Below are 288,358 nucleotides of genomic sequence, written 5' to 3' on the forward strand. Positions count from 1 at the left end.
CTAGCTAAGCACCACCCTCTCCATTCAGGCTGCATGTTAGCTTCACTAGCTTCACGGTTGATGTTGCTTTTCTTTCATGGTGGCCATTTTCATGTGTTTTCTTTTTTTAAAAAAAATTAATTTATTTATTTAATTTATTTATTTTAATTTGGGCTGCGTTGGGTCTTTGCTGCTACGCACGGGCCCTCTCCAGCTGTGGTGAGCGGGGACCACTCCTGGCTGGGGTGCCCGGGCCTCTCACTGTGGTGACCTCTCCCCTGAGGAGCACCGGCTCCAGGCACGCGGACTTCAGTAGCCGTGGTGCGTGGGCTCAGCAGTTGCGGCTCACGGGCCCAGTTGCTCTGTGGCATGTGGGATCTTCCTGAACCAGGGCTCGAACCCACGTCCCCTGCATTGGCAGGCAGACTCCCAACCACTGCGCCACCAGAGAAGCCCCTTCATGTGTTTTTATGAGTATGTGAAGGTCACAGGAGTTAAAGAGCGTTGCAATTGTCGGCGGGTTGGGTTAACTGCTCCAGCAACCACCCCAAACCTCAATGGCTTTACACAGTACGAGTTGATTTCTTGCTCATGTCACAGTGCATTGATGGTGAGCAGGACACTCTGCTCTGGCTCCTTCTATACAAAGCCTTGGAGATCCCAAACACCGTTCCTGCAGGCAGCAGGTAGAGTGGGAAGCAGGAGAGATTTTTGCCAGGCCTGGAGATATGCATGTCACTTCTGCCGGCATGGCATTAGCCAAATTCAACACCAGCGCCACTCCTAACCCCAAGAGAGGCTGGGGCATGTGGACTAGCTGTGTGTCCAGAAGGAAAAGGCGGAGTTGGTGATTACCACGGTAGATGCTGCTATAAGCAGAAACAGGGAATGGTTCTTCTTTACCCCACAAAACGATTTGCAAGAACTTTTGAATAGATACTCTTCACCTTTTAAAAAGGACGCAGGAAAGGCAGCTATTTCTTTAAGAAGAACACGCAGAGAATACTGAGCCTGTAAGAATGTGGCACAGAATAAGCACACAGGCCATGCTTGCAGAGCCCAGTGGAGAAGGAATCACACTGTCTGCATTTAGTCATTTGCATTCTAATGTTATCAGGTGATTTTGTGAGCATAAAAATAAAGAAAGCTGTGCTTTTTGTAAGTGGAAAGTCTAGTTCTATTTGAGGTGAGTCAGGGAAAGAAGTGAAGGGAAAAGCATCTATTTTGGGGTTCTAAGCACAGCTGAGGAGCCCTAGAACCCTGCCAGGGAGACGCAGCTGCAGGAGCACACAGGCTGTCCACCCACCTGCAAGCCCAGCCGTGTGTGGCCCAGCTTTCCGCCGTGTTTGGCCCAGCTTTTCACTGTGTTTCTGGTCCTCTTAGCTGAAAGTTAAAAGAAGCAGAACCAAATATGACAGCATTTCCTAAAGTGTTAAATAGCCCTTCTATGATTCTGACAAATAAAATATTTCAGGAAAGAAAAGCACTCATTTATAAAAAAGAAACTTTACTCAGTTTGTCAAATTTAACTCTCATATACTTAAATGCATGTGATGAGTAGCAAAATATCTCAGTCTTGCCTCTAATCCTATTTACCGAGCAGTGGTAGTCCCTTGATCATTAGAAACTACATCCTATCTGAATACTTTTGAAGTATACCACGAGAACAGTTGCCAGGTACAGTAAACACTGGATTAAAGTGATATTACCAAGCAGTATTTTATGAGCACATTTAAAATGGTAACCTGGCAACCAGCTTGCTTTTGTCCATATGGATTACATAGCCATAATTTGCACTCAGAATTTCCAAATAAGTGTCTTGAAAACAAAAGAAACTTCCAAGTAAATATTTAAATGGGCACACACTTGGAAAATGTTCAGAGAGAACTTGTCATCCTACAAAAACTATGTTGGTCTAGAAAAAAGCCAGAATTTTTTCAATTAATCAATTCAAAATGAAACAAAGAATATGATTAATCTAATTTTTATATACTGGGAAGTTTCAAAACTTTCAAAAAATGAAATTAAAGTAAGTAAACTGGAGTATATGGATAATTTAGGGAACAAAAAAACAAACAGGAACCTGATATTTGGGCCAGTCGGGGGAGGTGAAGTTTCATACCCCCTCCCAAAGATCCCCTACAGGAGGATTGCATTCATTTACTACAAGGTGATGAGCACCTCATCTGTGTCTGGCACTGGGGTGAGCACTGATGATATTAAGGGTGGACAAAACAGACATAGTCCTTGACTCCTCAAGCTTAGAATCCAGGCATTGACAATGGGTGACATATTACCACTCAAGAAGTATGGCATGTTCTGGGAGTTTATGTCTCCTTATGCTGCAGCACCAGGAAGGCATTCCAGAAAAAATGACATTAAAACTGAATCCTGAAAGATCAGTCAGAGCTAGAGAAGAGAAAGGAGACGGGGAGGGCTGGAGTTAGGAGATAATTTTTATATATTCTATAGCTTATGTAAAAAGATGTAAAAATCAGAGATGGCATGGCAAGTTATAAGAATTTAAAGAAGTCAGAATGACTGGAAAATAGTGGGCAAGGGCCGAAGTGGTGGGGGAAGGGGCTGCAGAGATAGGCAGTGGGTAGATCAGAGAAGGAATATTAAACAACGGGACAGAAACACAAAACGTACAACAGCAACAACTATAAAAACAACAATGGCGGAATATACAGCCTCTCCCCTGTTTAGTGGTCAAAAAAAAAGTCTCTTCTATTTTAATAAGAAATAGATGGTAAAATTTTTGTACAGATATATAAAGCAAGTGCAACCTAAAGTTAGAATCACTTTCCTAGTAAAATCCAAGAGAAGGCTTTTGCTAGAGATTAGACCTATGTTGAACATTGTAGCTGGTCTGAACAAATAACCAGTCCTTACTGAGTGTCTACTATATTTCTATCATGTACAGGTTAGGCAACTGGGGATAGAAAACAAAAGAATATGTTTGCTGAATCGATCAATGAAAGAAATTTCAGACAGGAACCTTTCTCCTTAAGGCACTTAGTTGTAGAGATAAAGCCAGAAACCATGGAGCAACTGGGGATAATTGAATGTTATGCTGGGCCGCAGAGTCAGAATCCAGGAAAAGGAATGATTCAGAGGACAGAAACCTCAGGCCACAGGTGACAAAGGAGTTGATGTTAGAATTGGGCCTTCAGGTATTGTTGGACAGTAGAAATGGATGAGAAAGAGGAGTCAAAGTTATGGAGAAAGTGAGAGCAGAAGCCACAAACAGGACAGAGAAAGCCAGGAGAATGACCAGATAGATGGGGAAGGTGTGTGCCAAAGAGGACGGGAGCCAGTCAGGATTCAGAGCGCTGAACGACGCCCTGTGCACCTTTCCCAGGACAAGCAATTAGGAGGAATCACATCATGGACCACCAGGCTCCTGCCTTCAAGGAGAAGGCAATCTACTGAGGTGCATAAGTAGATAAAAATAAACAGGGATCCTTATAAATCAGACATATACAAGAAGACTCTGGGAATTGCAGGTGCTTGGCAGAAGGGACTTACCACTGAAAGTAAAATTTTATCACTATACAGTTTGAGCTTGAAAAGATTCTTTACTGTTGCTTTGCCCACAGGGGGAGAAAAGATACTTTTACAATAATATGCTCTTTTGAGCCTGGGATACCTATGTATGTACGTATGATCAAACACATCTATTACACTTATGAATGTACCATGGTTATGATTTTTTTAATTGATAGTTTTTACTTGTTTAAAATTTTTGTAATAACACAATGAATAATTTTGGCTTGAACCATCTTCTATTTATTTAAGTCAGGAACATTTTGTTCCAGAAGGATAGTATCTTTTCCCTGCTGCACTTGGACTAAACCTTTAATTTCAAGAAGTCAGATATAGGTACACTCATGCAAGTTTTTCTCTATGGTAATAAGATACCGATTGAAGAAATCTTTTCTGATGTCTCAGGCAATAAGGATAATCAAGTCAATTACAGGAGATGTGTATAGTTCTTAAAAGCATGTTGCTTTAGGCAAGTCTGTCTCACAGGGCACAGGGTTAATTAGTGTTTATTAAGTAGTTCAAAGATTGACAAAGAGGACCAAGTAGCAGCAGGGCAGGGAGGTGGTAGTTTTTCTTTTTCTGGTTCCCACTTTCCTTCTGGCAGCTAGGCTCTCAGACAAACTTCAGCCACCCTGTGGCTTTGACTACATCTGGAATCCCTTAACTGCTTTGACCCCTTTTTGTCTGTTTCTAGATTTGAGTTCAACAAAAGAGACACAGTGGTTAGACTCTTCCTTAACCTCCTTTAAATAATAATAATTACCATTTAGAGAGTGCCTTCACACTGCCAGGCACTGTCCTACATGCATTCACAGATGTTATCTCATCAGATGAGCATACCGATCCTGTGAGCCAAAGGCCAGAATGGTTAAGTAATTTGTCTAAGGTCACACAGCAAGTAAGTCATAGTCCAGACTTAATTCTGTTGGCGTCCATTCTATACTCTTTTCCTCTTTCTATGTCACTCCCTCTAGAGACTGGACTAATAGTAAGGAGCTCAGCAGTTATAAACTCTTTCATACATGCCCATATCAGTATCAATAATCTTCTATATCTTCTTTGGAAATCACTGTTGGTCAAGACTGGCAGCACGATATTTAATTAAATACTCACTGAATATATCTTTATTTACGGACAACTTTGAGGGATTGTGAACTCATATTCATTCTACCTCCTCCTCTGTGTGGGTCATATCAAGGTCTTGCAAGATCTACATGTTGATGGCTCAGAAGTCTCCTAATGGTTCAGTAGGCCGGCAGACAGAAGGACACCATGCTCCCAATGCCTTCATTTAGGTCTAGACTCTTCTTTGGGGCTGGTGAAGTTTTACACAGTGGAGACAATACTGAAGTCCTCTGAGCTTCAGCTTATTCACTTTCTAATGTCTACTTTGCTTCCATCCCAGAATTGTTGTAGAAATCAAGAAAATAATGAATATGAAAGTAATCCAAATAATGTTGAATTGTAATTTAAAGTCACTGAAACAGAAAAATAAATGTCAATACTATTTAAGGCACTGATGTCTTGAATTTTTCTTTTACTAAAACTAATTTTTATCGATTTACTGTACATGCAAAAAGAAAAAGAAAACGAGCTTGAACTGAAACATCTTTCACAAAAGGTTGAGATTTGGGCAGTTAATTCTTTGATTTGGTGTGATATATCAATATGCATAGAATTCTTGGACAGAGAGTAAAGATTAATCTATAAATGTCTGCTACCTGCTAGCATCAAATTTTTATCTGTGGTTATATAAAAAGATCTGATAGAATTTTCCTCTACAAAATATGTACTGATGCATTGATGTGTAAATATACTTTTACATGTATTAATAATGAGGGAAAAATAAGATTGTTCAGTCAGTGACCAATATATTGCTCAAGATAAAATTAACTACTAGCGAGACTATCTCTGTAGAGCTGGAGATCAATTTTAGCCACTATAGTAAGAAGTCTGATAAATTTTCTCTTTCCTGATTTTCTACTCATTCTCATTTAATGAACTTTATAAAATCTAATATCCCAATTTAGCAGTATTCCCCTGTGTGTTTCACTACGAAAACATATTGTGCAATAAAATAAACATGCATAAGGACTCAGGACAAAGGTATATTCTGTATATGATTTTAACAAAAACATGTTTTACTTTGTAAAGGAAAGAAACACCTAGTGATGATAGCCTAAGAGTGTAACACAGAAAAATGTGAAGAAAGATCATCTGACTGAAATATCAGAATTATGATGCTATCTCAAATTGTCATCATTTTCTTCCATGAGTTAAAATCAAGAAAAGGTTTATGTCTAAGGCTAAGACAGAGCACATATCACAGAACGATGCACTCGTGGAGCATTAAGGGAGAAATTGTTTAGAAACAGAACAGTATGATAAAATTCTTGAAAATGAATTTCTGTTGCTTTCTAGTCCATGGTAGTCATTGCATCAACTGAGTGGGAAGGAGTTGGGGAGATACCAGTCTATTCCAGCACAGTTTAGAGTTCTCCTTCAGTAGAAGCTACCAAGAAGTAAGAATGAAACCCAGGAAGAATTCTGGGGATGGTGCACAGCTTCCAGTCTCCTCCCCACTCAAATATTCTGATCTTCTTGAGAATGGTTTTGAGGAATCCCAACAAAATGGACATTTGATCAGCCATTACCTTCATCCTTTCACCAGGAGAATGCAGATCAGAATGTGGTGAAACCTCTGAATCCAGAGAAAACTTATGAAGATGAGTTTCTCATTCCTGTCAAAACAGAGCCACCCTCCTAGTTGAGTAGGGCTTTGAAGAGTAACAGTTGTGTACCTGTATGTGTGTGTGTGTGTGTGTGTGTGTGTGTATGTGCCAAAGTAACTGATACATAACAAATACTACACAAGTAAAATCTATATGCTAGTAAAATGCTATTGATGAAAAGCAAATCAGGTAACACTATCTTACTGATAACTCTGTTTTAATGGAAATATTTATGTGATTGCTCTTATTAGAAACACTGTAGCATAATTGATTACTTTTTTTGTATTAATATCACTGTGTTCATTTTAATTCAATACAGCCTCTACACATGCTCTTTCTTCTCTCTGTCTCTCCCCGACCACAATCACTGTTGCCACACCTGCCCTCCTCTACGTTCTCCTTGCACTCAGTAACTTTATGGCACTAAAGTCCATTGGAATTCTAAAAATATTTATATAGGTAATTAATCTTTGCTTACTCCACAGAACTGAAAGCGCACATGGCAGGAATGACATTCCTCTTACTTGTTGCTGTGACTATAATGTGACTATCATAATTCTGGTACATAGTAGGTGCTCAGTAAATACTTATTGAATAAATAAATGATTATTGAAATATAAATCAAGTTTTTTGCTAACCACGGTGAGGGATTCACAGATGGAATTTAGAAGAAGAGATAAGATGTACAAAAATAAATGTATTGTAAAGCAGAATGTCATCGATATCACAGTGGATATACAAGTAACTAAGGAAGTATTATTTGTGGAGTGGGTGATTAATTCTAGTCACTAATGAAGACAGAATGATTCTATTTATAAACACTCATTAGCCTGAGTAGAGGTCCATAGACAGTGTGTAATCCACTAACTTACTGATGACTGATGCAGAATACCTAGGTTTTACATTTGGTATATACATCAGAGAATGGAACACCAACCTGAACTTCTATTTTATATTCCAGAAGAAGAAGGCATCATATAAAAAACCATATATAATGAAATAGAAGTAATAATTAGGAAAGCACAATTTCTGCATCATTGTAATTTTGTTCTCTAGATCCCATTCAAATATAATTAATTAGTGAATAATATTAAGCTCCTTTAAAGTTATTTTCTGAATATTCTTATTCACATGTGAACATTTTAAATAAACAGAATGTTTCTTATTTAAAATGTACCTGAAAAATTTAACAGAGAAATAATACTTAATGAAGATAAAGTTGTAGTAAACACACACTCAAATAACACTGGTAGAAAAGAAAATTGATATTTCATTTCTAAGGAAATTAATCTTAATATGTTCATACTCTTTAACCAAGAAATTTCATTTAAATGTAGTATTTATATTCCTAAATATTTGTAGATCAAATGTTTATCAAAGTTTTTATCTATAACCATAAAAAATTGGGGACAACCACAATTTGAAAAATAGAAAATTGATTAAATTACGGAAATTATGAAGTCATGAAAACCACGATCAAGGAAGACATTTTCTCATGTTTTAAACCAAATGAAATTGTATGTGAAATCCTAATATTGAAAGAATATGGAAGTTAAACTGATTACAATGGCCCAGGGAACTCAATGCCACCGACTTCCACTGCCTAAACACAGCTCACAGTTCAAAAACTACTGCTTAGGAAGAATAATTGATGTGAAATTAAAAAAAAACAAAAACAAATAGTCTGTTATAAAATCCTACAGGAAATATGGGAAGACAATCTCATCTTAAAATATATAACAAAATATTATCAGTGTTTATTTCTGAACAATGGGATTTTAGTTCATTTACTTTTTCTGCTCTTTTATAGTTTGCAATTTTTTTTTTTTTTTTTTTTTTTGCGGTACGCAGGCCTCTCAGTGTTGTGGCCTCCCCCGTTGCGGAGCACAGGCTCCGGACGCGCAGGCTTAGTGGCCATGGCTCACGGGCCCAGCTGCTCCGCGGCATGCAGGATCTTCCCGGACCGGGGCAAGAACCCGTGTCCCCTGCATCGGCAGGCAGACTCTCAACCACTGCACCACGAGGGAAGCCCAAGTTTGCAAATTTTTGAAAACAAAAATATATTAACTTTGTAATCATGGAAAAAATTATTTTAAATAATAAGTGTAATAATTCTTTTATTTTCAAAGTCTAGCACTACTTCAAATATGATATTGCCACTCTTTTCCTGACGGTCATTCCTGCCAAGTGCTCTTAGGAACAAAAAGGAAAATATTTGCAATGTTTCTGTGGCCCTAATCCTAGGACTCTCCTTTTCAGATGAATTAATGTAGTCCAGGGAAAGGCATGCCAATACCATGTTAAGAGTCACGATAATGATTATACAGAATTTTATTTTTGAAATTTTGAAAGAGTACATTATAAAGAAAAATAATCCTCCAAGTGAAACTCTTACAACAAAATTAGCTCCCACAAATGTTTGGTTAAGCAGGTGCTATCTGAGTTTGCAAGTGTCAAATAGGTGGTGTCCTTTTCCAATATCAATTGTGGTGCTTTGATGTGTTTTCTCCCAGAACAAATAAATTTTTTTTAATAGGGTCTTACCAATAAGCAATCAGTTATGCCTTTTTGGCATGTGTGAGAAGGATTGCCTTAAAGGGAGTCTGCCAGGCTATCCATTGCTTCATCTTACACTCTTAATCCACACTGAGGCAAAGGCAGAGGAGTGCCTCTTATGCTCACTCTAAAGCTCTCTTTTTGGTAGAACCTGCCAGTATCAGCCAGCTTTTTGGGCTGGATTTGCAACTATTGTTATAATTCTGCCTAAAAATATCCCCTTTCTGGACTGCCTCTGTGATTCACTCTTGTTTACATAACAATTTTTGTTAAACATATATGTGTTTTGCTGAAATGTTTTTAAAGATATTTTAATATCATGTCATGTATGGAAAACATATCAATTGCCGGGTGTAGGTAAAATTAGAATAAAGGCACCTCACCAAAGTTTCGTTAGGTGATGTCATCCACTACACCACTGCCCAGAAAGGCTCGGGTCATTAGTCCTTGTCACTTTGTAAAAAAGGGAGATTGGATAGTGTTACAGGAACGTTAGTGGTAGAATAGCTCTAAGACTTTTTCCTAAACTTACCCTGAAATATTGAAAGAGAATTAAAGGGGAATAATCTTTTGATGTTATGATTCAATGCTATTCAATACCAGGCCTGTGGACCACCCAACAACAACCTTTGTGCTTTCAATGGTATTTGTCTCCTACTTTAGGAATTACTATTCTAGAAGGATGCTGCTGTGACCATATGTAGTCACTAACTACCATCTTACCTAACATCTCTCAGGGTCTTTGCTTTAGCTCACTCACTCTTATCTCAGTTGTGTTCTCATGCTCAAGGGAAGGAATGGGATTCAGTATCTTTATGGCTTTCTCATACATTTTCTTGTGTGTCTCTGTAAGCCCTTTAAATTTTAGATTTTCTTGAGACAAACTCTATTTTCAAATTCTTCCAAGTGTTTTACTTGCCACTAAGCATGGTATATTTTTGAGGCACTAAATAACTAATAAATAATGCCAACTCTTACTTTACTACACTTATGTGCTGACAGTTTAGTATCTGCATGAGTGCCAGATGATGTCATTGCTGTGAGCTTTAAGAGTTTCTTTATTACAGCCATGCTAGCATTATTTTTAGCACAGCAGGTGTCAAAAAGGTTTATTTTGAAAGAAAGAAAACATAAAAATGAATTATTTATGTGAGTTAAATCAAAATGTACTTGATATAAATGTTTAATCAGTTTTTCACCAACTTCTTTCCATATGCTCTGCCCTGCTCGCTGGTGCAGTTCTAATGGAATTACTAAATATATCTTAATAGCTCAGCATACAGCATTATGCAATGGTACTTACACAAGGGGAATTTTTCAACTTATATTAAACAGGTCAAATGATAAAAATTCCACAGAATGCTCACTGTTTTTACAGGAGATTATTATTCAATTGGCATAGAAAAATTCAGTAAGTTTGTGCTTAAAATGTGCTACGTTGACCATATTTAAAGTTTCTCATTCCTTAAAAAGGATGAGAAGATTAGAAAATAACTTTAATTTTGACTGTAATTGCAAATGTTTTTTTTTCCCTTTGCTTTCATAAGTAATCAGCAGATTTGCTGTTGCTCCTGGAATATAAATGTTACAGAATTAAAATAAGGATTCCAAGAAAGACTACACCGTGACTAAGGACAACTTTTATATTATGAAAGAAACTGAAAACCTGAAGGCAAGACCCATGTTTTGTAGTCTGTGCCAACTTTTCAACTGACCTTGAACTAGTTGCTTCCATATTTATTTTCTTTGAATTACTTACTCCTTTGAGATCAGTAAAATTCAACTCTTTACTCTTATTATGTGCCACTTTTTTAGCCAAATTAACGTCTGCGAAAAACTCCTTATTACTTTTATATACAGATGCTTCACACATCAAAATCCTCCATTTTTTAAGGTTATAATCTAAGAGACAATCACTCAAGTAAAGGGCCAGTGTCCAAGTCAGACAATGATTTCATTAGAGGGTTCTCAAACTTCAACTGAGCTATTATGATAGTAATAGTCAAAATTATAACATTAGTGAATATTTACTGAGAATTTTCTAGGTGCCAAGAAACCATTCAACATTCTCTACATGCTATGCAAGAATTTCTCCACATGACCCTGTACGGTAGGTGCCAACCATAACCCTATTTTCCGAAGAAATACTGGGAACACTGAGAACAAAAAGTGAAAGCAAGAATATATATTAGAAATAGCAGTTGAGCTTAGGGTATTGAAGACAATTTTGGTTTGGGAGTGAGCAGGTAAACCTACAGCATGACTGTGGGTGAATAATTCCAGTGATAAAAGCAATACAAGTACATGCATGTAGTCTGCTCACCACACTTAATAAAAATGGACCAGCAGCAGAGAAGTCAGGGAAAGGCAGCTAAAATGATTAAAGGACTAGAAGCTTTCTCAGGAAATAGACTAAAGAGATCATAGACTTTCAGTGTGAAGAGCTAAAGGCAAAGCAGGGATTTTTAAAAAAACGATAAAATGGAGAATGTGGATTCGGTGGGTAAAGAATTTACCAAATTCTGTAGTATTGGCTGTAGAAGGACCTCCTTGAAATTTGAAAAAAAAAGTACGTTTAGAAAAAAGGTGGAAGCACTTATGGTGCTAATATAGCCAATAAATAAGCATAAAGTGCTTATTATTAGAGAGCATCAAAGAAAAAACAAATGAGTCCAAAAGGGTTTGGCAGAATGATCTAGCTTCCAGCTGAGCACATTTTAGAGAAGTTATAAGAATATTTCCCTAATTTTCTGCAGTTAACCTCACGAAGTATCAAAATTTCCTGCCACATAGCTGTGACAGCATCTCCAAACCCAAGAAATATGGAACTTGATTCCACAAAGGGGATTTATGACAGAAACAAACTACAGAGACAAAGACTTTGCTCTATGGCTGTGTACTGATAATACTGACAGTGTTCACCAAGCTGAGGATGATTTCTCCCTGACTCCCTGGCACCATGGACGTGATAGGGACTTGTGTTGATGGGAGAGGTCTTGAGTAATCACGGTGGATGATATTAGCATGGAGAATCTGGTTTCCTGAGACTCTGAATATGGTTTTGATCAGGAACACTTGTCCTAGACTTCTCTATTTCGTACTTTAATCCTTCTCTTCTTCTCTCTACAGTAACAGCGGTAAGTAATGGCTAATGGAGGAAATGACTGACTGTCTATTATGTGCTGAACACTGGGCTAAGGCTTTTCATACATTGCTTCTTTTCGTCCACTGTCCACATGTAAAGAGGCTTTCTAGCTTTTGAATGTTCAGCATCCAGCTGCCTCTTCTTCTGGTGACAGCACCCATATCAGACCCAAGGTTTTCCACTCTATTTATAGGACCCCAAGTCCCCCTGGCTTCCCAGGTGAGAATGAGTCCCAGACACAGCTAGGTAGAATCCCATTCTTCTGAGCCTGGTGACAGGCTCAGAGACAGGCAAATGTTCCAGCTCAATCTCATGATAATTTGTCAGGGGAGGTTTGGTAAAATAATTGGGAAAGAAAGGCTCTCATTCTATTGAGGTCAGTATGTTAGGGGTGATATGAGCCTAGAAAAACAGAGCTGGAGGCTGGAAGAGGAAGAATGACAGTGAGGAGAGCAAAATTGAGAGCTTCATGCGTGTGTGTGTGTGTGTGTGTGTGTGTGTGTATGTGTGTGTATGTGTGAAAAAGAGAGACAGTGAGATAGACAAAGAAAAGGCTGAGCCCTGATTTCAGCCCTGCATCTAGATAAGCTTGAAGTTTACTAGAATGTCAGCCTCTGAATTTTTGTTTCAGCTTTCTTAAGCACTTTTGAGTTGAATGTCTGTTACTTGCATAGTCCTGACTATTAAAAAAAACTTTATAAAGAATGTAGTATTACCATTTTACAGATGAAAAAACTGCCTTAAAAAGGTTCATTCAAGGACTCACTATTCTACCCGGTACTGTCTGATCTCTAGAAGTTTTATTCCAACTTCTCAGATCTTGATTTTCAATTTTTATAATTGAATCTGTTCATTCATTCTTAGCTGCATCTATAACTTTTTCTAATTATTCTTAACGAAGAATTTTTAGATTACACAAGCAATAGACTAAAATCATGGTCATGAAATGATCTCTTGAAGGTTTTCGTTGTGCATTGTCCTGACTTACCTAGGCAGAAATCCACCTGAAAAATGGTTTGCATTCACAATTTCTTCATCTCATGGTTTGTAGAACACTTGTAAATGAGATGTGAATATTTATAGACGTTTGTGACATTACTACTGCATTTAGAAGCTTTTATACCAAATTATAGATTCATGTAAAGGTTATAAATTAGAAGCTTTACAGAAAATGTCTAAATATTTATGAATTTAACTACATTTAGGAATAAATTTGCAAATTTTACATTTGCTACTTTTTTCACATTTATGAGCAAATATGAGTTTTCTAATAATCTGTCAAAATGAGTCGGCACTCAGAAAAGCACAAACCCCAGATGGAAATGTTGTCTTCATTTTCTCTGAGCGTCTCCCTCCCCCTCTGTCTCTGTCTCTGTCTCTCTCCTCACCTTCTCTGCCCCACTCCTTTCTCCACTAGAAATAAAATATGCAGAATCCACCAAGGAAATTTCAGTGCTTCCAACAATCCCTGGTATTTATGAGTTGTTAATCAAATTAGCTCTTTAATTTTCATTCTCTAATCAGTCATGCACCAGCCTTCAGCGTCCAGGAAAAAAAAATGCACTCTGGAACTTTTGAAACATCATGACCTAACTATTTAAGTTATGCCATGTTCTGATTGAGCACACTTGGCTCTAACTCGGGAAAAGCCACCAGTTTTTGTTGGTCACATCCCTGGGGAAGTGGACATAAATAGACAATTTCAAGGTTTTCTGCTCCTGCATACCTCACGGCTGGGAAAGAAGGGAGAGAGGAGACCATCTCAACTTCTTGTGCTTCAGGTGGGACTGCCCCTCCCCCTCACCACGCTGCAGTCCTGAGAGCCACATGGAGCTGAGCAGTGGAATCCAGGCCACCCACCACGTGACCCGCTTGCATCCAGGGATTTTTCCTGCACCTCATCATGGCCACTGGACCTGGTCATCATGAACAGCCACACCAAAACTGAAATCTCAACTGCATGCATCCTAGTCTTTGAGATATCATTTCTTTGGCTTCTCTGAGACTTTCAATTCATAAAAATGACTGTCTCATCACCATCCTCAGTCTATCATATTATCACTTTCCTCCTTACTCAGCTAAGAGTCCATGGTCTGTCTTTATACTCATCTCCTTGCAAACACTGCTAACTCCTTTTATTCTCTCTCCCTTTTCCATCAGGCCAAGTTCCAACCTTGGATAAACCCAAGTACCTAACAGGGTTTCTGAACATTACTGGAGACTAACATACCACTAGACTGACTTTAACTTCAGGAAAAAAAATCAAACTAGTATTCAACAGTGCCAACTCACACTAGCTGCAGAGGTTCCATCCTTCTCTTACCATGGTGGACCAGTTTAGGTAACTCAGGCCAAAGTCAAACAGTATGAACATAGCCTAATGGGGCTGGTTCAGGGATGGGCCTGAAATCCAATGAAAGTGGATTAGATATAAGGAGAGATTTCATGTGGTTTCTCACTCATTTCACAGAGCAACTAGGACCTCACTCTCACCTTCTCCTTCTCCATCTTGATATGAATTACAGGTATAAAGTCTAGATTGCTTTAGCCACTTTCCTGCCATGCCATACTACATCTGCATGAGGATAGCACCATGGAAGATTGAATAGATAGAGAATGAATGAACTCAGATCCCTTATATTTTCGAGCTGCTGAATCATTCAGTGCTGAGGTTCACCTTACTTACCTCCATATCTTCAGGTTACATTAGGCAATAAATACCCTTTATTGTTTAGCCTGATAAAGATTTAAGTTTTCTCTTACATACTATAAATCCCAAACTGATAGACATCCTTACTGTGATTATTTTTTTGCTCTCCCAAAACTCATGATTTTACAGCCTTCTCTTTCATCAAACAGGCACAGAAAAGGTTGTTGAATTAATACTTGCTGTATGTTGTTAAATGGTTCCTTGATAGTGTGAAAGTAGCACATGGGAAGTAGCCATCGATAGTGATTTCATAGTATTGGGGATGCACATTTTGAAGTAGCTCTCAGACTCAAAATTGTTCTTTTCCTTTCTGGAGCCAAAGTGGTCTATAAAACTCTGCCCCCTTCATCTGGGAAGGGATGATACCCTCCTTAGCTGAATTTGCCAACAGTGTAGAGCACACATCAGAAAAGACCCACATTTAGTTATTTCATTAATATAAGTATGATCTGTGTAGTAGACACTAAAAGAAAAAAGAACAAAAATTCTGCATAATAATAATAGCAGCTACCATTCATTTAGGATCTATTACATGGTAGGCATTGTGCATTTTACCTAAGGTATTCTAATCCTCGTAACAGTTCAACAATAGGCACTTTAATCTCCTTTCTACAGATGGTGAAAACAAACTGAGGTTGATCAGTGTTATGTGACTACTCAAGCCCACATGGGTAGTAGTGGGTTGAATGGTGTCCCCACAAAGATATGTCCATGTCCTAACCCCCAAAACCTGTGAGCAAGACCTTATTTGGAAAAAGGTTTTTTGCAGATGTAATTAGGTTAAACATTTGAAGATGAGATCATCCTGGATTTAGGATTTCTAAATCCAATGGCAGGTATCTTTATAACAGAAAGGCAGAGGACGATTTGAGTTACAGACACAGAGGAGAAGGTGATGGGAAGATGGAGGCAGAAATTGGAGCAATACAGCTAGTACAAGCCAAGGAGCGCCAAGGTTTGCTGGCAGCCGCCAGAAGCTAGGAGAAAGGCGTGGAATGAACTTTTCCTCAGAGTTTCCAGAAGGAACCAACCCTGCTGACACTCTGGCCTAAGAACTGTGAGAGAACAAGTTTCTGTTGTTTTAAGCCGCCTGGTTTGTGGCAATTTGTTATGGCAGCTCTGGGAAACTAATAAAAGCGGAAACTCAAACCTGGCTCTTAGGAGTGCAAACTTTGGCCGAAATACTACATTGAATAAAAACTACTTAAAACCTGGACTTTAGATGAATACAGATAAGAGAATTGAGTATTAAGTGAAATTATCACAGAAACTCTACAAAAGAAATGTTCGTTCTGATGCATGCCGGTCCCAGCGAGACTTATAGAGGAGCCTTTAGTGCAGAACAAGAACAATGCAAAACGTAACGACCATGGGGTTTTCACAAGTTTGTTAGTCAAGAGAAATGGCAATTTAGCACCAGAAAGCACTTCAGCTACATTATTATGCATGATGTGTGTGTGTTGTTCCTGAGTAAATAAGTATAAACAGACACATGTATGCTTAACTAGTTGATTCATATTAGAACATAGTATGACGTTAAGTATCAGCTTTTCAAAGTTCTGAGTGTAAACATTTATTTTTAGGAAGGGGATTAAACGTGTATCGAGCAACTCCTATACCAGGTACTTCATGGGTTATCTCAGTCTTCGTGGCCAGCAAGCATTGTTCCCGTTTTCAAAAATGAGAAAGCCGGGCAGGGCATCAGTAGCCTATGTAGCACCTTTGTGCAAATTACGTGAGTTTGCCAGATGGCTTTGCAAGAGCAGCCCCACTTTGTCCCTTGGCTGCATCTACATTTGGACCTGTGCAGAGCAGGAGCTGCACAGCTGCCCACAAATGTCCCCAAAGCTGAAGCCCAAAGAAGTGAGGTAACCATGCTCAGGTCCAAACCTTAGTAAATGTGGATGCTATGGTTTGAACACACTTTTCTCTGAATCCAAATTCTGCATTTTCACTACTACATGATGACATCAAGTAGCTTCAGATTTTACTACAAAAAGTATCTGAATGATCAATGGAAGTGATAATTGTAGTTAATACACTGGGGCAGGCCAAGCGAGTAGTCCTTCTGAAGAATGGGACCAAAAGACAGACTCATCTTCCCCAGGTGGGCAGGATCAGCTATTTAATTTGCAAAATTAATGTAGGACCCTTTTTAAAAAGTATTAAGAATTTCAGTAGGGTAACAGCAGAACGTTAAAACAAAGCACAGGGATTTTCTAAGTGTAGGGCCCTTAGGGCCCCGTCAGGTGGCACATCCATGAAGATGGCGCCACAACTGGGCCACGTGAAGTGGAACACCTGGGTTGTAGAGTAGCAATCAAAAGGACCTTGGTAGAGAACATCTCCTGCCCAGGTCAGCACCTTTCTGAGAAGTTGGATCCAGTAATACTTTCTCAAGCAGAAAGAATCTTTAATGTCTTACTCTCAGTTCTTACACAAGTAGGCTATAGTAGTTTACTGGATAGATCCCTGCCTTCCCTTAATGTTAGGGAAGTAGAAATTCAAGTGCTTCAACAAAGGTATTTTTATTGCAGTGATCTCAGTGAAATGGGTAAAAACCTCAATTGATTTATGTACATATAGGATCCAAGCTAATATCAACAAAAGCGATGCCTCAGATTTGAAGGATGGTGGAATGGGAAGGAGGAATATCAAATTTCACTGCCTCCCGGGAGGCCAGAACCTCTGTTTAAGTATACTTTTGGAAGTCTCAGAAATGCCACCTTTGGTTCCTGACAGATACCAACCATATTTGAATGGTCTTTTAGATCAGTGTTTTGCAAAGTGTGTACAACTGAAAACTATTTCGAAAGATGATAATTGGTAACTGCATAAAAATAGCATTACGGTCAAATAAGTGAGAGCTTTGTGCTAAACGGAGTGTTTTACTACAGGATGTTTCCAAGCCTTTCGCAGGCTCACTTGCTGGTGTGGGATAAGGGATGCAACTTCTGCATCGAGCATCTTGCAGGACTGTGTTCCATGAAACACACTTTATGAAGCGCTTCTTTATGTGAAGCTGCGTCGTAGGCGGCGTGCCAGAGAGGGCATTTTCAAGCTCCATAAGTTCAGGCGCACTCGTTTAAGAGCTCGCTTACCTAGGAACTTCTGATTCGGCCATTCTTAGCTCATTGCTTCCCTTCCCCAAGTCCCAGGTGGAGGTTGGTACACCTGTTCTCACAGTGCCCTGGCACTCGGTGCTCAGCTTTCACCTGAGGAGCAGATTATGACTGTGGAGATCGAAAAACAGTCTGAGCTAATCTTAGCCGTAGGTTTTACACTGTTGTAGGGATCTTTCTGAAGTTTCTGCAGACGTGCGCTGCTCAGAGATCCATCTAACACTCAGAATGAGGCTCCCGGAGTCTGCGCCCCGGAGCCGCCGTCGCCAGAGCTGGCAGCGCGCCCGGCTGCTCCGTGTAGCCCGAGGAGAGCGGCTGCGTTCACCGAGACACCGGCTGCTCTGCTCTTCCTAATTTTAAATCCGCCCACAGAGCGGAAAGGGACTCACAGTTTGATAGATAACTATTTAGTGTGTTTCAAGAGTAACTGAGCTTTCCATCCCGCTACACGTGAAAAACCCACCAGGCTGTTAGAGCAGCATTCGTGAGCGAGCGCCAACCCCTCGGCATCGCCGAGCTGCGGGGACGTCTGTGTGCCCAGCGCGGGCATCTCAGCCCAGGGAGCCCAGGAATAAAGGGCGGAAATACCAAATACCAGTGTGGTCTCTGATGGGATCAATCACTTTTGGCATTGTGTGTGTGTATGTTTGTTCATAGAAAGGGAAATTACAATTACAAGTGTGTTAACTAGGGGTTGTCTGTGGGGGCGGGGCAATATACCGATGGGGGAGTGAGAGATACAAACTACTGGGTGTAAGATCGGATCAAGGGTGTATTGTACACCACCGGGAACATAGCCAGTATTTTGTAATAACTGTAAATAGAAATGAACCTTTAAAATTGTATTAAAAATTAAAAAGAAATTGCAAGTGTGTTTTTACTAATATCTGGGCTGTGATAAAGGAGTAATCAAGAAATTCAACATGTGAGGTTCAAACTAACTTTTCTTTCTTAGCCTCAGACTTCATTTTATAAATCATTTGAATGATTATTTACAACTCCTTAATCCTCTCAAATGAAAGCAGCAAAAAAAGCAACCAGATTTTACTCAGGAAACGTTTTCTTACTGAAGGACCCATGATGTTTACTAGCATTGGTTTCTTGAATACTAAGAGCCACACTTCCGATGATTCCTGAGCAGCAGATATTGACGCTGTAAACTTTAATCAGCTTGCAACTATGGTCACTGTTGAAAACACTATAGGACTTAAATGTTTGGAGTTGAACGTTCTGCATTTCTTGCTGCATTATATTATTCATTTATTAATTTAACATCTATATTGAGCCTCCATTTTGTGCTGAGAACTCTGATGGTCCTATGGGAATAAGTAGGGAGCACAATAGACAAGGATCCCAAACTCAGGCTTCCAATTAACATCTTGAAGTTGTTTGCTCCAGGGTATGACTATGGAGGGACTGTGACCACTGCTGCTACTGGCCTCAGCTTTCCCTGGCTTCCTGCTCCCCAAGTCCTCAGAACATGATAGCTCACATCCCGCTTCACTGACTCACACCTTCCCCAATTCCTCAGCCGTTATGATTATGTCAGGAGTATATGATTATGACTGAGGCAGGAGTACATCATTTTTCTCAGTATTCTTCTTGCCATGGGTGGAATTATTTTAGGAGCTTGTGGTACTTCTTTTATTTTCATAGGTTTTGACCCTGGTCCTTTCTGGCTTATTGTTGTCAGTGAGACCCAGAGTATAGACATTTTTACAAATAACTCCTAGGTTCCTGGATTACCCCCTTCAAGTCACTCTTCCTCTTGTCATGTCAACCCAAACTGTTGTATCATTTGACATTCCTCTAGTTCAGATCTGCTAGGTTGCTCAGGTTAGTAACTCCACCCCTTTTGAGGCATAGGTCCTTACCAGCTGACCACCAACTGGACTATCTGCTGATTAGGAGCCTCCTGATTTCAAACCTTGGTATGAACTATAAAGGGAATTATGACTTCAATTGTTCTAGACTTTTGAACTTGACCACTAAAAGTCAGACTCAAAAGCTGGAACAGAGGGCTTCCCTGGTGGCGCAGTGGTTGAGAGTCCGCCTGCCAATGCAGTGGACACGGGTTCGTACCTCGGTCCGGGAGGGTCGCACGTGCCGCGGAGTGGCTGGGCCCGTGAGCCATGGCCGCTGAGCCTGCACGTCCAGAGCCTGTGCTCCACAACGGGAGAGGCCACAACAGTGAGAGGCCTGCGTACCGCAAAAAAAAAAAAGCTGGAACAGACTCCCCAGCCCAGAGTTTTGTCCTAAGCTTTGGTCTCATTGTTAGCTTTCAACTCCCTTCTCTTCCTTCTTGACTGGTGCTGGTCTATGCTGACCATAATAATCTATACCTGCCATCCAGACCTGGTGGGAGATGGGGTGGGAGAAAGCTTTTCTGGAGCTGGGAAGGTTCACGGCAGAAAGTTAATTCTAAGTACAGGGAACCCATCTCCTTTATATTCTTCAAGCAGGCTTTAAGTTGTCACAGTGTTTCATTCCTCCTAAGGAAAAGGATGATCACATAGGCAGAAAAAATTTACTAACACTGAAAAAATTTTCTTTGCTGAAAAGTATAAGAAAAAGAGTGTGTATAGAGGAAGAAGGCAATTCTGTCTGGCTAGTTTTTGAAGACCAAGAAAAAGAAACAACCAGAAGCTATCCAATAAATGATACCTTGGCTGAAGGGGGAATAAGAGAAACAAGGAATGAAAGCAGATGAAAGTCGTGGTGGCTGTATTAGTTTTTGCTCAGGCTGCTATGACAAAATATCAGACTGGGTGAGTTAAATGACAGAAATGTATTTTCTCACAGTTCTGGAGGCCAGAAGTCCAAGATCAAAATTCTGTCAGCATTGGTTTCTAGTGAGGGCTCTCTTCCTGGCTTGCAGATGGCTACCTTCTCCTTACATGGCCTTTCCTCTAAGTAAGTACAAAGAGAGAGCTCTGGTGTGTTTTCCTCTTTTTATAAGGACAACAGCGCTATTGGATTAGGACCCGAACCGTATGACCTCATTTAATCTTAGTTACTTCTTTTAAGACCCTATCTCCAAATACAGTCAAATTGTGGGATAGCACTGCAGCATCTGAATTTTGGGGAGATACAATTCAGTCTATAACAGTACCTAACAAGTAAGCAGAATATAGACAGGCTGAGCGATATGGGGTCATGTGCACAGTGGTTAAAAAGACAGACTCTGGATGCAGACAGGAATAAGTTTGAATTCCACTTCTCCAACTTCATTCATTTATTCTTTTATTCAATGGTTGAACAAATATTTATTAAACATATGTGTATGAAGACCCTGTTAAATAGTTTAAGCACTCTGGGGTGGACAGAGACATCAACAGATACAATTCTGTCCTTATACAAGTTACAGTCCAAAGGGATGATTGTCCAATAACCACACCATACAAATATATAATTACCAGCTGTGAGATCTTGTACCAATTACTCAAGCATACTAAGGTTCAATTTCCTCATCTGTAAAATGTGTCAATAATAGTGTCAACATTATAGTGTTTTGTAGGGAAATGAAAGGATAAAATGCATATAAGACACAACACAGTGCCTGACATATAGGTAGTGAAAACTACCTGTAAGTTTTCAACGAACAGTCACTATAGCATTCTGCATGTGAACACTAATTGAGAATAAAGATACGGGACAAATTTTTCTTTTCTGGTTCTTGTAAGGCCATGTATCACACGTCCAGAGGAGCGCTGGGGACCCTCGTGGAGCCTTGTGTGAAAGACGGTGTTCTTCAGTTCATCTGCTCCTCCCTACTTTTAAATCAAGCAATCTGCCCTTTGCGTGTTTCATCACATGATGAAGGGTGGAAACCAGGATGATTAAATGTGTCCCTACTGTGTTTTCTCCTTACTCAGCAGGCACAAGTTTGCACGGACAGCTGAAGCTGGAGGTGGCAGCCAGCCTGTTACAACCACTTCCCCAAATCCTTTAGAGAGATGAGCATGAAATGTATGGAAACGAGACAATCCAGTGTGGAAAAATGGTTTTGAATCAAGGGTAGGAAGTCAAGAAATTGGAGTCCCAGTCCCTGTTTTGTAGTAAAGAATCACATGACCCAGGAGATAGCTCGGTGAGTAATTTTCCTCTTCTGTTAAAAAAAAAAAAAAAAAAAAAAGGTGAGGTGAGAGAATTCTAACAAAACCCTAGGCTTTAAATAAGGTTAATAATGAGGATTAGTAAAACAGCATGGGGACATGGCTTTCTTTTATTTGAAGTAAGGACCTTGATAATCAGACCAAAACCAAAACAAAATAAAACAAAAACTAATCCTTTCAAGATGGATTTAACATGTGAAGTGGTGACTTGTATTTACCCCAAGTATGTTTTTTCCTTCCTACCCACCTTCAAGTAGATAGAGCTCTAAAGCCAGTTGATCCTTGACTGCCCCACACAGCTGTTAAATGCAGGGGCTTGGGGTCAGGCCAGCTTGATTTGGAGAGCTGCTCATAGGCCTATGCCTGGCACTCAGTAAACTCAATAAATATGTGTTTAAATAATGTTGACTCCATCAGCCCTGACTCTGCTCTTCTCCAATTGTAAATCACTTAGCCTCTCTGTGCCTTGGTTTCTCCACTGTAAAATGGGAATCAAAACAGTGCCCACCTTGCAGAGTTGTTATAAGGGTGCGATGAAATAATGCAGTCAGAACACTGCGCACAGAGAGTGCACGAAAGGTTAGTTGATGCTGTCGCAAAGAGAATTAATTGTCTCAGTGATTCTCTGGGTTGTTTCCATTCAACAGTTATTGTCCTCCAACAGCATTTTCCCAGAGTGGCAATAAACACAGGCCAATGTCCTTGCTACAAGTGAGATCTCTGGCCCTGATGAGAGAAGCTGTCAAATCCTGAAAAGAGGATTTTGTTAGCAAAACTGCTTGTCACTTCTTCACTTCACCTCAGGGTCCACACCCTTTGTTTCTCTTTTCACTGCATACCATTCAGATCAAAGCATTCTTGCCCCGCTTATCCTCTAAAGCACATCATATCAGTAGGTTAATAGCTGAAGGTCACGGGCCTCCATCTCTCTGCACCTTGTCTGGCCCAGGCTTGGTAGCAGCCAAGGCCCCAGCTGGCTTGGGGGCGTTGCAGTGAGCACACTGTTTGTGTACCTGGCAGATGTAAAAAGCTTGGTGCAGTGCTCTGGGTGCACCTGTTGGTTTGTCACCATCTGTTAGCCAAAATGTTAAAGAGCCACACCCTCGGACGGCCATCGGAGGAGAACTTAATCTCTTCCCCCACAGGCCTCCCAAGACAGGCTGCTGATCACGTCTTACAAAAGAAGAGAGGCAAACACAAAGAAGAAACTGTCTGAACTCCGCCTGGGGGAAACCTAATCTTCTGTCATTGCTGGGTTTTATTTCTTTGCTAACAAGAAAGGCCTTTTCAAATAAACCTAGATAGTTATTACCTGATAAGAAATCCTGTTATAAACTGCCAATTTTTTTGAAAAAGGAAGATATTGGTTTAACATGGATACTAACATTAAGCCAATTAAGTGGTAATAGTATTTGGATGACTACTTAGTGAGGTGGAGATATTGCAAGGGGGCTAAGGGTCTGCCTCCTCTGAGGGAGATAGAACTGGATGTCAGGAGTAAAATGCTTGGGAAACAAGCCCAGGATCAACAATTGTGTAGGAGTTTAGGTCTTGGAGTCTTGAAGATTAGAGAAACAATTCTCTAAGTAAAACCAGGAATTTGTATGACCTTTATCCAATCATGGTGTGGGCTTCACCCACACATGCTTCTGTCCCCCTGTCCAGATCTTCAATACACAGAACATGGCCTCACATTCCAAAAGGGTCAAGGACCAAGGCAATTGAATAGCCTTCAACAAGTGGATGTCATTTCAGAGTTAGGTGCCTTCTTGATCGGATAAGTATTCCTAAAAGCATTCTGAGATGGCCAGGATCTTTTATGGCCAACCCAAATCTCATCAAAAGTTAAATACTCAGCTGGAATATGCATCCAGCCACTTTCTTGAATATATACCCCGGATAACTCAGAGTAAATGTTAGCATGTATACTTGTCTTTGCTGAAAATCAATAGGGAACAAGAATCGTGTTTCCATCCAAAGTTGTAAAATAAGGAAGGTTTATTTTGTAATTTATGATTTTAAAAAGAATTTTAAGTTAGAAATGACTTCATTTAGCTATCAAGACTGGCTTTTATTTATTTATTTTTTGTGTGGGAAGGAGACCACTTGAAAATATATTGATCACATATTTTGTATGGCCTCAAACTTTTCATGTTGATTCTCTACCCCTTTCTCTCTTACCAAACTATCATTCAACCTAATCCTTAAGGAATATTGCACAGAATTAACACCTTTATACCAATCCCATTTAGTGTACTGTTAAATTAATGGGTTCATTTCTGCCCTCAAGCAAGATGCGGATTATAATCCTGAGACAAACTACCTTTAGGCAGTAGGCATCACTTTAAAAACCTGACAGCAGGCAACATATGGCACACTACACAATTTAAAAGTGTTTAAGAGGTACATGTTTCCACCCTCCATGTACAGGCCTAGTTTTAAATAAAACATAGCGTCATCTGGTTCACGCTCAAACACTGAAATTGAAATTATTGGCCATACTGTCATTTTCAAAACAATAGCTAACGGTTTGCACATGTGCTGTTTACAGATCCACAGCCTGTAAACAGTCACCCACCACAACTTTGCAAAGGTAAATGACTGCTTGAAGAATTCCAAGGCTCCAGAAACTCCTGGGATTTCCTCATTTTCACCCTTTTCATTCATCCTTTCTTCCCACCCCACCCCCAATTCTAATCACAGACACAACAGCACTTCCTCTGCCTGCGCATGCGTAGCTTCCTAACCATGTCACCGCCACCCCACCCCGCCCCCCACGACACATTTTCCTGCTGTTGAGACCAGCTGGGCTGTATTAGTCATGCTGAAGCACGTCATGTAACAGCAAAATATCAGGCAGCCTAGTGTCATGGGAAAAGGGACTCTACTTCGTTATCTACCCAAGGAAAGGAAACAGAACTATCACTTAAGTGGGTCTGTCTTCCCTTCCGTGTAAATATATATTCTATTATTATCATTGAGGATAGTCCAAGGTCTTGGTATGGATGAACACGGTAGGTTAGGAAAGCATAGACGGTAACACTGTAGCACATACCTACGGTTTGGAGTCTTTTTCCACGCTTTTTGCTCACACACAAATTCTGTAAACGTTACAAGATTTTGATTTACATAAATAAAGGGGAAGAATACTGTTATCAAACTAGGAAGAGGTTGTGTAAGATACCACTTTGGAGATTTACAGGGAAAACAATAACGTGTTGTGTAGCACTACTTCTCAAACTTTAAGGTACGTTGGAATCACATGGAGAACCTATTAGAAATGCTGTTGCTGATTCTGGGGCCTGAGGGTCTGGCATGTTAGTCATTATTAACAAGCTTCCATGTGATGCTACTGCTGCCGGTCCTAGGACCACACTTTGATTAGTAAGGTTGTAGAGAAAGAGCAACATTTAGAAAATGTTGACGAATACAGGTCATCCACTGGCTGAGCTCCTAAGGACTGATATCAATTAGGAGTTTGGGATTCATGGATATACACTACTGTATATAAAATAGATAAACAACAAGGACCTACTATATAGCACAGTGAACTATATTCAATATCTTGTAATAACCTATGTTAAAAAAGAATCTGAAAAAAGAATATATATATGATACATATATAACTGAATCACTTTGTCGTACACCTGAAACTCACACAACACTGTAAATTAACTATACTTCAATTTAAAAAAAAAATGGTTTTAAAAAAACTGATCTGATTGAGTTGGAAAACATCTAGACCTAGATGATGGTAAAGGGAAGGGGCTATCACAGGATCTCTGGGGACTCTTTGATGGGCATTAAGAGAAAGATCTGGGGAACAGGCATAACAAGAGGCAAGGAGGATGCTTAGGTTAACTTTTCATTTTTTTTATTCTTACAGATCTGGGCAGGTCTGGAAACCCTCAAAATTCTTTTGAGGAGGTATATATTGGCATCTCATTTTTTTAAAGTAGAGAAGCAGAGGTGCAAAGTGGTTTTTCATAATGGATATCAAAAGATATGTAAAAAAACAGAATTGGAATTAGATTCTGGCTTGGTAGCAGCATTCCTAGTAAAATACCTGGGGGAAAAAATGAGAAAATAATTTATCCAACAGAAGATGATTTAAGAAGTTATGGTAATGCAAAAAATTAGTTTTGCATTGCTCCTTGAAATAATTTACATCTCATGCCACTAACTATGGGAGCTTGAAAATACTTGACAGTTATGCAATTATGTTATTCTTATAACAATAATAGTTTTAAGAGAGAAAAAATTTTGAAAAACTTAAATATCTGTAGGTGCTCTCCTTCACAATGCTGAGAAACATGAAAACTTTGACTCCCTATGTTAAAATTAAACATGAATTCTGGAAGTTAAAAATAAGAAACTGGTCATTCTTGTTTTTATTGTTTAAATTGCATTATGATGTTGCATTAGTTTTCTGGGACTGCGGTAACAAATTACCATAAACTTAGTGGCTTACAACAACAGAAACGAACTCTCTCACAGTTTTGTGAGCTAGAAGTCTGCAAGCGTCTAGAGAAGAATCCTTCTCCTCTTCCTAGCTTCCGGTGGCTGATGGCAATCCTGGGTATTCCTTGGCTTTAGATGCACCTTCCAGTCTCTGACTCCACTGTCACACAGTGTTTTCTCCATGTGTCTCTTCTCTTCTTATAAAGACACCAGTTACACTGGATTAGGGCCCACCCTAATTCAGTATGACCTCACTTTAACTTGATTACATCTGCAAAGACCCTATTTCCAAATAAGACCACATTCACAGGTATGGAGATTAGGACTTCAACATATCTTTTTGGGGGATAAAATTCCCATAACAAGTATTATAGCATAGACTCTTTGCACTTTACAATGTAAATTCCTAGTTTTTTTTTTTGTTTTCTTTTTGTTTTTTTGTGGTACGCAGGCCTCTCACTGTTGTGACTTCTCCCGTTGCGGAGCACAGGCTCTGGACGCGCAGGCTCAGCGGCCATGGCTCACAGGCCCAGCCACTCCGCGGCATGTGGGATCCTCCCTGACCGGGGCACGAATCCGCATCCCCTGCATTGGCAGGCGGACTCTCAACCACTGCGCCACCAGGGAAGCCCTTTGTTTTGTTTTTAATAAAGCAAGGGTGACAGTCCTTTTTGATACTGAAGTGCTATGAAGAGGAAAACAGTTGAAGAAGTTTCATTTTTAATGTAAAAAATATTAACTAATTAGACATGTAATAGATATTAGAAGCCTTTGTTTTAGAGCCAATGCAATTTAAAATATTTATTCTTAAGATTTGTTTGTGTTTTTATTTGGCAGTTGTTTCTTTACTGCTAGCTATGTCTAGAAATGTAATAGAGTGCATTATACACTGTATAGTTAATAGATTGTAGGTTTCTTGAGGACAGATATTGTCCCATTGGTTTGATTTCCTCTCTGTTCCTAACAATGCACCCTTGGTACATGTTTATTGAATATGGATTGAATGTTTCTTATATCAAGTTATACTGAATTATTTTGAAGGCAAAATAGCACTTGCTTAATCATCATTAACATCTGACTGCTGCTATTATCTATTGGACTTTGGGAAAAATGCTTATCAGGAGAGTTGAATGAGATTTTCATAAACATTTATTATGTATAACCTGTTATTAGCACTAAAATATACAATAAATAATCACAAACAATAAGTAATTGGTATTTCAAGTTTGTCTTTAAGTCTCCAAGTCTGGAAGCTTAATATCTTACCCCCAGGGTGTCCAAGTTACTTGAAAGTCATGGTGTTAGCTCATGTCCCGCCCAGCTTGCTCAGTTATGAGACATTAACTCAAACAAGTCACTTGCATACTGACTCTAGTCTATGATTTATAAGACAGAAGTGAAGAAATTTGAAATGAAAACTTTTCTAATTTAATAGTATTCTCCTAGAATCCTTCTCGTAACCTCTCTCCCTGGCCCAGCTGCACACAAGCAAAAATATTCAAAGAAGAATCTTTGTGGTTACGATTCAAAAGCTCATCTTGAACTTAAAGCTAGCAAATGTCAGCAGTTTCTTGCTAGTTTGTCCCAATGTTCTCAGAAATCGAAACTATGGTATCTTGCCGCATTTAAAATTCTTCCCTGCGAGCTGCCGTCCCTAATAATATCCTGGCCATGTACCTTCATCTATATTCATGAGGGTGCAGATGCAGCCAAATTAGTGGCAGCAAAGCACATTTTACAGTGGAGAAAATACAATCTGGCTTCCTTTAAACATTTTTTGACAAAAAAGTTTTATTAAAAAAAAAAAAAGAAAACCAGACAGATTTAAATTCACCACCACCCATCGGAGGAGTCTGTTACAAATGCACAGCTGGCTTGATGATGAGTGACAAATCAAAAGTCAGAGAGAAACTTCCCGATCATCTGAGCCCTTGCCACCCGATTAGCAGAAGAAAAACAGGGCAGATGGAGGGAGATGCAGCAGTTCGGAGGGAACAGATGGCCACTACGAACTTGATATATGAAATTAATAACACTTTCTCAAATACAATTAGTAACAGGAATACATTACCTGAATTTTCATAACTGTGAGCAAGCTGACATTAAATGAGGTTTTTCAGATTAACAGTTGATGTGGCATTGATATTTGGAGGAAAATAAAAATATATAGCAATAAGAGAAACCTCTTGCTTTTTGGTGCCATTGATCAGAATGTTCTAACATATGAAAGGAGAAATGCAATTCAAAGAAATTCCATATTTAAATTTCACTAATTGGGATTTTTTTTCTAAGGTAGCCATTTGGGCCACATAATGCATGAGATACTTAAAATCTTCACAGATGTATGCAGCATCTACTGTCCTAAAGGAATTATTCTTTAGGAAGAAATTAACCATTATACATCTCCCTACAGATAAACTTGGGCAAAAAGCAAACAGAAAGGGACATGGGAGTAAAAAAAGTCAAGGTAAAATGAAATAAAGAGGTTAGCTTTTATATTTTTCAAATTTACTCATGGCAAAATAATTAATTCTAGGAAAGTCATTAAGCTTTCTCTGTTTTGATGCCCAGACTCTAGAATGAGCAAAATGTTGGTGCTAGATCCCTCATTCAGAGGACTGCCAACAAAAAACCTCTTTTTATTCAAAACTCATAGGAGTGGTACTTTGGATTGTGTTAACCAGCCCTCTGGGAAGCCAGAAACCCTGTGAGCTCAGGAGGTCAGACTGTTGTGCGGAAATTTCTGAGTCTCCCATTGGGGCAGACGTGATGGTGGTCGGGTCTTGCTGGATGAAGCCCAGCCCTGGCCCCTGCAGGAGGCTGAGGCAGCCTGGGGTGTTACAAGATGAGGCCACAGCAGATGCACAGGCTTTCTGGTGCCAGCAAAGGGCACACCCACACCCACACTTATGGTGAGAGCTGCCACAGGACAGGTGGGCTTGATTTTCTCTGGAGAGGTGTAAAAACTGGGTCTGATACAGGGATAGAGCAAAACTACACAAGTACACCAGCCATATGCACTCATATAGGGTGGCAAGAGGGGTGTCTCAAGAGTCCCAGGAGGCCGATTATTAGCTCTGCTACAACATGAGGGTGGCCGTTTCCATAGCTGGTGGCTGCAGAAATTGGCAGGGAGAGAAAGTAAGAACATCTCCTCTTCCCTGAAAGGAATAACCCTGGGTATTCAGGTAAACATAGAAATTACAAAAAGAAGCCTGTTCCATGGTAAGGGGCTAGTACCCTCCTGCTTGTAAGGAGGAGAACGGAGACCACAGAAATCAAGACAGACTTCCCTCTCCCAAACCATGCAGAGATACACACTTTACAAGACAGTCAAAACAGGTGCAACTGGGAAAGCCTAGAAGAAAGGAGGAACACAGGGCACTTGCCTAGGCATTAAGTAATTAATTTTAAAGTAATATCTGAATTTAACCTGTGGTTTCAGCTGTAAAGCCAAATAGCAGTGAAACCTTGGATACGTCACTTCCCAAACTTTATACCATCTAAGGTGTTTCCATGTATGAAATAAAGGGCTTGGGTTTTATGAAAGGAGTATCAGATCTCAAAATATTTTATTATATAAAAATCTAAATGTTAACGTACCTATGAATATTTTGTTAGTTCTTTCAGGTTGCAATAACACGTCCACTTGTACCCAAGAATAAGAAAGTTACTAAAAGGTTAATACTAAATTTTCCCAAAGGTTTATCTACTAAAGAAGAGGATGTGGTTTTTCAAGGTGAACATGTTCCCCCAATATCTGAAACAAAAGATCATCACACACATTTAAGTTAGGCTAGGGATTCAAAGGTAAGTATGAATTGGGTAGGCATGTTTCTGAATTTGGATTTCCCCAGAAGCAGACCTTGACACAAAACTTGAGAGCAAGTAGTTTATCTGGGAGGTGAATGGGTAGGTGCAGAGGAAGTAAGACAGGGAAGTGAAGACAGCCAATAAATGTCACCAACGTGGGTGACTGTTTCTTGATCTCACTGGGAAAACTCTGGAGGTCCTTGTCAAACACACAGCCCAGTGTTAACCCACTGAGGTGGGGTGGGGGCGGTGAGGGAGCTGGGATATTTATGCACCAGCTCCCGTCAGCCATTGGTTAAGGGTTGCTCCTGGGGATTGTTAATTCCCATGTACCTCTGGTCTGTGCCAGTGGCCGAGCAGACTCCTGCAGCTAGAGAAACCCCTCAGGCAAAGAAGAACAGGTGCTGGCAGTTGGCAGTTGGGTTGTTGCACCTCCAAGCATTAAGGGCAAGTGGATGTGGCAGGGCATGGGAAGCATCTGCTATAGCAGCAATGATAAAAATGCTGTCAATAATTTCCCCACCTAATGGCTATTTATTCCACTAGACTGTGTGACCCAAGACTTTGTATATCCTCCTCCTCTTCTCACCTTTGGGAAATGGGCAGAATCCATTGGGCATCCAGACGCCAAGCAGCTACTCCTGGAAATTGCCCCCCTGCAGCCTCTGCAAATGAATGACAACCCTCCTTTCATTCCAACTCATCTGCGCATATATGGGTATTACCTGAACTGCTTCCAGCCTCCTGAAGGTAATAATCTTCATTTTCTGAACGGTCCTCACTCCACAGCTGGCTTTCCTCACACTGAGAATGAGGAATGAGACCACAGAGGATGCAGAAAAGTTACTCTCATAATTATCTACATTCTAGCAAGGGCAGAGGAGTGTTCTGACCTCCCCCATTTTTTCTTATTATTCCCCTGGAGACATAAATCTTGGGTGAAATTCAATTAGAATTTTCCTTTACCTTGGAGTACAAAAGGAAGTCTTCTTCTTTATTGAAATATGCCAATTGAGGAGAGCTAGTAAGAAGGATATCTGAGTAGAAGGGCTTTAAACGGGGTATTTGCTTGTTTTCCATTCTCCTTTGTTGCTGATGGGCAGCATGCCTTTCCAAAAAGGTCCTAACAACTTAGACATGCCAGGTCCACATGCTGTTAGGCTCATCTGTTCTACGACAAAGAAGCTTTATTACACGGGAATGCTGGAGGACTTACTTGAGTTTCAAGGATTCCCCCCTAAACTCTGAATAAAATTACCTGATATCATTTATTTTATTCTCTAAAATTAAAAAAGTTTAACTTGATTCCTAATAAGTTATCTTCATTTGCTCAGTTATTCAACAGATATTTGTTGAGCAGTTCTTGTATGCCTGGCACTGAACCAAGGAAATATTTCAGATACAGCTTTCTTCCCCTAAAATGTTTACATTTTCCTGAGGGGAAACAATAACAATAAAGTTATTAAGAAAGATAGGCAATATATAGGAAGGCAATAAGTTCCATGAAATAAAGACAATATATAGGGCAGGGGAAGAGGGTCTAGTAGTGACATGTTGTCAGGAGAGACCTCGTTGGGAAGTGAATTCACACAAAGACTTAAAGGAGATGAGAATACGAGTCTTGAGTACCTGGTACACTTCTAGAATTAGAGATACAGCAGTAAATACGAAAAATTTCTTCCCTAGAGAAGCTTATAGGCTAGCGAAGGAGCTCAATCATAAACAGGTAAATAAATATAAATTAATGTCATGTGATAATCATCAAGAAGAAAAATAAAGCAAGCTAATGGGATGGAGCAGGGATTTGGCAAACTTTTTCTGGAAAGAGCCAGATAGTAAGTATTTTAAGCTTTCTGGCATAGTTCCTGACACAACTAACTACTCACCTCTGTCATTATGATGTGTAAGCAGTCATTGATAATACGTCAATGAATGGCATGGCTGTGTTTCAATAAAACTTAATTATAAAAATAGACAGTGGGCAAGAATTGGCCTGTGGGTCATAGTTTGCTGACCCTTAGTCATGGGAAACTGAGAATATGATATTTTAGCAGAGACCTGAATTAAATGAACAAAAGTCATATGATAATCTAGAGACAGAGTATACCAAGCAGAAGAAAGCACAAGTTCAGAGGCCTTGAGACAGTAGCATGATTGGCAATTGCAAGCCTTGACGTCAAGTGAGCAAAAGAAAAAATCCAGGAAATTTGAATCAGAGTGTGTGGTAGATGGCATTTTTGGTCACGATACTCTACTCCTCCCTGTATTCATGTCCTGTGCTGTGTGGTATTGTAATTTCTTCCTCTAAAGGGGAGTACCTTTGACTATGCATTTAGCCATATCAATAGAACAAAGTAGAAGTGACAATATGCTAGTTCTGAATTCAAGCCTTCCGAGTCTTTGCCTGTTTTTTCCTCTTGCACATCTGCTAGTGCTATGAGAAGAGCAGCTTTGGGATGGCCTTCCAGTCCCTAGAAGGGAAGAGCCACCCAGTCAAGCAATTCCAGTTGAGTCCAGCCTGGACGGGTCAACTCTTGGCCAAGCCACAGACACATAAGTAATAATAAGTGTTGTTTTAAGTCCCTGAGTTTTCAGGTTGTTTGTTATATAAAAATAGTTACGTGATATAGAGAAATAGCCAAGGGGCAGATTATGGCAGCCTCGTGTCTATGATAGGAACTTTGGATTTTATTCTGTGAGAAGGAAAATCCATTTAAATGTTGAGAGCAGAAGTAAGGCAAGACTTGGTTCATATTTTAGGTGATATGCTTGGGCTCCTATAGGAGAACAGACTGCAAAGGTGCTTAAGTGGAATATGGGAGACTAGTTAAAAGGATTTCACAGCTGACAGATAATAGGAGCTAAAACTAAAGAAATGGAAGTGGTGGAGAAAAGAAGTGGTTAGATTTTGAAGGTAGAGCCAGTGTGATTTTTTTAAATGGATTTGAAGTGGTTTATAAGAGAAAAAGAGTAACCAAGGATGGCTCTGAAAATGTTGACCTGAATAAATGGCTAAATATTGGTACATTTGCAGAAATAGAGGGTATCTAGAGGATGAGTTGGTTGAAACTGATCAACAGAAATATGAAAAATATTTTAGCAATATTAAACCATTAAAAATAATTTTGAACGAGGCTTTGTAAGTATACTGTGTGAGCTAATATATTAGTCAGTTTGGGCTACAGACTGGGTGACATAAAAAACATTTATTTTCTTACAGTTCTGGAAGCTAGAAGTCCAAGACCAAGGTGCCATCATTGTTGAGTTCTGGTGAGCCCTCTCTTCCTGGCTTGCAGAATTCTCACCTTCTTACTGTGTCCTCATGGCCTATCCTTCATGTGTGCACAGAGGGAGAGAAAACTCTCGAATCTCTTCTTCCTTTTATGAAGACGAGGACACCATTCCTATAGGATAAGAGCCTCACTCTTGCGACCTCATTTAACCTTAATTACTCCTTAAAAGACCCCATTTCCAAATACACTCATATTGGAGTTTAGGACTTCAACATATGAATTTGGGGAACACAGCTCAGTCCATAAAATCTACCTTTATTTGTAGTATGTATAATGAGATAAAGCAATTTGAATTCAATGTCAGTTAACATTAACTTTCTTGTCCCCTTAACAGAAAAACTTTTTTAAAGAGTTCTGTATATTTTCTTCCCAACCTTTCCAGTCAAGGTCCTTTTCCACCATTCCACTATTTCTTTCACTAGGGTCAGCACTGACAGCCATACAGTTCATCCCATGGTCCCTTGTCTTCCCTCTGCTTTCTTGGCTCCTATTCAGATTTGACACAATTGAGCATATCCTCTTTAGAATACCCTCTTCTGTTGGTTTGGGCCACCTGACAGTCTCCTTGTTGTTAGGATACCTCAGAGCACAGGTTCAGACCCACTGTTCTCTTCTAGAGCAATCTGGCCCCAGGTGATCTCATCAGCTCTCAGGACTTTACATAAAACCTATACGCTATTAGCTAAAATAGCATAGAAGCTATATGCTATTAGCTACAGATTTATGTATTCAAGTGTGATTTCCATTTTGATTCAGACTTTTGCATCCTAATTGCGTCCTTGACTTCTCCACTTAGTATTAACAGACATCTCAAGCTCATCAAGTCTAAAGCAGAGCCCTACACCAAACCAGCTCCTACCAGTTTTCTCCACCTGAGTGAATGGCACAGTCATCAGCTCAGCTGCTCAGGCTGAACACTTATGAGTCTTCCTCATGTCCATGTGTTTCTCTTATCCCTCATGTCTAATCTACCAGCAAATCCTGTCAGCTTGATTTCCTTCTTCTATTCCAGCAGCTTGCTAACATTTCCATTGCAACCACTGATTGGTTATTGAAAATAAAATTTGCAGTTTAATAATAAAGTTTGCCAGCAAGTTTAGTTCAAGTGTATGACTTCTTTGCAACCCCGTCATTAAAGCCTATGGCTAATATGGTGAAGAAATGAAGAAGAAAAAGGAATACATGTGATTTAATAAGCAAACCTTGCTAAGATCTTTTAAGAACCTAAAATACAAGTGGAAGGATGGTATTTAATAACCCATGATATTTATTGATTTGTGGAAATCCAAGCAGAGCAAAAAATAATACATCTGGGAGAAAATTCCTTTTAGGGGAATTTCACTATTACTCAGCTGGGTCATAGGTTTTGAGGTGAAAATCCTGTAGAAAGTCAACTCATGTGACACTCTATCATTTGAAGTCTAAAGGAGGAGACCATTCATGATAACCAGGGACCGACCACTCTGTAATCAAAGATCCAGGCCCTTAATGGAGGAATAGTAGAATATTTGGGGGGAGATGCTGGATTACTTTGTGGAATTCTTCAAATTTAACTCCTTCTCCTACATATGAGATGGACTATATCATTATCACTGCTGCAATAAGATAAACACAAGCTACTAAAAAGGAAAAAAATTAAGAGAAACAGTCAAAAGTAAGCAGCACTCTTAAAAATCCATAAAATCATAATACAGTTATAACCAATTACAGGTTTGCTTTCAGTTAAAAAAGTGCCAAGAGCCAACCACAGAAATGAATCAGAATGGAAATTTAATTGAAGACTGTTGGCCAGCGGCCATTGAAAGGACTCTTGAGAAAGCTGGTAGAGATCAGTATTGAAGCCATATTTGATTTAACTCAGGAATTATTACCATTCATCCCAGTGAAACCTCCTCCTCTAAGGTAGGGAGAACAAGTTCCCTGTGCTGTGTTATTCGCTTCCACCACTGCTCAGAAAATTCTATCATCTATGGGAAGTAGGGCTGGCTAAATAGTTTGCAGGGCCCAGTGCAAAACAGAAGTTTGGGGTTTCTTGTTCAAAAGTCACTGCTGCTAAAAGTACTAAATTTTTTCTTTTCCACCAAGGTTTCTCTCTCAACCTCTTATGGTGTTTTCATTAACTTTTTAATGTTAAGTTAAACTCCCTCAGGCAGGTGAATGCAAAACAGGGTCAGTGCAGACCTTCACAGGCAGCTGAGGCCTCAGCTTGAGTCACCAGACCAACTTGTCAATCTCCCTTTTCCATGCCAGCGCCCCAGCCACGAGGGACAGGTGACCCTAAGAGACTCCAACCTTCATGGCAGGACATGCTGGGTACATTGACCAGGAGTGGATGAGACCCCCTCATCTGCAACAAGTCACTTGTCAAATGCCCCGTGGTGCTGATAAGCCTGGACGAGGACAGCCACTTCCATACTCTACCCTGAGGCTCTGTGAGGTGCAGGCACACTTAATCCCAAACCTCCCCATGTTCATGCCCAGGCCCCTGCCAGGGGTGAAGGGCGCAGGTGGAATGTGGGCCTTCCCTCACTTACCGACACTGCCGCTGGTTGAGGGTGGCAATGGTAGCAGGACAGGAGGGTGAAGTATGGTAGACTCAAGGCCCAGAGGGTGGGGAGTGGGCTTCCAAGAACACCTGCCAGGGAGGTGGGGAGGCAACAGTAGGCTGCACCACGTGTTAGCTGAGGCTCTAAGCCCCCCACCGCCCACCCCATGCTCCATTGTCCCATCAGACTCCACTTACAAAACACAAAGATAAAAATTTTAATAATGCCAAGACAGTGACTGTTGAACATGGATCCTGAAGCCCAGGTCCTTCTGAGCCCAGGACCATGGTCACATGCCCATGAAGCTGACCTGACGGGAAGTGGATTTGCTGGTGACATCACAGTGCCCTGACCCTGGAGAGTCTTAAAGCAGCTGTGTACCTCCAACCACTCTGGCTCTCATCCAACATATACAATCTTGTTTTTGAAAAAGAACTTTCTACCTCAGTTAGAAAAGAAAGACAAGGCATTTTAGAAATTTTAAAGACAGTGTATCATTTATTTTATGTGCTTATATACATCATATACAGCAGTATTAAAAGGCCTTGATGAAGAACAAAAATGATTTAATTTAGAGTCTGCTTCTAGGTAGTGTCATTCTAATCAGGATGTAGTTAAGGCATTGTTCCAAGCAGTCTTGGCTGGGTTCAGTGAGCTTAGACAAACATGGTTCTCTGAGTCCTTTACAGGCTGGACTGGATTAATAATCATCAAATCCTCAGTGTGACCATTTTTCTTCTTTTCTTTGTGGTTCCATTATCAGTATTGCTACTCAGACCACATCCAGCAGCCCCGTGTCCCTTCTGAGGAATCAGTGCACAAGTTTATACTGCTATGTTCACAATACTATTGTAGTTGATACTTTCCATTGTGGTACATATTAGGAAAACCTAATTAAAAACTTAAATTTAACTAATAATTTTGAAATTCTCCATTGCTCTACACATACAGTCTATTTGTTTTAATTCTTTTTTTTTTGGTAGTGTGATATTGCTTTCTCGGGAGAGTGATTAGTTATAATCCATCATATTTAATTATTATAATTATTTATACAGTTATATATATAATTCTAAGTATAACTGTATATAATTATGAAGATATATATGTAGTAGCTCTTTAATGCTTACTATCTCTTAACCATAATAAAGCTTATTTAATCTTCAAAACAGTCCTGAGAAGTACTCTCATCACTACTTCACATATCAAAAAACTGAGTTTCTAAGTGATTGAGTAACTTGCCTAAATTCATACAACTGGTTGGCAGTAACATTTTTTGAGATCTTACTATGAGCCAGGCATCGTGCTAAGTATTCTACATAGTTTATCTATCATAGGTTGTTTAATCCCCAAAACTATCCTCTGGGATTATACAATTGTTACCCTCATTTTACAGATGAAAAAACTTGACATTGGTAAAGCTGCTTTTCTCAAGGACACACTGCTATTCCTACTGAGTAGAAGAGCCAGGATTTTACCACAGGCATTTGGACATCAGAGTTGGTGTTTTCATCCATGACACTGTTTGTGGAAGGTTGTATTTTACAAAAATGTTCAGAGCAATATTTCTGTTCCCAAATCCGATTCCAGAATCTTGCACTCCCTCATCAAGATATGGAGTCTATTTTCCCTCGTCTTGAAGCTATGTGGGCATTTTGATTGCCGTGATAAGTAGCAGTGTGGGGGAAGTGATGCTGTATGTGTTTTGAGGCTACATTTTAAGAGGCACTACAGCATCTACCTGGCTCTCTCACGGGGCTCATCCTCGGAACCCAGTCACTGTGGTAGACAGAGTAATGTTCTCTACTGATCACAGGACTGTTGCAAATACCACAGTCTTTGGAAAATTTTCCATTTGTATGATTCCTGAGCTTCATATGAATAATTGAGGACATTGATTCCACATTATATAGCATACAGAACACACACAAAATCATAGAGGATCATCTAACAAATATAAGTACTGCCTTGATTCCAATATTTTTCTTGAAGAAAGAAAACATCACAGATATACCATGATCATTAATTTGACATTTATTTATTATTTTCAGCCATGCATGCTTTTTACACTTTTGTTCCATAAAGAAAAAATATTATGTTGCATCTTTCTACACTTCATATATGTCATCATCAACCTGAAACTTAATTTTTGGTCACTAGCATGTTTTTAAGATTTATTCATGATAATCATAGGTCTGGCTTATTAATTATTAATGGCATACACTTTCCATTGTCAATGGACACTTACGTTTTATGTTTTGCTTGTTTGTCTTAGCTTTTCATTTTAACCAGAAATGCTTCAGTCGGCATTCTTTACACATCTTCTTGGGTGTAGCCACCAGAGCTTGCTGTATTACATGTTGAGGGGTGTAGTCAATGAGATAAAGAAGATATATATCTTCAGTTTTTCTAGATATTGCCAGGTTGCTCCCCAAATGATTTTTATTTTCATCACAATGTATGAGAGTTCCACTGTTCTGTATTCTTTCTCACATCTGCTATCAAACGTTTTATGTTTTGCCAAACTGTGTCTGAAATTATATCTAATTGTGGTTTTCCCAGATTATGAGGGAGGCTAGGCAAACTTTCATATGTTTCTAGGACAATTTTTTCCCTTTTCTGTGAATTACCTATTTATACCCTCTACTTAGTTTTCTGTTGAGGAGTGTGTGTGTGTGTGTGTGTGTGTGTGTGTGTGTGTGTGTGTGTGTGTGCATGTGTGGTTTTCTCTTTTGTAAGCATCTTTAACATTTTTGGATAGTAACTTGTTTTGTTATATACTTTGCCAAAGCTTTCTCACACTGTAGAGTATCTGTGGAGACACAGTGTTTATGGTGTCTTTTGTGTAACACTGGTTTAAATCTGAATATAGTCAGTGTTATATGTTCTTCAATAGTGTGTGCATTAGTATTTTACTCTATCTCAAGTTATAAATATATTTTTAAATACTTTCTTCTAAACTTTTCATGTTTTTTTATCCATCAGAAATTTACTTTTTTGTGTATAGTGTGTGTAGGGGTTAAATTTTATTTTTTTCCACAGGGATATTTCATTTCTTAGCAGCATTTATTGAATAGTCACATTATCCCCATCAATTTTTAGTGGAATCTCTGTCATCTTAAGTTTTCATGTATATGTAAGTTGGAAATATGCTATTATACCTTTATGAGTTTGTAGGAGCTATTACCTGTTTGGAATGTCCTTCCTCTCTTGACTTGCAAATATTCTGCTCTCTAAGTCCCACTTTAAATGTTACCTGCTTATGGGATGGCTCTCACCTTACTTCCTCTTCTCTGTGTTGATTACAATCTCATTGCAGCATGTATTGCACCATAGATATTTATGTGAAAAGAGTTTTTGCTGCCAGATTTTTAGCATTCTTGAGGCCAAACACATTGTCCTGTCAAACACCTTGCAGATATTTAATAAGATTAACTAAATGAATAAATTAATGAGTGAATCTTCAAAACAGAACAGCTTGAGTGACACTTGGTAAATCTGAATAATTCATCTTCATATCTCTAGCCTATCTTTTCCCTTGTTTGGTAGAGATTTTAACATATCATTATGGATGAAATTCTTCTTTCTAAAAATTGCTTCTTATGGCTATAATTTGTGATGATATGATCTTACCTATTAGATTCTTTAGTTCTGTTTTTTCTTTGTTTTGTTTTGATTTTTAGAAATGATATCTGAGGACTAAATTAGCAACCTCACCTACATGGTGATCCTGCTTTATCTGAAAATCCCCAGGGTTGCCATGTTGAGGTAGAAGGCAGCTCTGCTCTCTAAGCTGCTATTTGGTACATATAGCTAAAATCTATAATGCAGCAGTAAACTCATCCAAGTTTACTTAATTATATTTAGATACTCTGTGGTCCCCTATAAAATGTAGAGACTCCAGAAATAGTTATTGGACGTTTGCATGATAATAAAGATAGGTTTCTTCACACACCTACTCTTGAGAAGGTTTTATAAGATCTAAGAACCCCACAGTCAATAAGAAGCATAGCTGATTTCTGTACATTCTTTCCCCAAAGCATACATATCCTATGAAGCAGGCTAGGCAACAGCATTGTCAACATGACCTTGAAGTTGCCATAGTTCTTTGTTTCTGACATTATTTAAAAGCCGATTGAGACCACCAGTTGTTGAGGTTGTTTTCACTTACAGGAAACACTTGAATGATTCTTTATTGTCGCCAAATTTGCTATTGACTATAAACTCCAACAACTCAATAGAGTGAAAAACACAGTCTACACAAAAGAGTGTGGTCATCAAAATCTGACACTCAGCAGTCATTTAGGCTGTAAGATTTACCTTAATCTGTGAGTGTGGAAGTTTGGATTCCACATTGTCACAGGTCAGCAAATCATGCATAGTTATCTCTGCCTTGTTTAAAGAAGTCTGATTACAGCTTATTCCCACACTATTTCTTTAGGAAGTTAAGCTGTGTCTCTGATACCTCTAATTCCCTTAAGGAAAGAGCAGCCATTTCCAAGATTTCACCCAAATTATTCTTTTAAGCCATCCTTAACACCCTGAGCTTTTCTCTAGATCTTTCTTTTCCTTATCCCTAGAAATATCCTTTTCATCATTGGCTTTTCAAGGTGTTCAGCCAACACAATTTCTAAAAGTTTTCCTTTCAGTTCCTGCCCTGGTTAATCTATGAAACCCTTTAGCTTTCATTCTTACCTTCTTAACTGTTTTCTGATGAACTTCCTTTCTGAGCATTCCTTGCTTCTACCCTCCTATGCTTCCCTCCCACCACACACACAAAGATTTTCCACTTCCTCCTCAGCCATATGGGTTCCAAATTTTTTTATTCCCCTCTGTTCATTTCCCTGTAAAAAAAAAATCTGTTTTATCTCAAATTAGTGGTTTAAGTACCAAATTTACTTCTAAAGAGCATAAATAACTCTTATCTACAACCTCTGCCAGACTCTTCCTCTCTTTAGAGTTCAGTTTCCTTGTCTGTAAAATGAGATGGTTGGAAGAGATCTGTAAGATCTGTTTCAGCATAAACATTATGTGACTCTATGCATCTAAGAAAATCTGTCTTCTTTGGTACCCCTCAATTGACTATGGATTATTTACCATAGAATAGGCTACCTTTTTGTCCAGAGCACTTTGGCTATCAGCACGTTAATTGTAAAAGTGGATCATGAAAAAGAAGAGCAGGCCAGTTCTAGCGTCACAGCTGTATTTGTCTCAGTGAAGCAGGCCTGGCTGGGAGACTAAGAAGCAGCAAAAGTACTCAAAGCTGCTAAAAGCTGAACTGAAATAGATAGTCACAGGCAAAGATGCAAGTTGAAATATCTTTATGACATCCCAGAAGACAATAGCAAAAGGAGCCAGGGCCAGCATCAGGGCTTCAGGGAGAGAGTTGACAGAAAAGAGCAAAAAGAAATTTACAGCTTGGTCATCAGAAAGATGCTTTCTTTCTTTAATAAGACATACCCTCAGATTGTGAGTATAGGGTCAGTGAGACAAAAACACAGGTAACTGCGAAGTCTGCTAATGGATGCAGAGTCAGATTTAAAGGTGTGGGGCATGGAAGGGAGCACAAGCCCAGAGTCTTCAGTCTTTTTGTCACCTCCTCCCCAAAAGGGCACAATTCTGAATGTAATGAGCAGAAATAGATGGACTTTATTTTAGGATAAGATACCTGTTAGACTCCCTCTCACTTATTATATTCTTAATCACATGATGAGACTATTATGCTATTTAGGTAATAGAAGAAATACCAGTATATTTCCTCCATTCTGTTTGGTTGACAACACATCAAGAGATTGAAAATGATTGGCTTTAGAAGAGCAACTCTTTCTAAACAAATTTTTGAAAAGAATTTTCTATTTCCTGAAATGAAAATTGGTAAGGATTATACCTTCCAGAAGTTTGATTTATTGAACAGCCTTTTGCATTTTTCAAATAAATTAATAAACTTTTTTTGAATCAAGAATATGCACGCTAAAGTCCTGGAAAATGAGTGATTGGATTGAACAGCTTTAAAGTTAAAAAAAATTATATAGCCCCTCTATACAAAGTAAAGTAGCCATTATTCCTAGTTACATTTTGCAGATGAGGATATGAAGGTTCAGAATGATTAAGTGAATTGAAGCTGGTCACAGAGCAAGAAATTGAGCTGGGACTTAAACCTAGCTCTTTTGACTTTAAGCCCTATGCCCTAATACTACACTCCTAGCAGCTTTCACCTAGACTGCAATGTATTTAGAAGGGCATATTCTTGCACATCCTTAACTTGCATGTGCTTAGTAAAGTAGTCATGAGAATGTAACAGACATAATGGACATCTCGGCAGAATCACCAGATGACCACCCATCCCTGTCCTCCAGTGCTTGCATCTCCCCTCTCCAATCCCTGTTTCGCATTCAGCATAAACATTATGTGACTCTTTTTCCTTCCTTTCTCCCTCCTTCTCTCTCTCTCTCTTTTCTTCTTTTGTAGTTTGCTTTTCAGGATTTGTGTTGACAATGGTGCGTTTATACCAGAGCTCCCCGAAGAAGGAGGATCCATTCATTGATTCCTTGATTCAGTTTCTCCCTGTGTATTAAATGAGCAATCACCCCTTGCAGGCCCTTGTGAGAGGTTCATAACCGGGCATCACAGAATGTTTATGTTAATGGATATAACAGTTTAATCGCCTTTGCTTTTTGTAATTGGAAAAGGTTTCAGATGGTTGAGGTTTGGAGGAAATTAAGAACATGGATCTCAGTTTAAATAATGAAAAAGTCCTGTATGAAGAAGCAGCTCTGATTCTCATTTGGCTCTAAAATATAGCCAAGCTCCCTAAACACATGCTTTCAAAGATCCATGTGGAATGAATGCTGCAAAAGCCAAAGTCAATGTTAGCTGGTGCGGCATCTCCCCATCAGAGTAAACTCACCCAAGACTGATTCTTTCAGCCTCACCTCTTCTTCTTGTCCCTCCCTCTGCTTGCAGGAAAATGACTGCTGATGGCACTTCCTGGCACGACGGCCATTCTGATATTTTCAGTGCACTTTGCCTTTTGGTGCTCCCTTAACTTGGTGACCCGCCGTGCTGGCCAGAGCTGCATTAGCCAGATCCCGCCCGCGCAGGAGAAATTCCTTTCATTCATCAGCAGATAAGGAGTTCTGACAAGCCTCTCTGAGGAGCGAAAGGGGGAAACATGCACACAAAAGATTGCCCTGTAATACTGAGAAGCGCAAACTGAAGGAACCAAAGAGAGACCAAAGGCAGCTTGGAGGCAGCCAGGGCAGACAGGGAGTCTGCTATCAGAATTAAATGCGATGCAGTCCAGAGCTCCCTCTCTGTCTCTACCTGTTTCTTCTCAATGTCACTATCGGCCAACAGTTTGATACAAAACAGATCCCCAGAAGGATTCCAGTAACTCCTCAGGACCACCAGGGCAAAAACAAAAACATTCAGGGCTTGACACTTACCAGGGCAAATTGCCAAGCTTATCACACGTGAAAAGAGCTGCTGGGAGAGAATAATCTTGCTCATGTTCACAAGGCTGGGTGTTAAGTCTCTGAGAACCCAGTGTATTTTCCATCCAGGGCAGCACAGAAGGGTTGGGAAAAGCACTTTTCTAGGAACTGCCAGAAAGGGCAATTATATGTTTTATGGAAGTAAAGGCTGAAGGAGAACTTGAAAGGTCATTTGGGGGGAAATGGGGAGAATTAGTCTACCTTCTTGCCTTCAAGTCTAACTACACTGGAACAACCCCACCTTACAAGGATATTTCACACATTCTTTATGTAAATCTTTACATAAATTTTTTCTGCAAACCTGGCCTTGAGGGATTCTGACACCTGACCTAACACTTTCATGATGCGTTTATTTCTCTCCCTGCCAGCTTCATCGGAGACACTGCCTGCGCACACTGTTAACCTCCCTGAGTGTTGCTTACTGCGTGCAATGTGGTCCTAGACCTCTAACATGATCCTCATAAATGCCCTGTGCGGTGGAGGCCATTATTGTCCTCATTTCCGGATGAGAAAACTGAGGTCCAAAGAATAAATCTGAGGTCATATGGTTAATGAATGATAGAGCAGGGATTTATAGCATCTTCTCATTGGATATTCATACTTTTAAACATTTTTTTCATAGGGGCACTTTCTCCCTTTCTCTTCTCAGTCTTCTCTGTTGGCTAAACAATCTTTTTGTCTCTAAGCCTTTCACCTCCTATGACTTCATTCTGATATCTCTTCTCTGGGTTTCCCTCTCACTAATAAGATTACCCACCCCCCCGGAAATTGTGCAAAACATCTAATGTGTGTTGTTTTAGGTTTAAATATAGGTCAGCTTGTATATCTTATATAGTGTATACGCTATATCACATTGGTATGTATATTTTTTAGGAGAATCATCTATCTAACCTGCATTCTTTATAATTCTTTATAACTATTATTAAGTTTGAAGTTCTGGTCTATTAAGATAAACCCCTACATCTCAAATTGGAACCTCACCCCTCAGATATGGTTTTATACATTAGCAGCTACACCCATGCATTCCATCCCTTATGCGAATTTATTAAGAAGCTTTGCAAGGCTTTGGGTTTTATGCTGTTGCTTCTTTCCTTGGGCCGCAAGCAGCCATCACTCTTTGTTAGGATCATGGCAGAGCAGGAAAGTCTCTGTAACCTACCTGTATGGCAACCAGGTCCATTGAGAGGCACCTGGTACATGATCTGACGAATCACACTCTAATCAAGAAGATGATAAGCTGGGCTTTCCACTAGACAAAACCTCTATTCATTGGTCCAACTTATATGTACAGAGTGCCTACTACTGTCCAGGAGTGTTCTAAGTGCCAGCACTTCATCAGTGAACAGAACAGAAAATACAATCTCTGCCTCTGGAATTTTAAACTCTAGTAGGGATTTATAGATATATTAATATCTATATTAATTATGCTAAAGAATTTGGTAAAGGAGAAATAGGAAGTTCACTCAGGTAAAACTGATTTCAAAAGTCCTTGTTAAATACTTGATATATGTTGTACAGTGTTGTCAGATGGTGGGCTGGGGATGAAGCAGGAACCAGACAGACCTACTTCCAGCACTCATGTTACTTATTTTCTGGTGGACTGTGGCTATCATTTAATTCTTTGCTGTCACATTCATTCCTTACCCTTTCTTTGCTCCTCTGGAGGTGGGAGGGCAAAGGGGGGTAGTCCCTTCAGCTTGTACCTCCTAGGTAAACTTGTCAGAAGACCTCTGTCTGGTTCTTCGAAGAGCAGGCACTAGCTAAATTTTGAAGGAGGCTGCCGGCAGCTCTGCTTCTTTCTCTTTCTCTTGGTCTCAGGCGATAGCTGCCTTTCCTATGGACTCCAACTTCTGCTACTCATGATCCTAAGCCCTGACACACACACTCCTTGTTTCTGGGCTCTGGTAAAACCACCTCCTCCTGTGTCTCTCCATCTCTTGAGTGGGAGTGGCCTCTTATTCTGGGTTGCTTCACCACCTCCTATTTAACTTCGCTTTTTCATAATCTGTGTGACCAAATCTTTGTATAAAATTCCCTCTCTTTTTTTTTTTTTTTTTGCGGTACACGGGCCTCTCACTGTTGTGGCCTCTCCCGTCGTGGAGCACAGGCTCCAGACGCGCAGGCTCAGAGGCCATGGCTCACAGGCCCAGCCGCTCCACGGCATGTGGGATCTTCCCGGACCAGGGCACGAACCCGTGTCCCCTGCATCGGCAGGTGGACTCGCAACCACTGCGCCACCAGGGAAGCCCGAGAAGAGAGTTTTGATCAAGATATTATAAATGTGATTAGCAGAACAAAAGGGGAAGTGTGGGCTACTATGGACCAGACAGGAGGATATGCTGGTTGCTTATGAGTTCGCAGGGTTGCCACAGCAAAATAACACAGACTGGGTGGCCTAAATGACAGAAATTTATTTTATCCCAATTCTGGAGGCTAGAACTTCAAGATCAAGGTGTTGGTTCTGAGGCCTCTCTCTGGCTTGCAGATGGTTGCTTTCTTTCTATATCTTCACGTGGCTGTGTCTCAGTACATGTGTACCCTGGTATCTCTCATAAGGATTTCAGACAGATAGGATTAGTACCCACCCTAATGGCCTCATTGTAACTTAGTCACTTCTTTAAAGACCCTGACTTCAAATACAGTCACATTCTGAGGTACTGGGGGGGTTGAGGCTTCAATCTATGAATTTTGGTGGGGGGGAATACTTCAGTCCATAGCACTGACCTAGTTGAAAGACATCAATAAATAGAGTAGCAGGGAAGACACTGGCAGCCATAAATACATTTATTTGATTCTCACATATTTGACATCCTTTATGAATACAATGTGCTAGCCACTTGATATGCAGGCTTGATTAAGAGGAAGGCTCTCTCCTGCCCTTAACATCAGGTAGGAGAGATGAACAAGGGATAGAACAATTAAAATATAATGTAATTCATCTCAGGATGCGTTAAATATGGGCAGTAGCTGGGGAATAAAGAGCAGGATCATCTCACTCTGTTAAGAAGGTCAAGAACAACTTCCTCTGAGTAGATGCCTTCTAAGATGGGTCTTAAAAAACTAAAGTGTTGGGCTTCCCTGGTGGCGCAGTGGTTGAGAGTCCGCCTGCCGATGCAGGGGACGCGGGTTCGTGCCCCAGTCCGGGAAGATCCCACATGCCGCGGAGTGGCTGGCCCGTGACCCATGGCTGCTGAGCCTGCGCGTCCGGAGCCTGTGCTCCGCAACGGGAGAGGCCACAGCAGTGAGAGGCCCGTATAGCGCAAAAAAAAAAAAAAAAAAAAAAAAAACAAAAAAAAAAAAAAACAAAAAAAAAACTAAAGTGTTAAGCAAGGGAAGAGAAAACTGAGAATGGGAAGAAAATTCCAGGCAGATGCAACAGCATGTTTTCTAGAGATTAGACCTGTGCATGAAGACTAGCATAGCATAGCTGTGCATCCTTCATGAAAGTGAGAGGACAGATTTTTCTTTGTAGCTTTGTGAGAACTGAGAATACTTCTCAATATTCGTTGAAGTAGTGCTCTTCATGGCTCTTTTAAAAAAAATATTGGGAGTTGATCTCCAAATACATTTGAGCTAATGTTTTGCTTCCTTGTATTTATTCTCTTTGATTGGTTTCCATCTATGAGAGAAGGTCTTGGCACTATTCCTTGACCATGTGTCTCTGACTTTGATGTGGCCATCTCCCCTTTGGCCCCTGTGATCCTGGGGGCCCAGCATAGCGCAACTCCCAGGAAATCACTGGGGGCGTTTATTGGAGCAATGGAAAGAACTGGGAAGGCTTTAAAAACTTTGCTTTGTAACTTTATTGCAACTACATCCTTAATGAGGATGTTTGTTCCTTTCTTAGCCATATCTCTGCGGTTAATGTAGTATTACATAGTATTGAACACACATGGTTGGCCCTAAACCAATGTCAGAAATAAAATTTAAAAAATAAAGTTTCTTCTTGCTGCTCTTTTTTAGCTTTTTCATTAGAGCTCGTTCCTCACTGCCTGAGGGTATTATTCTAGAAAGTTCAAATTCACTCTTATGTAGGTTTCTGGCTTGAAGAATAAGCAACTTGTCCAATGACATTATGTAGGAAGGAGAATAATTGAAAATAATGTTCATAATGTTATAACAAAAACCTATGGGCATTTGAAGATTTTGTACTTTATCACACATACCATAGATAAAAGCCTTACAGAGGTTCCCCTAAAAGACTCACTAAAATTCTCAGATGGAGACTTTTTCTTAGGAAACGCTTTGGTTCAGTAACTCCAAAGAGGTTTTCTCCACATATTATTTATATTCAGAGCAAAAGGACATTTAAATATTTATTTAATCATTGTCTACTAGTAGTAAATTTAAAAGTAGATGCCTTCGTTTTTCATTGGGACTAAACTACATGCTATTGACAGATACAAATTATCACATGCATCTTACTAGCCATTAAGATTTAGAACATTTGACTTGTGGATTTTCTGGGTTATTAGATTCTTTTACAATTCCACCTCTGAGGAGGAAATAGATTCTACATTATAGCAAGAAAGCATTGAGTTAGATGTAAAGAAGAACTTTGTGTGCTAGGCTGATTAAACACTGGAGCAAATTAGCAGGAAAGCTTATGGAATTGCCATCTGTGGAGATATTTTAAAAATAGAATTGAGAATTTTCTTCTTTGGATGATTTAGGAAATGTCCCTACTGGCAAGGAGATGGACCAAATGTGCTCTTGAAATCCATTTTGGTTTTTCATTCCTAACAGTCTTTCTATACAGCTCTTGGAAGTATTTATTTCCTAAATAGAATGAAGAACAGAATGCTTTTAGCAAAGGTGGTGTGTGTGTGTGTGTGTGTGTGTGTGTGTGTGTGTGTGTGTGTGTGTTTGTATCCATGTCTTTAGGTAGAAGAATGGAAGGGAAGTGAACACAGTTTTATTTAAAAAACAAAGTGATCATTTCTTAACCCGTCATTTTTACTTCTGTCAAATAAAAGGGGCTTTCTTGGACTTTCTAGAAACTTGCCACTTTCCTGACCATTCCCTCTCTTTACTATTCCCACACTTCAAATGTAGGCTTAATCCAATGTCCTACTCTCAGCTCTCTTTCTCTCTCACTCTCCTTCTCTTCTGAGGCAACTCTATGTATGTTCTCCTGAGTCTTTTGCTCTTGTATGACTTGAAAAATCTGCTTCCACAGCTATGACTATTTCTCTGGATTTGAGACCTGCATTCCAATGTATATATACATATACACACACATACATAAGAAGACCTCTCAGCAAATTCAACTTGACATGATCCAGACTGAAGTGCTGTTAGAAGAAGAAAGGGTGCTTTTAGAGCCTTAAAGTCCACCCTACCCTCTACTGTTCCTCCTGTGACCTCTTCAACCCCACCCACCCCCCGCCCCAACCATCCCAGTAGTTCTTCCTCCCATGTTCACCATCTGGATCCTCTTATTTCTTCAGCTCATCTTGAGCAGTGATGCTCCCACAACTCATGATCAAATAGTCACAGAAAGTCATCCCGGATCCTTTCCTCTAACACCACGCTGTCCTCACAGCTTACAGCTCTGTGAGCCCATTTGTCTTTCTCAAGCAGGCTTATTCCTTTTTACCTAAAGTATTTCTTCTTCTCTACTTCCTACCCTGTCTGTGGAATTCTACCTCTACAGTGTGGCTCATATTTCCAGTCTTAGGTCATCTTCTTAGGAAGTCTTACCCAATCCTTCTTGATGCGCATTTTTGTCCCCCTGTCCAAGAACTCTGAGCACATTCGTTATATGACTATGGAAAAGGCGTATAGCACAAGGGGTGAACTGCTTAGTATCTGGAGCTAGATTGTCTATATCACATCCCAGCTATGAGACCCCGAAGAGTGACTTAACCTCTTAGTGCCTCAATTTCCCCAGCTCTAAAAATAAAGATAAAAATAATACTGCCCCATAAGAGTGAGGATGAAAACATTCAGCTGGCTACTGGGGAGAATAAAGAGCTGAACGATCCCTCAATCAGGAGCTTATAGTTAATTGCATATATTGAATATGCAATAATATTCAAATAACTGTAATAAGTTGTGAAAGTGATGATGATCATCATCACCATCATCCTCCAAGTACTTACTATCCTGCCCAGCACCATTCTAATCTGAATGAATTATTCAGTTCATATACATTAGCAGATACGTAGTAAAAACTCTTATAATAATTAGACAAAACAAGGTCATTTAGATTGGCTGACCTTTCATCTTGCTAGGGCAGGGTAATTCTCTATAGCATAGTTTTAAGTGTTTAATTAGTTTATTTTTAAATGACTGAACTTCTTCGGCTCTTATCACATCCCATGAAGGACTGTTCTACAATGTACGGGATGTACAAGAAGTTCCAGGAAATTTCTTTTTCTAAGATTTACTCTTTCTGCAATCATTTCAACAAACCCTTATATCCCATAATTTCATTATAAAGACGTATTCTCATTGTGCAGTAATTGTGCCTAGTACTTATAGTTAGTCATCTCATTGCTTCTAAGTTGTTTTTTCCTTTAAGATGTTAAACCACGTGCATTTACTCCTTCATTGTTCTAAGACATTAGTCCTAAGTAGTCAAATCATAGTTATCTTAGAATCTTTTTTTGTCTTCAAATTGCCTCCCATTTATTTAAAGTTCTGTGGCAAACTCTCAAAACTTAAATATCACTTTATTTGGTGATAATAAAAACATAAAAATAATAGGAAGTAAAAGAAGAGGAATATAAAAATAGTGATGCCTTATATCAGTTTACTACCTTATCATGTGCAAAACACTTTTTACATCAATTACAGTGGAATTTCATCTTACATGGAGATTGGGCTTTCAAACCAATATGTAAGATGAAGATTGTCTACTGTGCAATTACCTTTAAAAATCTCTTAGGAAGTGCCACATTCTATATCAACATACCATTTCCCAATAAGTCCAAAGATTTCTTTTTCTTCTGCCATTGGAACAGATCGCTGTTTCTTTGGTTGAGCTCCAGATGAAGCAGTTGGCTTGCATTTAGGGACCATGTTGCATAAAAAATAAGTATCTTTAAACACTAGAATCACACTCTTGCACCATCAGGTGCTCACATTATAAGGAGCAGCCTCAGGGAGACAGAGGACCGAGCAGAAACAGCCTCCCATGTCACTCTCACCCCTGGCATGTGCTCAGGCACTGGAGGGCTGGGTGGATGGTCCATGCTATTTCACATCTCCCTCTCCATGTTGCAGTCTCTGTTTATCTCTCTCTTTCTCTGACTTTGATTCCCTCTCTCCTTCTTTTTTGGAGATATCAGGGGATAGGCATAGAGCTGAATATGTTTTAAGTCAAAAAAGGTTCATGATATGCTTTCACTGTACCGCATTTAATTATCTTGATTATCTTAACAGCCAGATGAGATATCTACGTATTATTATCTTATTTTACCAGTGAAAATACACTAAAGCTCAGAGTACGGTTGCCAGGTTTAGCAAATAAAAATACGGGATGCCTGGTTAAATGTGAATACCAGATAAACAATGAATAATTTTGTAGGATAAGTATGTCCTGTGCAATATTTGGGTCATACTTGCTCTAAAAATATTTTCTGTTTACCAGATAAATTACAGAATCCTGTATTTTACCTGAAAACCCTAGTTCAAAGGCATTACTTGGCCTCAAGTCTTCTAAATTCTATACCCCCCGCTAAGCTAATGCATATTTTGTACGCATTCATTCTCTTTGTTTACACATGAACAACTTATTTGTCTACATTGCGTTTATGTTTGAAATGACTTTCAATTTGTTCTATAAAATTACTTAATAGAAAAAGCAACACACAAATATATGTTCTTTTAAGAGAGTCCATAAATCGACTCAGATTTGAGCTGTATTAGTCCATTCTTGACAAGAAATCAAGTATCTCTTCGGTTTATACTTTTAAAGATGAAACACCCAGTGAATTCGATTTTAGGGAATGATGTGAAACCCAGGGAGGGAAAAGCTATAAATATAATTAAGACCTTTGCTGCTCAAATGGAATGGAAAATGTTTAAGCCAAAAAAAAAGAAAAAAAGAAAAAAGAACACATTCACGTGTCTAATATATTGCGCTGGCACTCATTATCACATCATTAATAGCCAGTTAGAAAGTCCTCTTGGTGTTCAGCCTTCTGAGTCCATTTCACAATAATTGGTATTGATAGCATTTTATTGCTGCTATATACTTTACCAGCAACAAGACCAGTGGATTCGGATCGAGTCTACAAGGGATGCTTTAACAAGGCAAGCACACTGTTATGTTATTTTTACTATGCCACGTTACCTGGAAGGCAATTACAGTTCTGGATTTTAACATGGTTTTCCAAGAATAACAGTCATCTAATGTTTTGTTTGTCTAAAGCAGGATTTGTGATCAGCCACCTGTTAGAAGAAAACTAAGGCGTTTCTGTGGATGCAAGGTCTTAGGTGAATCATACAAGCTTTTAAGAAGGGAGAGCATGTTCTGTTGGTTACACTAGAAATGGTAAAAGGTGAGGAAATTAGATAACAGACAAAGTTTTGAGTAGTACAGATCTTTTGATTATCTTTAAAACACCTCCAAAATGCTGTCACCTGTGGGCAAGTGTGGAAGGCTCTGACATTTGTGACATTTAAATTGGAACCCCTCTGGCATTGTATCTTAAACTGGTGGTCAGATTCCCTGCAGAGGATTAGGGAAGCATCCCAAGGGGGTCGTGTGGCCAGAATAGCTGACTTGAAAGCAGCTATTTAATCAAGAAGCAAATGCAGAGTAGTGTAGTGTTTATGAGCTTGTGCCCTGAAGCAAGCACAGCTGAAATAATTATTAGTTCTGCTTCTTACTAACTCTGTGTCCTGGAAAAGCTTGCCTCTCTTACCCTCAGTTTTCCCATCTGTAAAATGGGAAACAAATGCTATCAGGTTGTTTTGAAGGAATTAATGTAACAAAAAGAATAAAGTACATACCATATAACAACTACCTATAAATGAAGTTTTATTATTAATGATCAACTATACAGGTAAGGAGAATAAGACTTTTCTGTTTGCTTGTTTGTCAACTGTTTTATTCACCAAATTTTTTTTTTTTTTTTTTTTTTTTTTTGCGGTACTCGGGCCTCTCACTGCTGTGGCCTCTCCCGCTGCGGAGCACAGGCTCCGGACGCGCAGGCTCAGCGGCCATGGCTCACAGGCCCAGCCGCTCCGCGGCATGTGGGATCCTCCCGGACCGGGGCACGAACCTGCGTCCCCTGCATCGACATGGGGACTCTCAACCGCTGCGCCACCAGGGAAGCCCTATTCACCAAATTTTAGTGAGTGCTGTGTGACACTGCTCTAGATGTTCCAGGCTGATGTTCTGTCCCTGGCACTTTTCCACATCTTTTCAACCTGATAAGCTACTCCCTCACCAAGAGGTAGAAGGATATATAAGATTGCAAAGTAAGCGATAGTAGGAAATAATATTCCTTCTGTCCCTAACTGTATACCTCATTTTATATTGTTTAATCCGTACAACATCTGTGTGGGATAGCATCTTATTTCTTTGTTATAGATGAGGTAACTGAGGCACATAGAGTTCTAACAGCATATCTAAGTTAGTGGATGGCAGAGCTGGGGTTTGTGCCGAAGTCTGCATGACTGAAATGCATTCCTTTAAACATATACAGTCAGAAGAAAATGCCTAAGGGCCTCACCATCCTGACTTGTGAAAACAAAATGGCCAAACCTTTTGTCATTTCTTTAGTCCCTAAAAATGGTCTTATTTTGCATCAATCTGATAACTGAAAGCTAATTCTTATATCTAAGTGCCATTATCAATTCCTTAGTTCTCTGCCATGAATATGCATTCATTAACATTTATGTAACTAGTCCCTCTTATTGCTGATGTGATCAGAATCAAAGGGTTAATGAACTAAATCACCCTTGCTAAAATAATCTCTGCAAAGACCACATGTGGTTAATTCTAATGAGCTATGTTCTTTCAGAAGAGTGTGAAGGAAACAAAGAAACAGAGTTCTCGAAGTCAAATTAAAAATCAGTATTAAGAAAGCCAATCCAGGGCCATCACACTACATTTTAATCCTACATTATTTTTTCACCAAAGATAGCAATTTATCAATGGATAGTCATTCTTAAACATCTGCAGAGCAATTAGATTTAAACTTTCCTAAAGGGAAACTGTGTTACCAAAGGACTAGCAATTTCTGTAATCTTCAAAATGTAACTTTAAATCAATTATAAAAGTCAAAAATTTTGTCTGCCCACCTGTTTCTGAAGATTTCAAATATAAGGTATTCATTTCCCCACTTGTTAACATGGGAATTTCTCAATATCTTTTGTTTTGAAATACTAAAATATTTTATGAACTACTTTTCATAATTATAATCATATACTTTGTAGCCTAATGGGGAAATACAACATGCAGTGCTCAACCGTGAAGAGAAACACATGAGATTCCAAGTGAAAAAAAAAGATCTTTCAGCTCAGGAGTGTTCATGTCAATCACAGCCTGAATCTTCTGATCAGTCCTTCTGTGTTGGGGGCGGCATTTGTAAAAACATTGGACATACTTAGAGGAATGCCTCATTAATATACTTCTTTAAATGTTATTTAGAGAAATAAAAAGTAAAGAAGAAATGGGAGATCTGCATGTTCACATTATACCTACTGACGCTTATTATTAATAGAGTAGCTAACGAATGCTTTTCCCTATGCCCCTGTACCTGAAACAAAATATCATTTACACAGTCAACAAAATATAAGCAAGAAAGGAAAGCCATTCAATTGCCACAGTAGGGATGAGGTCATCACCAAGAGGACATTTGTGTCAATCAAGAAATTCTCACCTTATAACAGGATCCCAGGTGGTCAGAATTCAACCCTCACCTCTTTCTCCTGCACCCTGTTCCCTTCAAGGAGCAGCCTTATCCATTCTCCGTCCTGTCAACTATTCTTCCAAGGGCTTCTCTTTCCATCCTCTTGGATATCCATTTACCACCCTAATCAACATTTTATGCCCTCATACTGTTTTTTTCCTTTTAAAATCCTTCAGCTTCCTCTGTTTTCACTGCATCTAGTCCACACCCCCTAATCTGCTCAAAATGCTCTAGAATCTTCAGCAAGCATATACATTTTTTTTTTCTCACTCTCTGGTATGTGCTGGAGAGGCCACAGAACATTCGAACAGCCTTTTAAAAGCAGTTGGTAGCCCAGAGGAAGGGGGATACTGGCATGAGATTCAGCACATAAAGACATTTGAACATGACATGTCCTTTGTACAAGAGAGAGGGGTCCTTATTGTGTAGCACCAGATGCGTTTCAAGTCAGAATATTGTATATGACAGCCACGTATAGGTGTGGTACATTAAGCGAGTCCATTCTCTTTTCTTGTGCCTCAGTGTTTTTGGCAATGGAATAAGAATGAAGGTCTAGGCTTTCTGAAGCAGGAAAAGGACAAGCAGTAAAAAGGTGAAGAAACAGAGAGGGTACAGTTAATTCTTTCTGCTAAAAGCAGGACATGCCATATTACCAGAGTCAAATGTATGAAGAGGCTCAGTAACTATTTTAAACTTTGGTTTGGGCCAACAGTTTGAGTCATGTTTCCTTTTCTAGGTTAACTTTGGATTTTTTACTCAATTTCTCTTTTCTAGTGGGCACTGATATGCTGTTATCAACACCAGGGACTTAAATCTTACCTAGTTTCAAATTGAGAGGATGATGATTGAACCACTCTCTGGTAGCAAAGGAAATGTTTTGAGAGCCAGCTAACATTCTGAAGTTGACTTAACAGGCAAACCAACCCAAATGGAATGCACAGAGGCTGACCATGATGACTGACAGCTAGAGGGAGGAGAGGAGAGAGGGGTGAAGGAAAGAACAAAGCAGCAGATTGAAGAAAGAAAATGAAATAAAATATGTTACCATAAAAATGTTAAAATATTTTAAAAATCCACTTAGGAGTAAAAACATGAAACAGCTCTCATCCATCAGAAACACAGCTGGTAGCAACTCTCACTTAAGGGCTTAGCCAGTGGGCATCACTATGTTGAATTAGTTTAGAATTCTGTTGATTGTTTAACATTGACCAATAGCTTCTGGGAAGGCTTAGAATATTTCAGGAATCTTCCAAGGAGGCAGCATTTAGTAATATTTTAATCTACCTGAACGTAAAGAAAACCGACAGAGACTGAGCTGAATTGTGGAGATTAGTAAATTATACATTAAAATTAATATCGAGTGATAGCAGCATAGCTTCAAAGAATACACCATTTTGAATTGAGGAAAAAGTTAACTTGATCAGTGTCTGGAAGGGCATATTATCTAACAGCATGTTATCATTTGGTTCAGTTTCACTTGCAAACAGAGAAATATCTCCCTTCCTCCCTGTGAAGAGCTACTGCAGAAAGAAGAATTTTCAAGTTGGTCTTAATAAGGATCACCAGCATACAATTTGCTATTCCTAACCAGTAGTTTCCAACACTGTTATAACATGGTATGTATTATTGTACCCCAGGAAGAGGAATGTTTTCCTGGGGTACAATACAAAGTATTTCTAACTGAAGGATGATCACACAGAGAAACTTTGTTCTTTTCTGTATTGGAGCGCAGTACACCAGTACTTGAATTTTCAGAGTGATCTGGAGAAGATAAGAGCTTTCCAAATAAAAGTAAATTTATGGGATTTAAAAAAAAATTTTTTTCTTCCTTATAAAAAAGACAAATGGGTGATATGAGCTCATATTGAGGCAGAATTTCATAGCTACAAATTAATGTCTTGGGTTTTCACTGACTTTTGTTTGACCAAGTGGCCCTCAGACTACCCTGGATTGTGGGCATCTTCCACGAAGTCAAAAGATTTGTAGGTCACATTTATCACTTTCTCTCAAAAAAATTTCAGTAAATACGAGAATATACAAATATTTGTATACTTAAAAATATACAAATATATACACTTAAATAGTGAAGTAATTTTGAAGAATAGTGTGCCTCAATGTATCATCAATGGACTTATAAATAAAATGTCAGAAATAGAAATGTAGACAATTACACCCTAAGTTGTCAATATAGACAACGGCTTTAAATTATAACAATGCCATTCTGAATGGACCTGCAGAAATCCTTGGTTTTGTGGCTGAGTTGTGCATTGGCTGTGCTTTGATAGTAACTGATATCAGGGTTTGAAGTATGAATTATGTTGAATGATTTTATAATCCAGTGAAAAAAGCCCAGAGTCTGAAGTTAGAAGCTCCATGTCCAAGACCTGGAAACACCAATAATAGGATGTACGGTTCTGAGCAAGCCTCTTAACAGTACTGAGTCTCAGTTTTCTTATCAATAACTGGGAATATTTAATAGGTTAATGCAAAGATCAAAAAAAAAACCATATATTAAAAGTATGTATAAAACACACTAAAAAAATAACTATTTTAATTGCTAACAATAAGTAATAACTTATTTTATTTAAGGAAAGTGGTAAAAAGAATATCTCCACCTCCTACTTCATTGCAAAAATGCTTAGTATTAATGTCAACATCTTTGCAAAGAGAAGAAAGAATCTAAGGAAAATTTTGAGAATTTTTTGCTGACTATAAACATTATTTTCTTTATGGAGATATTAAATTAAGATAGTAAAATATGTAAAATTTATTTTCTTTTTCCCCAACAAAGAGAAAAGAAAATATTGTAGTAAAGCATGTAAACATCTTTCCCTCAAAAGCATCCTAAGGTGTGAATGAAGTAGCATAGTCAAATACATTAACAATTGTTCCAAAAATAACAATGCAACTTAAGCATAGAGATTCTCAGAGTTTGAGAGCAGCTTGGGTCACTCTGATGATTTGAGGCTTCCAGATACATTAAGAGAATATGGGTGTCATAACAGGGTTACAGAAATTGTAATATATTTTAGCTCTTTATGTAATAGCCAAGTAATACTTTTAAGAACCACAAAAAATACAATGACTATGTGTTTACATCTCTTCAGCACCCTCGATGACCAAGAGGTACAGCATAAATGATTTTTCTGCCCTCTTTCCAACTGTCTCCCCATCCTGTAGTAACCCGGAATTAAGCACATTATTTTCATGAGGTAGCAGCTGTTTTTGAGTATGGAATATGTACTGGGCAGCTGCAAATCTGCTCCTTAGAATGGATAACAGTGTTGCTGCAGACAGTCTTATCCAGCAAGAACGATCTGGGTTCAGTAGAAAAATTCAGTATATGTGAGTAGCATCCTAGACGTGCCTCTATTTTTATCAGCCTCTGCAAGGATGAATACATTTCTTTTATTTCAAAGAGTGTGCATTGAGTCACTTCCCTCATACATGTTTTAAAGCAAAGAATAAACAAAGGCAGCCTGTACATTTGCCTTCCATATATATACAGATGAAACAACTTCCACATGGGCTTTTAGTTATGTTACCCCAAACTAATATTCTTTGAAAAAGCAATTTTCTCTCCATGGAGTTACCCCTGTAAATTGGCACATGACGGGAACAAGGACTCTTTAAACACTAATATTCACATCCATTCTAACCAACCACAATGCCAGGAAACGCTCTGAATCTTTCAACGGACCTCCCACATTCTCAATAGGATGTTTTCTGTGCATGGTGATCCACAAATATTATCATTCCATGACAATGCAGTTTCATCAAGGTACGTCTCAATCCATGGGATACGAGTCCCACACAACAGACGGAGAATTTGGCGCTCCCGGCGCACGCTGCGTGTGTTACTTACTGGTTATATTGCAGTGGTCACACTGAGTCCCGTATGGCGCCGTATTAACGAATGGCATGCAAGCACCTTCTGTTGAAACATCTGCGACAGGGAAATTTCAGGCATTTTTCCAAATAATTTTTGTGCTCTGGACAAAATTTCCATTAGGACTATAAAACCTGGCAAGCAGTCCTGTTGTGTATGATTTTTTAATAAACTGGGACATGCCTTTGTTAAAGGAGTGAGGCTCTTCGGAGACTCCTTTCTATTATAAAAAGTTCAGAAAAACATATGACAGATCACAAAACAACATCTCTTAACTTTTTTTTTTTTTTTAAGTGCAAGGTTCCGGGCTTTCATCGACATATAAATAAATTCACAGCTTTGGATGCAAAAGCAAAAATGCTGATTTTCACATCTTGGAGTAGATGATTCCAGTGGTGGTTTTCCTTAAACACATGTTTGTTAAGAATGCATACGATCAACAGAGTTTTTTTATGTATTTAATTTTTGATGCTTGCTGCCAAAAAAATATCCATGCTAGAGTTTTTACTTGTTTTAGAAGACCCCATGTTTCACAATTGGGAAAAAAGTGAAGAGTTTGGGCACATGCTAACTTGTACTCATAAACAATGTGAACTTAACAACTAGCATTGTTCATTTTTTTTCACTACTTCAAATATGAGTGTTTCCATTTCTTTGCTCACTGCCAGTAACCAACCTACTAGGGTAATGGAGACTAGAAAACCTCCCTTTCATAATTCTTTAATTCCCAATGCCTTGCCACAAACACTAATGCAAAACAAATATGCTTGGCAGTAAATATGTGCATTATCATTATGTAAATAGGCATGTTATCATTATACTTCGGTGAGGCTGTTCTTTGTAAAGGCTTTTTTTCTTTCTAAATAAATCATCCAGTTTAAGTTATAATGCATATTATACCACTGGGGCTATCAAGGAGAATTTGTAGAGTGTATATAATATAACAAAATGTTTACCACCTATGTATATTGTGTGTGATACAAAGACTACTAAACAAACAGACTAATGCAGCTGCACCTCGTGCAATTCCACCCAGCAGTGCACAGAACCTTTGAGATTAATATCCATCTTGCTGTTCAAATTGAGTACCACATTATGACATTTTATACTGACAACATTATAAGCTGAGATGATATATTTTAAACTCAATGAGATGAATGATCTAGTACTAGCAGAAAATAGTCTGCATATCTGAACCTTATATGAACTAGGAACGACTCATGTCACAGTCTGTTTGAAAATGTTACAATGTTTGCATAAATCCATTGTTTATGCATAAGCACCAGGGAACTGGAATCCTGAGGCAGGCAGTAATCTGTAAAGTTCTTCTGGCGCTCGATAAGCATGCAACATGCATCTCACATTCTCCTTGGTGAATTGCAAATGTTTATGTAAGAAAGTGCATATAGCTGCATATTATATGAAAAGATCAAGGCAGATTTCTTCATTGGTGTTTGGAAAGGAGCATAGAGAGAATGGGCATAAGAAAAGGAAGGGCCTAGTACATATCTAATTTACTTAAGCCCCTAAGGACAAGCAAAACTCAGCTGAAGAAGTAGATTTTTAGTCCCATTATTTGTCTTCACATTCCATAGCTGTCAACATTATTGGACCTATCAACCATTTATTTTATTTTACCTATGAAGATACAGCAGTGCAAATAATTAAAACAAGGAAGATGGTCTTCCTTTGCTTCCGTTATTTTCTCTTTTCTGGAGCAAGTAAGCTGTTAACTCTGAAACAGGAAGACAATTATAATAGTTATTCTTTGTTTAATATAATGTTGTTAAAGCTTTTTTTTTTTAAAGTCTCCTAAAGGAATATGCCATTTGACACAGAGTTAAAATGATAAGAGCTCAAACAGCTTGAAGATTTGATTTCTGTAAATTTAAAACTCATTAGCATTAGAATCTGATTTACAGGGCTTCAGAATAAATAAATTAGGTGATGTTTTTCATTTGCTCACCTCGCCCTGTACTAAACACTTGTTCTGTGTAAAACCTTTTTCCTTTTTAAATGCGTCACCCAATCTTATTTATCATGCACAGTATACCATTAGGGCTGGAGACAACACTAGGATGGATTTGAAGAGTTTCAAATATTCACCACATGCATCAGACTTTCTGCTTTGATCCAAGAAAAGACCCTTTCTATTCTATCATAAGGTTAAAAGGTGGGTAGGATTTGAGAAGTGGAGCCCAGGAGCAGATATGGCATAGGCACTAACATGATGTGCCAGACAGTGTTTGCAGTCTTCATTGGGAGAGGACAAGTCTCCTTCCTCACTCCAGGCCTTTGTGCTTGTTCTCTCCCCTTCCTTCCTCCCTCCACCCTAAATCTTCCCTCTCCCACTTTATCTGGCTCACTTCAAGTTGTGTTAGTCCTCCAGGGCTGCCATACGAAAATACCACACACTGGGGAGTTTAAACAACAGAAATTTATTTTCTCACAGTTCTGGAGGCTGGAAGTCTAAGATCAAGGTGCCATCAGAGCTAGTTTCTGTAGAGGCCTCTCTCCCTGGATTATAGACGACAACCTCCTTGCTGGCTTTCCTCTGTGCACATGTGGAGAAAGAGATCTCTCTAGTGTTGCTTCCCCTTCTTACTAGAACACCAGTCCTATCATATCAGGGCTTTACCTTAGGACCATTTTAACCCCAGACCTCCCTGAAGACCCTATGTACAAATACAGTCGCATTGAGGGTTAGGGCTTCAACACACAAATTTGGAAGGGACACAATTCAGTCCATAGCACTAGTCATCATTCAGGTCACAGCTAAGATCAGCTTTCCTCCCAGAGATCTCCCCAGCTTTAAACTCAGGGTCAAGTGGCAGTTTCAAATTAAGCCAGAGGTCCAGTACTATTTTGCGTGTCACAGTAGCAAGCCTGATGTTCCTTCTACCCTATGACAATTGGACAATTAAGGAGCTATGATATGTGTCTTTGAGAGTGTCACGGAAAAGATGCTCCATGAGTCAGAATCGTGTGGATCAAGGTCCCTGACCAGGGTGTGAGGAACAGATGAGAGAACCCCTCTTTGAAAGTAGACTCACTTTTTGCATTTGTGAAAGTAAAAACTGAGAATTGGAAGACTTAAAATTAGGGAATGATAATCCACAACAATGGGGTTTCAAATGTTGACAAAAATGTTAGCTTGGCGTCTGATGCTTATAGCCTGATTGGGTTGATGGAGGAAGACTTAGCATTCTTAAGGGTTAATGTGCCTCTGACTGGGAGCAGATTGAGGACAGTGTCTTATCCACAGTTTATTCAAGATTCAAAAAGTCAGTCATATGTTGTTTTACCTCTTCCTTGGGTTCATAAACTTGAATGTGTAATTATGTAGCCATCACCATTAGTTTCATTTTCAGGAATCCTTTCAGGCTTTTGCAAGCTTCCTGGGGAGGGTGGTAATCATTCATGTTTATGGGCTTCTCCACAGGGCCTCTCTGAGGAGCCATTGCTGTCTCTTCCCCAGATCATGATTGAGATTGTATCAGTGTCCAACAAACCTTGGTGACCTAATAAAGCTTTGTCTCAATCAATTAAATTACATAGATAACTGAGAAGATCTCTGTCAGTGAAAACAGGCAGAGCAGTGGTTTTCTCCTCTAGGGGGCATTCAGCAATGTCTGGAGAATTCTTTAGTTGATACTCATTTTGGGAAGGGGACAGGGAGAGTGACACTGATATCTAGTAGGTAGAGGTCAGGGATACTGCTAAACATTCTACAGTGCACAAGACAGGTGCCCACAATAAAGGATTATCTGGCCCCAGATGTCAGTAGTTCCAAGTTTAGAAACCCTGATGTAGAGGTTAATAAAAGGGGGCTCTGTATTAAAATAGTTACATGAATAGTTTTCCTAACCAAAGTTAAGTTCACTCACCTGTAAAATAAAGATAAAAATATGCATTTCTTAGTTCTAAGGATTAACTGAGGTTAACTTATTAACTGAGGTTAACTTATTATATTAACTGAGATAATATATTCAAATATTTATTTTTAGTTTAGCATAAACCAGGTGGTGGACAAACTCTAAAGTGCTTGGTGCAGTGACATACACTCAGAAAGCAACAAAGAAATGTCAGAACTATTGTGATACGTTTCTAAATAAGTAAACAAGCAGTTGGAAATAGAAAGCATTGACTAGATTATGGGGGGTGTGTGTTGGGGTCGGTGGGTGGGTAGGTGTGTTAGAATGGGAAATTATCTGTGATTGCCCCATTGTTCTGAAAATGAAACTGTTGGATGATAAGTGAAAAAAGGGAACTCGATTCACCAGCCAAATCTCAGTCACATCTCTTGAGAGATCAGTGAGCCCTGGGGACAAGGAAGCAGCACTGTGAGAGCACTAGAAGGCTCAGGGGACACAAAAAGAAAGGGACAGAAAAAACAAATAAATAAATAAAAAATAAAACAAAGGGACAGGGCTTGAGGAATCAGAGTGAAAGTGAGAGTCCCAGAAAGTACTGGGAAAAATTATACATGTGGGAGTATGGGAGAAGGCTGGGTTGGAATTCTCAAACCAATTTTATCTATGGCTACAACCTTGATGTCAGAAGGATCTAATCTTTCCCATTGAAAAAGAACTCATTTTCCTTCTGTGAAAACACTTGGGACACAGTAGGTCTTCAATCAAGGCTCTACTATAGTTACACTAATCTCTCCAGGAGTTTTTCTTCACATCAGGAAACTGTCCTGCACCCCTTCCACCTTTTGGATTACCTCTGTGAGGTAGCATCCCACCTCCTGGGGTTGTGTGAAAGAGAAAATCATGGTTGCCACAAGGGATATTAGCTTGGTGCGGGACATTGGTCTATTGGTGTCTGGAGTTATATCCAACATGAATTGAAAGTTAGAGGGAATTTTAATTGTTTTTAAAATAGCAAATATAAAAACATCTGAAATTCCTAAAAAACCACTGGCTAATTGAGCATAGTAATGAGATTACTGAAAAGCTGGAAATTCTTGCTGTTAATTTCCTAATCAGTACAATCATAAAATGACTAGCTTTTTAGGAGACATATCCATTTACAAAAATTCTACGTTAAGAAAGAAATTATCTTCTCAGAGGGTTGTTTTCTTTTTTTGTGAACTGAAATGTATTTCTGACCCCCTTTCACTGACGAGCTCTCCCAAAAGTGGGGGCCTTGAAGGGAAGCAGAGCTCAATTCCAAATCCACAATGGTCACCTGGCGCCTGCATTTCCCCTAACTCTTTTCAAGTTGAACACACTTTTCAAGAAAGGGGAAAAAAATACAAATGCTGGAGAAGCCTTTTATAAACAAGCCATTTAAACTTCAGAGACAATTAGCCCCCTGCCCATTTTTAACCTCTGGGTTTCATAGCCTCGGCTCTCCTGATAATTTACTTTTGAAATTCTCAGGCCTGTTCTGCTGGCCCGGCCAAGCCCTGCCTTCACATGTGTCGGCTGCATGGAGATGTCGAGCTGCCATGGTCAGTCTGACGAAGTATACATAAGCTTTTGGCACCATGTCTCTGCAATATCGCGGACGGTCAAGGAGGCGCCTGTTATAAAAATACACAGTGAAACACAAGTGAAGGACTGCTCTTTCTCAAAGACAAGCGTAATGCATTCCTTCTGTTTAGGCTCATTTTCCAGCCTTTCACATTCTTTGTGAACAAGAGTTATAAAACAACCCTGATGCAGGCCAATTATTTTTACTTTGAAGACCATTAATCAAGATTGACTAAGAAAATGAAGACAGCTAAGCAAAATTTCATATGTGACTAGAGTGAGATTAAAATAAAACCAGATGGGATGGACAGAGACACTAAGCATGTTTTTTTCTAATTTTTGGACTCATGTAATAAATGTCTTTTACAAATTACAGCACTCATTTTCTTACAGTAAATCAAATCAGGCCATAATGTACAAGTGGTCTCATTGCTGAAATGTCAAAAATAGAACCTGCCTTGTTCTTGCAGAATAATTCCTCAAATGTAAACCAGCAGTGAGGGCTAACAGTCTATCAGCCATCTACCTGGGTGCAATCAGATGGTACCTGATGGATGTTATCCTCATGGCCTCAGAGCAAACCACACAGTGAATTCACAGGAACCTCACCGTGAAATGATGAGAGTTTTAAATCAGAGTCATCAAGGAGTCCAGGGCCGTATTTGTTAAGAAAAGGCAGGTTCAAGATCTCTTAAATATCCAGACTCTCTGTCATGAAAATGACTAGGAAAGCCACAAACTACCTATTCAGAGACTTTAAAGTGATTTTCTCTCGATCTTCAGGATCTGCCACTACTAGTAGATTGATTATTTTAGTCACATGAACACACGTTTTGAAATACACATTTTGTGAACAGAATAGTAAAATGTGTGTATTTAAAAAATAAAATGGAATCCTTCTCCTGAAATTTTCGGTGCCTTTTTCCCCCTAATTTTGCATGGATCACTAGGTTCTATTTCCCTTACTTCACACGGCAGCAGTATCTTCCCCCAGTGAGGAAATGACTGAAAATAACCAGCTGTTTCAGGATCTTTATCAAAACACACATAATCCTAAAGAATTCTTCCCATTTAGCATTGTCAGGTTAAAAAGTCTGCCTAGAAAATGAGACTAAACTTTCTTTTCTCAGCACTCAATGAACCATTTCCACAATATATTTAGAGAGGACACATGCATTTCTTAAAGCAGATTCAAAATAATCTGTTAAAAAAATGAAGTAAATTTCAACTATGGTAAGTTTTCTCAACTCCTTGATGCTTCCTTTCCGAGATGAAGAAAGTGATTTTGAATTTTAAAAACGACATTTAAAAAAAAATATTTTCCTGACAAAAACAAAATAGAAAATACACAAAATACATACAAGAACCAAGATACAAAAAATATCTACCCATGAGAATGCAGAGGGTGACCTACCATTCCCCCTTTACAAATTTCTAAACAAATCTGGAAACATTCGTCCAAAATTCCTCAGAAAACAATACAACTCCCTAGATATTTATGATGATGGGATCCTCAAAAGTCACATTAACACTGTGTTTTTCTAAGTGGGCTCACCATTTAATTGCTTCCTATTTAAAGCCTGCTGGTGAATACTTTTGTAAACAAAGTTTCTTATTGATAAATGGAGCTAACATCGAGGAATTAAATTGGCACAAATAAACTTCTAAAAGTTATTTATTTTTAAAGTTCAAATTCTTGTGTGGATTTCTTTATCAGTGACTCTAGCAGCCAGACTAACTCTCCATAATATGCTTATTTGTAAATCTAGGAATAAAGGACTCCACACATTGATATGTCCCTAACTCATGCAGAGTATTATCAGGAAAATGTGCTGCCTTGATCTTTTTCTTTTTTTGTCAAAAAGAGCTACTTTTCTCAATGTCTAAATGTCTGTCAATTACAACTTCATTCTCCAAACCTAAACCTTAGAATACCCCAATTTTAACATCTTGGAGTTCTTGTTAATATCACTAACCCCCATGCTGCCTTGCCTCACCAGTCCCCTCCAGTCACCAAGCGCTATCTCCAAAGTCAGCCCACACAGACAAGGCTTCCCAAAGTCTAATAAAGAGCAGCTGGCCATCTGGGGGAAATATGTCAAAGGGGTGGCGGTGTTATTAAGTCGTCAGCTTTCTATGCAAAGAGGAGCAAGTGTGCCTAAAACCTAAGAAATGGAGCAGAATAGATGAACTTACCACACCAAGAGGATCCTTTCATTCTTCCCCACTTTAGTCTAAATAGTTTAGCTATCCCTAGTTCCATCATTCATCTTAAAGTCAAAAATCTAGAGATTATTCTAGATTCTGCTCTTTCCTTATCCACATCCAATCCATCAGTAAATGCTACCAACTTTGCCCTCAAAACACATCCCAATTCTCAACATTTCTTACTACTCACTGTTGAACTCCTAGCCAAGTCCCCCCATCATAATCTCTTACCTGGACTATAGCAATAAACTCCTCTTATGATTAAGAGAAAGGGATTGCCCTTATAATTAATTGTCAAGAGAGTAGACAGAGTGATCTTTTCAAAATGGAAATTAGGTCTCATCTCACATTCAACTTAAAAACTTTCCAATTGTTTCCTTTCCCAAATATGCACCCTAATTCATAGCAGTGGCGACACCCTAGCTTATTACTGTGACCTAAATAACCTTATCTCATCGGTCTCTACCTACCTTTCTCCCACTTCCACTGTGACTTACCACATTCAAGCCTAACTGGCTCTTTCTGGTTCCTGGAACAAGCCAAGTTCATTTCTATCCTGGGGCCATTGCACTAGTTATGTTCTATATGCAGAACACTAAAAAAAATATATTTTGCCAATATTTTGTATGGCTGTCTGCTTCCTGTCATTTAAATCTCTGTTTAAATGTCATTTCCTCAGAAGGGCCACTTTAACACTCTGCCTAAATTTCCCCCAGTCATTATCTGTCACATCACCTTATTGTGATTATCTGCTCTTTTTCTTGTGGATGTGTTCATTTATTTGGTCACTGTCTATCAACACAAGGATATGAGCCCCATTATGGCTGAGGCCTTGACTCTCTCATTTACTGCTGTATTTCAAACAGCATTAGATCTGTGACTGGTCTTTAACAGGAATAAGTTTGTTGAATAAATGAAGGAATGAAAAATGGAAAGAAAAAAGAGATATTAAGTCAGAGCACACACACAAAAACTAGAAGTGAACAGGTTGAAAATGAGGTATACACAGCTAAAGTTTCCTTCAGAGATGAAACCCAGAAATGTAGGGCCTCCTCAGCACCCTCTCCTTTACATGAAGAGTTTGTTTTTAAAGAGGCAAAGTTACACTAAACATAGTAACTCCATGGGAATGACTTTTTAAATCCTTCCCTTCTTGACTGAAAGTTTCTAGCTCTATCCACATCACCTTTTCCCTCAGTTCTCTATGCTTCCCTGGCTAGACCGCCTTGTTCTGATCTTCCCTATTCCCAGTCCATTCAGTGCACTGGTGCCAAATCAATCTAACTAAAAACAGTTCACATGATGTCACCTCTCAGTTTAAAACACTCTTCAAGTGGTTCCCATTATCTAAGGGTAAAGGTCAAACATTTTAGTTTAGCACATAAGACCATCGAACTCTACCCAGACATCCTTCTCAATCGAATATATCCTCTAGTCCAGCCATAGTCCTTAGCCCCTTGAACTCGCCTTGATCCTGACATTGCTCATATAACTCCTGCTGATTAAAACTTTTTCTTTCTCTTCGACTCAGCTTTTAACAAGTGATCATGATCCAAACAGAATCCCAAAGGATCTTTTTTACATCTTAATATGCTTATTATTATTTACTATATATTTACTATATCTTTGGCCATTATCACACATTACTTTCAAATGATCATTATTTTTCTCATTTACACAGTCTTGGTTTTCTTGAAGGTTGAAAACATGTCTTTCTTTTCTTTCTCCCTGAGCCTGAATTCAGGTTTGACAGTGAATATGTTATTGGAAATCTTAGAGACAAAGTTTTCTCATCTGGAAAAGGGCAATAATAATAATAGCCTTGTAGATTTCCTAGAAAAATTAAATGAGATAGTGCATTTAACAAGCTTAGCACAGTGTCTGGCATATATATAGTGTTACTCTTTTAGCCCATCACAAAGAGGCAGGTTAACAAACATTAATTAGCCAAATGATTTTTAGAAACCACATAAAACACAGCTGATCATGACATAGATTTATTTATACTGCAAGTGTACCTCTCCAAAACTTACATCTAGTAAACACCTATAAGTTAATCTTTTTTAAGAGGATATGACATCTGATTTCTAATACCACCACTGTATTTAGTAACCTAACCCAATGCTTCTTAACCTACTTTAGAACTGAAACCCGACTGAAAATCTGATTAAAGCTCTTGACTCCCTCTCTAGAAAAATACATGTACATACAAAATTTGGTATAAAATTTCAGAGAAATTCATGGCCCCTTACAGACCATGAATGAACTTCTGGGAATCTATTGGACCCTAAGCAAGTTGTGAAATCCAATGTCAAGACTGATCACTCTTCCCATTCCTTGTTGTTGAAAATGCTGTGTTGAAAACCAAACACCAACCTATAACAGAATCATAAACTCAATTTTTTTAAAAAAATAAAGACAAAATTAAATGAGCTAAAAGAAAACCAAAATAGGGACTTCCCTGGTGGCACAGTGGTTAAGAATCCACCTGCTAATGCAGGGGACACGGTTTCAAGTCCTGTTCTGGGAAGATCTTACATGCCGCAGAGCAACTAAGCCTGTGCACCACAACTACTGAGCCAGCGCTCTAGAGCCTGTGAGCCACAACTACTGAAGCCCGAGTGCCTAGAGCGCCCAGACCACAATGAAAAGCAGCCCCAGCTCACCGCAACTAGAGAAAGCCTGCGTGCAGCAACAAAGACCCAACATAGCCAAAAATAAATAAATAAATTTATATATATAAAAAAGAAAACCAAAATAGAAGAAATAATAAATATGTTTTTAATAGGCGTTGGGACTAGGCGAAATGGGTGAAGAGAATCAAGAGGTATGACTTTCTAGGGGCTTCCCTGGTGGCGCAGTGGTTGAGAGTCTGCTTGCCAATGCAGGGGACACGGGTTCGTACCCCGGTCCGGGAATATCCCACATGTCGTGGAGCGGCTGGGCCCGTGAGCCATGGCCGCTGGGCCTGTGCATCCGGAGCCTGTGCTCCGCAACAGGAGAGGTCACAACAGTGAGAGGCCCGCATACCGCAAAAAAAAAAAAAAAAAAAAAGTATGAATTTCCAGATATATAATAAATAAGTCACGAGGATGTAATTAACGTACAGGATGGTGGCTATAGTCAATAATATTGTACTGCATATTTTAAAACTGCTAAGAGGGTAAATCTTAAAAGTTCTCGTCACATACACAAAAAAATTATAACTGTGTGGTGACAGATGGTAACTAGACTTATTGCGCTGATTATTTTGGCAGTGTATACGAATGTCAAACCATTATGTTTTACACCTGAAACTAATATAATTGTGTATGTCAATTATACTGCAATACAAAAATCAGGTTGAACTTTAAAAATAAATAAATAAATATGTTTCTCTTAAGACTTTTTGCAACAAGTGCAGTATGATGCTTTTATATTAGGTTTCAAAAAACATGGACCACTCACTTTAAGCTGCTTCTTTTTTACATATGAAATAGAAAGCTATATAATCAAAGGAGAGTCCAAGTTTAACTTCAAATTTGAGATTCAGTTCTCATCAGCTTCCTTCCTTCCTTCCTTCTTTGAAGTAACTTAATGCTTTCTACTCTAACAGATCTTATAGTCTTGTGAAAAAGTAACATTATTAAATGCTCATATGAATATATATATGCAGTCACAATCTAATATGTGCCAAGAAAGACAATCACTGGAAGCTATAACAGTATATAACTGGAGGAGATGACCTAATTTAGGGATCAGAGAAACTATCTTGGAGAAAGACACATTTTAATTGAGATTTGAAGGCTGAGTAGGATTTAATTAGGTGAACTGTGCAGGGTGGGCAATCGCATTATGTAATAGGAAAATCACCAAGTCAGGGAGGAACATTTTAGGAACTCAGAGAATACCAGTGTCTCTGGAAGATGGGAGGATTATGGAAAACATTGTAAGCCATGTATTTCTATTAGGGATACTCAATTTCAAGTAATAGAAGATCCTACTAACAGGGGTTTAAAAAATGTGGGTTCAATAACAAAAATTTTAAAGGTAAGCAATTACCAGCATTGGTTTACCCTTCCACTGATGTCACTGAAGACCCAGAGTTATTGTTTTTCTTCCATCCACAATTAGTGTGTTGTCCTTCATCCTCATACTTGCCATCTCATGGTCATAAGACAGCTGCTGAGGCCCCAGGTATCACAACCATATTCAAAGCAGGAGGAAGTGAAGAAAAGGTGGCAGCACCAGCTACATCTTTCTGAAAAAGCAAAAGCAAGTCTTCTCAGTCCCCAGCAGATTTCCAGTTATACCTCACTGGTTAGAAATCTGTCACATGCCTGCCTCTAACTGTAAGTGCAAGGAAGTCTGGAGAAGTGAGTATTTAGCTTTTCCAGCTTTCTGGAGGGGATGGGTCAGGGAGAACTGAGATGGGGACTGATGTAGGGGTGCAAACAATTATGCCTGCCACTCATGTAAAGGGTTTTATTCTTTATCTTAAAAAACAAAATGAGGGAAGCCAGTAAATGTTCTAATTTAAAAATGCATCATCATTTTAAAACATGTCTCTCAGCTGTCAGGGGGAAAATTGATTGGAGGGGACAAGAGATGATCTGAAGTGATGTTAGAAAGATATTGATCAAGGCGAGAGAGGGCTGAGCTCTGAACTGAGGTGGGGGGGGCAGGGAGAAGATGGACTCAGGACGTAGTCAGGAGGTTTAGGATGGCCTGGATTATTCATAGGAGTTTTGTGTTGCTAATGCAATCATATGTGTGAATTCACTGTGAAACTATAAAGTTTTATACCAAATTGACTTATTTTAAAGTCAGAATTTTACTAACTTATTAAGATACATGTTGTCCTTGAACTTAAAACTCCTCTCCATTAGTGAAACTCTTGGGAGATATAAAAGCTGGTTGATTCATTTGGCATGTTAAACTTACATTCTGATCCTCTTTCCTTACAGAAGTCAAAACTGCACTTCTACTTAGTGATGTAGAAAAGACAGAAAACATCCCTAGGCCACTGTATTTGCTCCCTCCAGCTTAATAAATTAATTGTGCTTTTGTATTCATACCAGGGAAAATCTAGATGCAGTAGATAAAGGATATCCTTAAAGGAATGAGGAAAAACTTCAGTCTCCCTTAAGTAAGGCAAATCATTCAAGAGAAAAAAAAAATGTTGGGGGCAGAGAGGCAGGGAATTAAACCCACATACTAATATAAATCTCATAGAAAAATATTAGAATTTCTCAGCTTTTCTATAACTGCTATTAGAATTCATTCCTGGGCTGCAATTTTTTATTTCAACTTTCACATTAACAGTCCAAATAAACCCCTGATTAAAGAAAAAGGATTACAGTGAAAGGGTTGAAATAAGCTTAATTGTAGAGGTGTGATTAGTGCCAAATTGATAGACTCCCAGGTAATGATTTTTTAAATTTTATAGGAAATCTTTATCAAGATGATTGCCTGACTATAAAATGTCTCTGTATAAGAAAATAGTCTTTGAAAGCAGCATTGGGCCCTGTTGCACTAATATATCCATGAATGGCAACATTTCTTTTATAGTTTTGATGAACGCTAAAGTAGAAACTTTATTATAATGATTTTGGACCCAGAACTGTGAAAATAGTGGGCAGAATATGAACATTTTACCAGATCAATCAATTTTCATTTAGAATTCTACTTATTGTGTATGGTATCAAACTACGAAAATGTAACATTTCATACCAGTGATTTCTGTTTTACCAAAATTGCAGTACTTATTTGGGTTTTGAAGTAGCTAGAATCAGTGTTAGAGAAGGCATGGTATAACCAAAAAAAAAAAAAGAAGGAAAAGGTTTAAATACCTGTGTTCCAGTATCTTCTATCTATTCATTCAAACTGCAAACATTTACACATGGACTAAAGAATGCAAAGACACTGAAATTGAAAGACCCCAGATATTTCCAGGTATTCTCCTTAAGAAATGCTTAGGCTCAACGTGACCCTGTGCCCATTTGTAATGAAAGGCATATAAGTTTGTGGGAACAGAGAATTCATCTTATGTGGATGTGGATACAGGAAGGGGCTTCAGGAAAGCTTCCGGGAAAATGTGACATATTAACTAGGTCTTAGAATCTTCTTACAGTGGGATTGAGGCCGTTCAAGGGAAAAAAGAACATTAGGAAACAGGGCTCTTTTAAGGGCTCAAGCCATGCGATGTTGCCAGAGTACAAAATGTGACAAGTGATGAGACAAAACAACACTGATCAACTTCGACTCTGGCTAACTTGAGTAGGGAAACAAAATGCTGGAAAGGTAAAGGATGACTCATAGAGAGTCTATATCACTCATTAAGGAACTGAACTTAATTCTGGAGACAATGGAGAACTTTGTGGAAGGTGCTATGGTCATATTTAGGTTTGAAATAATTCACTTGAATGACTCTGTGAAGGGTAGATTTAAAGGAGACCTTTAGAAGTCTCTTGCTGGTGAGCTCGGAGAAAGGTTTGAGAACAGCCAAGAAATACTTGGGAAGTAAAATCTGCAAAAATAGAGATGAGTCAAGGATACAAGGTTGAGGACTCACTAAATCTGACCCAAGAATGGTGAAAGCAAAGTTGGTGTTATGGGAAAGGTGACAAGTGTTCAGGTGTGTTGAGTTTTAGGCTCCTATGGGATATCCAGGTAGAGATGCCAGCAGAAAACCAGATGCTTCAGTCAGAAACTCAGGGGAGGTTTCTGGGCTGAAAAGAGTGATTAAGAAATCATCAGCAAGCAGCATATAAGAGAAGGGCATTAGGCTGTTGGAATTTTGATTGTTAATAATAGCACTTGGGGAGAGCTTGTGGCATGAAAGGAGCAGCAGGTCCTGCCTATATTGTGGGCTTCCTGATTCCTTGAAGATCAAATGAAAGAATATATAGAAAAAGAGTATAGAAGAGAAGTACGATATGATTATTCTTGAATTTGGACTCAAATCCTTAAATTATATACATTAAAAAAACTACAGGGCCTCCCTGGTGGCGCAGTGGTTGAGAGTCCGCCTGCCAATGCAGCGGACACGGGTTCGTGCCCCGGTCTGGGAAGATCCCACATGCCGCGGAGCGGCTGGACCCGTGAGCCATGGCCGCTGAGCCTGCGCGTCCGGAGCCTGTGCTCCACAACGGGAGAGGCCACAACAGTGAGAAGCCCGCGTACCGCAAAACAAACAAACAAAAAACTAAAAAGTTGTAACCATATTAACATAAACACTCACCAAAATACTTTTGTGCTTGTGAGATAGATAGATATTAGGAAGAACAAAACAATATTGCTAAGAAAATTATATAATTCCATTGAAAATCTATCCTGATGAAATTATTGGGAAAAAAGTTGATGATAAAAATAATACCTTATATTTGAATAATGATTTCAATTTTTCAAAGGTGTCAGGTTTCACTTCTTCCTTGTGTTTTTGTATATGTGCCCTCAAGAACAAATCAAAATAATTAGAAAAACACTCTTTAAGGTTAAAATTTCCAGGGCATTCCTCAGGTGGAACTGGTCCTAAATAATTTTAGAACACTATTGGATTTAAAGAACTGGAGAGGGCAAAAAAGCTCACAATATTTTGGAAACTAAGCCCAGTGATTTTTGAAACTAATTACTGGCCTTTATGTTATATCAAAGGAGAAGGTAGTGGTTTAAGATCATTTTCTTTGCTTATGCACCTCAGTATTCAGTTTTAACTCCATCTTCTCTTTTCTACAGTAAGTGACCCAAATGTCATCTTTTCCACTTTCCCCAGAAATCATTTTAAAGTTGGTGTAGGATTTCAGTAGGATTGTGCATCAGGGAAAGGGGAAAAATGAACCAGTTGAACTGCACTCATTTAGCGTGTAAAGACTTCTTGTCCATTTTTATAACAGAACAGAGGAAGGTGCAACACTCCCTTGGGCTTTGTTGAAGCCCATCGAAGGGATTTTATTAGTTTAATATTTTTGAAAAGAGATGTCTTGTTGGTTTTAACGTAGTTAGAGTTAGAGACTAGCAGAAGGGCATGTTGTTTGGAATCAACTGTAAGAGCCTATGGCAGGCTAGTTACCCATTTCTTTGAACCTCAACTGTGAAGTTCACATAATGACACCTATATCCTTGTATTTTTAAGAGATAAATTAAACGATGTATATAATGGGCTTAAAAAAGCAGCCGGTCATTTTTTTCTCAGTAAATTAATAGACATTCCTATAGCTAATAATAATAAACAACTTTCACTATAAGACCTCCTTCATAATTCAGTGACATTTATTTTGACTTCCCAGCATGTAAATACTTTTATAACTTGCAAAGAGTCGTAAAATAGGTGAGAGACTGGGCCATACTTCCCACTATGGAAACTTATATTAATACATTGTCTCCCTCTGACAGCTAGATGTTCCCACTCAGGACTTAGAGAAAATTGGAAATCACAATGTATAGCCATGTATGGCCAAACAGGATTTTATAAAATCTCTGGGTAGCTAGATACTGATTCAGATTGGCTTTCTCTTTTAGTACTTTTAAAGTATTGTTTTACTGAGAATCTGAACATTGAGGTAAATATTTACTCAAAGCTATTTTTAATATTTTCTTACAAATTTGTTCATTTACTGATTAATTCCTTTTAATTTATTTTCGTATATTATATGTAGTATGTTAATATTCATAAGTTATAAATACATTTAATTTTTATTTATTATTTATTCTTCCTGTAAAGAAAGAATGAGTGACCTATGAGCTGGTGCTCATTTTGCTAAGCATTTCATAATATAGAGAAACAATACAGAAGGTGAGATGACAGAAAGAAAATTAGATGATATTAATACATATGAGAAAGTCAAATGTACATTTGATGTGGTTAATGTCTGAAAATGAATTGAAAATTGTATCATTCCAGTTGTACTGAATATAGTGAGAAAATTCTGCCATATTTCATTTTTTAGTACTATTTGTGCCTCTAAAAACTCATTAAATATTTTGTTTTCCTTCCTAACTTTATATTTCTGAATTCAGGAGATTAGGATTTACTACAATGCTTAGTTTTTATAACATTCACATGAAGGTCAATACTTTTCCCATTCTTATTTAAAAGTTTATTTTCTACTGTATTTCTTATTCTCATTGCCAAAATGTTTTAAACTTATGTTAAGGAAACACTGTGAACCACTAGGAGATAATGTCTCCAACTCAATTATAATGTAGATCCACTTTTGTCTGTTTTAGGGTCTTGGTTTCCAAATCTCCCAAACACTGTACAAATGTTAGTCAGGAGTCCACTTCTAAGCACACATTAGTCACTCAGTAATTTAAGATTTATTGGCTCTTTTAGTTCATGTATTGGCCTGACCATAGTAAATCAATGTTTGGACTCTAAGCAGGAGATAAGACACATTTCTATTTTGGAAATCACTGGGCAAAATTACTAAAGGTGGCAGATTATTATTATATCATTTCACTCCCACAGAAACATGGAGAAAAAGTGTTTGCCATAAAGGCAGTAGTCCAATCCCTCTCTCCCATAGAACTTCCATCTAGAAATGAGATTGTAATGTGTAGTAGGCAAAATAATGCCCATGCTCCATCCCCCAAGATGTCTATGCCCTAATCCCTGGAAGCTGTGAATATGTCATGTTACATGGCAAAGGGAGATTAAGATTACAGATGGAATTCAAGTTGCTAATAAGATAACCTTATAATAGAGAGATTATCTTGGATTATCTGGGTGGGCCCAATTAATCACAAGAATCCTTATAAACAAAAGAGAGAGGGAGAAGAAAAAAAGAGATATAAGGTCAAAGAGATGTAGCATTGCTGGCTTTGAAGATGGAGGAATAAGGCCATAAACCCAAGAATGTGAGCAGCCTTTAGAAACTAGAAAAAACATGGAAATGGCGTGTTCCCTGGAGCCTCCAAAGGGAATGGAGACATGCTGACACCTTGATTTTAGCACATCGAGACCCATGCTTAACTTCTTACCTGCCTAACTGTAAAATAATAAATATGTATTGCTTTAAGCCACTAGGTTTGTGGTAATTTGGTATGGCAGTAATAGAAAATTAATAAACTGCACTTATTATCATAAAATTTTCTAAACTAAAGCTACTGAGTGAAATACCTGCAAGTTGAAAAATGAGGAATCTGCTCTAGCCTAGAAATTCAAGTTTCTTCCCATTAAAATGTATGCTGTTACAACTAAACTGGCCCCAAATCATAAGGTGTTTGATTTGACAGAGGGTGGTCAAGGATCCCCTTTCTTTTATTTCCCTCTCCAACAATTTCTCTTTTTCATTCTCCTTATCCATTTGACTTTATCAGACTTCTATACCTAGAAACGGTATTTATTTGGGGAAAAGTATATCATTTATGTCCATTCTTTATTATCAACTTTAAATTTTTAGTAAACATACTTATTTATTGGTTACCTAGTCTTGGGCCTATCTGTTAGGATAGGATGAATCTCTCATCAAAATTGAGGAGACCGGGCTTCCCTGGTGGCGCAGTAGTTGAGAGTCCGCCTGCCGATTCAGGGGACACGGGTTCGTGCCCCAGTGCGGGAAGATCCCACATGCCGCAGAGTGGCTGGGCCGGTGGGTCATGGCTGCTGAGCCTGCGCGTCCAGAGCCTGTGCTCCACATCGGAACAGGCCACAACAGTGAGAGGCCCGCGTATCGAAAAATAAAATAAAATAAAATAAAAATTGAGGAGACCAATACTTACAAGGCCAGGTGATGAAGTAACTAAATAGAAATCCTTATTATCACTAAAGGCCAGTAACACGTTCTTGACACAGCTATTCCCTATTCCCATCATCCCACAATATTTGTTGGCCATATTACCAAAGAAAATACCTAAACTGAAATCATCAGAAGATACAGGAGATAGATAGTAGGCTTTATGAATAGCCTATCAAAATATAGTTTGGGGTGTGACTTAGGTGGCTTGGAAAGGCTGTAATGGAGTCGTCGCATCTTCCTAGAAAGTCTTTAGCAAAAGTAATTTGTTTTCCGTTTGAATGATTATATACTAAAAATTATAGGTCTTAAATGGTCTCACCAAACAAAAGAAATGGCAATTTTGTGACAGGATACAGTGTCAGCTAATGCTATGGTGATAATCAGTTTGTAATACATAAGTGTATGAAATCAACATTTACACCTTAAATTTACACAATATTATAGGTCAATTATACCTCAATAAAGCTGGACAAATTTTAAATTAAAAAATTTATAATAGAAGCTTCTTCTATATTGTTTTGTTTTGTTTTTTTCTTACCAAGTCTACTAAGTAGAGCATTCAGCTGGTAAGAATTAATTTTGCCTGAATTAAATATGGAGGGGTAACTAGAGCCCATTTCAGGTTCAACGAACATCTTGAACTATTTTTCAAACATTTGGGATTTGGCAAAAAAATATTTCACTCAGTAATTTTCTGCTTAATTTTTAAACCCTTGTGTTTTTAAGGGGAATTTAATCCGCATGTTTCTGATTCATTTACCATTAACTGATCAGGCTGTTTTTTTGTTGTCATTTTTTGGTGGGGGGAGGTGTTTAGGGACACTTTCAGAGACTGACAAATTTCTTGAAAAAAGTAGGAAAGCTCTATTCTGCCAGAGAGGCAAGCAAGGGTCAAATCAAGAGAATTGAAAGAGGTTCTGGATTCATGTAAGCAATGCAGACTGACTCAAAAAGAGAGAAACTATTTTCCCCCAGTTTTACTGCTAAGGATGAAAGACGTTATGAATTCAGAATCACAGACATGAGTAGGTGCTTGCAGAACTTGGATTTACTCACCAGTCTGTGCCCTGGTCTCTGGTTCTGAGAAAAAAAGGCAGCTCCTCATATCAGGGGCAGAAAGAAGAGCTAAAAAGAGATGTTTCTAGCAGCCAAGAAAAGGATTATTTATGATTAGATACACAGTGAAGAGAGAAAAAAAAACGAGTGGGTAAAAGAGAAAAACAAGGAGAAGAAAAATGGATATTCCTGAAAATGTTAAATTGTATATGATTTCCTTTTTGCTCCTAGAGCAGGGGTCCTCAACCCCTGGACTGCGGACTGGTACTGGTCCATGGCCTGTTAGGAACCGAGACGCACAGCAGAAGGTGAGTGGCGGGCGAGCAAGGGGTGCTTCATGTACCATTCCCCATGGCTCTCCATGGATCCCCATCACTGGCATTATCGCCTGAACAATTCCCCCCTACCACTTGCATGGAAAAATTGTCTTCCATGAAACTTGTCCCTGGTGCCAGTTAATTTGACTTTGATTCTCTCTAAAGTTTTTGCATTACTTAGCCTATTTTGGAAGCAAGAACTGCTAATTTAAAAGAAACGGTATTGCATTATTTAATATTTTATATAGGTTTTGTTTTATATACAAAGCTTTATACAGGTGTGGTATGTGTGTGTGTGTGTGCATATGGGCACACACACATCAGATTTTTAGCATCAAAATCATTTACCTATTTTCAGAACTTTTTTCTATCATTCATTAGTATTGCAGCTGTACTGAGTTGAGTAGAAAAATACCATGCCTGAGTCATAACAAGTTTTATAGAATTGTATAACTAAATTCTCTTATCCGTTCAACAAATATTTATTGAACACTTTCTATGTACACAATATTGTGATAAAGAATTAACATACTAGAGCACAAAGTAGGTTCCTGAACTGAGGTGTTTAACAGTTAGAATATAATTTTAGAAAATGAGGACTAAGATGATAGTAAGCTTCCAGTTCACAATATTTAGCTACAAAAAAATACATGTTTTGTGTGTGTGTGTGTGTGTGTGTGTGTGTGCGTGTGTGTGTGTAAGGAAACTGCCTTGGAAGCAGTACTGAATTGTATATATAGAAATTAAGATTTTTTAAAATTCTCAACCTCTACAGTTCTAGATTCCAGTATCTTAGTAAACATCTCTTAGTTTATATGAAACTCTTTTAAATCATACCTTCCAATGATGCTAACCATGGCAGTCAATCTATGAGCAGTCCTGCCATTTCATGAGAATGACAAGTCAACCGTGAAAATGACAGAGGAGAAAATCATGAAGAACTGTTTTACTGCCTAAAAGCGGTCTATCATTTTCAATGTTTTTAGGTTTTTGTCCCAATTAAAAATTTTGAAATGAAATACTTGATACACAGAAAAGATTCAGATTTCACAAATTATTAATGCATAGAAGAATGGCCTTATTTTTCTGCATGTCAGGGTAGCATGCTTGAATTTAACACATGTCCAGTGGCCAGCAGACAAGACCATTCCTATAAAGGATCTGTGTTCATTCCCCTTAAAAATGGGAATGCAGTTCCTTCTAGAAAAAAAAAACATTTGATTTAAAAGCTAACAAGCGGCTTCCCCGGTGGCGCAGTGGTTGAGAGTCCGCCTGCCGATGCAGGGGACACGGGTTCGTGCCCCGGTCCGGGAAGATCCCACATGCCGCGGAGCGGCTGGGCCCGTGAGCCATGGCCGCTGAGCCTGCGCGTCCAGAGCCTGTGCTCCGCAACGGGAGAGGCCACAACAGTGAGAGGCCCACATATCGCAAAAAAAAAAAAAAAAAAAATGTTAAGAAGGGACAGTGATCAGGAGGGAAGTAAGTAGGCATGCTACTTCTTTATTTAAAATTTGTGTGGATCTTCAAAATGGATCAACACTGCTAAGGTCTCCTAATGTGGTAAGAGAGATAGAGTAGTAGAACAAATACCTTTGTAAATGGAACAAAATTACATGTCCTATTTCCAAGAATTTGAAGAGGTTAAATGAGTTTACAACTATTTCCTGCCACAAAAATCATATATTTTATTTATTCTTAAGCCTTCTCATACAATCCATTGGGATGTCAAAATTCTGGATGAGCTGAGGTATTCTGAAATTTTTAGGTGTTTTAATTTTAAAATTACAAATGTAATGCAAGTTTAAAAACATCAACAATACAGATGTGTTAACCTCCTAATCTCTTACATGACATAACCAATGTGAACAATTTGGTATCTGTTCTTCTATACTTTATCCAATGCATAAAAAATCATAGACACACTGATAGAAATACAGACAAAGGTCACACTTTTTAAAGGAGAAATAGGATTAAATTATAGCTGGTACTATTCAACTCCTTTTTAAAAAAATTAACATCATATCTTAAATAGCTTTCTAGACCTTGCAAATATCTATGTAATATTCCATGGTGTGAATATGTATTTTATTCAACCATTTTCCACTGGTGGGTACAAAGGTCATTTCCAGTGGTTTGCTGTGACAAATTCTGCTTTGATAAATATTCTTATATTATTATGTTTTTATTCCAGTAGACAATTTCTAGAAGTGGAAATTTCTAAAATTGTATTTTCTTTTGAATTTTTCTGATGAAGACCACTGTGATGCAGTGCTTCACCATCTTATATTTTTTCCCTTGACCACTTTCTTCACACATTAATTAAACTAATTCTGTTATATACGCAAAGGGAGAACTGTTCTTTTGTAAACAGAATTTCTGTTACTTTTCTACCTTCAGAAAATTTCTTAAAAATTTAGCAGGTGCTAAATAATTGTTAGTTAAATAAATTTGCAAACATTCTTTCTTCCTCAGATGAAGGTGTCTTAAGTGGATATGTCTTCAACATTCCAGTCCTTTCCCCTAAAACAGTGTTTGAAAAAGTACTGGCAGGGGTGGAACTGTGGAGAGGAGGGGTTGGGAAGGACCAAGGAAGCTGATAGTAAATCAGTAATCAGAACACAAAGAACAGCCCAGAGGAGAAATGGAGAGCGAATCAGACATCTGGACAAAAGCCATGCCTGTGGATTTGGAAACTACAGAAAAGGACTTAACCAGGAAAACCACCATAGTTTGATGGACTGAGAGGTGTCTGAAACTCTTAGAACTGACTTCATGTAACTGCACTGCTAGCAAATCTTTTTTTTGTGCTTGTTTGTTTATTTTATTGAGATATAATTGACATGTAACATTATGTAAGTTTAAGGTATACAATGTGTTGATTTGATACATTTTGAAATGCAATGTGATCACCATCATAGTGTCAGCTAACATCTCTATCATGTCACATAATTATTTCTTTTTCTGTGGTAAGAACATTTAAGATCTAGTCTTTTAGCAACTTTGAAGTATATGATACAGAATTGTACCTCACTGCAGCTTTAGTGAGCAGGACTGAATCAGGAACAAGATCTTTGCCTGAGCTTGTAAGTTAATATTTGTCAGTCCCTTATACAGGATGGGGAAGGAAAGGGAGGAGAAAGCAAAGACTGCTCTGGCCAAATTGCACATTCTCAGCCAGGCTCCAGGCAGATCCCTGAAGGGGAGGAATGGAGCTTTTAGGGGAAATTTTTGTTTTGTTGCAAGGGGATCACTATATTTGCTCCCATCATTGGGGTGAAACCAGGACAAATGGCAATCCTGTTTTCCTGTTTACAAAATATCTCGCTTCCTTAGATTGTCTTTGAGTTTTATGGCTATCTATAGAAGTGGAAATTGAGCCAAAGCCAAACAGGGCTGGCTGTATTTCCCATGGGCCCCTGCACCATTGAGCAGGCTCTGAGAGCAGGCAGAGGCCCATCATCCACAGCAAAGCACTTGGTGACACAATTATAAAGCCTGTCAAAACACCTAGAGGCCTTGGGGCAGGAAGGAGCTATCATGTGACCTTTCACATGGGTTCACAATGTCTCTAGAGTGCTGCTCCAGTTCTTATTTTAATTAATTCTCAGGGGTTCTTCACTATTAGCAGTGGTGCTATTGTGAAGGAGTTACATATTTTTCTGTGTATCACGTATATGACTCCTTTATCAACCCATTGATATATATTTACTGATGCCTGTCATATACCAAGCACCATGTTGGGTGTCATGGAGGATTCAAAAGGTAGCAAAATAATATTTATTTTTCAACATTTGTATCTTTCTTTTCTCTCTTCTCTCTCTTCTTCTCTTCCTTTTACTTTTTAGTTAATACAGGAAAATCTCAAAGAGCTAAAAGCCTATCCAATTGCTCATGTCTTTTCCTGATGAGCTGAAAACAGTCAATGATTCTTCATTTCTTTCTATTATTTATTCTTTTAATTTAACTTTTCTTGTAATTTTCTAATCATGTATATTGCTATGTGATATTCTAGAGTGCTTGAATTTACTACTGAATCTATATTTATTCTTCAGCCATAGAGTGAGCCCACTTTATGTATATGTGCTGGACAATGTGTACTCAAGTTAAATTTTCAAGGAAGTAAATAGTTTGATTAAAAATTATGTGTGTGTTTTGTGTAGAAATAAAAGGCAATCTAGAGCATTTTTAAGAAATCATTGAAAAATAGTTCCATAGGAGTACAAATGGAGATAAAGAGAGCTCTTGGGACTATTTTTAGAGAAAGTTTCCTACTTTGAAGAGAGAGATGAGCTCATATGTATGCTCTCTCTCAACCTTGTCCTCTTTATCTACCAACTTATTTACATGTACAGAATTAATCTCTCCTCTTCTTGTTAGTCTTACAGAGTAAATTGGTCCTGTCCCTTCCAATTGCTGCATTGAATCAATTCCCTTCTACCTGTTTTTATGATTTCCTCCATCAATTATCTTCTCTGTCCTGGGCCTTCAACCTCATTTTTCTATTAGAGTAACATAATAGCTTAGAAACATAAATAAATAAATATCCTGCATCTTAAATAAAATTCCTACCTTGACCACACCCCATTCTTTTTTTTTTTTTTTTTTTTGCGGTACGCGGGCCATTCACTGTTCTGGCCTCTCGTGTTGCGGAGCACGGGCTCCGGACACACAGGCCCAGCGGCCATGGCTCACGGACCCAGCCGCTCCGTGGCATGCGGGATCTTCCCGGACCGGGGCACGAACCCATGTCCCCCGCATCGGCAGGCAGACTCCCAACCACTGTGCCACCAGGGAAGCCCCACACCCCGTTCTTATATCAGCTCTTCTCTCCTCTTCCTTGTAATTCTTATTTCTTGGGATTGAGTTATTGCTACTTAGCCTTACGCATTTCTTCATGGACTCAAGTCTGGCTTTTACTGTTAACACCCCACTGAAACACTGTTGAAGAACAATCCTAATTGTAATGTTCAGTGGACATAATTGGACAGATGTCTCTGTTTTGTCTGACATGGTCCATTACTCCCTTTGTCTTGAAATTTTCGACTATAGGTTTCCATTACACCATTCTGCCCCTCTGTCTTTAATCAGTTTATGCATCTCTGGGCACTCTTTCTTAGCCATTTCTATGCATTTTGCTGTCATTCTTTACTTCTTAAACGTTGATATTCCTCAAAGTTCTGCCATCAGATCACATTTCTTCCACTTCCTGCAATTTCTTGAGCAAATCCACTTTCAGACAATCAACAAATGCTGTAGAGGGTATGGAGAAAAGGGAACCCTCTTGCACTGTTGGTGGGAATGTAAAGTGATACAGCCACTATGGCGGACAGTTTGGAGGTTCCTTATAAAACTAGAAATAGAATTACCATATGACTCAGCAATCCTACTACTGGGCATATACCCATAATTCAAAAAGACAGATGCATGCCAATGTTCATTGCAGCGCTACTTACAATAGTCAGGTCATGGAAGCAACCTAAATATCCATCGACAGACGAATGGATAAAGAAGATGTGGTATATATATACAATGGAATATTACTCAGCCACAAAAAGGAATGAACTTGGGTCATTTGTAGAGACGTGGATGGATCTAGAGACTGTCATACAGAGTGAAGTAAGTCAGAAAGAGAAAAACAAATATCATATACAAGCACATATATGTGAAACCTAGAAAAATGGTACAGGTGAACTGGTTGGAAGGGCAGAAATAGAGACACACATGTAGAGAACAAACATGTGGACACCAATGGGGGAAATTGGCATGGTGGGTAGTGGTGTGATGAATTGGGAGACTGGGATTGACATATATACACTAATATGTATAAAATGGATAACTGAGAAGAAACTGCTGTATGAAAAGTAAAGAAAATAAAATTCAAAAAAAAGAAATAATAATTTGGGGCTAGAATAATGGTAGTGGAAATAGTGGGAAGGAATATATGCCAAATCATTCCAAAAAAATTACTATGATGGCTAAATGGCGAGTTCAAGAAGAGCACTGTGAGTTCAGGGATAATGTTGATTTTGTTCAACACTGTGTGCTCACTGCTTAGCACTGAGCTTGGCATACAGTGGGTGGTGAATAAGTGTTTTTTAAGTAGAAGAATTAATGGATAAATGATGTTTAACCCTTTCACATGCATATGACAGCATAGAATTTTTTGTTGTTTTGTTTTTGTTTTTTTGGACTCCCACCAACACAAATACAATGGTCTGAAGTAGTGGATTTAGAGCAATGATGGAGTTATGTGACTTTGTTGTAATTTAGATATCTTTCATTCTCTCCCAATTGCTTCAGGAGTCCCAGGCCTTAGCATGATTAATGCTACTGTTTTGAAATCAGCTTTAGAACTTTGATCTCAGGCTCTAAATATGCCCTTGTTGTAAATAAGCAACATGTCTAATAATAACCATATCACCTGTTCATCTAAAGGGTTTCATGTGTGTTTAATTAATAATTTAGAACAAGTGTCACCATCGTTGCCTCAGTCTAGACAGGGGACAATTATATCATCTACTTATATCTTCTGCTTGAGAGATATATAAAGCTTTCAGAAAAGGTTATTAAGGGTTCAGATAATTAAAGTTGTATTTTTTTACACATTAATGACAATTTATATTTGAAAACAATTAGCATGAGTTACTTGTATATTCAAAAAATCAATTTCACAGAAAAACCTTTATAATGGTGTGAAGATATGTATTCAGGCATATTAACTGCAATGCTGTTAACAATAGTGAAAGTCTGAAAATTACTTAAATATCCATCATAAATTATGAAACACATTCTAGGTAGAATCCTAAACGATTTTTTTTGATGGAGTATATTTATATGTATTGATGTAGAAAAATGTCCCAGATACATTGTTATGTGGAAAAATTGCAGAATTATGGAGCAGAATATTTAGTGGGAAAGCAATTCATGTGAACAATAAATACAGATCATGTAACTATATGTGTATACACACACATACACTCACACATTATACCACTAGTGATATTAAAATTACCTGGAAGGATTCCTAAGAAAATGTTAACAGTGGCTAATTCAGGGATAATTTTAAGTATTTTATAGCATTTTTACAATGATCACATATTTATTGACTGAAAACAATAAAGTCACTCCTGTGTTTTCCAAGTTATGCTGTGGCTTCTCCTTGCATTTGAACTTCTAGAAATTAATATTAAAAGCAAAATAAAAGAATCACCTTTTTGTCTAGGTTAAAAAGTAGTTGAAGAAGACATACAGATGACCAATAGGTATATGAAAATATGCTCAGCTTCGCTAATTATTAGAGAAATGCAAACAGAAACTACAACGAGGTAACACCTCACACTGGTCAGAAAGGCCATCATTAAAAAGCCTACAAACAATAAATGCTGGAGAGGGTGTGGAGAAAAGGGAACCCTACTACATTGTTGGTGGGAATGTAAATTGGTACGGCAACTATAGAGAACAGTACAGAAGTTCCTTAAAAACCTAAAAGTAGAGTTGCTGTATGATCCTGCAATTCCACTCCTGGGCATATATTTGGAGAAAACTTTAATTTGAAAAGATACATGCACCTCAATGTTCACAGCAGCACTACTTACAACAGCCAAGACATAGAAGCAAACTAAATGTCCATCAACAGTTGAACAGATAAAGAAAATGTGGTAAATATATACAATGGAATATTACTCAGCCATAAAAAGAAACTAAATTGAGTTATTTGTAGTGAGGTGGATGGACCTAGGGTCTGTCATACAGAGTGGAGTAAGTCAGAAAGAGAAAAACAAATAGCGTATGCTAACACATATATATGGAATCTAAGAAAAAAAAAAAAGGTCATGAAGAACCTAGGGGTAAGACAGAATAAAGACACAGACCTACTAGAGAATGGACTTGAGGATCTGGATAGGGGGAAGGGTAAGCTTTGACAAAGTGAGAGTGGCATGGACATATATACACTACCAAACGTAAAATAGATAGCTAGTGGGAAGCAGCTGCATAGCACAGGGAGATCAGCTCGGTGGTTTGTGACCACCTAGAGCCGTGGGATAGGGAGAGTGGGAGGGAGGGAGGGAGATGCAAGAGGGAAGAGATATGGGAACATATTTATATGTATAACTGATTCACTTTGTTATAAAGCAGAAACTAACACACCATTGTGTGTAATTGTAAAGCAATTAAACTCAAATAAAGATGTTAAAAAAAAAAAGAAAATGTGGTACATATATACAATGGAATATTACTCAGCCATAAAAAGAATGAAATAATGCCATTTGCAGCAACATGGATGGACCTAGATATTATCATACTAAGTGAAGTGAAACTCAGAAAGAGAAAGACAAATATTGTATGATGTCATTTATATGAAATCTAAACTGTGATACAAATAAATTTATTTACAAAACAGAAGCAGACTCACAGACGCAGAAATCAAACTTAAGGTTACCATAAGGGAAGGGATAAATTAGGAGTTTGGGATTAACAGATATAAATTACTATATATAAAAGAGATAAACAACAACATTCTACTGCATAGCACAGAGAACCATATTCAATATCCTGTAATAAACCATAATGGAAAAGAATATGAAAAATAATATATCTATGCATATACATATATAACTTAATCACTTTGCTGTACACCAGAAACTAACACAACATTGTAAATCAACTATATTTCAATTGAAAAAAAGTAGTCATTCAAATGAAGGGTTGCTGTAAGTCTCCTACATATGAATGAGTTCCATTCCAAGAGCAAGCTCGTAAGTCTAATTTGTTCATAAGTTAGCCTAGACACCCAACTAACACAATCGGCTATATAGTACTGTATTGTAATAGGTTTATAATACTTTTCACACAAATAATGCATAAAAAACAAACACAAAAACTGAAGAAAACATTTTTAATCTTATAGTGCAGCACCTTGAAAAGTACAGTAGTCCAGTACAACAGCTGGCGTACAGGGGCTGACATCGAGTGAACAGGCAAGAAGAGTTACTGACTGGAGGAGGGAGAGGAGGTGGGAGATGGTAGAGCTGAAGATCGTTGGCAATAGGAGATGGAGGGCAAGCTGCAATTTCACTCATGCCTGATGTTGATGGCAGAGGTTCTGGTTCCCTGCTGGATTCAATTCTATCTACCCTCTTGAAAATATGATCCAGTGATGTCTGGGTAGTAGCCCTTCTTTTCTCATCACAGATGACATGGTAGCACTGGATTGCATTCTGAATGGCTGCTGCAACCTTCGTGTATCGTTCTACATTTGGGTCCTCTGCCTCAAAAACGAAAAGTGCCTTCTCAAATAAAGAAAATCCCCTGTCATTTCCTGTGTTGTGAATGTCTTCAGTTCTTCAGTTACTTATTCTTCCTCTTGTCCCCCTTGTCTTTTCTCTGGGCCTCCTATTCCGTTAGATCTTCATTAGTAAGCTCCTTGTGTTGCACAGCAAGGAGTTCAGTGAAGTCGTCCTCTTGCAGATTTAGCTCCAGCTTCTCACTGAGGGTCATTAAATTGCTGAAAACCTGTTTGGACTCCTCATCCACCTTCTCAAATCCATGAGAATTGTGAACAAACTGTGGGCAAAGGTTCTTCCAAACACGATTCATGGTGACAGCTGTAACCTCATACCAAGCAAAGTCAATGTTTTTTATGGCCTTGTAGATGTTATAGTCTTCCTAAAATTGTCGCAAGGTTGTTCCTGATTCATCACTCGCCTTTACTGCCTGGTGAAAGTGTGACATAAATAATATTTCTTGAAAGTCGCTATAACTCTCTGGTCCATAGGTTGAATAAGTGACATAGTATTTGGTGGCAGATGTACCACTTTGACATTGGGATGAAAGTTGTCCGTGAATGGGGTGTGACCTGGAGCATTGTCAAGCAGCAAAAGAATATTGAATGGGACATCCTTCTCCAAGCTATATTTCTCTACCTTTGTGATAAAGTGGGAAAAACCAGTCCTGGAAAATGGCCAGTGTAACCCAGGCTTTGGGGTTACTCTTCCACACAACAGGAAGAGAGTCCTTGACTATGTTTTTAGGGATCTTTGGTTCTCTGAATAATAAACCAAGAAAGGCTTCAGCTTCATATTGTCAGAAGCATTGCCACCAAACAACACAGTTAGCCTATCTTTGCTGCTTTATAGCCTGGCATCAACATTTCCTCTTTAATGGTGTAACTTCAGTCTGGAATCCTCTTCCAGTACAGCCCTGTCTCATCCACATTAAAAAGCTCCTTGGGTAAATACATGCCTTCATCAAGAATTTCTCAAAGTGTTTCAGGAAATTTCCGGGCAGCTACCGTATCTGCACTTGCTGCCTCACCACTTACTTTTACGTTGTGAATGTTGGTTCTAGCTTTGAACTGATGAAACCAGCCATGGCTGACATTAAAAGATGCTCCCTCTGATTTTTCACCATGTTTCTTCTTCAAGTCTTCATAAAGGCTTTTAGTTTTCTCTTGAATCAGCATCAAGCTGAGCAGGACTCAGCACTGATGTTGATCCTGCATCTGCACACTGAGAAGTTTCTCCATCTCCTCCATCACTTTTCCACGCTTCTTCCATATTATTGTTGACATCATCGGCACAGCAGACTTCACATGTTCCATGATCTTGTCCTTGTTCTTTAGAATCATGCTGATGGTTGAACTATTCATGTTATAAGAATGAGCCGCATCTACCATCTTTTCACCTCGCTCCACTCTCTCAGTTATTTTCACTTTTGTTTCCACTGTTATTGCTTGGTGCTTCTTAGCAGTACCAGCTACATCACTGCTGCTTTTACTCTTGCTTCCAGACATCCTGCTCTTGAAATAAAGATACTGTACTATTGTACTCTATACAGTACTGTACAGTAAAGTACACAAAAGCACAACCATTTGTAAAGGATGCATGTATGTGACAATGTACGCCAGACATGTGAACTTACTTAAATGATTGGACATGCGAATGCACGTTCGCATCTTTGAAAGTTCACAACTTGAAGGTTTGTACGTAGGGGACTTTTACTGTATAGGGATAAACCCAGGTTTACATCTGATGTCAATTTACATGTCAAATATTAGAAGTCAGAAAGTAAAATAGCACATTCCAACAACCTATACTCAAGGATGATATTCAACTATTCAATAGTCCATAGGATAATACTGACCAATCAGAAGAGGCACAGGTGTTAGTCATGAAGACCCAACACTTTAGTTGCTGGATCGTGAGAAAATCTGGGGTGTTTGGAAGGTCCTAGGGTGGGCCAGGCTGAAAATCTTAGGTAGCATCTTGGAAGCTTGGGAGGCAAATTCATTCTCCACTTTCAAGTCTATGCCTAGATTCTCTTCTTGAAGGTCTATCCTTCAAATACTAGCTCAAAGGTCACCCTCTCTGTGAAGTCTTCATTGGTCCCTCTTCTTCTCTCCCAGGGAGAAGGGAAGTAAACTGCCCCCTCTGGCTGTGAGTTGCTAAAGAGTGCTGTTTATTCCAATGTTGCACCTCTTCTTCCCCACTGCGTACAGCTACAATTTGGCTCCGTGAGAACATGGATGTGTCTTATTAATGTTGCATTCTTGGTAACTAACCTAGTGCCAAGGACATGATGAATACATTTATTACACGAATACATTAATAGTAGTAGAGAGAGGAGACACAGTATTAATCACTACCTTCTTTATGCTAGATTCTAGCACATTACACGCATCAACTTGTTAATCTTCACAACACACAAATGTGCCACTATTTCACCATTTATCAATGAAAAAACTGAGGTACCAAGAGGGCCAGAGACTTGTCCAAGGTCCGCAGTCATAATGGCAGAGGCAAGATTGGATCCAGGTAATGCCGCAGACATTATGAATGATGGCACCTGTACTAAACACAAACCTATCCAATTACTCAGATAGCTTCATGGGATTTTGACAAGCAAGCCACTCTCAGGTCCTAGAAATCTTGTCACATGACAGAAATCTGTGGTCACAAAATGATGTGTCTGTCCATGACAAGCAGTTCAATGCTAGATATTAAATGTGCCCAATCCTGGACACGGGCTAGAATACTATTCAATATAACCAGGGGAGCTGCAGAGTGGAAGGCAAGAACATTAGCCTTAGGAATAAATTAACTCAGAAAGGATATAATGAGTATGCTGGTAGAGGACACAGACCAGGGTGAAGTGAACTTCTAGCTCCCTGTTAAGTTGTTAATAACAGAATCTCAGAAAATATATGTGTATGTGTGTGTATACATGAATATGTATGGACACATGTGTGTGTGTTAAAATAATAATAAATGAAAGTAACCCTATATAGCCTCACTGTATAGCTTTACATATACTAGTGCATTTAGTCAAAGAACAATATTAAGGAAGCCATTACTATCTCCCTATTATATATGAAGAACCCAGAGAGGTAAGTAATTTGCCCCAGTTCACAGAGTTAGGGAGAGACAGAGCCAAGGTCTCAACCTAGCAACCTAATTGTCATAGGCTTTCCACTTAACTGCCATACTATTCTCTATTTTAAAACTCATAGTCAACCATCACAGAGCAGTTTTTATGTACCAGGCACAGTTCTAATCTGTATTAATAATAAAAATGTATTATGCAGCTCAATAACAAAAAAACAAACAACCCAATCCAAAAATGGGCAGAAGACCTAAATAGACATTTCTCCAAAGAAGATATACAGACTGCCAACAAACACATGAAAGAATGCTCAACATCATTAATCATTAGAGAAATGTAAATCAAAACTACAATGAGATATCATCTCACACCAGTCAGAATGGCCATCATCAAAAAGTCTAGAAACAATAAATGCTGGAGAGGGTGTGGAGAAAAGGGAACCCTCTTGCACTGTTGGTGGGAATGTAAATTGATACAGCCACTGTGGAGAACAGTATGGAGGTTCCTTAAAAAACTACAAATAGAACTACCATATGACCCAGCAATCCCACTACTGGGCATATACCCTGAGAAAACCATAATTCAAAAAGAGTCATGTACCAAAATGTTCATTGCAGCTCTATTTACAATAGCCCGGAGATGGAAACAACCTAAGTGCCCGTCATCTGATGAATGGATAAAGAAGATGTGGCACATATATACAATGGAATATTACTCAGCCATAAAAAGAAATGAAATTGAGCTATTTGTAATGAGGTGGATAGACCTAGAGTCTGTCATACAGAGTGAAGTAAGTCAGAAAGAGAAAGACAAATACCATATACTAGCACATATATATGGAATTTAAGAAAAAAAAATGTCATGAAGAACCTAGGGGTAAGACAGGAATAAAGACACAGATCTACTAGAGAATGGACTTGAAGATATGGGGAGGGGGAAGGGTAAGATGTGACAAAGCGAGAGAGAGGCATGGACATATATACACTATCAAACGTAAGGTAGATAGTTAATGGGAAGCAGCCGCATAGCACAGTGAGATCAGCTCGGTGCTTTGTGACCGTCTGGAGGGGTGGGATATGGAGGGTGGGAGGGAGAGAGACGCAAGAGGGAAGAGATATGGGAACATATGTATATGTATAACTGATACACTGTTATAAAGCAGAAACTAACACACCATTGTAAAGCTATTATACTCCAATAATAAAAAAAAAAGAAAACAAAATGTATGATGTAGTAACAAGCATAAAGAAAGCACTCAATAGGGCTTCCCTAGTGGCGCAGTTGTTGAGAGTCTGCCTGCTGATTCAGGGGACACGGGTTCTTGCCCGGGTCCGGGAAGATCCCACATGCTGCAGAGCAGCTAGGCCCGTGAGCCATGGCTGCTGAGCCTGCACGTCTGGAGCCTGTGCTCCACAATGGGAGAGGCCACAGCAGTGAGAGGCCCGCATACCACCAAAAAAAAAAAAAAAAAAAAGAAAAGAAAAGAAAAAGAAAGCACTCAATCAATGTAAAAACGCTGTGGCACAGGTATTACTTTTAACCACATTTTCAGAGAAAAGAGCTGAAGCCCAGAGAGTTAATTAATTTAATGAAGTTTCAAATAAATTACGTTACTAGGAAGTGACGGAGTTACTATTTAAATACACTCCAATGATTCAGTAGTAGAGGAAAATTTCAGGGTTCATTACGGAAGCCCCATACCTTAAGTCTCAAAAACAGTTCAAGAACAAGGCAGGAGGCAGCTGATATCTGGCTGTTTGGCTGGGTGGTGATAGGTGTCCTAGGGTAGCATTACCATCCTGAACATCCTGAGATGCACAATCATGCCATCAGTCTTTGATTTTTTTTCTATACATTTATAATGATATATTTTAACTTTCATAAACTTTAAAAAAATAAAAATATTGATAATCAATGTACTTGCCCTCAGCCATGTTAAATCTTAACAGTTTTACATATGTATATTTATGATTTAGATCATATAGATGTAGATATTTGTATATGCTTCATCTCAGTGAAGTATCCACCCACATTCCCACTCACCTCAGGATAGTAACCTCCACCTCATTTGTTTGGTGTTTGTAATTCTCAGGAATTTCTATACGTTTACTATTCATGGGGTGTATTCATAAGCAAAATGTAGTATTGCTTTTCAAATTTTCAAATATCATTCTGCATTGACCTTTTCTCAGCACCTAAATCATGCAATAGAATATGTAAACTTTTTTGATCAAATAATGAATGGATTTTTAAAATTAATCTATGTTGAATACAAAGAATGCTGATATCTCCCTTTTAACTGTAGTATATTGTTCCATTTTTAATACATCAACATTTATTTATGTAATAAGTATTCATATTAAATGTAAATACTAATAGTTCTGAATTTATTTCTGTTTCTTATAACATGCGTTTCTTTTCCTTGAAAATGTATTTATTCACTGTTCAGTAGGAAAAGACAATAGGAATCTTTATCTTGTTTCTTACTTTAGAGGAAACGGTTTCTAATATTTTACACAAAAATTTGTCATTTTCTGTACAATTTTGATCCATATCCTTTATCAGGTTAAAAACTTTCTCATTTATTCCAGTTTGATTATAGTTTTCTTAACAAAGTGATGCTGAATATTATCAAATGCAAATATTTCTATATCCATTGAGATGATTTTGCACATTTTTCCTTTAATCTACGTGAACTGCTTTAATAAATTTTCTACTATTGAATTATCCCTGTGTTCTTGAAGCAGACCTCACATAGTTGTTATTAATGAATGGATCAATATTTTTAAAAATATTGCTGGGCTCAGATAGTGTACATTTTATCTCAGACTTCTGAGTCTATAGTAAGTCAGAAAAGTCTAGAATCTTTCTTTCTTTTACTCTTCTAATCTGATTTTAGAATCAAGGTTATTCTAGCTTCATAAAATAAGTTACTAAGTATACTAATGAACATGCAGAACAAGATGTTCTAAAAATAAAGTAAAAATCAGAGTGGCACAAACAAAAGAGCGGCAGTAAGCAGGCTTCTCAGCTTCACAAGATTACCCAAGGACCAAGGTTCTTTCTTCTATTTTGTGGCTCTCCCATCTCCTAAGCTTTTGCCACCATCTGAAAGATGAAAGCTGATTTATCCACACCAGGCCTGGACATTTCAGCTCATGGGGATGGGGTAAAAGAGTAAATTGATGGCAGGTTATATCATCCTGAAAGGATGTGACCTGGAAATCTCAAACATCACTTCCATTCAGATCTCATTAGCCATAATTTGGTCATAGAGCCACACAAACTGCAAAGGTCACTGGAAAATGTGATCTATAGTTGGGTGTCCATAGTCAGCTAAAATTTGAGGGGGATGATAGATATTGGGGATAATTAGGCTTTTCCACAAGGAACAGTCAGCATAAGATTGGAATGATCTGTCCTTCAAATATGTGTGAGAATGCATTTCTAAAGCTTGTGCAAATTTCTTTTTGCAGAAATATTTATCTATCTAATTATTTTAAAGAAAAGATGGGTTTACTCAGATAATCATTTCTTTCTGTATTAATTTAGGGTTTATTCTTCAAGAAAATTGTCCCTCATTGAAATGTTCAAATTTATTGACATAAAATTGTATATGGAATTAATTTAAGATTTTTAAAAATATTGCCATATTTGTAGTTTTCTTATACTTTTTTTCTAATACTGTTAATTAATGTTATCTCTGTTTTTACTTGATTAGCCTTGGCAGAGGTTTGTGAATTTTATTAATCAATAAAAAATAAACACAGATTTTCATTTTGTCTGTCCTATCACCTATTTTTTCCTATTTCATTATCTTTATTTTGTTCCTTTACTTTCTATATATTAATCTTTATGCTTTATTATATCTCTGCTTCTATTTTCTTTTGGCCTACTTTATTTTTATAATTTCTTGAACTGTTTAATTTGTTAGGTGTTTTTCAAATTTGTCTTAAGTAATTGCAAAAATATGCTTACAATTTCCTTCTAAGAACAAGTTTGATTTCGTCTTGCAAAGTTTGCTATGCAATATTTTCTTTACCATTAGTTCTACATATTTTCTAAGTTCCGTCATAATTTCTTTTTGACCTATGAGTTATTTAGAAGTTTTAGACTCCCCAAATGTGTGAGTCTTTTAAAATTATCTCTTCATTATTTAAAATTTAATTGTATTGTAAACAGAGAATATGGTATCATCCAAATTTGTTTCCTTCTTTTTGTTGTCTGTTTTAATAATATAGAAGTGCTTAAAATGTTTTTTTCAATTATGAGAGTCTCAGTTTCTAAGAGATCTTTTTATTGTTTTCCTTTATAGCATATACATTAACTCTGATAAAGCTATAAACGTTTTACTACTAATATATTAACAAAACGCTTTCCAAACAGTCATTCTCAGTGGTCTATTCTTTGGCAGAAACAATGCCTTTCTCTTGCATGGTCAAACGTGGGTGCTGTGACAGGTAAAACTCTTAATTTCAAAAATAAGGCTGAAATCTTAAGACATCTTCTTGTAATTTAAAAAGGATAGGTTTTATTTATTTATGTGATTTTCTGGTTTTATGGTTTCCATTTCAATTAATGGAAGAACTACAAGCAGGTTATTTTCTGAGAATTCCTTTGTGGCTAAGGGAAAGGAGAAGAAACATTGATGATAATGGTAACCATAGAAGGATTTGAAGAGAAATAATGTATCAGGTCTGTGTTTACAAGAGATTATTCTAGCAACACTGAAAGTTGGATTGGAAGTGATAAAGATACAAAAACCAGTTAGGGGGCTAATGCAGCTGTCAAGGATATGAACTGGGGGAGTAAGAGGGATGCTGGGTCCAGCAATGCTGATTGCTCAGTATATAGTGAGACTGCAAAGTAGGGGCACCAAAAATATTTTTGGAATAGTTTGACATCATAGAGTTCAAAAAAGACATGAAGCTTTTCTTTATGGGAAAAATCCAAATTTTGTTGGACTTTCATTTAATCTGATCTGATAAGGTAGAAAAAAAGTTCTACCTTATGGCAAATAAAGCATGAAATTGTGTACTGCATTTTCATGAATTAAAAGCATGGGATTGGGAATCCCATTGGCTGGTTCAAATATCAGCTTCTCCTATGACCTGCTGTATGACATTGGGCATGCTATTTAACTTCTCTGTGCCTTAGTTTTACATATTAAATCTAATAAAAATACCCACTTCAGGAACACAGCCTGAAGAGGGTTAGTGCACCACGTCTAGCCGAGAGGCAGTCCGGGGAAAAGTCTGGACCTGCCGAAGAGGCAAGAGACTTTTTCTTCCCTCTTTGCTTCCTGGTGCGCGAGGAGAGGGGATTAAGAGCGCTGCTTAAAGGAGCTCCAGAGACGGGCGCGAGCCGCGGCTAACAGCACGGACCTCAGAGACGGGCATGAGACTCTAAGGCTGCTGCTGCCGCCACCAAGAAGCCTGTGTGCGAGCACAGGTCACTATCCACACTTCCCTTCCGGGGAGCCTGTGCAGCCCGCCACTGCCAGGGTCCCGGAATCCAGGGACAATTTCCCCGGTAAAAAGCATGGCACGCCTCAGGCTGGTGCAATGTCCCACAGGCCTCTGCTGCAGCAGGCTAGCCCCGCATCCGCACCCCTCCCTCCCTCCGGCCTGAGTGAGCCAGAGACCCTGAAGCAGCTGCTCCTTTAACCCCGTCCTGTCTGAGCGAAGAACAGACGCCATCCTGCGATCTACATGCAGAGGTAGGGCCAAATCCAAAGCTGAGCCCCGAGAGCTGTGTGAACAAAGAAGAGAAAGGGAAATCTCTCCCAGCAGCCTCAGAAGCCGTGGATTAAAGCTCCACAATCAACTTGATGTACCCTGCATCTGCGGAATACCTGAATAGACAAGGAATCATCCCAAATTAAGGAGGCGGACTTTGAGAGCAAGATTTATTATTTTTCCCCTTTTCCTCTTTTTGTGAGTGTGTATGTGTATGCTTCTGTGTGAGATTTTCTCTGTATAGCTTTGCTTTCACCATTTGTCCTAGGGTTCTATCCGTCTGTTTATTTTATTTTTTCTTTAAAAAAATTTATTTCTTAATAATTATTTTTTATTTTAATAATTTTATTTTATTTTATCTTCCTTCTTTCTTTCTATCTTTCTTCTTTTTCTCCCTTTTATTCTGAGCCGTGTGGATGAAAGGCTCTTGGTGCTCCAGCCAGGAGTCAGTGCTGTGCCTCTGAGGTGAGAGACCCAACTTCAGGACACTGGTCCACAAGAGACCTCCCAGCTCCACATAATATCAAATGGCAAAAATCTCCCAGAGATCTCCATCTCAACACCAGCACCCAGCTTCACTCAACGACCAGCAAGTTACAGTGCTGGACACTCTATGCCAAACAACTAGCAAGGCAGGAACACAAACCCAACCATTAGCAGAGAGGCTGCCTAAAATCATAATAAGTCCACAGACACCCCAAAACACACCATCAGACGGGGACCTGCCCACCAGAAGGACAAGATACAGGTTCATCCACCAGAACATAGGCACTAGTCCCCTCCACCAGGAAGCCTACACAACCCACTGAAACAACCTTAGCCACTGGGGACAGACACCAAAAACAACGGGAACTACGAACCTGCAGCCTACAAAAAGGAGACCCCCAAAACAGTAAGATAAGCAAAATGAGAAGACAGAAAAACACACAGCAGATGAAGGAGCAAGATAAAAACCCACCAGACTTAGCTAATGAAGAGGAAATAGGCAGTCTACCTGAAAAAGAATTCAGAATAATGAGAGTAAAGATGATGCAAAATCTTGGAAATAGAATAGAGAAAATGCAAGAAACATTTAACAAAGACCTAGAAGAACTAAAGATGAAACAAGCAATGATGAACAGCACAATAAATGAAATGAAAAATACTCTAGATGGGTTCAATAGCAGAAAAACTGAGGCAGAAGAACGGATAAGTGACCTGGAAGATAAAGTAGTGGAAATAACTACTACAGAGAAGAATAAAGAAAAAAGAATGAAAAGAACTGAGGACAGTCTCAGAGACGTCTGGGACAACATTAAACACACCAACATTCGAATTATAGGGATTCCAGAAGAAGAAGAGAAAAAGAAAGGGACTGAGAAAATATTTGAAGAGATTATAGTTGAAAACTTCCCTAATATGGGAAAGAAAATAGTTAATCAAGTCCAGGAAGAACAGAGAGTCCCATACAGGATGAAACCAAGGAAAAACACGCCAAGACACATATTAATGAAACTGTCAAAAATTAAATACAAAGAAAACATATTAAAAGCAGCAACGGAAAAGCAACAAATAATTCACAAGAGAATCCCCATAAGGTTAATAGCTGATCTTTCAGCAGAAACTCTGCAAGGCAGAAGGGACTGGCAGGATATATTTAAAGTGATGAAGGAGAAAAATCTACAACCAAGATTACTCTACCCAGCAAGGATCTCATTCAGATTTGATGGAGAAATTAAAACCTTTAAGGACAAGCAAAAGCTGAGAGAGTTCAGCACCACCAAACCAGCTTTAAAACAAATGCTAAAGGAACTTCTCTAGGCAAGAAATACAAGAGAAGGAAAAGACCCACAATAACAAACACAAAAAAAATTAAGAAAATGGGAAAAGGAACATACATATCGATAATTTCCTTAAATGTAAATTGATTAAATGCTCCCACCAAATGACACAGACTGGATGAATGGATATAACAGCAAGACCTCTACATATGCTATCTACAAGAGACCCACTTCAGACCTAGAGACACATACAGACTGAAACTAAGGGGAAGGAAAAAGATATTCCATGCAAATGGAAGCCAAAAGAAAGCTGGAGGAGCAATTCTCATATCAAACAAAATAGACTTTAAAATAAAGACTATTACAAGAGACAAAGATGGACACCACATAATGATCAAGGGATTGATCCAAGAAGAAGATATAAAAATTGTAAATATTTATGCACCCAACATAGGAGCACCTCAATACATAAGGCAAATGCTAACAGCTATAAAAGGGGAAATCGACAGTAACACAGTCATAGTAGGGGACTTTAACACCCCACTTTCACCAATGGACAGACCGTCCAAAATGAAAATAAATAAGGAAAGACAAGCTTTAAATGATACATTAGACAAGATGGACTTAATTGATAGTTATAGGACATTCCATCCAAAAACAACAGAATACACATTTTTCTCAAGTGCTCATGGAACATTCTCCAGGATAGATCATATCTTGGGTCACAAATCAAGCCTTGGTAAATTTAAGAAAATTGAAATTATGTCAAGTATCTTTTCCAACCACAACGCTATGAGACTAGATATCAACTACAGGAATACATCTGTAAAAAATATAAACACATGGAGGCTAAACAATACACTATTTAATGATGAAGTGATCACTGAAGAAATCAAAGAGGAAATCAAAAAATACCTAGAAACAAATGACAATGGACACACGATGACCCAAAACCTATGGTATGCAGCAAAAGCAGCTCTAAGAGGGAAGTTTATATCTATACAATCCTACCTTAAGAAACAGGAAACCTCTCGAATAAACAACTTAACTTTGCACCTAAAGCAATTAGAGAAAGAAGAACAAGAAAACCCCCAAAGTTAGCAGAAGGAAATAAATCATAAAGATCAGATCAGGAATAAAAGAAAAAGAAATGAAGGAAATGATAGCAAATATCAATAAAACTAAAAGCTGGTTCTTTGATAAGATAAACAAAATGGATAAACCATTAGCCAGACTCATCAAGAAAAAAAGGGAGAAGACTCAAATCAATAGAATTAGAAATGAAAAAGGGGAAGTAACAACTGACACTGCAGAAATACAAAAGATCATGAGAGATTACTACAAGCAACCCTATGCCAATAAAATGGACAACCTGGAAGAAATGGACAAATTCTTAGAAATGCACAACTGCTAGAACTGAATCAGGAAGAAATAGAAAATATGAATAGACCAATAACAAGCACTGAAATTGAAACTGTGATTAAAAATCTTCCAACCAAAAAAGGCCAGGACCAGATGGCTTCACAGGCGAATTCTATCAAACGTTTAGAGAAGAGCTAACACCTATCCTTCTCAAACCCTTCCAAAATATAGCAGAGGGAGGAACACTCCCAAACTCATTCTTCGAGGCCACCATCACCCTGATACCAAAACTAGACAAGGATGTCACAAAGAAAGAAAACTACAGGCCAATATCACTGATGAACATAGATGCAAAAAATACTAGCAAACAGAATGAAATAGCACATTAAAAGGATCATACACCATGATCAAGTGGGGTTTATTCCAGGAATGCAAGGATTCTTCAATATATGCAAATCAATCAACGTGATACACCATATTAACAAATTGAAGGAGAAAAACCATATGATCATCTCAATAGATGCAGAGAAAGTTTTTGACAAAATTCAACACCCATTTATGATAAAAACCCTGCAGAAAGTAAGCATAGAGGGAACTTTCCTCAACATAATAAAGGCCATATATGACAAACCCACACCCAACATCATCCTCAATGGTGAAAAACTGAAAGCATTTCCACTAAGATTAGGAACACGACAAGGTTAACCACTCTCACCACTCTTATTCAACACAGTTTTGGAGGTTTTAGCCACAGCAATCAGAGAAGAAAAGGAGATAAAAGGAATCCAAATCAGGAAAGAAGAAGTAAAGCTGTCAATTTTTGCAGATGACATGATACTATACACAGAGAATCCTAAAGATGCTACCAGAAAACTACTAAAGAATAATCAATGAAGTTGGTAAAATAGCAGGATACAAAATTAATGCACAGAAATCTCTTGCATTCCTATACATTAATGATGAAAAATTTGAAAGTGAAATCAAGAAAACACTCCCATTTACCACTGCAAAAAAAAGAATAAAATACCTAGGAATAAACCTACCTAAGGAGACATAAGACCTGTTTGCAGAAAACTATAAGACACTGATGAAAGAAATTAAAGATGATACAAATAGATGGAGAGATATACCATGTTCTTTGATTGGAAGAATCAACATTGTGAAAATGACTCTACTACCCAAAGCAATCTACAGATTCAATGCAATCCCTACCAAATTACCACTGGCATTTTTCACAGAACTAGAATAAAAAATTTCACAATTTGTATGGAAACACAAAAGACCCCGAATAGCCAAAGCAATCTTGAGAATGAAAAATGGAGCTGGAGGAATCAGGCTCCCTGACTTCAGACTACACTACAGAGCTTCAGTAATCTAGACAGTATGGTACTGGCACAAAAACAGACATATAGATCAATGGAACAGAATAGAAAACCCAGAGATAAACGCATGCACATATGGTCACCTTATCTTTGATAAAGGAGGTAGGAATGTACAGTGGAGAAAAGACAGCCTCTTCAATAAGTGGTGCTGGGAAAACTGGACAGGTACATGTAAAAGTATGGGGTTAGATCACTCCCTAACACCATACACAAAAAGAAGCTCAAAATGGATAAAAGACCTAAATGTAAGGCCAGACACTATCAAACTCTTAGAGGAAAACATAGGCAGAACACTCTATCACATAAATTACAGCAAGATCCTTTTTGACCCACCTCCTAGAGAAATGGAAATAAAAACAAAAATAAACAAATGGGACCTAATGAAACTTCAAAGCTTTTGCACAGCAAAGGAAACCATAAACAAGACCAAAAGACAACCCTCAGAATGGGAGAAAATATTTGCAAATGAAGCAACTGACAAAGGATTAATCTCCAAAATTTACAAGCAGCTCATGCAGCTCAATAACAACAACAAAAAAAAAACCATCCAAAAATGGGCAGAAGACCTAAATAGACATTTCTCCAAAGAAGATATACAGATTGCCAAAAAACACATGAAAGTATGCTCAACATCATTAATCATTAGGGAAATGCAAATCAGAACTATAATGAGGGCTCCCCTGGTGGTGCAGTGGTTGAGAGTCTGCCTGCCAATGCAGAGCACACGGGTTTGTGCCCCGGTCCGAGAAGATCCCACATGCCGCGGAGCGGCTAGGCCTGTGAGCCATGGCCGCTGAGCCTGCGTGTCCAGACCCTGTGCTCTGCAATGGGAGAGGCCACAATAGTTAGAGGCCCGCGTACGGAAAAAAAAAAAAAAAAAAAAAAACTAAAATAAGCTATCATCTCACATCAGTCAGAATGGCCATCATCAAAAAATCTAGAAACAATAAATGCTGCAGAGGGTGTGGAGAAAAGGGAGCACTCTTGCACTGCTGGTGGGAATGTGAAATGGTACAGCCATTATGGAGAATAGTATGGAGGTTCCTTAGAAAACTACAAATAGGACCACCATATGACCCAGCAATTCCACTACTGGGCATATACCCTGAGAAAACCATAATTCAAATAGAGCCATGTACCAAAATGTTCATTGCAGCTCTATTTACAATAGCCCAGAGATGGAAACAACCTAAGTGTCCATCATCAGATGAATGGATAAAGAAGATGTGGCACATATATACAATGGAATATTACTCAGCCATAAAAAGAAATGAAATTGAGCTATCTGTAATGAGGTGGATGGACCTAGAGTCTGTCATACAGAGTGAAGTAGGTCAGAAAGAGAAAGACACATACCGTATGCTAACACATATATATGGAATTTAAGAAAAAAATGTCATGAAGAACCTAGGGGTAAGACAGAAGTAAAGACACAGACCTACTAGAGAATGGACTTGAGGATATGGGGAGGGGGAAGGGTAAGTTGTGACAAAGTGAGAGAGTGGCATGGACATATATACACTACCAGATGTAAAATAGATAGCTAGTGGGAAGCAGCCACATAGAACAGGAAGATCAGCTCGGTGCTTTGTGACCACCTAGAGGGGTGGGATAGGGAGGGTGGGAGGGAGGGAGACGCAAGAGGGAAGAGATATGGGAACATATGTATATGTATAACTGATTCACTTTGTTATAAAGCAGAGACTAACACACCATTGTAAAGCAATTATACTCCAATAAAGATGTTTAAAAAAAATACCCACTGCACAGTAAAACTGAGAGAGTATATATAAAGTGCTTATCATAGAAGTTGTCAAAACACGTTACCTTATGTATCATTACCATTATTTGTATAACTCATTAATGTTTCTTATTTTTTTCTTTTTTTTTATCAGTTATACATATACATATGTTCCCATATCTCTTCCCACTTGCATCTCCCTCCCTCCTACCCTCCCTATCCCACCCCTCTAGGTGGTCACAAAGCACCGAACTGATGTCCCTGTGTTATGCGGCTGCTTCCCACTGGCTATCTATTTTATGTTTGGTAGTGTATATATGTCCATGCCACTCTCTCACTTTGTCACAGCTTACCCTTCCCCCTCCCCAAATCCTCAGGTCCATTCTCTAGTAGGTCTGTGTCTTTATTCCCGTCTTACCCTTAGGTTCTTCATGACCTTTTTTTTTTTTTTCTTAGATTCCATACATATATGTTAGCATATGGTATTTGTTTTTCTCTTTCTGACTTACTTCACTGGAGAACAGTATGGAGGTTCCTTAAAAAACTACAAATTTACCATACGACACCGCAATCCCACTACTGGGCATATACCCTGAGAAAACCATAATTCAAAAAAAAGTCATGTGCCAAAATGTTCATTGCAGCTCTATTTACAATAGCCAGGAAATGTTTCCTATTTTTAAATGCATACATAGAATTTCATTTGGATCAATGGAATTGAACAAATTCAATGATGTTTGCATACATTCTAAAAATAAAATCAAATCAACTGGAGGTGTGTTTGACCATTCTGCTAATGAAGCTCCATATTCTACAAGGAAACTAAAAAATCATAACATGCATGTTGCAATACTTGTTGTGGTGATAAAGAATACACTTGTTTCCCCACTAATTTTCATAACATCCCAGTGGGAATCTCATTAGAATGGAGAACTGAAGTTCAGAAGAGAGAAAAACCATGGTTACTTCACAGCTTAAACTCAATTGAAGACAGTGGTGTGTGAGACAGGCATCATCATCATCTCACAAATTTTGGTTCAACAAATATTTGTTGAATAACCACTACTTGCCTAGTACTGTGTGATTTGAGTCCTTTTTGGGTTAATTGGTCAAGCTTTTTTCTATGGGCTCAAACTGTACAATGAACCATAACCAGAAAATTTACAAACACATGCTTCTCATGACAAAAATGACTAAGAAACTGAGTGGCACCTTCCTGATTCACAACAGCCTGTAAAATCTCAAATCTTCTCAACCTAAATTATTCCAAAAATATTTTTCTTGCTCTTATTTTGCAATCTCATTATCTATTGAGTAATCAGCATTATTACACCCAATATCCCTTCCATTTTCCCAGTTTACATCCTCAACAGCTGCATTAGTCTCTTAACTAGTTTTTCTACCTTTATTTTCATAACTTCCATTCATTCTTCACAGTGTTGCCAGAATAATCTCTGGTAAACACAGACCTAATCATATGTCATTTCTTTTCCAAAAAGATAAAACTCTTAATTTCTTAGCAGGACACTCAAGGTCCTTCCTAAATTTGGAAACAAAACATTTTCTTGAATCATTTCCAGATATTTCACTCCTGTCCCTCCTAGCCTCCAGATCTCTAGCCAGAGGACTCATCACACGTGCCATGTAGTTTTATATCTCCTTACCTTAACTCTTGCTGCATTCGCTGACTTTTCCCCATTCTCTTTCACTGACATTATATTTTGTCATTTCACTAATTTGCTACAGTTGCTTCTGTCCTTCAATATCTTACTCAAATGTCTCTAATTTAGCTATTTCCAATACCCTCACACTCATAGCAGAAACAATGACTCCCTCTTTGGATTTCCTATGTAAGTTGGTTTAAAAACACATAAATCACTTTCTACACAGTATTATGATTAGAGCTTATTTTCTTGCTAGACCTGAGTCCTTTTGCAAACAAGAACCGTGTCTTCTACCCTTCCCGCTTTCCATTTCTATGGAGTTGAATTAAGCATGTTTTCTATGTGGTGCTGCCAGTCTCTGGACAGGAGAGGAGCTCTAAGCACCACTTCATCTCCATTGGAGCCTCTTTTCTTTCACTCCCTTTCTTGTCTTCCCCAACTCCCAAACTCTGTTCAGAGAGAAGGTGGAGCTAATTTGGTTGGTCAGAGAGAAACACTGATGGAGTCAAATGTACCACTTCCTTGTTGATAAAGACACTACAAGCAATGCCCTCCAATCCCTCCTTCACTGTAAGTACCAGGTCTGGTCCTGGTGGGCAGCTGTAGCTAAGATGGAGACAAATGCGTCCAGAGACTCCTCTTGATCCTTGAGACTGAGCCAAGTCCTCAGCCCAGCTGTTCAGAGAGCTTTGTGACAGGACACGGGGGGCCAGCCGACAGGAATTGAGGCATGTTTAAATTTAGCACTTGTCATCACCTCTGGGTACATGGTTTCTTGGGAGTCTCATGTGGAAAAAGAGGTGGGGGACAGAAATAGAAGTTGGAAATTCTAGGTCATATGATTCTAGTATCTTGTAATGCCATCAAAACTAACCCTGATCCCTAACAGCAGAATAGGGCTACCATATTTTGCATACTGAGATTATCACACTAAAAAATTCCTCCGTTCTCTGACTTACCTTGCGAGGTTCAATTGGTTTAATCCATAAGCCTCCTTACCGCAGAACTTTTCAATGTGTAGTGATTAGGTGGGATACTGATTGGCATGAGGTTGATAATAATGAAATCATGTTATTTAATAACTTTTTCTGAATCTTCCTGGAATTTTTGGGGTAATTTTAAAGAAACTGCATGCTCATTATTTTTTTCCTGCTCGTGCCTATAGAGGTTGTTTCTTAGCAATATTTCAAACCTATCATCTGTTGACCCTTTCTCTACAAGCTCATGAGGGTAGAGCCGGTTCTTACTAAGTCAAGTCTACCATAAGGTGATCATTCTTTCCTAATCTGCATGTTCAAAGGGTGACGTTATAGTCTCTGTTCAACCTTATATATAATGCTTGACCTGATCTCAAATTTATCACATTTCAAGCAAGGTGCCACCTAATTTTAGTGGGTACTCGAAGGGAAAGTGGGTCATTCACTTCAAAGCTGAAACTATACGTTATTCATGTACTGCATCAAATCACAATCTCTTTTCATGTTCCATGTTAAAATTTTAAGCAGCCACATGTACGTCATCGTAATTGATACTACAGTGCTGTTCTCCTTGGCTCTTTCATCTTCAAATGTATATAAACATTCCCCTGGCCTCACAAGTTTCTATTTCTTTCATTGATAACCAGTGTTTACGAGCTGGGCGTGCTGTCCCTAGTAATGAAACACTACAGGCTGCAATGAAAAGTACCTGGGCTTCTTTTTTACAATACAGAACAAAAGCATTTGTTGTTGTTGTATTATTGTATTTCTGAATAAAGTCTCTATTCACACTGTAAACAAATCAAATGAGCTTGTGTTGGATTTTGTTCATCTGAATTGTGGTTAACGTAGTCCTCAGCTATGACATTACTTATGGCCTGCCCAGGACTGCTCAAGAGCTGGCTTTGTGATTTACCTGACTCAGTATGTGATCAAGCATCTCCATTATTGTAATAAAATGAGAACTTTCAAGATCATGATCATGAAATAGAGAAAACAATTTTACCTCAGCACTCAAGCTCAAATGCTACACTAATCTACAGTAATTCTTTTACTGCATTTGGAAGCAATTCCTTCTATTCACTCAGAGATAACGGTTGACAATGCAATAGGCTTCCTCCTGCCTTTTCCCTCAGTGAGCAAAATATGCTGTTCATTGCAAAGAAACCTAGCAGTAGTAGGCTGTAGCGTTTGCTTCTATGTGAATTAGCGTGTGCTTGAAGACCATCAGGAGGCTTGGTCTGTATTCCGAGGTTACTGTGGAACATGTACTTGGGGTATAGGACACGCAAGCAAAATGTGCACGGGGAGGAGATTATTACCTTCCTCAGATTTTAGAGAGGAATCTAAAAAAGGCTTCTTTGTCTCCAGTAGTCCCACCAGTGCAACTCTGGTTCGAGAACTGCGCTGCCTGGGCTTCCCTGGTGGCGCAGTGGTTGAGAGTCCGCCTGCTGATGCAGGGGACACGGGTTCTTGCCCGGGTCCGGGAAGATCCCACATGCCGCGGAGCGGCTGCACCTGTGAGCCATGGCCGCTGAGCCTACACGTCCGGAGCCTGTGCTCCGCAACGGGAGAGGCCACAACAGTGAGAGGCCCGTGTACTAAAAAAAAAAAAAAAAAAAAAAAAAAGAACTGCGCTGCCTGGATAGTTTTGGGATCATTATGCAAAGGAAATTATTTGATAAACATTACACATTTGCTCTCTTTGTTCCAGTATGGATTGGACTCATTGATTATTCGTTTTGTGTTTTATGTTTACACCTTGCTTGCAGATTTAACTAAATCACCTTAGGTAGAAAAGCATTAATTTCACTTAAGAAAATACAATTCTTAACTTTCTAAACTCACATTTTTGGTATTAACAGTTTTGCATCAGAAATGTTCCCTTCCAAGTCTGTCTATAAACTGTCATGTAATGATTTCACATCCTTCCCATCCACCTAGAGTGAAAGAATTGCAACTTAATAAATGACAACAAATATGAGCTATATAGTAATTTAACAAAATACTTCTCTTTTTCTACTAAAATCAAATTGTAAAAAATTTTCTGTTTTATCAATCTTCTTTGACAACTACATTATGGGAAAACATCTTTTAAAAAACATAATTTTGGACTTATTGACCTTTAATAAAACAAAGCAGATCATCTAGAAATGACAGGTTATTTTACAGTTGGCATCATTGGGTCTCTTAGTTAAAATCTCTGTTAAATGGTAAGCATTTAGACTGGGAATGTGATTCTCATCACCGTATGGTGTCAACTTTCACACAAACAGGCTAAAATAAATATGAACAATGTAAGGCTTATAACTGGAGAAATCAACAATAACTGGGGAATGTAAAAGAGGAGGAGTTGGGTATCCATAGCCAAAAGAATTCAAGGAATGAAAATCCCAGGCTAATCACCCTAGACATCTTTGCTTGATTTGATGAAAACATGTTTTAAATGATGGGATGTGTAGATTAAAAATAGGAGCAAGTCAAAGTACAGCTCAATCTTTTCTAAATTGGGGAAATGAGGTCACAGTGATTATTCAAAAGAGAGAGCTAACAAAGGGTATTACAGAACCTACTTTTTCCAACTCTACCTCTGTCTTTCCTAAGAGTCTCATGGCATATGATAGCCATTTTTTTTCAATGTTACTGATATGATTGACATATAACACTGTATATGTTTAAGGTGTACTGCTTAATATTTGTCTTACACATATTGTGAAATGATTACCACAATGTTTAGTTAGCATCCATCATCTCATATAGATACACAAAAATGTTTTTTCTTGCAATGAGAACTCTTACAAATTACTCTTTTAACAGCTTTCAAATATACCATATGGTGGTGTTAACTACAGTCATCATATTGTACGTTACATTCCTAGTACTTATTTATCTCATAACTGAAAGTTTATACATTTTGACCACCTTTGCAATAGCTGTTTCTGAAGTGAAATGACATCATTGTATTTAATGTAACAAAAAGGGAGGGGACTTTGCATATTTTACAACAGGAAGAGCAGTTTATTTTTCATACAACGTGAAAACAAGAACATTACTGACTTTTAAAGGCTTAGTTTCACAGGATAAAGCCATCAGATTTCTTTCCTGTCTAAGAATAGCTCAAATCCTTAGATTTTGCTGCAAATCTTTAGTTTAAGAAGTACTGAGTGACATCCATTTGCCAAAAGATGTGCTTGTTTTTAATATTCAAAGAAAGTACAAAGGAGTAAGACTTGAAGTATTGAAAGTATTCTCTCCATGTGTCCTCTTGTTAACTGACACACACATATGCAGATATGTTTCCCCATCCTCTAGGAGTAATAGCTGTTCCCTTGCCTATACCTTTATATGTAATTTCCCCCTTTTCTGTTCAATTACAGTTCTGAATATGACACCTAGTAGAGACAGAAGAGGTTCACATTCTAAGTCACAAGCATGGAAGTAGATACTGGAGGTTTAATGCTGTGCCATAAGCCAGCAAATAGTGTAACATGTCACTCAGACATCTATACTTCTAAATTCCTGACATTCTTCCTTTTGAACTTCTCTTGTACAAATGCAAACAAGCAGGAGAGACAGAATTGTCTCTTTAGGAATATCATTACAGCATTTACCTCCATTCCCTGCCTTCTCTACTCCACCCCACCCTAACTTTTTAGTTAGGAAAGCTGAAGCTTTTATGTAAAGCTTGAATACTCAGGGAAACAAGTTCAGAGGATTCTTTCTTGACTTTGCATTTCTCAGCTTGAGCTGATATTAGGTATCCTTGACTACTGTCGGCCTTAGAAGATCTGTCATCCAGTCCTTACTTCCTGGATGAAACACCACCAGCTGTACCTTTGAAAGCCTCAATGTTTTATATTCTCAACATTTGGACTTGCTTCTCACAGACTGTTATCTGCCTTGAGTTCATGCTCTGAGAAGCATATATTCTAAAGGATTTCTCACTAACATGAAGATCCAAAGCACTGAACAATATAAAAATGCCTCTTTTCCTACCTTTACAAATATCATTTAAATAGTTCTCTCATATGTAAATATAACTTCCCTAGCCAAACTCTTTTTGGGGAACCATCTGTAATAATATGGAAATGTTCATGTGGGATCATATGTTGATCCCCCTTCCCTTTCCTCTGACAGTTTTGGCATCTATATCCAAGGTAACCTGGGGGTGCTTCCCTCCTACATTCATCTGTACTTTCTTAATTCAGGTTATTAACTACGTGACAACCACAGAAATTTTAACAATATAATAAAGACACTGATGTATTGAAAAGGTTATTTTGAATAGTGCTGAAAATATTTATGATGACAAGATTATTTTATACACCAAATGTATACTTTAGGAGAGAGGTTCTAAATTCAAAATTCTTGATGAAATGTTCAGGATATATGCAAAGTAAGAATAAGAATAACCCAAGCAGTTGTCTTCCCTCCAGTTTTGGGTGAAGGTGACACAGGAATCTTGTCTTCAACTCTCAGAAAAAAAGGGGATATTCTAGTTTGCTGATTTTTTGGTATTCTTTTCTTAATTAAGTCAGGTTTTGAGAGGTAAACATGCTGCATGTGTATGTTATCAGTCATTCAGCCCCCATGACCTGACTCATCCCATGTGTGCACAGCCTGTGATATTCATCGTCCTGACAGACACTTTTCTCACAGGAAGGGGCAGGGAGAGGAAAAGCTGAAACATCCTTGGTAGTTTCCAGAAGGAGCATGTTTTTCTCTTCTTCTAGTAAAATCCTTAATATTTGCCAAGAGCCAGTAGCAGGAGATGCAGGTTTTGTAGGGTCTAAAGCTATGATATTGGGGGATTATTTCCTTAAAAAGATTACAAAATTAATAAGTAATGTTAATTTTTATTTTCCATGAGGAAAATAAATCACAACAAATTATAAATTTTAAAGTTCTCCTTCATAGGACAATGTGCAATCATTTTCTGTAGAGAGAGTAGGAAGATAATTCTGTTTTTCTTCCAGCAATGTTGATTGAAATTTCTTTTTATTGTCTTTATATAGCTAATAATTTAAAATATTTTCTTTTAGGGTCAAAATCATTATAATAACATGATGTAAATCCTATGGGAAACCTCTATCAATTTTTTTTTTTACATGTGAGCTATAAGATTTGTAAGGATTTTCCACAGATGAGCTTTCTGCTCAGTTGTCTTGTTCCTTCTCCATTACCCTCTCTTTCTCAGTGCCTGCTACATAGGACTCGTCCATTTTGCAATCAGTCTCTGGCTCTGTGCTCTGGGTCATGACACAGAGTAAATTAGGCAATTCACAACAGGAGTATTCCTGGAAGCCATTCATACACCAGGAAAGCAACAAGTACCTTACTTAGAACTTATGTGACATTAAGATTCTTCTCTGAAATCTCAGGCCAGTTGTAGCCTGCACATAAAGCAGTAATATTTATAAATTAAACTCTTTTAACCTCAGCTCCCAAACCTTACATCTATGCCAATGCCACTCAACACAAGGAGAAGGAGCTGAAGAGGGAACTGTAGTAGAAAGGGACTGGTCTTAACCAATTGCAGCTAAATATCTTACTTTTGTAAACTTTACAAAAACTCATGACTCCTTGAATGACATCCCTTTATAAGGCCTGAGATGGGCCCATGCAAGTGAGGTGTCCTGAAGCCTAATTACTTTGATGCAAAATCCAGAACTGGAGGCAAATAGTATTTTAATGTTGTTTTTTTAATTGAAGTATAATTGGCTTAAAATATTACTTTAGTTTCAGGTGTACAATGTATTGATTCAATACCTATGTATTAATTCAATACCTATTTCACTCAGCCTTCTAGACTTTTCCCCTCTAGCAACCACCAGTTCATTCACTGTATCTATAAGTCTGTTTCTGTTTTGTTTGTTTTGCTTTTCAGATTCATTTCAGAAATCAGACTGTATTTGTCTTTCTCTGTCTGATGTATTTCACTTAGCATAATACCTTTTAGGTCCATCTATTTTCTTGCAAATGGAAAGATTTCATTCTTAATATGGTTGGGTAATGTTCCATTGTATATATGGAACACAGATTCTTTATCCACTCATGTAGGTTGTTTCCATATCTTGGCTATCATGAATAATGCTGCAATAAACATTGGGGTGCATATATCTTTTCAAATTAGTGTTTTTATTTTCTTAAAATACTCAGAAGTGGAATTACTGGATCATATGTTAGTACTATTTTTAATTTTCTAAGGAACTTCCATACCGTTTTCCATAGTGGCCATACCAATTTACATTCCCACCAACAGTGTATGAGCATTCCCTGTTCTCCGTATCCTCACCAACACTTATTTGTTGCCTTTTTGATAATAACCATTCTGAGAGGTGTGAGGTAATATCTCATGGTGATCTTGATTTGCATTTCCCTGATTGTTAGTGATATTGAGCATCTTTCCTTTTTTTTTTTTTTAAACATCTTTATTGGGGTATAATTGCTTTACAATGGTGTGTTAGTTTCTGCTTTATAACAAAGTGAATCAGCTATACATATACATATGTTCCCATATGTCTTCCTTCTTGCGTCTCCCTCCCTCCCACTCTCCCCATCCCACCCCTCCAGGCTGTCACAAAGCACCGAGCTAATATCCCTGTGCCTTGCGGCTGCTTCCCCCCAGCTATCTACCTTACTACGTTTGTTAGTGTGTATATGTCCATGACTCTCTCTCGCCCTGTCAAAACTCACCCTTCCCCCTCCCCATATCCTCAAGTCCGTTCTCCAGTAGGTCTGCGTCTTTATTCCTGTCTTACCCTTAGGTTCTTCATGACATTTTTTCCCCTTAAATTCCATATATATGTGTTAGCATACGGTATTTGTCTTTTTCTTTCTGACTTACTTCACTCTGTATGACAGACTCTAGGTCTATCCATCTCATTACAAATAACTCAATTTCATTTCTTTTTAAGGCTGAGTAATATTCCACTGTGTATATGTGCCACATCTTCTTTATCCATTCATCCGATGATGGGCGCTTAGGTTGTTTCCATCTCCGGGCTATTGTAAATAGAGCTGCAATGAACATTTTGGTACATGACTGTTTTTGAATTTTGGTTTTCTCAGGGTATATGCCCAGTAGTGGGATTGCTGGGTCATATGGTAATTCTATTTGTAGTTTTTTAAGGAACCTCCATACTGTTCTCCATAGTGGCTGAACCAATTCACATTCCCACCAGCAGTGCAAGAGTGTCCCCTTTTCTCCACACCCTCTCCAGCATTTATTGTTTATAGATTTTTTGATGATGGCCATTCTGACTGGTGTGAGATGATATCTCATTGTAGTTTTGATTTGCATTTCTCTAATGATTAATGATGTTGAGCATTCTTTCATGTGTTTGTTGGCATTTTGTATATCTTCTTTGGAGAAATGTCTATTTAGGTCTTCTGCCCATTTTTGGATGGGGTTGTTTGTTTTTTTGTTATTGAGCTGCATGAGCTGCTTGTAAATTTTGGAGATTAATCCTTTGTCAGTTGCTTCATTTGCAAATGTTTTCTCCCATTCTGAGGGTTGTCTTTTGGTCTTGGTTATGGTTTCCTTTGCTGTGCAAAAGCTTTGAAGTTTCATTAGGTCCCATTTGTTTATTTTTGTTTTTATTTCCATTACTCTAGGAGGTGGGTCAGAAAGGATCTTGCTGTGATTTATGTCATGGAGTGTTCTTCCTATGTTTTCTTCTAAGAGTTTGATAGTTTCTGGCCTTACATTTAGGTCTTTAATCCATTTTGAGCTTATTTTTGTGTATGGTGTTAGGGAGTGATCTAATCTCATACTTTTACATGTACCTGTCCAGTTTTCCCAGCACCATTTATTGAAGAGGCTGTCCTTTCTCCACTGTACATTCCTGCCTCCTTTATCAAAGATAAGGTGTCCATATGTGCGTGGGTTTATCTCTGGGCTTTCTATCCTGTTCCACTGATCTATCTTTCTGTTTTTGTGCCAGTACCATACTGTCTTGATTACTGTTGCTTTGTAATATAGTCTGAAGTCAGGGAGCCTGATTCCTCCAGCTCGTTTTTTCGTTCTCAAGATTGCTTTGGCTATTCGGGGTCTTTTGTGTTTCCATACAAATTGTGAAATTTTTTGTTCTAGTTCTGTGAAAAATGCCAGTGGTAGTTTGATAGGGATTGCATTGAATCTGTAGATTGCTTTGGGTAGTAGAGTCATTTTCACAATGTTGATTCTTCCAATCCAAGAACATGGTATATCTCTCCATCTATTTGTATCATCTTTAATTTCTTTCATCAGTGTCTTATAATTTTCTGCATACAGGTCTTTCGTCTCCTTAGGTAGGTTTATTCCTAGATAGTTTATTCTTTTTGTTGCAATGGTAAATGGGAGTGTTTTCTTGATTTCACTTTCAGATTTTTCATCCTTAGTATATAGGAATGCAAGAGATTTCTGTGCATTAATTTTGTATCCTGCTACTTTACCAAATTCATTGATTAGCTCTAGTAGTTTTCTGGTAGCATCTTTAGGATTCTCTATGTATAGTATCATGTCATCTGCAAACAGTGACGGCTTTACTTCTTCTTTTCCGATTTGGATTCCTTTTATTTCCTTTTCTTCTCTGATTGCTGTGGCTAAAACTTCCAAAACTATGTTGAATAAGAGTGGTGAGAGTGGGCAACCTTGTCTTGTTCCTGATCTTAGTGGAAATGCTTTCAGTTTTTCACCATTGAGGATGATGTTTGCTGTGGGCTTGTCATATATGGCCTTTATTATGTTGAGGAAAGTTCCCTCTATGCCTACTTTCTGGAGAGTTTTTATCATAAATGGGTGTTGAATTTTGTCGAAAGCTTTCTCTGCATCTATTGAGATGATCATATGGTTTTTCTCCTTCAATTTGTTAATATGGTTTATCACATTGATAGATTTGCGTATATTGAAGAATCCTTGCATTCCTGGAATAAACCCCACTTGATCATGGTGTATGATCCTTTTAATATGCTGTTGGATTCTGTTTGCTAGTATTTTGTTGAGGATTTTTGCATCTATGTTCATCAGTGATATTGGCCTGTAGTTTTCTTTCTTTGTGACATCCTTGTCTGGTTTTGGTATCAAGGTGATGGTGGCCTCGTAGAAGGAATTTGGGAGTGTTCCTCCCTCTGCTATATTTTGGAAGAGTTCGAGAAGGATACGTGTTAGCTCTTCTCTAAACGTTTGATAGAATTCACCTGTGAAGCCATCTGGTCCTGGGCTTTTGTTTGTTGGAAGGTTTTTAATCACAGTTTCAATTTCAGTGCTTGTGATTGGTCTGTTCATATTTTCTATTTCTTCCTGATTCAGTCTTGGCAGGTTGTGCATTTCTAAGAATTTGTCCATTTCTTCCAGATTGTCCATTTTATTGGCATAGAGTTGCTTGTAGTAATCTCTCATGATTTTTTTTATTTCTGCCGTGTCAGTTGTTACTTCTCCTTTTTCATTTCTAATTCTATTGATTTGAGTCTTCTCCCTTTTTTTTGTGATGAGTCTGGCTAGCGGTTTATCTATTTTGTTTATCTTCTCAAAGAACCAGCTTTTAGTTTTATTGATCTTTGCTATCGTCTCCTTCATTTCTTTTTCATTTATTTCTGATCTGATTTTTATGATTTCTTTCCTTCTGCTAGCTTTGGGGTTTTTTTGTTCTTCTTTCTCTAATTGCTTGAGGTGCAAAGTTAGGTTGTTTATTCGAGATGTTTCCTGCTTCTTAAGGTGGGCTTGTATTGCTATAAACTTCCCCCTTAGAACTGCTTTTGCTGCATCCCATAGGTTTTGGGTCGTTGTGTCTCCATTGTCATTTGTTTCTAGGTATTTTTTTATTTCCTCTTTGATTTCTTCAGTGATCACTTCATTATTAAGTAGTGTATTGTTTAGCCTCCATGTGTTTGTATTTTTTAAAGATCTTTTCCTGTAATTGATATCTAGTCTCATGGCGTTGTGGTCGGAAAAGATACTTGATACAATTTCAGTTTTCTTAAATTTACCAAGGCTTGATTTGTGACCCAAGATATGATCTATCCTGGAGAATGTTCCATGAGCACTTGAGAAAAATGTGTATTCTGTTGTTTTTGGATGGAGTGTCCTATAAATATCAATTAAGTCCATCTTGTTTAATGTATCATTTAAAGCTTGTGTTTCCTTATTTATTTTCATTTTGGATGATCTGTCCATGGGTGAAAGTGGGGTGTTAAAGTCCCCTACTATGAATGTGTTACTGTTGATCTCCCCTTTTATGGTTGTTAGTATTTGCCTTATGTATTGAGGTGCTCCTATGTTGGGTGCATAAATATTTACAATTGTTATATCTTCTTCTTGGATCGATCCATTGATCATTATGTAGTGTCCTTCTTTGTCCCTTTTAATAGTCCTTATTTTAAAGTCTATTTTGTCTGATATGAGAATTGCTACTCCAGCTTTCTTTTGGTTTCCATTTGCATGGAATATCTTTTTCCATCCCCTTACTTTCAGTCTGTATGTGTCTCTAGGTCTGAAGTGGGTCTCTTGTAGACAGCATATATAAGGGTCTTGTTTTTGTATCCATTCAGCCAATCTGTGTCTTTTGGTGGGAGCATTTAGTCCATTTACATTTAAGGTAATTATCGATATGTATGTTCCTATTCCCATTTTCTATATTGTTTAGGGTTCGCTACTATAGGTCGTTTCCTTCTCTTGTGTTTCGTGTCTAGAGAAGTTCCTTTAGCATTTGTTGTAAAGCTGGTTTGGTGGTGCTGAACTCTCTCAGCTTTTGCTTGTCTGTAAAGGTTTTAATTTCTCCATCAAATGTGAATGAGATCCTTGCTGGGTAGAGTAGTCTTGGTTGCAGGCTTTTCTCCTTCATCACTTTCAGTATGTCCTGCCACTCCCTTCTGGCTTGTAGGGTTTCTGCTGAGAGATCAGCTGTTAACCTTATGGGGATTCCCTTGTGTGTTATTTGTTGTTTTTCCCTTGCTGCTTTTAATATGCTTTCTTTGTATTTAATTTTTGACAGTTTGATTAATATGTGTCTTGGCGTGTTTCTCCTTGTATTTATCCTGTATGGGACTCTCTGTGCTTCCTGGACTTGATTAACTATTTCCTTTCCCATATTAGGGAAGTTTTCAACTATAATCTCTTCAAATATTTTCTCAGTCCCTTTCTTTCTTTCTTCTTCTCCTGGAACCCCTATAATTCGAATGTTGGTGCGTTTCATGTTGTCCCAGAGGTCTCTGAGACTGTCCTCAGTTCTTTTCATTCTTTTTTCTTTATTCTGCTCTGCAGTAGTTATTTCCACTACTTTATCTTCCAGGTCACTTATCCGTTCTTCTGCCTCAATTATTCTGCTATTGATACTATCTAGAGTGGTTTTAATTTCATTTATTGCATTGTTCATCGTTGCTTGTTTCATCTTTAGTTCTTGTAGGTCCTTGTTAACTGTTTCTTGCATTTTGTCCATTCTACTTCCAAGATTTCGGATCATCCTTACTATCATTATTCTGAATTCTTTTTCAGGTAGATTGCCTATTTCCTCTTCATTTGTTAGGTCTGGTGGGTTTTTATCTTGCTCCTTCATCTGCTGTGTGTTTTTCTGTCTTCTCATTTTCCTTATCTTACTGTGTTTGGGGTCTCCTTTTTGCAGGCTGCACGTTCGTAGTTCACGTTGTTTTTGATGCCTGTCTCCAGTGGCTAAGGTTGTTTCAGTGGGTTGTGTAGGCTTCCTGGTGGAGGGGACTAGTGCCTGTGTTGTGCTGGATGAGGCTGGATCTTGTCTCTCTAGTGGGCAGGTTCACGTCTGGTGGTGTGTTTTGGGGTGTCTGTGGCCTTATTATGATTTTAGGCAGCCTCTCTGCTAATGGGTGGGGTTGTGTTCCTGTTTTGCTAGTTGTTTGGCATAGGTTGTCCAGCACTGTGGCTTGCTGGTCGTTGAGTGAAGCTGGGTGCTGGTGTTAAGATGGAGGTCTCTGGGAGATTTCCACCGTTTAATATTATGTGGAGCTGGGAGGTCTCTTGTTGACCAGTGTCCTGAAGTTGGCTCTCCTACCTCAGAGGCAGAGCCCTGACTCCTGGCTGGAGCACCAAGAGCCTTTCATCCACACAGCTCAGAATAAAAGGGAGAAAAAGTAGAGCGAATTAGTAGAAGTATGAGTAAAGAAAGAAGGAAAGGAGGAAAGGAAGGAAGGAAGAAAGAAGCAAAGAAGGAAAGAAAGGAGGGAGGTAGGGAGGGAGGAAGGAAGGAGGGAAAGAAGGAAAAAAGACAGAAAGAAAGATGATACAGTAAAAATAAAATAAAGTATAATATAGTTATTGAATTAAAAAATATTTAGAAAAAAAAAAAAAAGGGACGGATAGAACCTTAGGACAAATGTTGGAAGCAAAGCTATACAGAGAAAATCTTACACAGAAGCATACACATACACCTTCACAAAAAGAGGTAAAGGGGGAAAAATCATAAATCCTGCTCCCAGAGACCACCTCCTCAACTTGGGGTGATTCGTTGTCTAAAGGAGGGAAGGAAGGAAGGAAAGAAAGAACGAAGGTAAAGTATAATAAAGTTATTACAATTAAACTTAATTATTAAGAAAAAGAATTTTTAAAAAAAAATCATGGACGGATAGAGCCCTAGGACAAATGGTGGAAGCAAGAGTATACAGACAAGATCTCACACAGAAGCATACACGTACACATTCACAAAAAGAGGAAAAGGGAAAAAAAAATCATAGATCTCGCTCCTAAATTCCACCTCTTCAATTTGGGATCATTCCTTGTCTATTCAGGTATTCCACAGATGCAGGGTATATCAAGTTGATTGTGGAGCTTTAATCCGCTACTTCTGTGGCTGCTGGGAGAGATTTCCCTTTCTCTTCTTTGTTCTCACAGCTCACAGGAGCTCAGCTTTGGATTTGGCCCTGCCTCTGCGTGTAGGTCGCTGGAGGGCGTCTGTTTTTTCGCTCAGACAGGACGGGGTTAAAGGAGCCGCTGATTCGGGGCCTCCGGCTCACTCAGGCCAGGGGTTGGGGGATGGGGGAAGGAGGGGCACTGCGTGCGGGGCGGGCCTGCGGCGGCAGAGGCCGGCGTGACGTTGCACCAGCCTGAGGCCCGCCGTGCGTTGTCCCGGGGAAGTTGTCCCTGGATCCCGGGAACCTGGCAGTGGCGGGCTGACAGGCTTCGCGGAAGAGGGGTGTGGAGAGTGACCTGTGCTCGCACACAGGCCCCTTGGTGGCGGCAGCAGCAGCCTTAGCGTCTCCCGCCTGTCTCTGGGGTCCGCGGTTTTAGCCGCGGCTTGCACCCGTCTCTGGGGTTTGCGCTTTCAGCCGCGGCTCGCGCCCGTCTCTGGGGTTCGCGCTTTTAGCCGCGGCTCGCGCCCGTGTCTGGGGTTCGCGCTTTTAGCCGCGGCTCGCGCCCGTCTCTGGAGATCCTTTAAGCAGCGCTCTTAAACCTCTCTCCTCGCGCATCAGGAAACAAAGAGGCAAGAAAAAGTCTCTTGCCTCTTCGGCAGGTGCAGGCTTTTCCCCGAACTCCTTCCCGGCTAGTCGTGGTGCACTAACCCCTTCAGGCTATGTTCAAGCCGCCAACCCCAGTCCTCTCCCTGAGCTCCGTCCAAAACCAAAACCCGAGCCTCAGCTCGCAGCCCCGCCCGCCCGGCGGGTGAACAGACAAGCCTCTCGGGTTGGTGAGTGCTGGTCGGCACCGATCGTCTGTGCAGGAATCTCCCCGCTTTGCCCTCCGCACCCGTCGCTGTGCACTACTCCGCGGTCCCGAAACTCCCCCCGCCGCCTCCCGCAGTCTCCGCCCGCGGAGGGGCTTCCTAGTGTGTGGAAACTTTTCCTCCTTCACAGCTCCCTCCCACTGGTGCAGGTGCCGTCCTTATTCTTTTGTCTCTGTTTTTTCTTTTTTTCTTTTGCCCTACCCAGGTACGTGGGGAGTTTCTTGCCTTTTGGGAGGTCTGAGGTCTTCTGCCAGCCTTCAGTAGGAGTTCTGTAGGAGCTGTTCCATGTGTGGATGTATTTCTGGTGTATCCGTGGGGAGGAAGGCGATCTCCGCGTCTTACTCTTCCGCCATCTTCAAGGTACCCCCCGAGCATCTTTCAATGTGTTTTTTGGCCATCTGTATGTCTCCTTTGGAAAACATGTCCATTCGGGTCCCTGCCCACTTTTCAGTCAGGTTGCTTGTTTATTGATGTTGAGTTTTATGAGTTCTTTGTATATTTTGGATATTAACCCCTTGTTGCATAGATTATTTGCAAATATTTTCTCCCTTTCAATAGGTTGCCTTTTTGTCTTATTGATAGTTTCCTTCAATGTGCAAAAGCTTTTTCGTTTGGTGTAGTCCCATTTGTTTATTTTTGCTTTTGTTTCCCTTGCCTGAAAAGACAATATCCAAAAAACATTGCTAAGACCCATGTCAAAGGGCATATTGCCTGCTGTCTTCTAGGAGATTTATGGTTTCAGGTCTTTTTTTTTTTTTTTTTTTTTTGAGGTACGTGGGCCTCTCACTGTTGTGGCCTCTCCCGCTGCGGAGCACAGGCTCCGGACGCGCAGGCTCAGCGGCCCAGCCGCTCCGCGGCATGTGGGATCTTCCCGGACCGGGGCACGAACCCCTGTCCACTGCATTGGCAGGCGGACTCCCAACCACCGCGCCACCAGGGAAGCCCCTCAGGTCTTATATTTAAGTTTTTTCTCCATTTTGAGTTTATTTTTGTATATGGTGTGAGGAAGTAGTCCAGTGTGATTCCTTTGCCTGTAACTGTCTAGTTTTCCCAATACCATTTATTGAAAAGACTGTCTTTCTCCCATTTTATATTCTTGCCTCCTTTGTTGAAGATTTATTGTTCATATGTGTGTGGTTTGTTTCTGGGCTCTTTATTGTGTTCCATTGATTTATGTGTCTGTTTTTGTGCCAGTACTATACTGCTTTCATTACTTTAGCTTCAGAGTATAGTTTGAAATCAGGGAGCATAATACTTCAAGCTTTGTCCTTCTTACTCTAGATTGCTTTGGCTATTGAAGGCCCATACAAATTGTAGGATTATTTGTTCTAGTTCTGTGAAAAGTGCCATTGGTATTTTGATAGGGATTGCATTGAACCTGTAGATTGTCTTGGGGTGTATGGTCATTTTAACAATATTAATTCTTCTAATCTATGAGCACAGTATATTTTTCCACTAGTGTGTGTCATCTTCAGTTTCTGTCATCAGTGTCTTACAGTTTTCTGAGAACAGTTCTTTTACCTCCTTGGTTAGATTTATTCCTAGGCATGTTATTCTTTTTGATGTGATTGTAAATGAGATTGTTTTCTTAGTTTCTCTGATAGTTTGTTGTTAGTGTATAGAATTACGGATATTAATTTGTATCCTGCAACCTTTACTTGATGAGTTCTAAGAGGTTCTTGATGGCATCTTTAGGATTTTCTTTAAATAGTATCAAGTCATCTGCAGTGACAGTTTTACTTCTTTCTTTCCAGTTGGTTTCCTTTTATTTCTCTTTCTTGTCTGATTGCTATGGCTAAGACTTCAAATACTATGTTTAATAAATATAGTGAGAGTGGGCATCCTTATCTTGTTCCTGATCTTAGAGAAAATGTTTTCAGCTTTTAATAGTTGAGTATGATGATGGCTGTAGGTTTGCCATATATGTCTTTTATTATGTTTTGGTATGTTCCCTCTATACCCACTTTGTTGAGAGTTTTTAATCATAAATGGATATTGATTTTATCGAAAGCTTCTTCTGCATCTATTGATATCATCATGTTATTTTTATTCTTCAATTTGTTAATATGGTGTTTCACATGGATTGATCTGCAAAAATTAAACCATCCTTGCATCCCTGGGATAAATCCTACTTGATCATGGCCTATCATCCTTTCAATGTATTGTTTAACTTGATTTGCTAATATTCTGTTAAAAATTTTTGCACTTATGTTGACCAGTGAGATTGGCCTGTAATTTTCATTTTCTGTGGTTTCTTTGTCTGGTTTTGGTATCAGGGTGATACAGGCCTCATAGAATGAGTTTGGAAGAGTTCTCTTATCTTCAATTTTTTTTGAAATAGTTTGAGAAGTATAGGTATGAACTTTTCTTTAAATGTTTAGTAGAATTCACTTCTGAAGCCTTTTGGTCCTGGACCTTTTTAGGGGAAGGATTTTTTTTTTTATTACTGATCTAATTTTATTACTGGTAATTTGTCTGTTTATAGTTTCTCCTTCCTGCTGATTAAATCCTGGGAGACAGTACATTTTTAGAAATTTATCCATTTCTTTTACTTTATTCATTTTATTGTTCATAGTAATATCTTATGATTCTTTGTATTTTTGTGGTGTTACCTGTAACTTCTCTTTCATTTCTGATTTTATTTATTTAGCCCTCTCTCTTTTTTTCTTGATGAGTCTGACTAAAGGTTTATCATCTTTTTAACTTTTCAAAAAACCAACTTTTATTTTCATTGATTTTTTTTTCCATTTTCTTTTAGTTGCTATTTCATTTATTTTGCTCTGATCTTATAATTTCTTTTCTTCTACTAAATTTGGGTTTGTTTGTTCTTCTTTTTCTACTTCCTTTAGGTATAAGTTAGGTTGTTCATTTGAGATTTTTCTTCTTTCCTGAGGTAGGTTTTTATTACTATTATCTTCCCTATTAAAACTGCTTTTTCTTCATCCCATAGATTTTGTATCATTGTGTTACCATTTTCATTTGTCTGCAAGTATTTTTCTTTTTAATTTTCTCTTTGATTTCTTTAGTGAGACCCATTAGTTGTTTAGCCTCCACATGTTTGTCTGTTTTGCAGTTTTTATTGTAGGTGATTTACAGTCTCATAGTGTTGTGGTAAGAAAAGATGCTTTGTACAATTTCAATCTTCTTAAACTTACTGAGACTTGTTTTGTGGCCGAGAATGTGATCTATCCTGAAGAATGTTTCATGTGCATTTGAAAAGCATGTGTATTCTGCTGGTTTTGGATGGACTGTTCTATTGAATTTATATGTTCTAATGTGTCCTTCAAGGTCAGTGTTTCCTTACTGACTTTCTGTCTGAATATTCTGTCCACTGATATAAGCAGGGTGTAAAGGTCTGCTACTGTGACTGTTATTTTCAGTTTTTCCCTACACATTTGTTAAATTTACTTTATATATTTAGGTGTTCCTATCTTGGATGAATACATATGTAAAACTGTTATATCTTCTTGCTGGAGCCATCTCCTATCATTATGTAATATCCTTATTTATGTCTTGTTACAGTCTTTGTTGTAAAGTCTATTTTGTCTTATGTAAGTATTGCTACTCCAGGTTTTTTTGTTTGTTTCCTTTTGCATGGAATACCTTTTCCATCCCCTCACTTTCAGTGTGTGTGTCTCTTGTAGGCAGCATATATATGTCTTATTTTTGTATCCATTTAGCTAATCTGTCTTTTGGTTAGAACATTTAGTCCTTTTACATTTAAAGTAATTATTGATAAGTATGCACTTATTGCCATTTTGTTAATTGTTTTCGGGTTGTTTTTACACTTCTTTTTTGTTCCTTCTTCATTTGCTCTCTTTCCTTGTGATTTGATGACTATATTTGGAGCTGTGTTTGAATTCCTTTCTCTTTTTTGTGTATGTGTATCTATCATAGGTTTTTGGTTTGTGATTACAATGTGGCTCATATAAATGTATATAAATATATTAAGTATGTGATTATTTTAATTGATGACCTCTTAAGTTTGAATGCATTCTAAAGACCCTGCACTTTTACTCCAATGTAACATTTAATGTTTTTGACTTCACATTAACATCTTTTTGTTTTGTGTATCCCTTAGCTACTTACTGTGGATATAAATGATTTTACTACTTTTGTCTTTTAACCTTTCTACTGTCATTAAAAGTGGTTGAACTATTACCTTTACTGTACGTATGCCTAAACCAATGAGATTTTTTTCCTTTTATAATTTCTGTATTTGATTGTGGTCTTTAATTTTTCACTTAGAGAAATCCCTTTAACATTGATGGTAAAGCCCATAGTGATACTGAACTCTTCTAGCTTCTTCTTGTCTCTAAAACTCTTGATATTACCTTCAAATCTGAATGATAGCATTGCTTAGTAGGGCATTTTTTGTTGTTGGTTGGAAATAAATGTATTTATTATATGAAAATGTTCTTACTGTTTTTAAACTCTAAACTGTTTTGAACATTTTTTTTTAATTTTTATTTTTATTGGACTATAGTTGATTTACAATATTGTATTAGTTTCAGGTGTACAGCAAAGTGATTGAGTTATACATATACATATATCTATTCTTTTTCAAATTTCTTTTCTCATTTATGTTATTACAGCATATTGAGCAGAGTTCCCTGTGCTATAGAGTAGGTCCTTGCTGGTTATCTATTTTAAATATAGTAGTGTGTATATGTCAATCCCAAACTCTCAATTTATCCCTCCCTCCTTACCTTTCTCCTTTGGTAACCATAAGTTTGTTTTCTAAGTCTGTGAGTCTGTTTCTGTTTTGTAAATAAGATCATTTGTGTCCTTTTTCTTTTTAGATTCCTCATATAAGCAGTGTCATATGATATTTATCTTTCTCTGACTTACTTCATTTAGTATGATAATCTCCAGTTCCATCTGTGTTGCTACAAATGGCATTATTTCTTTCTTTTTCATGGCTAAGTAATATTCCATTGTATATGCAACACCTATCTTTCTGAAACTCTTCCAAAAAATTTCAGAGGAAGGAACACTCCCAAACTCATTCTATGAGGCCACCATCACCCTGATACCAAAAGCAGAAAAAGATACAACAAAAAAGAAAATTAAAGGCCAATATCACTGATAAGCATAGACGCAAAAATCCTTGACAAAATACTAGCAAACCAAATCCAACTGTACATTCAAAGGATCATACACCATGATCTAGTGGGATTTATCCTAGGGATGCAAGGATTTTTCAATATCTGTAAATCACTCAGTGTGATACACCATATTAACAAATTGAAGAATAAAAACCATATGATCATCTCAACAGATGCAGAAAAATATTTTGACAAAATTCAACACCAATTTATGAAGAAAACTCGCCAGAAAGTGGGCATAGAGGGAACATACCTCAACATAATAAAGACCTTGTATGACCAACCTATAGCCAACATCATACTCAACCATAAAAGCTGAAAGCAATTAAGAACAAGACAAGGATGTCCACTCTCTCCACTTTTATTGAACTTAGTTTTGGAAGTCCTGGCCACAGCAATCAGAGAAGAAACAGAAATAAAGGTCTATAAATTAGGGGGAAAAAAAGAAGTAAAACTGTCACTGTTTGCAGATGACATGATACTATACATAGAAAATCCTAAAGATGCTACTAGAAAACTACTAGAGCTCATCAATGAATTTGGTAAATTTGCAGGATACAAAATTAATACACAGAAATCTGTTGCATTTCTATACACTAACAGTAAAAGATCAAAAAGAGAAATTAAAGAAACAATCCCATTTACCATCACATCAAAAACAATAAAATACCTAGGAATAAACCTACTTAAGGAGGCAAAAACTTGTACTCTGAAAACTATAAGACCCTGATGAAAGAAATCAAAGATGACACAACAGATGGAAAGATATACCATGTTCTTGGACTGGAAGAATCAATATTGTCAAAGTGACTATACTACCCAAGGCAATCTACAGATTCAATGCAATCCCTAACAAATTACCAATAGCATTTTTCACAGAACTAGAACAAAATTATTTAAATTTGCATGGAGACACAAAAGAACCCAAATAACCAAAGCAATCTTGAGAAAGAAAATCGGAACTGGAGGAATCAGGCTCCCTGATGCCAGACTATATTACAAAGGTACTGTCTTCAAAACAGTATTATATTGGCACAAAAACAGAAATATACATCAATGGAACAGGATAGAAAGCCCAGAAATAAACCCACATACCTACAGTCAATTAGTCTATGACAAAGGAGGCAAGACTATACAATGGAGAAAAGACAGTGTCTTCAATAAATTGTGCCAGGAAAACTGGACAGCTACATGTAAAAGAATGAAATTAGAACTTTCTCTAACACCATCCACAAAAATAACCTCAAAATGGATTAAAGACCTAAATGTAAGACCAATACTGAGTAGAGTATTTGTGGTTGCAGTTATTTTTTTTTCCTTTCATCACTTGGAATATATTGTGTCACTCCCTTCTGGCTTGCAATGTTTCTAATGAAAAGTCAGTTAACGGTCTTACTGGGGTTCCCTTATACATAACTACTTGCTTTTCTTTTGTTTCTTTTAAGATTATCTCTTTAATTTTTGTCATTTTAATTTTAATGTGTCTTCTCTTTGGGTTCATCTTGTTTGGGACTCTTTGTACTTCTTGGACCTAGGTTTTCACAGGTTAGGGAAGTTTTCAGGTATTATTTCTTTGAATAAGTTTTCTGCCCCTTTCTCTCTCTCTTCTTCTGGGACCCCTTTAATGTGAATATTACATCACTTGATGTTGTCCCAGAGGTCTCCTAAACTATCCTCATTTTTAAAAATTGTTTTTGTTTTTGTTTTTGTTTTTCTGTTAAGCTTAGGTGATTATCACTACTCTGTCTTCCAGATCACTGATCCCTTCCTCTGTATCATCTAATCTACTCTTGATTCCTTATAGTGTATTTATTTCAGTTATTGTATTCTTCAGCTGTGTTTAGTTCTTTATTTTTTTGAACTCTTTGTTAAACTTCTCACTGTGTTCATCCATTCTTCTCCCCAGTTTGTTGAGCATCTTCATGTTCATTACCTTAAGTTCTTCACCAGGTAGATTGGTTATTTCCACTTCTCTTAGTTCTTTTTCTGGGGTTTTGTCTTGTTCTTTTGTTTGGAATATGTTCCTCTGTCTTCTCATTTTGCCTAATTATCTGTGTTTATATCTATGCATTAGGTAGGTAGGTTATGTTTCCCAGTCTTGGAGAAATGGCCTCATGTAGGAGACATCTTATGAGTCCCAGAAGCACACTTCCCTCTGGTCATCAGAGACGTATGCTCAAGGGTGCCCCTTGTGTGTGCTGAGTGGGTCCTTCTGTTGTGGTTGGGCTGACTACTCTAGGAGTGCTCGTATGCAAAACTGGCCCCTGGACATGTTGGCTGCCAGATCCTGCTTCCTGTGGTTGCTGTTGGTCTGTTGGTGCTTTGGATCAGGCCCTGGCATGGCTTGCTGCAGAGCCTTGGATGTCCTGGGGCTGGTGCTATCCTACTGGTGGGTGGGGCCTGGTTCTAGTGCAGCTGGCTGATCAGCTTTGGTGTCCCAGGACTAGTGCTCACTTGCTGGTGGGTGGGAGGACTAGAAGGAAGACTCCAAAATAGTGCTTGCTAACACGATTGTCCTTATGGTAGAAAGAGCTCTCCCAAAGTGTTGTCACTAGCATCTATGTCCCCAGGCAGAGTTCCAGTTGCCTTCTACCTCTCTGGAAGACTCTTCAAGATCAGTGAGTGTGTCTGATGCAGACTTTTTTCAAATTATTGCCTCTGTGCTGGGTCTCAGAGCTTGTGAGATTTTGCATGTACCATTTAAGAGTGGAGTGTCTGTTTCCTATGGTCTTGTGGCTCTCCTGTATGCAAGCTCTGCTGGCCTTCAAGACCAGATGTTTTGGGGGCTTGTCTCCTTGGTGCAGGACTCCTGGGTTGGAAAGACTGATGTGAGGCTTGGCTCCATCACTCCTTGGGAAGAACTTCTGCAATTATGATTATCCTCCTGTTTGTGGATCACCTACATGGGGATGCAAGTCCTGACTATACCACATCTCTGTCCTCCTACCCATCACATTGTGGTTCTTTCTTTATATCTTTAATTGTGGAAAATCTTTTCTGTTAGTCTTCAGGTCATTCTCATAAATAGTTGCTCTGTAAATGGTCGTAATTTTGGCATGCCCATGGAAGGAAGTGAGCCCAGGGTCCTTCTACTCCACCATCTTGGCCACACCTCCTACTTTAAGATCTTTACTTAATATATATTTTTCAAAAATTTATTGAGATAAACTCATATACCATAAAATTCTGCATTTTAAGTACACAATTCAGTGGATTTTACAAGGTTTTTCATCCCCACTATCTAATTCCAGAACATTTTCATTACCCCAAATATAAAGCTTGTACCTGTTAACACTCACTTATTTCACCCTCCCACCAATTCCTGTGAACCACAGCATTAGTCATGTGCTCCAGATGAACAGAACCAATAGGATATAGATAGATAGATAGATAGATATAGATGCTATAGATATAGTTATAGATATATAGAAAGAGATTTATTATGAGAAATTGGCTTAAGTGATAATGGAAACCAAGGAGTCCCACAATCTGCCATCTGCAAGGTGGAGGTCTACGAAAGCCAGTGGTGTTATTCCAGTTCAAATCTGATGGCTGAGGATTGGAGGGCTGATGGTATAAGTCCTACTCTGAATATGAAGACCCAAGAACCAGGAGTGCTGATGTCTGAGGGTAGAAGAATATGGATGTCTCAACTCAAGCAGAGAGAAAATTTACCCTTCCTCCAGCTTTTTGTTCTATTCAGGCCCTCAGCAGATTGGATGATGCCCACTTGCACTAATGATTCAAATGCTAATCTCTTCCAGAAACATGCTCACACACACACTCAGAAATAGTGATTACCATCTATCTGGGCAACCCTTAGCCCAGTCAATTTGACACATAACAATTAACCATTACAACTAATAATCTACTTTCTACCTCTATGTATTTGTTGATTCTACACATTTCATATGGATGAAAGCATATAATAAGTGTCCTTCTGTATCTAGTTTCTTTCACTTTGCACATTGTTTTCCAAGTTCATCCATGTTGCTGCATTATCAGTATTTCATTCCTTTATATGGCTGAATAATATTTCACTGTATGAATATACTACATTTTGTTTATTTGTTTCTCAGTTCACGGACATTTCTGTTTTCTACTCTTTGGTTATGATGTATTATGCTGCTATGAGCATTCATATACGTTTTCATGGACATATATTTTCAATTTACTTGAGTGTATTCCTAGGAGTAGAATTTCTGGACCATACAATAACTCTATGTTTAACTTATTAATTAATTGCCAACCTATTTTCTTAACCAGCTGCATCATTTTACCTTCCCCTGAACAGTGCATGAGGATTCCCATTTCTCTACATCCTCACTAACACTTCCTGTCTTTTGTTATTTTGATTACAACCATTCTATTAACTGTGGAGTGGCAATTCATTTTGGTCTTGAGATGCATTTCCCTAATGACTAATGATATTGAGCATCTTTTAATGTGTTTGTTGGCCATTTGTGTATCTTCTATGGAAAAACCTCTATTCACGCTTTTCCCTATTTTTCTTTTTCTCTTTTTAAAAATTATTTATTTTTGCTATTTTAACTGTTGCAGGAAAGAAATATTTCCCCAGTGTTGTATGAATTGATTTTTTTAAATTATTGCTACCTTTGTATTGTTTTGTCTTTCACTTTTAAATTAATTTTTAACATCTTTATTAGAGTATAATTGCTTTACAATGGTGTGTCAGTTTCTGCTTTATAACAAAGTGAATCAGTTATACATATACATATGTCTCCATATCTCTTCCTCCTTCCATCTCCCTCCCTCCCACCCTCCCTATCCCACTTCTCTAGGTGGTCACAAAGCACCCAGCTGATCTTCCTGTGCTATGTGGCTGCTTCCCACTAGCTATCTATTTTACGTCTGGTAGTGTATCTATGTCCATGCCACTCTCTCACTTTGTCCCAGCTTACCCTTCCCCCTCCCCATATCCTCAAGTCCATTATCTACTAGGTCTACATCTTTATTCCTGTCTTGCCCATAGGGTCTCCTGACCATTTTCTTTCATTTTTTTTTTTTTTACACTCCATATATATGTTACCATATGGTATTTGCTTTTCCTCTTTCTGACTTACTTCACTCTGTATGACAGACTCTATGTCTATCCACCTCATTACAAATAACTAAGTTTCATTACTTTTTTAAGGCTGAGTAATATTCCATTGTATATATGTGCCACATCTTCTTTATCTGTCCATCTGTCGATGGACATTTAAGATAGCTTCTATGTCCCGGCTCTTGTAAATAGAGCTGCAATTAATATTTGGTACATGACTCTATTTGAATTATTGTTTTCTCTGTCTATATGCCCACTAGTGGGATTGCTGGGTCATATGGTATTTTTAGTTTTTTAAGGAACCTCCATACTGTTCTCTACAGTGGCAGTATCAATTTACATTCGCACCAACAGTGCAAGAGGGTTCCCTTTTCTCCACAGCCTCTCCAGCATTTATTTTTTGTAGATTTTTAATGATAGCCATTCTGACTGGTGTGAGATGATATCTCATTGTAGGTTTGATTTGCATTTCTCTAATGATTAATGATGTTGAGCATTCTTTCATGTGTTTGTTGGCAATCTGTATATCTTCTTTGGAAAAATGTCTATTTAGGTCTTCTGCCCATTTTTGGATTGGGTTGTTTGTTTTTTTGATATTGAGCTGCATGAGTTGCTTGTATGTTTTGGAGATTAATCATTTGTCAGTTGCTTCATTTGCAAATATTTTCTCCAATTCTGAGGGTTATCTTTTTGCCTCATTTATGGTTTCCTTTGCTGTGAAAAAACTTTTAAGTTCCAATAGGTCCCATTTATTTTTGTTTTCATTTCCATTTCTCTAGGAGGTGGGTCAAAAAGGATCTTGCTGTGATTTATGTCATAGAGTGTTCTTCCTATGTTTTCCTTTAAGAGTTTGATAGTGTCTGGCCTTACATTTAGGTCTTTAATCCATTTTGAGTTTATTTTTGTGTATGGTGTTAGGGAGTGTTCTAATTTCATTCTTTTACATGTAGCTGTCCAGTTTTCCAGCTTATTCTTCAATAAGCATCACTTACTGAAGAGGCTGCCTTCTCTCCATTGTATATTCGTGCCTCCTTTATCAAAGATAAGGTGACCAGATGTGTGTGGGTTTATCTCTGGGCTTTCTATCCTGTTTCATTGATCTATATTTCTGTTTTTGTGCCAGTACCATACTGTCTAATTACTGTAGCTTTGTAGTATAGTCTGAAGTCAGGGATCTGATTTCTCCAGCTCCATTTTTCTTTCTCAAGATTGCTTTGGCTATTAGGAGTCTTTTGTGTTTCCATACAAATTGTGAAATTTTTTGTTCTAGTTCTGTGAAAAATGCCAGTGGTAGCTTGATAGGGATTGCATTGAATCTGTAGATTGCTTTGGGTAGTAGAGTCATTTTCACAATGTTGATTCTTCCAATCCAGGAACACAGTATATCTTCCATCTATTTGTATCATCTTTAATTTCTTTTATCAGTTTCTTATAGTTTTCTGTATACAGGTCTTTTGTCTCCTTAGGTAGGTTTATTCCTAGATATTTTATTCTTTTTGTTGCAGTGGTAAATGGGAGTCTTCCTTAATTTCACTTACAGATTTTTCATCATTAGTGTATAAGAATGCAAGACATTTCTGTGCATTAATTTTCTATCCTGCTACTTTACCAAATTCATTAATTAGCTCTAGTAGTTTTCTGGTAGCATCTTTAGGATTCTTTATGCATAGTATCATGTCATCTGCAAACAGTGACAGCTTTACCTCTTCTTTTCCAATTTGGATTCCTTTTATTTCTTTTTCTTCTCTGACTGCTGTGGCTAAAACTTCCACAAATATGTTGAATAATAGTGGTGAGAGTGGGCAACCTTGTCTTGTTCCTGGTCTTAGTGGAAATGGTTTCATTTTTTTACGATTGAGGACGATATTGGCTGTGGGTTTGTCATATATGGACTATTTTATGTTGAGGAAAGTTCCCTCTATGTCCACTGCTTGGAGAATTTTTATCATAAATGGGTGTTTAATTTGGTTGAAAGTTATCTCTGCATCTATTGAGATGACCATATGGTTTTTCTCCTTCAATTTGTTAATATGGTGTATCCCCATGATTGATTTGCGTATATTGAAGAATCCTTGCATTCCTGGAATAAACCCCACTTGATCATGGTGTATGATTCTTTTAATGTGCTGTTGAATTCTGTTTGCTAGTGTTTTGTTGAGGATTTCTACATCTACGTTCATCAGTGATATTGGACTGTAGTTTTCTTTCTTTGTGAAATCTTTCTCTGGTTTTTGTATCAGAGTGATGGTAGCCTCAAAGAATGAGTTTGGGAGTGTGTGTGTGTGTCCCCAGCTCTGAAGTGGGTTGCTTGTAGACAGCATATATACGGATCTTGTTTTTGTATCCATTCAGCCAGCCTATGTCTTTTGGTTGGAGCATTTAATCCACTTACATTTAAGGTAATTATCAATATGCATGTTCCTATTACCATAATCTTAATTGTTTTGGGTTTATTATTGTAGGTCTTTTCCTTCTCTTGTGTTTCCTGCATAGAGAAGATCCTTTAGCATTTGTTGTAAATCTGGTTTGGTGGTGTTGAATTCTGTTAGCTTTTGCTTGTCTGTAAAGCTTTTAATTTTTCGTCAATTCTGAATGAGATCCTTGCTGGGTAGAGTAATCTTGGTTGTAGGTTTTTCTCCTTCATCACTTTAAATATGTCCTGCTAGTTCCTTCTGGCCTACAGAGTTTCTGCTGAAAGATCAGCTGTTATCCTTGTGGGGATTCCCTTATGTGTTACTTGTTTTTTCCTTGCTGCTTTTAATATCTATTCTTTGTATTTAATTTTTGATAGTTTGATTAATATGTGTCTTGGCATGTTTCTCCTTGGATTTATCCTGTATGGGACTCTCTGTGCTTTCTGGACTTGATTAACTATTTCCTTTCCCATATTAGGGAAGTCTTCAACTATAAACTCTTCAAATATTTTCTCTGTCCTTTTCTTTTTCTCTTCTTCTTCTGGGACCCCTATAAATCGAATGTTGGTGTGCTTAATGTTGTCCCAGAGGTCTCTGAGAGTGTCCTCAGTTCTTTTCATTCTTTTTTCTTTATTCTGCTCTGCAGTAGTTATTTCCACTATTTTATCTTCCAGGTCACTTATCCGTTCTTCTGCCTCAGTTATTCTGCTATTGATCCCTTCTAGAGAATTTTCAATTTCATTTACTGTGTTTTTCATCTCTGTTTATTTGCTCTTTAGTTTTTCTAGGTCCTTGTTAAATATTTCTTGTATTTTCTCCATTCTATTTCCAAGATTTTGCATCATCTTTACTATCATTATTCTGAATTCTTTTTCAGGTAGACTGCCTATTTCCTCTTCATTTGTTAGGTGTGGTGGGTTTTTGCCATGCTCCTTCATCTGGTGTGTGTTTCTCTGTCTTCTCATTTTGCTTAACTTACTATGTTTGGGGTCTCCTTTTCGCAGGCTGCAGGTTCGTACTTCCCATTGTCTTTGTTGTCTGTCCCCAGTGGCTAAGGTTGCTTCAGTGGGTTGTGTAGGCTTCCTGGTGGAGGGGACTAGTGCATATGTTGTGGTCGATGAGGCTGGATCTTGTCTTTCTGGTGGGCAGGTCCCCGTCTGGTGGTGTCTGTGGCCTTATTATGATTTAGACAGCCTCTCTGTTAATGGGTGGGGTTGTGCTCCTGTCTTGCTAGTTTTTTGGCATAGGGTGTCCTGCACTGTAGCTTTCTGGTCATTGAGTGGAGCTGGGTCTTGGCATTGAGATGGAGATCTCTGGGAGATTTTCACCGTTTGATATTACGTGGCGCTGGGAGGTCTCTTGTGGACCAATGTCTTGAACTTGGCACTCACATCTCAGTGGCATAGCCCTGATGCCTGGCTGGAGCACCAAGAGCCTGTTCTCCACATGGCTCAGAATAAAAGGGAGAATATAAAAGAAAGAATCAAAGAAGAAGATAAAATAAAATAATATAAAATAAAGTAAAATAAAATAAATTTATTGAAATAAAAAATAATTATTAAGAAAAAAAATTTTAAGTAATTAAAAAAAAACAAAAAATGAGACAAAACCCTAGGACAAATTGTAAAACAAACCTATAGAGACAAAATCACACACAGAAGCATACACATACACACTCACAAAAAGAGAAATGGGAAAAAGTATATGTATCTTTGCTCCCAAAGTCCACATCCTCAATTTAGGATGATTCGTTGTCTATTCAGGTATTCCACAGAGGCAGGGTACATGAAATTGATTTTGGAGATTTAATCCGCTGCTCCTGAGGCTACTGGAAGAAATTTCCCTTTCTCTTCTTTGTTCACACAGCTCCCTGGGTTCAGCTTTGGATTTGGACCTGCCTCTGCCTTTATGTCACCTGAGGGCTTCTGTTCTTCGCTCAGAGAGGACGGGGTTAAAGGAACAGCTGATTCGGGGGCTCTGGCTCACTCAGGCCAGGGAGAAGGAGGGTTATGGATCTGGGGTGAGCCTGTGGCAGCAGAAGGCAGTGTGACGTTGCACCAGCCTGAGGTGTGCCGTGTGTTGTCCCGAGGAATTTGTCCCTGGATCACAGGAACCTGGAAGTGGTGGGTTGCACAGGTTCCTGGGAGGGGCAGTGTGGATAGTGACCTGTGCTTGCACACAGGCTCCTTGGTGGCTGCAGCGGCAGCCTTATCATCTCATGCCCGTCTCTGGGGTCCAAGCTGATAGCCGCAGCTCACACCTGTCTCTGGAGCTCCTTTAATTGGCGCTCTTAATCCCCTTTCCTCGCACACCAGGAAACAAAGAGGCAAGAGAAAGTCTCCTGTCTCTTCGGCACCTCCAGACTTTTTCCTGGACTCCGCTAGCCGTGGCGTACTAGTCCCCTTCAGGCTGTGTTCACGCAGCCAGCCCCAGTCCTCTCCCTGGGATCTGACCTCCGAAGCCCGAGCCTCAGCTCTCAGCCCCCACCCATTCTGGTGGGTGAGCAAACAAGCCACTCGGGCTGGTGAATGCTGCTTGGCACCGATCCTCTATGTGGGAATCTCTCTGCTTTGCCCTCCACACCCCTGCTGCTGTGCTCCCCTCTGCAGCTCCGAATCTCCCCGCCTCTGCCACCAGCAGTCTCTGCCTGCAAAAGGGCGCCCAAGTGTGTGAAAACTCCCACTCCCTCACAGCTCCCTCCCACTGGCACAGGTCCCATCCCTATTCTTTGTCTCTGTTTTTTCTTTTTTCTTTTGCCCTACCCAGGTACGTGGGGAGTTTCTTGCCTTTTGGGAGGTCTGAGGTCTTCTGCCAGTGTTCAGTAGGTGTTCTGTAAGAGTTGTTCCACATGTAGATGTATTTCTGTTGTATTTGTGGGGAGGAAGGTGATCTCAGCATCTTATTCTTCCGCCATCTTGAAGCTCCTCTTGCCTATTTTTAATTGGGTTATTTGTCTTTTTATTATTGGATCGCAAGAGTTCTTTACACAGTTTGGATACTTGTGTCAGATACATGACTTGCAAATATTATCTCCCACATATGGGTGGTCTTTTTACTGTATTGAGATTGTACAAGTTTTGTACTTGTTTGTTAAATATATTCTTTTTCATGCAATCATAAATTAATTATTTTTAAAATTTTATTTTGAGATTGTCCAGTGCCAGTATATAGAAATTGAATTAATTTTTATATATTGGTTATGTACCTTTAACCTTGCTGAACTATTTTATTAGCTTTAATAGTTTTGGGCCGTTCGCATGCATGTGCGCAGGCATGTGTGTGTGAATTCCTCAGGATTTTCTCTCTATAAAATCATGTCTATTCTGCAAATAGAAGTAATTTCCTCCTTCTTTTCCAATCTTGGGGTCTTTCATTTCTTTTTCTATGTTAAATAGAAGTGGTAAAAGTGGATGATCTTATTCCTTATCTTTGAGAGACAACATTCAGTCTTTCATGATTAAACAGAAACTAGCTATGGGTTTTGAGTAGATGTCCTTTACTGGATTGAGGAAGCTCATTTTATTCTTCATTTACTGAAAGTTTTTATTATGAACATTTGTTAGATTTTGTTGAAAATCTGGAGAATTAATATTTTTATTTTACTTTTTTTTAATAACAACTAATTTTTTTAAAAAAATTTTTATTTTTGGCTGCATTGGGTCTTCATTGCTGCCCACAGGCTTCCTCTAGTTGAAGCAAGCAGGGGCTACTCTTGTTTGCAGTGAGCAGGCTTCCCATTGCAGTGGCTTTTCTTGTTGCAGAGCACGGGCTCTAGGCATGCAGGTTTCAGTAGTTGTTGCACACAGGTTCAGTAGTTGTGGCTCAAGGGCTCTAGAGTGCAGGCTCAGCAGTTGTGGCACACGGGCTTAGTTGCTCTGTGGCATGTGGGATATTCCCGGACCAGGGCTCGAACGTATGTTCCCTGCATTGGCAGGCAGATTCTTAACCACTGCACCACCAGGAAAGCCCTTTACTTGTATTTTTAAAATTTGTATGATTTATTGAAATACTTCTTTCATTTATTTTTAACTCATATTTTAAATTTTATTTTCTTAGTCTATTAGCTTTAGCATCACAATTTTTCTTAAGCTTACTTATCTTTATTTTCTTATACTTGTCTTCTTTTCTTCTTGAATTTTGTGATGTTTTATTAATGTGAAAACACAATGTTGTGTACTTTTGTATTATTTAAGAATTTACTCATATTTTAGCCATAATTTTTACCTTTTCTTAGAATAGTTACTATGTGCTCAGATAATACACAAACAAAAAGAATAAGTCACAGTTCCTGACTTCAAGATGTTTACTCTCCATTGGCAACCATATTTCAATTGTTCTTTGCATGTTTCCATTTTAACCTTTACTCTTACAGTATTTTTTATTATTTTTACTCTATTAATGAAGTTGTATATTAATGATAGATAACATTTTTGATGCCTAATAATATGTGAGATATTGTGCTTAGCCTGTTTCATAATTCATCTCTTATACACCATCGTGAGTTAGATACTATTACCACCTTAATTTTTCACATAATGAGATTACGGTCCAGAAGTTCCAGTAAATTTACAAAAGTTATATGGCAGCTAAGAATGAGATCTGGGATACAAAGATCTCGCCCTTAATCATCATAGTTTCCTGATTAACATTTCATTTTAAAGCCAAGTATGGTTAACTTCTTAAAGCCTAATTCCAGAGAAGTTTTGTAACAGACTGTACCAAGCATAACAATTCTAGAATTCTTGGAATAAATGTGTCTTGGCTTGCGGTAATGTTATGTCAAGTAAGATAAGACATAAATATTTTTTGGTTCAAACAACCACATTAGAAGTAATTTCCCTTTAACCTATGTGTTTCTAAATCTTTCACATACTTAAAGTCACAACGATCAAGAAAAATAACTAATCCAAATAGAGTCTTCCATGATTTGTCTTCCCATGAACATTCTCTCATAAATATTAAGCTATTTGGCCAGGGATCCAAATATGGCATAATTAATAACATTGCAGCTTAATTAGAATATTTCTATGCAAAACACAAGAAGACAGGAAAAACAATTTTATATTTTCAATTCCAACTTACAACCTGAAATCTAGACCAATATTTATAAACCCATGTATCTCTAAAACTCAACATGTCCTGACCAATCTCATCCCCTTCATCCAAATGTTTTCCTTTCTCTGTAATCATTGTTTTAGTAACTGGTATTGCCACCCAACCAATTCCCAAGTTAGAACCTGGAAACCATGTACATTTCTTTTTATATTTTATCCCCTATCTCTTCTGCTAAGCACATTCAACCAATCCATGTCCTTTTATTTCATACTCCTAAACAGTTCTTATTTTATTCTTTCTTTTTATTTCCACAGCTACTGCCCTATTTTGAGGTTTGTCATCTCTCCCACATGCTATTTCTTCTAGTCTTCTGTCTCTTCAGAATTTAACCCTCAAATTTGACGTCTCTTCTCTTCTCCATTCATTCTCTACACTGCTGTCATGATTATCTTTTAAAAATTTAAATTTGTTCAGGCAAAATTACTCAAAATCATAGACAAAATTAAGAATTTTCAGTATGGCACATACAGTCAACTATAATTTTGTCTCTAATTAACTGTCAACCCCCACTACCTCTTGTTCTCACTTTGTGTGTAATCTTTAAATTATGTCTTCCTTCAGGCCATAACGGCTTATTAGTATGAATGAACTCACATTTTCAGTAATCAATGGTTTTAACAATCTTGCTAATTTCTATTCCCTCTAAAACCTCACTATTTTTCATGTATCCTTGGAGCTGTTTCATATGAGTTCATGGACATTCTTCTTAGCTGAGACTACCCTATGGAAAAGTTCTGCTGTTTTTATCCTTCACAATGGGAAAATTCTCTTGTCCATAACAGGAATTCCATTTCCCAATAATTCCCAATCTTCCACAGAGAGCCACTGTGAAATTTGTTTTCTTAGTGGTCCTCCGTAGACTGGTAGTTTGTTATTTAGTCCTGGGGACCTGTTGTAGTCTCGTTCTGTTATTCTGGCTTGTAATTTTATCAGATAATTTATCCATGTTCTTTCTTCTTCTTCTTTTTGTAATTTTTTAAATTATTTATTTATTTTGCTTCTATATTTTTCTTTTTTTTTGAATTTTATTTATTTATTTACTTTTTATGCAGCAGGTTCTTATTAGCTATCTATTTTATGCATATTAGTATATATATGTCAATCCCAATCTTCCAGTGCATCCCACCACCATCACCACCATTCCCCCCACCCCCGCTTTCCCCATCTGGTGTCCATACGTTTGTTCTCTACATCTATGTCTCTATTTCTGCCTTGCAAACTGGTTCATCTGTACCATTTTTTTAGATCCCGCAGTCCCACAGTATGCATTAATATATGATATTTGTTTTTCTCTTTCTGACTTAATTCAGAAATTTTATCAGATAATTTATCCAGTGTTCTTTCTCCATTTTTAAAAAGTCTTCTCTAGGAAGCCACCTCTCATGCCTCACCCTTTGTGCACTCTATGAAAACCTGTTCCTTAGTATGCTTCTTACTTCATAGTCTTCATTATTTCACTCATTTTATTTGATTTCACCACAAAGTGTACAGATTGTGTTCTCTACTTGTACTCCCAGCATCTATCATAATGCCTGGAACATAGGTTGAACTCAATGTTAGTTCAATGTACAGAGAATATCCTTTCCAGTATACACATAGAAAAGCATGATTTTGGAAACAATTTACTAACTTAAAAAAATACTGCTTATTTTCCTACCTTTGTTTCTATCAAGAAAATTTTTTATGAATTTTATCAATTCATTATAAAAATTATATGCATTCAAATATCATTTTTAATTTTTAATAATTTAAATTTTCACATATCATTACTGTGTGTCCAATTACAAAATGCAGAAAAGTTAATTTAGGTGATTATGGTTATGAAGAAAGAGACTCTTCAGACTCAGTGATGTGAGTCATTAATTAGACATCTCATTTATCACAAGACTTAACTAGAAAAAACAAAGAACAAGAACTAACACAGGATTCTGGTTTTGTTAGAAAAAAGTTCAAGGAATCTGTATTTAATCAAAACATACAAAACAATCTCCAGATACCGTCTGGCAACAAATTTAGAACTTGCAGAGCTGAAATGTTGATTTGCTTAGCTATAAATATTACCTTGATGAAAGACAGTCCTAACTCTGTCTTCTATCACTTTACCTATGATAAGAAAGTTACCATTGCATGTGTTTTCTTAGGAACCCATTAGATCTAAGCTTTCTGGAAACATCCAGAGAGACATAATTATTCACCATGAAAAGAGATACCAGATTTTACAAAAAAATGCCTACAAAACAAAGGTGCAAAAAGAAAATGAGAAATAGAAGGAACAAGAGTGAAATTTTTATTCAAATCTAAGGACTAATCCAGCAGCTTTATGAAAAAAAAGAAAACTCCTTTTGATGTAATGAAAATTCTGAATTCTCAAGTTTGGGCACAGGGCCTATTCTGTGATATGTTAACTAAAAGAAAAATTTTCTTTTCCAAGCATCTGCCTTCCTTTTTTCCATTTCCATGGCAAGCTGTTTCAAGGTGCTTCATGAAAAGCTTCTCAAAACCAATGTGTTCTAAAAGCCACAAGTTTGATGACTGATAAAAGAGTCATGAGAAAGTTTTTGCATCTCTTCTTTAATAGAGATCTTGAAAAGCCAAATGACTGAGAAAGAGCATGATTCATCCTCTGCAAATGCTGAAGCGTATGTTTAACTGTCACCTACTGCATTTTGCAGCAGTACCTATTCAAAAGCTCCCCAAAATATGCAAGTGCCGTTCTGAGAAGGGAGAAAAAAAAACTGAGTCATGATAAATGTCATACTGAACGTTCTTTCATTTATGGAGATTGTGAGTGTTTAAATGTTACAGATAGTCACAATTCTATTCACATTATGTTAAAACTCATACAGTAAGTCCTTGGCTATACAGAACTCCCTGGAAATGAGTTATTCTGAACACTGAATATTCCAGATGGCTTGGGGTTAACTCACTAAGTTCCAGCCAGAATGTAACACTTATCTCCAAAACAGACCAGGTTTTATCCATCTAAAATTTTTCAGAACATAGACCATGCTTAGAGATGAGTTAAAATTTACAAAGTTTATTCTGTAAGTGTACACAGGTGCAAAGTATTTGGTAAAGTTCTCTGCACAGAGTAAATAATTCAAGAAGTAATAGTAACTGTTGCTATTGCTTCTTTGACTACAACTACTATTCCAAGATTCTTAATCTTTTTGGCAAACATTGTGGTAGAGATAGACAATTCTTTGATCATTTGGCTGAAGACTACTTATAACAGAAAAGAATTAGATGGTCTAATTTGGATGGATGGATTATGCCATAGACTTTTATGTTCCCTCAAAATTCATGTGTTGAAACCTAATCCTCAGTGGGATGGTATTTGGAGGGCAGGTTTCTGGGAAATGATTAGGTCATGAGGACAGAGCCCTTATGAATGGATTTAGTTCCCTTATGAAAAGAGACCCCAGAGAGATTCCTCACCCCTTCTGCCATGTGAGGACACAGTGAAAAATGAACCAGGAAGCAGGCTTTTACCAGACTGAATCTGTGACACCTTGAGCTTGGATTTCACTGCCTCCTCAACTGTAAGAAATGTTTTTTTTAAGCTACCCAGAATAGGGTATTTTGTTATAGCAGCTCAAACAGACTAAAACAGACTATATGGTGTTACACCATAGCTTTGTATAACTTGACATCTACCAAAGAATTAGACAACAATACTCAGTGACTCTGGTATTATACAGAGCAAATTAGCCATTGTTCCATTGATCCATCAACGTATTACAGAAGTCTTCCTGTATGTGAATGCCTGTTTCTTCTTTTAAGGTTATCACAATTTTCAAGGTTCCTTTCCTTTATTATTTGAGAGAATTATGTTTACAGCTTAGTAGAGTGATTGACATATAGTAGGCACAAAATTATTTGTTTAATAATGAAGTCTGGAATGTCCTCTGACGTGCTGTGTTTGTATTTGACATTGCATAGGTTTCCATACTTTCCTTTCTTCTGTCTTATTTTCTAACTTCACTAGATTGGTAATTTGAATCATCTCTCAAGTTGTTAGACCATAGTGATTTGTATATCTTCAAAACCTCATAGTTTGTATAAATTCATTGTGATGTGGGACCATGTTATAGACAACTTTATACAGCAGAGTCATTGTTGATTTTAATCTAGCCATCCAATGTTCATGGACAAAATAAGCATAATACTGGTGGTATTTTCTAATCATATTCTCCTGCTTCACTCCCCATTATAATGATTTCATTTTTCTATTCTAAGAGACTACAACTGTGTGGTTCAGGCAGATTGCTATTAGCCTATCCAAGTACTTTCTCTTCTATGATATAGGTAATAAGCAATTATCATTCCCTCAATAAATCATTACAACCTAGTGGTTGAGTGCAAGATCTTTGGAGTGATAGAAACATGGTTTTGAAGCCCAGCTCCACCATTAACTACTTTTGTGATCTTGGAAAATTGACATAACTTTCCTTATTCCCTGTAAACAAAGTTCATAAAAATCTATAGCTGTCAAATGGATCAAGTGAGTTAACTTCCAGACAACTTTAGGACAATGCTTGACACTTAGGTGCTAAGTACCTCAATGGGCCTTTAGATATCTTATCTATTATTCCCTATGTGAGCCATGTGAAAAAAATTGAGGCATTGCTTTAGTCGTTGCTAGACATTGCAGCACTTTCTTTTTACACCACTATTTGAACTGATAAAAGAAGGGTTTGGCCCTTTTTGGCTCTTTGTTCATGGATCCTAGTTATTTTTTTATCAGCAAAGAGTTTTTTTATTTTGTTTTGTTGTGTTTTATTTTGTTACTTTAGAAGGGGACTTGTTCCTGGAGGCTGAGAATTCTGGAAAGCTAATCTCTGGATAGTAGTAGCTTTAATTCACTAATATTGTACAAATTTAATGACCTATAGTTTTGAGTAGTGTGATTTTTATGTATTATTTTATCAATCAATGCTTCTGATTTGTTTTTCTTTTCTTTTTTTTTTTACAAGTAAGTACAAAAGAAGTTTATTTCATTTTAAAATTTCTTCAAAAGTTAACATATAGTTTCTTTTTTTTGCAATTTTATTTTATTTTTTATACAGCAGGTTCTTATTAGTTACCCATTTTATACATATTAGTGTATATATGTCAATCCCAATCTCCCAATTCATCACACCACCTCCACCACCCTGCTGCTTTCCCCCCTTGGTGTCCATACGTTTGTTCTCTACATCTGTGTCTCAATGTCTGCCCTGCAAACTGGTTCATCTGTACTATTTTTCTAGGTTCCACATATATATGTTAATATACGATATTTGTTTTTCTCTTTCTGACTTACTTCACCCTGTATGACAGTCTTTAGATTCAGCCACATCTGTACAAATGACCCACTTTCATTCCTTTTTATGGCTGAATAATATTCCATTGTATATATGTACCACATCTTCTTTAACCATTTGTCTGTCGATGGACATTTATGTTGTTTCCATGACCTAGCTATTGTAAATAGTGCTGCAATGAACATTGGGGTGCATGTGTCCTTTTGAATTATGGTTTTCCCTGGGTATATGACCAGTAGTGGGATTGCTAGGTCATATGGTAGTTCTAATTTTAGTTTTTTAAGGAACCTCCATACTGTTCTCCGTAGTGGCTGTATCAATTTACACTCCCACCAACAGTACAAGAGGGTTCCCTTTTCTCCACACCCTCTTCAGCATTTGTTGTTTGTAGATTTTCTGATGATGTCCATTCTAACCATTGTGAGGTGATACCTCATTGTAGTTTTGATTTGTATTTCTCTAATAATTTCTCTAATAATTAGTGATGTTAACAATCAATGCTTCTGATTTCTTAATATTATCAACTTGGGTGAAGGGGAGAAAAAAGGAAACATTCTTTTCTTTATAGTTAAAAATTTTATGTTTGGTTAAACATTTTCCTGGGGTTACACTTGTAGAAATGCATTTATCTTGCTTTCCATATTTAATAATGGGCTAATATATCTGAGGAGAAGTACAGTTTATTAGGAATGAGGCAAGGCATAACAAGCTAATCATAGAAAGCCATAAATATTCTACTGTGCATAAATGATCACAGAAAAATATTGCAAGCATCTGAGGTCACTTTAATTAAGGTCACAGGATTTATGTAAAACAGTAAAAAAAAATACCATAAAAAAACTTCACAGACTTTTCTGATTAGGAAAACATCTTAAATTTCTAAATGAACACATAGATTCACATTTTAGTCTTACGCTGGTGCAAGGCTCCATCCTGGGACCTCTTCTTTGTTCTCATTTAATCCATAGATGATTTCATAAAATCTTATGGGTTTTAAAGACCTGAAAAAATACTTCACAAAGCCAGTAAGCAGAGGAAAAGCTGTTTAATAACATTAGGAAATGAAAATCAAAAACCACAATAAGATACTGCTCCACACTCAATTAGAATGGCTAAAATCAAAACGACTGGCAACACAAAAAGTGTTGGTAAAAATATGGGCTAACTGTAACTCTCCTACATCCCTGGAAAACAGTTTGGCAGTATCTTACAAAGTTAAATATACAGATAATATATCAACGATTCTACTACCAGGGATCTTTCCAAGAGAGATGAAGGTGTATGTGCACAGAAATATTGGTATGTTCATATCAGTTTTATTCACAATAGCACAAACTGAAAACAACCCAAACATCCATCAGCTGATGAACACATAAACAAATTGTCATGTATTTATACAGTGTTATACTACCTAGAAATAAAATGCATCAAACTATTGATATTTAAAAACCTGAATCTTACAGATATAATATTAAGTAGAAAATGTCTGAGACAAAAGATTTATGATTTCATTTGCATGAGTTTCTAAACAGGCAAAATTGAGTGAGAGCAAAGCACTTCAGATCACTGGTTGCAGGGTGAGGAGTATTGATTGGAGAGGAGCATGAAAGAACTTACTAGGGTAAAGGAAATATTTTCACCTTGAGGGGGATGATGAGTACATGGGTGTTTATACATTTGTCTAAACTCTAACTAGACTGTAATTTTGGGATATATTGCATATACATTATTTGCATTAGAATTTGCCCTAAAAAATAAATTAAATTCATTTTAGTTCAGTCGTTCATTCAAAATCTGTTTCACACTAGGGATAACAATAACCGAAAGAGAGGTAATATCTTTTTTTGACTTCAGAAGCTTACAAATTTGTAGGAAAAGCAGATGTTAAAATATTAAAAAATAAGTATATAATTACAAACTGTGATGTATATACTGTGAAAAAGGCATACTGAGTTATATGGTAGCCTATAACAGGGATTCTTAGTCTAGTGCAAGGGCAGGGGTTGGAAGGGTGGGGAAGATGAAGATGTCAGGGGGGAATTTTCCCTAAAGGAGGTATTTGTACTATCTAGTTAAGAATGCAGAACTTGGAGTCAGAGTACCTGGGTTGGAGCTCTGGATCTATCATTCACTATGTGTGCAACCTTGGGCAAACTCTCTAAGCCTGTTTCTTTATCTGCAGAACACATATCAACAGTAGCTATGTTAGAATTTATTTCAAGTATCTAGCATGACCAAACTGAGTGGAGGTTGTGGTGGACAAAAACTGGTGCTTTTTTCAGTGGAAGGAAGGGAATAGAAGATAACTTTGAGTCAGCTGAAGGGAAGATGGAGCTGAGAAAATAGAGACACAGCATAAAAACTCTTTCAAGGAGTTTTGATGTGAAGGTGAGCAGAGAGAAGGGACAGTGGTTGGAAGAGCTCAAGAGACCAAGGGAGAATTTCACTTATCTCTTTTTAGAATGAGAGATATTCTGTTATGCTTCTAGGAATGACCAATTTCTGAGGGGAAAACTGATGATGCAGAAGCAGGAAGGCATAACTGTGAGAATGAAGTCCTTATGTAGGTGAGCAATGCTACAAAACAGTAACTAACAAATAAATTGGTGGGTATAAGATGAGCTCCTCACCAGCATTGCCAAATTATGCTGAATAGGTGGAAGACAACATAAACCATGTTATCACATGGTATTAATTTTCGCTCAGAAATATTGGGAGGGGAAGATGAATTGTGGCCTAAAAAGATTTATAAAGATTATGTATGAATATAGTTTATACATACTGACCTTGTTTTGAGTCAGGAGATATTTATCTAAACAATAAATAGCAAGTCTAGAATTTAAAATCATTTCTCATGAACATTCTAAAAAACAAACTTGCCATTTAAACTACTGCCATACATTATCTTAGATTTGTCAGACTGGGCTTCCCTAGTGGCACAGTGGTTGAGAGTCCACCTGCAGAGGCAGGGGACACGGGTTCATGCCCCGGTCTGGGAGGATCCCACATGCCATGCAGCAGCTGGGTCCATGAGCCATGGCCGCTGAGCCTGCGCGTCCGGAGCCTGTGCTGTGCAACGGGAGAGGCCACAGCAATGAGAGGTCCGTGTACCGCAAAAAAAAAAAAAAAAAAATGTCAGACATTTTCAGAAATATAAAAAGTAACTTGAAAGATTCTGGTCAGAGCCAACAAAAAATAAACTAATTCAGAATATTCCCAAGTTCTACTATCAGAAACTCAAGATTTGAAAATCAAATCAAAAGTACTTTAACAATGAGAAAAAATAAAGAGGAAAAGTTAACTTTAAAATAATCTGGTTGGAGAAATGTTTTTCTCATCTTCTTATCAAACACAGACACACATTCTACATTTTGTTCAAAGCTCCTCTTGTATCATATTTCCAGTGATGTACATGGAATCAAAGAACTATAGCAACACAATACTTACAGTTTTATGCCAATCTATATATTTTAAAGCTTGAATATATATCTCTACTTTTACTGGTATTAAAGAATCTACCATTTAGTCATTCAATTCTTTATTAACAATGCTTTCTGTGGGTTTAGTGTAGTGCAATTTACCAAGTTTTTTCACTGAGACTGTTATTGTTGATTGGAAGGATTTGGTCCTGAGTTTAAACCACAGCTCTGTTATATAAAAACTGTGTGGTGTTGAGCAGTTGATTCAGCATCTCCAATTCCTCCTGTAAATTGTGGATAGTATTTGAACCTACCTGATAAGATTATTGTGAGTACTAAATGAAGTAAAATATTTAAAGCATGATTCCTGCCACACAGAATAAATAAATAATAGCTGACATATTATTGTATTATTCTGTATAATACACACAAAGAGAGCCCTATTCAGTGATGTTATTATTGACATATTATATATGAGAGGAAAGTGAAGATGAGTTAAGAAGAAATATGCAAGATAACCAGGGGCGGAGTCAAGATGGTGTACTAAGAGGATGTGTAATTCGCGTCTCCTCACAACTAGGGCACCTACCAAGTACCGGTGGGGGACCACGGCCACCTAAGAAGATGGGAGGAACCCCCAGCAACCCGGTAGGACGTGGGGCATGGGGGGAGTGAAGGGGCAGGAGAAGTGGAGGCGGGATGGGACTGGTGCCCCTGAGGGGTGGCTGGGGGAGGGGAAGGGATCCCACGCCAGTAGGGGGAAATTGGGGAACTGTTGGGAGGGCAGAGGATCAAAAGGGAGCATAGCCAGGTTTCCCCCACCCACTTGGACCACCAGGAACTTGCTGAGATCCCAGGCCTGATCCTCTGCCCACCTAGGCCGCCTCCAGCCCTGCAGGTCCTGAGGGAGTGTGAGGGGGAGAAGGGGGAGCAAAAATAAAAGTCAGACCTCTGGAACCAGCACCCCTGAGGGGTGGCTGGGGGAGGGAAGGAGTTCCTACACCCAGTGGGACACACCCGTGGTTAGGGATTCAGCAGCGATTGGGGAGACCCTGGGGGAGAGAGTGGAGGAGGGGCAGGAAGGAATAAAAGGGAACAGGGCAGGGCTTCCCTGGTGGCGCATTGGTTGAGAGTCCGCCTGCCGATGCAGGGGACACTGGTTCGTGCCCCGGTCCGGGAAGATCCCACATGCCGCGCAGCGGCTAAGCCCGTGAGCCATGGCCTCTGAGCCTGCGCGTCGGAGCCTGTGCTCCGCAACGGGAGAGGCCACAACAGTGAGAGGCCCGCGTACCGCAAAAAAAAAAAAAAAAAAAAAAAAAAAAAAAAAAAAAAGGGAACAGGGCAACTGCTTTTCCTGTCCACTTAAGCACCGGGAAGCCTGTTGGGATCCCAGAGCTAATCCTCTGTCCTCAGAGCCTCCCTCCTGCCATGCAGAGCCCAAGCCCCTCCCCTACACCCCACCAGGGCCACACCTCTACACTCGGAGACCCTCTCCAATGAGCTGGGCCTAAACCCCACCTACACACCCTCACTTAGGGCCCTACCTCCTAACTCTGGAACCCGACACTCCACAGCCCTCCTTCCCACGTGCTGCCTTTCCCCTTCTGCGCAGACCCCAAGCCATGCTTGAACATTGCCCTGCTGAGGCCCTGCCCCATGCTCAAATGTCATACCCCCACCCGCCTAGGTCCTGTCCCCCAAACCCCGCCCCTGCCTAAGTTCCATCTCCCACCACCCCCACCACTGCCTAAACTCTGCCCCAATAGAGAAGGCTTTATTCTTTTCTTTTCTTTATTCCTCTTTTAGATTGGGGTTCTGTTTTACCTTGTTGATTCATTGCTGTTGATTCTTTTAAATTTTTATTTGTCCTAATCTTTTATTTTTCCAATTTTATTTTATTCTTTATACTTTGTTAGTGATAGCTCCTTTGGCTTGTTTCCCACCCCTTCCCCTTTTTTTTCCTTTTTTGTTTTTTTTGTGTTGTGGTTTTATTTTACCTTGTTGCAGTTGTTTTAATTATAGCTTTATTTTTCCTAATATATTTTTTACCTTTCTAATTTTATTTTATTTTTTATTCTTTGGTATTGTACTGTTCCTTTTTTTCTTTCAGTCTTTATTATTTTTTTTTTTTCCCCACAACATGAAGCTTGTGGAATCTTTGTTCCCAGGCTGGAGTTTGGGCCCAAGCTCCTGCGGTGGGAGCTCTGAGTCCAAACTGCTGGACTAACAGAGAACCTAAGACCCCAGGGAATATCAATCAGAGTGAGGTCTCCTGGAGGTCCTCACTCAGCACCAAGACCCAGCTCTATCCAACTGCTTACAGACTCCAGGCTGGATGCCTCAAGCCAAACAAGAAGTAAGAAAGGAATACAGCACGACCCATAAAAAATAAAAAATTAAAAAATAATAAAGAAATGACAAAATTATGTTACAGACGAAGGAGCAAGGTAAAAACCTACAAGTCCAAATAAATGAAGATGAAATAAGCAACCTATCTGAAAAAGAATTCAGAGTAATGACAGTAAAGATGATCCAAAATTTCAGAACCAGAATGGAGAAAATAAAAGAAACATTTAAAAAGGATCTAGAAGAACTAAAGAGCAAACAAACAGTGATGAACAACACAATTACTGAAATTAAAAAATACTCTAGAAGGAATCAATAACAGAATAACTGAGGCAGAAGAACAGATAAGTGAGCAGGAAGATAAAATGGTGGAAATACTGCCAGGGAGCAGAATAAAGAAAAAAGAATGAAAAGAATTGAGGACAATCTCAGAGACCTCTGGGACAACATTAAATACACGAACTTTTGACTTATAGGGGTCCCAGAAGAAGAACAGAAAAAGAAAAGTTCTGAGAAAATATTTAAAGAGATTGTAGTCGAAAACTTCCCTAACATAGGAAAGGAAATAGTCAGTCAAGCCCAGGAAGCACAGACAGTCCCATACAGGATAAACCCAAAGAGAAACACACCGAGACACATATGAACCAAACTATCAAAAATTAAATACAAAGAAAAAATATTAAAAGCAGCAAGGGAAGAGCAACAAATAACATACAAGGGAATCCCCATGAAGTTAATGACTGATCTTTCTGCAGAAACTCTGCAAACCAGAAGGGAGTGGCAGGACATATTGAAAGTGATGAAAGGGAAAAACCTACAACCAAGATTACTCTACCCAGCAAGGATCTCATTCAGATTCGATAGAGAAAATAAAACCTTTACAGATAAGCAAAAGTTAAGAGAATTCAGCACCACAAAGCCAGCTTTACAATAAATGCCAAAGGAACTTCTCTAGGACCTACAATAACAAAACCAAAACAATTAAGAAAATGGTAATTGGAACATACATATTAATAACTACCTTTAATGTAAATGTATTAAAAGCTCCAACCAAAACACATAGACTGGCTGAATGGATAAAAAACAAAACCCATATATATGCTGTCTACAAGAGACCCACTTCAGACCTAGGGACACATACAGACTGAAAGTGAGGGGATGGAAAAAGATATTCCATTCAAATGGAAATCAAAAGAAAGCTGGAGTAGCAATTCTCATATCAGACAAAATAGACTTTAAAATAAAGACTATTACAGAGACACTACATAAGGATCAAAGGATCAATCCAAGAAGAAGATATAACAATTGTAAATATTAATAACCCAACATAGGAGCATCTCAATACATAAGGCAAGTGCTAATAGCCATAAAGGGGGAAATTGACAGTAATAGAATCATAGTAGGGGACTATAACACCCCACTTTCACCAATGGACAAATCATCCAAACAGAAAATAAATAAGAAAACACAAGCTTTAAATGACACATTAAACAAGATGGACATTGTTCTCAATGGTGAAAAACTGAAAACATTTCTACTAAGGTCAGGAACAAGACAACATTGCCTACTCTCACCACAATTATTCAACATACTTTTCAAACTTTTAGCCACAGCCATCAGAGAAGAAAAATAAATTAAAGGAATCTAAATCTGAAAAGAAGAAGTAAACCTCTCACTGTTTGCAGATGACATGATACTATACACAGAGAATCCTAAAGATGCTACCAGAAAACTACTAGAACTAATCAATGAATTTGGTAGAGTAGCAGGATACAAAATTAATGCACAGAAATCTCTTGCATTCCTATAAACTAATGATGAAAAATCTGAAAGAGAAATTAAGGAAAGACTCCCATTTACCACTGCAACAAAAAGAATAAAATATCTAGGAATAAACCTACCTAAGGAGACAAAAGACCTGTATGCAGAAAACTATAAGACACTGATGAAAGAAATCAAAGAAGACACAAACAGATGGAGAGATATACCATGTTCTTTGATTGGAAGAATCAACATTGTGAAAATGACTCTACAACCCAAAGCAATCTACAGATTCAGTGCAATCCCTATCAAGCTACCAATGGCATTTTTCACAGAACTAGAACAAAAAATTGCACTATTTGTATGGAAACACAAAAGACCCCAAGTAGCCAAAACAATCTTGAGAAAGAAAAATGGAGCTGGAGGAATCAGGCTCCTGGACTTCAGACTATACTACAGAGCTACAGTAATCAAGACAGTATGGTACTGGCACAAAAACAGAAATATAAATCAATGGTACAGGATACAAAGCCCAGGGATAAATCCACGCACCTATGGTCACCTTATCTTTGACAAAGGAGGCAAGAATATACAATGGAGAAAAGACAACCTCTTCAATAATTGGTACTGGGAAAACTGGACTGCTACATGTAAAAGAGTGAAATTAGAACACTCCCTAACACCATACACAAAAATAAGCTCAAAATGGATTAAAGACCTAAATGTAAGGCCAGAAACTATCAAACTCTTAGAGGGAAACATAGGCAGAACACTCTATGACATAAATCACAGCCAGATCCTTTTTGAACCACCTTGTAGAGAAATAGAAATAAAAACAAAAATAAACAAATGGGACCTAATAACTTCAAAGCTTTTGTACAGCAAAGGAAACCATAAACAAGACAAAAAGACAACCCTCAAAATGGGAGAAAATATTTGCAAATGAAGCAACCAACAAAGGATTAATCTCCCAAATATACAAGCAGCTCATGCAGCTGAATATCAAAAAAACAAACAACCCAGTCCAAAAATGGGCAGAAGACCTAAATAGACATTTCTCCAAAGAAGATACACAAATTGCCAACAAACACATGAAAAGATGTTCAACATCATTAATCATTAGAGAAATGCAAATCAAAACTACAATGCGGTATCATCTCACACTGGTCATCATCAAAAAATCTACAAACAATAAATGCTGGAGAGGGTGTAGAGAAAAGGGAACCCTCCTTCACTTTTGATGGGAATGTAAATTGATTCAGCCACTATGGAGAACAGTATGGAGGTTCCTTAAAATACTAAAAATATAACTACCATATGACCCAGCAATCGCACTACTAGGCATATACCCTGAGAAACCATAATTCAAAAAGAGTCATGTACCACAATGTTCATTGCAGCACTATTTACAATAGCCAGGACATGGAAGCTACCTAAGTGTCCATTGACAGATGAATGGATAAAGAAGATGTGGCACGTATATACAATGGTATATTACTCAGCCATAAAAAGAAGTGAAATTGAGTTATTTGTAGTGAGGTGGATGGACCTCAGGTCCCTCATACAGAGTGAAATAAGTCTGAAAGACAAAATCAAATACCATATGCTAACACAAATATATGGAATCTAAAAAATATATGGTTCTGAAGAGCCTAGGGGCAGGACAGATATAAAGACACAGATGTAGAGAATGGACTTGAAAGCCCGGGGAGGGGGAAGCGTAAGCTGAGGAGAAGTGTGAGAGTAGCTTTGACATATATACACTACCAAATGTAAGATAGCTAGCTAGTGGGAAGCAGCTGCATGGCACAGAGAGATCAACTTGGTGCTTTGTGACCACCTAGAGGGGTGAGAGGGAGATGCAAGAGGGAGGGGATATGGAAATATACGTATGCGTATAGCTGATTCACTTTGTTATACAGCAGAAACTAACACAACACTGTAAAGTAATTATATTCCAATAAAGATGTTTTCTAAAAAAAAAGAAGAAGAAACATGCCTCCCAGGCAGTTTTACGGCCATAGACTAGAGCTTGGATATGAGGCCAGTATTGGACTCCTTGTGGTACGTGGGCCTCTCATTGTTGTGGCCTCTCCTGTTGCGGCACACAGGCTCCGGACGTGCAGGCTCAGTGGCCATGGCTCACGGGCCCAGCCGCTCCGTGGCATGTAGGATCTTTCCAGACTGGGGCATGAACCCATGTCCCCTGCATCGGCAGGCAGACTCTCAACCCTGTGCCACCAGGGAAGCCCTTGTATTAGACTCTTTGATTGAAGACTGTACCTGTGGAAGCAATCTATCGACTGTAGAATGGTTGTTGTGATTGTGAGCATCAGATCTCCTAGGATAATGTTTCAAAAGAAAATTTATGCTGAAAGAATTAAAACATAATCAAAAATAGAAAGAAAAGTACAATGAACCTCTTTATACTACCATCCAGATTCAACAATTATCAAAGATTTGAAAATGGCAAGTTTTGAAGTTCCTTCTTCTATGACAATGTGTTTCTCCGAGGAAAAAATACTCACAACTTCTAAAATGATATGTGAGCTAAATGTCACAAATTAAATACTAGTCATTTCTTATTCAGCAGATATTTACTGGGTTTCTTAGATGTACCAGGCACCGTGCTAAGCGTTGGCATGAAATGGTAAAAATGACAGACACCTCTCTGTCTAGGGAGAGATCTATTTGCATCATCACAACCAAGTGCATCTCAGAAAGCTGTAATTCTTTCATTTATGCAACTCACCAATTGTTTCATAGTTGCTGAGGGGAAACATGGACAACAGTAAGAGCACCTGACATCTAAACCTAAAAATGTATTATGAGAGCTGTTATTGCTAAAGATTAATTCTGTCTGTTAACTAGTGTTACCTTCACTTTTGTGATTGCTTTTTTAAAAATCTACAGCATTCATAGCCTATTCTGCTTATATATCAATAATAAATCCAATTAGTTAAATCTGGTTAGGGTTAAATGATTCCAAATTTCCAAAAGCTATTCAGATTAACAATCATATTGTTATCTTACTGAAAACACAAAATAAATTTTAAGCTTTATTAGAACACAGAAAAAATTGTAGTAACACTGATAAAATTAGAGAAGTATCATCCACTATACTGCATTTATTTCTTTAATTATAGTTACTAAAATACCAAAGACCATTTCAAGCTAGAGATTCCTCCTACAGTTCCTCTGTTGTATTTGGAATTGCCACACTGTCTCCAGAGGAAAGTTCTCTGGCTTAATACTGGTGCCATATTGTCTGTTGCAAAGTCAGCGCCATTTCTCTTCATCTTAGCTCTTCCTTGTGTTGCACAGGCTGGAAGCTTGAGAACTAGATTTCTCAGATTTCCTGTCAAAAGAATTCTAGGTATGATTCTTCTAATGAGAGGTGAGAGGCAGTGATGAAACTTGAAAGGTGGAAAGGAAGCAGAAGCCATGTCATCATTCTGGCTGCAATGGGACTATATGTGGGTTTGGGCAGATGTGACATATTTGCAGCAGCCTCCAGGTATTTTCTTTTGAAGCATTGGCTTCATTGATGGAGGGAATGGTGATCATTGCCATAAGTTCTTGGCAGTGTCTGTACCTTTCTGCCTCCTTAGAGAGTTACTGAGATCTAGTGGTAGCTGTTCCTTATCTCTGTTCCTTATCTCTTTCAATAGTTTGATAAACACTAATTCTCTGTATCAAATCCTTTTCTACTTACTTCAAGTAGACAGAGAAGTTTCTGTTGGACAAATTATTTCTATCAGAGGAGATGATGTAAATTGAAAAAATAGTAGACCTAAAAATTTTTAGAAGTATTTTTATGATCATGTTATGTTCATATTATGTTGATCTTTCATTTAGGCCCAAAGTAGGTATATATTATGTATTCCTTGAATCAATTTTAACTGACTAAAGAAATAGTATTTGGATAAATTCAATATGTGGGAAAGAAGAAGCTCATAGAGAAATAAACTAGTTTTTAGAATATCAAAACAAGGACATATAATGTTTTCATTTTGGTATTGTTCAAATAAAAAAAGTTGATAAAAATAGAAATGTCAACTTATAAGTAAGCTTCTTTTTATGTTTTGTTATTTCATACTAAAAGCAGATTTTCTAATATTGACATGTCTTTGTGGATTTTTAGAAAGATTTTTTCCAGACTGTACACCAATTAAATAAATGATAGAATGTCTAACTACCATCCAGAAATGGAATATTATCAACTTAATTTATTCATCTAGGTATACTATTGTTTTATAAATTAAAAAATTCTGGTCAGAGGTGTGATCAAATCTAGATTATATTTTGTTTGCAGAGAGGTTATATTAATTGAAATTATTCTTGCTCACCCTCCTGAATTAATAAAATGTGGCTGACAGTCATCACAGTCTTACAGGTCACAGTTGTTATGAAAATATGGTTGCTAGGATACCTTCATTATTTCATTGTCATGTTACACCAGTCTATCAATTAATAAAGAAACACTCAAGTTAATTCTCAGGCATATTTATACACATTCTTAGCATATGATTTCCCTTATCTCCAAGTGGCATTTCTCCCTCTAGCATTCACCTTCCACTCCATAAAATATTAAACACGAGGTTATCACACCAGTTTACAAATTACAGCAATGATGCACGTCTTCTACTTAACCTTTCCATTCATTTTCCAACATCGTGATGTTCTTACAGCAAATATCCATGCGTAGAGTAAATTATTTTTTTTACTTCTCAGATTTATTTCCAAGACCATTGATGCCTGGGAAAAAAATACACATGTGGAATTGATGTCTTTCGTTCTTTCTAAGAGAAAAAGCAGAAAAGGAAATCAATTGAAAGTCACTCCTGCATCTTTAGGTATTCACAACTCTTCCCAGGTTATTGCTTTACATTTTAGGGTTTGATTCACAGAAGATGTCTGATGTGGAGTCTCATAAATACATTTTTTATGACTATTACATTGCAGTCAGAATCACCACATGCTGCCTTGAGTTGCCACTTGACATGGCATTCATTATGCAATTAAGAATAACGAAAATCTTTGATATGATAAATTCATCTCTTTTCACCTGTTCAATTCAGTGCCTACTGACACCAGTTTATGCTACCAAAATAAAATAAATTACATTATATTAAAAAAAAATAAGAATGCAACATGTAATGAAAATTGTCTGGTAAAAGAGGAAATATTGACTCTAATTATAGGCAATATATAAATATAGAAATCTTCTCAAGATTTCACTTAGTTTTTATATCTTCTTTAAAAATTCCAGTAAATAAGAAGTTATTAATCTTACTCTACAAGAAAACCGAGTAATATATGGATTAAGTATTTGCAAAGTATCATTTAGTAAATTCAACAGTCAAGGATAGAATTAAGATTTCTTAATGTTTACAATGGTTTTATCACTCCTTCAAGTTTAATATTTGCATTTGAACAGCATTATTCAAACTGTGTACCCAGTAGAATGCAAGAAAAAGGGACAAAAAGAGAATACTGAATTCAAGGAGTGGATGTCTCAACTTTTAAAAATGTTTTTAAGAAGTTTAACATATTTTTATATTTATACATAAATCCATTAATGGTGATTTTATCAAAACCCAAACTGACCATACAGACGTAATCTTTCAAAAAATTTGCCTGTGCCAAAGACTGTACACAGCTGTTTTCAATTCACTGAAGTATATGTGTGGTCCTCCTTTCAGGTCAAAGAAAAATATCTTTCTCTTTTTAAATTTCCATGTGTGGTTTGGCAAATTATATAGTTAATATAAGAATATATTCATGTAAAATAATATTTTTTACCAATTTTTGTGTCCAGTGAAATAGGTTGAAACAGTCTTCTGATGAAATTTACTGATGTATTTGATGTTTTATAAATGCCTCCCAAGTGTTACTTACATGTTTGTTAAGCATAATACAATCAGATATTTTAAACTGTGAGAATCAGAAATTAAAGCAATGTAAGCAATAAACTAAAGTCTATTTTTTGATGGAATAATTCAATTCAGAAATTTGTGTGTTTCATGTTGGTGTCAGTTTCCTTTTTAATCATTCTTGTTTTTTCCTTAGCAAAATATTATCACACTTCATTTATCAGACAAAGTTTCCCTCTGATTCATCTTCATCTACACTTTGTCAGGTTCAGTACATTTTAAATAGTATCTTAAGGCATTATAAAAACATTTTTCCCTAAACCCCAAAAAAAGACACTAGGTGGTGACTATGTTTCTCTACAATTTTGGTAGGCTTAAGAAAATCTAAACAGATTTTCATTTTCTTGTAGGTTCCATACCTTGTTTTAAATTCATCATGAAACCTCTGCCTGAAAATATTATAGTGAGGAAAACTTCAAAATGACAAATTTATGTTTTCATCTATACATTCATTTCCATTTTTAAATATAAAGATTGGAAATTAGGGTTCAACAAATGATTATTCTACAAGGTCATAACATGAACATAACTTTTCTCAAATATTCAAATGGCTTCAACTGTCATTCTCTCTAGATGCTGCAAGGGTAGATCATTTTGTTTGTTTGCTTTTTAAATTAAAGTATAGTTGACTTATAATATTATATTAGTTTCAGGCATACAACATAGCAATTCAATATTTTAATAGATTATGCATAAAAGTTATTATAATATTATTGCCTATATTCCCTGTGTTGTACATTACATTCCTGGGACTTATTTATTTTATAACCAGTAGTTTGTACCTTTTAATCCCCTTCACGTATTTTGTCCATCTCCCCAAACTTCTATCCTCTGGCAGTCACTAGTTTGTCCTATTTATGAGTTTCTTTCTGTTTTGTTGTATTTATTCATTTGTTTTATTTTTTAGATTCCACATATTTTTTTAGATTCCACTGTATTTGTCTTTCTCTGTTTGACATATTTCCCTTGGCATAATACCCTCCAGGTCCATCCATGTTGTTGCAAATGGCAAAAATTTATTCTTTTTTAATGGCTGACTATATATATATATATATATATATATATATATATATATATCCCACATTTCTTTAATTATTCATCTACTCATGGACTCTTGGGTTGCTTATCTTGATTATTGTAAATAATGACATAAATAGGCATGTTTCCAAAGAAAACATACAGATGGTAACAGGCACATGAAAAGATGCTCAACATCACTAATCATCAGGGAAATGCAAATCAAAACCACAATGAGATTTCACCTCACACCTGTCAGAATGGCTGTTGTCAAAAAGACAAGAAACAACAGGTGTTGGTGAGGATGTGCGGAAAAGAGAACCCTCATGCACTGTTGATAGGAGTGTAGACTGGTCCAATCACTATGGAAAACAGTGTGGAGGAGCCTCAAAAAATTTAAAATAGAACTGCCATATGATCCAGCAATTCTACTCCTGGGTATTTATCTGAAGAAAATGAAAACATTAATTTGTAAAGACATAAGCTTTGTTCTTTATGTTGAACAGTATATTCTCGCTAATTCAAAATATTAGATCCTCCTTTTGCCAAATTATTTTCCTAAATTCTTTTTTTATCATAATTTCCAGTACCCAGGGCAGAATTGATTCTCTTTTTGCTTATTTCTTCTTACCATAACCATAGTCCAATAATTCCAAGCTGACATTCCACATTCCACAATGACATTTTTCCTGGTCAACTCAATCAAATAATTGTTAATGACCTACTATGTGTCATAGACAATGATGGTAGGCTACTCTGCTGTCTCATTCTAATTTAGGTACCCCTGTTAAATGGCATGTTTGGCACTGAATCATCAGCTCAGATTTAAGTGGATGGGATCAACACTGCTTTCACTTTAGGTAGCAGTGAATCAGAGGACGATCATTTAATCTCACTTACCTTTCAATTACAAGTGTCTCCCAAGTGTTGCCTCTAGCTCATCTCTCTATGTCTCAGAAGGAATAAGGTTAAAGAAAAAAATAAAGTCAGTAGACAATGGAAAGGCATCTTTATAATGTACTGGAAGTGTGTACGGTCTGTGGGAGAAGGGGATTATTGTTACATGCAAGAATATGAAAAAAAAAAGTAAATGGGAAATAAGAGAAAATGAAGACCGAAAGGAGAGGAGAAAGAAAATGTCAGGAAAATATTTGATTTATCTGTGTATTTTTGTTTGGTTTACAATTTTGACTTTCATAATACTAGTAAAATATTTTACAGCTGTAATTATAGAAATTATAGAATTCACACAGAGAGTCAGTGTGAGAAGCAATTCTCATAGTGTCAGTGGGCTCAATATGTTCAAGCAAGGATAAGGTACTTCCTTCTGTAGAATCATGACTGAAATATACATAGTACAATGAGTTTCCACATGGTCTCAGGATTCCCCTCACTATCTTCTCAGTCTGTGTATTCATCAAGAGGCAGTGCTGGAGTTTTAAATCTGTATTTCAGCAGACTATTTCAAAGAGATGACATTCTTATTCAAAGTCTGGGCTTAAAAGATGCTAGAAATCGCCCAGACTTCAAGTAAAAAAGAACCAAGACTTTATTTCTAATGCTCTCTGGAGAAGCATAATCTTTTACAAGCAATAACTTACTCAGCAAACAGAAAGGGAATAAATAAACTCCCCAAAATACCTTTATTAGGCAACATAATGTTATAAGCATAGCATAACATGAATGGCCTTTCCTTTATGTAAATGATTAAGATACTCTGTTCCTGGTGAAGGTGAACGATACTTGGCTGCAGCAAATAGTACTGCGAGTTTGTTCATCTAAAATTGGACTATGGTCCTGCAGGATACTCTCAATCCCACACTGAAGGATGGTAAATTATTTTAGGAAAGTTAGGGAACAGTTGTAAAAGCCAAGAACTATAGGATGTAAATCTAAATTACAGACTGAAATTGTACAGCTCTCCACATATTAATATAATTTTTGATATTTTAAAATCCCTCTCTGATTCACTTCTAATGTTACATGAAATCTATGAGAAAGGATATGACTAGACATATTCTGCTCCTTGAAAGTTCGTGGTTTGTGGCTAAACAGATGGAAAAGTAAAGAAATTTTAAAAACTGTAAATACATTATGCTAAAAAAAAAATTTAATAGTCCCAAATTCCACAATTATTTCCTTGTTTAAAATTTGGACAGCAGAGATGAAAGCCCTTTAGATTATTTCAGGATTTCCACTGATGCCCTCTCATCAAGAAAGAAATCCTCATTAGTAACTCTAATATTTTCAAAAGTATTTTGGCCTTGGATTGAATCTTCCATTGTTAAGATAAAGTATAGAAATTTTATTCATCTTTTAGGTTCACATACTTATTCAGCAGTAGAGTTACAGCTCAGAAAATACCTTGGATTACCTGACATTGCACATTTATGAATTCTGTAACCCACACTAGACTCAACAGAATTTTAAAAGTGTAATTATTTTTTCCTTATCCTTTCCTGCCAACACTTGAAATGAATTCAACTGCAGTTGCATTAGCAGCATGGACCTGGCGATAGCATACAGAAGTACGAAATTCAGAGAAAAAGAGGAGGAATTGTAAGAGATTCTACATTTCTTCTAGTAAATTCTCTCCTGCTTTGTTAGACAAAAAAAAAAAAAAAGTTATTTGCTGATCTGCAGCATTTGGTCGTGTCAGAAGACTCATACCTATGAGAATGATTTCTGTTGCCTTAAAAAAAGTATTTCTCAAATCACACATAAGCATGGTTTAAAAAAAGTTCTACCTGTCAGTCAACTCTGAAATAGATATGAATATTTACTTGTCACTCTTTTGAAACCCTGAACTTTTGGACTTAGTGTAGCTCAAGGCTTATTGTTTTACAACATATTTGTGAGAACATAATGGAAGGGAAATTATTCATCTAATTTTGGAGACGTGGCTGCCACATTTTGCTGTGGCATGTGGCCTTTCTATGTACACAATGGTGCCCTGCCATGTACCAGCTTTTCAGCACTGGCATGTCACCTGGCCTGTGGCATCTCACATTCTCATGTTCTCACACTTGTGTTGTGGCCCAACCAACTTGTTTAAGCCAACGCCAAAAAGCAGGTGGGGCACATGCTTGACAGAGACTGGAATGACAGGCCACATGCCTCTCCAAGTGCTGTAAACACCAGGGTTTGTTTGGAAATTTCATCTCCTGGTTACAGTAAACAAGACTTGATGGAGCATACAGCAGAGACGTGGCATGCCCTTTTCTACGAAAAGGAATTTTCAGGAAATAATATAAGCTATTAGTGAAGTACAGAACAATTTTTCAGATCACTTATTTACTGTTGAGCTCTATTTAAATATAATGCAATACAAGGCTATCTAATATCTTATGACATAACATATAAAATGACATGAATATGACATAATCATTTATATTGTTAAAGTTCAAAGAGCAAAAACCTTGGAGGGTAAATTACTATAAATTGTGTATTGAAAGAACACAGCTCTTGAGATTTGTGGAATAACTTTTTAAAGGTGGATGTATAATCTTTTGTAGAAAAAGATTAAAGTATAGCATAGCATAATGATTACCTTTTATCCCATCCTTACAACTCTGAAGAAAAAAAATATTATATTCTAAATTTAGAGAAAATAGTTCTTTAATGTAAAAATTAAAATCTAATCAACTGCATAAAAATGAGATAATGTCCAGTACTATCAAAAGTTTCACCATTGTACAAAGACTCTAATAACCACTGATGAACTTATAAATAGTCATGACATAGTAACTTGATTTCCAGCATTAAAAGATTAGCATAAAACTCTGGACTAATTAGCTCATGATTTAAGGTTAAAATTCTGTTCCTCTAAATTGGATTATATGCTCTTTAAATATTTTGTTTTTGTTTTTTTAGTCTTCTCACACATGAATATTCCAGCCATATATTTTCAGCTCATTTATATTGGTCCATTGATCCTAACTGATCATGTGATCATTTTTTTTTTCATGTAGGACACATTAAGAAAACATAGTTATATGGAGGATATGTTCAGATTTATTACACACACACACACAAACACACACACACGTAAAGACTTCCATATACCAAGCGTTTAATTTTGAAGTAAGTGATCAGTATCAAGAAACCTAGACTCTACTCCCCAGTTCTGCTTTATAGGTTACTTTTAGCTAAGCTTCAGGTTATGCAGTGATGAACAGTTAGAAAGATTTTATGAAGATTTGCTCTTCCACAATTATGGTTATAAACAAGTTCTAAATCAACTGCTGATGCAGTTCAGAATTATCAACCTCTAAGCTGTAATATGTAGTGCAATTGTCTTGAGGATACTTTAGTTTTCATCCACAAGGCAGAAGATCTTCTCTGATTTTTATTAATGAGGCTTCCGTCTTTACTGCTGACAGCATACAGTTAGATGACTAAGATAAATGAAATTTTCATTGAGGGCAGCAGTAAGAACAGGGATGATGTCATTTCCTTCTGTTTTCTTTGAAATTGAAACACATTTCCAGTGAATTTCAATTATAAAGTTAAAAGGAGTCCTGAAGTAGGGGTGAGGAATGCTTTAAAGCTTTTCTAAGGTGACTAGTTAAGACTGGAAAGTTTTTCTTTTCTTTTGATTCTTTTCCCCTTAGATTTGCTGCTAGATCTTTTGTGTATATATCTCCAAAACTTTTGCTGTCTACCTTATATGTGCAAAATATGATATAGATAAGATTTTGCATATTAGTTAGTCTCTGTCCTCAGACATAAAAAAATTTGAATAGCTATAGTGCCTACCAAATCATAGTAATTCCAATGACAGATATCAAGTATTAGAAGTGATAAGGAAAGAACATATCTTGCTGAAGAAAGTTTTTCTTCATAAAGCTTCATGGGGGAGGAGACATTTGTGTGTCAGTAGAGTTTTGACAGGGAGGGAATATGGAGAATATTTTAGGCAAAGGGAACAGTTTGAGGGGAGATTTAAATACCCAATATGTGCTTGGGAGTCAGCAGGGGGACAGTTTGTCACTTGAAAACAGCAGAAGGAGAGTAGGGTGAAATAATACCATGTGGCTTGGTTGGCCCAGATCATGGGTAGTCTAGATGCCAGGCTGAGAAATGTACATACTAGGCAATGGGGAAACACTGAGGGCTGTTTTGGGTTGGAAAGTGAGGTTCTGGGAGTGGTTCTTGAAGATTTAGTGGTCAACTCTGCCCAGTGGAGGATGAATTTGAATGTGGAAAACAGTTAGATAATATTATAACCTCAACAGGTCTCATGGGGTAACAATCAGATCTGAGGTCAACTTCTGCTTTGTAACCAAGTAGTTATGTAACTTGGGCCAGAAAATTAACCTTTTTGGCCTTAGTTCCCTAATCTACATGACCTTCAAGTTTCTTCCAGCAGTTAACATTCTACAATTCAAGGTAATACAGAGCCTGGACTAGTACAACAGAAGTAGGAATGGACAGTAGAAAATGGGCATGAGGCATCTGAAGAGGTGGATTCTACTTGCATTGCTCATTGGGCTCTCCACTGATATTTTGGGCTCCACAGTTCTTCAATGTGAAGGATTCACAATCTCCCAGCATTGCAGTTATTTCTGCATCTCTGTCCCCCACCCACTAAATTTGAGAACACCTTCCAGTCATTATGACAATCCAAATCTCATCTAGTTTCAAATTTTTCCTAGAGGATTGTTTATGACCACTGGGACACCCCCCATCCACCATTCTATGCTTAATAAACACTGTGAGTCTATTTTAAGTAATATTTGAATGTAGTACATAACTGAAAGACTGTTAGTGCCATGAAGAGTCATGGAGAATTTACGAGAAAAAAAATCATGTTGGAAAAGATTATGTTTCATTTTAGACATATTGAATTTCAGGTGCCAGTAGGATATCCAGATGCCCACTTGTACATGAGCAGTAGGAGATAGAGAAAAAAACAAAAACAAAACAAAACAGCAATAGCGGTTCAAGAATTTGTCTATTCAACCTTGACAGAGGGAGGACAAATACCTTGTTCAGGTATTTCAATATTTTATTAAATAAAAGGCAGTGTTTTTGCCTTGCTGGAATCTGCCTACCTTCTCTACTCGTATTGAAGCTTACTTCAAGATTTTCTTTAGAACTTTCAAGGAAACAAAAGAAAATGAGCATCTCTTGGGCACCTACATATACCAGATGTTCACCAGCCATTTTACATATGTATTTTACACTGTCTCAGAGATGTTGAGTACCTTACTCAAGAGGACACTAGCAGTTAAGTACCAGAAAAGGAAGTTTCAAACCCAGGTCTGTCCAGCTCCAAAACCTGTGTTCTTTTCACTACAACAATGTGACAACTGATTTGAATTTCAAAAATCCATGCTGACATGAAAATTGGTTATTAAATATTCATGTATTACTCTTCTAAGGCCTTCTGAGGCACACTGCTTAAGGCAGAGTGACTGGTGGGAATTCCAGGAGCCATGCTAGGTGGATGAGTTGCAAACCATTCTGTATATGAATCCATTAGGGAATACAAGCTCCAGTTTGAACAAGGATAGGATTATTTAGACCTGTACACTTCATTTACAATACCTTCCCAATGATGAAACTAGGTCTTTTTTGAATCTTGTAATAAAACCTTAGATCAGGGTCCATTCCTCAACATTATAGGGGACTTTTTCCTAAGCTTACTCTTAAGCATGATATCCACTAGTGTGTCCCCTTGTTCCCCAGGTATGGCTTTATTCTATTAATTTTCTACTTGACTATGCATGTTGTTAATATGATTCCTGCATCCACATGTGATGCTTTGGAGATGACAAGGGCTCCATGACTTTTGCAATTATTGCCTGTGGCCCTAATTTTATCTAGTAAGTGTTTTGAGATCACCTCCACTTCCCTCTACTTACATTTGTATTGAATTATTTGTTTCTCTCTCTTTCTCTGTCTCTCTCTCAGCTTTTATCAGTCTCTTTCTTACACATGGCATCATGAAGAACACACACAAAGCTAGATTTCAAGACTCTTGGTTTTGATGTTGACTCTCATGCCATCCTGTCACCTGGAACAGTGAATTAATTTACTTTCTTTATCTGTAAAATTGGTAGTCATCATATTTTCCTTTTTTCCCTTTCAATTTAATAGGCTATAACCTCTGGATTATAGTTCATTGGTGGACAAGGAGGGATATTTGGTAAAACTAAACAAATGTGAATGACTTAGATTACCCCTATATATGCCCATTAATGGCTAAAATTAAAATTTACTTTCAATGTTAATATAACAATACTTTGGGTACAATAATATAAAGAAGAGATTATATAATTCAATGCATTTATGAACATGCAAGGGTGACAGTTTGGTCAGGTTAAATTCAATGGGTTGTTAATTTCACTTCTGTTGTGTATTATTGTTAACTAAGAAAAATTATATTTAAAATTGCTCCTCCCTTAAGCTCCAAGGAAGAAAAGTCTGTCTTGTGGTGGTCTCGGGTGTCTTGCAGTAAATCATTCAATGAATGCTTGTTTCTTGAATGATATGATGTGGACTTAGAAACATTTATGAGGTCCATGTGAACTGATAGAAGAAAAGGCACTGCTTTTGTCACAAGAAGTAGACCAAATGAAGATTTGAAAATGAGAGAAAGCAAACCAAAATATAAGTTTTCTCACTTTGAGAAGTTACAATAAAATATGTGATTATATTATATTTGTTAGTTATAGTAGGTACAATCAAGCCCTAGGAAATCCAGTGAGGTTATAACTGATCACTTCCAAACAGGTCCACATTCCTAAAAGCAAGCAGAATTCTAAATGAAAGCCAAAACAGAGCTAGTCCCATCCTTAGAGAGAAGTAGCCAAAAATGACTTTCAACTGAAAGAAGTTCAACATATCTCCTCTTGCTAATTCTACCTGATCCTTGCAATGCCTGATCTGGATATATCTGTTATTTAAATCTGCAAATACATGCATTTACTTTATATGTATACACTTTTAATCATTTGGATTTTGACTTATTTCCTGTCAAAGAATGATGCATGTTTATGTCTCATTGCAAGTAACAGTTGTAACCTCTCATTGACTGTTAATTCAAAATTAATCTAGTTGAAATATTTCTCTAATGAATTTAGGAGTATACTTTCAATAAATAATTTATGACTTTTTATATATGATTATAAGATCCTGGAAAAATCGGTATTTTGTTTCAGATATGCATTTATGTAGGAAAGACACAATCTAGCAAACGATTTTAAATGTGTAAGATCAGAAGTTAACTCTAAATGTCAAACTCTTAGGGTTGTAATATAAATACAGCAGTAAATATTCAACACATAGTACATTTCACTATTTTAATTGATAAATTATTTTCTGTGTATCCATGACATATATATATATATATATATATATATATATATATCCTAAATATTAGCTACTGGTTGATGTAAGTCATTCAATATTTTGAGTTGCTTCGCCCTTTGAGACTTGAGTAAACATTTTTCTCAAAATCCTACATCCAATATCTGCTGAGATTCATAGTGTGGGGGTTGATCATATTGACATTTTGCCTAGACACTACTGTTCTGCATTTCCCCTAAATCTTTCATTACTTTCATGTCTCATAGCTTTCAGCTATTCTGGTCTCTCTCCACTGTGTAATCCAGTTATAAAACAAGTCCCCTTTCCTTGATTAGTTTAACACACCACAGAGAGAGTTGTGAATCCATATGAAAGAAAATGTGAAGCTTTCATCTAAGTGTTGTATGCATTTTGAGCATTTTCCTGGTGAATATTAGACATTCCAACTGCCATTCTCACAATGGGAATATCCCATTAGCCAACTCTTCAGCATCCTCAACAACTCCACTTCATGGGACACCCCTGAGGCCAGCCCTTCTCCATTTCTGGGTCCCTTCTCCTCGTCCTCTTGGCTACCTTTGTAAATGAAAAATTATTGTGCATAGAGACTTTATGTCTTTTTGTATAACTCTTACTGCATCCTAGCAATGTTCTGAGGGATATCATTGCAGAAGTAGTATAGATCCATATGTTGTTTTGAGAAACAGAATAAAATGATTTTTTTCTAAAATAATTCTGATGCCATCTTTGAACTAACAGGCTTTTCTCCTCAGATTAGATGTGCATTACCCAAGGTTATACATGCATATAAATGAAATATATACACATATATATTTCACTTTCATCCCACTTTTTATTCCACCCTTTAGCATTTTATCCCTTTATACTTAACTCCTGCTAAAAATGTAAAAGTGTTCAGATTCCCCTAAGCTTTATTTAAATTACTAACTTGGTGATGCTCACAGTCACTACTACAACCGGTCTGTTTTCTCCTTGCATTTAATGATTGAACACTTCACTGCCACTTTTCTTCACTACTCTGTCCTTCCTTAACCCTCTTGATTTGGCTTCTATTGCTGAAGGGATTTATCAATTCTATTCTTCTAGGAAAATTGAGTTTGCTTTTTCATCTCTAGGACAACTCTTTTCTTTTTGAAACTGAAGTTTCTGTAGCATTTGGCACTGGTTGTTGGTTACCTCTTACTTGATTTCAAGTTCTTAATATTTCACCATCCCACGTTTTTTCCTCCCACTTCCTGTGATTTTGTTCGCTAACATTCTTCTACTTATATTCTTACTCATAAAGAACTGATCATGTGTTTTGGTCCAACCACCACCTCTAGGCAAGCAATTCCCAAGTTTACAGTTCCAGTCATGACTGCTCATCATTTCAATCTTGCATCTAAACTCCCTATAGATGCCACTTAACGTATCAAACACTGAACTAGTTATTTCCTCACACAAATCTATATTTTGTACTTACTTCTTTATTGTCACTATTCTTGTCTGATAAATTTATTCCCAACGTCCTTATTGTATCTATCTAATTGATCAAGTCTATGGACTGTTCCTTTAACTACCTACCACATTGCTTCAGTTAACTTTTCTTCCTCTCCATTTCAACAAAGCTCATACCTAATCACTGCACACTTTAGTCTTTGTATCTTCTTCATTTGTAGCATCATTTCTCATACTAATCTACATTCAAAAATTGCTACTTAAATTTGATTTTATATACATTTACCTCTGGTATCTTCTCACTCCTCTCTAGCCAGCATACACTTACCTGTATGTTTTTCCTCAAATGCAGTTTTAGTCACATTACTCTCTGTGATCTGGTATTAAATTTCCATTGCCATGTTGCCATATTGGTCTGCTCTAAACACTTTCAGGTCCTCTGTCAACAGTTCTTCTTCCTCAGCAGGAAAACTGGTCTCTGTATTTCTTACACACTTCCACTTCTTACTACCTCTAATCATGCTATTTTCCCTGTGAGGATCCTTCCTTCCATGTCCCTCACTCAGGCTGACCACTTCACTAAAGATTTTTTAACATTTATTTATTTCAAACAGCCTATTCTGAAAAATTATACTCCAAGATGACCACCTTCTGTCTTTAACATGGCAAATAATTATAACATATCAGATATGATCTTTATAAAGGGTAAATCCTTCTAGACTGCAAATTTTAGGGGACAAGAAGTGTGTCATCTCCATACATTTTAAACCTTATTACATCAAGTACAGTGATGTGTATACAACAGGTGTTAAATGATAGGTCAGCTATAGAACTAGGCGACAATATATTTCACATGGTGGGTCATTAAGAAAGACATAGCCTATAACTTGCTGCCCTCCCCCCAACATACCCCTGGTTTTTAAAGCTTAATTATTAATGTGAAATAAATGAACAGATTCAGGGAAGAGGAAATATGAAAAATTTGTATTCATTTTGAAACCCACCCAAGCTGAGCAACGGAGAGGTGACGCTCTGCACCAGCCAGCATATCTTTAATTTCTCTCTGCTCCAGCTCCTATTATCTCTCTACTGCCACAGCTGCATACTGCTATTGTCAGTGGTAAAGATGAGACATCTCTAATTAGAGGGCAGGGTAAATTGCTTTTATCTACTTTTAACATGCTTTTACATGGCACCTGGTACACAAGCCTCAGCTAGGCAGCCATAATTTGAAAAGCAAATGAATGCTCAGAGAAATACGATATGTTTTTAAAAGAAAATTAAATATATAGAGTAGCAAAATCAACATGCTGGAAACTGCAGAATTTTAGAGCTGTCAGAGTCTTGTACCCTTATGAATTATATTGAACTAAAATGAACAATCAGGGTCCATGTACCCTGCTGAGTCCAGTGGTCCTGTCTTTCTTGTTCTGTTGGGAACAAATAGAGAAATTTAAGGTCTAGAAAAATTATCAGAGCAAGAAGCAGATGGATGTTATTCCCCTTGACAGTCGAGATAAGGAGATTTTTAGGTGAAAGAAAAAAATTAACAATCTTTCTTGATTTATATACATACAGTCAGCTTTATAATAAATAAATTCATAATGTATGAACTTCCATTTTTGATTTTGGATTCAAATTTTATTTCTTTAGCAGTCCAGAACATTCTTAATGACCAAGAAAGTTATCAGCTTTTGAAAAATAAAACAAAGAGTATTCAATCACAATTAGATCTATGGTATGCTGGACTACAATGCCATTCAAAAGAAATATCTGACATTTATTTTTGCTCAGAATACAGATCCTATAGTTTGGAAAGCCTGAGTCATATACAAATTCTACAGGCTCCTCTCCCTCTGACAATTATCAGCAAAAATGCATCAAGTGTTACCCTCCAACAGCATCACAGGAGATCACATGCCCTCCCTGCTGTGCCATCATTATAGCCCTTTCTCATTCATTGCTCTCCAAACTTTGGCTATTTGTTTCCTTGGAGATTGTCTGATTACTGACTATAACTTTCAGGCTATAAAAACTGGCAGCTCTAAATAATAACTGGGCTCCACTGTTTATTTATTTCTGCTTTGGAACAGAAAACCAACTGGAGTCCTTTAGTGCAGTGGGTAGAAAGGACTTTCAGCTATGAGAAGCTGGCATTGTAAACACAGTGGTTCTGGCAGGAAAACTACCTCATTAGGGATCTCTAGTTTCTTCAGTTCCCATATACAGTCATCTACATGCGCTCAGAGCTTGTGAATTTCTTTTATTTTTTATATATCATGGGTGAAAGGGTATAATTTAAGGGGCTAAAAGTAAGGAGCATACTTTGGAAATATATCTAATTTAAATATTTGAGCCATATGCAAGATTAGAACATGTACTTCACTGCCTTAAATGCTACTTAGAATGTACTGATTCCTATTTTAGTCTTTGAAGTAGCCATCAGCATGGTTGGTTAGAGTTCTCTGCCTTCCATGCACAAGATAGGATTGCATTTTCTGGCCCTCTTGTGCTTAGATGTGCCCATGTGACTATTTATGACCAAAGATTCATGAGCAGAAATGACATTTATGTCTGATTTGAGAGCTTCCAGAACTCCCTCTCTCTGCCTAGTTAACCAATAATGTTCAAGGTGGTGGATGATCTATCAGTTTGGATCCTGGAGTAAAAGCAATGTGAAGAGTTCAGAATTTCTGTGTGGATCATGTAGTATGAGCAAGAAATAAAATTTACTGTTTTAAAACACTGAGATTTTTGGTGCTATTTGTTATTGAGGTATAACCTAGCCCACCCTGACTACTACACTTTTGTTATTCATTTCACATTGTTAACATTGTTCCACTTACTGTACTTTTTAACTGAGCTCCCTAAATACACTTTGATCATAGTACTTACTACCTAAATTACATTTACATTATCTCTCCCTTCTGTTAGTATATATTTTTCTGGAGGACAGATACATCTGACTCATCTTTATCTTTTCAGCCTTGATATATTACCTTTATATAGTAGACACTAAACACTGGAATTGAATGGAATTTATTTTACCCTATGTCAATGTTTCAGCTCTGTGTTCAAATAGTGATGAGCTAGAATGATGATTAATCTTAAGTAAACTTTTTTGGATATGTGCCTCTTAAAGTTAAAAAAGGCAAAAGTGATAAAGTCAGTCTGATTTAGTAACATATACATTAGATTTACAGGTCTGGGTATAACTTCTGATTCTAGCTGTGTAACATTTGATAATTCATTTTTGAAAATACTTATTAGTTGTCCACTTACTCTATGCCAGACAATGTTCTAGATTCTGAGAATACTGCATAATAAGTGTTCTTGTAGGACTAACAGGTCACATAAGGAATTAGATTTTCATCCTCTGACAAAATAGATAATAATATCTACTTTACTTAATAGATTTGTTGCAAGGAAACCTTTAGAATATTTGAAATCTTTAATAGATTTGTTATAAGGAGATCTTTCAAATATTGGATTGGCCAAAAAGTTTGTTTGGGTTTTCCATAACATCTTACAGAAAAATCTGAATGAATGCTTTGGCCAACCCAATATTTGAAAGAAATAATATATGTGTAAGAGTTTTATAAATTTCAAAACATTTTATAAATAAAAAATAAGACATTTTAGTTTTTGAATAATATACTCATTTCATGTGATTAATTGAGGTACACAAAGAAATAACTTTTAAGCTACTTAGTAAACATTATGAAATTTTAGATCAGTGATTTAGTTGGAGGAGGATATGTGTGTTAAAAAAAAATAGCAACAAGCACAGATTTAGTTTGGCAGAATGCAAGTCCTAATTTCTAATTTAAAAACAAAACAAAACAAAACAACTTTTCCCTGAAACATAGCACTTATTTACTTGTAAATCTAGTACAGAATAATAAAGTGTAACAAGTAGGAAGGGAGAAGACAATGATTGGGCCTGTCAGGGACACAAATTGTTGTAACCCTTAGTCATAAAATGATTGATCCAAATGTATATGATTCATTCAAAAAAGAAACACTTTATGATTTTTGAATATAGAGAAACAATATATATTCAAAGATAAATTTATGCTGAATGAGCTAATGTATATAACTAATGTACATAAACACCTGCCCAAAAGCTACCTTAAGTTTCCCAGACAGCAGATTTAATGAAGCATTCCCTAAACAGTGGTTTATTTCATAATATCTCAGCGACAGGAATGTGGCCACCTCACACACTCCTAGAATAATTTGCAGAGTCTGTTTGATATAGCAAATATATCAATTTATTTATTATGATTTAAAATATGGCATCAATAATTATATTTGACATCCATTCATTTATTCACTCAAGCATTGTGCGATTGATTGTGCATTCCGTTCCGGATGTTGCCCTGGGCCCTGGAAATACAAAGGTGAGTTTCACATAGTTTCTAGCCTCAAAGAGCTCATGGTATTTTGCAAATGTTTATTGCTTTGTAAATACAAAGAAATATATTAGGTTGAATTTCATGAAACTGCCTGTCATGACAAAACCCCAAAAATCATAAGATGAAGAATTTGTTCTTAAGAAGCCTAAAAATCTAGTTGGATACAAATGAAACAACTAAATATATAGTGTGACTTCTCCATACTTTTAAAATCTTATAACGAGTAATAAATTGACCACCACTATACAGAAAGGCCAATCTGTCAGAGAGTATAAAGTGTCTTCCAAAAAAAAGTTATCTCCAAAAACACATGTAAATTCACATGAAATTTTGGAAAATTTTACCTTACATTGGGAATTTTAAGAAAATCTTTTCTCTGAGACAGGGAGCCAGCAGTACAGGTTAGCCTAAACTCTGTAAATAAACTGCTTTGGATCCAGTTGTGACAGTGTTAAGTGCCTGTCTTTGGTCATGTGGAGGCTGGCCTGGGGCTGGCAGGTAGCCAGGCAAGGGCAGAGTCCACTGTAAGACATCAGGATGAGTGTGGGAGTAATTGTGATGGCCTTCCGTTTTATCCTCTCTCCATGTATACCATATAGGCAAACCTTACAGGTGAAATGAGCTTGATCCTCTCTGTGTGAGTTCTGATTGGCCTAAACTCTTAAGGTGGCCTCCCTTTGTCAAAGTTATTGATTCAGGAATGGGTTTGTAAGCCTGGCTTAAACCAATCAGTCATAATCTCCTGGTTATAGAGTTTGGTTCAGAGAAGAACATATGATCTCAATTGCTCTGACCAGAGAAAAGCAAAGGACTCCTGCTTGATGTTTAGAGAAAAAGAAGGTATCTATTTCTCCTTGGATGTGAACCAGAAAGCACATATCTCTGGAATCTACTAGAAGCCATCCTGTGACATGAGAGAAGCTATTTTGAGACTGTGGGTACCATATGGAGGAGAGTAGAGGGCAGAGAAAGACAAGGAAACAGAGCCAACGACCAGTGATGCTATGAATTCTATTTCCTTTCCACCATCCTTAAACATCAGTAAAGTCCTGTTAAGTCAACAGTGATGTGGGTGAATTAGAGATAGGCCTAATTGGATCTGGGATAGTGGAGGATGGCGCCCCCTCCCCCACAGCTGCTGTCACCAGCAAAGAATAATTATGCTCATCAGGAAGGTCATTAGTTGTAGAGAGAGCTACCTGGTGAGGCAGCAGAGGGAAGAAGCAGAGAGGCTTCTCCGAGCATACAACTAGAAGAACCCTAGGACACACTCAGAAATATCTAGTGGACACTTGGTGACAAAGTTAGTGGGGACTTGCCCTCATAAATTGGGCTATTGAAGATATTATTGGAGAGAGAATGTTGATTGTCAATCTACTGTCTCAGCTGTGTGCAATGATAAGTAATCAGTGTGCTTCCTATAACTCTATCAAGCTTGTGTCTTTTCTTCCTCTTGGAAATGATGTAGTCAATTTCATATTTCCTTATTATTTTACGTTACTAAAGGATTTTTCCCTCTTATGTAAATCCTTCTCCTGTAGATGTTAGAAGTTATTTATGATATTTTTTACTTTATGATACTTTACAATACTTAAGATTGCTTTACTTTACAGTATTTAGCAACTTTTTACCCAGCATTGTGGAGTCGAGAGCAGGAAGATCATAGGTTGGGATCCACTAAGATCCTTGGGTACAGCCATTCCGCATACCTAGATTCTGGTAACAGGGCTGCCCTCTGCAAGCCTCCACTCATTGGTACCCACACTCTGTCCCCTTGGTCATGGTTCTGAGGTCCCAGAGACTGTCTTTCAGCTTCTGCTTTCTAAGCTTTTCTTCTCTTCTTTTCCTTTGATTCTCTCTCCTCTCCAAATCCAGTGAGAAGAGCATTTATTTTTGCTTCTTTTCCCCTCTATGCCATAGGAAAACTAAGTTAGACTTTTTCCCAAATCTATGCTTTATGTAGCAATGTGGGCTTTGTGTCTTAGAAAGGTAAAACTTAACTTCATTCATTTTCCTTTACATTTGGCTGCGCCTCACTTCTCTATGGTCCTGGAGTCCGAGGTCTAGTTTGTAAGAGTGTGTGTGTGTGTGTGTCTGTGTGTGTGTATGTGTCCATTTGTGTGTGTGCTTGGGGTGGAGGCAAACAAAGGTATTAGAGGGATTAATAAACATTTTTGGTAAATATTATACCACTGCAGTTTATATGGTGGTGGTACAATATTTATAAAATACACATCAGTGCTAAACAGTGTGGCATAGAGATAAATATTCTAGAATGTCACAGAGAAGGAGGAATTCAGTGAGAGCCAGGAGTCAGGGAAATTTTCAGAGAGGACATGGGAATTCAGTGAGATTAAAATAAGCAAATCTAGTAGGTAAGGGGATTCTAAGTTAGGAGAGCAACAGAAGAACACACACAGATGAGGGAATAAATACGTGCCCTTGGAAAAGTGAGAAAGTTCACACAAGTCTCTTTGGCGATATTTGATGGAGTGTGGAGGGGCATAAACGTGGTTGAGATGGATTATGAAAGATCCTGAAAATGAGGCATTTTGTTCTGTATTTCATGAGGTAGGAAATAAGTATGCATTTAAAAGAGTTACAATATAATAGTAGCTGTTTTTTTAAAGAATGGGTACATGTTACTTAGTGACCTGCCTGCCCTTCAGTGAGTACAACATTTTTTTTAAGCAAAGATCTAAAGAAATGGCAGGACTGTGAGAAAGATACTCAGTCCTCTTTAACAGATATAACTCAGTCCAGCTCCTGGTCAAAAAGGACCAAAATGAACTTGATGCCTGTGTGTTTTGTGGCAGTATAACATCATTACAATTAGACTCTGACTCTCCTTTACATTAGTCATCCAATGGCCAAAAGTTAGAAATGGTCCCTAGACTTTTTTCAGTGGACCAAGCCAATTCCAATAATAGGTGCAGTTTATGCAGCTACACCTGTACAGCCATAAGTAGCTGTCCCGCCAAAAGCATGAGGTGTTTGATATTCTTAATAAGTGACTTCTATACACAAAAACATTATTTACTCATTACTTCAGTTTTTTAAATTAGCATGGAATTTATGAAAGGTATATGCTCATAAAACTAGTTCTTCCTTGGTCTATTAAGTTCAAGTTCTGTATCATCTTATTACATCTTAACAATCACTGTTAAGAGGGCTCTCATAACTTGAATAATTCGCCTTACTTAAACATTTCAAGCTGCCTTTATAAATTCAAAATTTTTTGTTTTGCTGTTAAGTAGCTCACAGTTTTCTGATTAACAAATAAAATTTACCTGAGTAAATAACATTTGCAGAGCTAATACATTTAATTTATGGATATGGTGAGTCTGAAGTTATATTGTGTTACAGTACTCCTTAATACATCAGATGCTCATAACTTTCAAATAAAAACAGCAAGCAAAATCCATCACTCAATCACATGTTTAAATTGAAATATGTTAGATAAGTCACTAGACTAAATTCTCTTAAATATTACAAGTTCTTAAAATCTCAAAAATGCATACATCATTTCTTACCTCACAAAGTATTGAACTTATGAGTTTGATTTGGTTCATCATATTTCCATTTAATTTTAAATTTTTCCCAAGTTTAAACAAATCCACTCAAGAAACCATTTATTCCATTCCAAATAATTTGGAGTTTCTTTTCCAGACAAATTCTTAGAATTGCTTTCTCAGATAGTTGGGCTTGTTTCCCAACCAGAGGGTGTGGCCAGTGTAAAAGCAGGAGATGCAGACATCCGAGGACATTACCCTCAAGATCAGAAAAAGCAGAGCTTCGCATGAAGTGGTCACTGGCTTTGGGTCCACAGTATAGTTACACCTCACTAAATTCTCCTTTTCATTTAAAGAAGTTGGCAGCCCACTCTTAAATTAGCTAACTTTCTTCATACTGCAGTCGGGTTCCCAAACCCCATCCCGGGTTCTTTCAAGATATTAAGTGATATCAGATTTGATTTAGCATTTTTTCTTTTACTTTTCTGGATTCACATCATACTTTTTCAGATCATTTTTAACATTCAAATGACAATACCAAGTGGTAAAATTTTGTCTAAGCAAAGTGTTAGAGAAAAATCTGCCCTCATTTTACTTTCCTTTAATATATACCAATAAACTCATGATACATTATGCTCTGTTGAAATTCAATGTATCTTGAGAATATTATCATGAACAAAACACAGTTCTTGTCCTCAAGGAATGTAAGTCAAGTTAGGAAAATAGACAAGCAGAGAAAAATTTGCAAAGCTCTGTGTAAGTGCTGGCTCTGGAACTAATGGGAGAGGAGACTGAATGCTTTCTTGGAATAATCCAGGAATTCTTTCTGAGGAAACACTTGATTGTTGCGTTAACTCTTCAAATCATTTTAGTGCTTTCTATTAGGGTAATGCTGAACTTTGGTTCTCAGAGTGCAGTCCTGGACTGGGAACTGCATTAGCATCACCTGGAAACTCGTTAAAAATATCAACCCATCATCTCAGATCTACTGAAATAGAAACTGTTGGGTGGGACACTGTAATCTGGATTAGTATATCCCCTAAGTGATTCTGATGCATGTTGAAGTTTAAGAATCACTGCATTAGAATAAAACTGAGCTAGGTAAATTTTATCTCAAATTACGTGCATCTGAAAAATATGGGATGAAAATATTGAAGAACTTTATAGACTGCTGATTCCTTGGTGAAGATTACTAATTCTGGTTTTGCATACTGACCTCCACTATAAACTAATGTTTGAAAAAAAAACGGTGCCATATCTCACAAACAACTGGTCAAGTATTGCATTTAAACATCTTTAAGTGATTCTGAGCCCTGACGCTCTGCATGATTTGTTGCAGGACCATCAGTAAAAACATGAAAAACTAATGAACAAAGACCTGTGAGTTATGCACATTATAGTGAGTTTAGTTACTAAAAGCACAGAGTGAAAAGTAAAAAACAAAACAAACAAACAAAAAAACCCTACAGGTTACTGGATGGTTTTCTCTTGGGGAAAATAAATACAGATAGTATGAGTAGGCTTCTGACAGGACAGTACCTCTTTTAGTGCAAAATCACTCTAGGCTAATCCTACTTTCACTAAAATGTATTACATGAATTTAAAGCACCAAAGGAATTAAAAAGAAAGCAAAACATGCACAAAATTCTGACCCTGAGCACCTTCTAAAATTTTTAACAGTTCCAAGTCCGTGAAGATCAAGATGTTTGATACAGAGTGCTCTCTCTCTGCTCTCACATCCTCAGGAACAAGGAAAACAATAGCTCTAAGATGTAGCGTGAGAATCCAGGTTAGATGAAAGAAATAACTTGCCTCCTCCCCCTGAATAGATCCAATACAATATAATACAATACAATACTGTATTATATACTTGGAAGTTTTTGAGAGAATAGATCTTAAATGTTACCAACCCAAAAGAAAATAGAGATAGAGAAGATAGAGATATTAGCTAACTTTATTGTGGTAGTTATTTTGCAATATACAATATGTGAATCAGATCATCACATTACATACCTCAAGTGTGTATATATATATATATATTATATTTTAATAATATCTAAATAAAGCTGGAATATGATTAATGATTAATATGGTGATGTTTAGATAAAATTGTTTTAGTGTATGATAACATTTGAGATGTTCAGTGATATTTACCAAGGTTTAGAACTTGGTATTTGTTTTGTGTTTCATTAGGAAGTGTGGGACCAACTTTGGGTTGTCTTTTCATCTAGGGCTATGTCAGGGGGATAAGAAAAGAATAGAGAAAAATTTTGTTTCCGTCTTGAAAGCACAATGTAGGGGGCATTATAAAACTTGCTTATGAAACTTGTTTAGGTTTCAGCTGAATAATTGTTTTCCAATCTAGTTGTGGCACATAGGAAAATCACTTCTATATGGTGAACAGGAAATTTTCCACCTTCACATAATCAATATTCAAAAAATGTATTAGATAAATGGAACATATTAATATCTAACATAGAATACACAGTAGGTTATTACATGTTCTAATCTACATGCAATAGATTATGACATGAACTATAGGAACCAAATAAGTTAGTCTATAATAATAAACAGTATCACTATTTAAATTCTAGTGCCTAACATATGGCAATGAATTAGCTCCATGATGGACAATAAATAATGAAACTTGCTGTTGCTCCTGTAGTGATACTTTAATAAACACCATAAGGGTAGATGTCCAAACTAAAGCATTTTGTGTGAAAAAGTTATTGAATGACATCTTATTTAAACCTGTTTGGGGCGAGATGGAAAATATGCCAGATTTTTTTCACATGCGTCTCTCATATGGGATCATTTCCCATAGAAAACTGCCACTCCCAAAGCAAAACACTCCCTTGCCAGTTGGTCCTCTTTCTGGAATGGGAAGGCTACTTCAAATTTTGCCACACCCTAAATAGTGGATCTTTGTAGCTTGCACGAACTAATTCCCAGTGCAGCCTGAGTTCCCTGCTCTTCACATCCATAAGTTGAAAATTAACAGCATTTTTCCATTATGACACTGGGACTCCAACTGTGCTCATAAGTGTTTCAGAAAAAATACAGCATGATATGCTTTATATATATATATATATATATTTGAGGTTTCAAGTACAGTATTTTTCAGACCCACTTGTGTAAATACAATTATACTCTAATAGAGGGGGGAATTATCATTATATTTCATTTTAAATGTTTAAGAAAAGAACCTCATGGAACAAATTTGAACTAGCACATTGTTTTCTTGATTTACAGGGTTTGAAGAGATACTGAATGAAAAGCCCTCCCTAAAGCAATATTTCATGTATTTTCTATAGGTCTGTGAAATTTCTATAATGCAGCAAAATAAGCCTTGCTTCAGGTTTAATGTCTTCTGTTTATTAGCAGAATACTGTGCACCTGCTCAAGACACCTGCACACTTTAACTTAGCATTTTAAACCAGATTCAATCAAGTATGCATTAGCACACTGACTCACCATCTAGTACATTAAGGATTTAGGGTTCAATTCATAAATTGCTTAGCAAGATGGATGTCCCTTCTCCCCTGCCTCCTTGTTGCTCCCCCAGTCCCACCACCCCATGCAGAGGATTATCTATCACAGTAGAACAATAGCTTTATCTTTACTGTCAAGTGGAATTAGGAGGTTATTTAACTCTTGGAGGCAAATCCATAAGACTCATAGTCTGCTGTTCATGAGACAACAGGAATTTTATTTGTGATTATAAATAGGCATATTTTCAAAAGGAAATGTCCATCAGTCATGAGAACATGAACCCTGTGCATGAAAATTTTTCTTTTCATTTGTAACAGCAGCTGCCAAGTCTGTTTCCTATAGGTAGCAGAAAAAACTGGAAGCCCTTTCTATTTCTTCTATCTAGGTTTAAGTTTACTGTTGTTGTTGTATGCTTTCTCAAAATATGTGTATTTATTTTTCAAATAAAGTATGACACATTAATAAAATATTTTATTTCTTATTTGAATATATTCTCTCACTTCCCTTCCTACATCTGTGACCAGTCATTCTTGGTTTTATTAACTAGCTTCTGCTTTTCAGCCCACCTTTTGTATTTATTTATTCAGCAATTTTTTTGAGTTTTTACTATCTTCCCAGCACCATTGTAGGTGCTGATAAACAGTGTCAACACATAGAAAATATTCCTTACTCTCGTATAACATATCCTAGTGGTACTGGAGGGTGGAAGTAGACAATAAATGAGTGAATAAACAAAAACAGTTTGTAATTTACCATAATGGTAAGTGATACGAAATAAATGAGGCAATACAATAGGAGGACACTAATTTTAGTGGATTTCCCAATTGTTCTTTGTAGTTGGATTTAATTAAATTTTATTTTATTGACTAACTTTGAATCAGGTTCTATATGATAATAACAGAACTTACATTCCAGTGGAAAAAGAGAATTATAAACAATTATAATAGACTGTGACATGTTTTAATATAATATGGTCAGTGGAATGGGGAAACTCTCTGATGCTACCCAGAGAGTGAAGGAGACTTTCCAGAGCAAAGGATGACAGAGTGGACCATTGAAGGAGCAATCAGAATTAATTCAAGTGGTTAAGGTGAAGAGCATTGCTGGTAGATGTGCAAAAGCATGAACATTTAAAAGATCATGCATATGAATTGGGAGATTGGGATTGACTAATAAGAACCTGCTGTATAAAAAATAAATAAATAAAATAAGATTTGAAATGTAAAAAAAAACACAAAAGATCATGTATATTTGGGAACTTGTGTTCAGTAGAGCATCATGCTGTCAGGTACCAGATCATGAATGTTTGTGTGCTAGGCTTAAATTTTTGGACTTCATCCTGAAGCAGCAGGGACTTTAAGAAGAGTGGCGGTGAGATCAGATTTGGGTTTTAGGAAGTCATTCGATACCTCGGATGGAGACATGGTCTGAGGAATGGATGAAGGCTGTGTAAAGGCAGAGACATCAGTGAGGAAACGATGCAGGAAGTGCAGGCAAGAATTACAGGGCCCAAACTAAGATGGTGGCGCAGGGTAGGCTTTCAATATATATATATATATATATATATTTTTTTTTTTTTAAGTGAAGAATAATGAATGAATGCCTAAATTAAAAAAGGGCAGATAGGTGAGTGGTTTGGGAATGAAAACGGCTTATTTATAAGTGAACTCAATGATGGCTTATTTTTCTAATGAATTCTTAAGCAGAAGCACTGGTGGGTGGACCCTGTACAAGTCCCACTCGCGTGTTCCAGAACAGTGGTTTTCAACTAGGGGTGACTGCGCTCTTCAGGGAACATTTGGCAATTTATGGAGACATTTTTGGTTTTCTCAACCTAGAGGCACAGGGAGATGCTACTGGAATCTCATGCATAGAGGCCAGGGATGCTGCTGAGTGTTCTACAGTGCAGAGGACAGTCACCTGCAACAAAGAATTATTCACACCAAAATGTTAGTAGTGCCAAGGTTGAGAAACCATGGTCCAGAACAATAATCTTGGCAGGTGTGGCTAAACCTACTCAATACAAAGCCCAAGGAGCAGAACCACTGCATTGAGGTTATTGTCTAGGAGAAGAGGCCTCGCTCAAGGTTTAAAAGGGCTTTAGCTCTGGTTCCACAAGCTCTGTTTGGGTCAGTCAAGTAACTAAGCTGTTCCTTTATCTCTGCTTTTCCTCTTTCTGCCTTCAGAAAAGACACAGCTAAAGAAGATGTTTGTAGGACACATTTGTTGACATTTACTTCTTTGTGATATGCACACATATCGCTGTTGGTCATGATAAAACTCAGGAGTTTTCTAATCACTTTAAGGGAGAAAAGCAGCAATGTGTTACATACTTGATATACTAACACATCCAGCTCTCCAAACCTGTGTTTAAAAGTATGATGCAATTACCAGAGAGAGGATCAAGAATAGAATTGGAATATCAGAGGTTAGTCTCAATTAATGATGATAATAGCTCATATTCATTGAGAGTTTACTAGCTATGCGTCCTTCGATGAGTTTACATGCTTTGTCTCATGTAATACTTAAACATCCATCTGTATAGAATAATTATCTGTATTTCACAGACAGGGAAACCAAGACACGGTTTTGGGGGTGTGTGGCAGTCGTTGACTTGGCTAAGTCCCATGACTAGTGAGTGTCGGAACCATTGGAACCAGAACTCACATCCATGAATCTGACTCTAGAGCCACACTTGGACTCACTGCTATGTTGCCTTTCGGATTACTCGCTCTAATTATTATAATGTCACCCTATCTTCCACATGGGCAGAAAAAGTCTGATTTTTCCTAGAAATGAAATGCAGACATGCAATGGTGTCACAATGTTTTCTTAGTAGAATCTGTTGAAAATTCATATTTGGCAAGTAGAACTGAGATTGACGGTTTGTCGATCTCAGATTGTGGACACTGTTCAGGAGTGGGAGGATGATTTCAGCCGGTCTTAAACTGAGGTGACAGCTACCCCTTATTTCAACTGAATAGGAAAATACTTAGCTGTAGCTAAACTTGAAATAAAAGAAATATGGGAGCAGTTTCTTTAAAATTGAAAAATAGTATCGCCCCATGTAAGTATTGTGTAGCTTCTTTGTTTTGTCGTCGTAAAGCTTTTGAAAATGAGAATACATTTAGTGATGAAGAAAAATCCATATAGGAACTAAGTCTTGTTGGGACCTTACACAGCTTGCAATAAGTAAATTCTGTATTGATTCTATCTCTATAAGTGAGTAGAGAAACAAAGTAAATAAAGCATTTATAAATTAGGTCCCTGACATATAAAACACTTGGCAGCAGCAATCTTGAAAAACATTTTTAAAAATTTTTGGTCAAAGTAATAAGATTGTAACAGAATTTTGTCTTCTGTTTTTGTTTTCTAAATTATGCTTCAATCGTTTGTTTCCAAAAAAAAAAAAAAATAAAGAAACTTGTAGCAGCCTTTAAATATGTATTGTTTTCTCCCAGAAATACAAAAAACTAAATATTTGGACAGAAGATGGACAATTTTAAAATATTTTTTTAAAATTCCCAGCACCTGGCATAGAGTCTTGCACATAGTAGGAGTTTGTTGAATGTTGAAGTTTTTAGTTTTCCCAAAAGTTTAAAGGAATTAACAGGTAACATCAAATTAAACATAAACAAAATACGCCTGAGAAGGATGAAGAAGAACCCAAGGAATTTATAAGTACTTTGACTAATTTGCCTAAACATTAAATGGCAGAACTAAGACACCAGTGTCTCCAGAAGTAACTCAAACTCATGTGTTCAGACTTGAGGGGTGCACTTTACAATGACATTTCATATAACTCTTCATAAAGCATATTCACTCACATTATTTCTCATAGACCTCTAATGCTGTTATGAAGACAGTGTTATGTGTCGCCATTTTACAGACTCAGAAAGATTCAATCACCATCTTTATGCCAAAATGGGATCTGAACCTCGGTCCTCACACAGTTAAGCCAGAATGTTTTTCTACCTTACAGTTCTTATGTATTACCTCTGTCTTTTCCCACCCTGGGATCTGTTTCACACTCTTATCTTTCAAGTGAGACAACAGCCATTTCTACCTTCATTTGAGCATCCTCCCTCTCAAGTGTGGGAAGCAGCCCAGAGCTTCATGAAAGCAAAGTGATTCAAATGACTCTCCATAGTCTCCCCACAATCCCCCTAAACTATTCTATCAACAGTCCTAGTTTTAATGATCTTGGAAGCCAGACTTACAGATTTATTATAGCATCCATTGGTAGCTATCTTTTCTTTTTTTAAAGATTTATTTTATTAATTAATTAATTTATTTATTTTTGGCTGTGTTGGGTCTTAGTTGCAGCACACGTGATCTTTGTTGAGGCATCCAGGATCTTTTCGTTGCGGTGCACGGACTCTTTGTTGTGGTGTGTGGGCTTCTCTCTTCTTGTTGTGGTATGCGGGTTTTGTTTTTTTGTTTTTTTTTCTCTTCTTTAGTTGTGGTACGCAGGCTCCAGGGCGCATGGGCTCTATAGTTGTGGTGCATGGGCTTAGTTGCCCTGTGGCATGTGGAATCTTAGTTCCCTGACCAGGGATCAAACCCATATCCCCTGCACTTAAGGCAGATTCTTTACCACTAGACCACCAGGGAAGTCCCGGTAGCTATCTTTCATCAGTTTCAGAGCTTGTGGGTTTTCTCTAATCCCTTGAACTTGAGTGATAGGTTGAGGTGTCATTTGCTCTGACTCTCTCCCTACAGTGGCTTCCATCTTTGGAGCTGAACCTAGAGAAATGGGCCTGTGTGTGTTCTCAGGCACCCATACCATGTCCAGTTTCTCACTTCTTGTTTGGTTACCCTCCTCAGCATTTTGTTCAAGTAGGCTCGGCCAGTCACTCACACAGTTAACTGGAAAAGCACTTGCTGGTTTGGGGCACTCAGTGAGTGGTGGTATAACATTATAGTGAATGCTTTTCTCCCCTTCCTGCCCAGGAACTCGTCATATACTCTCCCCATCCCTTGTACTGAAAGAAAGCGAGTCTGCTCCCCCACTGGAGAGGACATCAATCCTTTAATAACTTTACCAGGACCAGCTAGCAGTGCTTTTGTCTTTTTCTCTGTTTCCCCCCGCCCCTCGGTTTATTCTACCTGAGAATAGGAAAAACAGACAAAATAGCCAACAGAATATATGTGCACAGTAAAAATTATGACAAGAATGCTCTCCAAGATAAACAAGCCACGGTTCCATTGCCTCTGAGAATCCAGCTCTTGCTGTCATATGCTGGTAACTTGGGCTTACTTTTTTGAATGATTCATGAATCAATGGCTTAAACTGTAACTGATTTAAGAAACCAAATGGCAAATTTCCACTACAGAAATTCAGCATGTTTGTTTAAAAATATAAATTAAATTCTGAACCAAAGTGTCCGGAAACCTGTTCCACCTTTTTTTTTTTCTTTTAACCAAGTAGATATTTAGATAATTTGTTTATTTTAAAGCCTGTCCTTTTAAGGAAAAAAAAAACAAAACTGAATTTTCCTAGCTAGGGAATCTGCATTATTAACTGCCAACTGAAAATAACACAGAATAAGAACATCATGGGGAACAAGTCAAGACAAGACAGAAACTTGAAAGATTACAATTCTTTTCAATTTCTCTCTTTGGGAGTAATAGAATTTTGAAGTGAATAGTCACTATAGGTGATGGATACAATATTTTTACTCTCTTAAGTCTGATGATTTTATTTTTAGTAAACAAACATTCTTAAGCTTTTTATAGTGCTCCCTTCAAAGAAATGATTGGAATTACTCTCCTTCATCTAACAATGAGAAATGACTTAAGAAGAACCAAACGCTCATTTTGCTCAACCTGTACTCAGACTCCTCCAATGTTAAATTAAGAGGGTGAGTCACTAGGACCTTATGCTTAATTCCTGCTTCTGCAGCCCACTTTCTGAAATGTGGTAGCTGAAATTCACATGCTGGAATTTGTTCACTGTAAAGTTAATTCATAACTAGCCTTGAAGAGGTAGGCAAGGAGTTAGGAAATCCATGATTTGAAGGAATTTGTGATTTTTTGATTTGTTTATTGTGAGCATAGTAGAATTTATTTTTTCTATCTATAGTATTAGAAGGCTCAAATGAACCTCGAAGGCTAATCATATTATGATAGATTTTCATTATGGAATGGTTAAATTTCAAGGAAACAGATTTTTAAAATTCTCTTGATCCCAAGGTAAGTCCCAAGTTTTAGCTCTCTTCTCTCTGAGCCTGGGCTCTACTTGTGTCTATCTCTAATTTGGTATTGACAAGACAAATCTACAAATACTCCAGGGTCTTTGATTCATAGAAGTTAAATATTCAATCATATTATTTAAAATCAAATATCAATTTGAACCATAAGAATCAAATGAAGGCTTTTCCAATAGTCTGTCTCTAAATATTTAACACTTTTAAAATATTTAACTTGTGTTAACATTTTGAATTTTCAGAAAAATTTGATTAAAGAGATTCTTAAAGTGATTTATACATGGGATTAAATAGAGTGTAAACTATTATCTATTTTCTGAAAGTGTTTCAAAGACTTTTAAAGTGTAGTTTAGGAAGACTAAAAATAATTAGATTTATCCATTCTTTTTTCATCTTTTTGATGTAAAAGGAGTTTCAGTATTTTAAGGGAAAATCCTAGAAAATGGACCATAAAGGAAAAGTAAGATATGTTTTCATTAACTTTTGGTAGGTCTTTCAGACAATGTGTGGCATGACGCATTCTTCCCAATTCATTACAAGGACAAGGCGGCCACACACTGAGCCTCATGAGATTGGCACCTATCTTCAATCATGCTGTGAACTTTTATGACTCCTGACTTTTCCGTATATGTTAGTGCCTCTAATGGAATATTGTGCCCACCATACCCAATCCCTCTCTCCAGAATCCATCTGGTTAAATATTAAAACCACAAACCAATTGTTATTTTCTGTATGAAGGCTACTCCAAACTGCCTTAAGCAGAACTGTTACAGGGATTCTCGTCTAAGCTACCAAGACACCTTGGTCTTAATAGAATGTACCTTTTTGATCCTACCAGTAGACTGTGAACTTTTTAATGGTAATGAACCAAGTTGCACCTAAATTTGTATCTCCATAACCTAGTGCAAATGCCTAGCACACAGTTGATTCTCAATAAATGCGTGAATGAATAGGAAAATTTCCAAGATACTTTGTTTTGATTGAAGGTGTATCCCAAGACCTTTTTGTCTCAGAAGTATTTGACATACACGTAGGAAATATGAATCATCTCAAAGGTTTCTAAAGTGAAATCCAAGCTCAAAAAAATAAGATTTAAAGATGATCCAAGGCTAGACATGACCAAAATATATAGCATACCTGTTCACCACTTAGTGACCTAAAGAATGTTATCTATTGGCGGTGGGAATGAATGGGTAGAACGTTTTGGAAAGCAGCTTGGTAAAATATATTTTATCTGTATGATATAGGTACAAAGTTTTTATGCATAAAATTCTCAATGTAGTATTACTCTAATGTGCAAAGTTGCAGGACCCCACTTCCAATTCACCCAAAATAACTCTACTCTTATCTATTTTATTTATCATGATTCTGTAAAATATATTGTTTAAAATAAGATTATTAAAATTAAATTAGCATGAAAACTATAGCTTGCGCACAGCCTTTTAAAGTTACAGATGAAGACATTGAGGCTTTGGAAGGCTAAGTGACCCAGAGTCGAAAACATTAATAGAGGTGGTTTAGGAAGATTTTTAGGCCTCTTAATATTCCCAGCTCAGTATTCATTCCATTGAATTTAAACGTATGCTTTTCCGTGAACTGCCACACCAGCCCCCTCTGTGAACCATACATTACTTTGTGCTGGGGAAAAAAAAAAATCATATCAATTTAACCTAGAGTCTTAAGCAGCAAGTCAGGACCTGTTTTCTTGATTAACTCACCTCAACCCATCCCACATGTGGAAAGTTTCCTTCTGATAGGCAAATTCACTCTTGAGTAAAAGCCAACAATCTCAACAAATTTGATAACTCCTCTTATACAGGGAAGTATGAATGTGCAAATATTCAACAAATTAAAAGGAGAGGAGAAAACTGAGGTTGCTTGTGTAAAATATCACTTGTTTTCAGACTGCAACATACTAAAATGAGATTTCTGATACCTAGGCTTTTTTAAAAAATCACCTTTATTGAGGTATAATTTACATACCATGAAATGTATCTATTTTAATTGCACAATCCAGTGAGCTTTGGTAAATATGTACGTGTGTAACCACTGTCACAACAAAGATAGAGCCCATTTCCATTACCCCAAAAACTTCCCTCACGCCTCTTTCCAGTCAAATTCAACCTCACTCCAGATTTGAAGCAACCACCGATCTCCTTTTTGTTACCAAAGATATTTTTTTGTTTTTTGCCTTTTTAACACTTAGCTCTTACTGAGGCTGTTTTCATGTTGTTCCAAAGGCATCAGTATAATAGTGTGTTACATGGATTGTACCATCATCATGAAAGCCCAATTAGCTGGCATTTGCCATTCAGTTATGAGCCACATAAAATGTCAGAAATGTCCGAATATCAGCCCATCAGCCCAGTTACAGAACCCCGCAGGGAATGTGGTCTCTGTCTCTAATATTGGAATGGGTTGGATCCAATCACAGTCTCCTAATATTTTCCCTAACCAGCATTTTACATAAGTCTCATATTAGAGAGGACATCATTTCCTCTTTTAGTACAAAATATATTTTAAAATGTGATCCTACTTTGAAAATAATCATAGATTTTTTCCCTATCGTATCAGGATAAGGAAATTTGTAATCAGATATGAAATGATTGTGCTGCCCTCCCCACTTCTCATATTAAAATGTTGCCCATTGGTTTTCAAGATTTTCTCCTACTGCAGCAACTTAAAAATAATTTGGATATCAATTTTTGCTTACTGTTGTGTTGTGATTCTTTCCTCTGTTGTCACAAGGATGAATATCAGGTAATGGGTACCATTCATTTTTGTGCTTAGTAGTTTTCCTGGGGTGCCAGTGACAGGAGAAATGTATGCATTAAAACAAGCGTGATGAAAAGCAGCTCTCTTTATAATTTCAGCCCAGCTGCTGTATTGATGGATACAATCTCTAGCACATGCTCCAGGTGGCTTCTAATGCCTGACTCCCTGCAGAAGGCTCTATTTGCACATCTTAAACCACTTATTGGATTTGAACAGGATTTTTCAGCCTGAGTGCAGTAACAGTGTTCACTTGTGTAATATTTGTAAATCCTGGCTTTACATTTCACTCACCAAACTATCGTCAGAAGACATTTAACAGTGCCTTTGTGCATCCCTGATTCTCTCCTTTGGATTAGATGTGTCCATTTTGTGTGACTAAAAGGTGTATTGATAAATATATTTCCAACATCGCTGGCACGCACAATGAAGAGCGGTTCAATTAAGCAGCCTTCTCAAATGTTTTTTTCTTCATTTCTCAAATTCATATAACATTCATTTAAAGACTTTGTATTCAATGTTCACATAGTTTAACCTTTTTTTATTTCAAAATATGTACCTCAAAAGGCCCTGCTCAACTCATGAGCTGTTGTTTAAAACTCTACTTACTGCTGTATTGGTTGATCTGATTTATTGTGCTTAAGACTTTTGTTCAATTCTGACAACGCTTGAGTATGACACCCTGTAGCCTATACAGTTCAAGGCTTTTATAGTTATGGATGGGAGCTAGAGATTACTAAAGCAAATGCCTCCTTTTGGTTTGAAATGTAGTACAGCACAGCAACCTCCAGGCAGATATTTTGCTCTGTCCTTTTTATGCAAATTTCAGGAGTTCCTAATATAACTGATACCTCTGCTCACATATCTAGATCGTGTAACATTTAAGAGACTTGGTAATAGGTTAGTTCACCAATTAGTAGGAACAAGAAATGCCTGTGATTTATAGGCAATGCCCCACATGTGATTATGTTGCTGAACCACAAAGAAACCTTACTTCCGAAATGTATGCCACTAGAATTAATTGCATATCAACATATTTGTAGTTCTGAGCCTCTGGTTTTATTGTAAGGATTCTTATATGTGAAAAGTTGGGCTTCCATCTGAAGAAGGACTTTCACTAGCAAACACCATTGGTACTCAGAAGCACTGTATGTCACATGGGCTGAACCTCAGCATCTCCGTATCCTCTGTGCAGAATACTCTCCTGTAGAGTGATGCTTGAATTGTGACCTGAATTCAATTATGTGTATGTGCAATGTGGATTATTACAACAGGATACTCTGAAGGGTGCTGGGGAGATAGAGAAGAATCGTGATGTAATGATTACGTTTAGCTTTGGAGTGGGCTTATATCAGTGTTCTGTATTGAACTCTCCAACACACAAAACCTAAGCATGCCTGTGTGGCAGTGGTCTGGATATAATAAACTAAGGAAACATTATACATCTTGTGGGTCGATAATTCTTGTGCTAAAAGGGATCTGAATTCTGAGAGGAGCTATTCTTCTACCAGTAGTACCGTCTTCCAGATTCAAAATCCACTTTCTGAAAGATATGAAAACATAGTCTATTGTGTTAATTTTATATCTTCACAGTTATCAAAGTATTCATTAAGTACATAAAACCCAAGATAATTCCAAATATGTTTTAGGATGTTTGGGGCTTTTCTGGGGGAACCAACAAATAAGGAATAAGGCAAAACAATCAAATAAAACATGAAAAAGTGAGCATGGCACTTTTTAGTTATACAGAACCCTCACATTTTATATCATGAGCTAAGTGCACATGGATATGCTTACACTATATAACTTACGTGATCTTTATAGTAACAGTTTTAATGGATGTGCAGGACATTAAAAAAATAAAATGAAAAAAAAGCTCAGCCTTCAAAGTTATTTGTGGATGACTATAAAATATGTTAAACTGCTCAGCTAGGCATTTATATCTGGCTCTCCACATTCTGAATTGAGTATTTGTGACAGTTTTACTGCCATATCCTGCTTTCTCCTCAGTCACAATTGGCCTGAATTTATCAATTATATTATAATTCCCCAACCACACAATTCGGCAAAATGAAGTCACACATCAAGAGTAAGAATTCATGATGAATAAATTGAGCTATTAAGGACTTCACATTTGTTTCTTCTGAGTCTCGTTTGCATCAAAGATAAATTTCAAATAAGTATTCTATTTTCTCAGGCTGATGGATACGAACACACTGAGAGAGACTGGCTTCAAACTAAGCCAACTGTTCCCATTTTGAAAATTCTAGAATATACTGCTCTTTTTAAACTAGAGCCATTAAACAGTGATGTGATGCCCTTACCTATCAGTTGTGACATACCTCGCTTAGGATGAGATGGCAGTTCTGTCACATTCCTTCCTCACATGACAGTCACTTAGAACTATCCAACTTCCAGTGTACATCCTTGGCATTTGTGTATTTTTAGTCACCCCATAGATATTGTCTTGCCCTACTTTCTCCACAGTCTCATGACAGTGACTGTTAAACACATCAAACTTCCAACGTGGACAGGTCAGCACATCTTTCCAAGGAGAACACAATCATCGCCTCATTATCATTCAGCAAGAGAGAGAAGAATTGCTTCTCATTCAGTGTAGCCTAGACAAATGACTGTTAAGTTTTCTCTCTAAGAGACCAGTGAACAAAAATGGGAGGGTAGAACCCTGTAATTACTCCACTGTCACAAGCGCAGATAACCACAACATTATAGACAAAATAACACAACGAGAGTCACCATATGTTCAGCTACACTTAGGAGGAGGGATTTAACTGCCACTGTGACCATATTTGTTATCTGTGAGGATTCTTACAAAATGCATTTACCACTGTGTGCCACTGTGTCCTCTGCTTTTCCTTAAAACACCATAACATCTTCAATAACATAATATCTTCATAACATTTTCAAAAGAAGAGTTTGAGGCCTGATTTTAGTCATAGGTTTTTCATAATCAATTCATCCCCAACACACACACACACACACACACACACACACACACACACACATACACAATCATCAAACAAAAACAGTGCAGAAGAGAAACTACATATTTACCAGAACACCAGATTCTATGCATTGATCATGGGATTTCTATTCTACCTGAGGCAGTAGGTTTCTTTACTTTAGCTTTGCCTTTGTAAAACAACTACTCAAGCCACAGAAATCTGTCTCTGCTCATTGTGTACAGACAGACTCATGCTGATGCAAGGTATATTAGAAAGTCAGGATATGGCACCACAAATAGCAACCTGTTAGGAGAATGGCTCCCTAGGTTACCATCTTAGAAGAAGGCTGTACTTTCCCATGATGTTGCCTGGAATTTCAATCTTCCTTCATAGTCAGTGTCCATATAATATGAACCCCTCATAAAAGCATATTCTAGTCTTCCAAAAAATATTTCTCATTATGGCCACTGAGAAGTTATCTTACAGTGAGAAATTGCCCTAAAGTGTGCTTCTTTGAAAGAGAAAATAAATTTTGGAAGAACTGGTGGACATTTCTATACTGAAAGCTGTGGAAACATGGTAGACTATAACAATTATAGCAAACCACCCAGAAAAGGGTGACAGACACAAATACAAGTCAATTAAAATAGAATTAATAATTATAAAAAGCCATTGGATATAGGTATATTTAGAACTTACTGGCCTAGAAGAAGTCAAAATACAAGTGCAATGAATACTAAATTTTTAAATGAGAATAAAGCTTGCAGACAGTGCATAGAGGTTGGGAAAATAAATGCATCTGAAGAATCATCCAATTACAGATTGACCTCTCATAGTTCAGTCTGCCTCGTAGTACTTCTGTTTAATTCTCTTTACAACATCCTAGTAAGTGATTGGGTATAGTGGTCATTAATATTATTTTCTGGGTACAGATTAGGACTGTATCTCCTGATCTCCTTATGTTTGGGTACAAATGTCTAATTTTGGCCAGTGAGTTGTGAGTGGAAAAGCTCAGAGGCTGCAGCATTTAATTATCCACCCCAAAACCTCTGCAGGACATTCCTTGTCCCTCAACTCTGATGACTAGCAAAATTCAAGATAATGGTTGTTCCGTCAGCCTGGGTGATTCAAATGGTCAAAGCATCCATGCCAACCCATGATGGATATAGAGCATGAATGATATTGTTTGGAGCCCTTAAACTTTGGTATTGTTTGTTATTGCAGCATCACCTCATTTTTCCTGATGAATACAATAACCTCTGCTAAGAAAATTCAAAGGTAGCAAGATATCCTATTCCATTTTTGGATTCAATTTTTACCTTTCTCATATCTGTCTTCCTATAGCATCCCTTCATTAGACTAATTTTACCTCTAGAGAGTATAAAATGCAAAATTAACTTGCCTTTCAGATGGTTGCCTACCATATTTGTTTAGCTGTTTATTAAGCAAACATTATTGATCATTTATTAAATGCCTGGCAATGAGCTAGATGAGCAGCACTGAGGATTAGTAAAATACAGTCCCTGCTTTAGCAGAGCTGTTATTCTAGCAGGCGTACTCTGTGAAGCCACAGAGACATTGGGCAATGTTGGCTAGAGTAATGCAAAGAACCATGCTTGTGCTGGCTGGTACTTTAGGACTGATAAATTGCCATGGTAAACAAACTTACTATTATTGCCATTATTTTTAATATTATTATTGATAGCCTTCAAAATCCTGTTGGGAGGTTGGAAAGGTAATTTTATGATTAAAACTGTGAATTACAGATCAAAAACTGTGAATCAGAGTGATTAGTTCATATTCTCACACATAGTAACTTTTGACACCAGGCTCACACCCAAGATTTTTAGCTTCAAAGAATGCACTGTCTCCAGGACCCAATCCTGCTCACTTGTCAAACTCTCAGGGGATCTCACCATGATGGAATACCAACCAGCAAAGGTGGGACAGACAACACTTCTGGAATAGCATGACCATGGAAAACTGTTGGAAGGGCCAAGGTGAACAGGTTACTTTGTCTCCCGGAAACTGTAAAGAACCATAAAGGTGCTACAAGTTATTCTTGCAATTTTAATTGTGTCTGTTTTCTTACATATTTGTTGTCTATTTGTTATTAAATGACCCTCTATCCTTATCTTGACAGTGGAACTTTTAAACAAGGAACAAGGAGACTGTAGGTTAGGTGAACATTCTAATTGGCCTAGTGGTGAGAAGTAGCTTTCAAGCCAAGAAAAAGGATTTTCATGAAAATTATTACAACCCTTTGTTCACTGACATCTTTGATAAAAAGCTTATGATTATGATTTATGATTCATGATTGCCAGAGCATTTTCTTGTGACAGCACAGTTTGCTGCAATATACATGCTCAGTTGTTTTGTTCCACCTGACTCCTTCCTCCTCACCACCCACTTCCTTCCCGGTGTAGCTGATGTGCTTCCACGCATAAAAATTAATGTTGCCATTTTAACTAACTCACTAGGCAGGCACTAGTTTGTAAGCCAAAGCAAACATGGAAGGAAGGAAAGAAATAAAGAACAAACAAGAGGGATGGAGAGGGCATTTGGAGATTTTACAAAATTAGTACCAGTGTTACATACTTTACAACAAGAGTTTTTCAAACTGGTATCGAATTGATGCAAAGCAGTTCACAGTAACAAAGTAATAAAGCAGTGATAAAAAAAAGACCATTAACTAAGAGGCAAGAAATAAAGTCTACATTCAAACTACAAGGACATATATTATACAATTTTGGGTTTTCTGTTGGATGTATATTTTTTTCCATTAGAAATTTTACCTATAAAATAACCAGTCTATTAATAATTTTTTAACTCTTGTTCATTATAAACTTTACAAAGCATCAATTCTAAAACTGTCTTACGCACAGGCCTCAACTAAAATGCAGTTTAAGTTAGAACTGCTAACTCTCCCTATTGTCATTTACTTTGCCCTGAAGAAGACTCATATCTGGCGACAGTTACGGTCTCAGGAGCGTGCTGTGGGCCTTCAGCTACACAGAGAAAACTTGGGCGGTTTGCTGGTATTGTAACAGGAGACTAGGATACAGCAGTGTGGGTCATTAAATAATAGATATGTAAAGTATAATTTTAACAATTTATGTAGGATGATTTTAAAATACAAGGATAATAAATAATCTAGAATTAAATGATGATTCGCATTTGGACTCTGCATAGCTCCTGCTGCATTTACCATTTAGCTGAATATCTAGTAAAAGTAGCTAATTATTAGGACTACAACTACAGGAAAATAATATTTAAAATCACCTATGTATATGTTAAATTGAGAAAAATAGATTAAATAATTAGCTGGCTATAACTATTTTAGTCTCAAAAATTAAAAATGAAGACTTCATGAAGAAATACTTGGCAATGTAGATAGAATGTAAATAAACTATCAGACTCCTCCTCCCCGTGTTAAGCCCAAACACTGCACAGAGTGACACCTCCTCATTGACACATCACCCTATCCCAGCACAGTGTTCTCCTAGGTCATATAAATGAGGTGTATTTTTCTCAGAAGAAAAAACAGATTGAAAATGTATATTTCTCCCCTGTCACATCCTATTCTCTTAAGGAGCCAAAGCAAAATATATCGCAGGACTAACGCAAGGCCAGTATTTTTATCCCTATGTATGTTAATCTGTAACTGTAGCAGTAGTAAAACTTTCAAAATCAAATGACCCTTTTTATGTCTACTTTTATTTGTTTTTTATTCCAATTGCAAAGAAAGTCTATAAAATAGTTGCACTCTGTAACTTGTGATATTCAAGTTGTCAAAATAATGAAGGAAGAGCTGTAGTTTAAAAATAGATTTGTCTGTGACCTTCATTAGAGTAGGTAAAAGAACTTCATGTTGAAAGAAACTATTAGTGAAATTTATCTGGACTTAATTTCTAGGCAATGAAAAACAGAATTCAGGACATTCTATTTTGCACAATTTGCCTTTTAATTAAGTTCTTTCTAAGATTTTAATTAACTTATGCAATTAATTTAAAAATATCTTCATTACTCTGTGTCTTAAAGTTCTCTTTTAATATTTCTATAATTGTTAAGAGATAAATGAATGGAAAATCTTCCATTTAATTTTAATTTCCGAGCCAGTGACCACACTGTATGATCAATAAATTAGCACAATTAGGAACATGTAATAGAATATAGTGTTGTGAGCAAATAAAGCCCACACAAATTAGTGTGCAGTGGGTTTTACCAAGAAAAAAAACCCACAAATATACTGCATGATACTTCACCAAAAAATATGCAATTTATAATGTTTACTCAAATTCAGATTACTTTTACACATCAAAGAACACATTTGCAGTTTTCTTTCTCAGATTTTCCCAGAGAGTTTTGTTTGTGTTTGCTTCATTTGATTATTTATTGGCTGGGGATGCAGCAGTTCTGACCATTTGTCTCAGCTCTGCCACAAATGTTCTTTCTGAGTCTCTCTTTTCTTATCTATGAACTAAACGGTTGAATTAGCTAATCCCTAAAGCTACTTCCAGATCTATGATTTAAGAACACTTGAATTAGACTATAACCTCTTGATCTTTTCCAGCTACAAAATATTACGTTTTCCAATACCTCATGCTTTCTATTCCTTACAGCAGCTACAGCAACTTAATTAGTGCACAATTTATCTTTCAGAAAAGAGTAGATAGACATTCGGAGAGTAGCCAGTCTCCAAGATGGTACCCAATGATGCACATCTCCAATATCCATAATATTGTGTAGTCCTGTCTCAATGAATCAACACTGGCCCTGAGTGATCAATAGAACAGGGCAAAAGTGACAATGTGTGACTCTGAGGCTAGATCATAAAAGGCACTGCAGCTTCTAATTTAGCTTCTTGGGCCACTTGCTCTGGAGGAAGCCAGATGCCATGTCGTGAGGCTACCCAAGCAACTCCGTGCATATGCATTACACATTCAGCCAATAGCCCCAGCAAAGTGGATCCTCACCCCCAGTCAAGCCTTCAGGTGACAGCAGCCCTCTGACTTCAACCACATAACCCCAGTGAAGACTGCCCTGTCAAGTCCTCCCTGAATACCTATCCTAAGGAATCTGCATGCAAAATAAAGAAGTTTTTATGTCACTAACTTTGGAGCAATTTGTTACATAACTATGGTGATTGGAACACACAGAAACAGGAGACTTTTTCTTTAGATGGTGGCAGGAAAAGAGGAAATTGTGACAAAGACAAATTACCCTCCTACATTATTGATTCTATATTACCCTAAAGCAAACAAATTACATTTTCCTTAAGGCAATTCTCATAAGTAGGTAGGTATAATACATACTAAAAACACACTGGTCACCTAATATTATAATGTATTTTGAGATCTGAGTTTGTACAGAGAAATCAAAGTCACTAAGACATCATTGTTTTGAAGGAGCTCAAGCTGAAATGGCAGGATTTTGTATGATTGTTCGCAAATCTCCCTTCTCTCTAACCACTAGGAACAACTCCTATACACTAAATACAACTACAGCTGTGGTTCTTTGGCATTTCCAGACTTCTAAGGGAAGTGTTATTTTTCTCTGAAACTTTCAAATTGCAAAATCAGGAGGAAAGAAGATGGATGAAAAGGATAAAAGTAAAGTAAGACTGGGTGTGTGGGAGAATTTCCAGGGAGTTTGGAAGAGAAAGGTACTGTGGTAGATGGGTGTGAGAAAACTGGAAAGAGAGAAAAAAATTGGGAGGAGTGCTATGTATTGGAACTGTCTTTAATGTTATCCAACAGATATAAATGAAAAATGGATTTTTTTGCATTGATTATTTTCGTCCAGTTGAACTAATGGCATTTTTAAATGCCATTATTCCAGCACTACATGCAATATAAATTCTCATAATTATAAAAGTAAGGAAGTGTGCAATGTAGTCTAGGCAGAGTGGAAATACTAGAGAAGGAGCTGGAAAATACTAGAGAAGGAGCTACCAACTGTTGCAGAGCAGTCACCAGGGGTCACAAAGGGGAGGTGACTACTGGGCCAGGAGCGAAGCACCTGCAAGGTGTGGAGGTAGGAACTCCAGCTGGAGGGGCTCAGGTGTACAGGAGTGGAGAGAGACTGGCAAGGACAAATCCTGAGAGGGTTTGTGTACCTTGCCTTTTGCTTCTGGCTGGTGGTTCTCAAACATTGGTCATGGAGTGACTTTATCAAAATCCCTGGGTCTAATCAAAAGCATACTGAATCAATAACCTCAGAGACAAGGAGCTCAGCCAGATGCGTCTCATGGGCAACCAAGTTTAGAGCCTCTGCTGAGGTATACTATTCTGTTAGAAGATTTTTGAACTTGAGAGTAGCATGATCAGGGCTGTCATTTGGAAAGCTCATCCTGGCTGTAGTGCAGATAATGAGATATAGGGGAAGAAAAAGCAAGCTGGGAAGCAAAGAAAGAGACTTCAACAGTTCTGGTGGTAAATGATGAAAACCTGAACTGAGGCAGTGGTGCTGGGGATAGAGAAAGAAACGGTGTGGAATCAATAGATGCTTGAGACTGATAGGGTGTGGAGAACATAGTTTATAGTATATTAATTCTTCTGGGACCCCTTGGCTCCTCCCCACAAATTTTCTCCTGGTCAAGCCCTAACTAAAAATCTTTTAAAGGGATGAAATGCTTTTATTTTATCATTATGGAAAAAAGCTTAAAATCTTTACTTGCATGGTTGAAGAGACACTGGAAATTATTCAGAAACATACAAAGTTAATTAGAATATCAACTAAAAAGTGTAGTAAGCTGATATTAGATCATTTCTCCTTTAAATGAGAAGAGTCTTTACAAAGGAAGAAGATTCTGGGAATGATGAACACATATCTCAATGACTTCATCATTTTGCCTACAAGAATAAAGAGAAGTTATGTCTAGTTGAAGGGATACTAATCATCACGTGATCTTTTGGTAAATTCCATTTTTCTGAGCCCATAACTTAAACTTTCATTTAAATTAAAAGTTTTTTGTGTGTACATTAGGCATTTCTGAGCTAGGAGAATACCTGAGTATTTTGAGTACATTGGAATAGAGATCTTGTTCTGTTTTCTGTGCTGGGAATTTTATCATATACCTATCTTTATGTATCTATTTATTGATCAAATACTTATACGACACAATGTACTCAACATTGCGCTAAATTCTTTTTTTTTTTTTTTTTTTTTTTTTTGCTGTACGCCGGCCTCTCATTGTTGTGGCCTCTCCCGTTGTGGAGCACAGGCTCCGGACGCACAGGCTCAGCGGCCATGGCTCACGGGCGCAGTCTCTCCACGGAATGCAGGATCCTCCGAGGCCGGGGCATGAACCCGTGTCCCTTGCATCGGCAGGCGGACTCTCAACCACTGCCCCACCAGGGAAGCCCTCTAAATTCTTAATAAATGTAATACATTCTTCATAAAACTTTATAAGGTAGGTAGTATTTGTAGTTTCTCTATTTTACAGAGGAGGACACTGAGGCACTGAGATGTTAAGTAACTTGTCCCAAATCACGCAGCTGGCACGAGGCAGAACCAACTTGAATATAGACAATCTGTTTCCAGAATGTGAGATCTTAGCCACTGCCATAATACATGCTCCATCAATAATACTGAATGAAAGAAAGCATAAATAAATGATTCACTACCGGTTCATAAATCCATCAAATCTTTTGAGTTCCTATTTTGTGCCAAGAACTGTATTCTATCTTACGCTGCAATATAATCATATCTTAAGCAAAGCAACAATATACTTTAATCATGATAATAGCTGGAGAGCAGGATTTGGCTGAGCTAAATCCACGTGACCATTATTCTCAGTTTCAGAGTCCGTGTAAATTGAATCTTCAAGAATTTTATCTTGTATTTCATTAAAGTGAGGGCAAATTATTGATTTTCTGGATTTATTTTTAAAGCACCCATTTTGAATTTTTAGTAATAAATATTCAAAATTAACAATGAATAGATTTTAAATGTATTGAGACAGAGTACTCAGCAATGTATTATAGATAGCCCAGAAGGTAATGTTATCAGATACATTGTAAATAAAATTATGCTTGGATATCATCTCCTTGTGATTACAACTTTACAACTTTCAGTGCCATCTCTCATTGGGGAATTTTTTTTTTTTTTTTTAACCATTGCCTCATTAAAACTGCTCAATTGGGCTTCCCTGGTGGCACAGTGGTTGAGAGTCCGCCTGCCGATGCAGGGGACATTGGTTCGTGCCCCGGCCCGGGAAGATCCCACATGCCACAGAGCAGCTGGGCCCGTGAGCCATGGCCGCTGAGCCTGTGTGTCCGGAGCCTGTGCTCCGCAACGGGAGAGGCCACAACAGTGAGAGGCCCACGTACCGCTAAAACAAAAAAAAACTGCTCAATTGAAGAAGCAGAACATACTTCTTTTATTTCCCTTGGAATATATTGGGCTACCTATTTATCTGGAGAAATTTGAAATAGATTATCTTGCTACAATGAATATGAAGTAGCAATTTAGTACCTGGTCTCTAACAAGAATTATTTATAACACTAAATAATGTATAAGTTTTGACTGTGACAACAGTAAGATGTCTTTGGGTAGCAAAAATGATAGAGCATTATTATAGAAGAATACCTTACAAGGCTGTGAAAGAAATTCCAGTCTAATAGAGTTTTGAATAAGTATCAAATGTAAATGAGTTGGGTACATGAAAAGGAGGAAGTTCTAAGTGGCTCCAATGTTAGGAAGGCTCTGCTATGTGGGTGGCTTTATTTTTTCCCATCTTTATTGTTGAAATGCTGATTAATATTTCCTTTAAATTATATCAAATCAACTTGAGATTTTTTTCCATCTGCAAACTTAGATGAACCTAAGGATTTTGATAACAACAAATGGGTTTGTAGAACTCTAACATCATTTCTTGTCTTGTTGCTTAGAAGATTTTTTTGAACTTTATTTTTCCCTTAGTAATTTCTTGACCTTGGGAAGTAGTTGTTTTTTTTTTTTTCTTTGACCTGGATTTACCACTGGAAAAAAAACATAGCTGTGGTTCATGCAATTCAGAATTGGAAATTAATTAATATTTAATCTTAATAATTAGTGGCATTTTAATATTTTAAAATAATTTTAATGTGTTTAATATTTTAACATTAATAATTAATAATACTTTTAATATTAAGAAGTCATTACAATATTCAATTAAAGGCTTCAAAACAGACAGTAGATTTGCAGATTTTACCCAGAACTAATGAATGGATGTAGCCTTCCCAATCAGACACCAAACTTTTCTCATATTCTGAGGACTATATCGGTATTGCTGCCTCTTCACTGTCTCTGCCTGTTGACTGTCTACAGAGTTCAAAACAGGAATAAATTATTTTCTTCCCAGTCTTTTTTCTGTTCACAACTAGAGGTATGCTGCTAGTTTTTCTTCTTTCTCCCTCAAAATTCTTTGAGCAGAATTTAGAAGCACTTCCTACTTCTTTTTTTCCGTATCAATGTCTCTTCTCTAGGTATTTTTCTGAAAAGAAAAGACTACACTGCCACAAAACTTCAAAGTTGTTACAATCTCTGAAAAAGAAAAAAATCAGTCCAATTCCAATAGGAAGAACAAAAAAGTCAGTATGACCATGATACAAGGCAGATTTGTGGGATGAAAATTTGATGCAAATTTTAGACATTTAATCCATTGGCTTAACGATAATTTCTTTTACCTCTAGAATGCTGATGCAGAGCTTGATACAGTATCATTAAAAGTCAATTTAAAATCAATAAATCATGGATGCTCTAAACCAGGCCTTATATACACTTTGAATCAAAAGGCTTAGCTACCCAGCTAATCACCTCGGAGTGCAACTCCATGGCATGCTTTCATTTCACACCCAGGGAGCAGACATGAAAATCCCAAATGGAGGAGACATACAAACTGGTTTCAGTAGGCACACACTGCTACCCTGGGGCTGGGTATGTTGCATATTTGTGTGCACAGTGTATGAATGTGTGCAGAGCAAGTGGGGATTACAGCTGAAATACAGCATAACTAATACGCTGCTATAGAAAAACTGTATGGGAGCAAACCAAAGGTGAAAAACACCTTTTAGAGTGTGCTTCTGTGTGAAATGCCACAATGTTTTCTCATTATTACAATGTGAAAATCGTTAGAATAAATAGAAACAAGTTTATTTTCCTCCCTGATTCCTAATTACAATATACAGGCTACAGATAATAGCCTTTTTCTGTTGTCACTATTTAGCAACTTTGGGCCAGTTTTTAGCAGTCCACCCTCTCTATTATATGATGCTACAAATTGCAGCACAATTCAGCACATCCATGTGTAATTTCCCCAAGGTTTTATAAAAATCATTAATATAAAACATTAATGTAGGGGCCTGTAGGCCTTTTTTTGTTAAGAGTTTAAATCCATTGACTTGTAACTGGCTTTTAAAATGACATTTTTCCTTGCTGCCTTCAATTCAGTCCAAATTATTTTTAAAAAGTAAAATAAAAAGATGCCAGATGTCATGAGGCCAATAAGCAGGTGGGCTGAAGCTTCTGTACCAATTCAAACTGGCACCACATCAAACCTGGTGGGTATAACCTTTAATTCACTGCTTCCCTGGCACCAGATCTAGTGCCATCTGCTCAGCCTTGCTAAGCTGTGCTTGTTTCTGTGCAGGGACGATGCCAACAATGCAAACTGTCTCCTACATGTGCAGGGAATCATCAGTGCAACTAGTTTTTCGAGACCCATATGGTGGCATCTGCGAATGCACACTGTCAGCATCGCTGCCTGTATTACCCTTCGAGTTTTAAGAATGGGAGGAGAGAATGCCAGTTTGTAATTCACTATGGAGAGCCAGGAGGAAACTTTTTCCTTCCTTCTCAGTGCTTTCATTAGGGTCTTTTGAAGTAACCACCCAAAGCATTAGAAGAGGCTTGACTTTAACTCAGACGCCAAGACCTATGGGAAGAAACCTCTATGGATGTCACACCCAGATACGTTCCCCTCGTGTAGCTACTACAGAAGCCATTCATGCACCAACACTCCGGAAGTCTATCTTTTAAGAATTCTTTCTTGTTTCCATTAAGACTTTGAATGCTAAGGGAGGTGGGCAGGAATATCTTGTTTAACCAGGGAATAAATGAAGGTGGGAAAACAGATTTACTTTATCACTGTCTGCATTCAGCATACCTTAGAGTCGCTGAACATCTTGACTGATGGCCCTTTATAAAGAATGGCCCTTAACCTATTTATTCATTTTATATAATTTGCTGAGCACTGAAAAGGTGATTTGAAGGAAATGTACACATCCATTCTGCTCTGTGGAATGGCGGGAAGTGCAGAAGTTGCACGAGTACAGTGAATTACTTTAGAGCCCAGGGCTCCCAAGTGAAACAGTGAAGTTTCTAGAATCACGCCTACCGATAATTCCCCACGCTGTTCCATATCCCAGGACAATTGCTCTGAGCCTGGCTCTCAAAGGACTCATGCAAGAATCCTTGATCAGCCCGCTGCTGCTAAATGAACAAATAAATATGGAATTTTTTTGTTTGCCTGTTAATTATCTATTGCTCATACTGACTAAAATTTCCGTGTAGGAAGGGGCTTTGCTTAGCTTACCATTCTAAACCTGGCTTCTAGCAAGCTATCCAGCACATAGCAGTCATTCAATAAGTAGTTAATAAATAAATATATTTATAAACACATAATATTCTGCTTTTAGACAGTCTAAGAGAAAAAATACATATATTACAGAATACATAAGGTATGGCAAATATTGGCTAATGCAACTGAATTAATGACTATTAGTAAGTAACAATATACCAATAGTACTACTTACTGAACGCTGACTTTATAATACACACTGTGCTAAGCAATTCATATTCTTTATCTTATTTTATAATTTTAGAAACCCTTTCAGTTACAAATTTGGTCCCCATTGTACAGATGAGAAAACTGGGCCTGGGAAATTTAGCTAGTAAGCATCAGAATCAAAAATTAAATGCAGCTCTATCTGACTTCATTCTAAGCTTTTAATCACAATATTAAATGGCCTCTCCTCTATCAAAATATTTGGTAAATTCAGCCTAAATCAAATGAAAAACAGTGTCAGACAAATACGTTTATGTTTCTACCATATGTTAGGTATTATTTCAAAAATTTCTTATCTATTAAACTATTATTATTATAATTATGCTAATAATTTGGGGCAAGTATGTACATGGCCTTTTAATTGTTTAAAAGTCATTCATATCCTATAATATATAAACATAATATGTAAACATATTAATCTCTCTAAGAATCATAAAATTCTCAAGTATAAAAAATATAATTCTCACTCTGTTAACTCACATCTCCGATGGTTACAGTTCTGCATGTATGGGAACTCCTGATTGCTGTATTAGTGATCTCAGTACCATCTGGCAAAATAAAGATCTTGAAATATAAGGCTAATCATTTAAGGAAAGGATCATGATAAACATTAACAAAAGTAGGAAAAGAATACATTTCCTAAACATAAAATTACTGAAAAAAATTATTAGCTATCACTGATTTTACGTGTCACTCTATACAGTGAAACAGTTTAAGCAGCACAAGCAGAGCCTAATAGCATTGTTTTACCAAAAGAAATACATTCCACAAAATCAGAGTTACTATAAATTCATACCTCTGTAGATAACTGCCTTTAACCTCTAAAGGATCTCCTTTGAAACTTTATGATTTTCTTCACTTTGATTAATTCAACCCATCATCTTCTTTACTGTTCACTCCTGCCTTTCTTCAGGCCATGCACACACACAGACACACACACACACAGACACACAGTTTTTTCCTAGCAACAACAAAAGGAAGGAAAGAAGGAAGGAAGGAAGGAAAGAAGGAAGGAAAGAAGGAAGGAAGGAAGGAAGGAAGAAAGAAAGGACAAATGAACTTATTTAACACCTGTTACAGGGAACATTTCTAGCAGAAATTCAGCCAAGAGTTCAGTCTCAAATATGTATTTCTTCTCAATAATTAGTTTTACTAATGTTAGAGAGACAGTAGAACAAGATGTAAAGTGTCAAAGGATATGGCGATTTTAAAAAGACAAATGGATTTTAGAAAAGTAAAAATGTATATACAGAGCAAACAGAAGGGAGGTCATTGTATATACAAGCTTAGGAATACACACTCTAAATGAATGCTAGCAACCATGGATCTTTTAAGAATATGCCTAATCTCAGGCTGCAGTAATTTTTCTAGTTCACTGAATTGCTTCAAGGATCAAATACGATAATGGATATGACACCGCGTTGTTCAATGTAGCATGCAACACAAATGTAAGGTGACTTTTTTTTTTTTTTTTTTTTTTTTTTTTTATGCGTTACGCGGGCCTCTCACCGTCGTGGCCTCTCCCGTTGCGGAGGACAGGCTCCGGACGCGCAGGCTCAGCGGCCATGGCTCACGGGCCCAGCCGCTCCGCGGCACGTGGGATCCTCCCAGACCGGGGCACGAACCCGTGTCCCCTGCATCGGCAGGCGGACTCTTCAACCACTGCGCCACCAGGGAAGCCCTAAGGTGACTTTTTATAAGCATTACTATTCTTCCTTATTTCCAATCATGGCCCAAACACTTTTGTCAACAGAAAAGAGATGAGCAAGACTCTCATCATGAAGAACGTCTGACTCCAAATGGCAGATGCCTGGAAAATGACCACTTTGCACATTTAGGTTCCACCTCATCTCACACCAGAGCTGCCAGGTCAACTGACTTGAGCTTCATAAACCTAAATCAGCACATTTTGGTTCTCAGTGACCACTGTCCTCATTTGCATTCAGGTAGTCTTGCAACTTGGAATCTGTCCAGAGTTTAAACCTCAGTGAAAAATCCCCTTGACTGAGACTCATTGGAGGAGGTTAAACATCACCACAGGGAAGCTTCCTAAGAAGGCAGGACTGAAGGCATGGTCAAATCCCTTCTCACTCCAGCCCTGTCTCCCAACTAGAGATCATGCAGGTTTTATACACAAGAGTATGGAAGAAGAAACTAACAAGATCCTGCTCTCCTCTTTCCTCCAGCCTTGGTTGCATTATCTGTGCCTTCCTTGACCTTCCAGTGACTCCTCTTCTCAATTCTTTCATCTCTTCATAAAATTAGGCATGTTATGACACCAGCTCTACCCAGGAGCAACACAGAATAAAAGCACATGCTTATACATCAAAACATTGTAACACGAACATAGCTGAAAACTTATGTACCAGACCTGTTATCTAAGCACTTCATTGTATTTAATTCTCGCAACAACCCCTTTTGATAGATGAGAAAACTAAGGCTTGGGGAGGTGAAGAGCTTTGCTTAGGATACACTCCAAACCTGGGTATATCTGATGTCGATGTCTGAGTGCTTGACCCAGTGCTAGAGCTGGGCAGACAGGAGCACAGGTGGTGTGCTGGGAGGGCAAGAAGCCCTGGAGTTATCACGGCTCCCTTCCTTAAAGATTTTGTGTGTGTGTGAAAAAAAAAGTTTCATATTAAAACAAATTGGATCTGTTATGGAGTAGAACACTATGAGAACATTAATTTTAAATTTTGAAAATGTAAGGATTCAAGTAACTGCAAGCATGTTGTGGCTTGTCATGGGAGTAGCCCAGTGAGGGAAAGGAAACCGTGAATACCACAAGAGGCCCTGACACACCTCTAATAACTTCCTCTAGAAACCAGTTGTTCTCAAATCTGCCTACATATTAGCATCATCAAGAATGTTTTTTTTAAAATAACCATAGCGGGCTTCCCTGGTGGCGCAGTGGTTGAGAGTCTGCCTGCCGATGCAGGGGACACGGGTTCGTGCCCCGGTCCGGGAAGATGCCACATGCCACAGAGCGGCTGGGCCTGTGAGCCATGGCTGCTGAGCCTGCGCGTCCAAAGCCTGTGCTCCGCAACGGGAGAGGCCGCAACAGTGAGAGGCCCGCGTACCGAAAAAAACAAACAGAAAAAAACATATATAAGCTCTACCAACAAATATTTTGATTTAATTGATCTGGAGTGTTCCCAAACACCAGTATATTTTATTTTTTTATTTTTTATTTTTTGCGGTACGCGGGCCTCTCACCGCTGCGGCCTCTCCCGCCACGGAGCACAGGCTCCGGACGCGCAGGCTCAGCAGCCATGGCTCACAGGCCCAGCTGCTCTGTGGCATGTGGGATCCTCCCGGACCGGGGCACGAACCCGTGTCCCCTGCATCGGCAGGCGGACCCTCAACCACTGCGCCACCAGGGAAGCCCCACCAGTATATTTTAAAAGCTCCCAAACTAGGGTTGAGAATGACTCCCCAAACAAAAAGTATGTATGATACTGTCATTTAGATAAACATGATTTAAAATGCTTCTTCTCATTCACTTAATACATCCTCATTGTATGCTATCCTGAGCAGGGCACTATGCTAGGCACAATGATACTTGTAACCAATACAGTAATTCAGGTCTGAAATATGTTGCCTTCAGGCCTGAAAGCCTATAAATTAATTGGGCTGTTTCCTTACTTTTCGTTGCCTCACTTCTGCCCTCAGGTAGATTACTATCAATAGTAGTTTGAATGAACTCTTTCTATAGCCTTTATCTCTACCTGGTGGTAAGTAAAATGATAGAAGAAAGTGATAGTTCCACCATGATGTTACCAAGAGACAAAGCTCTTATAGGACCAGTGCTAGATGAAGGTGAAGTAAAGGCAGGGAAAAGAGAAAAGAATAAAATTATGACAGAAAGGAATAAGGGTCACCTGCTGAGAATATACCTCACTGAATTCTGAATTCCTCCAGGTCAGGTGTTGAAAGATTGCTAAGCCATGTTGAAATGAAAGATGTTGATTTTAAGCATATAAGACATTTGTGCCAAACCAGTTATGGCAACAGTGACACCCAAGATTGAGGGTGACAGGGAGAGGGAGGGAGGGAGGGAGGGAGAGAGACAGAGACAGAGACAGAGACAGAGACAGAGACAGAGAGAGAAAATAGGCTCCAACAAAGGAATTAAAGAAGTTGTCATTTTAAGAAGTTGTGCTTCGAGGTAGTGCTCAAAGAAGATAATGAATGTCCATTGAGACTGAGCAATTTCTAGTTCCAATTTCCAGCATTAATAAACAGACATTTTGCAGGATTTTGACTCATGAATTCATGACCCACTCCACTTTCCAGGTGTCTGTTTGCAAATGTGGATTTGAGGCTGCCCAATTAAGTTGAATAACATGTGTAACCCAGATGTTTAAATGCATCCTTGTGCTCCCTTATAGGTGATTGTAACTGTTATACTCTTTTGAACACCTTTATGCCTGGAACATTGTTCTAAATGCATTCCATGGATTAAACCATTTCAGCATTTCAGTAGCCCTGCTACACAGTAACTTTGTATAACAGCATAACCTGTTCAGATCTCCCTTCAAGAGTGAATGGGCTGAGGAGCCGTAGTTATTGGAGACTATCCAGCTGCCATATATTTGGAAATCTATCACAGCTTTCACTGCAAGACCACCCTGTCTCTGGGCTGCTCCCAGCCAATGACTGAGGACAGTGGTGGTACTAAAGCCAAGATATCTGTGCTCAACTTGGGATACCTTTAATGGGCAATATTTGCTTGGGGACTACCCATCAGACTGACCAAGACTTTCTCAGAACTGCATTGCAGTGTGAGGCTCTTCCAACATGATTCTTTCTCCCACTCTCTTTTCATGGGTGTTAGACCTGCACTGGTCAGAAGTTTCTCTATGCCTGTTCTTACTCTCTCTCCCTTTTATGCTTTGTAGATGTTTCTCCCCAGTACTTGCACATCTAAATCTGTCTTGCATCAGCTTTTCAGAATCCTGGAACTGACACATTTTGATTAACCATACTCAACGGGGAGCTTCATTAAACACATCCAAGATCACATGACTGGAAAGTAATGAGGATGACATTTCAATCCAGGCAGAGTGACTTCAGAGTGTCTCTCTTAATGATTATCTTGTTCCCACGTTCCAAATTGAAAACTCCTTGGGACGAAGGGGACTGGGATGCAGGACACGTTCCTTCTCTAGAGACATGGAATTATGATGGATTTGGGAGGTACAGTAACAAAAAGACAGTAGAGTCACTGGCAAGATACTCATTCCAGCAACTGTGAGGTTAGGGGAATGCTGTTATCTCCACTGAGCTGCACTTAGCTTTCAGGCCCAGGGAGTCTGAAAGGCAAGATTTGTCATTGAGATTTAAGGTGCAGAAATAAATGTGTCCTGTCTGTGGAAGGGAGAAAAATGTTACTTAACAATCACACATTATTCAGTGTAATGAATGGCAGAGCTAGAAGAATCTCTCTTGGTTCTTTGCTAAGTTAATTTCAAGCCCTGAGGCATATTACAGAAAACAATAAAGTGAAGGACACCCAGACTCTGGTAGGAGGCAAACCTGAGTTCAAGCATCTGCTCCATATTATCTGGGTGACACTACAATATTTAATCTGATGGAGCTTCAATTTTTTCACCAGGACTCTAGAAATAATATAGTTATATTTTTAAAATGTTAAAGCACTGCATGTGATAAGGTAAATTTCTGTGATGCATGGAAGTAAGCTCTCCAAATATTGATTTTTTTCCCCAAACATATTTTTAATTTATCTGTGTGGTTCAGTTTCCCCATGAACTGAGATGTTTTTCAAGAACTGGGAAAGCCATGACCACCAAAGACCAAAGTTTACCCCTAATTATCACTATCCACACTGTGGTATAGTAGTCTGAATTTGTTAGCTTTTCATATCAGTATTTCTGTCAGATTAGTGACTCTGTATGTTATTCAAGGAGAAAAATTAATTGCTTTTCAACCTGCTGAATGAACACACAGTTGAGTACACATTTTCCCTACACCTACTTCTTCTCTCTTTGGGGCTTGTTTATGGATGGTTGGAGATTCAAGATTCTCCTTTCCTTGTCTTCAAAAACATCATTTTGACTATAGAGTACTCCATAGAGTCTTCATGGTCCATTGAAATGCCTTGGGTGCAATATAGGGGAGAAGAAGATGGTCCTGAGACCACCATCTTATTTAAATTAGAGCTTCTCTCCTTTTAAAGATGCTCTTTGAAGAAAGGACTGACAGACAAAGGGACCTTCAGCATGGCAGAGGAGTAAGACATGGAGATCACCTTCCTCCCCACAAATATATCAAAAATACATCTACATGTGGAACAACTCCTACAGAACACCTACTGAACGCTGACAGAAGACCTCAGACTTCCCAAAAGGCAAGAAACTCTCTATGTACCTGGGTAGGGCAAAAGCAAAAGAAAAAACAGACATAAAAGAATAGGGACAGGACATGCACCTCTGGGAGGGAGCTGTGAAGGAAGAAAAGTTTCCACACACTAGGAAGTCCCTTCACTGGCAGAGATGAGGGGTGGGTGGGGGGAAAGCTTCAGAGCCATGGGGGAGAGTGCAGCAACAGGGGTGCAGAGGACAAAGTGGAGAGATTCCCGCACAGAAGACTGGTGCTGACCAGCCCTCATCAGCCCAAGAGGCTTGCCTGCTCACCCTCTGGGGTGGTTGGGGGCTGAGAGCTGAGGCTTGGGCTTCGGAGGTCAAATCCCAGGGCACAAGTCAGTTCGGACCCCCGAGAAGGGCATGAAATGCTAAGGCTGCTGCCACTGCCAAAATGAGTCCTGTGTGCAAGCACAGGTCACTACCCACATGCCCCCCAGAAGCCTGTGCAGTACACCACTGCCAGGGTCCCAAGATTCAGGGACAACTTTCCCGGGAAAACACATGGCACTCCTCAGGCTGTTGCAATGTCACGCCGGCCTCTGCCACCACAGGCCTGCCCCACATTCCAGTTATGACCACCATACCCTTCCCTCTCCCCAGAATGAGAGAGCAAAAGAGCCCTAATCAGCCGCTGATTTAACCCACTCCTGTCTGGGCTGGGGACAGAAGCCTGAGGGTGACCTACATGCAGAGGCAGGGCCCAAACCAAAGATGAACTCCAGGAGCTGTGCGAACAAAAAAGAGAAAGGGAAATTTCTCTGTGTAGCCTCAGGAGCAGAGGATTAAATCCCCACAATCAACTTGATGAATGCTGCATCTGTGGAATACCTGAATAGACAACAAATGTTCCCACAATTAAGGTTGTGGACTTTGGGAGAAATTGTAGACTTGGGGTTTACAGTCTGCAGCTAACTTGTTTCTGATTTTTATGTTTATCTTAGTTTAGTTTTTAATGCTTGTAATCATTGGTGGATTTTTTTAATGATTTGGTTGCTCTCTTCATTATTTTTATTTTTAAAGTTGTTTTATTTTTTATTTAAAAATTTTTATTTTATTACTTTTTTTCTTCCTTTTTTTTCTTCCTTTTCTTCTGAGCCATGTGGCTGACAGGGTCTTGGTGCTCCAGCCGGGTGTCAGGCCTGAGCCTCTGAGGTGGGAGAGATGAATTCAGGACATTGGACTCCAGGGACTTCTCAACCCCATGTAATATCAATCAGTGAGAGCTATCCTGGAGATCTCCATCACAGCACTAAAACCAAACTCCACCCAATGGCCAAAAGCTCCAGTGCTGGATGCCCATGCCCAACAGCTAACAAGACAGGAAGAAAACCCCACCAATTACAAGGCAGTCTGCCTAAAATCATACTAAGCTCACAAACACCCCAATACACACCATTGGATGAGACCTTGCCTACCAGAAAGACAAGATCCAGTCCCTCCCACAAGAACACAGGCACCAGTCCCTTCCAAGAGGAAGCCTACATGAGCCACTGAACAAACCTCATGCACTGGGGCAGACACCAAAAACAACAGGAACTACAAACATGCAGCCTCTGAAAAGGAGGCCCCAAACACAGTAAATTAAACAAAATGAGAAGATGGAGAAATATGCAGCAGATGAAGGAACAAGGTAAAAACCCAACAGACCAAACAAATGAACAGCAAATAGGTCATCTACCTGAAAAAGAATTCAGAATAATGATAGTAAAGATGACCTAAAATCTTGAAAATAGAATGGAGAAAATACTAGAAATGTTTAACAAGGACATAGAAGAACTAAAGAGCAAACAAACAAGTATAAACAACACAATAAATGAAATTTAAAATTCTATAGAAGAAATCAATAGCAGAATAACTGAGGCAGAAGAATGGATAAGTGACCTGGAAGATAAAATATTGGAAATAACTGTCACAAAGCAGAATAAAGAAAAAAGAATGAAAAGAATTGAGGAGAGTCTCAGAGACCTCTGGGACAACATTAAATGCAGCAGCATTCAAATTACAGGGGTCCCAGAAGAAGAAGAGAAACAGACTGAGAAAATATTTGAAAAGATTATAGTTGAAAAATTCCCTGAAATGGGAAAAGAAATAGTTAATCAAGTCCAGGAAGTGCAGAGAATCCCATACAGGATAAATCCAAGGAGAAACATGACAAGACATATAGATCAAACTATCAAAAATTAAATACAAAGAAAAAATATTTAAAACAGCAAGGGAAAAACAACAAATAACATACAAGGGAATCTCCATAAGATTAACAGCTGATCTTTCAGCAGAAACACTGCAAGCCAGAAGGGAGTGGCAAGACATATTTAAAGTGATGAAAGGGAGAAACCTACAACCAAGATTACTCTACACAGCAAGGATCTCATTCAGATTTGATGGAGAAATTAAAACCTTTACAGACAAGCAAAAGGTAAGAGAAATCAGCACCACCAAATCAGCATTACAACAAATGCTAAAGGAACTTCTCTAGGCAGGAAACACAAGAGAAGGAAAAGACCTACAATAACAAACCCAAAACAATTAAGAAAATAGTAATAGGAACATACATATCAATAATTACCTTAAATGTAAATGGATTAAATGCTCCAACCAAAAGACATAGACTGGCTGAATGGATATAAAAACAAAATCTATATCTATGCAGTCCACAAGAGACCCACTTCAGACCTAGGGACACATACAGACTGAAAGTGAGGGGATGGAAAAAGATATTCCATGCAAATGGAAATCAAAAGAAAGCTGGAGTAGCAATTGTCATATCAGGCAAAATAGACTTTAAAATGAAGACTATTACAAGAGACCAAGGACACTACATAGTGATCAAAGGATCAAACCAAGAAGATGTAACAATTGCAAATATTTATAAACCCAACATAGGATCACCTCAATACATAAGGCAAATGCTAACAGCCATAAAAGGGGAAATCAACAGTAACACAATAATAGTAGGGGACTTTAACACCCCACTATCACCAATGGACAGATCATACAAAATGAAAATAAATAAGGAAACACAAGCTTTAAATGACACAGTAGAAAAGATGGACTTAATTGATATTTATAGCACATTCCATTCAAAAACAACAGAATCCCCTTTTTCTCAAATGCTCATGGAACATTCTTCAGGATAGATCATATCGTGGGTCACAAATCAAGCCTAAATTTACTAATTTAAGAAAATTGAAATCATATCAAGTATCTTTTCTGAACACAGTGCTATGAGACTAGCTATCAATTACAGGAAAAAACTATAAAAAATACAAACAGATGGAGGCTAAACAATATGCTACTAAATAACCAAGAGATTACTGAGGAAATGAAAGAGGAAATAAAAAATTACCTAGAAACAAATAACAAAGAAAACACGATGACCCAAAAACTGTGGGATGCAGCAAAAGCAGTTCTAAGAGGGAAGTTTATAACAATACAACCCTACCTCAAGAAACAAGAAAAATCTCAAATGAGCAAACTAAACTTACACCTAAAGCAATTAGAGAAAGAAGAAGAACAACAAAAAAACCCAAAGTTAGCAGAAGGAAAGAAATCATAAATATCAGCTCATAAATAAATGAAAAAGAAATGAAGGAAACAATAGCAAAGATCAATAAAACTAAAAGATGGTTCTTTGAGAAGATAAACAAAATTGATAAATCATTAGCCAGACTCATCAAGAAAAAAAGGCAGAAGTCTCAAATCAACAGAATTAGAAATGTAAAAGAAGTAACAACTGACACTGCAGAAATACAAGGCTCATGAGAGATTACTATAAGCAACTATATGCCAATAAAATGGACAATGTGAAAGAAATGAACAAATTTTTGGAAAAGCACAACCTTCCGAGACTGAAGCAGGAAGAAATAGAAAATATAAACAGACCAATCACAAGCACTGAAATTGAAACTGTGATTAAAAATCTTGCAAGAAACAAAAGCCCAGGACTAGATGGCTTTGCAGGTGCATTCTATCAAACATTTAGAGAAGAGCTAACACCTATGCTTTTCTAACTCTTCCAAAATATAGCAGAGGGAGGAACACTCCCAAACTCATTCTATGAAGCCACCATCACCTTGATACCAAATCCAGACAAGGATGTCACAAGGCAAGAAAACTACAGTTCGATATCACTGATGAACATAGATGCAAAAAACGGCAATAAGATACTAGCAAACAGAATCCAACAGCACATTAAAGGGATCATACATTATGATCAAGTGAGGTTTATCCCAGGAATGCAAGGATTCTTCAATATATGCAAATCAAACAATGTGATACACCATATTAACAAACTGAAGAATAAAAACCATATGATCATCTCAATAGATGCAGAAAAAGCTTTCAACAAAATTCAACACCCATTTATGATAAAAACTCTCCAGGAAGTAGGCATGGAAGGAACTTACCTAAACATAATAAAGGTCATATATGACAAACCCACAGCCAGCATCGTTCTTAATGGTGAAATACTGAAAGCATTTCCTCTAAGATCAGGAAGATGACAAGGATGCCCACTCTCACCACTATTATTCAAAGTAGTTTTGTAAGTTTTAGCCATGGTAATCACAGAATAAAAGGAACTAAAATGAATCCAAATCAGAAAAAAAGAAGTAAAATTGTAACTGTCTGCAGATGTCATGATACTATACATAGAAAATCCTAAAGATGCTACCAGAAAACTTCTAGAGCTAATCAATGAATTTGCTAAAAGTAGCAGGATACAAAATTAATGCACAGAAATCACTTGCATTCCTATACATTAATGATGAAAAATTTGAAAGAGAAATTAAGGAAACACTCTCATTTACCACAGCAACAAAAAGAATAAAATACCTAGGAATAAACCTACTTATGGAGATAAATGACCTGCATGCAGAAAACAATAAGACACTGAAAAAAGAAATTAAAGATAACACATACTAATGGAGAGATATACCATGTTCTTGGATTGGAAATATCAACATTGTGAAAAAGCAATCTACACCTTTAATGCAACCCATATCAAACTACCAATGGCATTTTTCACAGAACTATAATAAAATTTTCGCAATTTGTATGGAAACACTAAAGTCACTGAATAGCCAAAGCAATCTTGAGAAAGAAAAATGGAGCTGGAGGAATCAGGCTCCTTAACCTCTGACTATATTACAAAGCTACAGTAATCAAGACAGTAAGGCACTGGTACAAAAACAGAAATAGAGACCAATGAAACAAGATAGAAAGCCCAGAGATAAACCTATGCACATATGGTCACCTTATCTTTGATAAAGGAAGCAAGAATATACAATGGAGAAAAGACAGCCTCTTCAATAAGTGGTACTGGGAAAACTGGACAGCTACATGTAAAAGAATGAAATTTGGACACTCCTTAATACCATACACAAAAATAAACTCAAAATGAATTAAAGACCTAAATGTAAGGCCATACACTATAAAACTCTTAGAGGAAAACCTAGGCAGAACACTCTTTGACATAAATCATAGCAAAATCATTTTTGACCCACCTCCTAGAAAAATGGAAATAAAAACAAAAGTAAACAAATGGGACCTAATGAAACTTAAAATCTTTTGCACAGCAAAGGAAACCATACACAAGATGAAAAGACAACCCTCAAAATGGGAGAAAATATTTGCAAATGAAGCAACTGAAAAATGATTACTCTCCAAAATATACAAGCAGCTCATACAGTTCTATATCTAAAAAACAAACAACCCAATCCAAAAATGGCCAGACGACCTAAATAGGCATTTCTCCCAGAAGACATACAGATGCTCAACAAACACATAAAAATATGCTCAACATCACTAATCATTAGAGAAATGCAAATCAAAAGCACAATGAGGTATCACCTCACACCGGTCAGAATGGCCATCATCAAAAAATCTAGAAACAATAAATACTGGAGAGGGTGTGAAGAAAAGGGAACCCTCTTGCACTGTTGGTGGGATTGTAAATTGATATAGCCACTGTGGAGAACAGTATGGAGATTCCTTAAAAAAACTAAAAATAGAACTACCATATGACCCAGCAATCCCACTACTGGGCATATACCCTGAGAAAACCATAATTCAAAAAGAATCATGTACCCCAATATTCATTGCGGCACTATTTACAATAGCCAGGACATGGAAGCAACCTAAGTGTCCATTGACAGATGAATGGATAAAGAAGATGTGGCACATATATACAATGGAATATTAGCCATAAAAAGAAATGAAACTGAGTTATTTGTAGTGAGGTGGATGGACTTATAGTCTGTCATACAGGGTGAAGTAAGTCAGAAAGAGAAAAACAAATACCATATACTAACACATATATATGGAATCTAAAGAAAAAAAAAAAAGGGTTCTGATGAACCTAGGGGCAGGACAGGAATAAAGACGCAGATGTAGAGAATGGACTTGAAGACACGGGGAGGGGGAAGCGTAAGCTGGGACAAAGTGAGAGAGTAGCATTGACATATATTCACTACCAAATGTAAAATAGATAGCTAGAGGGAAGCAGCTGCATAGCACAGGGAGATCACCTCGGTGCTCTGTGACCAGCTAGATGGGTAGGATAAGGAGGGTGGGAGGGAGGGAGGTGCAAAAGGTAGGGGACATGGGGATATATGTATACATATAGCTGATTCCCTTTGTTATACAGCAGAAACTAACACAGCATTGTAAAGCAATTATACTCCAGTAAAGATTTTTTTTTAAAAAAAAGACTGACAGAGGGATTTCTGTTATATCATTGGATAAGAAATCACTCCACAATGAAGCAGCTTACACAAACAACAATAATTTTATCTTTTCTCAGTTTCTCTGGGTCAGAAATTTGGGAAGGACTTGCCTGGCTGGTTCTTCCTAAATGAGGGACTCATGCAGATGTGATCAGAAGGTAGATGGAGTTGGAGCAGCTGGGGGCTGGCAAAGCTTCTCTCTCTTCATTCAGCCACAGAGATTCTCCACCTGGTCTTTCCACACGAATCCATTTGGACTTTCACAGCACGACAGCCTCAGGGCAGCGGCACTGCTTACCTGGAGCTGTGCACCAGCGCTGGGGTTTGGGCTCCCAAGGCCAAAGCTCTATCACCTTTTATTACCAAGCATCAGAACTCATACAGTCACTTCCACCACATTCTATTGGTTATGAGCAAGTCACAATCCCACTCGGAATCAACGAGAGGGGAATTAGGCTTAGAAAAAATTACATTTTTCTAAGAAAATGGCAAGGTTCTAGAAAAGAATGTGGTGTTATTATGGCTTCTTTGGAAAACATAATCAATCGTAGGTATATATATATATCTATATATATAGATATACAGAGATGAATATGTAGATAGAGATGTTTGAATCCACTGAATGTCAGTCTATTGTATATATATAGAGAGAGATAGATAGATAGATATAGATATATATAGATACAGATATAACACACATACACATACAAGTACACACACACACTAAGGTTTCTCAAAGTATGGACTATGACCTCTTCCAGTAACAGAATCATCTGAGTGCTGGCTAAAATTGCTTGACAGACATAGTATCCACCCTCAATGAGAGTTTGCCTTTCATTTTCCTCAAGTTGTAATAGATTCTAGTCCCACTGCATCTGCAAAAAGTTGTATGACTGTGATGCAATGAGAATTGCTCCCTAGTGACTCTGGAAGCTCTGGTTGAACTGCTTGAATATGGAAATCAAGCCCCCTCTTCTAGAGGAATCTAAATGAGATTGGTCCCCAACCCTACCATCTCTAACGTAGAGGTAGCACCCAAACTCAGCTTTCCTCAGATTCGGTGGGTTTTTCTCTCCCTACAAGAGGATCTGCAATTCCCCCAAAGCTTCAAATTTCCAAGGTATTGGTCATCTTCCACTACTAGACAACTTCTATAAATAACCAATATTTCTGCTGTCCAAGCAGTTTGTGTGTCCCTGTCACACTTACCCTCAACCTTAGAAGTTACAAGGGACAAATATCCCTGTTTTGGAACACAGATTCACATTACACATAGCTTCACACCTAGTAATCTTAAATCAGGCTATCCTTTGCTCTGATTTCTGTGATGTTTCCTTTTGCAGAGTCCTTTAGAATGCCCATATATTTTGGAAGTAAAAAATTATAGATATTGAAGTTTGTAAATTTTGACATTGCTCTTATACAAACTAAAATGATACACTTAAAGATCCTGGTAATAAAAGTGAAAAAATACTGGCTTACTTATTTGCCAATTATTCACCTTCACAACTTGCAGTCATTATGACTAGATGCCCACTTAATAAGTGAATTGATTACTCATGACAAAATTATTGGTCTTTATATTAGAATTTTTTACTTGTAGGTGCCTCAAATTTGACATGTTGACATATTCAAAATCACAAACTGGCTGTTCACAGGAAAAAAGCAACTTGCAGTCACAGTTCTGCAACCAGTAAACTTTTAAAATGTTTGAATTAATAGCCAGGATATAAAAATAGAGAGATAGCTTTAATAATTGGGTATCTAGTTTTCTTGAAAAATCATCAGAGCTGGCACCACAAGGCCCACGTTGCTTTTTGGCAATAATCAGTTGATGGTTAGTAGCTGTTCCCTTTGCAGATGGCTGTTGGCTAATCTGCTTTATTTATTTTGCATAACCTCCCTGGCCCCTAAGTACATTAAGTTTGAGACACTTAATAAATTTCATATCTCAAATACTCAGCTTATCAAATGATAAATAGTAACGAAGCTCGTATTTTAACTGGAACATCTATTGAAATACAGAGGAGCAATGGAAAGCATCAAGAGCTACTCAATGTACAATCACCCAAGAGTAATAGTAGAGCTTATCTGATGGTAATTTATCTGTCAACCTCAATATATACCTAGATATATGGCATAAAATCCATGCAATAGAATTCATACACTTTATTCTTAGGTGACTACCCTAAACACTCATTCAATACCCATTTACTCTTATTTTAAATCATGCAAGTAGAAAGCTTTGAAAGGGCAATAAAGATTTTACAAATAACCATAATCCTGTCATACAGAATACTGTTTATAGTATACTATAGAGTCTCCTGGCCTTTCTAGGCAACTGAATGCAAATTTAGAAAAATAATATTGGTATCATGCTGTATATTTAATGTATGTAGTATATATACTGCATATCATCTTTTAACACATTTTTTTCAATTAATGCATCCCTAATTTTCCCCTTATTTTTTCTTCTGTATGTTTTTTAATAACTGTGGTATGCCACTATAAAGATTCACTATGATTTATTTGGCCTAGCTTTTTTCTATTATTATTAGCATTATTTAATAAACATCCTTGAAAACAAATCTTTCCCTCTATATTCATGATTATTTTCTTAGTATAATGCATGAATATAAACCCTTGGTATAAAGCACTAGAAGAGGAGATTGCTGGCTCAAATGACAAGCACATTTTTAAGATTTTGCATACTTATTTTGGAAAGACTTCTGTCTTAGTCTGGGCTGCTTTAACAAACTATCATAAACTGGGTGGTTTATAAACAACAAGTTACAGTTCTGGAGCCTGGGAAGGCCAAGATATTGGTACCAGTAGGTTTGGCGTCTGCTGAGACCCTGCTTCTTGGTTCATAGATGGCCATCTTTGCACTGTACCCTCACATAATGGAAGGGGCAAGGGGCTCTCTGTAGTGTCTTTTATAAGGGTACTAATCCCATTCATGAGGGCTCACCCTCATGACCTAATCACCTCTCAATGGTCTCACCTCAAAATACCATTACATTGGGATTAGGTTTCACCATATGAATTTTGGATCTCAGCTGTTACATACAAGGTTTGTTAGTAAATAGTTAAGCTAATAAATATGTTTTTCTTTTTTAGGTGGTAAGCTTCAATTGGACTAGAAGATATTCTGGTGATAGTATTATTAATAAATATGACTGATCATTTTTTGAGAATCCATTTATATATCAATTGTCCATTGCCACAATAATGCTACATTATAAGTGACCACAACAACTAAATATCAAATGACAATAAATGTTTATGAAGCCTATGGGCCTGTGGGTCAGAAATTTAGGCTGAGCTTGTCTGCGAACTTCTGATTTGAATAAGTTCATTCATAACTAGTAATGAGCAATTATGTGCAGTCTTAGCTGGGTGGATTGTATACCTACTCGGCTTTCCCCACATGTCTCTCACCGCCAGCAAACTGCCTGGTCATGTAGTCATTTCTCATGATGATGGCACAAGGAAGACTGAGAAGAAGTGCTTAAGTGCTTTTTCTAGAGTCTTCTTGGATCACATCCCATTGGCCAAACCAAGTCACAAGGCCAAGCCCAAAGCCAGAGTGAGAAGACACAACAGTTACACAGCAATGGGTGTGGATCCAGAAAGGTGTGATAGATTTGGTCATTAATGCACTCAGTCTTCCACTCTATAGAAAACATTTATACATTTTTCTATTTTAGTGTGGTATTCCAGGTTTAAGAGCAGGTGTTGCTCTTAACACACTGATTATCAAGTACACTTGAGAACCCATTAAACCTGGGAAAGATAGCAAGTCTGATACATCTTTACAATTCCACATTGTAGAGAAAAACCAGAAAACTATTGTATACACATGGAAAAACATTATGGAAGAAGCATCTATTGGGATGCAGCTGGACAAATCTGATATAGCTGGAGAAAATTTCTCTTGGCCTTGACTGACATGTATTCATTTCAGAACCAAAACTGAAAAGAGCATCTGGTATTTTATAACGTCTTTGTTACAGTTTATTTTTAAGCTTGCATTTTATCATCCAACACAAAGTTAATTTCATACAAAACTAATTCCGTGAGAGCATCAGAATGGATAAATGCTCATTGAGTAACTGAATGCTGGATTTAATCAATTGATATTTGAATTATGTGCTACAACAAATTAATAGCAGAAATCTCTCTGCCTTCTAATTCATCCCGACAGAAATAGATTATGTATAATTTTCTATTTCTCCCCACCAACAGACTAATTTTTACTATGGACAGAAACAGTGGGGGAAAAAGTATATCATCTATTCTGTTCATAAAAATATATCTTACCTGGAAAGTCTTACTAGTAAGACAAGTTTGAGGAGAGTATTAGTTAAGGAAACTTGGCAGATGAAAAGCAGAAAGCTGTTAGTTAGTGGAAGGGAACACTATTCTCTTTCTACAATTGCCCATTGAGATAGTAAGATAATAATATTTAGAATTAGGAAACACATGTTAATATACTTTGTTTCATTATTAAAAGTGAAGATATTATTTAAATTGTGTTGAACTTTATTATGTGACTGAGACAGAATTGATGTAGAAGAGCATTGTAAAAAAGAAAATACTTATACATTTTTAAAATGTAAAATTATTATTAACAAAATTACTATTATTGTTATAAAAGATATGAAGTATTGATACATTTTATAACATGAATGAAAATTGAAAATATTATGCTAAGTGAAAGAAGCCAGTCATAAAATACCACATGTTGCATGATTCCATTCATAAAACATGTCCAAAATAGGCAAATCTATGGAGACAGAAAGATAAGGAGTTGCCTAGTGCTGAGCTGGGGTGGGGCAGGGAGCAGGAATGAGGAATCACGGCTAATGGATATTATGTTTCTTTTAGGGGTTTGAACTACTCTAAAATTATACTGTGGAGATACTTGTACAAGTCTGAGTATAATAAAAAGGCTTTGAACAGTATACTCTAAATTGGTGAATTTTATGAAATGTGTGTTGATAAATTTGTAAAAAAAAAAATGGAAGTTGAGGGCTTCCCTGGTGGCGCAGTGGTTGAGGGTCCGCCTGCCGATGCAGGGGACGTGGGTTCGTGCCCCGGTCCGGGAGGATCCCGCACGCCGCAGAGCGGCTGGGCCCGTGGGCCATGGCCGCTGAGACTTCGCGTCCGGAGCCTGTGCTCCGCGGCAAAAAAATGGAAGTTGAAAATCTGGCTTAGGAAAGTGATGCTTAGGGAAAGAGGCAAACATTATGAAGGATATAGGATGCAAAGAGAATATTCATTATTAAACAGTGTTAATCAATTGGAATTTTTTACTAAAATTATATGAATAATTTTAAATGAATTATAATATCATTTATATTTAAGTAAACTGAACTAAGAATCATTTTTATTATTAGTGCAATAATAATAAGATACATGGAAAGATATGAGAGTTCCCTATTGCATTTAAAGAAGGCAATGAGAAAAGGAGAAAATAGAAGATCATAGAAATATAATGAAGAGACAGAGGTAAGGTTCAGGGAAGGAAATGAAGGGATTTGAAAAGGAGAAAACGATGAAATAAAATTAGAAAAAGGTCTAAAAGGAAAATAATGAGTTCTATCTTAGGACTGAAACTCTGTGCCTGTTATTGTTTGATGAGGGCCAGGGTAAGACAATGCTCCCTTCCAAGTTGAATTATTGTGGCATAATTTCTCATTTTCTTTTATATCTTTTTTCTGAAAGAACCATTCATGCTCATATTCATAAAATATTTGTGAAACAAATCTAAATAACATACCCAGTCTCCAAATCATATTATGTATCTATAGATTCACAGAACCCACCTAACCCAGGAATACTTGAGAAATGGTAGCTAATTTATATGTATTCTCAAAGTTTAGATTTATTTATCCATATTTTATTGTTTAACTTTTATTCAAGATTCTCTTGTCTGTGATTCTCTAAAACAGATAATGTGCTTTAAGAGTCAATGCCAATACATACCTGATTACAGCAAGCCACACCACAAGCATACACACTGATCTCTAAAACCAAAAAAGCAGAGTTACAGACAGTCCATTCTCATGATCAGCTTCAGGTAGCCTTAGAATGCCCAAAGATTCTGGAATAAGAATCAATCTGTATCACATATCCCCAGTCACTTTTGTCAAAATCACATGCCCATGTCACACACAACATTCATATCGAATTACTTATTTCTTCTCTGTCAAGCAACAGCTTAACCTTGGATTGACTTCTTAGCTTATAAGCTACACAAAGTTATTATGTGACTGAAAAAAGCTGAAGTGCATTCGGGGGAAAGCAGACAGGGAAGGCCACCCAATTCACTCAGAGTCAAAGAAACCAAATGACAGCTCAGAGTTTCTGTTGTCCAAGGTGAAACCTCACAACTGTAGTCACTCTTCAGTGTTTGGAGCTTCAGAATGCATTTTAGGCAAGGAAATAAAATAAATTAAGATTAAATATTTAAAGTAGGGCTTCCCTGGTGGCGTAGTGGTTGAGAGTCCGCCTGCTGATGCAGGGCACACGGGTTCGTGCCTCGGTCCGGGAAGATCCCACATGCCGCGGAGCGGCTGGGCCCGTGAGCCGTGGCCACTGAGCCTGCACGTCCGGAGCCTGTGCTCCGCAACGGGAGAAGCCACAACAGTGAGAGGCCCGTGTACCACAAAAACAAACAAACAAACAAAAAAAGATTAAATATTTAAAGTAAAATTACACAAGCATTTGATAACAGCAACAAATCAACCCAATAATGGTCTGTACTAGTTTGAAGCATTTTGAGTGCTCCACACTCTGAAGAATTGCTGATTTTGATGTAGGTCGTGGTTACATGACCCAAGAGCTTCATTTTGGGAAGTTTTCAAATGTAGAGTGAATCCAATCCTTTGGTATCTGCATTGTTACTCCTGTTAGTGCTTCTTCCCGTTTCTTCTACTCTTGGGATCCACTGTTCCCAGATGTGGCTTGATCAGTTTTGGGAATATTCGTATCTTGCTTCATTTATTGCCAGAAGATAGGTTTTTTGTTGTTGTTGTTGACTACCTTATATCCTATGTCAAATAAAAATAAATATGTGTTTATGTTTAATGATAAGAATAAGTGGCAAAGATTTAGATAACAAATAAACAACAGGAAGAGGAAAACTCACTGGTGAAGTATATAACCATACAAATTAATTCTTTCTTGCTTCATAGATGGTAAGATTCCAGTTTGTTGTGATTAGACAGCTTATCTTTATTGCATCTAACCAAATATGTTTATGTTATTGAGGCCCTCTTGAATTGCAATCTCTGAAATACAAAACTACAGAAATATGTTAGGAATACACCATTTAGCCTCTAACAAGCATATAGCAACTTTCATTTGCATGGCTTTATTAATATAAAGCATAGACCTAAACACTCATTAGACGATTAAGCATGGTTTTAGAACATAGTATTACTGAACTCGGATGGGAACCAAGAAATACAAAAATATAGTTCATATGAAATGACAGAGGAAAAAATAAAATCAAAATTTAGACATAGATGAGATATAAAGGAAACATTGGCAGAGTTATTATAAAAAGACTGACTAAAAATGTCAAGGTATTTTAGAAGTAAATGGAATTATTAATAGTTTTCCAAATAGCTTTGGTGCAGAGTTTTAGAAATGAGTAGGGACTTTAGAAATCATAGAAAATATAAATAAAAATTGTTCTCACATTGAGAGATAGATATACACACAAAAGAAATTTGTAAATTGTATCTTATCTAGAATTGTTTATAGACAAGGTAATATATAAGAAAGAGCTAATTAAGATATATTTTGAAATAAGTGGTCTCCTATTATGAGGCTTATTGATTAGGTCAGTTTTTTAGAAGCAAAGGGAAACTGTTAGATAAGGGTACATATATTAGGAGGAAAAAGATTTATTGGAAATATAATCATGGAATTATGCTTTTATCATTATGATACAAGTTACCTACAGAATAAAATTATATTAAAATCCAATAGCACTTTATATTATGCATTATAATTTATATTATATATTATAAAATAACAAATATATACTTTTATATATAATGTATAACTTTTACTGGGATAAAGCTTTACTATAATTTCAATATTTTAAAATGACAATATGACAAGAAGCTAGGTTGTTTAAATTTAGAAATAAATCTTGGATCTAAAACCAACTTTGAAAAATTCAGATGGAAAAGCAGCTACCAGCCCAGCCACCTGAGGTATGTGCCAAGAAACCAGGTGCTTTGTGGGAACCTCTTCCATAGCTTAGCATCTAGGTTTTTTAAACTGTTACCAAGGGAGGGAAAGAGAAGAAAATCTACCAGCATGCAGTGCTGAGGTTACTGGTCTCTTCAGAACAATAATATGAACATGTTTTCTTTTCAACAATGAGACTTACAAAAGGCGAATAGAAATCCAAAGGTAGCAAAATATTATATGCTCTAAAATGTCTTTTCTGCATTATTTTTAATTTATGTTAAGACTGTATTAGCTTCAGAGTGTTTATCTATGTCCCCAAGAGAGGATTAGCTGGGAACATTCTTTGAGATAAACTAAAAGAAATATTTGGTGCTGGTACTGTTAAATTTTTCCAATGTGCAGGTGTTTGTAGTATTTGTACAGTTGCCTGATTGGTTTTCATCCAGGTAAATCCACAGAGAATAAGGTTTATCGTTTCAGGATAGAGAGGTGCAGAAGCTATTACAGGGTATAGTGAAAACCTGCCGCTAGCCACTTTCACGCTGTTTTCTGAGAGTCTCTTATTCTTACTCTGAAAATATAAGCAAACCTTCACTTCCTCATTAAACTTTCTTACTAATCTTTGCTGAATCCCATTTCATTTTACTCTTTTACATCTTTCATGATCGACTCTGCATTCATAGTTCTTCATCAGTATTACAAAGGATGAATATATATTGTTACTGACAAATAATAAAATATATCAAGAAGTTTGTTATTTTTACATATGGTTTAGAACAGCATTGAAAAAAGAATTCATTCACTATATTATATCGACAAAATTTTATGGAGCATTTGAAATTTCCCAGGCACTGTGTTGGAGGCAGAAGATATAAGAGTGATCAAAATAGAAATGATTCCTGCCTTCATGAAGTTTATGGTTCACAGGGGAGACAGAGAATAACTGGGTAGCTGACTGACAGTTTCAACAATAATACCCATGTATTAGACCACAGGCTGAATTAATACAAGATTTAGCTAAATCTCTCTCACCCTTGAAACCCTTCATCTACAGTGGAAACTATGGAGTCCAAGACTGGGGAAAGATTTGTTGGAAAGGTTTCTTTAAAATAGATTGTGCTATGAGTCCCCCAGACACAAAGGGGGGGGGCATGTCGAGTGTCCCTTACCTCACCCCTTCAAGCACAATAGACTGATGTCTAACTGCAACCTAGAAAGCCAAATTGCAGAAACAGGCTAGCCAGCTGATTCTGTAACAAAACAAAGAAGAATTGATGGTCTGTAGGGATTGGCTTCCTTGCCCATAATTTATCCTGTAAAGGAAACATAAGACTGTTCTCTTCATCAGATGTGGGCCAGAGAAGAAAAAGCTGGCCTGGAATTGTACTAAATTCTACCTTGGAGGGAAATATAGGAGGGTGACAGGACCCCAAAGGTAAATTTTATGTGGAATAACCTAAAAAAGAAAGAAAGAAAGGTGCTAAGAGGTATGTGACCAGAAAGAGAAAAACGCATTTCCTATATCACAGGAAGTAGAGAATCAGGGTTAGAACAAGGTGATGTGAGTAAAGTAGTCAAGTCAGGCACATCACTTAAGGGAGTGCCAGAAAACAAAAACTCAGTAATCTAAATAAATAATAGTTAATGCAATATTTTAAAAGTATCAGAATTAATGCAAAAGAATCCATGATGAACAAAATGTCAAACACTTTGTTAAAGTGGACAAGATCCAATCCTATACTTATATATCCCTGACTCATTTGCCTCAATCTAATCCTGACCTTGCAAGCATGTTCTCAGGGAGGGCTTCTGAAGACCCAAAAAGGTATTCATGAAACTGTCAGCTTTAAACATCAGCCAGGACCAGAAAGAATGATGCTCTCTTATCCTAGTACCAGAAGGTAAGAGTGGGATGCTCCCTTGTTTCATCCTTCCTCCTTTCCTAATACATCCATCATCTCCCATTCCTGTTAGGATCAAAAACTGCAGCTAGTAAGTGAAGGAGATGAGTGAGTGCTGTGTTTAAGAAGTGCTAACAATGCAAAGTTGAGTCCATGTTTTATATCTTAGCATGATCATAGGTCCTTTTGATTTTTGAGTTATGGTTGTCCTCAAATTTTTCATGTGGTGGCAAGGAAATAACTAACAAAATGAACAACCCAGAGACAGCATGATACAAAGATGCTTTCTGTTTGTTTAGTGTATCAATTACATAAGAAAGTAAATATATTTATAATTACATATTGAGATACATGTTCTGTAGAAAGTAAGCATGGTGCTAGGCTAGGTAAATAACAATGGGTACTACTTGAGACAGGATGACCAGGGGAAGCATATCTGAGCATCTCTGAGGAGCTGAGAGAGTACCAGGCATCCCAAGAGTTGGAGGCAGAGGAAAAGCCTCAGTAAAGGCCCTGCAGAAATGGAAGGCATGGCTCCTTCCAGATCCCAAAGGCCAAATTGACTGTAACATACCTTCTGGTGGCATCAGATATGTTAGAAAGGGTACCAAGAGCCAACTCATATGGGCTAAGGCAATGACTTCGGATTTTTTCCTAAGTTGTGTGAAGGTCCATTTAAGGGCTTTGAGAAGAGTCATGATGGTGGAGGAGTAGGAGGTTGCGGAGTTCATCTCTCCCCTCAAATGCATCAAGAATACATCTATAGGGCTTCCCTGGTGGCACAGTGGTTGAGAGTCCGCCTGCTGATGCAGGGGACATGGGTTCGTGGCCCAGTCCGGGAAGATCCCACATGCCGCGGAGCGGCTGGGCCCGTGAGCCATGGCCGCTAAGCCTGCGCGTCCGGAGCCTGTGCTCTGCAATGGGAGAGGCCACAACAGTGAGAGGCCTGTCTACCACACACACAAAAAAAGGAATACATCTACAAATGGAACAATTCGCACAGAGCACCTGCTGAACACTAGTAGAGGACCTTGGACACCTAAAAGGAAAAGAAAGATCCCCACATAACCAGGTAGGACGAAAGAAAGAAGAAGGGAAAAGGCAGAGGAGAGGAAGTGGGATGGGACCTGTGCCCCAGTGGTGAGCTGAAGATAAGGAGAGGTTCCCACACCCAGGGAAGCCCCCTTACAAGGAGAGAGGTTCCCACACCCAGGGAAGCCCCCTTACAAGGGGGGAGGTCAGAACTGGGACAGAAGGGGGAGCTTCAAGGGCTTGGAGGAGAGAGCAGCAAACTTCTGTGGCAGGTAGGACAGAGTGAGACCTACACAGATGGTTCATGCCACAGCCCTGCACCCCCCAGCCTGAGACGTGTCTGCTGGTGCACACACAGGCTGGGTGCTGGAACATGGGGTTTGGAGAACAGACTTAGTGGAGGGACTGCTGTTGGTTGTGAAGAGACAGCCTGAGGGGACGGGAGGGAGGAAATCCACAACCGGAAATGCTTATGGAGGAAACGCAGACTGCCACAAAAGCGAAGCGCCATTGTTGAGTGACCCTCAAAGGGTGGGGCCTCTCTCCTCGTGCACCAGCTCGTGCCTCCCTGAGCACTAGGAGGGCTCGCACAGGAGCAGCTTCGTGCCTTCTGGCCGCTACCTTCTTCACCAACTCCACACCTGGGCACGGTTCACTCATCCCGATCACCACCTCAGCCCCCTCCCACCTGACAGTCTCACATATCCCGATTGCCACCTCAGCACCCTTCCCCTCTGTGGGGCCTGCTCACCCTGATCGCTATCTCCTACCTGCACAGGCACTCGTGCCTTGATCATGCTTCAGGTCCCTCCCGCCTGGGTAGACTTCTGTGCTCTTGCAGCCTCGGGAGCAGATGCCAGTGGGTAGCCCGCATGCAGAGGTGGGGCTGAAACCACAGCTGCGCCCCAGAAGTCGTGTGACTAAGGAAGAAGACCTGAAATCTCTCCTCACAGCTGTATGAACCATGGATTTACACCTCCACTGATGGCTTCGTAAATTCAGCACCTGTGGAACATCCAAATAGACAGCAAGAGTGATGGGTCTGGCTTTAGCAGCTATGGGCTTTGTGGGCACATACATGTGGGAGTTGGGCCAGACCAGAATCTGAGCTGCCTCCATAGCTCCCACAGCAGGTCCAGGTGCACAACTACTGCAGTCCTGGGATGTGACCTCAGTGGATCTGCACCAGTACCCAAGAGAAAACAATGCCTGAGAGTCATCAGGGCCAATTGCTGGCCTACTCATGGTTAAAATGAGACTGAGAGCAGTGCCAACAGCAGGGTACTTTGTGAGCCTGCACAATGGGGAAAGGTGACACAACAGAGCATACTCACAGGTGAACAGTTCCAGAGGAGGAATACTCAGGGTTTTCTCTCCCAGTGGGAGTGCTCCAATCCTTCCTACCTCACTCCACAGATCAGAAACACAGCTAAGAAACAAATCTGGGGGACTTTACTCCAAAATCTAGGGAGCAGACCCCACCTCTGACAGGGCAGTGACAGCCATAGAGCAAAGGAGAGGCCCCACTCAATATCCAGGGCAGGCTCTGGTCACCACAACACCAGTAAAACCCCCCGTTAAGGGGATAATGGCCAGCATACACTGAGGAAACGGGTGGCACTCATCCATACAAAAAACAATCCTTGCACACACAAAAAAAATTCTATATATATATATATATATATATATATATATATATATATATATATATATAGAACCCACACAGGCTGCACAGGTGTGTTCCCACATAAAAATAGCCCTGCAAGATAGTCTGAGGGTCTGACATTGGGAGGGAGAACCCCCAGAGCATTTAGCCTTGAAGGCCAGCAGGGCTTGAGTGCAGGAGCTCCACAGGGCTGGAGGAAACAGAAACCCCACTCTTGAAGAGACTTTAAAATAAAGACTGTTACAAAAGACAAAGAAGGACACTACATAATAATCAAAGGATCAATCTAAAAAGAAGATATAACAATTATAAATATATATGCACCCACCATAGGAGCACCTCAATATATAAGGCAAACGCTAACAGCCAAAAAAGGGGAGATCAACAGTAACATAATAATACTGGGGGACTTTAACACCCCACTTAACACCAATGGACAAATCATCCAGACAGAAAATCAATAAGGAAACACAAGCTTTAAATGACACATTAGTCTAGATAGAATTAACTGATATTTATAGGCCATTCCATCCGAAAGCAGCAGAATACACTTTCTTCTCAAGTGCACATGGGACATTCTCCAGGATAGATCACATCTTGGGCCACAAATCAAGCTTTAATAAATCTAAGAAGATTGAAATCAGATCAAGCATCTTTTCCGACCACAGCACTATGAGATTAGAAATCAATTACATGAAAAAACTGTAAAAAACACAAACACATGGAGGCTAAACAATATGTTACTAAACAACCAATAGATCACTGAAGAAATCAAAGAGGAAATCAGAAAATACCTAGAGGCAAATGACAATGAAAACACAATTATCCAAAAGCTATGGGACACAGCAAAAGGAGTTTTAAGAGGGAAGTTTATAACAATAAAATCTTACCTCAAGAAACCAGAAAAGTCTCACATAAGCAACCTAACCTTACACCAAAAGCAACTAGAGAAAGAAGAACAAACAAAACCCAAAGTTGATAGAAGGAAAATATCATCAAAATCACAGCAGAAATAAATGAAAGAGATGAAGGAAACAATAGCAAAGATCAATGAAACTAAAAGCCGGTTCTTGGAGAAGATAAAAAAAATTGATAAACCTTAAACAGACTCATTAAGAAAAAAAAGGGAGAGGACTCAAATCAATGAAATTAGAAATGAAAAATAAGTTACAAAAGACTCCACAGAAATACAAAGGATCATAAGAGACTACTACAAGCAACTATATGCCAATAAAATGGACAACCTAGAAGAAATGGACAAATTCTTAGAAAGATACAACCTTCCAAGACTGAACCAAGAATAAATAGAAAATATGAATAGACCAATCACAAGTACTGAAATTGAAGCTGATTAAAAAACTTCCAACAAACAAAAGTCCAGGACCAGGTGGCTTCACAGGAAAATTCTATCAAACAATTAGAGAAGAGTTAACACCTATGCATCTGAAACTCTTCTAAAAAATTTCAGAGGAAGGAATAATCCCAAGCTCATTCTACAAGACCACAATCCCCATAATACCAAAACAAGAAAAGATATAAAACAAAAAGAAAATTACAGGCCAATATCACTGATGAACATAGATGCAAAAATCCTGAACAAAATACTAGCAAAGTGAATCTAACAACACATTAAAAGGATCATACACCATGACTAAGTGGGGTTTATCCCAGGAATGCAAGGATTCTTCAATATACATGAATCAATCAATGTAATATACCACATTAACAAACTGAAGAATAAAAACCATATTATAGTCTCAATAGATGCAGAAAAATATTTTGACAAAGTTCAACACCGATTTATTATAACAACTCTCCAAAAAGTGGGCATAGAGGGAACCTACCTCAACATAATAAAGGCCATATATGACAAATCCATAGCAAATATCATTCTCAACTGTGAAAAACTGAAAGCATTTCCTCTAAGGTCAGGAACAAGACAAGAATATCCACTCTCATCACTTTTATTCAACATAGTTTTGGAAGTCCTAACCACAGCAATCAGAGATGAAAAAGAAATAAAATGAATCTGAATTGGAAAAGAAGAAGTAAGACTGTCACTGTTGGCGGATGACATGATACTATACATAGAAAATCCTAAAGATGCTATCAGAAAAGTACTAGAGTTCAACAGTGAATTTGGTAAAGTTGCAAGATACAAAATTAATGCACAGAAATCTCTTGCTTTCCTATACACTAACAACAAAAGATCAGAAAGAGAAATTAAGAAAACATTCCAATTTACCATCACATCAAAAACAAGAAAATACTTAGGAATAAACCTATGTAAGGGAGCAAAAGACCTGTACTCAGAAAACTATAATATACTGATGAAAGAAATAAAAAATGGCACAGATACCGTTTTCTTGGATTGGAAGAAACAATACTGTGAAAATGACTGTAGTACTCAAAGCAATCTACAGATTCAATGCAATACTTATCAAATTACTAATTGCATTTTTCACAGAAATAGAACAGAATTTTTTTTTTTTTTTTTTTTTTTTTTTTTTTGCTGTACATGGACCTCTCACCGTTGTGGCCTCTCCCGTTGCGGAGCACAGGCTCTGGATGCGCAGGCCCAGTGACCATGGCTCACGGGCCCAGCTGCTCTGTGGCACGCGGGATCTTCCCAGACCAGGGCACAAACCCTCGCCCCCTGCATCAGCAGGCGGACTCCCAACCACTGTGCCACCAGTGAAGCCCAGAACAGAAAATTTTATGATTTGTATGGAAACACAAAAGACCACGAATAGCCAAAACAATCTTGAGAAAGAAAAATGGAGCTGGAGGAATCAGGCTCCATGACTTCAGACTATAATACAAAGCTACAGTCATCAAAACAGTATTGTACTGGCACAAAAACAGAAATATAGATTAATGGAACAAGATAGAAAGTCCAGAAATAAACCATGCACCTATGGTCAAAGGAGGCAGCAATGTACAATGGAGAAAAGACAGTCTCTTCAATAAGTGCTGCTGGGAAAACTGGACAGCTACATGTAAAAGAAGAAAATTAGAACACTTCCTAATACCATACCCAAAAATAAACTCAAAATAAATTAAAGACCTAAATGTAAGGCCGGATACTATAAAGCTCTTAGAGGAGAACATAGGCAGAACACTCTCTGACATAAATCACAGCAATAACTTTTTCTTCTGTCTCCCAGAGTAATGAAAATAAAAACAAAAATAAAAACATGGGACCTAATTAAACTTAAAAGCTTTTGCACAACAAAGGAATACATAAACAAAACAAAAAGACAACTCTCAGAATGGGAGAAAATATTTGCAAATGAAGCAACCAAGAAAGGATTAATCTCCAAAATATACAAACAGCTCATGCAGCTTAAAATTAAAAAAAAAAAAAAATCAGAAAATGGGCAGAATATCTAAATAGACATTTCTCCAAAGAAGAAATACAGATGGCCAAAAAGCATATGAGAAATTGCTCAACACCACTAATTATTAGAGAAATGCAAATTAAAACTAAAATGAAGTATCAGTTCACACCAGTCAGAATGGCCATCATCAAAAAATCTGCAAACAAATGATGAAGAGGGTGTGGAGAAAAGGGAACCCTTCTACACTGTTGGTGGGAATGTAAATTGGTGCAACCATAATGGAGAACAGTATGGAGCTCCCTTAAAAAATTGAAAGTAGAGTTACCATATGATCTAGTAATCCCACTCCTGAGTATAACCAGAGAAAACCATAATTCAAACAGATACATGCACACCAATATTCATTGCAGTGCTATTTACAATAGCTAGGACATGGAAGTAACCTAAATGTCCATCCACAGAGGAATGGATAGAGAAGATGTGGTACATATACACGATGGAATATTACTTAGCAATAAAAAAGAACAAAATAATATCATTTGCAGCAACATGGATGGACCTAGAGATTGTCATACTGAGTGAAGTAAGTCAGACGGAAAAAGACGAATATCATATGAAATCACTTATATGTAGAATCTAAAAAAAAAATACAAATGAACTTATTTATAAAACAGAAATATAATCATAGATTTAGAAAACAAACATGATTACTGAGGGGAAGGGTTGGTGGGAGGGAGAGATAAACTGTGAGGTAGAGATTGACATATACAGACTACTGTATTTAAAATAGATAAGTAATAAAGACCTACTGTATAGCACAGGTAACTCTCTACTCAATACTCTATAATGACCTATATGGGAAAAAAATCTAAAAAAGAGTGGACATATGTATATGTTTAACTTATTCACTTTGCTGTACAACTGAAACTAACACTACATTGTAAATTAACTAGACAATAAAAATTTTTAAAAATAAATAAATCTGGGAGCAGGCATTGAGCTTTTCCAAGTGCTTTCCATGCTTGACTGTGGCTCAAATTCACCCAAGCACCTTTAAAAAAATTTACATATGCCTGGATTCCTCCCAGAAAGGATTCTGCTACAGAGAAATGTGTTAAACTACATTAAAAGGATGCCATATCAGCATGTCAGCAAAATCCAGACTGGATAAAAAGATAAAGGGAGAACTTGCAGATTCAAAGAAAGTAAGAGACACTACCACCAATGTGATGCTTGAATTTAGTTGATTCCCATTTCAAATAAACACAAGGTGAAAACAACAAACAAAAACAAAAGAACATTTGGACATTTGGAAGACAATTGACATTTTGAACATTGATTGGATATATGACTTATTGTTATTTTTTTTGAGATGTAATGATAATATTGTGGTTGTTTTTTTAAAAAAAACAGTTTACATCTTACAGAGAAATGAACTGAAATGTTTTGGATAAACTTATATGATATCTAGAATTTGCTTCAAATAAGGGAGGAGTGAATAGAAACACAGATGAAGCAAGACTAGTCATTAGTTCATAATTAGTTGATCTTCCTGAGGAGAAGTGGGGTTCACTTTGCTTTTTGGTCTACTTCAGTATATTTTTGATATTTTCCATAGTAAAATTTTAATCTCCTAAAAAAAAAACACACAAGTGCTTTAAGCATGGAAATGATATGGTTTGCTCTTCCACTGATGTCCTAGACAGTGCAATAAGGCAAGAAAAAGAAAATAAGGTGTAAAGAATGGCAAGAAAGAAGTAAACTGCCTCTATTCACAGACAATACAGACTATCCTAAGGAATTCTCAACACAACTACTAAGGAGAGCTAATAAATTTAGTAATATCTCAAATTAAAAAAAATATTGTTTTAAAAAACATAACTTTTATTTTACACATTAGCAGAAAAGACAATTGCAAAACAAAATTTATAAAAAATAATTACTTACAATAGCATCAAAACCCATAAAATACTGAGAAAGATATGGAAGAACTCTACAATAAAAAACATGAATCCTTGCTGAGAGAAATTAAAGGAGACCTAAATAATAGAGTTAGGCCATGTTCAAGGATTGGAAGATTCAATGGTGTTAACACATCAATTCTCCCTAAATTGTTCCATAGATTCAGTGCAATCACAATCCAAATCTCAATAGAAAATTATTTTGGTAGAAATTGACCAAATAATTATAAAATTTCTATTATAAATCAAGGGCTTCCCTGGTAGCGCAGTGGTTAAGAATCCACCTGCCAATGCAGGGTACATGGGTTTGAGCCCTGGTCCAGGAAGATCTCACATGTCATGGAGCAACAAAACCCGTGTGCCACAGTTTCTGATCCTGTGCTCTAGAGCCCATGAGCCACAACTACTGAGCCCGCATGCCACAGCTACTGAAACCTGCATGCCTACAGCCTGTGCTTCACAACGAGAGGAGCCACCACAATGAGAAGCCCACGCACTGCAACAAAGAGGAGCCCCCGCTCGCCGCACCTAGAGAAAGCCTGAGCGCAGCCGAAAATAAGTAAGTAAGTAAATAAATATATATATATATATATATATATATATGATGTATCAATGGTTAATAAACACATGAAAAGGCACTCAGCATAATTAGTAATGATGGAAATCCAAACAAAACCAAAATGAGATTCCACTTCTCATCCATTAGAATGGGTAAAATAAAAAATCTTGACAACAGCAAATGCTAAGGAGGATGTGGTAGACCTGCAATTCTCATACATTCCTGTAATGGAGCAAATAGAACAGTAACATTAGAAAACAGTTTGGTGGTTTCTTATTAAGTTAAATATACACCAACTGCATGATTCAGCATTTACACTTCTACATATTTACCCAAGGGAAGTGAAAAACATACTTCTACACAAGGAATTGCACATGAATGTTCGTAGTCAACATTCATAATACCCAGAGTGAAAACCATACAAATATCTATCAATTGTTAAAAGAATAAACAATATGTGTTATAGTCAGACAATGAAATATTACTCAGGAATTACAAGGATAAACATTATATGTATACATATACACTCTCACACATTTATAATAACGGCTTAACCTGTTGTAGTATTTTTTTTTATTGTCTGAATATCTACACAGCTCTCAAGGTTCCAGAACAGCTTACTTACTCACATTCTAGAAAAATGTTTAAAAATATTCACCCCTGTGGTGGTCTCAACAGTGAGAACATAAACTCTATAATAAACCAAATTCTACATTTTCTCTTCTTAATGCTTAAAACAGTGGTTTGAACATGTTTCATTAATATTAATGTAAGATTAATGTGAGGAAGAAAGTTATTAAAGCACAATTATAATTTATTAAATCTTTCTATTTTTGTATACTGAGAACCTTAAGATAACAAATTACCATTTGTTTTATAATAGATGAAAGATACATTCATTTGCAACTTTTGTTTTGAAAGAATCTAAATTAGAGGGAAACATTGCTTACTTTTGTGAATGACAAAAATAGAAATTAAAATAAGAGGAAATCAAAGAAAAGTTATTTACCAAAACTTATTATTTATTTACAATAGGTTTAAGCCTTAATATGATATAAATATATCAGTAAAGGGCCTTTCGGCTTCTCTCCAGGACCCTTGGCACAACTATATATTTGAACAAATCTTTCAGTGCTCTTTTTTTCTGATGAATTCTTACACTACAAATTAAATACTCATTGTAAGCTAGTAATATTTTATATATTTAGTCATTTCAGGAGCATGTGTTTGCCTGGATTCATTCTAGACAATCCCCATACGTGGAGTGTTACAACTTTTGTTAACGTGTAATAATGTGCCATTAAAATAATAACAGCTGTCACTCATTCAACACCTCCTATACCTGATGCTGTGCTAAACATATTGCCTACATTATCTCAGTTAATCCTCACAACAGGCCTATGAAGGAGGGATAATAATTAATCCCCATTTTACAGATGAGAATTGAGTAATTTAGAGAAATTAAGAAATACAACCAAAGTCTCACTGTTAGTAAATACTGGAGCAGGGTTTGAACTAAGTTCTTCACAACTTTAAAGCCTGTATTTTTTTTTTAACATCTTTATTGGAGTACAATTGCTTTACAATGGTGTGTTAGTTTCTGCTTTATAACAAAGTGAATCAGCTATACATATACATATATCCCCATATCTCCTCCCTCTTGCGTCTCCCTCCCACCCTCCCTATCCCACCCCTCTAGGTTATCACAAAGCACCTAGCTGATCTCCCTGTACAATGCGACTGCTTCCCACTAGCTATCTATTTTATGTTTGGTAGTGTATATATGTCCATGCCACTCTCTCATTTCATCTCAGCTTACCCTTCCCCCTCCCCATGCCCTCAAGTCCATTCTCTATATCTGTGTCTTTATTCCTGCCCTGCCCCTAGGTTCTTCAGAACCATTTGTTTTGTTTTGTTTTTTAGATTCCATATATATGTGTTAGCATATGGTATTTGTTTTTCTTTCTGACTTACTTCACTCTGTATGACAGGCTCTAGGTCCATCCACCTCACTACAAATAACTCAATTTCGTTTCCTTTTATGGCTGAGTAATATTCCATTGTATATATGTGCCACATCTTCTTTATCCATTCATCTGTCGATGGACACTTATGTTGCTTCCATGTCCTGGCTATTGTAAATAGAGCTGCAATGAACACTGTGGTACATGACTCTTTCTGAATTATGGTTTTCTCAGGGTATATGCCCAGGAGTGGGATTGCTGATTCATATGGTAGCTCTATTTTTAGTTTTTTAAGGAGCCTCCATACTGTTCTCCATAGTGGCTGTATCAATTTACATTCCCACCAACAGTGCAAGAGGGTTCCCTTTCCTCCACACCCTCTCCAGCATTTACTGTTGGTAGATTTTTTTTTTTTTTGCGGTACACGGGCCTCTTACTGTTGTGGCCTCTCCTGTTGCGGAGCACAGGCTCCGGACGCACAGGCTCAGAGGCCATGGCTCACGGGCCCAGCCGCTCCACGGCATGTGGGATCTTCCCAGACCAGGGCACGAACCCGTGTCCCCTGCATCGGCAGGTGAACTCTCAACCACTGAGCCACCAGGGAAGCCCTGTTGGTAGATTTTTTGATGATGGCCATTCCGAATGGTGTGAGGTTATACCTCATTGTAGTTTTGATTTGCATTTCTCTAGTGATTAGTGACGTTGAGCATTCTTTCATGTGTTTGTTGGCTATCTGTATATCTTCTTTGGAGAAATGTCTATTTAGGTCTTCTGGCCATTTTTGGATTGGGTTGTTTATTTGATATTGAGTTGCATGAGCTGCTTGTAAATTTTGGGTATTAATCCTTGTCAGTTGTTTCATTTGTAAAGCCTGTATTTTTAAATGTCACAGTATACTGACTCTTGCTTCCCTTAACTTGGTATATGTTATTTGTATATACCTAATGTTGTCCAAGAGGGTGTGAGACCAGATGTCCTAGCTCACACAAAGAGAAATTATCTAAGCTTTCCTGCAACTCTTCCATAGCCCTGGAGCTGTCTGGCTGAATGGCACTAAGAAATATAAAAACTGAAATTTCCTAGATGTAAACATAACCTGTCACTAGGCTTCAGCTATGAATCATTTCTAGTTGTATTTTACCTTAAACTTTGCTCATAAAGACCCCATTATGCAAAATGTCAGATTGATTATGCATTGTTTTCTTCTCTCTATAAAAATTCAGCTGAAAGAACAGTACATGTATTTAAAATGGAATTAACCTACAAGGACAATAAGAGGAGACACAGCAGAAAAGGATGCTTTGAAATAGGAATAGGGTAAACTAATGACTTTTAAAAAATTAGAAAATATGGAAATGGATATATAAAATTATATTTGAATAAAACACAGAAATCTCTAGAACATAGATCAAAAAAGACAAAATATGAAAAAATATAAAATAAAAGGTAATAAATTTCCAACATCTTTCTAAGAATACATCTAGAAGGAGATCAGAGAAAATAAAGGGTAGAGAATTATCATATATAAAATAGAAGAAATAATTTTAAAAGTGAAGGACACAAATAGCCAGATTGAAAGTGTTCACTAAGTGCCCAAGAAAGTGAGCAGATGGAATCCAAAGCACACTACCTTGAAATTTCAGAATGCAGGGACTAAAAAGAAAAAACTGCTAGAGAAAAGACAGAACCCTCCTAAAAGGAACCTCAGATCCTCAACAGCAACAGGGATCCTAAAAGACAATGCAGCCATATCTTCATTCTATAGGAAAAAATAATTTTTAACCTAAAATTCTATATACAGTATTACTCATGTGAAGGCAAAATAAAGATAATTGCAAACACACCAAATCCACTCCATTAGGTAATCTGTTAGAATAATAGAACTTGTTCAAATAAGACAAAATACTAATATATATATACATATAAAATATATAGCATATGTATACCCAAATATAATTAAACATTATTTTTTGTTCTTTTAAGGAATGATAGTAGATATCAGTGCTACTAAGCACACCTCTCCATGTGATCATTCAGGGAACTCAGGATAAGGAGGACCTGCTACCTTCAATGAGTAGCTTCGTAGGTCACCATGGTTGTCTCCTTCCCAGTTACACAGAATGGGGAAGAACTTGGAAGGCCACACATGGGAGATTTTTACAAGCAAGGCCTGGAAGTGACAACTAGCGTTCTCATATTCCAATGGTTATAATTTAGTTTCATGGGAGATAGACTGTAGTCTAATCATAGGCCAAGAAAGGAGAAGAAATGGACTTTGGTGAACAGCTAGCAGTTTTTGCCATACAGTCTCCAAAATATACTTAAAATGCTCATTCTTTTAGAAAACTACTAGAAGACATGCAAAATAAGTAAACCAAGAAAGATGAAGCCATGAGATCTAAGACCCAGGAGCTGTAGGGTAGAGTACTGATGACAAGTCCCAGAACTAGAGAGCAAAAGAGCAGATTGGAGCATGAGAAGTAAGAGGTCTTCAGTCAACCCAGTCACTGCAAATTCTATCTGCAAACTTAATGGAAGTTAGTTTGTACTACCAGTTCTCAGGGAATATTTGTTCTGCATTTAGAGAAATTTCAAAACAAGCACCTCTCCTTCTTCACTCCTTAGGTGCAGAGAGAAGGGCAGTTTTAATTTAGTTCCTTCCAGCTTTGAAAGTATAACCCACTGTGCTGATCTCTCCTATGACATCCCACACTCTAGATGAGGCTCAGCTCTTTCTTCTGCCGTTCCCCCAATACAGCCGCTAAGAAGCTGTGAAAATTGGATTTGGTTTGGCAGCACCTTCAGGATATGGGCCTACTTACCAGGTCAGGTTGCCACTTTAATTTACCTTTCAGTTTGGCCTCTGAAAGTTCTTTACCTTCTAACAGGATCGCTGATTCACTTTCAGGAGTAGAATAGTCATTTTTCAGTAGAATAGTCATCCAGGGTCTCCAATCTGCCATTCTTGTGAATGTAATGGGTACTACTCTTTTTTGTTTCATCCTTTCACCATTATTTGTTTATTTAACTGTGTGTACATGTATTAATAATTGAAAACTTCATTACTGATTATTTATTACTTTCAGTTTCATAAACCTAACTAGAAACTGAGTTTCCCATTCTCAGCAAAAGTCATTGCCAAAAGAGAAAACATGAACATGACTAGATCAGTCCACAATTTATGTTTCCAAGTAAAGGAGGTGAGACTCTTTTAAAACATAATCCATTATAAAGCAAAGAGTGGTCTCATCTACAAGGAGACCCGTGGGGTGCTGAAGCTGTTCCTGGAGAATGTGATCTGGAAGGGATGCCATCACCTACACTGAGACACCAAGCATAAAATGGTCACGGCCATGAACGTGGTCTACACACTCAAATGCCAAGGGCCCACCCTCTCTGGCTTCAGCAGCTAAGTTTGAGCTCTGCAAGCTATATTCTGTAGCAAAGTTAAAGGCCCTTTTCAGGGCTAGGCAAAAAGCAAACAAACAAAAACAAGCAAAAAAAAAAAACTGGGTCTCTGGCTGAAACTCATTAGACTTATCCCCATAACTAAGGTACTGACAACATTTTTTTCCTGGAAATTTGAAACTGGGAAAGAAGAACCCTGAACAGGTTAAAGTTGAGTGCTGAGATCACGAGTTTATGAAGGGTAAGGACAGATATTTATGAATTCATTTTCCTTTATGTTCTCAAAAGATGCAAGTATGCTTTAGTGATAGGAGACCGTTTGGTCACAGAAAGAAGTAGTGCCTGATGACTTGTAAAGTTCCTTCTGAGGCCCAGCTGTATTTACTTCACTTTCATGGTTAAAACAGTTAGCCCTAAAACCAGACTTCAAATCCTGGATCCAACAGCAATGTGATCTTGCCAAGCTATTTAAGCTAACTTGCTCCAGTTTTCTCATGTGTAAAATGAGGTTATTGTGAGTGTGGTAGATTGTTTCCAGTTATTTGTTGTCTTCCCAGTAAGAGGATTATACATTTCTGCCCACTGATGTGTGACCAGTAGTGTGCCACTGTACTGTCAGACTTAGTCCTGTGACTTGTTCTGACCAGTGGAATATGAGCAAGAGTGACAAATGGTACAGCTGAGCAGAAGCTCTAAGAAATATTATTTAGTTATTGCTTCTAATCTCCCTGCCCCTGAAACCTTGATCCTCATATAAAGAAGACATTTTGGACAATGGCACAGAGTGGAGGCAATGCTGACCTCAGTTGACATGTAAAATAAGCAAGAAAAAAATCATTGATGTGGTAAATCACTAGAAATTAGGAATTGTTTGATACCACAGAAAAATCTAGCAAAGGTGAACCATACAGAAATTGGTACCTAGTGGTAGGAATGTGCTATAAACAAACCCTAAGCAATGTGGTGTTACCTTCGGGGCTAGCTAGTGAGGGGCAAGGAAATGGTTATTGGCTGGAAATAGTAATAGCTGGAAGAATGGTGACATGTATACAGTGCAAACATTTAGTATTTGACAATGTATTGTTTGAAAGACAGATAAAATAACAAGAACTTTAACTTTAGATAAAAATGTGGGGACTTCCCGGGTGGGGCAGTGGTTAAGAATCCGCCTGCCAATGCAGGGGATACTGGCTCGAGCCCTGCTCCGGGAAGATCCTACATGCCGCAGAACAACTAAGCTCATGCACCACAACTACTGAGCCTGCACTCTAGAGCCCACGAGCCACAACTACTGAAACCCACGCACCTAGAGCCCATGTTCCACAACAAGAGAAGCCACTGTAATGAGAAGCTCGCGCACTGCAACAAAGAGTAGCCCCCACTCGCGACAACTTGAAAAAGCCCGCACACAGCAACGAAGGCCCAATGCAGCCAAATAAATAAATAAAATTAAAAAATATATATGGAATGTTAGGATGTTGATAGTGTCAGTTAGAGCTTTTGGGGTGTTTTGGACAAAATAAGAATAGAAATATGTAAGGTCAAAAAACATTGCAAGTACAAAGGCTCTAAAATATAATACCAGTTTGCAAGTAGAGTTTAAAGGAGGATGTAGAAAGCTCAAAAATTCCAGAATCTGTGGGGTTACAAAATGGAAATATACCTCATCAAAATAGATAAAAGATAACACTGAAAAATGTTCTCAATGACAGAATTTAAGACAACCCATGGCAAGAAATAAAATAGTGGTCTAGTTAACAAACCTTTTGATAGAGCTTCTGAATCAATCAAGATGGCACCCAGTAAATTATTTTAAATAAAATAGCTCAGGAGAGTTTAACTAAGGTTGTGGTTTACTACAGAAGCCTGATAAACTCAGATTGTGTGTGATTAAGAGAAGAGACATTTCTGAAGCAAGAGGTGCAACACTGGAGGCCAAGATGGGAGAAAAATATCAAAAAGCAGAGAAGCAAATATGATGAAGAGGAATGTTGACATCTGATTATAGTACCCCCATGGGAAGAGCTTATTTCCCCACTCCATTGACTGTTAAGCTTGGCCATAGCACTTACTTTGTTTACTGTAATGTGACCTAGTGGAAGCTGTTGCGGCCATTGCATGGTTTGGCTATTTCTCTTTTTTCCTCTGCCTTGAACCTAAAACAGAGTTGGGTCCCTAAATAAAAAGACATATATCCAACATGTAGCAGGATCAAGAAGTAAATCTTTGATGTCATAAGCTACTGAGATTTGGAGTTATTTGTTATCACAGCAGAACCTAGCAAAAACTGACTATTATAGAAATACTTTAATTAGGGGAGTGCACATAGAAAGCACACAGTAAATATTTGCTATAATATTTCTTTAGAACCTCTGTAATGTTCCAATAAATTTCTCTTTTTGCTTTAACTACTTTTGTTCTCTGAAAATCAACACTCCCTATATATGATCAAAATGTTCTATTAAAAGATATAACTAATTAGCTGGTAACATTGTACAAGTTACTCTGTGATCCAGAAAATCGTATACAACTGACTCAATGTAATTACAAGCATATCATCATACTAGACAACACAATGTGTGGCTTTCAAATCAGAGCTATTGTTTCTATTGGATAATTTCCAATAAGCAGATAGTTGCCTGAAATGCAATTCCCTAATTTAGTAAGTGATAACATAATATCCTCAAAAATTGTAGAGCCATATCTTTGCTTTTTAGTTCTTTTTAATTTTAAAAGAAATGGAGTAAAATATAAATGAATAAAAGAGTAATATGTGGGAAAACTGACAAAAAAGCTCAATTTGAAGTCATAGAACCTCTATTAAAACTACCTATTTGACCATCATTATAGATAAAGGTGATTCCATTATATCTATAAAAATCTGTCAAATGTTTCCAACAAAAACGATATTGTGTAAATAAAATGTTCAAATCTCTGAATTTCAAGATTAAGTTTAGATGTATATATTATGAGTTGGATTCTTCTTACACACTGTAATTTCTAAAGTCACGCATATACTATGTTATATTGACTAAAATTTACCATTGCTGATTTCTCAAAATATAAAATCTTACATATGAGTTAAATTCTCCTTCCTTAAGAGAGAATAGGAAATTAAATATTCTGTTTTATTGGATATGCCAATTACTTGGATTACATGTTATGTACAAATTATCATTTGAAATAAAAGAATGCAGTATAATTCTTAACCCCAATACAACTTATATCTTAATCTTCATGAAGTCTCTCTTTCTTTTCTTGACACAGGAATGTCATCAATATTAACTACTATAATTATGTAGTACTGTGTACTATGTACTATGGTTATGTACCCACACAATGTATAGAAAATTGGTATGAATCTGTAGTACAAAAGCTCTGTCATATACAAGAGATATTGCTTTTTAGTAAAACAAACTACTTCCATCACCAATCCATCTTCAAGTTTGAAGTTACTATCTGAGTGCTATGGGTGAAAGAAATAGAAGATATAATCTTTGCTTTTAATAAGCTTATAATCTAGTTCAGAGGATAGACCACTGAAGCATGAGAACCTCACAGGACCACACAAGTCTATGCTTATCTACTCAGTCCACATGTGTAGCCAAACCTCTTGAAGGAGTTGTCTCTACTCACAGTCTCTACTCAGCATTCCCCATTCATTTCCAACCCATGGTACAGTGTCTTCCACCTCCATTACTTCTTTGAAGCTGTTCACACCTAGTTAGACCACCTTGTTGCTAAATCCTTATCCTTGCAGTTTTGGCTATTATTGATAATTTGCTTTCCCTTGGAATGCTCCAGAACCCTAAACCCCAATGATACCATGATTTTCATCCTCTCTCCCTTTCTTTCAATGGTTCCTTTGTGTCCTCATCCTCTGAGCTTCTCATCTCCTGATATCCCCTAATTTTTAGTGCTATTTAGACTGATTTATGTCTTCTTATCTTCTCATACATTCTTATCCATCCTACGGTTTCCATTTCCACTTCTATTCTAATGACTCCCAAATAACCATTTCCAGCCCAAATCTCTTTCTGAAGCTACAGACACAGATCTCTACTTGGAGGTCCCATGGATACCTTAAACTAAGCATGTCAGAATAAAGTCCAAATGCTTAAAAAGTCTTATGAAACTAGTATTCTTGCTTCCAACCTTAAATTCCTGAATATGCCATGATTTCTCTCATCCCAGGGCTTTTGCTAATGCCAGTACCCCAACCCCTTCCTGACCCATTCTGCCTGACCTAATCTGCCTATCAATCTTTAATTATTTCACAAACTTAACTTGTTCTCCAAAATATGGTTTTGGGATCCTCATAGGTACTCCCATCACACTCTATAGTAATGCCTTGTCCCTCATTAGACTATGGGCTTTGTGAGAGTAAGTGTTATGTCTATGTTTGGCCTGGGAAGACAGTACCATCTAGCTGGAAGGTATTGTTAACTACAGCAGCCACCTTATAAGGCATGCAGAGTAGGGGGAGTCAGTTTTACAGCCTCTCTCTCTGCCTTTTCTGCCTAGACCCTTCTATTTTTTCAAGGAAAGACCTGATTGGTCAGAGTCCACACATGACTAAACCACATTTACTGTATAGGGCTCTCAACTATTCCATAAAACTAGATAGGGAGACGTGCTTTGAATTTTCAGCATCCACTCTCTTAAACTGCCTTCCTCCAATTGAATAGTCAGAGTGGAAGAAGATCTCATTTATACTTTGAATCTAAGCCACGTATTCCAATGTAGCTGAGGACCAGAATTCTTCTTCTGAGAATCAGTTGCTTGCATAGCAATTAAGGTTCCCTGATTCACATTCTGCACCTATTTCTGCATTACACAGAATGACTTGGGAAATCGATATGACAAGATTCTAGCATTTCCATGGCTTTCATCGAAACACCATCATAAAGTAGAAAAATGACAATTATATTCCTAATACACACCAGTGTCCACCAGGGGCACCAGACTCAGAATGGCAGATGACCTGGGGCTGGGTGCTATTCTAGATGGAGAGAATACTAAATTGAGTAGGACAGCCCTGCTCTCAGATGGTGAGCAGTCTCATAAAGGGAGTGGTTATATGCAATACACTATAGTTAAGTGTTTTAATAGAGATACGTGCCTAGATAGAGAGGTAAGAGGGGATGGTCAGCTCTCCTTGATGAAGTCAGAAAAAGCTTTAGAGGAAGAAACACTCAGCAGTTCTCTAGATTTAGAAAAGGGGGCAAATGTTCTCAAAGAAATCATGGGCAAAATCACAGAAAGATTAAACAGCAAGATGAATTTTGGGAAATAGAAGTAATTCTGTTTGTCTTTAGGGTAGAGGACCATGAGGGAACTGGCTATTGGTGACACTAGAAAAGTAGACAAGGGTCACAGGGCCATGGAAGGCTGCATCTAGTTGGACTTTATCCTATAAGGGATGAGAAAGCCAGCAGGGAGTTTGAAGCAGCTCTGTTAAATTACAATCTTTTAGAAGGAATGGGGTCTGAGAAAGGAAGTACACAGCACAAAATTTTTTTCCAGAGGATGAATTGAACACTGAAAGTATAAGGCTGAAATTTCCTTAGAGGAAAGATAAAGATATTAATTCATGTTGCCTCAACCACGAGAAATAAAAAGTACTCTAAACACAATTCTAATTTGATTGCCCCCTAAAAATGAAACAAACCTAACTAGAAAAAGAGACAATTTCAAACTATTAAAGTTAGAAATGAGCTCATGTTTAAGCTCAATTTTATAGTCTCTTTATGTTGGTTTCAGAAAATCTAGTTGATTCAATAAAATGAAATATCCCAGACACCTGGTATAATTGAAGCAGGTGAACCCAGTGGTAAAAAATATCTCTGATGGAGGCTACGTTTGATGTTCAGCCAGAGAGACTGTGACTCTAGAGTCTGAAAGAAATATATCAGCTGAAATGTGGATAGAGCAGAAATATAACGATTACTTCTTGTGGGTCAGAAAGTTACCACCTGTTTTACAAGGGCTAAGAATGAAGGCAGGTTTTTCACTGGCTCCTTAAATTGTTCAATCCTATGTACCCTCCTACATTTATCCTGTGAAATATTCAGAGGAAAACTAGTTCTTAAACATGTGCTGAATATAATCAAGTCCAGTATTAAATATAACAGGAAAACTTACGGAAGCCCTCAAATGATTTCCCATTTCCTTTCCATTCACTAGGATAAATTGACCTATCATATAAATCATCTTTTACTTGTTGCCTGCAGTTTTCCACATTAGTTCCTTGTAAATGATTCTTGATCGCAAAATCTTCATTCCCTGTCACTTAAAATGTCACCTTTTACTTACATACCACAGGGGTGTTAAATTCTAGTAATGGATAGAGTTAGCAGATAAGAATGTTTTGGAAAAATATTTTTTAAAGATTCTTAAGTTCATTAAGAAATGATTTTTCCCTCCCAAAGCAGGAGGATGGGTGACAGGAACTACAGGCCAGCAGCTCCTGTAAGGTGTTTATAGCTTACAACTTTTACACACTGTGAATATACCTCAGATGTGCAGTTTCCATAGCAACTACCATATCATCTGATCCTACAGCTATTTTTATGTTACAGATAAATTTTTTAAGGAAATGTATCAGATTGCAAGATAGATTTATTCCCTAAATCTACTCTGCTCCCAGTTACACCAGCAAGAGTCCATTTTTGACAGAAAATGTGCTAAAGCAAGTATATATGTATGTACTCTATTTATTGATTTTACAGGTTAATAAAGTTAAAGCTCAAACCCATTTCAAGTAAGCATTTTTATTTTTTCAAATTTATATAGTAGCTTAATTGAGACATAATTAACATATAATAAACTGCATATTTTAAAAATGTAAAATTTGGTAAATTGGACACATGGATACACTGTGAAACCATCACATCAAGGTAGGGAACATATCCATTACCCCAAATGTTTTCTCGTATCCTTCATAATCTCTCACTCTCTTCCCTCCCCAGTCATCCCCCCACCATCCCCAGGTAACCACTGGTCTGCTTTCTGTTATCAAATTAGTTTACATTTTCTAGAAACTTCAGTAAGTGAATCATACAATATGTACTATTTGTTGTCCAGATTCTGTTGCTCAGTATGGTTATTTTGAGATTTATCCATGCTTTAGTTTGTATCAACTTTTCATTCTCTTTTATTTCTGAGCAGTGTTCCATTGTACATAAAGACCACAGCTTCTTTATCCATTCACTTGTTGATGGACATTTGTGCTGTATCCAGTTTGGAACTGTTACAGACAACAAAGTAATTGTGAACAATCATGTACAGCCTTTATATGAACATATGTTTTCATTTGACTTGGGTAATTACATAGGAATGAATGACCAGATAATATGGTAGGCATATGTTAATTTTTAAGAAACTATTTTTCTTCTAAAGAATTTGTTCTATTTTATATTCCCACTAGTAGTGTGTAAGAATTCCAGTTCCCATCCTTGTCAGCATTTAGTATGATCAGTCTTCTTCATTTTAGCTATTCTAATAGGTAATATACTGGTATATCATTTTTGTCTTAGTTTACATTTCCCTAGTGACTAATGATGTTGAACACATTTTTGTGTGTTTATTTGTCATAAATATGTCTTCTTTGATAAATTATCCGTTCAAATATTTTGCCTATTTTTTAAAAACTGGGTTATTTTCTTATTATTGAATTTTGAGAACTCTTTATATATTTTAGATACAAGTCCTTTGTCAGTTATGTGGTTTGTAAATATTTTGTACCAATCTGTTGCTTGTCCTTTCATTGTTTTAATAGTTTCAAAGAGCAGAAATTTTAAATTCTGATAAAATCCAAATTATCACTTTTTCCTTTATGGATTATGCTTTTGGTGTTGTCTAAGGAATCTTTACCAAACCCAAGGTGAAAAATTGTTCTTCTGTTTCTTCCAGCAGTTTTATAGTATTAGGTCTTACATTTAGATCTGTGATAGATTTTGAGTTAATTTTTGTGTTTAGTGCTATAAATTTTTCTCCAAATCCTGCTTTAGTGGAATTTCAAAATTTTTATATGCTATATTTTCATCCAGTTCAAAACCCCTTCAAATTTCCCTTTCAATTTCTTCTTTTTATTTTGAAGCTCAGATATTAGCTATATTAATGTTTAGAATTATTATGTTTTCTGGATGAGTTGACCTCTTTTTCCTTATGAAATGAACTTCTTTATCCCTAATAATATTCTTTATTCTGAAATCTACTTTGTTATTAATACAGCCACTACAGATTTCTTTTTTTAAAGATTTATTTGTTACTTTTTTATTAATTTAATTTATTTTTGGCTGTGTCAGGTCTTAGTTGCAGCACACAGGATCTTCGTTGAGGCATGTGGGATCTTTCCTTGAAGCATGAGTGTTCTTCATTGTGGTGAGTGGGCTTCCCTTTAGTTGTGGTATGCAGGTTTTCTCTTCTCTAGTTGTTGCACACAGGGTCCAGGGTACATGGCCTCTATAGTTGTGGTGTGCAGATTCCAGAGCCTGTGGGCTCTATAGTTTGTGGTACACGGGCTCTAGTTGAGACTCATGAGCTCAGTAGTTGTGGCTCACAGGCTTAGTTGCTCCATGGCATGTGGATCTTAGTTCCCTGACCAGGGATCAAACCCACATCCCCTGAATTGTAAGGCAGATTCTTTACCACGGGACCACCAAGGAAGTCCCCAGATTTCCTTTGATTAGTGTTAGTATGGTATATCTTTTTCAGCCTTTACTTTTAATATGTTTTTGCCTTTACATTTAAAGTGAGCTTCTTGTAGGAATCATATAGTAGGTCTTGTTTTTTCATCCAATCTAAAAATCTCTATCTTTTAATTGGGGTGTTTATACCACTACATTTGTCTTAGTTTTCTATCACTGCATAATAAATTACCAGAAATTTAGCAGATTAAAACAACATCCATCCATTCACAGATCTGAAGGTCAGAAGTTCAGGTGGACTCAGATAGGTTCTCTGCTTAGTCTAACAAGACCAAAATCAAAGTGCTTGCCATGGTGGGCTCTTATCTGGAGATTCTATGAAACAATTTGCTTCCAACTCATTCAAATTGTTGGCAGAATTCAGTTGCTTGTGATTATAAGACTGAGGCCCCATTTTCTTGCTGGCTGTCAGCCAAGGACTCCCTTCAAATTCTAGAGTCTGTCTGGGATCCTCATCATATAGCCTCCACAGTTGTCAAGCCACCAATGGCACACTGAATTTTTTTATGCTTGGAATATCTCTGACTTCTCCTTCTGCTCCCAGCATAGGAATCCCTTTGTTTTTAAAGGGTTCAGTGATTAGATTAGACCCAACTAGATAATCACCAGCTTGCTTACCACACCATTAATTTTGATTATTGATACAGTCAGCCTTAACTCTATGATTTTTAAATTTGTTTACTGCTTGTTCCACTTGTTCTTTGTTTCTCTCTCTCTTTTTTTTTTTTTGCCTCCTTCTGGATTGAGTATATTTTATTATTCTATTTTATCTAATTGAATTTTTAGTTATAATTCTGTTTTATTATTTTAATGTTTCTTTAGGGTTTATAATATCTTTTTAATTTATTACAGTCTGCCTTTGAGTGATATTTACAAAAGTACACTTTCTTCTCCTCTAGCCATGTTGCCATACATTTTATTTCTATATAGGATATAAACTTGCACTATATAATTACTATTTTTACTTAAATAGTTAATTATCTTTTAATAGGTTTTAAATAATCATAAAATAACTTAGGTATTTACTCACATAGTTAACGTTTCCAGGACTTTTTATTCATTCCATTGTATAGAACCACATTTTCATCTGGTATCATTTCCCTTCTGGCTGAGAGATTACCTTTAACAGTTCTTAGAGTGTGGATCTATTGGTAATGAATTCTTTCAGATTTTATAGGTTTGAAAAAAGTCTTCCTATCACTTTCATTTTTGAAATATATTTTCAGTGGGCATAGAATTCTAGCTTTGTTTTTCTCCTCTCAGTAATTTAAAGATGTTGATCCACTGTCTTTTGTTGCATTGCTTTCAATAAAAAAATGTGTTGTTATGTTTATCTCTTTCCCTCTGTACATAATGTGTCTTTTTCTCTAGCTGCTTAAGATTTTCTCTTTGTTGCTGGTTTCAAGCAACTGGATTATGATGTGCTTTTCTGTAGTTTTCTTCATACTTCTGATGCTTGGATATCATTGAGATTCTTAAAACTGTATGTTTATAGTTTTCATCAAATTTGGAAATTTTTTGGCCTTTATTTCTTTGAATGTATTTCCCCCCTACACACTCTTTCAGGGACTCAAATCATGTGTGTTTTAGACTGTGTGAATTTGTGCAAGAGCTCCTCTCTCTCTTTTTTTCTCTCTGTGTTTAATATGGATACTTTCAATTGCTATGTCTTCAGGTTTACTAATCGTTTCTTCTACAATGTCTAATTTGTCATTAATCTCATCCAGTTAATTTTTTTATCTCAAACATTGTAGTTTGATCTGGTGAATATATATATACCATGTCTTTACTTAACCTGCAAAATTTTTCTTAGAGCTTCCTGAATATTTGGAAAACTGTTATAATAATTATTTCAAGGTTCTTATTTGCCAATTCTAACATCTGTGTTAGTTTGGGGTTTGTTTCAATTGATTGCTTTTTCTCCTCATTATGGGTTGCATTTTCCTATTCCTTTGCATACCTGTAATTTTTGACTGAAGGCCAGACATTGTGAATTTTGCATTGTTGAGAACACAGTATTTTTGTATTTCTATAAATGTCTTGAGTTTTGCTTCTATTATGCAGTTAAATTACTTAGAAACATTTTCATCCTTGCTTTAATATTCATTAAGTGGGATCAAAGCAGTGTTTAGTCTATGGCTAATTATTTCCTATTGCTGAAATATGACCCTTCTAAATACTCTTCACAGTGTCCAATAAATTATTAGTTTTTTCCAGTTTGGCTAGTGGAAACTGGCATTGTTTCTTGCCTTGTTTGAGCTTCCTGTATGTTTCCTTCTAACCATTTCATTTGGTTCTTCTCCTAGTCTTTGTTAGTTTCTTCATGGACATGTGCTGATCAGTACTCTGCTGAATACTGAAGGCAAACCCTATGTAAATTTCAGGTTTTCTCTCTATGTAGCTCTCTCTTTATCTTGTTCTAAGTACTAAACATGCTCTGGTCACACTAAATTCTCAGTTTCATCTCTTCAACTAAGGGAGTCTATCAGGTTCAGTCTGGGCTCCCTCTCTCATGCCACAGCTAGGATATTCTCTAAGGACTATAAGCTGGATGATCATAGGGTCACCTTGTTTGTTTCCTATCTCTGAAGGTTCACTATTCTTAGAAGCTTGATACCCAATATCTTGTAAAACATTTCTTTATATAATTTTTTTTTGTTTTCTTTTAATTGTTTCAGTCAGGAGAGTAATCTCAGTCCCTTACTCCATCTTGTTTCAAGGAGGTCATCCAAATATACAGTTTAAAAATCTAACAAGATTATGTCTTCAAAATATGAAAAGCATATGTGATCCTAGAGAGAAGATTCAACTGAAACAATTAAAGAATATTGATGTCATTGAAACTGCCTATCTATGATGATTAGAATTTGAGCTTGTTCAACTCAAGTGTAACAACCTATATATATATTGTCTTCTCTAGAGAGATGAATATTACTCAGAGCTCAGATTGTTCTGAATTTTCAGTTGTAAAGATAGTGAATTATAAAATTCTACTTTTCAATTTTTTAAGGGAAGCCAGATCTTTCCAGATTTTCTGAAAACTAAATCTATTCAGATAGAAGAGGATTTCTGTCACTGATGTTCATCATAATAGTGATAAATTCTATAGATTTATCCAGTAGATAAGTGAAGAAATTGTAAAAACAAAACCTGTCATTTTGCAAATACTTGGGGACATAACACAAGTTGTACACATTTTCTATTGTTTATGGACATTTTGATTTTTTTCTAGGTTTTGGCTATTATAAAAAGATGGTGCAATGAATACTTTTGTTTATGTTTCCCGTTGCACATGGACATGTACCCTCTTATGGTACATGTTTAGGAGTAGAACTCCTTTGTCATGCGGTATGAGTATCTTAGATTTACTAGATTATGCCTAAAGTGCTCATAACAATTTACACTCCATCAATAGTGAATGAGGATCACTTTTGGTTCACATCTATACCTATGCTTAGTGTTTTCCCATTTTCAGATTTTTTAAAGCCAGAGAAAATTATAAACCTTATATTCATTTTTTCTCTCATGCATTTTCTCATTACATCTATTCTATTCCTGCATTTTGGGTGTTCAGGATTCAAAGATGAAGACAAAATGGCCCCTACTCAGCCTAGAGGAATCAGACTAAAGGATACAGAGTTAGTGTAAAATATAAAAGATAAAATTTAATTTTGTGCTAAAATAAAAAGTCAAAATGGGATCAATCTATTTGTAGTCATTCTTTATAACAATAAGTAGGATGATTATCAAGGACATTCAGTTGGCTAGTTGGCTGATGACAACTCTTTAGTTAGCCCCAAGGTTTACAGTTTGTGATTAGGTAAAATAAATGTATCTGGAGTGTGTGTATGTGTGTGTGTGTAAGGAAAGAGAGGGAGAAAGAGAAATCTTTTAAGGACAGATAGGAAAGGCAATGTCCAATTTGCTGATTGTTTCCTTCAGAAGAGCAACTCTAGAACTTATGATGGGGATTGGAAAACTTTTTTAGTAAAAGGCCAGTTAGTAAATAGTCTTAAGCTTTGTGGGCCATAAGGTTTCTGTCTCAACTACTTGACTCTGCCTTTGTAGTATAAAAGCAGACACAGGCAATATGTAAACAAATGAGTGTGACTGTGCTACAATCAAACTTTATTTACAAGAACAGACTGTAGACCTGATTTTGTCCAAGGGCTATTGTTTGTGGACCACTGATCTAAGGCATGAAACTTTATCAGAGAGTCAAATAATCCATGGAGAATGTATTAGTGTAAAGTTAGTATCAGTTATTTTATACTTTAGTGTGAATGAAGCCTTCAAAAGTAGGTTATGATAGGTAGGGTAGAGAGGAATGAGAAAACACAATGAAGATGCCTGAAGGCAGAGGAAAGTATCACTTCCATCAGGATTTTACTTAAGGTCAGTACTAAGATGTATGACCCAGTAGAATTTTACATTTCCAAAGGCAACAATAAACTACATGTGACAGCAATATGCATTTTGGTGAATGAAAGGACTTTCTGGAAACAAGAACAGTATGCTTTTAATTTACTAGTGAAAGAAGATGGTGATAAGTTTAATGTGCCCATGGATCAGAAGTGTTCACTAAAATTTTATCCCTAAAGAAATAAGCATGTAGGGCTCTTTTCACATTTACCAGCTGAGAATTTCTTAGCCCTTTCATGTTAGAAATATAAAATACTGTACCAGATGATTAAATGTGTATGCTACTTAAAGCTAGTACTTCAGAAAAGAAAATCTGTCTTTTAATTTACTCAAATCTACTAGATCTAATATACCATTAATATCCCAGTGAAAGACTGTAGAATTTTCTTTCAGCTATAATAGTCCCAGTGAATAATTAGCAAAATAGAAAAATTTTTCATAATATTTACAATAATAAGAGCTAAAGCTTATTAAAAGCCTATTATGTGTCTGCCAAGCATTAGTCATAACATCTCTATCATGGACAAATATAGTTACTACCTTATTTTATAGATTAAAGACACACAGAGATGTTAAGTAACTTCCCCAAGGTCACACAGCTAGTAAGTATTCAAACCAAGGCAGTCTTCTTTCAGAGTCTCTCTCTTTAAACAGCATGCTTATCCTAAGGAGACTACCATTTATACCTTTTTTTCTCAAACAGTATATATTCAGTACCAGACTGTATGTGGTATCTAAAATTAGTCATTGAGTAAATTTACTTTTTCAAAGACCAGACATAATATAACTTTGATGCTTTGGAGGAATACAAAAGATAACTTCCTGCTATGTTTGTCTAGTTGTTACTAAGCACAATATGTTACTAAAGAAAAGACATTTTCTTTTTGTCTAGAACAACTTTGTTATGGACTGAATATTTGTGTGCTCCTAAAAGTCACATGTTGAAATCCTAGTCCCCAGTGCGTTAGTATTAGGAGGTGGGGCTTTGAGAGGTGATTAGGTGATGAGGATGGAGCCCTCATGAATAGGATTAGTTCCCTTATAAAGGAGAGCTTTCTTTCCCCTTCTGCCATGTGAGGGCACAGGAGAAGATGGCCATCGATGAACAGGAAGTGAGTTCTTATCAGACACTGAATCTGTTGGCATTATGATGTTGAACTTCCAGTCTCCAGAACTGTGAGAAATAAATTTTTGTTGTTTAAGCCATCCAGTCTATGGTACTTTTGTTATAGCAGGGTGACCAGACTAAGACAAACTTACTTGTAGATTTTCCCAAACTCTTTCAAACTTTCTCCTTACCCTCCTGGTAAATTGATTAATTCTTCTTCTGTGCTTCCTGAGCACCTTTTCCCCTACCGCTATTAGAAAACTGATCACATTGGGTGGCAATAACTTGCTTTTATATATTTTTTCTCTGGCCTGTGGGCTTCTCAGGTACAGGAAGCATAAGAAGATTTACCTTTATATCTCCAGTATCTTCACGGGGTCCACTATGGAAGGAACTCAAACATTTGATGAATACTTAAATGAACACATGAATCAATGTTTCCTCCAATCGACAGTTCAAGGATTGTCAGTCCCCAGAGAAGAGATAAGACAATGTCCAGCAATTCTAAAAAGAAAACATTTTTAAAAGATGTTTTCTTAATGGAACACATCTGTTTCACTTGTTGCAGAAATGTGTAAGCCCTATTGAAGAGCATTGCTGCCCAATAAACAGCAGGCTCTGCAACTTGGAAGAAGCCAGGCTAATACATCCTATCTGTCCCTGAGCTACATATACTGTTGCTTTGTCTTTTCAGTGACGCTTCCTCAGGGACACAGCTATAGCCCGTTTACCTCCTCTCAAGGTTCAATAATATTGTTAAAGAATCCGTTATAAGAAATTGCTGGGAACACTTAAAGGAACTGACAAATAATTTCATAGTAGTTTTGTAAACATCTTCAGTGCTAGGCTGTGTAAGACCACTGCTTTTTCATTGTGTTTTGTTTTTTGTTTTGCATGAAACAATGTGAATATCACCACTGTTGTCCTTCCAAATAAAATGTCAAAAGAAATTGGATGTTCAAAGCTTTAATCTTGCTGGATTAAATTGTAATAAGTTTAAAATTTAAAAAGTGGTGTTTCAACTTAACACAAGGGATAGGCTTTTCAAAACACTACAGTAGAGGGGGAAATTGCAAAGTAATTATTTATTCTTTTGTCTTTCATGACATGAAATCCTTTGCTGAATTATTCTATTTAGAAGGTTTAGAGTTGCTTTTTCATGATGGAGTATATATTTTTTTGTTTGTTTTTGTTACAATGCCGGATTATTGCTTTTCAAAGGGTGGTGTCACAGAGGCATGCTGTAAAATCTGGAGATGCTGCCAGTAATTAGGCAGCTGGGTGGCCTAGAAATTGTCTCCATTACACTGTTGTTTCCTTGCCAGTTCTCTGTGTTCTCTCATTTGCAGGGGGTGGGGGGGAAGCGTTGTTTTTCTTTACATAGTTCTTATGGGCAGAATGAACAAAACTTTTTTCACTCGCCAGAGTCTTCTGATACAGCATCAACTTCCACATTTATAATTCATTGTCCTTGCTTTGATTTACAATCAGTTGTCAAACATGTATTTAATGAATGATCAGGGCTACAGTATTTAATGTGTTAAGGGGGTTCTACTCCCAAATCCACAGGCTTACCACATGTACATATGCTGTCGCATGGATTAATAGTGTGTCCATTTTTTAAACTAAAACAGTTTTTAAGTATGCATCACTCCAATAACTGAGATAATACGTGTCCAGTGCTTGTAATAAATAAGTGTCAGACTAAGGGACACAGAACAGGTTTTGCTTCTTTCCCTTTGTCTGTCCCTCTCTCTCTGTCTCTCTGTTATGCTCTCTCTCTCTCTCAATCTCTGACATACTCTTCTTTTATTCTACTACATTCTCCCATGTGGTTGTGAGAAATGAGTACAAATGTGTATGTATGTGCTTTGAATTTTCTTATTTGGGTATGTGAGGGAATTTATGTGCTATGTGTGATGGAGCTTAGTAGGTGTTCTGTAACTATTTATTGAACTGAATTGTGAGTATTTGCACTTTTTGAGCCTGGCTGTAGTGGGTTGAACAATAGCTCCCCCAAAAGATATATCAGTGTCCTAATCACTAGAACCTATGAATATTACCTTATATGGCAAGAGTGAATATTACCTTATATGGTAAAATATGTGATTAAATTTAGATCAGAAGGAGCTTACCCTGGATTATCCCATATGCCCTAAATGCAATCACCTGTGTCCTTTTAGTGAGGCAGAAGGGGTTTTGAAACAAATACACAAAGGAGAAGGAGGCAATATGACCACAGAGGCAGTCTAGAGTGATGTAGCCACAAACCAAGGAATGCCAGAAACAAGAAAAGGCAAGGAACCAATTCTCCTCCAGAGTCTCTGGGGGAGATTGCAGCCCCGCTGATACCTTGATTTCAGACTTCTGGCCTCCAGGACTGTTAGAGAGTACATTTCTGTTTTGTTAAACCATCCAGATTGTGATAATTCATTACAACAGCTACAGGAAAGCATCTTGGCCCCAGAGGTTGTTTCATACATAGAAGAACAGCAAACCAGGTGTGATCCAAGCAAGCACTGATATTTGAGGTAGCTGCAAATAGTGAGGAGGGAACAGTAGTAGTAATTCAGATGGCAGGAAAAATACTGACGTCAGGTAGCCATCAGTATTAATTGTGATTATTTAATTACACATATTAATAGGAAAAAATATTAATTGGGAACTCACAGTTCAAGAGGTTTTGAACTAACACCAACCTATCAGGTATGTTTCATTTTTCCCATTTTACACATGAGAAATCTGAAATAATGGAGATTATATAAATCGTCTAAGATCAAACAGATAAGTGGAAAACAAAGGATTCAAACTCAAATGTGTCTGACTCCTAGTTTAGGTTTATCACATCTGTGCCATAAGTGCTCACTCTGCTTTATCACCCCTAGTCCAGGACTGTTGAAATGGGCAGCAGGATCCAGGCCCAGAGGGCAGCATGTTGATAGGAACTGGATAGGGCCAAGGCTTTGCCTAGTTCTGGACAAACTTCCAGACCAATCAAGGAGGAAGGGCAATGCAGTGGAAGAGAAATGGGTGTGGGGCTGGGGAAGCTAGATTCAGATCCAAGTTTGACCAGTGTTTTCCTGTCTGATCTCTGCTCATCTTTAAATGTGAGTAATGAAACCTCTCCGACAGAATCAAATTGTGAGAGGACATATGTAAGTAAAATGCCTGCTTCAATATCTAGCAAGAAAAATGCCTCCCATTACATGGTAGGGTTTGAAGAAAATTGGACAAAACAATAACAAGCATTGCTATTGGCTAGTATAAATTACACACTATATTCTTGAAGTAAATATTGAGTTAAATTTAAACTATAGAAAATGAGAAGTGGTTTGTGCCTTAGTTCTTTTGAGCTGCAATAACAAAACTACCACAGAAAAGGTACCTTAAAAACAACAAAAACATTTCTCACTGTTTTGAAGGCTTGGAAGTCCAACATCTGACAGTGGCAGATTCAGTTTCTGGTAAGAGCTTCTTGGTTCATGGCTGTCTTTTTTGCTGTGTCCTCACCTGGCAGAAGGGGGAAGGCAGCTTTCTTGGGCCTCTTTTATAAGAGCACTAATCCCCTTTATGAGGGCTCTCTCCTCATGACATAATCACCTCTCAAATGTCCCACTTCCTAATACCATCACCTTGGGGGTTAGGTTTCAACATATGGATTTTGTGGGGATGCAAACATTCAGACCACAAGCAGTCACTTGATTAGAAATCCAATTCTCTAGAATCCTTAGATTTCTTGGCTGCACAATTAACTACAATAGATTTCAGAAACAATTGGGTTTCATCCAAAGGAAGCCATGTTATTTATTACAAATACAAATAACTATCTTAAAGTGTTGGCCTATACTCTGACACTTAACATATATTAGGCTACATTTGATATAATTCTGACTGGCTTTCTTTGTCAAACTTTTGGGATGCAAATTTGGAATCAACCTCTTGAGACATATCAGTCTTTCAGGAAGAGCTTCTCACTCACAAGCATATAGTATTCACATTTCAATGCAATTATTTGATAATTTTTTAAAAACATGAAATGTAAAGCATTTTTCTTGAATTTATTTCAATTGAAAATTTAAAACACAGTCGATTTGAAATATAGGTTCTTTGAGATTGAAGAAGGAAAGTTTTGCTTTTGTTTTTGTTTTCCAAAATACATAGTAAATGGGAGCAATGATGGAATATGTGTGTGTGTGTGTGTATACACACTGGGGTAAAAATAAATGAATGGATCCTTCAAATATAATTATTTAACAGATTACTCAAAAAGCTTTTTAAAGTTTATAACTTCTTCATTTGGTTTACCTGCACTGCATTCCAATAAGTTTTAAAAGATCTTAATTCTTTTTTAATATAGGGCAATTTTTGGACGTTTATGAGCTGTGCATGCTTCAGAAGTAAAGATGATATCGTTGACCCACCACCAGTAAGACTTGTTCTTTGAATGATTTTTAGTTTAGTATTGACAGTGTTTTCTGATAAATGTGAATTCTTTCCACATTTCCTTTACAACCATCTGGACACATTTACAAATGGTGGACTTTGGTTATTAAGGCTGTCAGAAGCCTAGAGCTAGAGCAAAGCATACTTGCACTTATGTGAGATCCAATCAATGACTCTAATCTCATTAGCACATTTTCCAACCAATGGTTAAAACTACAGTGTATTCCTTCCTCCAGGAGGGGAGGTCAGAGCCTGACTCTTATATGAAGAACTCAAAATCCTCTCTGAAGAACAAAAAATGATCCAGTACACATAATCTGACTTTTAGATCTGTACTTCAGTCACTGGTTGATCCAGGTTAGTGAACGATGATGATAGCTTTGTTTTTATATTTGGATTGATCATGGATATCAGATTTTTAGGAGTAAGAATGGCTTACTGTGTAGTGCTTTCTTGGAAAGAGGTAAAGTATTATGTAGCCAAAAGGTAAAGTCTAATAAAAGGGACGAGAATTGTTTATTTTTATGTCAGAAGAGATATCTGTGACTTTTTAAAGTGATCACAGTCTCTATCTCATAGTGTATAAAGGGTGAAAATGATAGTTAGCTCAGGTAAAAAGTTTTTAAAATAATCCATAAACAAAAACACACCTTGTATCAAATGAGTTCCATCCAAAGGTATGTCATGGACTTGATTAAATTAATGACTTGGTAGGACCAGAACTGAGAGCCTGAAAATATCCCCATTTGTCCTACAAATATGAAGTTCTCAAATGTAACAACAGCTTTTCCAAATTTGTTGTCTATCCTTTTGTCTTTTTACCAAAGCAAATATTTTTTTTAAGTGCTAATTGGCGGTTCTGCAAAGATCCCACAGTGCTCCCAGGCTAATTGCATCACCTGCAGAATTCTCAGTCGGAGTCCACTTCTAACCTGTACAATCAGGAAGTCTGACAGGAAAATGTGTGCTCAAAGTTCTCAACAAAGAGGAAATTACTTTACAGTCTGCTATAAACATGTGCAGATAGCTGAGAGTTGTTTCATTTCATTCATTAAGGATGGTCTAACTTAGCTAATCTATACTGTGTTTAAATTATATAGATGCTTTTCCTAATTTTTGGATAAGTGCTATATTTATGGCCCATGTGTTGAATAGTTGAAATAGTTTGAACTAATATATGTGGCACTATGGCTTGTTTATAGTTGAGTTGATTAAACTGCCCCACTCGACATTTTACATGGTTCTTTCTCACGTAAGTTATTCCAATGAATGTAAATATTTCTTAAGCTAAAGGAATTATGTGTTTGACAGCTGGTTGTTGGCTCCAAGCAGTTGATCAAAAAAGTAATTTCAAATTGGAGGGGGGGCAGGGAATCCATCACAAGATTGAGAAGCTGATGTGCTACAAAACCATGGAGCAGACAGGAAAGAAAGGGCTATAATAGTTGTACACTTCATTTTGTGGTTCTGACAGTTACAACTGTGACCTACAGAAAGTTAATTTCTTCATGCCTCAGATTTCTCATCTGTCAAATGGGGCTAGCATCATTTGCATCAGCCATATGAAAACTGGCAATTTTTAAAATAAAAAATGGTCAAATATTAGCAATTTAATATTTTTTCTAATAATAACACCCCCATATCATAGGACTATAGAAGGATTAAATAAGTTGATGTAGATAAAGCACTCAACATAATGACTGAAACATATGAATTACATGCACAATAAATGTTAATAATATAAAAAATATAATTATTACTGTTTTTAAGACTGGGTTCATGTGAAGAGAGATGTATAGTATATACTGGTAATTTCCATTCAAATGCTGCCTCTATACTAACTCATTTTTTACCTGATGGGACCAGGTGAGAAATTACTAAGCAGCAACCCTAGCTGAGGCAGAGCCACCTGTTCTGTAAGGCTGCAGTGGGTGCCTGATTCAAGAGAAGACAGTTCAGAAACAAAGCCAAGTGTAAGCAGGGTGTGGGTATCAAGGGTTGAAGCCAGGAGCTATTATTTCATTCCAGAATCTGGTCACTGAAGCCAACGTTGGAAAACTCAAATAATACAGCCAGATGTGGCTAAAAAGCCAAGTTGTAGTCATGGGTCATAGAGGAGAGTGAGTCAGGAAAGGCTGCAAAACCTCAGGTATAGGATGGGATGGACAGCTTCCAAATGACAATGTCACTGATAAAGCTCCAGCCCTAGGACTAGAGGGTTTTGAGTCACCACACAGCACCCCAAGTCATAAAGGTTGGCCACTGGAGGAAGCTCTTTTGCCTTTTGATTCCCCACCTCCTGGGAGCTGCCTGGATAATTGTTAGCCCTAATGCTGTAATTTGTTTACTCTGTGGAGATGAGAGTGCTCTCTCTGCTACAGTTCCTATGAGATGTCATCTCCCTAGAGAAAGACTGATGAGGTCAGGATAGGAATTTGATCAATTTTCTTGCTGTTCAATTGAAAGACCACAGCACCTTGTAAGAAAATTGCCATGAGCCTTGCAATATCCTCCAAGATCCAGTTCCTCCACAAATCATCCCCCCACTACATTTCAAATCAAATAAGATTATTTGCTCCCCATATATATTATCCAGCTTCATCATGAGGTCATTTCAAGGCTTGAGAAATAACTGAAAGAAATGTTAAGTATCTCTTAACTTTAATATAACTTAACTATACTAAACTGTTAACACCTATCAGGAGCATGTATAAATAATAAACTACATTAGATGCATTGAATATTTTAGTTCTATAAATATATGTTAATATAATTAAGGCAAGATGTTCTATTTCATGCTATAAAATAGCTCACATATAAGCTAGCCAATCATTTATAATATTATATTTTAGAACAGCATTTTGTAATGTAAGGCTATCAGTTCTCCACTATGTATTTGATTTGTCAAGGATCTGGTGCATCTTCTGGTAGGTTTGTTTCTATCACAATAAAGTCTATCCATGTGCTTGTTCGCCTTAAGCCCACATTAGTTCATTTTACGTTATACCAACTATTTGAATGGCTATTATCTAGAATAGTACAATAAAGATAGCTTGAAAGAGGCCCAAATCTAACTCTGTCAATTACTTATCAATGACTGGAAAGCAACTGAATACTCCAGGTCTTGTTTTGTTCTCCTACAAATAAAGGAGAAAAAAATCTACCTCAGGGAGGTGTTGTGAGAAATACATGGGAACTAAAGCAACTACCACAGTTCTGTGGAACAGGGAGATACTCAGTAAATTTTAATCTCTTCTCCTTGTTCCTGGAATCACAGGTACCACTGAGGGAGAATGGCTGGCAGTAAGCCTTATCAATGTAATTAGTATTAAAATTCCCACAGTAACTTGGTGAGAATAATAATAAAAAGCACCTTCTGCATAACCCTATATCACTGACTTAATAATAGCATTTAATCCTTATAAAAAACTGTTGTCTTCATCTTACCATTGAAAATGTATTGAGATTCAGAGAGCATGAGAGACCTGCCTCAGATCACATAGTCAGTTAACAGAACATTTTGGAATTGAACCCAAGTCTTCTGACTTAAAGTAGGGTGATCCTGTGATCTAGTTTCTTAAGGCCTGATAACATGACTCAAAATCTCATATCCGGAGAGATGGATTGTCTTAGGAATCATTGCTCTACTAGGTAGAATTAAATTATATTCATTACAAAATATTAATGCATTATAATAATATAGAAAGTGAGAAATCACTAAGAGATGGTAGGAGCTCTCAGGATGGCCCTTGACTTTTTTGTTGGACTGATTCTGCTTCCCAGTACCTATGTTGCCAGGTGCCTTTCCTTTATGGGCAAGCCTTTTCCATAAACTTAGCCTTAAAAAAGGATATTTTCATTCAGCTAATTGATCTTTTAGCCAGACCTACATTCAGTGAAGAAGGGCCTTGGGAGATTCCAGTTACTTTGCCAACTATTAACTTTTTTCTTCTTGTGTACTAAAGGGAGAATAGAGCGTGTTATGTAGCATATATACTGAAAGGGCCAATTCAACTGGAAATTTTAGATTCAAGATGTTGGTGTTGAGCTGGCAACCATTATGTTCTAAAGATAAAGAAATAGGGGCTTCTCTGGTGGCGCAGTGGTTGAGAGTCCGCCTGCCGATGCAGGGGACGCAGGTTCGTGCCCCGGTCTGGGAAGATCCCACATGCCGCAGAGCGGCTGGGCCCGTGAGCCATGGCCGCTGAGCCTGCGCGTCCGGAGCCTGTGCTCCACAGCGGGAGAGGCCACAAGAGTGAGAGACCCGCTTACTGCAAAAAAAAAAAAAAAAAAAAAAAAAAAAAAAGATAAAGAAATAAACCATATTTTTATGCAACCTTAAAATCACTGATTCCTTTTTTTCCCCTGATACACTGGTTTTATCTTTGCTCGTCCTTGACTCCAAAGTTTTCAGTGTCATAATATTTCATGTGTCAGATAGAGCACTGTGATATTACTGGAGAAGGTGAGACAAAATGGGAATGAAATGCTTCTCTCCTTTTTATAATATCAAGATTACCTGGTAAGGTATAGATACAATGGGAATATGGTAAATTTTGTAAATGTTAAAATTTGCTAATTTTCTTAAAACTTCCTAGTTGTGTATGAATGGATATTAATTTCAAAGAAATATCTGTGTTCTAGTTATTACCACAGGACACAATACTTATATATTACCTACATTTTGGGCTTTGAAAGGCAAAGCATACATGTAAATTCTGAGATATCTGCCCTTGCTTAATTTAATAAGGTCAAAATTCTTTTATGTTTCCAAGCATCATTATTCATCAGTGCTTGCTTATGTGTAGAAGTTAGTTTTTGCAGAAGTCATTACATCTTTTGGTAACTATAAAGCTTTTTCCAAGGATGCCTCCATTTTCTACTTCACTTGTCAAACTACACCAACTGCTACACCTACTGGCAGTGGTGAAATTGCAAGGGTCGCCTCCTGTCTTTCCTGTCAGGCCTACATCAGTGCTTTGAGGAAATAAACTAGGCTAAAAAAGGTCTGGCAATGCTCTTGTTTGTTTGAACAGAAAGTAATCTACATATCACCGTCATCCGGTACCTCTGAAGATGTGAGGAGGCAGGTCATTTCCCTCTGCTGAAGTGCTTTTTCTTTTATTACCAGCCCTATAACAAGATTATTGGAATGATTCAACAATAGTCATGCCACAGCTATAGATACTTGTTGAAAGTAAATAATAAAAGCATTTTATCTGAATGGCTGTCATTTTCCTGTTGAGGGGTACATCTGGTACATAAGTACATTTGTATGCGTGTCTGCCTTATGTGAACTACTCTAATTTGGTTATCCTGATAGGTACCATTGTAGCTTCATTCTAACAATATTAGCAGAGAGGAAGAGGTCAGTCATTTTCAAACTGTAATTTGCAGTCACTCCAGTCAAAGGGATGGCAACAAAATTGAAACCAAGTAAGAAGGGATTTTAAGGAGACTAGTGGAAAGTATTCAAGCATCGTACCATAATTTGACATTTCAGTTCATTTCAGAAGCACTAAGTTAGAGAAAGGAAACAAGTTCACTGCATTGAGATTAAAAAGTCAGTAAGAAAGTATAAGCTACTTTTTTTTTAAATTTATTTTTATATTTTATTTTTGGCTGTGTTGGGTCTTCGTTTCTGTGCAAGGGCTTTCTCTACTTTCAGTAAGCGGGGGCCCCCTTTCATCGCGGTGCGCGGGCCTCTCACTATCGCGGCCTCTCTTGTTGCGGAGCACAGGCTCCAGATGCGCAGGCTCAGTAGTTTGGCTCACGGGCCTAGTTGCTCCGCAGCATGTGGGATCTTCCCAGACCAGGGCTCGAACCCATGTCACCTGCATTGGCAGGCAGATTCTCAACCACTGCGCTACCAGGGAAGCCCTAAGCTACTTTTAAGGTTAGAGGGTTAAATGCTTTTATATATTACATACTGATCTTCTAAATTTTATGAGGGCTGGGTTACTTTCAAAGAAAGCAACATTTGTAGATTTATTTTTAGTTTTCTTCAATACTATTTTTCTTTATTTAAAATCCTAAGCAACAATGACTTTTTCAGAGATTTAATTAAATAAAAGTTTCATTTTCCTTACACTTCAAGTAAATAATATTATGGGGAAAAAAGTTGCTTAGAGTGACTTATTAAATGCAGAGAAAGAATGTCATGTATATATGGAGTTAATTTACTGTAGTCTACAAATGTTTACTGGGCACATCCTGTGTGTCAGGAATTTTGCCAGGCACAAGGCAAAGAGCATTGCTCTTATGGATATTTTTGTCTATCTGGAAAGAGAGACATCAAACAAGAAATTACAATGAACTGTGCTACAATGTTAAAAATGAGAGTATGATGTTTCCCGTGATTGGGTGGCTAAAGGTCCAGGAACCAGGAAGACCTCATGGAAGAATTAAAATTTAACTTCCGAATGAAAGGATGAGTAAAATTTAGCCTAATGAAGAGACAGGGGAAGACAGCATCAGGATAAAGAAGCAAAAACTTCCCATATCCACTCTCCAGAGAGTGGAAAGTTGAAGAACAAAAAGAAGTTTGTATAGTAAAAGTGTAGAGCACAAGGTAGGGAGATGTCAAAGGTAAGGGTTAGACCTGGAAAGTTAGAAATTTATCTACTTAGAAATCAGAAGCCACTGGTCCCATTGAATGTTTGTAGAAGAGCAACGTAAGATGTGAGCACTGGAAAATCATCATGACTACAGTTTCAAGATTATTTTAGAAAAGAGCATGACTGGGGACATGGGAATCACTTAGAAGCCTATTGCAACAATCTTGCTGAGAACCAGTGGTGGCCTGGGGTAAGAGCTGGTAATGGGCATGATTTAGGATATGGGATGGATAAGACTTGGCAAATAAATATACCAAATGATGAAGAAAAATTAATAAAAATCCTGTTTTTTTTTTTTTTTTTCAACTTGGTGTATGGCATTGCTTTCTATTGGGCTAGGGGGACTTCCCTGGCGGTCCAGTAGTTAAGACTCCATGCTTCCAATGCAGGGGGCATGGGTTCTATCCCTTGTCGGCCACATGCTGTGTGGCCAAAAAAAAAAAAAAAAAAAAAAAAAGAAACCTTGGAAGGCAATCAACGTTGACTGAAATTCTGAAATATTAGGTGCATGACAGGAAAAAAAACTATTTCTTAGCTGTTTAATTCTATGTAACTATGCAGTATATCTATATATCTGTATACATAGATACATACATATATACATACATAATGATTTTTTTTTCTTTTTCTTTTTTTCAGAAAACCAGAGTGCATAATTTATTATTCACTCTTTTAAGGAAATAGAGATCTGGAATTATTAACACACTTTCTTAAGAAAGAAAATATAAAATACAATTAAGTAGCCTTCTTCCAACAACATAATGAATGAAAGGGCTAGTCACAGCACTAATGGGCAACATCTTTTTTCTTAGATGTAATTCAAGATGAAAATGCCACATAGATAGACCTAACTCCTGTCTCCAAAATACACCTCCTATCCATGGCACTGAATACTGGACAATGTTTTCACCACTGCCTGAAGGCCCTGTGAAGAAAATCAAAAGAATTAAACACATCACTTCTTATCATTTATTATGAATTCACTCGTTCATTAATTAGTGCGTTAAATAAATATTTTAAACACTCACTATTGGCCACATCTTGGGATTGATGCTGCATGGGTTTACAAAATGCAGAAGATGGTCCTTCCTTTCAAGAAGCTCATTGTCTTGAAAATCCTTAGAATCCTTATCTGTATTTAGTACAGTGTCAGTGGTAATAGAGAAGCACAGAGGAAGGTCTCTAAACCAGCCCAAGGAAGGACTCCCCGAAAAGGTGAGGCTTGAATGTGGGAACCAAACTCAAAAGATATGCAGGAATTGACTAGGAGACTAGGGAGGGAGTGTTAACAGGTAGCAGCAGGGAGCCTTCCCTGGGGCCTTCCCTGGTGGCTTCCCTGGTGGCGCAGTGGTTGAGAGTCCGCCTGCCAATGCAGGGAACACGGGTTCATGCCCCGGTCTGGGGGTCTGGGAGGATCCCACATGCTGCGGAGCGGCTGGGCCCGTGAGCCATGGCTGCTGAGCCTGCGCGTCCGTCCGGAGCCTGTGCTCCGCAATTGGAGAGACTACCACAGTGAGAGGCCCGCATACTGCAAAAAGAGGTAGCAGCATATGGAAAGGGACAGAGAAGTGAAATCACCTCAGGCATTTGGAGAAGGGCAAGCAGTTAGAGAAGCAAGAAGCAGAGACCCTGAAGGATATATATATTTATTTGTTTGTTTGTTTGTTTTGGTCTGGGAAAAGAAATTGACTTTGTCCTGACAGTCATGAGAAGCTATTGAAGTTACATGACACGTCTGTATTTTCTAAATTGGAATATCTCCAACAATAGGGTGGTACTTAGCCTTGAGCCAGTCTATAAGTGGGAAGACTAGTTCAAAGGCCATTTCAGTTGGTGCTTGTAAGGGTGGAAAGTTAGGGAATGATTTGAGAAATATGTTGGTGTTTAAATCAGCCTGGCTTGGTGACTGACTAAACATGGAGAAATTGAACAATTGGCGCCTAATACACATGCAATGAATATGCTCTCTATAACCATCAGTGTTTCCCAAGTTCCCAGTGCTACAAGTATTGCTGTTATACTGACTCTTTGGGTCCTCAAATCGAATACATCACAGTTTATAGATTTCTTTACTTCAAGATATTTTTTAGAAAGGACCCTCTATTTTTCCAAATGCCACCTTGTCATGGCAAGTTTACTACAATCTTCCTGACAATATTCCTTAATTTGATATGCTAATTTCTTTAATCGTCTTCCTTTTGGGGTTAAAGATAGTTTATTCTAAGTATGTAACTTATCCTGGAGATAATTTGAAGAACAAGGAAAGGAATGAAGGAAGCAAGGAAGAAAGGGAGGGAGGGAGGGAAGGAGGAAGAAAGAAAGAAAGGAGAAAATAATATTTTCTTGGTAACTTTTTCTAAAATCTTGAAGGTAGGAAATATATGCCCCCTTGACTTTGTTATTTAAGTGCATTGAGATGATTTCACAGGTGTATTTAATACTTGTGGATCTACCATAGGATTACACATATTGTAAAAACTAATATGTGATTATGCTATTTCTTAATTTTCAAATGTATAGCTCCTGATGATATCTCCAACCTGTCCATGGAAAACCATTTTAAACACCATTTGACAAATTTTTGAGGCCAAAAACCTATCAAGCACAATCGGAGAGAGTATTTAAGATTTTCCTTGTTAAAAGGAAAAATCTAATGCCTGACCAAGAAATTAAATTAAAATTTTCTTATAATTTCAATTATTTTATCCCTAGAAGCCATGTTCTAAACTTGATTATTAGTACTGAAGATGATAGGAAGTGCAGGACCATTGTCCTCATATCAAAGGTAAATTAATTTTCAAGACCGTGACTTTTAATCATTTTTAATAGTTCATTTTAAGTAACAATCACAGGCTGGAAAAAAATTTGAAGTACACATGTGAATGAATTGTGCTAAATTTTGGAATTATAGCTTTAGCATCCAAATCCCACCTTAAAAGTGTACTTTCTAAACCTGGGTTTATGAGTTGATGAAATATGTCCAGTCTAATACACCAAACAATTCACACAAGGTAAACTTGAATAAAGTATAAAACTTAAAAAAACAAGTTGAAAGATTAAAATATTCTTGTGTGTGTACACACACATACACGTATAGCATCAAAAATTATGATTAATATATGAAATATTTCACAATTCACATGTAAACCAATGTCACTTAGAAACAGTCAAATTTTGTTTTCCATACAAAGATTTTTAAAGCACATAGAAGTAGAAATATTTTTCTGTCTTGTGCTACACTATACATAAGCATCCATCAACTGGCCACTCTCAATGAAGAAAAAAAGCTGAGCTGACAATATGGCTTAATGGAGAAATGTAAAGGTTAAATCTTAATGGAAAGAGAACTTCATCTGACCATGAGTCTTTTATCCATTTCATCCCAGTGGTACTGTTGTTACTTTGACATTGACATTCACATGAGTTATAAACTGAAAAAGGATTTCCATAAAAAGAGCTAGCCAGCTTTGTTAAGTAAAACAGGTCCATTTACCTTCACAGTCTAATAAAAAGGTAGAAGTAAAGAACAGTGAATGAGAAAGAAGGAACCTGTTTTCCAACCTACATCTTCTTAAATATTTATATTTCATGTAGCTAGGAGGCAGATCTTATCATTTCATAGATACACTCAGTGGTACTATAGCATTTAATTTTCTTTACATTTGAAAATTTTTGTTTGTTGGTTTAACATTTTATAAACCATAACATTTTCACATATAGACACAGGTAACTTGACCTGACTTAGAAGTTCTGGTCTTGTCTTTCATACTGGAGAAAACTGTGCTAATGCTCTCTGGGAAAACCTAAGTCTGAGTTTTAAGAACAAGAGGCAGTAAAGCAACAAACACCAATTGAAATCCAAAGCTTGGATGAAATATTTTAGTAGGTACTAAGAGGGTGTCTGTGAAAACAATGGAAGAGGTAATCCTTGTTCTTGGGAAAGTTTACAAGATTTTTCACTGAAAGGACTATACCATGAGAATGCACAAATCACTTTGTCCATCAAGAAATCAGCTCTAAATACATAGGTAGTGAAATTAGAGGAGTCTTTATTTTTTGTGTTCTTCCATTAACCTACTTTATACCAAGCTAACTGTCAAACAACTTTCATTCATTTGTTCAAAAATGTGAATATTAATGTTCATCATATAGTATTAGCAAACTAGAAAAGAGAATAAGTTTGAGCCAAGCCTTGTCTATCGTATTTGGAGATAAAAGTTACAGAAGAGAATTACCATTTACTGAATGTTAGTTTATATGAACTAGCTGTTGTCCTAGTTGACAAAATCCATCATCTCACTATATCCTCATCATTCCGTAAGATAGGTGTTATTCCCATCTTTTTCAATGAGAAAGGTAAGGTTCAGAGAAATTAAATTTTCATTTTCACATATCATCTGGGTCAACTTCACTCTTACAGATTTTCTCCTGTTATGCGTGCTGAAAGTAAGCTCTACTTTCATAGGGGGAGAAAAAGCACATTTATAATTTATAGTACTATTAAGGCACTTAGAAAAAAAGATCTGTCAGAATAATGTTAGTTTTGGAATTAATAATAAATGTAGAAAATAAATTAATGCAATAGTGAAGTGCATTCTTTATCCCAAAAGGATATCAATTGGCAATTTCAGGTAAAGAGTCAATGTTAAAAATTTGCTAATATCTATGAATATTCTAAGGTCTGGTGAACTTCTATTCATCCTTCAAAGACCAGCTCAAAGGTGACCTCTCAGACACAGTTAATCATTTCCACTGCTATGCATTTACCTGTATTCTAATATATATCATGTCTTATTACAATTATTTCTTCACCTGTTTCCATTTTGATATTAAACTTCCCAGAGTTTGTGATTCCTTTTGACCCAAGATTTGGGATTTTAGCAAGGATGTGTGTGCTATACAGTTGATAAGTTACCATATACTGATATTCTGGACTAGTAACATATTCCAGTCAACAGAAAAACATTTCCAATAATTTTTTAAAGCTCCCTTTCTCTTTGGTTGGTGGTTTATTTCATCTTAATACGCCTCAGGATTTTTTGAAAGTTTTGAAAATATCTCTATTCTTTATTTAATGTCATGACATCTCAACATTTAGCTGATATTCTATTCAACTTTACAATATGTTATTGAAATAATTTCTCCAAAATTTAGATAAATTTGCTTTCATATCATTATGTCTTGGATAACACAGATAGAATTTTTTTCCTTGTTGTTTTAAGGTAATATTGATGGTCAACATGAAAAAATGCAATGTATTTAAATCTGTGTAGTATTTTCCCCTTCCCTTTTCATAAAATGGAGGGGAAAACAAGGTCCATTATGAGTTCCCTATATTATCTACGTTTTTTATTATGCAAGTATATTTAAACATATGGGGAAATTGCCTTAAAGAGTAAACATATAGAAAAAAAGCCAATGTGTGGAAAAAGTCTCAGTCTACAGCACTATTCTTCAACAAAGCCTGTTTTCTTTATTTCCATATAAAACAAAAGAGCTAGTCATATGTAAGTTAATAAAGTGAACACAAGGGAGATGTACCTCCAAATTAGAGCCAGACGGTGAATAATAGAGCAGGAATGTACTTAAAGCCTGGTACCAGCTCGTGACAAGGTCTGTTCTCTGTCTTAGCCCTCGACTTTTGGAAAAGCTTCAGGAGCTATGAGAAAAACTTTCAACCTGACAAGCACTCCAGGGCTGGGAAAGGCTCCTGTTTTAATTCAGCCCAGATGTGATCCTTAATGAAAGCATTATGGTTCTGCAGCTGCAGTGGATAGTACAGGCATTTTTAAAAGAATAAACTATTTAAAGAGATTTTCTTTTTCCTTCTTACAATTATGCTTGACCTGTGTTGGGGTAAAATCTTAAGATATGGTATAAAATAATTTACAGTTCCATGACCTTCACAGTCTGAGTATTATCCTAAACTTCATGCAAAGGAGAGAAATGTGAAACTTCAGGATGTATGGACTATATAAATATGTTTACCATCCTGTCTAATCCAATAATTCTCCAAAAGCTAAGTTTTAAGCATAGGTAGTACGAAAATAATAAGTATGAAATATTAAGTATGAAAATACTAATCCAACCAAAATACTGATTCTCAAGATATAAGCTAAATTATTTACATAGATATTGTTTATTCATATTTGCATTTGATTACAATCACTGGCAGCTATACATACATATAACAATACATAAATAATATGTTTTTTAATTAAAAAAATTTAAAGTTGTAAATGTAAAATGAATGTGATTTTTTAAAGGCAACACTATTTTTTAAAGACGTAGATGGAGAGATTCCACTTGAATAATCTGACCTGCCCCTTCAATATTCCAGAAACATAATATGCTGTAGCATCTAATTGTCAATCTGACTTCATCCCAACATGAGAGGGAATCCTCCACTTAATATGATTTCTGTTTCTATCAACAAAATAAGAAAATAGGTGGATAATGTTTGGGAGGAAATGAGAAGTTATGATTATTTTGAAGCATTCTTTGTTTGCCTTGTTTATTGTTTTGGAAATGCTCTAGTTGGGTGGCATCCAGTGGGAACTCAGGGAAAAGCATTTTACATATTTATGGAAACATTTGCTAACCATATAACATTCTTGCTAAAGAAAAACCTCCATTAAGCCCATAAAATAGTTTTTAAGCTGTTATAGAAAGTTATTTTCTAAGAGTAACAAGAAAAAAGAAAAAGCAGGGAAGAACCAAATGATTGAAAGGTATTAAATGATTCTGTTTGAGAGCAAGAAATGCAAGTTATTATTTGCTGATGGATTATTCAGAATGAATTTCATCATTCTTGTTACAAATGTGTTTTTGACACTTTAATTATGAAGGAACTATTCTGAAATACAATATGAGTAGAAGATGCTATAAGTTTAAGTAAAATGCTATTACATCCTCATTTTACAAAATTCACAATCACATTGAAATTAAACAGCATTCCTCTTTTGTAGAAAGAAATGCTTATTGCAAAAATGGAATGTATGTGGATCCAGTGACATTTTAATCATTTTATTTTATACAGTATTCAGAAATAGTGGAAATGGAATGGGGAAAGCTTTGCAATTTACTGCATATATATAGCACTATGTACACAGCATACTCTTACATGCCATAAAGATGGAACTTTTTCTACTGTGATTTAGTGAAAAAAGATATTCATTAAACACTGGCGAGTAGGTAACAGATGTTGGTACCTGAGTACGCTCATACTGCTAAACTCTTTGCACCCAGATGGTTTTACTTCTTCTACCCTCATGCCCCCAATTTACTAATGAACATCTCGGTTTGTAATTTATTTGGGCACATTTACTCTAGAACAGTCAGCCAATCAGCTCAATGACCATAATTTAAACAATAATCTACAAATCATTTTTACAAGCTACGCCTATTAAGTTGTGATGTGTTGATAAATTTAACAGAATATATAATGGCACGTGGGGGCCCTAATAAACATGCATTCTGAATAATACAAAATCAACTGATTAAATAATTATCCAAGAATTCTCAGCCTGAGCTAAAGTGGAAAATAGAACCTCTAGAGTTGAAAATCCCATTCTTCTTTTCAGCAGATGGAGATAGACTATAATAAAAATTTGACGCTTAAAGAATGATTCCCTTACGTTTAGAAATTTCCACCTAAATTAGAAGACGTTCATTTCAAATTTTCACTTCTATATGGTTAGGGTAGGCATACATTCAACACCTGGGAAGATTTCTGAAGCTATTATTTTAAACTGAGTTAAAAGGTTACATGTATGACTTTAAGGTAAATTCACCTGTAGTGTTTGTCTCCGGTACATCTCTAGGCAGCTTAGAAAACAGGCAAGTTACAAGAGTACTCCCTCTATTATCACAGGTTGTGCTTATTTCACATGTAAACATGTCTGCCCCAGTGCATAGTCATTCTCAAGACCAGAACGAAACACTACACAGGTCTGCAAGTCAAAAGAAATGCTAACTGAGTGGGTTAATTTTATTTCTAGACAAGTTAGGAAAATGTTTGGCCAGGATTTTACTGTGCTCAAGAAAAAAAGGCTGTGTTTGCTTCTATTCTAGGAAAGGACCCCAGCTTATAGAAGAAGGAAAAGCAAAAACTGAAAAGACCATTATACGGAGTTTGGGAACATGACCTACTGTAATGTTTAGTTTAATTAGGCCTCCTTCTCTAAGTATTACGCTCCCCAAAGGGTAACCTGTTTTAAAATTCTATGCCCTTGAGGGAGAAGAATATTGAGATCATCAACTTCCTGCCACCCTCCCAGAAGCAATTTTACAACAGTAATAGTAGTATAATAAATTGTATAAAAGTATATCATTAAACGTTGTGAAACACATATAGAGTTAATTACCCCTTTTACTTAGCCTGCACCTGTAGAGACTTTATGTTTGCAAAGTATATAACCATGATTTATAATATCAGTCAATAAGTACTTAGTAAAGTAGGTATTCTGAGTCAATATCATTTTACAGGTGAACCATTCATATGGCAAAACCAGTCTTTTAATATTTAACATATATATGATCAAATATCAACCTTCATAAAAATTAGTCATATACTTGAGCAATTATTAAGAGATATCTAATCATGATTGTTTTAAATTTTAAATAGAAAAATCTTTTCATCTTTGGAGATAACAGACAAACATCCCAAGTATTCTTTTTTGTTTGTTTTTTAACAAAAGAAAGTATAATTTCTTTGCTTTCAAAGCTGCTTTGCCTCTTTCATCCCTTTTGTATGGGAAATTAGTGACGCATATGGTTCTGAAATTCAAATATAATGCAAAAGACTTTCTACATTTCAATCATCTGAATTCATATTTAACGTATTGAAAAATTAACATACATGGAACATTTCCAAAAATGTACATATCACACGTGAAAATAGCATAAAAAATTCAATCTTCTTGGCTTTGTTTTATATTAGCAAAGCTGGTCCCAGAGAGTTTTGACTATGGCAAGACAGCAGCATTTGCATCCATTTCAAAGAGGCATGAGGGCCATCCCACTTGCTCCTGCATCTTCCCTGTGCCATTTTAATAGAAGATGCCCTCATTTAGCAGCAACACCTCAACTGTACAATATGCAGGGAAACATAATTAAATTTAATAGGGGCTACCCCTGGTTTGAAGACACACTTGATTTAAAGCCACTCACAATTTAAAGCTGCAGGGAGATGTAATTAAATTTTATAGAAGCCACGGCTTTTAAATGAAGACACATGATCTATGTGCATGTGTGAATATACACACACATACAGTAAAAATAAGACATTTAAAAAGGTATTCTTCTGTAATTATTTATATTATGATTCAAAAATACAAGACTTAATAGTGCTCAAATGGTATGGAGGCTGTTTTTATTCATGTGATAGGTGTGACTATAAGAACATACCATGATAATTATCATTGTACTATTACAATAGTAGCTTATTGACTAAATTGATAGATATTTATCAATATACATTTACTGGTAATGTTACCTATTCTTTATCTGGCTTTATATATTTATGGCAATGACATCAATAAAAAAGCTTTGATAAATCATGTGTCTTTTGTTTTTTGCTGCCTGTACACCAAAAGACTTACTAAAATGATGTGATGTTATCTTAAATAATCTAAGAATAAAATTTACATGTTTGCATATGTATGTAATATACAAGTCATTCAAATTTGGAAAACATTGTACATACTCTTATTATATATGTTTATACAGTGTTTATTAATACATCTAAAAAATTCCAATATGTGGGAGGAATCAAGACACAAATCTATCACAGTCTCCTACCCTCAAACTTTTGATTTAGTCTTTAGGGTTATCTACACTGTTAATATTAATTTATGTGCTCAAATTTGATCAGTTTTAATCTTTTACTAAAAGGGAACAAGATATAAACGAAGACTCAAAGTCATTAAGTAAATGTCTTATGTGGGGATAAAAAAAGCTCCTTTGTAGATTAAATCTTTGAAGAAGATCCTGTGAAAACTCTTCAGACTTTGTTCCTTTAATGTCTATTTAATGCCTTGGAGAAGACATCTTCTGTTTTGACCCTCCTTGAACCCTAGACAGTAGCTCAATAAACCTCGGAAAGACCAAAAGTTTCAGAAAGAATGGTCTTTAAAGCCAAAAACCTTGCTCAGGGCTATAACCTCAGTGTGAGACTGAGCTCAGGGAAGAAGGGAAGATCTCCTATCTTTGCCACCATTAATTATCCACTCAGTAATCTACTCCTGCCATAAATGCAATACTTTCCTAACTGGACTCTTCTTTCCCATGCCTCAAGCCATGGATCATCAACCAACTCCCAACCCCCACTCACCCTGAAAAATCCTTCCTTTGTTGTTCAAGATTATTAAGCTAGGTAAACTGTGTAACCAGTTTTTAAAGCAAACAATTAGATCTTTGTTTTTACACTAAAGCTCCTTAGAGGCCCATATAATGAATTGTCTGAAGTAAGAAGTGTGGGAATTTCTGTTTTGGTCTAAATGTGTAGCATATTCTATTTTACCTACTGTTATTCAGTAGCTTAAAAAATAATACTGATTCTTTATATTACGGTGGTTGTACTGGTTTCTTATTTTCCTTCTAACTTAATTTTTTCTTTACTTCCTATACTTTGTAGAATCTTTGTAAATTATATTCCATAATACTACTTATTATATTTCAAGTACAGAGAACACTAAGAAAAAAGCTGATCAAAACAAATTGTGTAAATTAAACTACATTTTTTTTTTCTTCATGGAAAGTAGTCAGTGTAGCAATCAAATTGCCCAGCTACATTACTAATGACCTTGTGCCAGCATCCACCACTGAGTGCTAGGTGCTTAACAAATGAAGATATCATAAAAATGTCAACAGTTGTTATCTAAGGTGAGATGGGATAATGAGTGACATTGATGTTCTTCTTGTATTTTTTATTTTGAAACTTTACACAAGTATTTATTAGCAAAGAAAAAATTATTTATATCATATATTTATTATATAAATGTATGATATAAAGTATATTTATATTATTTAAATACATTTAAAGGTAAATACATGTGATTAACATTTCAAAACTGAAAAATAATTACTTTATATAAACTAGTTTCATAAGAAGCCTCTTTTTGTACTGAAAGCTGTCACCCGTCACTGTGCCTGGCTCATTATGTATAGAGGCTACTTAGATGGTTATTTTTTTCCTGCTGTCATGTTTTGTTTTTCCATGTATAAATTAAAAGAAATTGCATCAATCCAAATATTGGATAATCTTCCACAATACATTTTAAAAGCCCATAAATTCTTTTTATATTTAAATATAAATTTACAGACCTAATTGTGATTTAAAACTCTCATCTAGCCTTTATTAATTCTATTACTGGTTATTGGGTAACGAAATCTTAGAGGAGTTCATATTTGGACTTTCACACCTAAGTCAAGTTTTATCGACATTCCATGTTCATTTTATGTCTAATTAAGGTTAAGGTTTTGCTTAAAAATGAAAAGTACAAGAAATTGATCTTTATTACAGAATCATAATTCATGATTAGTTTAAGTTGTCTTCTTACACCTAAACATTAGCCAGAATTGTTTTGTTTTTATTTGTGTTGTTATTTTTATTTTTTTCCCCTTGATGAGTTGTTTAGTATAGTGGTTAAGACAAGGATATTGTATTCACACTGTCTTGGCCTTAAGTCCCATTTCATTCTCTCATTCAGTAAATTTTGATTGAGTGTCAAATTTTTTCTAAGGATTGTCTGATCTTGGAACTCAAATCAGTTTCATTTCCTCATCTCTAAAAGAGAAGTAAAATATAACTGATGGGGTTATTGTGAAAATTAGGTCAGATGATCTAAAAAAGGCTTTAGTACAGCATGTGCCACATAATAAACATAGAAGCTATTACTGTAAAGCATCTATTTATATGAATATACTTATAAACTGCTACAAATAGATTTATGTGTAGCATACAACAGGACTTGATGGGATTTTTACTCAAAGAGCAGAACAGGATTTCTCTTCTTAAAGGACAAATTCGAGTCCTTTTTCTACATTCATGGACTAGCTGCTTGATTATCAAGATTCCAACGTAAAAATATTTATAAATTTACTGAGAACAGGGAACGTGCTTTATTCTTCCTCTCTTTCCTTCACCTAGCACAGTACCTGACACCAAATTTGTACTAAGTAAAGTTTTATTGAATTAAAAGCTTAAGTAGCAGAAAACATGGACATTAGTTTGAATCTCTCTTGTTCTTATGACAGGTAAACTGATATATATAATATGTCAAATATACTAATTTTCCTGAGAAAGAAATATTCCATAGAGTTATACATACGGTAACTGAGTCTTATAAGCAAAAGATTTAAAATAAGGCTTTAAATAACTAGGTTAACATGTATAAAGGTAGATTAATGTGACAAGATCAAGATATAGCATGATGAAAAATAAATTTTAAGAATAAAGATTCCAGCAAGCATCCAGGAAGAAAAAATAGGTCACATGTAAGAAAAGAAAAATCATACAGAGTTCCAACTTCTCCATGATGTTTAAAGTCAGGAGATAATGAAACAACGTTTTTAGAGTACTTAAGGGCAAAAGATGTAACTGAAGGATTTTATATGCAGCCAAGTTGTCATGAGAGATAATCTCAAATAATTAATGGTTCATAAAGTTTACTACTAAAAATATTTTCCTGAAAAAATTACTCAAATATGTCATTTGCCCAACCAAGAGATGCACTAAAATATAGAATTCAAAAATAAGGATGAGTTAGCTTTAAAAGAAAAATTTAAAGCTTTATATGTAAAAAATGTATGATAAATGTGGTTATAAAACATAAAGCAAAGTCATTAACCAAAAATTTTGCCGGAGAAGATATAATTTATAGTAAAATTCACCAATGATAGAATCAAAATTCCATATTACACAAAGAAGAGTTATGCATGAGAACTCAGTTTGGGGGAATCACGTGTCATCTTTTTTCTCTTCTTTCCTTTCCTTTTATTTCCCATATTTTCTATAAATGAAATATTTTGCCTATTTAAAAAAATACACATGATATAATAATAAATGGATAAATTTATTATCAGCCTATACTATATGTTTTTGTATTAAATGTTAATATCTTTTATTAGGAGGGTTAATACAATGTACTTTTTAGATGAATATAAACCACAGCAAAGAATGCATTCCAGATTTATCCTTGAAAGTAGCATTGCTCCCCAGCTATATCCCAGCCTCATCTGAGCAACAAGATACTTTCAAGTTACAATGTTCTTTTCCTCCCCTGTGTTTTCTGGTTTGTTCTCCATTTTGGGGGGGGGAATATTTCCAGTGCTCTAATCCTATTGAGACACATGTCAGACTAGCTTCTGCCATGCTTCTACCTCCCACTTCTGTTGGAGGACATCATTTTTTCCTCAAGTATCAAATGATGAATGGACGGCTCAGTTCTGCGCAACTGCTTATAATTGCACATGGAATCTTTCAGTCTCATCCCTGTCCATCAATAGATGGGACCCATTTCTGCTTCAGTCTGTCCATCTTCTCTATCTATTATGCCCCTTCCCTGAGCTTGACCAAGCTTTAGTGCGTTTCACATGGCAGTCCCTTGCTTTGGTAAATTCACAGCCCTAATCATTATTCCTGTTGACTTTAGTTGTGGCTCTAATGCTTTGTATATGAGTCCCTTAAGATAATTGTTTAGCATAGCATTTCTTTATCCTTTACAAATTCCTACAATTTTCATAATCACAGTAAGCAATAATATTACTGGCTGTTCTTTTGAAAACAACAATTAAAGTTTACCATTATTCTTCCTTGGTGAAGAATAAAAAAAAAAATTAACAGAAATTTTTATAAGAATTTGTTTTCACATAGGTTGATCTGTGAAAGAAAAATGGGGACATGAGGTCAATTATGGAAAGATAAAGTCAATGAAGTGACAAAGAATGTGGTCAAATTCCATTTTAAAAGTGTCTGCTTAATAGTCTCCCTAAAATCGCCTTTAAAATACTATGAAGATACATTTTTTTTATATAATTAGCACAATTACCCCAAATTAAGATATATGGAGAGCCCTTGGCCAGAATCAAAAAATATTTCCTCACATATACATATGAGGCAGCAGGAATATAAAAAACTTCTTAATAGATATCTCATGTTTGATCTCATTAGAAAAGGTGGAAAACAATAGAAGTCCCTCTTAGGATCCATCTATTTGAGAGAGTGTAGGAAGGAACTGTCACACTTTCTGTTTCCTTGGTTCAAAGCTCAGAGCATGTAATGGAAATATGGTCACTGATCTCTTTTCTCCACTATTGTTAATTTTTGTAAGTTGTACGTCATGCTACTCCCTTTTCACTTGATTTTCACTATCCCTCCAGCCATAACATCTTCCAGAATATAGGACAGTAATGAGAATAGACTTGTAGGAGCACTTTGCATTTAGGGAAGACTTGAAGATGAGGTAGGGAGGGTACTTTTATCAGAATGATCAAAGGCTCTGTGATGGAAATACACATGGCATTTTTCAGGAAGGCCATTGTGGTTGGAAGATATCATATAACAGAGGAATGGAGGGAAGTGAGGTCAAAGATGTAGACAGTGTAAGAAGTTTAGATTTTACTTCAATAGCAAATGTTGCCACAGAGGGTGTAAGCATGGGATGGTGTGAGCTATTTTTTTGTTTTCCAAAGGTCACTGTGACTGCAGGATTAAAGATAGTCCAAAAATCGCCAAAAGTGAAAGTAGGGAAACCAGATAACATGCACAGTTACAACAAATACCTTGAGTTAATGGTGCTTTCTGCATGTGTGATATGGCATCCCTAGCAGGAGGGGGCGCTAAGCTCTGTTAGAACCAAGAGTGGAGCTGGAGAGGCAGTTCGTGTAGAGTTTAGAATGTGGTTAAAGGGGTTGGTTTGGAGCGAAAACCATAGTCAGGGTCTTGATATGGCAACTAACTGGACCACAATCTGAACCGGGTCAGTGAGGTATTAGAGAGAAGGAGATGAGGATCAACAGCTAAAAACAATTTTGCTTGCTAGGGCCTCTTAGATGAACTGTTTTCATTTAGTGTATTAGTTGGCTTTTGCTGTGTAACAAATCACTCCAAGATTCAGGAGATCAAAACACTGATCATTTATTCTCATTGATAGGTCTGAAGGTTGGCTGAGGTTGACTGATGTGGATTGGACTCAGGTGGGCTTAACTTTATGCTACAGGTGAGTCGCCCATATCCTGATGGGTTAGTTGAGACATATCCTTCATGCGTATCTTACCAAAAAACAGAGAGACAAGCAGAGACACCTGATGACTTTTAGGGCCAAGGCAGACCTGGCCCATGTCATTCCTGCCCACATTCCATTGGCCAAAGCAAATCTCCTGATCAAGCCCAGTGTCAGTCCGTTTGAGCTGCTGTCACAAAAAGACAATAAACCAGGTGGCTTATAAACAACAAAAATGTATTTCTCATAGTTCTAGAGGTTAAGAAGTGCAAGATTATGGCACCACCAGATTTGATATATGCTGAGAGCCTGTTTCCTCATTAAAGACAATCTTCTCACTGTGACCTCACATGGCAGAAGGAACAAAGGAGCTTTTGGGAGACTGTTTTATAAGGGCACTAATCCCATTCATGAGGGATCCACCCTTGTGACTTAACCATCTCCCAAAGGCTCCAACTCCTAATACCATCATCTTGGGGGTTAAGATGTCAACACACAAACTTTGTGGGGGGACACAAATATTCAGACCATTGCACCCAATATCAACAGGATGGGGATATAGTTACTCTAGAAGAAGGAACTGCAAGTTCACATGGCAAAGGTTGGGGACAGAGCTGCCTTCATGGGGTGTTATTTTTTCCAGACACAGAGTCCCATGCTTAGAAGGATCCATGGTTGGTTTAATGCTCTGTTGTTGCTGTCTTGAAATTCTTAATCATTTTTTAACAAGGAGCTGTACATTTTCAGTTTGCCCAAGGTCCTGAAAATGATGTAGCTGGTCCTACAGGTGGATACAGGGAAGAGTGAAACTTCTGGGCCAATGACAAAATCAGCCACAGGGAGATACACACATTTATATCATGTCTTTAAGTCACCATACGGCTCATGGTTGTTGCTAAAAAGAAGCAAAAATAGAACAATAACAGGAGTGTTATACTGACTGATGGAAGAAACAACAGACTGTATAGAGGAAATGAAAGACACATGAAATAAAGTAAAAGGTGAGGAAACAAAAGTGGAGGTCTTTTGGAAAGAAGTTTTAAAAGCCAGAGGTGAGGACTGACAGAGGAGAAAGAGAAAACAAGAAAATTATTGGCAAACTAATTTGAGCATAATTTAATCGTGACATTCAGCTATTCAGTTAACTGAGAAAAGTATACTATTTTTTTTTGCAAATTTAAAATATTACTCTCCTGAATTTTATTCCTTTCAGAGATGTAGAATAATATTTTTAGATAAATGATTAAATATGTTAACATCTATTTAAAGGCAATTGTGACACAATGGTTATGAAACAAAGTTAGCTGTTAATTAGGATAAAAATTACTTCTTATTGATAATTTTAGCTGGCAAGATTTCAAACACTACATTAGGTGATGATCATATGTTTTGTGACAGGATTATGGCCTGCATCATAAACCATTCTGAAATGTATTATAATATTAAAATTATTGGCTACTTAAAACATCGTATTCAAATTGCATTCAAATTTCACATCTACCCACGAACTAATATGTCAAGTCTAAATGCTACTAAATCACATAATCACTCATTTACTTTCACAGTCATTTTGTTCATTCTAAAGAAATTTGTTATGTGCCTACTATGTGTCAGACACTTTGTTTCACTCTTTTCATAAGGGCTGTTATCATATCTTTAAAAACCCTTCAACAAATAGCTAATAGATAGAAATAGTAACTTTGACTTTTAGTACAGCAAATAAATTCCACTAGATTAAGGATATCAAGAAAAGTCCCTCAGGTTTTAATTCAGAAGGAAGTGTAAAAAGGTCAGGAGAATACTGCTCAGAAATATATACAGTAATAAAGAGATTGAGACCTTTCCCACAATATTCTGAAATAACTGGGACTATCAGTGCAAATCTTCCCTGGAAAAAATAGTTGAAAACTTAATGTTGAAGAGGGAAATGCAGTTATTCGAAGAGATCAGGGGACCTATGTAAAGAAAGAGATTGAGGACATATATAAAGGGACCAACCTTTATAAAAATGATGCTGATCTCCGTTGAGGAGTACAAAATAAGAGGATTTAGCAAATAGAGGAGGCTAAATGATAGGAGCAATGAAACAAATTTATTTTTCAGTCACCTTTGACTGGTATATGCTGAAGATCCACTTTGGGCCCATTGTGTGGGGCTTTCTTGGTAGCAAAATGTAAGCCATTCAGCAATTTATCCCTTTGCCAAGCTCATAAAATATTGTTCACTGTTCTAACATACCCCAATGAATATTCAATAAACACAAGATTGGGCTAAGAGGAAGCTATATATACAGAAAACCCCTATTTATGCTATCACAATTTTGCATTTTCTCATTTCCTGAGCCATGAAGTTGTCTATGTTGCTAATGTACAGATTTCCTGCCATTTGCTATCATTTCTCAGAAACTGTTAAAACATAATCCCATGTTTGCTGTGAAATTAGCCTTGAAAAGAAAGCTGCTGAAGAGTACATAGCACCTTCTTCAGTAGTACACACCTCACCAATTCCCACTGCTTTCCTATTTGGGTAGAAGAATATTGTATTTCTCTAGTCAGTGAACAAACAGGCATTCTTAAGCACTTACTCTATGCTAGGCACTGTGCTAGCCACTGAGATAAAAGACAAGAGCCGACCATACCTCTTCAAGAAGGTTATCGAAGGGTAATGAGTACAGGTAGACTGCTCTGAGTTAGACTGTAAAAGCATCATTCTCACTGCTCTGTGGAGAATAGACTGGGAAGCACAAGGAAGGTGGTCAGAACAGGGGGCAAGAGTGAGGTCAGAGAATCCTATCAGTGGTCACTGTCTTAGGAGTTAGGTCAGCAGCTCAGCTAGAGCATTTTACATGAAGATTATGAGAAGTAGTCACATTTGAGATATACCTTAGAAGTGGAATCCATATTCTAGTAAGGAGTCAAGGATGGTAATAGGGTGTTTTGGCTGGTCTGAGGATGAATGGTAATGTCATTTACTGAGATGAGGAACATGAAAAGAGGGATAGGTTAGGTCAGAATTAGTAAATCAAAGGTTAGTATTGGACTCGTCAAGTTTGAGATGTCTATTAGATGCCCAAGTGGAGAGGTCAGGGGAGAGGTTGGAGGTAAACATTAGCTTTAAATGTCATCAGCACAAGGGTGATGTTTAAAGTCACGAGATACGATGAGATCACCAAGGGAGTAATTTACATAGAGAAGAAAAGATGCAGCAGCAAGATATCTTGCTTCCCCACAATAACTTAGATCTCAACTCCACCCTGGAGGTTGGTGATCTTGATAGCTGGTCACTTCCTGGAACTCACAAAGTTTTCCAGTCCTTTCTTGCACAGATGTTACTGACATCATGCTAGTCTCAGTGTTGTGAGTTGTGTTGCGCCTCCCTTTACTGGCTTTTTCTGAGCATGTACACAACCTCCTTTCTTCATTCTTTGAGCCAGAGGGGCATCGGTAACACACAGTGGTTGTGTGTTAAGAGGATTGACAAACACCAGCACCCATGACAAGGAAATTATGTTACAGAGAAAGTAAACGAAAATCAGTATCCACTATCATCACTTCCAAAGTATATGAACTCAACTGAGTCATCTGGACCCTCTTGCCTCCTTAGCTAGAGTAACAGACATTGTTCTCTGCTGGTTGCTCCCAAACCCCGTTCCTTAGTCCTCTCTTTTCCTATCCCCAAGCCCCACACCTTGTGCCTACCCCACCCTCAAGGAGCCTATCTTTTTTTAATCATACAATTTAAGTATTTTTTCTTAACTTCCCTATTCCTTACAGACTCTTGACCCTATCTTGGTATATTCAAAAGTTCTAGTAAGATGTTTTACCAAACAAAAGAGCAGTTTTTCTTCCTATAATATATTCTACTAGTCTCTAGAGTGTAAAAAATGCTGCAGTTTTTTTAAAAAGTGGTATCTTCCACTTTCTTTTTTGTCTAACTCTATTCATATTACATATGAATTACATATCACACTTCTAAGGGGATTCCTAAACGTATTCCTATACGTGTTTAGGTCTGGTACTTGAAAATGCTGTGCCAGTTTCCTGGGATAAGTTAAGTTTAGAAAAAAAAAATTAACTTTGTAATAAGCCAATTATTGTCCACAGCAAAAATGAACATATCATATTCTTTCTAATTTATTTTTTCACTTATACTTTCTTCCTATTATAATTAATTCCTCCCTTTCACTACAAAAGTAACATAGAAATGGTTGACTGAGCTGTAGAAACAGGAAATTGCTGGGAAACCAGCAACAGAATTTTGGAAACAGCCCAGCTTGGGAACTTGGGCACATCTATGGCTGATCCCAGCTCTTGTCATGCCTATCTGTGTGGCCCTGAGATGCTCATCCAACTGACCCTCAGTTTCTCATCTGCAAAACAGTGACCATTCCCTTGGAGGGTTGTTCTGAAGACAAAGAAAATATTTGTAATTATCTGCTACATAATAGGCAGTAACTTCTGATTATTTACTTGAGATATTCAGTCTCCACATTTTCCTTGGGACCACAGAAGATGGTCTAGCCCCTGGGCAAGTTGGGCAGTGCCACAGATCTTCTGTGTAGACTCTGACCCTGGAAAATGCAGGAGTACGTTCCCTGTGTTGCCCATCTCACTTGTCAGCTATTGTATTTGACTCCCATCTGCCATGTCAAAGTCACAGGGCTCCTGCTCTTGGCAGCGAGCCCTGTGCTGTCAGCAGTTGCTGACAGGTAAGACCCACTGGCCCAAGATCAGAAAGCTTGCTTGTACTGCAAAAGGACCTACCTCACCTGTCAGCTGTCACAGTCGATCTTTTTACACTGCTCCACTCCAGGAAATGTGATATCTCGTTCAGGAGAGTGTCTGGAATTATGAAATACAAAATGAAGTTATGGATGTTTGTTTATTAGCTTGTGTGTGGTGTTTCTGGAACCGCTTTTCTCTCGGTGGGGACATTTAGAAATGGCTTATTCCATGGCACTTTAGAGCCACACCTGAAGGTTGTGAGGCTGACTGCTTGGCTGAAAAAGTGGGGTGTGCTGCTAAAAAGATCCCAAATTCATCAACAGATTCCACCTATCAGGTGACAGGCCAGGCTCAGGGTATAGCTGCCGTGGAAACATGGTGGGATCCACCTGTCAGCTGGCTCCCAGCCAGTCTTTCTGAGTTTAGAGACCTGGTTCTAAACATGAAACACTGAGCTTCATAAAATCAGTGGTTTGCCCTGAGCATCCAATTGAAAGACATCATCTTTGAAAAAAACAGAAAATGATGTTAAAGAATCACAACCAATCCTATCACTGCCCCGTAAATGTAAGCACCATTTTAATTCTACTGAGGCTGTTGACTATAAGAAGTTTGACAATTTCATCTCCTCTGCTACCAACACACACACAGGAATGCCCACACACCATGTATGCACACACACATGCAGTATTCTTTTCTTCCAGTTTTATTGAGATATAATTGACATACTGCACTGTATAAGTGTAAGGTGTACAGTATAACGATTTGAGTTCCATACAGCATCAAATGATTATCAAAACAGGTTTAGTGAACATCTATTATCTCATATAGATACAAAATTAAAGAAATTGAAATTTTTTTTCTTTTTATGGGAACTCAGAATTTACTAACAACTTTCATATATAACATACAGCAGTATTAATTATATTTATCATGTTGTACGTTACATCCCTAGTACTTATTTATCTTATATCTGGTAGTTTGTACTTTTTGACGTCCTTCATCCAATTTTTCCTCCCCTCACCTCCCACTGCAGGTAAACACAAATCTAATCTCTTTTTCTATGAGTTTGTCTGTTTTTTTTCTGAAGTATAATTGACCTACAACACTATGTTCGTTCCTGCTGCAAAACATAATGATTAGATATTTCTAGACATTTTTAAATGATCGTGATAAGCTTAGTTACAATATGTCACCATATAAAGATATGACATAGTTATTGAGTATATTCCCAAAATCTTTCTTATTTTGGGTCAAAAAAATCTACCCTTTTGGAAAAGATCTTTCAAATACCAACTGCCTAAAATTAGAACTAAAGTAATAATCACAAAATATCAGAGTAACACAGGCAGAAAAACAAAAAAAAAGAAAAAGAAAAACAAAAATAGCAATTTCAGAATACACAATTTTGTTACAACAGTAATTCATGGTCTGAAAATTCAAAAATTAGAGTAGTATAAAAGGGAACATTTGTGTATCCTCTTCCCCCAACTACTTCCAGAGAGTCCCATGACATGGTTTTTTATCACTCACACATTTGCTCACTGCTGTCTTCCCCCACTGGGATTTCACCTCGACCAGAGTTTGCTGTTTATCTAGCTCACCATAATATCACCAGTGTTGAGCTCAGTGCATGGTATGAGCAATCATTCAATGTCTTCCTGGAATGACTGAATATTTACACCCCTTCATAGAAAGTTGGTCCTCCATTGGTACTGGACTAACGAGAACCTGAAATGTAGATCTCTTTTCAATCAAGAACACTAAGTACCTGTCCTTTAGTCCCATTAGTTCATTTTATCTTGTTTTGGCTGCTATCCAGTTCCCATCAAAAAGACAGCTAAAAAATTGTATTTGAAAAACAGTGCCTAAGGCAATGTTTTCTAACTTGAATTATTCCATAGCTTTGCAAACTTTCAAATTTTTTACAATGGACACAATGATTTAAGGAATAAGGGGAATAAGGAGAGAAGCAACCAAGTTACTGAGGAAGTAACTGAAGAGAAACAACCATTATGCAGCAAGAGTGTTCTTGTTAGAGTTAGGTTTGAGTTTGGGAAATAGGTTCAAGCCATCTGTTCTTACCTAGACAGACAGGCTGGGTTCTTCGTAAGTTGTGAGATGTATCATTGGTAATGTACTACTCGTAAGAAATAACTGGAATATATGAACATAATTTTAATATAAATGAAAGAAGACTGGAGGTCAATATTGTCACTCTCACTCACACATGTTTTTAAACTCTTTCTTATATGGCAGAGAAAGGCAAGGTGTTTTAGCAATGCACCTACATATGCATTTCTCCAGCAGTGTATATGCATCACACTTGTTAAAAGCACCCTTTCTGTGCATTGTGGCAAAAAGTGGTAAAGGATTTCTGGCCTACAAAATATATTTACTGTGTTATTCTCTGAGTCTGTATCTACACCTTTATCAGGCTAAGACATCAGAGGAAAACAATATAAATGATATTAATTTCCCTTGGTGAAAATATTTCTATAATGTATATAAAGCCTTTTGCTTTCATATGTGGTAATAAAAATGCTGTTGCCTTTTAAAATGCATTAATTTTAGATTCAGTATTTTTATGATTCCATTTTAGCTCCTTTGTTGGTTTAATAGCTGTAACCTTGTTTGGCTATTTTAGTGGTTGCTCTAGGGTTTATAGTATACATCTTTACCTTATCATTCCATCTTCAAGTGATACTATAACGCTTCACCTATAGTATAAGAACCTTACAACAATGTGCTTCTATTTCTTCCTTCCTGTCTTTGTGCTATTGTTGCCATACATTTTAGTTCTCATGTGTTATAAGCCTCATCCTACACTGTTTTAATTTTACTTAGTCAACTTTTTAAAAAGAGGTTTAAAAAATAAAGTAATCTTGTGCATTAACCCAATGTAGCCACCATTTCCCACACTTTCCATTCCCTTGTGTGCATCCACATTTACTTTTGGTACCATTTCCCTCTGCCTAAATGGCTTCCTTTAACACTTCTCACAGTCTGGGTTTGCTGGTGATGAATTCTTTTAGCACTTGTAGGTCTGAAAATCTTTATCTTGCCTTCATTTAAAAAGATATTTTCACTGGCTAGAAAAGTTAATTTGACAGGTTATTTTTTTTTTCCTTTTTGTTTGTTAAAGATGGTGACCCATTGTCTTCTCACCTGCCGACTTTCCAATGAGAGCACTGTTACTATCCTTATTTTTACCTCTGACTTCTTTTAAGACTTTTCTCTTCATTAGTGGTTTTAAGCAATTTGATTATGATGGGCAGTGGTATAGCTTTCTTCATTTCTTGTGCTTACAGTTTGTTGAGCTTCTTAGATCTGTGGGTTTACAGTTGTCACAAAATTTGAAGATTTTTGGCCCTTATTTCTTGAACTCATTCTTCTGTCCCTCCCTTAGACATTCCTTAATAAACAATATGTTTATTGTTAGACTATTTGAAATTTTACCAAAGCTTCCTGATACCATATTCATTTATTTTACTTTCTTTTACTATGTTTTATTTTGAGTAGTTTCTATTGTTGTCTTCAAGTTCACTCATTTTTTCCTCATCAATTATCTAATCTAGTCCTTTATTTTTATTTTTAAATTTATTTTATCATCTCACACATTATAATTTTAACCTGTAGAAGAAGGATTTGTGTCCTTTTTATATCTTCCATGTCTCAGCTTAACATGTTCAATCTTACCTCTAACTTTTTGAAAATATGGAATACTGTTATAATTTGTCTGCCAATTCTAACATCTGTTTCAGTCAATTTTGACTGATTTTCTTCCTCATTATGGGTTGTATTTTCCTGCTTCTTTGCATGTCTGGTAATTTTTTATTGGATGTCTTGTTGGATAATTATATATTGCTACAAATATACTTGAGCTGTTCTGGAACAGGTGGAGTTACTTGGAAACAGTATGATTATGCTGGGTCTTGCTTTTAAGGTTTGTTAGATTGGAACCAAAGCAGTTTTTAATCAAGGCCTATTGGAACTCTAGTCACTGACCTGTGATTAGGAGTTTTTCTGCTCTGACTACTGGGAATAAGCACTGTTCCCTGGCTTATGTGATTTCCTTGCACTGTTCCCTCTAATACTTTCGAGTGTCTTTCCCCAGCTGTGAGTACTTCTCTCACATGGATGCACTATCAGTACTTAGCTGAATACTTGAGAGGGAGTCTCTGAAATTCCCTGGAGTTCTCTCTATGTGCAGTTCTTTCCTCTATGGTACTCTGTCCTGAAAATTCTGGATGCTTTGGTCTCTTTGGAATCTCAGTTCTTTCTCCTCAACTCAAGGAATCTGTAAAGTTTTGCTTGGATTTCCTTTCCCTGTACTGTGGCCTGGAAGCTCTCTCAAGGCAACGAGCTGGCAGTTATAGAGCTTATTTCACTTGTTTCTCATCAGGAATACTGCCTTTGTTGTATGATATTCAATATCTTAAAACCACTGTTACCTATATTTTGACCGATTTTTTGGCTGTATGAGTCAGTATGGTAAATCTAATCTTTGTTACCCCAGTCATAATCTACATAATAATAATATTTAAATTAAATTTTGCTCTTCCCCAGTGAAGAAATTAAATTATCTAAATACTAACATTTTAAAATACATTAGTTTTAAATGTCTATTGTTTGATTTCTGTCTCAACATATTTATTTCTTCCTTCCTGGGAAGAAAATGCACTTTTCTAGCTTTCTGAAAAATTGAATCAATGGCTGTACCTACATGAAATGATACTAATTCCCTTTAGAAAGTTAAAAAACTGATTA

This window comes from Phocoena sinus, chromosome 17 (assembly GCF_008692025.1).
Source record: "Phocoena sinus isolate mPhoSin1 chromosome 17, mPhoSin1.pri, whole genome shotgun sequence".
NCBI lineage: Eukaryota > Metazoa > Chordata > Mammalia > Artiodactyla > Phocoenidae > Phocoena > Phocoena sinus.